This window comes from Lampetra fluviatilis, chromosome 42 (assembly GCF_964198595.1).
Source record: "Lampetra fluviatilis chromosome 42, kcLamFluv1.1, whole genome shotgun sequence".
NCBI classification, from domain to species: domain Eukaryota; kingdom Metazoa; phylum Chordata; class Hyperoartia; order Petromyzontiformes; family Petromyzontidae; genus Lampetra; species Lampetra fluviatilis.
Window position 1 is genome coordinate 10,181,492 of NC_136316.1, and position 218,682 is coordinate 10,400,173.

A 218,682-nucleotide genomic window follows, 5' to 3' on the forward strand; every position below is an offset into this window, starting at 1 on the left:
CAGCAGTGGTCGTCACGGTCGAGCGGTACCAGGTGGTCGTGCTGGTAGGACCCACACTTTCCCACCACATGGGACGTGTCGATTGACTGTGTACCCATGTGTACAGCTGGGTGGATACAGTAGGAAGTTGTGCCGATTGCCTCAAATTACCGCGCAGACTGGCGGTCCAGCGGTCGCCAGCATCGCTGTGCTTGCCTAAATACATCCCGAGCGTGTGGGGCGGGTATTTGAGAGCATCTGAAGACAAGCAGGGCATTCGTACTGAGGCGTGAGTGCCGAGGGTGTGACCGGTGTTCATCGGTGGCCGTCGACACGCTCCTTACGACAGCTGCATTTCTTGAGCCCAGGTTTCTGGGATGAGAGTGTGGGTGCGTGGCCTGCTGCATTGCTGGACAGCCTCCACCACCAAGTGTGGGCGACGCGACGCCGGTACAAAGTGCCAGGGCAGGTGCGCTTTCAGGCCACGTTCGCAAAGGCTGTGGGATTGACCGGCTTAATGTGCACACACACGCGTGTGCGTGATAGGGACAGACGCATACAAAGACCCCCCGCCCCCCCTTACCGGCTCAACAGACTGTTAGCGAGCACCTCTGAAGGCCGGCTCGACACACGAGGGGGTGGGTGGCCAGCACCACGCCCGGCCACCTTTGTCTCTCCAGCGGCGATGTTTACGCACCGCACTAGGCACTCATTTTGAGGCCGAGTCGACCTAGGAGAGGCCCAGGACCGATTCGAATAACCGCCACTGGTGGTGGCCGTGAGCGGGATTCGAACTCGGGTCGCCGGGTTCGTAATGCAGCGTGTTAAACGCTGCGCATACACACACACACGCACACACACACCACACACGCACGCACGCACACACGCAACAACAACAACAACCGCCATTCGCCACTAAGTGGCGGTGACGTCACCACGACGCTTGTGCCAGGCCATGTGCACCTTGAGGCCACGTGAAGTGTCGAACGCCCGCTGGCAGGAGGTCACGGGGCAGACCCAGGTGCCACGGGTCGACTGACCGAGATGACCGAGATGACTGGCTGATGCACCACCTGTGCCCCCTACTGTACCAACTTGCTGTGCTTTAGCCACCCGGCGCTCCGCTCGTTGTTGTGAGCGTTGCTCCTCCGCCCTCCGTTGTTGCTGGAGGGCGACTGCCTCCAACTGCCCAGTAGCGTCCTTTACGAGCCTCCTCCACTGAGGCCGATCTTGACACCGCTGGTACCAGTCATCAGCAAGTCCGCTCAACTCCACATCCTCCTGTACCACATCACTCCATCTCTTCTCTAGCCCGTGCCGCGCCCGTTTAGCCCCCTCGATCCGGCCGAACAAAAGCTGTTTAGGCATGCGGTGGCTGGGCATGCGGGCTACATGACCCAGCCAACGCAGCCTTGCCTGCCGGAGGAGCTCACTGATGGGACTTTGCCCAGATCTTTCAAGGACTTGTGAGCTCCTCACACAATCCAGCCTGGTTAAACCCAGGATGGATCGTAGGCAGGCCAGCCTAAATGTTTCCAACCGGCGAAGATGCTCCACTAGGGGGGTCCACGTTTCGCAAGCGTAGAGAAGGGAGGGAATGACCGTGGCCGAGAAGACCTGAAGCTTCGTGCGGAGCGACAGACCAGGTAGCTTCCACACAGCGTTACGCAACCGATGAAAAGATATTGCCGCTCGACTGATTCGGAGTGAGACCTCTGCTGATAAACTGGAGCCGGTCATAAGCACACTGCCCAGGTATGGGAAACTCTCCACTCTCTCCACAACTGCCCCATCACCAATTGGGAGTTGTGGGGGTGGAGTGTCCGATGGTACAAAATACCCAGGCAGGTGCTTAGTTTTGGTGGGGCTGATGGTAAGGCCCCACCTCTTAGTGGCATGCTCCAGTCTCAGCAGCAGCGTCTCCAACTCCTCTTCTGAATGAGCAGCTATTACCAAATCATCGGCATACATAACGTGGTTGACCAATAGGGAGCCATCCCTTGATCGCACCCGGGCGTCGATCAGCCTCCCATTATATCTGTACCAAATGGAAATTCCCCCGGTACAGCTATTGAAGGCTTCACGAACTACGCAGTCGAAATAGATGTTAAATAATGTGGGAGCCAGAGGACATCCCTGTCGCACCCCAAGGTGTACAGGGAAAGGCTCCGACTCCCGGCCACGTAGTTTTACCCGGGCCCGCTCACCATCATGAAGGTCCTTAATGATCGTGAGCAGAGGGTCAGGGACTCCGAAAGCACGAAGAACAACCCAGAGCCCAGTCCTACTGATGGTATCATAGGCCTTGACCAGGTCAATAAAGCAGAGATGTAGGTCTTTTTGGAATTCCCTACACCTCTGCTGTAGCAGACGGACAGAAAATATGGCATCTGTGCAGGACCGCCCTTTCCTAAAACCGCATTGGGGCTCCGCAAGCCTCTCCTCAGCGTGCCTAGCAAGGCGATGTTGAATAATCCTTGCCAGGACCTTTCCCGGCACACTGAGGAGTGAGATGCCCCTGTAGTTGTTACAGTCGGTACGGTCCCCCTTCTTAAAGAGGGGGACCACCAGGGCATCCTTCCAGTCCTGCGGAACCCGTCCAGTGGTCCAGACTGTTGTTATGATGTCATATAGGGCAGTCTGTGCACAAACGCCACCCTCCCTCAGCATTTCGCTTGGGAGATCATCTCTGCCCGGTGCCTTCCCTGGTTTCAGACTCCGGATCGCCCTCAGTACTTCCTCAACAGCTGGCACCTCAGCCAGCCACTCACAGGGGGTGACCTCTTCCAATATTTGAGGCACCGCAGCCTCAGCAGGGTTATCCCCACTTTGTGCCATGATGTTTTCCTGGCTGAGAGATTTTCCCTCCCCCAGGACCTCACAGAAATGCTCAGCAAATCTGCAAACCTGTTCCTGGGGGTCGGAGATTGGATCACCGTTTTTTCCTCTAATGATGGTAATAGGTGTGGCGCTGCAGGTTACTTTTTTGATGGAGTTAAATAGTGATTTGTGATTGCGGGCCACTGAGGCAGACTCCATCTCCTCAGCAACCCGCGACCACCACCCATCCTTACAGCGCCTCACGGCTCTCCGAACCTCCGAGCGAAGGCTGCGGTAAACCTCCTCATTCTCTGACGTGGGATGCTGTAGGCGATGAGAGTGGGCCTGTCGCTTTTTCTCAATTAACCTGAACACCTCCTCTGTCAGCCAGGGTTTCTGGGGAGGTCTGGACCGCGTACCCAAAGCAGCCATTGCAGCTGCATGAGTCACAGTCTTAAACCTCGCCCATTTACCCTCGACATCAGGTGGAGTGGGGGACAATGCCAACCCCAGCTGCAAGCGATGATGAAATTCTCGCTTGCAACTTTCATCAGCTAACTGAGACCAGGCCACTTTTGGTTTGAATGGGGTCCTGGGTGTACACCCACCACCGGAGTGGAAAAATGGCAGGCGCATCTTACAGATGACTAGTCGATGGTCAGAGGGCAGATCAGCTCCACGGTAGGTCCTGGTGTCAAGGACATGGGCTCGCATCCGCTGGTCCGTCACTATGTAGTCCAGCAGATGTTCTTGCCTGGACCCGGCATGTATCCATGATGTTGTGTGGATGCGCCGATGCCGGAAGAGCGTGTTGGTAATTACAAGCCCATGGGCTGCACAAAAATCTAGCAGCCTCCTACCGTTATTATTGAGCTGATCTGGCCCATGCCTTCCAATCACTCCAGACCAGGTGCCAGCATCATGACCAACTCGGGCATTGAAGTCACCCAAAAAGATGACTTTGTCCCGAGTGGCCACTTTAGCCAGCACCTGTGACAGGAGGTCATAGAAAGCGTCTGACTCATCGGCTTTGCCTGCATCCCTCCACGGATGTTCGTCTTCGGTGGGGGCATAAGTAACCACGACCACCACTCCTCGCCTCTGATTGATGGGAAGGCGAGCCCAAAGTATCCTGGGGCTTACAGCTTCCCACACCTCACCGCCACGCTCCCACGCCCCCTTCATTCTTTTGTTCAGAAGAAGAGCCACACCCTGTTGTTTGGCAGTCTCCTGCCCCGAGTAGAGGACTGTCCACCCCTCATGGTGGCAGGATCCAGAACCGGTCCACCGGACCTCCTGAATGCCACAAAGATCCAGGCGGTACCGGTCCAGCTCCCGACAGAGGAGTGGCAGCCTCTCCTCCGCAGTGAGCGTTCGAACATTCCACGTGGCCATCCGCAATGGTTTTTCGTTGTTTCTGGAGGAGCCCCGAGGGTGAAAATTCAATCTCCTGGCTCCGCCAAATGGGGTTTGGCCAGGAGACGTCATAAAAGCCTGACCCCCCGGGGCCTCCGGCACAAGCTTATTAGTTACAGGTTTATGTTTAATTCGTAGTTTAGTGGTGGTTAATTGAAGGTGGAGGGGTTACCAGCCCCTCGCACCCGTCCAGAGCCCCCGTTTAGCCACTGTGGTGGTCACAGACGCCATGAGGGGAGAGGCCAATGGGCATTGGCCCTCCCCCCACAGCACTGCCCACGACAGTGTTGCCCGTCCGGCACCGCGAGGAGGTAGGAGGTTGTTTTGCCGGACACACGCACACATGCACGCACACACACGGGCACGCACACAACAACCGCCATTCGCCACTAAGTGGCGGTGACGTCACCACGACGCTTGTGCCAGGCTAGGTGCACGTTGAGGCCACGTGAAGTGTCGAACGCCCGCTGGCAGGTCACGGGGCAGACCCAGGTGCCACGGGTCGACTGAGATGACCGAGATGATTGGCTGATGCACCACCTGTGCCCCCTACTGTACCAACTTGCTGTGCTTTTAGCCACCCGGCGCTCCGCTCGTTGTTGTGAGCGTCGCTCCTCCGCCCTCCGTTGTTGTTGGAGGGCGACTGCCTTCAACTGCCCAGTAGCGTCCTTCACGAGCCTCCTCCACAGAGGCCGATCTTGACACCACTGGTACCAGTCATTGGCAAGTCCACTCAGCGCCACGTCCTCCTGTACCACATCACTCCATCTCTTCTCTAGCCCGTGCCGCGCCCGTTTAGCCCCCTCGATCAGGCCGAACAAAAGCTGTGTAGGCATGCGGTGGCTGGGCATGCGGGCTGCATGACCCAGCCAACGCAGCCTTGCCTGCCGGAGGAGCTCACCGATGGGACTTTGCCCAGATCTTTCAAGGATTTGTGAGCTCCTCACACAATCCAGCCTGGTTAAACCCAGGATGGATCGTAGGCAAGCCAGCCTAAATGTTTCCAACCGGCGAAGATGCTCCATTAGGGGGGTCCACGTTTCGCAAGCGTAGAGAAGGGAGGGAATGACTGTGGACGAGAAGACATGAAGCTTCGTGCGGAGCGACAGACCAGGTAGCTTCCACACAGCGTTACGCAACCGATGAAAAGATATTACCGCTCGACTGATTCGGAGTAAGACCTCCTCTGTTAAACTGGGGCCGATCATAAGCACACTGCCCAGGTATGGGAAACTCTCCACTCTCTCCACTACTGCCCCATCGCCGATTGGGAGTTGTGGGGGTGGAGTGTCCGATGGTACAAAATACCCAGGCAGGTGCTTAGTTTTGGTGGGGCTGATGGTAAGGCCCCAACTCTTAGTGGCACACTCCAGTCTCAGCAGCAGCGTCTCCAACTCCTCCTCTGAATGAGCAGCTATTACCAAATCATCGGCATACATAACGTGGTTGACCAATAGGGAGCCATCCCTTGATCGCACCCGGGCATCGATCAGCCTCCCATTATATCTGTACCAAATGGAAATTCCCCCGGTACAGCTATTGAAGGCTTCACGAACTACGTGGTCAAAATAGATGTTAAATAATGTGGGAGCCAGAGGACATCCCTGTCGCACCCCAAGGTGTACAGGGAAAGGCTTTGACTCCCAGCCACGTAGTTTTACCCGGGCCCGCTCACCATCATGAAGGTCCTTAATGAGTGGCTGGCTGAGGTGCCATCTGTTGAGGAAGTACTTAAGGCGATCCGGAGTCTGAGACCAGGAAAGGCACCGGGCAGAGATGATCTCCCAAGCGAAATGCTCAGAGAGGGTGGCGTTTGTGCACAGACTGCCCTATATGACATCATAACAACAGTCTGGACCACTGGACGGGTTCCACAGAATTGGAAGGATGTCCTGGTGGTCCCCCTCTTTAAGAAGGGGGACCGCACAGACTGTAACAACTACTGGGGCATCTCACTCCTCAGTGTGCCGGGAAAGGTCCTGGCAAGGATTATTCAGCATCGCCTTGCTAGGCACGCTGAGGAGAGGCTTGCGGAGCCCCAATGCGGTTTCAGGAAAGGGCGGTCCTGTACATATGCCATATTTTCTGTCCGTCTGCTACAGCAGAGGTGTAGGGAATTCCAAGACGCACACACACACATGCACACACACGCACGCACACACACGCACGCACGCACACACACACGCACACACACGCACGCAAACGCACGCACACACACACGCACGCAAACGCACGCACACACACGCACACACACGCGCACACACACGCACGCACGCACGCACACACACGCACGCACACACACCCGCACGCACACACACACACTTGTGTACCCAAACACACGAGCGCCAGGAGCGGTGTGCGGACACGGGGGTTGTCTCAACAGCCGTGGCGAGCCGCTTGCAGATCAAATCACGAGTTTGCGTTTATAAATGTGTAAGTGATGCCACCAGGAGACAGCTTCAGAAATGTATTGAATAGCTCTCTGTCTTGTTCATGTTTTGATAAAAAAAAAATCGCAAGCGCATGTGACCAGTGGCTCTGAGTGCGACATTAAAATAAATACTCGCAGAACTTAAGTTGTCAAGTGGGGGAAATATATATAATTTTTATTTTGCCGTTTAAAACAAAATTTGTGAAGACAACACGTTTTAGACGGACGCTTCCAATGCTCACTCGGGCTGGGTGTGATCTTGCGGGGGACACCAATTAACATAATTGGACCTAACGTACGCGTTGGCGGAGAGGCGACTTCCACGGACATTTCACAGAAGAGTGGTCACGTCTCCAAGACGCTGCGCAGACGTGGCCATTGCTCCGTCAAGACGTCGGTGGAAGCCGCCGCTCCGTCCACGCACGGTACGAGACCCCCTGTCCAGTGGGCCGGGGGCCCGGGCTGGAAGTGCCCCCCCCACACCCCCCCCCCGAACCCGTTCTCGCCGGACTCCCCTTTCACAGACTGGGGGTGACTCGGCGTTGCTGTAGATTTGGGGGGGCACTGGTCAAGTCTGTGGATGAGGGTGGCTGGAACCACCACCACCACGACCCCACGGGACAAGCACCGAGCCTCGGGTGGCCTCTTCAGACGCCTCCCGACGAGAGCTGCGAGTTCCGACTCGCGTTGAGTTCTCTGCCGCTCCTGGCGCGCAGCAGAGAGACCGACGCCGCCGTTTCGTTTGACCCACGCGACCTCGCGAGTGCATTTGATGCAGCTCACTCTCGGCCGCTGCTTCTTCAACGTAACTCTTCTATTATGATTTAAATTTCCTCTCCCCGTCTCCCCCGTCTCCCTCACCCTGTCTCTATCTCTCCCCTGACGAGTTAATGCAACAACAAAGCAGATGCACGGGATCTGAATAAACACAAACAAATGTTTAGCTCGGCGCGTGGCATTCACACGTGGACGCACACACTAACGAACAGAAACAAGAAAAAAATAACAAAAACATAAAATAATAAACACTTCAACAATGTCCATTTGAAATGTCTACCCATTGGGTAGGGAATATGTGCATCACATATTATTATATACAGCGCCTTACAGCAATTATACACACACGCGTATAGCATAAGCCAATCAACCATAAGCACCGTAGAGTATAATATTCGAGTGAGGCACGGCGCGGGTGAGCAAGCACTTGCAGTGCAAATTACGTGGGTAGGGGGGGGTCTCTACCCAGAGATGCCACGGCCATGCCACGCACCCCCCCTACCCACCCCCGTCACAGGCTGCGGAGGGGAGCGGGTGGGTGGGTGGGTGGCTGCCGCCCGTGGCTCTCTGCTCGTCAGCGTTGTTGTGTCGTACGGGGCAGCCGTGCAAGTGACGGTCAGGCCGGCGGGGAGACACGAGGAGTGTGAGACACGGGGGGGGTGGGGGGCTGACGCTGCATCATTCGAAATTGGTTCCTTCAGCGTCTCTACGAGCTCCTGCTGTTGCTTTGCTGGAAAACGAGGCTCAGCTGTTTTCAGGCCAGCGCTGACATTTACAGGAAGATGTAAACCCAACAACAAGCAAGCTCCTCGCATAGGCAGCGGCCCTTGGCTCTGTGTGTCCCGGGCTGACCGATACTCGACCGAAGCTTCAGTGGCGAGAAAGAAAACATTAAAAACCACGCTCATCTGCTCTCTCTAGAATGAGAGTAACATCAGTGACATGGCTGACTGGTTATCTTTCATGTTGCCTCTTCTCAAATAACGAGGCTTCACCCCCATGCGTTGGGACAGCCCGGGACGCCGAGCGGGTGTACATCTACAAGAGCTGGCTGCTCTTTGGGATGAATCTTCTCTCTATGGAGGCGAGTGGTCAAGGACCGCATCACTGGCCAAATCTCCCAAGCAGACCTCTTGACGTGAGAGTCGTGGCGATTCAAATTGAGGCTTTCCCAGGGAGAGGCAGAGGGCGACTTTGGCGCGTCCAGAGCAGCGCCTCGCTGCGATTATGGCGAAGCGCAGCTCTGACGCTTGGGTGAAGGAAACCAACTGGAATGACGCACCCTTCTACTTAGCGCGCAACCACAGCACGTGGGCCACACGGCCACGCTCACGGCCGAAGCGTGCTCGCGCTCGTGACAACGATCGGAGAATAACTTGGGATCGACAGCGTGTCTGTGGCAAGATGGACATCTCGAAAGGCAGTGGTTACGGTCGTTGTTTTGCAGGTTGAGGCGAGTCTCGTTCATCCACGCGGGCGGGCGGTGTCGGAACCCAGTGCGCACTGGGTCCCACGGCGATGAAACATCGCAGGTGTCATGAACGATGTCGAGTGATAACTTTTAGCTGAAATGGCAAAACGCCTTTCACCACATTGGGTCGAACCCACATCACGGCCACAATGAACCCACATCCGTAACTTAAAAAACTGCTTTAAAAAAGGATGGTATTTCAAGTTTCCCAACGATGTAACAATCATATGCTGGAAATAACCGCGATGCCAACATGGCTCCCCTCCGTTATTATACTCGTGTCAACCGCGTCACACCCTCACTCAACTCCTGCCCCACCAAGCCAGGCTCCCATTCATCGCCCGTCGCTGCCTCTCGCCGCTAATTCCCACTTTGCAGAGCCATTGAACACGAGGGGACCCCGCGTGGTGTTGATGGGGAGCGAGAAGGGCTCCACAGCAACTCGGCAACCTGCAGTCAAAGCACAAGTGGCCGAATTCCACGAGGCAGAGGGCGGCATCTTAACCCCCCCGACCCACAGCCACCCACCCCACCCCACCCAAGTTCATTATTCACCACTGAGGCCGAACGTGCTTCTTAAACTGGTTTGGGCTAAGAGCTGGGCTCAGCCCCAACCCCCTGACCAAGCCGAGCCTCTCTCGTGGGGTGGCAATGGGGAGGTGTTGGCTTGACGAACTTGGAGCGATGGGGGAGGGGGGGGATTAAGAACGGAATCGCGAGCCTTCTCATTATGCACACTTGCGTATGCGCGCGTGCGTTCTCACTAATGACACAAACACAACGGGGCAGGCGCGCGCACACACACAACACACACACAATAGCCCTTTAGTAGCTGCATGGTAGAGGGGGCACGGGGAAATCCGTGGTACGAGGTCACAGGTAATGTAAGCACACGCACACGGACACAGGGCGACACGCGTGCCCTCAACACCCCCACACACTCAACCCCCCCCCCCCCCCATGAATCCCCAGCCCGGACTCCCAAGACCCCCGGGGTCCCCACGCCGCCCCCCCCACCCCCACTCAATCCCAATAACAGCACTCGGAGGTGGGGGGGGTCCTGCATTATGAGCTGTAAGCTCGGGCAGGTGGTCACTTCAACGCGTGTGTGCACTCTCCACTCTCGCTCCCTGGCCGACAATTGTCTTGCATTTAGGTTCAGCCTTGAACATTTGTTGTTGTTTGTTAAACACTAGAATTGCTTTTGTGTCGTTAACGGCACAACCGCGCGAGCGTTCAAGCCGGGTCTGCTCGCCGGCGGCGTGAAGCCGCTTCCCGTTCTGCGCGCCCCTGGCGAGGGAGCCCGCGGCGACCCCACAGAGCCGCCTCCAAGAGCGGTAACACTCCCACCACCATCACCACTACCACCACCACCACTAACTACTACACGCGTCTGTGGTGTTTCTCACAGCGCACTCATTCCATTATTCCTGGAGTGAATCTTTTTCAAAAAGTGTAAAATGGAAGTGCTGCATACGTGGAACCAATGCATTGCGACAGCCCCAAACGCTTTAACACCCCCCCTCTTTGACTCCCTCCCCCCTGACTCCCTCCGCCCTCCTTGACTCCCTCCGCCCCCGCTTCCCCCTCCCCCCGAACATGAACCCTGCCCAGTCCCCCCACCCTCCTCCCAGCCCATTCCGCCCTCGCCACCGCACTCCCCATCGCCGACCCCATCCGCCCTCTTTCTGCACCCCACCACCCCCGGGACCCTAGCGAATAGAGATTAGTGCATAGGATAGAGAGTCCCTGGCTCCGGAACACCGCCTCTGCTCCATTAAACTGGCCTCGCGTAAATCGGCGCATTGCGAGGCGCGCACAGGCGCGGACTCTCGCTCAGCCCAGACTCTTCGTGCGCTTCGAGGGAGGCCGCATTGGGGGGGGGGCTGCTTTGTGCTCCGATACGATGGACCGCTGGGCCCAGGGAAGGGCGAAACCCCCAACCTCCGTGACTCCCAAAACTCCCGAGCACCCCACCCAGCTCCAGCGGCTGGGTGTCCGAATAGTCACAGCGCTCACCAACCAGCCGGGTTTTTGTGAGCGTCGCCACTTCACAGCGCCGTGAGATGACGACGCTAAACGCCCCCCCGCCCTCTGCAGGCGGCAGTCGTTTGCAAGTGGGAGAATCGCGTCGCAAAAGTGAGTGGCCACGAAACGCCCAACTCGAAAACGATTCCCCATCCGTGATGTCGGAAGGTGGCGCCAATAACGAGCGACCCAAGGCCATTAACAACAGCTCTCAATGCTGTGGGGGCTGGGGGGGTCACGGTTCAGGAGGCGAGATGACTTCTGCAAGGCGGATGCACGCTGTCCAGGGTCCTATATCGTCGTTCTGGCACAGTATAAATCCGTGTCAATGAGGACAGGTGTTAGATTGCCTTGGCTAGTGCGAGCGCCTTGCTGCCAATGTGGCTCGTTGCATTTTATTTTCGGTTAAATAAGCATCGTCTTACTTGTTGGTTCTTTCGGTAAAGTCACGTAGAAAGAAAATAAATTAAATAATAGAATACGACGTTTCATCATCAGGTACGAATGAATGAGAAAACTAGGGTTTTCTAATTCATTCGTACCTGATGATGATTGCTTGTGTTGCAATCGAAACGTCGCTTTCTATTATTTAATTTATTTTCTTTCTACGTGACTTTACCGAAATAACCAAAAAGTAATTCCTGCAGTCACGAAAGCTCCAAATCAAGCATCGTCTTCCCAAAAAATACATTACGTTTCAACCGGGCCTTCAAGATAAATAAATTCAGTCAGTTAAATGAGCAGCGACCAATGTGACCTCCTCCACGAGCCGGATTACGGGCTACTGAAGAATCCAACAGCGGTCCAGTCACACGTGACCACGAGCGGGGACAGTCGCACGCGCGCACTCGTGGACGTGCACGCGCGCGCGCAGCGTTACGCACACAGACAGCGCACGCGCGCGCGCTCGCTCGCCTGCAGGACGCACAAACAGTCGTATTTACAGACACGCTCAGGCAAAAAGCTCGCGCGTAAGCTCATTGAAGCGTCGCCCACTGACATCAACATGCACCCCCCCCCCCGGGTTCAGTCGCGCGGCTCAACACGAGGGCAGCGCGGGATGGATAGCGATGAGAAGTCTCCAGGCTCCGACCGTGGCCGAGGAGCCCACAACGCTCGAACGCGGCTGCTCTGTGGCCGCTGGCGGCGACGGGAGCAGCGTACCCCCCCCCCCCCCCGGGTGGCGGAGGAACGCGCACTTTGGCTACTTGCCAGCACGCGGTAGCGCCGCGTAATGTCGAAAACTAATGATTATGGTAAATTCATAAATGTGGGAGTGTCTTTATCGCAGTAATGTTAACATACATATTAAAATATTGCCTTTCATATGAATAATTAATTGCAAGTTGGGAGAAAAAGAAACCACGTAGCAGAATGTGAATAACCCACGGCTGAGATAGAAAGTACTAAACCCTGGGTCAGCGGGAGCACGATGCACACACCACAAGTGGATATTCTGCCATCGGCCGTGTGAAGTGAGATTATATACGTGGGTGAGTAATGCAACGGCGGGGTTTGACAGCGTTGGTCACGTGAGCTCACGTTGAGCTAATGATGCATGTTGAACAGTGAAACTTAACTGCAGCTACCGGTACCCCCCTCCGCCCCTCACAAGGGTCCAGGTCTCCAGGTCTAGCGGTCGCCTCCAACGCCGAGCGGTGGTTTGAGACCGAAAGCTCGGCGGCGGCGTTGCAAGGTGAGTCCTGGAGCCGGAGCCATTGACGGGGAGAGGCTCTCGGGACGGTCGATCGAGCTCACGACTGTCACCTCCATCGACTCTTCCTTCAACGTCTCCCCCACGGTTTAAACGCGGGATCGGCCACCACGGGGACACGGCCGCGCAGGAGCCGGTGATCCACGGGACGCCGGCTGCATTTGGAAGTGTTCACCCGACTGCACACACGTGCTGCCCTTGCTCCAGTAATACATGTTTCAAGCATTGCGGATTTCGTTTTGTAAATGGGTTTTTTTACTCACATCCTGTCCTCATTAATTGGCATTTTAAATGATTGACTTGCTCATTGCCGCACGATCAGATTCCTCACGTCTATGGACAGACTGTCGTTATATTTTTGTTGTCGGTATGAATAACCCACAACTGACAGCGATACTCAGCAGTGCTGCGTTTGCAGCAGGGATGCAACGATTCGGTCCACGTTCATTCGTACGCAGATTTGTACACACACCAAAGCGTCGCGTAAGAATCGATGATTTGCAATTCATGGCAATTGTACTGCGTGCGAATGTTTTGTGGGAACCGTGTGGCCAATATATATCCTATAATCACGATAGCAAATAGGTATTGATTTTTAAAAATATTATTATAGACCCCGAATGTTAACCCTCAATATCGTGGAGGGCGGTACATCACGACATCCCGAGATTGCGGCCCAATCTTGTCCAATGCGAACCGACTGGTTCCAATGGCAACAGGGAGACACTTCTGGATGCAAACGCAGCGCCGCGTTCAACCGCAGCACTCCGACATGCGGGGAGACGGTGAGGGGGGTCACGGGGGAGGGGGCACGGGGGGAGGGGTCACGGGGGAGGGGCACGGGGGGAGGGGGCACGCACCGGCGAAGCAGCGAGGAGCGCAACGAAAAGCGAGCGCCTCAGGTCGCGGAGGTTTTTGTGAGGGGCCCGTTAGGCAGTGGGCGGCGCAAAAAAAGTTGTTCATCTTTGGAGCATCGCGATCCCTTTCCCTACAGCCGCGGCGTTTGCGTGGTCCCCCCACACGCACACACACGACCAGAGACCCCCCCCCCCCACAACAAGCAAACGCCTCTCTGGCTCATAGCACCTGGGCACAGTCTCTATGGCTTTTGTCGTCAGGCAGCTGCGAACCTTTTAATGACGCGTCTCTGAGCGAGTGCACTTGAGCAGCGTGTTGCTCGACAAGAGAATCGGGTGCTCAATGACTAGGACCGGGGTTTGACGGGAGCATAATAAGCAAAATCTTCAATCCAGTTTAAATATTTATCCCCATAAAACACAAAAGACAAGGTTCGGGATGTGCTATCGTTGTTGATTGCGGATACAATAAAAAAGGAGTTTGTTTCACGAAGAAACAAATAAAGTAACGCTTTAGTCCATCAGAGCACGAAGCTCGGTGGACAAACGCTGCTGGCGTGAGAACGTTGGCCCAGCAGAGGCATAACCAATATCTACTGTGCATCATCCGCTACTTATACGCGTCTCAATTGTTTTAAAAGAACAGTGTTTATACATTTACATAAACAAGAGCTTTAAAAATTAAGCGTCTCGTTTGCTTGCTCGATCGAGCGATGGGACACAGTGCGCCCCATCGCCCTCTTGGTGTGCCAGAGCCACCGATGGGCAAGTCCCGTGGCTGGGAGGGGGGTGGGTGCCAATCTCTCCATCGGGCGACTCCGGCCGACTTCTGAAACGTAGAACTCACGGTTATCGACCCTGGAGCGACGATTACCCGGGTTCGACCCCCGGCAATGGCACCGTGCATCAACTTGCCAGCACGCCGTCTAAAGCGACGGACCTTCTGCTACGTTTTTAAGCCGCGTCTCAAAATAAGAGAGTTGCCTCTGTGCACTGGTCACGCAGCCAACTTGCCAGTTCGCGATCAGCGCCGCATCCGAGCGTAGCCCAAACCCCTCTCCCCAGAACCCCCCCGACCAGTCGTGCCGCCTCGCTCCCAACCACCACGCTCACGCCACCTTCCCCGGAGCCTTGCAGCGGCGGCGGCGGCATCGTTCGTCAGAAAGCAGCGTAGCGGGAGCTGTGGGCTGCGTCCGTGCAGCTGCCCGACTACGGCTCGGCCCCAAGGTTCGCAGCACCTGCCCTGTCCCACTCCAACCAGCGGTGCCCGCCCTGGTCACGTGATCGCCGGGGGGGGGGGGGGGGGGAGACGTTTTGCCAAAACCGCTTCGGATGGAGCCTGCTCAAGGAATCTCCGGTAACGTTTAAAAACTGACGGCTTACAATGTGTCGTGCTCATTACATTTGGGTTATTAAAATGGGGAGTTATTCACACGAATCACAACAGTGAGTCAGGGTTTGTGCTACAATAGCATGGCATAAAACATTACCCTTCTTGATGACTCAGAAATGTATAAACGATTTCTGATTATAAAGGTTTCTGAATCAATCTCAATGATGGATACATTTCCCTATTTATAAATCAAAACCAATGAAAGTCAGCGAACAACGTTCGCGAATGGATCGTATCTCCGTCAGTCGTGAGAACGTCAATCATCGTTTCTATTTCGGGAGCAGATTCAATCGAAGGGAGGAAGATACGTCTCCCGAGGAACGCCTGTGCGTGCGCACAGGTAGCGAGCGGCGGTCACGCGTCGCTCCCCCTCCCAGGACGATGCCGCGTGGTGACCCCCAGCGTGGGAACCCGATCACGAGGGGGAGCAGCACCACGGGGGCCGGGCCTCCGCGAGGAGTCATATCTTGTCGCTACGTCTACCCAATGTGCCCTTCCCACGACCCTTTTCTTCGTCATTTATTTTCATTTTCCAACAACAACTAAAATAATAAGAAACTTTGTTTTCGTCTGTTCTGCATTTTCAGTTCCGTTACAAAACCCTGCGCTTCATTCCAGGGGCATTCATCAACGACAACAACAACAACGACAACAACAGTAATATAACTTGTGTTTTGTTTCACATATTCCTTTTCCCACGAACAAAGACCAACGAGAAAGTGTCGCATCGGGATCTTGCCTGCTGCTATATCACACGTGCCCTGCACACCCCCCCCCCCCCCCCGCTGCTACCTTCAATCCCCTGCTGTGCAAATGCCCCAAGATGGGGGAAACGCCTTTCCGGATGCAGTTTGCTCCCTAACCGTCGTCCCGCTCCGCAGAGGACCAATCGTGTGAGGCGGCATTCTGTTTCAACTCTTTAGGAACCTTGCCGGTAACGTGCGACCGGCTTACAGCCGGCTGTGTGATCGGAAAAAAAAATCGCCAGATTTCCACTCGGGTTTGCCTTCATCGCCGGTGGGTTACGCTGAACAGCCAAAGTGAGATGTCTCCTTCGTTGGTCGTGCAAACGCAGCGCAAGGTTAGAGAGGAAAAGTCACCTAAGCTGCTTTACGCAAAGGGCCGCAGGATTCTCGCAAGGCTCTCAAATGTCGCACGGCATTCACCGACGGATTTAAATGCGTGTGTCCGTGACATTCGGTTCAACGGCGTAAGCCCTCGCTCATGGAAACCTGGTTGCCTCCGTGGCGTTACGGACGTGTTCACGCAGTCCGACGAATGCCGTTTAACGCTCGGCGACGAGCGGCGTGGCCGTGCACCAAGGCTGCGTGCACTGCGGGGTGTGAAACGCGAGAAAGTCCCCTCCGGCAAGAGCAACCAAAAAAAAAACCCCACAGAGATGCTTAGATCCACCATCAACTCCTCCAGGTCACACAACCGCTTTCTCGAGTGTCTGGCCACCACCTGTCAAAATCGGGGCTATCGCACAGATCGCTTATCGCACACCGAGATCCAGCTATCGTACAAAAACGGCGTTTCCGGCTACTGCTGCCACGTATCAGGTTGCGACACCGCATGTCAAATTCCAGAGGCCACCTGTCCGACTAAAAGTCTCTCACCGCTCAAATGAGAGTGGTGGATACTCATTCATGCTAGTTCCCCGAGCCATTGGTAGAAGTTCCAAATTGCCGTGGCAGATGCCAGCCTTTACACAGATTGAACCACCGCCGACCTTACACAATGAGGTATTTACTTTATCGACGCCCAGAAGGCCGATGAGCCGAGTTATCATCCACTGACCAGAATTTCAACTCAAACCTCTTCCGATTTTGAAATGAATATCAATAGCAGACGAACATACCTCTGCCCACCAGGATTAAATGTAAAATGTATTGCAGATTCCAAGTGCTTCCAAAGGTTGAGCACGGAAGGCTTACCTTACAAAGCCAAACGCTAACCTTAACTTGATTGCCAACGTGCAGTAGCCAGGACTCGACATGTGGGGACCAGAGTTCAACAGGTAATGGTGCAATCAGGTCACTGTTTTGCCGCTGAGACGCCGGGGTTCGGTTCAGGACTCTTGCGCTTGTCCACCCGCTAGAGGCCAGCCCCACAGAGGAGAGCAGTGGAAGCTGCGTGATTCACGCTCTTGGCTCTGGAAGCGTCGCCATTGCCGCGGTGCGACAACATAGCCAAACTGACATCGCCGGAGCGGAACACCGGGAATGCCTCCCAGTTGTTGTCCCTGTGGTGTCTCTGTCGGCCTGCCCTGTTGTCTGTTCAAAATACAGTGGAGATGGGGACTGTGCCAAACAAGAACTTCCCGTCAGAGTCAAAGTCCAAGAGATTTCAACAACGGCTCGCACGCTCCCCTCGCTTCCGATTAAACCTCTCCTGACACGTCTATCTCAAGCTCCCTCCCTCTCCCCCGCTGCCTCTCTCCCGCTCTCTCCCTCTCCTAATCCTGTGGCTGTCCAGCTGCCTCGGCCTTTCTCTTTCACCCCTTCTCCCCACACACACAAACACACACAAAAAAACACCCCGAGCCCAGAGCTTTCCCCCCAGATTTACGTTCCCGTCACTCTCGTCACAACACGCCGGGCGAGGCTGCTGCCTCCACACTGAAATGCCCGAGCGCGCGCCGCCCTAGCGGGGGGAGGGGGGGATAGAAAGGGGAGGGGGGGAGGACTGGTGGGTGGGGGGGAGGCGGAACGGACCGGGGGAAGAAGGGAGGCGGGTGGTCGACAAAAGGCGGGAGCACACATTTCTTTGTTTCACAAGAGAGCTCGTGTTTGACACTGAACGCCGCCGCAGTGGCGCCCGCCTCCACCCGTCCCTTGCTCCCCCCCCCACCACCAGCCCACGGTGTACAAAAAAATATTCACGTTCTCTCTTGCCCCCCCCACCTCACCCAAATCCCTCTCCCCCTTTCGCCTTCCTGCAGAGCAGACAAGACATTAAGGAGTAGACAAATAGAAAGTGGGTCACTGGCAGATTCAGCCAGCCAGATACGTGCACACGAGTAAACTCGCGTAAGCACTTAAGAAGATAAAATAAAAGGAACCAAAGAGGGGGGGGGGGAAATAGGACACGTGAGATATGATTCCATAAGGGCTTGTCTTCTCAGACACAGAAACACTGACAGACGACGCAGACAGACGGACGCATGGCTGACTGGTCCCGTGGCCAAGCGGGCAAACGGAGAAAAGAAATAATAATAACAAAACACGAAACTTAACATCGACAAAAAGGAACACACGCAACGAAAAAAAATAACAAAAGCCGCATTATCATATATATATTTTTTCTTTTTATGTTTTCCGTAAGTGCTGGGGGAGGCGGTGGGCATTGATTTCTCTCGTTTTGTTTGAAGGGGCCACGGGTGAACCCCTCGCCCGCCGTCAGACGCCCTTGCCGGGCTTCCTGTCCGTGAGCAGCCCCGCGATGCCAACGTCCCCGTGCGGCGCAAACAGCGCCGACCCAGGCCCCGCGGCCGGGAACGCGGCGCCCACCACCTCGCTGTACGTGGGCGGCGGCCCCTCCATGCGGCCGCCGTGGCCCCCGTAGCTGGCGGCCGACACCCCCGAGTGGCTGCTGGGCGGGCACGGCCCGGCGCCGCCGACGCCCCCGACGCCGAGCGCGGAGCAGGGCGGCGGCGCCACGTAGTAGTCGCTGTCGTAGACGGTGCGGTTGGGCGGCGCGCGCACCGACTCGCGGTTGATCTCCTGCTGCTGCTCGGGCGGCCGCAGCTGCAGGGTGCACGGGCCCTGGTATGGGGGGGGCTCCTCGCCGTCCGACAGCGAGATGCTGGGCGGCAGGTCAATCTCCACCTGGCTGTACGGGTAGAGCGGCTGGTGGGGCGGCCGGCGGAAGGGGTCGCGCGGAGCTCCGCCGCCGCTCCCCGCCATCGCCGAGTGCTGCGGCTGGTGGTGGTGGTGCTGGTGGTGGTGGTGCAGCTGGTGATGCTGCTGCTGCAGCTGGTGATGCTGCTGGTGCTGCGACGGCCTGCAGGCTGCGATGCTGTCCCTCGATTGGGACGAGTACATCAGCTGCGTGAGCACGTGCGGACAGATCAGACTTGTACAATGAGCCTTTACGTCACTGCAATATTTAGCTTTGGTTTGCCGCGTCACTCGACGAACGACGAGGGTATTATACTTTTACGACGGTAAATTGCTGCAACATCAGGAGGACAGCACAAGGCTCGCGGGGCCTCACGGCAATGGCGCGAACGCTGCTGGCGAGGAAACGTCTGGAGGGACTTTACCTGTGAAGTGCTTTGTTGTCTGGGCACGGGGCTTTCTGAGGGACACAGACTCCGTCCCTGTAAATGCACACAGGAGAGATGCTGACTGGTGTTCTATTCGACGCTTTTAATTCAATATTTATTCCCGGCGGCATGTTTGTCATCGAAGCACCATAAAGGCATGAACCCCGAGGCAGCCGTGCGGCTCAGAGGGCTCATAATGGCCGTGGCCACGGATGTGAAGAAGCAACAACTGATGCCAAGGTTCAAGCAGATTGTCGTGTATATGGGGTTTGATGTTCCCAGCACGGTCACGGACGACAGCACTAAACACCCAAGGTAAAACTCTGGCTTCAGATTTAACGTGGCCAGACTCGGCAGTCAAGAGAGCTTCTTCGTCATTCTGGAACAGAGCGTCACCGCTTCACATTTGCGTGCTGGCGCCACGGTGGCTAGGAGATGTTAACTACCTCACCTGGTACACAGGAGGTCGTGGGTTTGATCCCGACCCTGCCGCCTGCTGCTGTATATTTGAAGTTTGTGTGTCTCTCTCTCATCATCATCATCATCACAGTGGCTAGGAGATGTTAACTACCTCACCTGGTACACAGGAGGTCGTGGGTTTGATTCCGACCCTGCCGCCTGCTGCTGTATATTTGGAGTTTGCATGTCTCTCTCTCTCTCTCTTCCCGTGATCCCATGGATTTTTTCCGAGTCTTCCGGTTTTTCCCTCCACATTTAGAATTAACACCGCGCGTTTAGGGTATGTGGCTGCTATAAATGTCCACGTGATGAGCCACTTCGTTGAGCTATCATTTGTGGTAGCCAAGTCGATTCTGAAAAAGACCTAGACAGCTCAGTGCGCCTTACCTGGTAAAATAAAAAATACAAAGTTTAGTTTATATAGTTTAATTGTTTGATTTATTAATTAGGGTAATAAAGGATGGCCACACACAGGCCTGTAGCGAAGGGCCAGACTCGTGCAGCACCGTTCCCTCGCGAGGTATGAGGCTTCACTTCATCGAGGGAATTCTGTAAAGGATATTTATTACTGCCACTTTATTCCTTAATCGCAATTAATTATTGGGCAAGTAGCCGGTGGTAAAACCCTCATAGCGCTCTCGCTTCTTGGTGTAAAACAACGACCCCAGAATCATACCTGAATTAATACATTTAATTAAAGGCTACCACTTAATTACATACATAGATACAAAATAAAGATAATTATAAAATGGTAAAATGACACTCGTATAATAAATATTTCTATCGTTGAATAAACACTGATTGACTCTCAATATTTTTTCAGGAGGTCCTACTTGGAATTTCTGGTCACTTTCTAATGAGAGAATGTTGCACCGTGGAAGGAAACCTGAGCGCCAAGATTAATCTGTCACACACACAGAGCAGAGGAACACTTAATCTCCACATATACCGGTGAGCTGCCTACTTGCTTTACTGCCTTGTACAAGCAACACTTATGATCGCTCTACGGATGGGTGACTCGTGCCAGTGATCTCAGCATGATGCATCATCAAGCCCACCATCAACCGAGTCCACAGAGAGCATCACCATGCCCAACCACTCCTGTACACATCATAAATGGCTGACAACACGATTGAGCAGGAGAGCGGCACGCGGGCAAGTGGGCAACAGGGCAAGTGAGTGGGGGGGATAGTGGGTGAGCGGGCAGGTGGCAAAGCAGCGCGTAGGCAAAGCCAGCGGCGAAGGGGCAAGTAAGCGAGCGAGTCGGCGAGTATGGGCGAGCTTGCATGCGGGCAAGTGAACCGCTGGGCAAATGGCAGGCGGCGGGGTGGGCAAGCGACCGAGTGAACGATCGAGCGAGCGAGCGCGCGGGCAACAAGATGCATGGGCGAGTGGGCGTACCGTGCAGGGGTGGTCCCTGCGCCTCCTGTGCATGTGTCGTCCCATGAAGGAGGACGAGGAGATCTTGTAGTGATTGAGGATGCAGGTGATGACCAGCACCATCACCACGGCGACCGACACGATCACGAGGATCTGCACAAACTCGACTCCAGCTGCACGCACAGAAACACGGCAACAAGAGACCCCCGCTCTGTTAGCCGTCGTCAGCCAAGGGCGGCTTCGGTTTGCGAGAGCCTACGGCCGACGTGGCGCACAAGGGCACGGCTAGAGCAGTAACCGAGCAAGCCCGGCTGCCTTTATCTCTGCGTTGGTCATGCGTTGCTCACACCACATGAGGTACTCATCTCGGGACAGAAACCAGGTACAGACGCAAATTTCCACGAATGTTGTGCATGGCCAACGTTCAAAAATGGGCTGCCAGACAGCGGTGGAAGTGAGAAAAGTACGACGCCATTGCTCCTTGCACACGCACACACAGACACTCACGGGAGGTAGACATACAAGGAATGATGCATATGCCTTAATCGGCACAAGACCATCATCGAACCAAAATGTGCAATCGTCAGCAAGTACCATTCTAATGTGCACATTCTTCTCAGTGTCTGTAACGGAGCCAGCAGTGCTTGTTTCACACAAGCCAGCACCCATGTGCACTTTATTTACACTTAGACGTGTGCCAGGCATCTCCGCCATGGAACTCCCTCGCTTCCACGCACGCGCGCACACACACACGCACGCACACGCGTAGACATGCACGCGGCGGGGAGCAATGCTCTGGGAACACCAATGTATGCGCAACACAAACATAAAATCCATTTTTTACTAGACACGAATTTGTGGTCGTGCTGTTGTTAGCAAGCGCCTATTAAGTCAGCTAGTACACACGACGGGATGGTCTGGCCAGGTCTGACCTTATCCAGTTTGTGTCTCCACCTCGACTGGTACGGATTGCCGGCGGAGCCTACCTAGTGGAGGCCCAGGACAGGTTCACAACACCACTTGCCACTGGTAGTGCACATTACAGCTAACGATTGATGCTGGTGGCAGGGATTATGCACGCACACACACGCACAAAGATTCCCCGTATAGCCTTAACAGACTGTTTGGCCAAGTGCTGTTAGCGAGCACCTATTAAGACCGGAAAGGCACCCAAGGGGGTGGGTTGCCAGCACCACGCCCGACCGCCTTTGTCTCCTCAGTGGCGATGTTTACACACCGCACCAGGTAATCATTTGAAGCTGAGTCGACCTAGGGGAAGCCTAGGACCGGTTCAGATAATCGTCACTGGTGTTGGCCATGAGTGGGAATCGAACCCAGGTCGCCGGGTTCATAACGCAGCGCGCTAACCGCTGCACTATCGCTCCCCACACGCACACACACACGTACACACGTACACACACGTACACACACACGTACACACCCGCTCCCCCCCTACAGGAAGCATGGCAGTGGGAGGTGGTGTCCCAGCGATGCGTCTCCCGGTGCCTCGGCACACGTGCTTACAATTCGCTCTCGACATCTCCGCTGACTATTTCCACCCGGCCGTCCACGCCGCCCCGATGTCTCTGGTTAGCGGTTAGCCCATTTAGTGCTCCGCTCGGAGGAGCCCAGTCACGGTAACAACTTCCCACGTGGCTGAGGCTCGCTGCTGCCGGCAGTGTGCGTCCATGGGTGCAGCAACCTCAAGCTACGGGGAAAATCTGAAGCAACTGCCACAGCACGTGGTGTCTGCTGCCAGAGGTGAAAATCCCAAGGGTCCGTAATAAAGAGGGAGCTTTTTGTTGGGTTTAGATTGCATAAAAATAGATATTGTGTCGTTAAACCCACAGCCACCCGACAACACAGCCAATGAGTAAGGTTTATTCACGTAAACAAAACGTGTCCATTAGTTATCGCTTCAACACACACCGGTGAGTTGGAGAGTAACCCCACAACGTTAACAATTCGAGTGCTGTGACGTTTTGCCGGTGATTACACAAATAACAACCAGCAGCATTGGGCGATTAGCTAGAATTGTGAAGAAGTTATCCCATGTCATTCTTAAATAGAGGGGAGTGAAGGTGATGTCATCACTGTGAGCCTATCGGAGGGGGGTTGAGGGTGTCTCCTACTCACAGAGCAAAGGGGCAGCACTCACTGGGAGCTCTGATTGGTATCCTCGAAACTGTGAATATTCCACATTGCTATGGCAGAGATCAGTCTATAGGAACAACCACTGCTAACTTTGCAGAGACGATAGCAGAGGGATTAGAGGCTGATCTTATCTCCATCCAGGCTTTGGGCTTGCAACCATACAATTCTGAGTACAGCACTTAAACCACGAGCACCCAGCCATGAACAGTACCACTGTATTTGAGTGTCTATCCTTGTTTATGCTTAGCATAACTCCTCTGACGTAGAAAGCACGTTTGGCTGAACATTGCAGAGAGAGTGGTAACAATAATGAAGGGGCATGTTTGCTACACGGCGCACTGAATTATGACAGAACGTTGCAAACTTAACAGAGAGCATGCATCTTATGCGTGGCTCTGTCCACAATGAACTCCGAGACTCAAGGGATGTCATTCATCATCAACGTGCCTGCAATACCGTGTATAGCCACTTCAAGTGCGACACAGCAAAGAGTTGTGTAATGTCTCTTTGCATTGAAGATTAGCCTCTCGCAGAACTTGTTACAGTTCTCTTTATAGTTATTCCAGGTAACTCTTATGCATAACACCAAACAAGCTCAACTATTTATCTTGGGATGGACCACGTGGTAGTTTATGCCAAAATTCTTGTCATTAACCCTCCACCACCCGGCAAGATTGCCACATTTAAACCAAACATGTCAACGTTGAAGTCACGTGACTGATGGGGCCAGCGGTGGGTGGGGGGCTGAATGGGCAGTGGTCGCGGGCCGTGGCGGCTCTGCGCGATGCCGGCTCTAGGGGGCATCACGGTCACACCGCAACAACGCCAGCGCCACACGCTCGCACCCTCTCCACTCGCGTTTGTCGGGGTCAAACCCATTGACAGCGAGCGGGGCAGCGTTCAAGCCGCCGCCGCTCACGAGCCAACGTGGCCGAGTCGCGCCGCTCGGCCGGGCGAGCCGGCAGCGCGCTCACCTCCAGCGGCGGCCCCGCAGCCGGCATTGGAAATTTACGACACGCGGCCGCTACTACTCTCGCGACGACCGCTGTCGACTCGCCGCAGTGAGTCTCCTCGCTGCATTGAGCAGGAGGAGCGCGTTCAAACCCTGATGAGGATTCGAAGTCGCGACTTTCCCAATTTGAGACGAGCGCTCTTGAAGTCGTGAGAGAAATATCGAACGGCGGGCGGCAGAGGTGCGCACGTGCCCTGCTCGTTCCGTACAGGGCCCCTCCACGAACGTTCTCCGTGTGAAAGACGAGATACTCCCTACAAGCGCTACTCTAGTCCTACACACGTGCCCAAGCATCACACCACGCGGCACAAGTCAATTCCCAATGAGACCACAACTTCTCAAATGGGCCATCGCTTTCACGTCCCTTCCCCCAATGCTTTCCGAGTATGCTGCTCTGGCCATCACGTCATAAGGCAAAGAATCCTTTCCGAATCCTCGCACGGCAGCGCACGCCGCCTCCCGGAGAAGGACCTGCGGACGAGCTAACGAGACTTTTTCGAATTTAAGAAAAATCTATTTTCAGCCTCGCAGAGGTATACAAAGACAGCAGCCGTTCAAGCAAACACACAGAGATATACAGATTCTTGCTTGGCTGCAGATACTGTTGGGGAAAGCGTTGTTAGCAAGCACCGACTAAGGCCGGTATAGCAATGGAAGCGGTACAGCACCGTGCACGCCTACCCACCTTTGTTTCCCCAGTGCAAATGATCACAGACTGCACCGAGTACTTATACAACAGGAAACCCAGGATTAGTTCCATCTCCAATCGTCAACGGTGTTGAATATCATCAAAAGGAATCAAACCTGGTGATCTGAGATTATAGCAGAGCGTGCATAACCTCTACATTCACCACTTATTCCGCACACACATACACACGACGTGGATGAATAAACTGTCCACATTTAGAATTAACATGCATTTACAGTATTTGGCTGATGTAAATTTCCACATGATGAGTCACTTTGTTGAGCTATCATTTGTGATAGCCAGGTTGCTTCTGAAAAATAACTATATAGCTAGGTGGGCCTTCCCGGGTTACAAAAAAAATAGTCATCATAGGAATACTGCGGTGCGCCTCGACCGTAAAGATACGCGCCATCCGCTTCACGGTGGACGTTGTGAATCATGTGGCGTCATTCGCAAGATGCTCATTGTGTGTCATGGTCCAAACAAAAAAAAATACCGAGCAAATAACTCCATTAAAATAAACATAGCGCTCTTTGTCACGTGGCAGTAACCCTCCTGAACAAGTCACGAGGCCCCTGGGTAATACCAGAGGCATAACAACAACAATGCAAATAAAAAGCTGCATCAATAACAAGTGGAACACTTGCATCCAGCAGTGCATAGCGAATGGAAGATGATCGCCACGGATTAAGTGCAAAACATCTTCTACTTGTGTGCCTGGAAGACAAAACGTTCCCCAATTTCCTGCCGGCCACAGCCACCGTGAGGGAGCACGCAAAGACTTGACACATACACAACAAGCGACCGATGCACCCGAACTCCCCGAGTTTCAAAATCCCCTTGAAGGGTGGTCCGCTGCAGCTTACCACACCATGCCTCCAAGGTTAAAATACTGAGTACTGCTCTGTCGGGACAGACAGGTCCCTGTCAGGGGAATGTGGACTTTGCACGGCTGGCTCAGGACTGCAAAGTGCTGCCCGAGGGAGGGTGCACACTGTACATCAAACTAAACTTTTTTTTTATTTTACCAGGTATGGCCCACTCAGTTACGTGGTTCTTTTTCAGAAGTGACCTGGTCACAAAGGATGGCTCAACGAAGTGGCTCATCGTGTGGAAATGTATAGCAGCCAAAGACTCGAAACGCATGATGTTGATTCTAAATGTGGAGGGGAAAACCGAATGACCCGGGGGAAAATCCATGCAACCACAGGGAGAACATGCAAACTCCAAATATACAGGCATCAGGGTCGGGACTGAACCAAACTTACGACACATGCACCAAATGGTGTCAGAATCATTTACGATGGAAATGAAATGTTCATTATATAATTAGGCTGATGTGAGTGGAAGAAAATGTACATATGTTACATATATAAACATGTGCATATGTACTGTTCGCCTTTTGGCATTCTCTGGTCTAACACTGGTGGTGAGACAAGGCTATAAAGAAGGCTGCTGTCTCTGGTGTAGGCCAACCAGTCTCACAGACAATGCGTGCGTAATCATCAGAGCCATGTTTGTTTGCATGTTTTGCCATGAGTAGTGTGAAGTGTGGTTAATGCAGACTTGTTGCCGCGCAATATCTGTGTCTATTTGGCGTTTGAACATCTTAACACCTCCTTTTTGTTGCAACAAAGGTGTAACATATATTCTTAGTTTTTCATCATCTTGGAAACTGGTAAAAGAAGGTCCCATAGACGAAACAGAACATGAGAAAGGTAAAATGTAAAAATAGAACCTAATAACTATCAATGCTTGAAGTGATTCGCACACCTCCCTTCAACTCGCTAGGGGGATGAATCACCGAGCGACACCTTGGGGCGTCACGGAGACATCCATGTATTGATTCTAGATTTGAAGCTTTCGTGACTGCAAGGAATCATATTCTTAGGTTTTTTTGGTAAAGTCACGTAGGTAAAACATCAAAATTAATGAAAATAAAAAAACGTCGTGATTTTTGTTTTATTTTATTTTCATTAATTTTGATGTTTTACCTACGTGACTTTACCGAAAAAACCTAAGAATATGAATCCATGTATTGATCACAAATGATTTAGAAGCTCAAGAAACATTCGCCAAATCACGCCTCAAAGAGTTGACTTTTTCAATTGAGCGTTGTACGAAATATGTTCGTGAGGCACCTGCAAGCCAATAGAGGCCGCTATATTCACTACAACGTTTAAAACATATATTCCTCAATCGCATCACAAACCCGAATCACTACAATGCATTTAATCGTAAGTAAGGCAAATCGTTACACCCATAATACCTATTCCTACCGGGATACCTGCCTACCGATGTCCTTCCACATCAGTCTATCTGTAGATTTACTAATTTTAGTTTAACACGTAGGCTTTCGCGACCAATATTATTAATAATCAACGTTTTCGGGTTTAGATCGCGTTATTTATAAATGTGTCGTAACCCTCCTTTTACTCATCCTGAATAAAAGATGAGCGTGATCCAGCAGCGTGGAGACGTCGGGATGGTGGATCACAGAAACGTTGCGCAACGCCCTTGCCATGAGCATCGAGGAGCCGTGCCCTGGCTCGCTGCGAGACAGCGGTACAGCCAACACGTGGACTCCACCTGTTCCGTCTGTACGGGGTAGAGTGTTTCCCCCTCGCACGCGCGGGTTTTCTCCGGGCGCTTACGTTTCCTCCCACATGTAAACACTCATCACTAATTGACCGACAACACCTTCATATATAGAGGACCGCTGAGCTTGGAAAATTGTTGACGCCGGCTCAGCGCACGGCTGCCTTCCCGCTTGCCTGTAGTTCCTGCTGACGCCCCGAGTCGTTCTCTCCCTTCGAGATCAAACGGAAAACCGCGCGGTGGCAGCGTTACAAGATTTAATTAACATTGTTGATTTACCCACGAACAAAACGTCTTAAAAACGTGGATTCCGTGAGTGATGGGCTCAGTGGAACAGCACCGCCAAGCCGGGATTGTGGAACCCACAAAACGAGAGGGGCTACAACAGCACACAGAGGTATCCACTCCCACGTTACTCCGCACCTCCGATTAAGCACATTGACTACGTACGGTGAGAAAGAAGTTAAATTGTCGCAGGGGGGCAGGATTCTGTGGGGTCGACGCGTCAGAAGGGTTCACGCCCTCCTCAGGTGCAACCGCTCGGCACGCGGCCATTTACAACGAGCGCCGTTCCCCAAATACACGGGAATTCCTGCATTATGTTACAGAAGAATTCCCAGAAAAACTACATTCTCTTTCTTTTTTCAAATATATAGCCAGGGGAAAATATGTACATATTTTTATTATTGTTATCCACATTTATTTCTACTGGATTGCAAATTGGGTGTCCCCCAAGTACGAGTGATTTCCACCGGCCACTGTGAGTCACTGGGTGGAATTTCCACGTTCCTATTGCGGGGACCAAGATCTTCGTGGCACCCACTGCCAACTGCCCGCTGTTTTAACCAGGTGGTGCTCTCAACCAACACCAGACAGACACGGATGATAACGATATTATGATATTGATAATGCCATTGATGATGGATGGTGATCACAATGATTGTAATCACGATGGTGATGAGGGGCAATCTTGGCTGGTAATGTAACTCATCGCATAATGATTAGCAGCCCCTCTCTAGAAACTCCAACTCACTCGGATGCATCACGACCAAAATCCACGCGTACGTTTCGTAACAATGCACATCCCGTCGTGTATAAAACTAGACGCGGTATTTATGCACTGTACTAAATTTATACGTGTACACTGGCTTTTTATTGGAGGAGCGCCAAAACTCCGGAAAGCTTTTCCTGTTAACGTTCAAACATCCGACACTGCCACCACCTGCATGCGCAGTATTCGCTGGGGCTTCCAACTCCAACAAAAATACACTTGCAGGTGGACGGGGAGCAGCAGCGGCAGCAGCAGCAGAAGTAGTAGCAGCGGCAGCAGCAGAAGTAGTAGCAGCGGCAGCAGCAGCAGCAGAAGTAGTAGCAGCGGCAGCAGCAGCAGAAGTAGTAGCAGCGGCAGCAGCAGAAGTAGTAGCAGCGGCAGCAGCAGAAGTAATAGCAGCGGCAGCAACAGCAGAAGTAGTAGCAGCGGCAGCAGCAGAAGTAGTAGCAGCGGCAGCAGCAGCAGAAGTAGTAGCAGCGGCAGCAGCAGAAGTAGTAGCAGCGGCAGCAGCAGCAGAAGTAGTAGCAGCGGCAGCAGCGGTGGCAGCATCGGTGGTGGCAGAGGTGGTAGCAGCAGCAGCGGCAGCAGCGGTGGCAGTGGTGCGCTCGCTAGCCGGTAGCCTGCATGGCCTCCAGCGTTCACGTTACCGCTGCCCAGGGGGCATTTTCCGTAGCGGAGAATAAGCGTCCAGCGTCCGCTCCAGCGTGGCTTCTGCTAAGAGCCCGTGGCATAAACGTCCAGCCACTCACCGTTTGCCAGACAATAAACAGCGAAATGGAAACGTCAAACTGCGCAGACGAGCCAACGGGGCACCGCTCATCACTGGCCACATTTGTCGATATCCTGCCCTAAGTTCGTGAAGCGTTTTTAAAACCGCCTGCTGACGTTCTTTTGAGGAACAAAATGCATGGCAGCTAGACATTCCTGAAAATGGAGAAGTAATTTCTCAGTGAGCAGCATCCAGCATAAACTTCAATTCTCTATAACTATTAGATTTATTACAATTGGTACATTTAAACAGAAATAAGACAGATTCACAATTCCACCAATCTAATGGTCTGCAAGTCTCTTTAGATTCACTGACTCTTTTGCAAAAGAAAACCGAGCTAATGTGGTGATTAACGCACGGGAGTAAATCTTTAATTTCAGGCAACGTTCTCATATGCTACGCAAGCTACGACACCACCGCACGATGGCCTCCGGTGAGCGACATCGTCGGGTCTTGAACGTCCTTCACCCTCCGGTAAACGTCGCACTTTACTTCAAACTCCCCCACAGAAATAACCCTACGGCTGTAACGGGACTCTCACCCTCACCCCAGGGGCTCGAGCGCGCCCACCCATTGCTCGGCCACCCCGAAACCGAGAACATTTCGCAATTCGGCCGACGCGCGCTCGCCGACGGAATGTGCGAGACAGAGAAGGTGCCCTCGATGCCGACGACAATCACCCGACAAGGTGCCGGCGCTCGCAGCGCGCTCGTCCGTCTCCCCGGCCGCCGGCGGCCTGGGAGACGCCGCGCAGATCGGCAACCCGAGGGGAGCGCAGAAACCGCTGCGGCCGCAGAACGACGGCGGCGAAAGCGACGACGGCGGCGGCTTCTTACCCAGCAGAGAGACGTGCACGCTCGTGGCGTTCATCACAAATGGTGGCGCTTGAGGGGGGGGCGAGCGGTGCGCGCGCGCGCACGCCCACTTCCCCCGGTGCGCGCGAGACGGCGGCGCGACGCGTGGGGCCAGACGGCGAGACGGCGCCTCTCCTCCCGCGCGCGTCTGTCACGCTGCCAGCATCGGGCACACTGTACTCGCTTCCCGTGCGACCGGCGGCGATGCAACAACAACCACACAACGCGCGCGAGCCCCCCCCCCTCCCACAACGCAAAGCTCGAATTAAAACAGTAGAAATATTATTACGCATATATCTGCCTCTTACCAAAATAGTTTTTTGCGCAATTTAATTGTAGGGTAAATATAAATTAATAATGTTGCCGAAATTTAAATAAGAAATAAAAATGCCTTGGGGTCGTCTGACTGTTGGCTGGAGGAACGAGCAGGTGTCTGGGCAAGACGCCCTGTCTGGGGCTGCTGCTGCAGCAGCAGCAGAACGTCGCGCTCGTTGGCTCCGTTGTTATGAAACCCGGTCTACAGAGAACTCGCACGCACGCGCAAAATATCCCCAAAGAAGAAGAAAAAACTCAAGCTCGCTGCTGAAACAAAGCTGAGCGGATGCAGCTGGGCAGACGCGACAGCTCGAGAGTGGGGGGGGGTGGTGAGCGTCGGCCAAGCCACCGCCGGGGCGTGAGCCAGCAAGCCAGGGAGCCAGGGAGCGAGCGAGCCAGGGAGGGAGCCAGGGAGCGAACGATTGCCGTCTCCGAGGAGAAAAAAGGGGCAGCGCAGGCGGACGGGAAGACCGCAACGATAAATCGCGATTCAAACCGCGAGGCCGGAGAGAAGCGTTCAAGACGGAGCCCGACGGAGCCCGACGGAGCGGCCTTCAGACATCCCGGTCGGGTGGTGTGGTGCAGTGAGGGCGGCGAGGGCACGGGGGGTGGCTACGTGGCGGCGGCGGGGTGGGACGCGGGCCAAGAAGGGAAAAGGGTGAACGTGGGCACTCGGAGAAGGCGGGGAACGGGTGCCGGCCGGCCGCGCGAACGTGCTGTGGGTCGCTCCAACCAACCTCTGAGACGAAACCCGTTGCGTTTGTGTGGGAGCCGAGTGCTGCGGAGGACCCCGAGGCTCCAACCAGACCGGTGCTCGCACACGAGCCCGAGTCTGATTCTCGTGCGCAAAGAGTTCGGGGGACTTAAGCCAAATCATGGAATCGTGGATAAAAATGTGGTTCAGAGACCTTTTTTACGTTAGGGGACCATTCTCATCCGTCTTGCACTGCTGAAAATGAGTGCAGTGGAATGGCCGTGCAAGCGAGACCCAGAGACGATACCACACACAAATGGCACGTATTGTCACAATCTTGTTCATCCAGTTTCTTTGTCCCTACATTTGTGACATCACCTCTGTCGGAATATAATTGATAAATGTGTTCGAATATCACCGGGAGAAAAAAGGTACAAATAATCAACATTAATGGAGCCGTCTCTTTTCACCCCCAGTGTATGTAGTAGTTATTTATTAATTTAGGTGAAACCGTCATGTCGGCATAACCGCTTTAATATCACGGGGAATTATCGTAATCCAGTCGGGTCCATATGGTCGCGACGCCGCTGATTAATTTGAGCACGGAGATGCCGCCAAGTGCGAGCGGAACATTCAGCGCGCAGACAACCCAGACGCTCCCCGTGCCTCCCACCTCCCCTCCCCTCCTCCTCCCCTCCACCACCACCACCCATCCACCCACCCCGAGCCGTCTAGACGAGCAATTATAGACGGCTCGTGGCACGGGGAGGGGGGTGCTGGGATTGTGGCCAAGACCCGAGGCGACCGCGCGCAGGCGTCGTCGTCGTCGTCTTCTGGCGCGCGCGTCGGCGGCACGAGAGGCTCACACGTGTGCTGCTGCTGCTGCTGCGAGTGAGAGATAAGTGGCTGCGGCCAATTAGAGCCGCCTTGTTTGGCGTAGCGAGCCGACCTGTGGACACACGAACGGGCCTCGGGAGCCGTACACGGGAACAATGGGATGTGGTGACGGGGCTGGAGCGAGGGATAGGATAGGCCTTGTTTAGGGCTCCCTATTGGCTACAGATTGTGTTTTATTCACAGCAGTTGCGTTTCACACCAAGTCACTGCCGATGTTTACCATTAAATACCTTTGTGTGTGTGTGTGTGCACACAACTCCCTGGATAACATCCCTTAATGGTAACATTATCGCGTCAATTATTAAGGACTGGCGCTGTGGCCAGAGATGATGTTTGTGGTGAGACGTAGCCTAAGCTTAGCAAGTGGTATTGTTAAATGCATGGTTAGGACGAGGTTTGTCCTAAATGTTAGGGATAATGTTGGGCTAGTAAGGTTGTGTTTAGTGCTAGAGATGGGGTTTATTTCATAGGATTACAGCTGTTGTTCGTGTCGCGAGTAAGGCCTAGGGTTAGTGCTCTAAACCCACCTCCACCCGACACACCCAATGAATAAAACTGTCACGTGAACAAACGTGACGTCTTCGGTGACAGCACCAACCAGCATCTTCGGGCGGTGGGGCAGCGTTGTGTCAGCCGGAGGAGGGCTTTTCGACACACATTTCATTCACGTGATCTGACCCAAAAAAAATGAATAACGCATCATAATATTGGTTGCGAAAGCCAACTCGGCGTGAAGCTTAGGGTTCGTCTTCTTGGTTCTTTCGGTAAAGTCACGTAGAAGGGAAGTAATAAAATAATAAAAATAAAACATAATAAAACAATTCTCACGACGTTTCGGCCACAACGCAAGCAGCCGTCCTCAGGCGAGGACGGCTGCTTGCGTTGTGGCCGAAACGTCGTGAGAATTGTTTTATTATGTTTTATTTTTATTATTTTATTACTTCCCTTCTACGTGACTTTACCGAAAGAACCAAGAAGATGAATCCCTGCAGTCACGAAAGCTTTAAATCGAAACTTAGGGTTCGTGTTTGGTCTATGTCTGCGAACTCTTACGCTCACAATACCCTGCATTAAATCTCGTGCGCGAAGATCGATGTTTGTTGACTCACATGAGTTGTATTGGGAGGAAGAGTGAGACAGTGGTTAGCGCACCGCACTGCCGATCTAAGTCACATTTTTAGCTGGTTAACTTCGACGGTGACATGTAAACCAACATGCACTGACCAGCATGGTGAAGTATGGTCAAACAATCCACCAGGCATAATGGCATGGGGAAACCGTTATCCAGCAGCGGATTGATTTCACAAATAAGTGCTGATTTTATCAACCCTGAAGCAGCAATGGATGATGTTTCAGTGAATCCCCGAATTGGGATTGGAACTTGCGACATTACAATCTTGAGTGGGGGCCCTCTACCCACGGCACCGCCCGGCCGCGTTGGCCCAACACGACGGCAACGTCAGAGGAGCGCTACGGTGACGAAGTAGCTGCCGCCGCCGGGACAAAGGGGGCCCTCGCTACCCCACGAGTCCCCGCTACCCCGAGGGCCCGACAGCGTTTGCCCGTCTCTGCCTTCACGCGGACCCAGCGGCCCCACCGCCCGTCTGCGGCCCGCACCACGGGTCGCCACGGACCCGCAACACCCTCAGGCACCTCACGCATGGCGGCCCTCCCAACCCGACACAAAGTATCCACTGCAAGCCCTGGGAACGCGAGGATGGCCACGTTTCTGAGATGGCGTGGAAAAGGAGCCGGGTGGGTTCACCGGAGACCGAGCTACGCGGCGCATTCGTGGGGGCCACCAGGGAGCGCGATCGACGTCGCCGTGGTACGTGCGTGGCATGTGCCACGGTAGGTGCACGGTAGCTACGCGGGACTTGGCGTGGCAAGTGCACGGTAGGTGCGTGGTACGTGGGTGGCAGGTGGGTGGCGGGTGCGTGGTAGGCACGTGTTACTTGCACGGTACGTGTGTGGTAGGCGAGTGGTACGTGCGTGGTAAGTGTGCGGTACGTACGCGGTAGGTGCGCGGTAAGTGCGTGTTTAAGCCAATTGCATGTCCTCCAGTGGGCTGATGGATGTATTTATTGTATTGATGAAGCGCGGTCAAAAGTCTCTCCATGCGCAAACAGCCGCTTGGCAGTTCCTCTCGCGGTGAGCTGTCCTGAGCCACCAGTGGACATTCCACCTCTTGCCGGGGCCGCTTCCTCTACGCAGTACTGAATTTATATCAACCCCGAGACAGCTGATGGTCTCAGTTGAGCCCTGATCAGAAGTTGAACTCACAAAGTTCTGATAGCGAGTTGAATCATCTATCACATGACCTCCAGGCCAGATGGGGAGTCAAAAAACAAAGATCCCCCGTAAAGCTTAACAGTATTCGGTGAGATAATGTTGCAAGCTGTACATGATTAACAAATCACCACTTGATCAGAAGCCATGGCAAATGTAGATAATTTAAACACACACAGTCTGTGTGACCACAGCCTGATTAACACGGAGCACACGGATGATTAAAGTAGGCGTGGCCAAAGATAAAGCCGTACGCTGATGCGACTTCACCTGCGTCTGTGTCTCTGTGTGTGTCTCTGTGTGTATCTGTGTGTGTATCTGTGCGTGTCTCTGTGCGTGTATCTGTGCATATCTCTGTGCGTATCTGTGTGCGTATCTGTGTGCGTCTCTGTGTGCGTCTCTGTGCGCGTCTCTGTGTGTGTATGTGTGTGTCTGTGTGTGTCTGTCTGGGGAGCGGTAGTGTAGCGGTTAGCGCACTGCGCTATGAACCTGGCGACCCGGGTTCGATTCCCGCTCACGGCGAACACCAGTGACGATTATCTGAACCGGTCCAGGGCCTCCCCTAGGTCTACTCAGCCTCAAATGAGTACCTGGTGTGATGTGTAAACATCGCCGCTAGGGAGACAAAGGCGGCCGGGCATGGTGTTGGCCACCCACCCCCTCGCGTGCTGGCCTTCATAGGTGCTACTTGCTATCAGCACTTGCCCCAGCAGTCTGTTAAGACTACACGGGAGGAGGGGGGGGTCTTTGTTGTACACGTGTGTATAAATCTCTCGCTTAGGCAGGGGCGGTTTCTTCATTAGGGCGATTGGGCGACGCACCACCAATGTCATTCAACCACAGAGTCACGCTAGCCGTCACTGTCAGCCTCTGGATATAGTCCAATCAGCGTCATGTCACGTTCTGTGGAGTACCGCCTCTTTTTGGGCGATTTCACTACGGCTGAGAATCGCCCCGAGTGGCCCCATAGACTTACATTCAAAGATGTTTTTTTTCGAACGGGGGCGCTGCAATGCATTCTCTATGGCTTCCGGGAGGGCATGCACTAACGTGCTTACGTCATCATACGTGCTAACGTCATCATACGTAAGCACGTTTCATCCAACAATATAATTTATCGCCACCTAGTGGAATCTTTAATAAAAATAAACTTGAGTGGTTTGTTTTAATAGTGAGTATATAAACAAACAAGATGTATTGTAAGAGTCACTTTATTTTTCATTAATATTAAAGAAGTGAAGTTGCCTTTACATGCTTAAGCTGTTAATTTATTCATTGCATGGGTGGACCTTATCCTTATCAATCATCCAGACATTTGCCCCCCGAGAGATTTTGCAGGAGCCGCCACTGCGCTTAGGTAGAACATCCAGTGACTGGACATCAGGTCATCTCAGTTCACAACAAGCCCAATGTGAGGCGACACCCCCCCAGACAAAGCCGCTCCGAGTCCCCAGGGCTCTGTGGAACGGCGCTGCCGCAAGAGAGGCAGGCATCACCATCAGCCACCATGGGCCACAGTCGCTCACACAAACGAACACTGCGCTGTTGTGCACACGTGCAACCGCATGAGGATACATCACTATACACCTACTCTAAGAAGATGTATTACGTATCACAGACAAGGATTTACATTTTATTTAGCAGTCAAGTGCAACTGCCCCTCAACAGCGCGCTATATCTATGCTGTGCATGCGCGAGATTGTATGCGTATCTGTGTGTAAGTAATCCCGTGCGTACAAGCCTGTGTACGAGATTCTATTCCTACAATAAGAACTTGAACATTGACAGGAGTCACAGGACAGTGCAATGGGTTGGTCTCTACCTTCGAGGAATAAAGCACCACTTTGAGATTGCTTATACCAACAATGTCAAACACAACACACATGTACATGTAAAATGTGCACACACACAGCCACTCGTTGCACAACATATATAACCAGAGCCATGCACAATGCACAGTCTAATATTTAAGACGACACGCTTACATAATATCCAAAGAAATTACACATAACAGGAGAACCACTCGCTTAGCCCGTTGCGGGGAGTGCTGTGAGCGAGACCTGATGAAGACCGGCATGGCGTGCCACACCAGAAACATACCCACCACCCGACTTTGCCTACCCAGTTCTGTATGCACACGCCACGTAAGTTACTCGGTTTAAGGCTGAGTTGACCAAAAGTGGGCACGTGGGCTGTAGCGTAGAGCACGGACCAATGTACCACCGCTACTCACATACACAGCATAAAGCCAAATACCCCCCTACCCTGTATACAACTGTAATGAGCGACTTCCGCAACACGTCGTGTAGAGAGAACTTATTTTATTTCTTACACGGGCACAACACAGGCCAACCTTATCCTTCTCACTCTGAGTACAACGCTTAGATATTAACGTCTCCACTGGCTACGCACACGGCCGATCACTCGACGTGGTCCCACCGCGGCCACGCTGCTGGTTGGCGGACCCGAGCCCCGGGTGGCCCGCTCGCCCTTATATCTCCTCAGGCGCGGCTAGGCCACGCCTCCGGCCACGCCTCCGGCCACGCCCTCTCGTGGAACCTTCGAGCAGGTTCCCGGAGCATCTCGGCCAACCCCGCCTCTTACCTTTGCCCCAGATACCTCTCCCTCTCTGATTGGATGTTGTCTTAGCGGTGCCCGTGCTTCCCTTTCCCAGCCAGCAGGTGTCATCATGTCATTACACAACCTTAACAGACTCTAACAGCAGTTAGCGAGCACCTATGGAAACCGGCACACAAGGGGGTGGGTAGCCAACACTGTGCCTGGCCACCTTTGTTTACACACCGCACCAGGTACTAATTTTAAGGCTGAGTCGACCTACGAAAGGCCCAGGACCGTTTCAGATATGTCACCGATTTCGGAAGTGAGTGAGTGAGAATCGAACTCAGTGCAGTGGTTAGCACAGTGCGCTAACCACTGCACTACTCTGGCCCAAATACACACACGCACATTCATAGACACACACACTAATACACATACATTCACACACAAACATTCAAACACACACTAATATACACACACAGTCATACACACACATTCATACACACATTCACACACACGCAGGGCTGTCTGGATTCCCTGGAACTGCGCGAACCGCCGCCGCCGCACACAGCCGCAGTCTCCCCCTCCCCTCGCTGGACATTGTCCAGCAGACGGGAACAGCGTGTTCTCTCCAAACGCGCTCCTTTGAAAGCAGCGCATAGCCCATTTAGCGCAAACCGCGCTCACGCACGTGCCTAGAACGGAGACGACGCACGCTTACACGCACGGGAAATGAACAGACGCGCCACTCGCTGCGCCAGCGACGAGCATTGTTTTAAACCACAATCAGCACTCAGACCGCAGTTGTTGATGTGTTTTTCAACACTGTTCAGGCATATTGTGAAATAAAATATGGTCAAAGTCATATCCCATTCTCGTGGAAGCGCCAGAGACAAAAAGCCAGTTGGCTTCCCGACTGGCAAATCCGAACTCGTAGCCGTTACGATTATTAGGAGTCAAACGCAGTGCTCCAACCATAGAACCTCCTAACAAGTACAGCGGGTTGGGATATCAGGAGCACATTTTTTGCGCTGCTACACTGGGATGCAAAGAAATGTTTTCTTTTTAAGACCCAGGGCAGACTAATATTTAACTTTAAAAGAATGTGGTCCTAACTTCAACCGATATTTGCTGGCGGAAAAATTAGTTGATGAAGCAGTATTTTTTTTTGCTGGGTGGGGGCGTACATTTGGGCAACTCGTGGAGAACCCAGGTGGGCAGGTGGCCGCGGTGAGAAAGCGTCACACAACTCGTGGCGCTAATGCCCTTCATTCATTCATTTATCCTGAGGACACTTCACCAAGTTTCACGGTTCCTTTATTTTCACGAGGGTTCTGATTTAATTTATTTTGCCATTTGCTCTTTGTGGGGTTTGTTGTTGTTGCTTGCGTGTTGGGATAAAAACCATGGAGTATCTGGAGGGATACCCACGACTGCTCACAGATACGATGTCAACCACGTTTCTGTACTACCTTCTCCCAATGGCCACCTCGTATCTCTGCAGACCGGCGTCCCATTCACCTTTGTAAGAGCCACCCAGGGGCCCCTTGCAAATGTGACTATATCCTGGTCTCTTGGTTGAACAAAATCCAACTTGATCATTCGTTCAAGATCTGTGAATATTGAGCTCCAAAATGTTGGAATTTCAAGCACATGCCAACCACACCTGGCACAAGCATTTCATGTGTGTTCGTGAAACAAGCGCAAAGCTTGAGCAAAATAATTACATCTTCATTTAAAGCTTTCGTGACTGCAGGAATTCATACTCTTGGGTCTTTGAGTCAAGTCACGTAAATAAAAAATAATAGATCACGACGTTTCGATCGCAAGACAAGCGATCGTCTTGAAGGCGATCTATGTGACTCGACCGAAAGACCCAACAGTACAAAATAATTAAGTTCGTCTCAATGAGAGCACAATTCCAAGAATTGATGCCCAACGAAAGTTCAGTTTAGACAAGCATAAAAACAGAAAGTGAAGTATTGTACTCATATGTCTTGGCGGTCTCGAGCCTTTGGTATGAATTCCATAGTTCTATCGCGAGGACCGGTCAATCCAAGATGACCACTGTTGACATCCCACAATATTAAGTCTCGCACATCGATGGTACTTCTAAATGCTGGAGGGATCCTCATGATGAGTCGGAGTTCCCTGTCGTAGTAATCACTTGAGCAGGCAAGGTCCTATGAACAGGATAACTCTCCTTGGTAAATGAAACCTCGCTTGACTCTGGCTAGAATTTGATTTCACAATCCCCCAACTGGGAGCTGTGCTGTTCTACTAATTGCTGCTGTGTTACTTAAGATGACTAAGCCATAATAACTTAATTGCATCCACAGACTCTGGCTATACTAAAATTACACTAATTTTAGTCAAGAGCAATAAGGTTATGGAACTTAATTTAAATGAGGCTGAAACTATTGACACCCGCCCAAACACAATCACTTGGATGCACACTTTCGGATACACAAAGACAGATCTCCCGTGTAGCCTGAACAAATTTCAGGGGGAAAGTGCTGTTAGCGAGCACCTATGAAGGCCGGGACGGCACACGGGAACACACAGACAAACACCGCACATGCACGCACACACGCACACACGCGCATGCACACTTATATAACACCAAGGCATTTTGGGTTATGTGCCAACATCCTTGCTCACCGTTTGCCATGACAGCGTCTGAATGCATGAATAATTTTTATGCTCAAGAAACAATTAAAATTAATTACTGGTATTTATTTTATCCCATACGCGTAGTCCCCAGCATCTCTCTCGACGTGTGGAAGCAGAGCATACACGCCAGCGGTCACGGACATACTTGGAGGCGATCGACAAGATGCCTGGTTGAATGACATTGGGACAAAAAGTGAAGTTTGGAGAAAAAAAAATTCCTACAATTTGCTACGGCGTGTGAGATTGACATCCGAGCACAGGGCTAAGCATTTTCACATTTCAAAATCACCTGCAACAACAGAAGAGCCACGTGCCCCATCGTGGCATGACCCAGACATGACTTTACAGGACTTTGGCAGATATCCTTGATAGGTTTATGTTATATAAGCTTTCGACTAAGCTCGTATTGTCTGTGCAGATGAGTGGTTTACCACGTGAATATTTGCAATCTATATTTAAGATTACAGTTAGGATCGCGTTGCTATGCTCATATGGAGCAGTGCTCCTCTCCATTGGTCACCCTGAGCCAGTGATAACATTTCCACATTCCTGTGACAGGGACCAGCCTATCCACAGGATGACATGGATCTCAACAGTCCTGGCTCGGTCCTTCGACATGTGAGCAAGAGTGCCCAAGCCGTCTCTCGCTGAACAACCGCATCGGAATCCACGTTCTAACACACGACTTACTTCCGCTGACCCACTCCAGGAGTGGGAACTACCCATGTTGAAGGAGGGCAAAAGTTCGATTGGAATATTTACATGTAGATAGAACTCCATCGAAAGCGGACTTCACACAGCAATCCAGCAGTCCGTTAGAATATATATCCCCCTTCTCCCAGGGACATTTATTTATTTGCTTGGTTGTTTTGCTTATTTGTTGGCAGCGTGGCAACGGGCAGTGTATATATATTATTTAGAAGGCAAAACGACTGAGCGCTTGAAAGGCACTCAGGTGCCACCTGTGCAAAGTTTTTGCTTTTCAAAGGGGGGAAAAAATCAAAGTGGGGGAGATCAATACTCTGCTTGGAGTTAGAACTTTCACTGCGGGGACTTCATCATAGGTCACGGCACAGATGGGCATCGTCAGGTCTCACAACATCAAAAAATGTCAAACTCGGTAAAGACAAAGTTTGTCGAGCGTCTCAAACAACGGGAATGTTTCGTACAAAGCGGACTTTGTTTAAATCAATTTACAATTAGACTGAAAGTCATGACGATAATGTACAGCGGCCTGTTGTCATTCCACTGCTGGATGAAGGCCTCCACATACCCCAGGCTTGGTTTAAACATCACTTGCTACTGATGTTAGCCGAGGCCTAAAATTGAACTCGGGTTGCCAGGTTCGCAGTACAGGGCGCCAACCACTGTGCTACTACTGTACTCCCAATGACGCGCTACCATCCCCATCATCTAAAACCGCAGTAAGTCGTAGCTTACGCGACACACACCGACATGTATATACAATTTAATGTCGTAAAACAGTTGGCCCTGCTCATACAAACACTGCACATTGCTCATCTCTGCATGGCAGGAGACCAATCTCGCTGCGGAGGCTAGGAAATATTAACTACCTCCGCTGGTATACAGGAGGTCTTGGGTTTGATCCCGATCCTGATGCCTCCTCTATGTTTAGAGTTTGCATTTTATTCCGTGGTCGCATGGATTTTTCTCTAGGTCCGCCCGTTTTTAAGTCCACGTTCAGAATGAACGTGGATTTAGAGTATTTGGCTGCTATACATTTCCACATCATGAGCCACTTCGTTGAGCTATCATTTGTGGCCAAGTCACTTCTGAAAAAGAGCTACATAGTCCAGTGGGCCTTACTTGGTAAAACAAAAAAGTTTTACTTCATCTCATGGCCATCGTTGACATCTCCCAATGTAATGGAACAAGCGGTGCTCACTTATGACAGTCAAGGAGGGACCGTGATGATGACGACGATCGCCGTTACAGCGACGACAATATTGATCCGCCCCGACCATCACTGGAATTTGCCCGTTATGAAGGACCTACTGCTCTCATAATAATAATACCCAATTGGCTATCCCAATCATTCCCCATTTAGACCGCAAGTGCTACTAACAAGCACTTATTATGATGCCAACAAAGCACATGAGGAGATGATGTGGAAAGCAGTACAGAATCAGAATCTTTATTTAGACTTGAGGAGAAATCCGATGAGCTATGAAGATCTTTTTTCACAGATGTCCAGTAGGGGCAGGTCGGAAAGTTACAACAACAAACAACAGTGCCGATGTTCGAACGAATCAGGCACTCAATGAAGGCCGAGTCGATCAAGCGAAAAGTCCAGGACGGATGCCACTGGCACCAATGTTGGGCCATGGCCCGGAATCCAATTCAGATCGTTTGGATCAGTAGCACAGTGTGCAAATCACGGAACCACCGCTTCCAAAATGTAACACAAAGACAAAACCCCACCGTATAGCCTTAGCAGACTGTTGGGGCAAGTGCTGTTCACGAGCACCTATGAAGGATAGAACGGTACACGAGGGGGTGGTTGGCCAGCACCACGCCCGGCCGCCTTTGTCTCCCGAGTGGCAAAGTTACCACATGGCACCAGGTACTGATTTGAGGCTGAGTCAACCAAGCAGAGGCCCAATACCAATTCAGATAATCGTCACTGGTGTTGGCCGTAAGTGGGAATCGAACTCAGGTCGCCGGGTTCGTAGCGCAGCGGAGCGCTTACCGCTACGCCACCGCTCCCCACACGTAACGCACGTACACAGACGTACCCACACACGTACACACACACACATACACACACACATACACACACACACACGTACACACACACACATACACACACACGTGGTGCTCTGCTCAAACGAGCACGGCACAGCGCTCATCTCCACGACTGCCTTGAGCCTGGATCTGAAATTCTACATTCCTATGGCAGGACAAACCCCTCCATAGACTGTACTAACAGAGGCACACACACGGTGTATAGTTCCAGCAGCCGTCGTAGCGCAACGAACGCGGATGAAATTCTGACATCGCTTTGTTCAGGCAGACATCACTTCGGCAAACGCCTCTGCTCTATCTTCAAGGCTCGGCCACTCTCAGCACGCGCCCCGATACCGGCGCGCAGAACACAGCGGGAGCTCTGGCGTCGCCAAAGCCGCAACTTGACCCCGGGACCCTGACTCGACCAAATCAATGACTCGAGCAGCGAGTGCCACGGAAGACGACGGAACAATACAAGATGCAAAGACTTAACAGGCTCACCTTGTGGACACAACTTCATGAGACATCAAAGCACACGTATCTTACTCGCCAGACATCTATGGTGAGGACTTCCAAGAGGTTTGGATAGAGCCCGGCTGTAGCAATAAAACTAGGAATGTGAAAACATAACTCCCTCTGCTCCCCACCCCGCCCCGTTGAGTTAACTAGTATCATCCAGGGTTACAATTTTATACAAAGTATTGATTCTTGTTTTTGTGTTGCTTGCACTGTCTCATTTGTGCTCTTTCATGCCTAAAGTATCTCTCTGCTTTTTACTATCCGTATCGTTTCTTTGTCTGTCCTGGCGTTTGTTGGTTGTCATTCTTATCTGTTCTACCAGTCTGGTCCCTACCGTCTGTCTTGTCTGAACTATTTTTTATTGTTCTCCCATGTCCACACTGTCATCTCATCGGTTTTATATCTCTCGTCTCATTAATTACAACCATTAGCCACAAAGGTAAATTAAATATTATTTGCTTCTTTCGGTTAAGTCACGTCTAAAGATAAAATAATAAATTAAATTAAATAATAGAATACGACGTTTCGATTGCAACACAAGCAATCATCATCAGGTATAATGAAATAGCGACATAAAATCTAACCAGAAAACTATAGACAGACATATTAGCAGACAGATATCACCAAGATACATAGCGGGAGCAACACAGGTAACAGAGAGGGGTGATCGTCTCTGTGGGGTGGCCTTAAATAGACAGAGGGGGGGGGCGGAGGCAGAGAGAAGGAAGGTGGGTTAGAGAAAAAATTTGCATATCAATGAGTGGTCAACAGACGTGGTGCTGCACGGCAAGTAAGCCTGAAAATCAGGAGGACACAACAAAAATTAAATAACCTAGTAAAATATCGAAATGTAATGTAATACAACATTAAATTTTATTTAATTTATTATTTTATCTTTAGACGTGACTTAACCGAAAGAACCAAATAATAATTCCTGCAGTCACGAAAGTTCTAAAATTAAGATTGTAAATTAAATAATAAACCTGCCATGAATCCTAATAAATCGATCCACACACACTCACACACACAAATTGATGCACACACCGTAGATGCAATATTCTATTTGAATCGCAGAAATCGTCACTTGCCAAATAAAAACACCTGTACGGCGCGGCGATGCGGCAGCGTGCTGTGGGCGCGGCGCTTAAAACATTCTCAGGCGGAGATGGGCCTGGGCCCCTCCAGCCAGTGCTTGGGCTCTGTGTGCCGTGGTGGGGTGGGCTAGCCACCCGCTCGCGCTGCCCTGCAGTGCCATCTCTCTGTTGTTGGCACTCCCCATCTCCTGCTGGACTAAAAACGAAACTATTATTATTTTACCAGGTAAGGCCCACTGAGCTGTATAGCTCTTTTTCAGAAGCGACCTCTTTCAGAAGAAACATGCAAACTCCAAATATACAGCAGGCGTCAGGATTGAGATCGAACCCACGACCTCCTGCATACTAGGCGAGGGAGTTAACATCTCGCCACCACGGTACCCCACTGACTCCAAACTCTGAGCAACGTGCAGCAAATCCAAGCACGGTCCCTCAACGTGAAACACGCGTGGCTTTGAATGGGGGTGGTGTTAGCGCTACGCTGCCCTACTAACCCAGGGACCTGAGTTCGCTTTCCGCTCACGGCCAACACGTGATGATGGGGTGGGCGGCCAGGCGTGGTGCTGGCCACCCATCCCCTTGTGTGCCATGCCGGCCTTCATAGGTGCTCGCTAACAGCACTTGCCCCACCTGTCTGGTTAAGGCTATACAGGGAATATTTGTATTTTTTTCAGTGTGCGGTCAGAGTGTGTGCTTGCTACAACTGCCCACGCTGAATTCATAAGCAAGTTACAGCCCTTTATCAATGCTTTGCTGAACGAGCTTCCGTGCAGTGTTGGTCATGGAGCTTGCTTGGCTATCAGAATTTATTGAGATATCACTCGCCACTCATTGAAGCCATAGGCGTGAATCAAACTCAGGTGACCGGGGTTTTGTAGTACATTTGTAGTGACTCAGCGCTGACTGCTGTACAGCAGCTGCAACTGCAGGTAGACATTTAGTGCACACGCCGTCGAGCATACACACGGTTTGCGTGCCGGCAGGGCGAAGGAACTGGGGCAAGGGTCACGGTAGACTTCGTGGGCAGGTCCCTGGAACCCTCTGGTGGGTTCGAGAAGGGAGGCGCGGCTAGGACGGAGCCAAGGGGAATAAAAGCAGCGGAGAGTGGGAGCTCCGGGCTGCCGGTTCTGGGAGTGGACTCGTCTCGTCGCCGCCGCCTTCGCCCGATCGTCGCGCGGCCGGAGAGTGGTTGGCTGTCCCGGTCGACGCCGTCGGTGCATCGCGGACGGGGTCGTGTCTGGGCCGGGTCGTACGGCAGCGTGGTCGTGAGAGAGAGGGGGGGGCCGGAGTTGGTGGCGGTCGAAACTAATAAAGGACGGTGCCCCCTGCGACGACAGGTAGTCGCCGACTTATGACGGTCCGACTTACGATATTTCGATCTTACGATGGCGATATGACAAAATTGTAAAATATTTTACATTTCGCGCAGCAGGCAAACGCAGCAGCGTACGAGGTACGATACTGTACATTGGGACGCTGCCGGGATGTACTGTACGCATCACCCGCCTTGTGTGGTGATGTCTCTCACTCTCACCAGCGGTCGACGGAGTAAATTTGTCACGGTGTTAGCGCGTGTATTTTTTTCTGTGTTTTTGTGTTTCAAAGCCCAATTTTAGTAAAAAAAGCATGTCTTCCAAACGCTTTATCATCGCCATCCTCCTCTTCCGACAACTAAATTAATGTGGCCATCAACAACCGAACATCGTTCAAGTATGCAGACGACGGACAGAATCTTGGTGAGTACAGTAGAATATGATTTGTTACGATACGTTCAATGCATGTATGATACATAGCTTTAGCAATTCCATTTTAGGGTTACCACGATACGATACATACGTTCAATGCATGTTAAAAGTTTTTATAGCAGAAAAAAACTTTCTATGAAATTGCAGTTCATATAGGTAGGCTAAGAATTTACCTTATTTTTTACTTGAAATTTTACTGTGCAATACAGTATTGTAATTAATGAATACATACAGTATATCGTTTATACAGTACGGTAAGGTAAATTGCTCTGTTTTGCTAAATTATCACCATTCTTTAAGACTCCTGGGTAGGCTAGGCCATTTTCGACTTACGATATTTTCGACTTACGATGGGGTCGTCTTAACGCATCTCCATCGTAAGTCGGGGACTACCTGTACTTCGTCTCCAACTGAGTGTGTGCGCTGCACGCCACCCGCACACACAAGCCTCGCAGAGGAAGAAGAGACCTACGACACTACACATTGTGCAACCGCTTGACCCCGATACCACGGCTACCACTTACAAAGCGTGTATTCTTTGCATGCTGTATGACTAACAATATTAATTATGCTTTTGTTGTCACTACTGCGAATGAAAATTATTTGCTGTTCATGTTGCAATAAATAATCATGTTTTGGAAAATATTAATTTAAATGTGATTTCAAAGGAGTCGTCTCAAAATAATTCCGTTATTATTCAATGGCTTTTTTTTTTATTAGGGAGTGGCACTTGCAGTCTCAGTAACGGTGAAATCAAAAGCAGGGCCCAGCACTGTTAATGTTTAGATCATTACGCAAATCGCTCCTCTTTTCTCTGTTTGCGGCAGCAGCACCACCAGCACTGCTGCGGAAGCGGTTGCTTCCGTGGATTTCTTTCCGCACGCCGGCCCCGACGACGTCCAATTCACTTCTCGCCTCGGTGCGGAACGCTCGGAGTTGGGGGGGGTTCGCTAGCACGCACAGCTGTCGACGACACCGCCTCCTCCCCGCGGGGGGGGGGGGAGACAGAAGGGGGGCGAGCTCAGGGGGGAAGGGCGGCGTGGATGCGGACCTTGGCCTTCCGTGGAGGTCAGCTGACCGCCGCAGACAAAAGCTGCTGTTTGCCACAAAAAACGTTACCGCGGTCGTGGCACATTGCCGTCAATAGGGGAATTGTTGCGTGCCGGCGTCACAACACTGGAGGAGCGGGTTGGGTTGCTCGCGGGGGTGAAGGCGGAGGAGGAGGCGGAGGAGGAGGCGGAGAGGCTAAAGGCTATCATTGTGGCCCTTGCATTCATCCCTTAGTTCCTTCATTCAATTCAGGCACGTCATCCATCATCCGAGGCCGCAACTGCAAAGCGGCGCGCGCATTTCCCAGGACCTCCGCTGGCAGTGGAGCCGGAGCGAGATATCAAGGCAACTGCCGACGGTTCGCGCAGCACGCTCGGCGTATAAATAGAAAGGCAAAGACGACGCTAACCCCGCAATGGCCATATCGAGACACGATTATTAAGCGCTGGGCAAACACTGCCCTAGGAATAGAAATGCGTTTAAGAAACTAACGGGGCACACCCCGCCGCCCGCCGTCTGATTACAAATGATTTTAAGAATATAACCAAACACAGCTTCGTAAATAGAAAGCCGCTAAAGAAACCATCTAAGCAATCCCTTAAATATAAAGGGAATTTAAATAATTAACTGACCACTACCATCATAAAAAACACATGAAAGTGAATCCATAACAATATTGTGAAATTTCGATTTAAAGCTTTCGTGACTGCAGGGATTCATCTTCTTGGTTCTTTCGGTAAAGTCACGTAGAATGGAAATAATAAAATAATTAAAATAAAACATAATAAAATAATTCAGACTCTGTCTTATCGACAGACCTGTTCTTCACCTGAGGACGGCTGCTTGCGTTGTGGCCGAAACGTCGTGAGAATTATTTTATTGTTTTATTTTTATTATTTTATTATTTCCATTCTACGTGACTTTACCGAAAGAACCAAGAAGATGAACATTGTGAAAGTAAAAAAAATTATTACCCCCCTTAGAAAGAGAAGGGAATAGAAAAACAAAATGTTGCATCCACTGGTACAAATCGAGAACACCCACTGCATGGTAGTATACAGTGGGAACACCGCAACAGAGGCAACCGCAGCCCCACTCGACTGGTGCTGCACAATGAACTTAAACAAAGAACTGTGACAAAAAACACCAAACAGACAACACTTACTGCAGTTTAACACGTAGGCTTTCGCGACCAATATTATTCATAATCAACGTTTTTGGGTTTAGATCGCGTTATTTATAAATGAGTCATAACCCTCCACCACCCGACACGGCCAAACAGTAAAAAAGTGGGCAATTGCCCGATGATGCTGGATGCAATTACCAGCGAAACGTCGTACTCAAATTGTAAATGTTGTGGTTTCACGCTTTAACACACCAGTGGGCTAAAGCAGTGAACTATTTGTCTTTTGTCAACGTGACACTTTTTTACTGATTGGCCGTGTCGGGTGGTGGAGAGTTACGACACATTTATAAATAACGCGATCTAAACCCAAAAACGTTGATTATGAATAACACTTACTGCGACAACAGCCTCGTCAAACGTGAGCAGATTGAAGACGCTCAGCAAGCCTTGCATGAGAGATGGGGTCAACGGCGACCCAATGCGAAGCAGGGGAGTGCGATCTGCCCAAGAGGGTAGTTCAGTGGCAGTCTCTGTAGAAGGCGGGCTAGTGGAGAGGGTGGTGCAGTCTCTATGGGAGGCAGAATAGCCACGTTGCTATTTGACGACAGTTCCAGTCCAGTTCAGCTTAGTTTAAAGTACCCTGTGAGCCAAGAAGCTGTTAAATCGGGTTTCATCAACAAACACCACCGCTTCTCTGGTAACAGTGCTGTTGCTATGCGAGGCAGAGTAGTTCAGTGGGAGTTTCCGTCACTGTGGGAGACAGGAGAGTACAACTGGTAGTGTAGTCCCCACTAGTGGACACCTGCAAAGTCCTAAACATCTGTGAAAAAGAGCTTTATAGCTCATCGGATTCCTCCAGTATCAATATTCTGTTTCTGGGAGGCAGTGTAGTGCTGGAGCACGACGGCCACGCCATCTCTATGGAAGGTGAAGATGAGCCTGGCGGTCCACTGCGAGTCACGAAGCACCCCCCACCCTGGACAACAAAGGTCCGCGATGCCCATTTACACGTTTACGTGCTCACGAGCGCCGTCGCGTTCACGTCAGCCGGGCGCCCGGGGCCACGAGCGCCGTCGCGTCGGGAGCCGGGGGCCGTGACGGCGGCGCCACCCGCCCGGCGGCGAGGGCGGCCACGCCGAGCTCGGCGAGGGCGGCCACGCCGAGCTCGGCGAGGGCGGCCACGCCGAGCTCGGAGTTCAACCGCTTCTGGCGCTCATGCCACACGTGCATGGAATTGTGCGTGTGCGAGAATCGATTATTCGCAATTTATTAAAATCACATAGAACGTATGCGCCAATGTCCCTTTGGGGAAGAAATGGTGATGAATACTAGAGAAATTATAGAAAATGTTTTGATTGTCAAAATTTTAATCATGACACAGAATTTTGCCTATTTATCAAATCACCTGGGGAGTGAATTTTTGTATATCTAGCTATAGAACTCATCGTCATCATCATTACCATCTCCACCAAAATAATTTGCACGAAAATGTTATAGCAGTGTTGCTGCAGAATGCTCCATTCACAATCAAAAGGCAGACTAGTTTTAAAAAACGTTAAGGACAGCATTCATCTGGGGTTGACGCAATAAGTACAACTGTGGCAATTCAGCAGCGGTTGTCTTCGAGAGAGGTTGGCGATAGGAACGTGGAATTTTCATCACTGGTTCAGATAATCTGATGGAGATAATTGGCACCTCAATCCTAATTTAAATATATCTTTTTTTCTTGTAGAAATTAACAACTTCAATATCTCAATACAATAAGAATACGAAGCATTCTCAGCAAAGAGGCCCCTTTAGAAAAAAACAGGAATGCAGAGCTTATAAACACACAAAGTAAGTTTAAAGCACAGCATGAGGGTGCAGTTAGCCTTTACAGACTCGGTGGGAAAGTGCTGCTCAGGAAGCTGCCACCGAGGTTGCAATGGCTCACGGGGGGGGGGGGGGGGCAGCGTAGGAGAGCAACGCGTACACCTGCGCCGCCTTTGTATCCCCCACTGCCAGTGCTGACCACGGAAGGCACCCAACTTAAACCTACAAGAGGCCTAATTATCAATTGCCACGGACGCCGCGCACGTTTGCGAGTGCGTTCAAGCCTACGGGGGGGGGCCGCACGTTCGACGTCGGTGTCAATGCGCAAGCTGCAGCGCGCGACCTTCCGGCGCGTGACCTTCCGGCACGCAAGTTTGGCGAGCGCGAGCGTCTAAGCGTGCTCAGGTTTAAGCACGCAGGATTTATGTAATTTATTTTGAGCGCACATATTTTAGCTTACGGGGGTTTCTGGCAAACGTTTATTTTTTTAGTGCTCGGAGCGAAGCGCTTTTTGCTTCAGGGTTGTGCGTGTGCGCCGAGGGTTGTGCGTGTGCGCCGAGGGTTGTGCGTGTGCGCCGAGTGTCGCACGGATGTCGGCCGCGGCAGTGTTTCCCCCGCCCGGATGCACGTGCCAGGAGCGGCGGCCCCGCCGGTGGAATTTCCTGGACCGTTTTGGCACGAGCGGCGGCCATCCGGCGCCCTCCTGCACGACGGTACGTGCCAGCATCAACAACAAAAACACACTGAACGCTTCGTTTCAATTAAACTAACAACTCCTAAACTTTGCATTTTACCAGGCAAGGCCCACTGAGCTCTCTTTCAGAAGCGACCTGGCCACAAATGACATTTAGACAATTCTCCGCTTGAAAGGGAGATCTCGTGAAAATAGGCGGGTGTGGGGTGAAGCGTGAAAAGACAATAGAGAAGTAACTATAAGCGATTTTTTTTATGTATTTGACCAGGTAAGGCCCACTGAGCTATACTGTGATTTTTCAGAAGCGACCTGGCTACAAATGTGGAGGGAAAACCGGAGGACCCGGAGAAAAATCCACGCGACCACGGCGAGAGAGACATGCAAACTCCAATTATGCAGGCGTTAGGATTGGGATTGAACCTTCGACCTCCTGTATACCAGGCGAGGGAGTTAACATCTCCTAGCCACAGTGGCACCCTAATTAACGCGCGCCATGGCCCGCACAAGCGCGCACGGTGCCATACGTGGCACGGTCGTTATTTAAGGTGGTCTGATTGCCTCGTGGTCTGCGTGCCGAGCCAGCCCAGTGTCCAAGATGTGAATAACGCGCACGGTCATTTCTGCAAGACATTTGCTTTAAAACAAGCAAATATTTAAAAGGTCTTGTGATGTCATTTAAATTGCCTTAAATTCCAGTTTTGGTTATTACGACAACAAATAATGGTAAACTCTTGTAAAATGTAATTGCTTCATTAACTGCAACATTCAAAAACACCAAGTTGATGCAAAATGCACTTAATTAACCACGAGGCTATCCAGTCAATGCAAAATAAAAAAATTACAACATTAATGTAAAGACAAAAATTTTACACCGATGAAAGTACGGAGGTGTGATTGTCCTACACACTGCTTGCTCACTGTTATATAGAAATGTAACGTCGGCAAAAGCAGCTCAGGGCAATTTCTCAACCTCCCCGTCGGAGTGAATTCTCGACCTCCCCGTGGGAGTGAATTCTCAACCTTCCCGTGGGAGTGAGTTCTCAACCTCCCCGTGGGAGTGAATTCTCAACCTCCCCGTGAGAGTGAATTCTCAACCTCCCCGGGGGAGTGAATTCTCAACCTCCCCGTGGGAGTGAATTCTCAACCTCCCCGTGGGAGTGAATTCTCAACCTCCCCGTGGGAGTGAATTCTCAACCTCCCCGTGGGAGTGAATTCTCAACCTCCCCGTGGGAGTGAATTCTCAACCTCCCCGTGGGAGTGAATTCTCAACCTCCCCGTGGGAGTGAATTCTCAACCTCCCCGTGAGAGTGAATTCTCAACCTCCCCGTGGGAGTGAATTCTCAACCTCCCCGTGGGAGTGAATTCTCAACCTCCCCGTGGGAGTGAGTTCTCAACCTCCCCGTGGGAGTGAGTTCTCAACCTCCCCGTGGGAGTGAATTCTCAACCTCCCCGTGGGAGTGAATTCTCAACCTCCCCGTGGGAGTGAATTCTCAACCTCCCCGTGGGAGTGAGTTCTCAACCTCCCCGTGGGAGTGAATTCTCAACCTCCCCGTGGGAGTGAATTCTCAACCTCCCCGTGGGAGTGAGTTCTCAACCTCCCCGTCGGAGTGAATTCTCGACCTCCCCGTGGGAGTGAATTCTCAACCTCCCCGTGGGAGTGAGTTCTCAACCTCCCCGTGGGAGTGAGTTCTCAACCTCCCCGTGGGAGTGAATTCTCAACCTCCCCGTGGGAGTGAATTCTCAACCTCCCCGTGGGAGTGAATTCTCAACCTCCCCGTGGGAGTGAATTCTCAACCTCCCCGTGGGAGTGAATTCTCAACCTCCCCGTGGGAGTGAATTCTCAACCTCCCCGTGAGAGTGAATTCTCAACCTCCCCGTGGGAGTGAATTCGCAACCTCCCCGTGGGAGTGAGTTCTCAACCTCCCCGTGGGATTGAATTCTCAACCTCCCCGTGAGAGTGAATTCTCAACCTCCCCGTGGGAGTGAATTCTCAACCTCCCCGTGAGAGTGAATTCTCAACCTCCCCGTGGGAGTGAATTCTCAACCTCCCCGTGGGAGTGAATTCTCAACCTCCCCGTGGGAGTGAATTCTCAACCTCCCCGTGGGAGTGAGTTCTCAACCTCCCCGTGGGAGTGAATTCTCAACCTCCCCGTGGGAGTGAGTTCTCAACCTCCCCGTGGGATTGAATTCTCAACCTCCCCTTGGGAGTGAGTTCTCAACCTCCCCGTGGGATTGAATTCTCAACCTCCCCGTGGGAGTGAATTCTCAACCTCCCCTTGGGAGTGAGTTCTCAACCTCCCCGTGGGATTGAATTCTCAACCTCCACGTGGGAGTGAATTCTCAACCTCCCCTTGGGAGTGAGTTCTCAACCTCCCCGTGGGATTGAATTCTCAACCTCCCCGTGGGAGTGAGTTCTCAACCTCCCCGTGGGAGTGAATCCTCAACCTCCCCGTAGGAGTGAGTTCTCAACCTCCCCGTGGGAGTGAATTCTCAACCTCCCAGTGGGAGTGAATTATCAACCTCCCCGTGGGAGTGAATTCTCAACCTCCCCGTGGGAGTGAACTCTCAACCTCCCCGTGGGAGTGAATTCTCAACCTCCCCGTGAGTGAATTCTCAACTTCCCCGTGGGAGTGAATTCTCAACCTCCCCGTGGGAGTGAATTCTCAACCTCCCCGGGGGAGTGAACTCTCAACCTCCCCGGGGGAGTGAATTCTCAACCTCCCCGTGGGAGTGAATTCTCAACCTCCCCGTGGGAGTGAATTCTCAACCTCCCCGTGGGAGTGAATTCTCAACCTCCCCGTGGGAGTGAATCCTCAACCTCCCAGTGGGAGTGAATCCTCAACCTCCCCGTGGGAGTGAATCCTCAACCTCCCCGTGGGAGTGAGTTCTCAACCTCCCCGTGGGAGTGAATTCTCAACCTCCCCGTGGGAGTGAATTCTCAACCTCCCCGTGGGAGTGAATTCTCAACCTCCCCGTGGGAGTGAATTCTCAACCTCCCCGTGGGAGTGAATCCTCAACCTCCCCGTGGGAGTGAATCCTCAACCTCCCCGTGGGAGTGAGTTCTCAACCTCCCCGTGGGAGTGAATCCTCAACCTCCCCGTGGGAGTGAATTCTCAACCTCCGTGGGAGTGAATTCTCAACCTCCCGGTGGGAGTGAACTCTCAACCTCCCCGTGGGAGTGAATTCTCAACCTCCCCGTGGGAGTGAGTTCTCAACCTCCCCGTAGGAGTGAATTCTCAACCTCCCCGTGGGAGTGAATTCTCAACCTCCCCGTGGGAGTGAATCCTCAACCTCCCCGTGGGAGTGAACTCTCAACCTCCCCGTGGGAGTGAATCCTCAACCTCCCCGTGGGAGTGAATTCTCAACCTCCGTGGGAGTGAATTCTCAACCTCCCGGTGGGAGTGAACTCTCAACCTCCCCGTGGGAGTGAATTCTCAACCTCCCCGTGGGAGTGAATTCTCAACCTCCCCGTGGGAGTGAATCCTCAACCTCCCAGTGGGAGTGAATCCTCAACCTCCCCGTGGGAGTGAATTCTCAACCTCCCCGTGGGAGTGAGTTCTCAACCTCCCCGTGGGAGTGAATTCTCAACCTCCCCGTGGGAGTGAATTCTCAACCTCCCCGTGGGAGTGAATTCTCAACCTCCCCGTGGGAGTGAATTCTCAACCTCCCCGTGGGAGTGAATCCTCAACCTCCCCGTGGGAGTGAATCCTCAACCTCCCCGTGGGAGTGAATTCTCAACCTCCGTGGGAGTGAATTCTCAACCTCCCGGTGGGAGTGAACTCTCAACCTCCCCGTGGGATTGAATTCTCAACCTCCCCGTGGGAGTGAATTCTCAACCTCCCCGTGGGAGTGAATTCTCAACCTCCCAGTGGGAGTGAATTCTCAACCTCCGTGGGAGTGAATTCTCAACCTCCGTGGGAGTGAATTCTCAACCTCCCGGTGGGAGTGAACTCTCAACCTCCCCGTGGGAGTGAATTCTCAACCTCCGTGGGAGTGAATTCTCAACCTCCCGGTGGGAGTGAACTCTCAACCTCCCCGTGGGAGTGAATTCTCAACCTCCCCGTGGGAGTGAATCCTCAACCTCCCCGTGGGAGTGAATTCTCAACCTCCGTGGGAGTGAATTCTCAACCTCCCGGTGGGAGTGAACTCTCAACCTCCCCGTGGGAGTGAATTCTCAACCTCCCCGTGGGAGTGAGTTCTCAACCTCCACGTGGGAGTGAATTCTCAACCTCCCCGTGGGAGTGAATTCTCAACCTCCCCGTGGGAGTGAGTTCTCAACCTCCCCGTGGGAGTGAATTCTCAACCTCCCCGTGGGAGTGAATCCTCAACCTCCCCGTGGGAGTGAACTCTCAACCTCCCCGTGGGAGTGAATTCTCAACCTCCCCGTGGGAGTGAATTCTCAACCTCCCTGTGGGAGTGAATTCTCAACCTCCCTGTGGGAGTGAATTCTCAACCTCCCCGTGGGAGTGAATTCTCAACCTCCCCGTGGGAGTGAATTCTCAACCTCCCCGTGGGAGTGAATTCTCAACCTCCCTGTGGGAGTGAATTCTCAACCTCCCTGTGGAAGTGAACTCTCAAACTCCCCGTGGGAGTGAATTCTCAACCTCCCCGTGAGTGAATCCTCAACCTCCCCGTGGGAGTGAATTCTCAACCTCCCCTTGGGAGTGAATTCTCAACCTCCCCGTGGGAGTGAACTCTCAACCTCCCCGTGGGAGTGAATTCTCAACCTCCCCGTGGGAGTGAGTTCTCAACCTCCCCGTGGGATTGAATTCTCAACCTCCCCTTAGGAGTGAGTTCTCAACCTCCCCGTGGGATTGAATTCTCAACCTCCCCGTGGGAGTGAAGTCTCAACCTCCCCGTGGGAGTGAATTCTCAACCTCCCCTTGGGAGTGAGTTCTCAACCTCCCCGTGGGATTGAATTCTCAACCTCCCCGTGGGAGTGAATTCTCAACCTCCCCGTGGGAGTGAATTCTCAACCTCCCCTTGGGAGTGAGTTCTCAACCTCCCCGTGGGATTGAATTCTCAACCTCCCCGTGGGAGTGAGTTCTCAACCTCCCCGTGGGAGTGAATCCTCAACCTCCCCGTAGGAGTGAGTTCTCAACCTCCCCGTGGGAGTGAATTCTCAACCTCCCAGTGGGAGTGAATTATCAACCTCCCCGTGGGAGTGAATTCTCAACCTCCCCGTGGGAGTGAACTCTCAACCTCCCCGTGGGAGTGAATTCTCAACCTCCCCGTGAGTGAATTCTCAACTTCCCCGTGGGAGTGAATTCTCAACCTCCCCGTGGGAGTGAATTCTCAACCTCCCCGGGGGAGTGAACTCTCAACCTCCCCGGGGGAGTGAATTCTCAACCTCCCCGTGGGAGTGAATTCTCAACCTCCCCGTGGGAGTGAATTCTCAACCTCCCCGTGGGTGTGAATCCTCAACCTCCCCGTGGGAGTGAATCCTCAACCTCCCCGTGGGAGTGAATTCTCAACCTCCCCGTGGGAGTGAGTTCTCAACCTCCCCGTGGGAGTGAATTCTCAACCTCCCCGTGGGAGTGAATTCTCAACCTCCCCGTGGGAGTGAATCCTCAACCTCCCCGTGGGAGTGAATTCTCAACCTCCCCGTGGGAGTGAATCCTCAACCTCCCCGTGGGAGTGAATTCTCAACCTCCCCGTGGGAGTGAATCCTCAACCTCCCCGTGGGAGTGAATCCTCAACCTCCCCGTGGGAGTGAGTTCTCAACCTCCCCGTGGGAGTGAGTTCTCAACCTCCCCGTGGGAGTGAATTCTCAACCTCCGTGGGAGTGAATTCTCAACCTCCCCGTGGGAGTGAGTTCTCAACCTCCACGTGGGAGTGAATTCTCAACCTCCCCGTGGGAGTGAATCCTCAATCTCCCCGTGGGAGTGAGTTCTCAACCTCGCCGTGGGAGTGAATCCTCAACCTCCGTGTGGGAGTGAATTCTCAACCTCCGTGGGAGTGAATTCTCAACCTCCCGGTGGGAGTGAACTCTCAACCTTCCCGTGGGAGTGAATTCTCAACCTCCCCGTGGGAGTGAGTTCTCAACCTCCACGTGGGAGTGAATTCTCAACCTCCCCGTGGGAGTGAATTCTCAACCTCCCCGTGGGAGTGAGTTCTCAACCTCCCCGTGGGAGTGAATTCTCAACCTCCCCGTGGGAGTGAATCCTCAACCTCCCCGTGGGAGTGAACTCTCAACCTCCCCGTGGCAGTGAGTTCTCAACCTCCCCGTGGGAGTGAATTCTCAACCTCCCCGTGGGAGTGAATTCTCAACCTCCCTGTGGGAGTGAATTCTCAACCTCCCTGTGGAAGTGAACTCTCAAACTCCCCGTGGGAGTGAATTCTCAACCTCCCCGTGAGTGAATTCTAAACCTCCCCGTGGGAGTGAATTCTCAACCTCCCTGTGGGAGTGAATCCTCAACCTCCCTGTTAGAAACAAAGCGGTCTGACACAGGACAACCTATCCATGTGCACGGCCGCGTGGATGAGTTGTCCTGTATCAGACCGGTTGCGTGAATCCGCGTGTAGCAGACCGTGTAAACGATGGCAGGAACCTCCATGGTGCCGAGTAGATTCTCTCTTAGCAAGTTGCGGCCAGATGGCCCCTGACGGCCATTATATTTTTAGTCCGGAAAAAAAACGTGGAAGGTTTAATTTGCCAAATAAAATAACCGAATTTAGAAACACACTGCTGGGAAAACCGGACACACCCTTCACATGAGACTACAGCTTAGAATTATGTAAAGTGTCACGACTGGCTACTGCGTACCGTAGGTGTACATCCGCAGTGCTGCCGTTTGGGGCTGTTACGTGGGTTAGCCACGGTTTTGGTCATATCTTGTCAGGAAGCCGCTCAAGCTGCTGCCAGTAGAATCCACGCAGAAGGAAGTTTTACTCGGGCTCTATGAATCCAGTTGGGTAACAATGTGGATCCAGCATTTAGACTTGCAATAGGAAGTTCACATCCCAAATGTGGACCCGCTTCGGGAGCGATGAAGTGAGCAGTGCTTTGGCTGGCCTATTGAGATTGGCCTTCTGTCAAAGACAAATGTTTAATTTACCCAAGTGGCTCGGGAGCGCCGGTGGCGATGAGCACCACCGCAGGCTCGTTTGAGCGGTGAGACACTTTTGGCCTTGTCAATATCAAAGGTATCGATTTGCAAACGGATGCAAAGCAACGATGACAAAAGCACGCGGGAGACGTGATTCCAGTCTTATCCAAAAAACGCCACCACCACTGGACGTGTTTTACCGTTCGGCTCAGTACCTGCAGGGACAGCTCACAACAACGGTAGTGGTGCGGTTTCAGGGCTGCTACAAGGGCCATTTCAATACTCTACCATTGTTTAGATTATCTTTCGTTTTGCATTGTCCTCCACCTGGCGCCGTCGTTCAAACTCTCGATCAGCCGCTAGTGCTCATCTACGTTGGCAGTCCTGAGCCAGAGGGACAAAAACAGTGCCCACATTACGCCGGCGGGGGCTCAGTCTCTCCATAGGACGACCACTAGCGACGTTCCGCAAAGCGGTTACTCGCTTTTATCGACCCCGGAGAGATGATGGGGCCCGAGACGATCCCTGACCGAGATTGAAACTTGCATCCTTCCAACGATGAGTCAAGAGCTCCAACCTCAGTGCCAAATCAGTCAAGTATTTTAATTTCCTTTTCCAAGGGCTCCATTAATGATATAAGCTTCTCTCAAGCTTAAATCATTAAATAAAGGTTCCAATAAACCGCTGCGAGGGGGTGAAACAAAACACACCTTGGCGTAGGATCAGTGCATATCCAACAAAGTGTGGCACAAACTACGGGGTGAAAAAAACCCCGAAAAGTAAACAAAGGAGGAAGGGCAGCTGGCTGGCTGGCTGCGTGAAGCAGACGCGGCCAAATTGTACATGGGGAAGAGGTGAAACTGTAGCTCCCCTCACAGGTGAACAGCAAAGAAGAGGTGAACAACACAGAACAGGTGAACACAAAACAGGTGAACAGCACAGAACAGGTGAACAACACAGAACAGGTGAACACAAAACAGGTGAACAGCACAGAACAGGTGAACAACACAGAACAGGTGAACAACACAGAACAGGTGAACAGCACAGAACAGGTGAACAACACAGAACAGGTGAACACAAAACAGGTGAACAGCACAGAACAGGTGAACAACACAGAACAGGTGAACACAGAACAGGTGCGAGCACTTGAGGGCTCCTCAGCCCCGAGGCCACAGACGCACTCCACTCACACTCCACTCACATTCCACTCACACTCACAGTGTCACACTCCACTCACACTCCACTCACACTCACAGTGTCACACTCCACTCACACTCCACTCACACTCCACTCACACTCCCACTCCACTCACACTCCACTCAGTGTCACACTCCACTCACACTCCACTCAGTGTCACACTCCACTCACACTCCACTCAGTGTCACACTCCACTCACACTCCACTTACACTCACACTCCACTCACACTCCACTCACACTCCACTCAGTGTCACACTCCACTCACACTCCACTCAGTGTCACACTCCACTCACACTCACACTCCACTCAGTCTCACACTCCACTCACACTCCACTCAGTCTCACACTCCACTCACACTCCATTCACACTCCACTGAGTCTCACACTCCACTCACACTCCACTCACACTCCACTCAGTCTCACACTCCACTCACACTCCACTCAAACTCCACTCAGTCTCACACTCCACTCACACTCCACTCAGCCTCACACTCCACTCACACTCCACTCACACTCCACTCAGTCTCACACTCCACTCAAACTCCACTCAGTCTCACACTCCACTCACATTCCACTCACACTCACACTCCACTCAGCCTCACACTCCACTCACACTCCCCTCAGTCTCACACTCCACTCACACTCCACTCACACTCCCCTCAGTCTCACACTCCACTCACACTCCACTCACACTCCCCTCAGTCTCACACTCCACTCACACTCCACTCAGTCTCACACTCCACTCACACTCCACTCACACTCCACTCACACTCCACTCAGTCTCACACTCCACTCACACTCCACTCACACTCCACTCACACTCCACTCACACTCCACTCACACTCCACTCAGTCTCACACTCCACTCACACTCCACTCAAGTCTCACACTCCACTCACCCTCCACAGATCGAGCCAGCGACTGCGCCCGCGGGCCTAGTCACGTGGCACGGGGACGCGGGCGCGAGGAAGGAGGCCGAGTTGGCAGTCTGCGGGCGAGGCAGTCCCCACCCCACAGCCCCCACCCCCACAGCCCCCCACCCCACAGCCCCCACCCCACAGCCCCCACCCCCACCCCACAGCCCCAACCCCAGCCCCCACCCCACAGCCTCCACCCCACAGCCCACTCCGCCCCCCGCCGCACGCGTCCTTGAAACCTCGTCTGGGGGAAATAACCCGCGTCTGTGCGCTCCCCCACCCACCCACCTCCACGTACACATCCTCAGACACACGCACAACCTCTCTCTCTCACACACACAGATGCCCCATATATAGCCGACATAAGCTGTTGCGGGACGTGCTGTTTCCGAGCACCTGCAAAGGCTGGCATGGCCCAAAAGGCCAAGAGCTGTGCTCGGCCACCTTTGTCTCCCCAGTGCTGATGTTTACACACTGCCACAGATACACATTTAACCAAAAGGACCGGTTCAGATAGTCATCCCTGGCTTGGAGTTCGAACTTGGGCCGTGCGATTCGTAGCGCAGTACGATAACCACTACGCTACCACACTCCACACGCATGAATACGAACCCTCACAACACACCACAAAACCAACCTGTTTAGACTGCTAGGAGAGGGTCGGTGGCCGGCACCACGCCCGATCGCCTTTGTCTTCCCATTGGCGATATTTACACACCGCACCAGGTACTCACTTAAGGCTGAGTCGACATAGGGGAGGGCTAGCACCGGTTCAGATCATCGTGAGCGATGTTGGCCGTCAGAATCGAACTTGGGTTGCCGGGTCCGTAGCGCAACGCGCTAATCACTCCGCCACGGCTTTCAACCTCTTACGTGCGTGCGCACACACACACAGCCACACTTACACACACACACAGCCACACACACACACACACAGCCACACTCACACACACACACAGCCACACTTACACACACACAGCCACACTTACACACAGCCACACTTACACACACACACACTTACACACACACAGCCACACATACACACACAAAGCCACACTTACACACACACAGCCACACTTACACACACACAGCCACACTTACACACACACAGCCACACTTACACACACACAGCCACACTTACACACACACAGCCACACTTACACACACACAGCCACACTTACACACACACAGCCACACTTACACACACACAGCCACACTTACACACACACACAGCCACACTTACACACACACACAGCCACACTTACACACACACAGCCACACTTACACACACACAGCCACACTTACACACACACAGCCACACTTACACACACACAGCCACACTTACACACACACAGCCACACTTACACACACAGCCACACTTACACACACACACAGCTACACTTACACACACACACAGCCACACTTACACACACACACACAGCCACACTTACACACACACACACAGCCACACTTACACACACACAGCCACACTTACACACACACACAGCCACATTTACAACACACACAGCCACACATACATACAAAGCCACACTTACACACACACAGCCAAACTTACACACACACACAGCCACACTTACACACAGCCACACTTACACACACACACACACAGCCACACTTACACACACACACAGCCACACTTACACACACACAGCCACACTTACACACACAGCCACAAAAATAAAGACAAAGATCCCCCATATAGCCTTAACAGACTGTAGGGGCAAGTGCTGTTAGCGAGCACCTATGAAGGCCGGAACGGTACACGAGGGGGTGGGTGGCCAGCACCACGCCCGACCGCCTTTGTCTCCCTAGTGGCAATGTTTACACACCGCACCAGGTACTCATTTGAGGCTGAGTCAACCTAGGGGAGGCACGGGACCGGTTCAGATAATCGTCACTGGTGTTGGCCATGAGCGGGAATCGAACCCGTGTTGCCGGGTTCATAGCGCAGCGCGCTAACCGCTACACTACCGCTCCCCATACACACAGCCAAACTTACACACACACAGCCACACTTACACACACACATACACACACACAATCACACTTACAACACCCACCCCACACAATCACGCTCCTCCCCCCTCTCTGTCTCGCCAGCAAAGAGCCCGGAAGCACATCATCACCCACCCACAAGAAGCGGCATTTCCTCCACCCCCACAACGGACTCACAACGAAAGCATTCAGCAGCTGGGATGGCCTCGTGGTGAGTAGATATAGGCTGCTCCTGCAACCATTGTATACAATAACTGTGATGCTTTCAACATTACGGAAGCGCTATTCGCATTGCACCTGTTGCATAAAAGCAGCACCAATGCAGAAGTGGTGGCACGAACTTCTGAGACTGCGATGCTTCGGGATGACTTGTATTGGGAGGTATCGGCCCAATCCAGTAATAATACCTCGACACACTGAAGTCGACGTGTTCCTGGAGCTTCGTCTGTCTTTCAAAACCTCGTACACTTAACAACTTATAACATTAGATGCATTCCCAGACTTCGTAACTTACCATTTCATACTATAAACACTCCATTCATATTGTAAACTAAGACTATTTATATTAAAATAATATTATATTTTAAATTGTATAGTATTACAATGAAAAAATAATTTAAATACAATAAAGTGTACTGCACTGTCAAATTTGCACACTAAACTACAAACGATATAAACTATTTTACCAGGACAGGCCCACTGAGCTATGCAGCTCTTTTTCAGATGCGTCCTGGCCACAAATGATAGCTCAACAAAGTGGCTTATCATGTCGAAATTTATAGCAGTCAAATACTCGAAACGCATGTCGATTTTAAATGTGGGGGGAAAAACTGAAGGAACTTGAGAAAAATGCACGCGAACAGGGTGAGAACGGCTGTAGATTTGGAGTTTCCATGTTCTCCCTGTGGTGGTGTGGATTTTTCTCCGGGTCATCCGGTTTTTCCCTCCACATTTAGAAACATGCGCTTAAAGAATTTGGCTGCTATAAATTTCCACGCAATAAGCCACGTAGGTGAGCGATCATTTGTGGCCAGGTCACTCCTGTTAAAAAGCTGTATAGCCCAGTGGGCCTTAGCTGGTAAAATACAAAATAGTTGAGCTCATAGTTGTTGGCAGTCATGGGTCAGCAGTAGGAATTTCACGTGCTGATGACAAAGACCAGTCAGTCTCTGCATAAGATGACCACTCTTACACTTCCTTTCTGCCTACATTGAAAAAACATTTTGCCAAATAGAGTCGCCCTTCATTATTGTGACATCATGACTAAAGAATAGTGATCTTGAAGTGATGCTAATCCAATGGACGATAGGGGGTGACTGAACTAATGTATTATTACTTAAAGCGACACCAATATTAGCGCAATACCTGCTATAATTATCGGTGTCCCGTCGCTAAATATAAACATCAATCGGTGTCGAGATGGCCTCTATCACTCAGTACGATAGTTCTTACGAAATCGCACGTACGATTATTTTCCTACAGCCAGTTATGCATTCATTCTGAAATTGACCAAAGCATGCCTTGGTGGCTAAGCTGACAATAAATAACTTGTAACCTAATTTGCAGGCGTAGGAGAATGTTTTTTTGTTGAATACCAAATATTTTAATTACAAAAAAACGTGTTCCTTGTAAAGTAAGGTTTCTTCGGTTTCCCATCAAAAACACATGAATTTCAATTCTCCTAATCTCGTACAATGAAGTTAAATCAAATGCTCAAAAGCATAATAATGGTTGGTCAATGAATATAGAAGAGATCACACAATTGCACACACAAAGGCAAGGCAAAATGTGAATAGCACACACAACACAATTAGCACACCCAAGAGACCAAGAGACAGACAGGTGACGCATCACAGAGAAATCTCTTTTTAGCCTTTTAGCGGGTACCAATGAAGGCTGATATGGCACACAAGTGGGTGACGGAGCCAGTACCTTGCCCGTCTACCTTCGTCTCTCCCGGGCTGATTGACCCGACGATTTGTTTTATTTAGCAAAAGCTGCTGAGCCACGGCGGCCAGTGGCCACTGCCGCGAGGTTTGCACCCGGGCCGCCACAGGGCACTGAAACACTGCGCCACCGACCCCAAACACAATGGTGGACACTTTTAGTCTTGGATACTGTAGAGTTACACGAAACAAAGATCCCCGTATAGCCTTAACAGACTGTTGGAGCAAGTGCTATTAGCGAGCACCTATGAAGGTCGGAACGGCATCACGAAGGGGTGGGTGGCAAGCACCACGCCCGGCCGCCTTTGTCTCCCCAGTGGCGATGTTTTTTACGCACCGCACCAGGTACTTGAGGCCGAGTCGACCTAGAGGAGGAGGCCCAGGACCATTTCAAGCAATCGTCACCGACGGTGTTGGCCGTGAGCGGGAATCGAACCCAGGTCTCTGCCGGGTTTCATAGCACGGCGTGCTAAAACCGCTACGCCGCCGCCCACAAACCAAGGCGAGACGACGCGCAACAGCACGCAGCAGCAGCAGCAGCAGCAACAGCAGCTTGCCACGACGGGGCCAGCGCCACGCTCTCTCCTCGCCAGCGCTGCCACGTGCGGCGCGCCGCTGGCGTCTGCGTGCCACTCCTCGCTACAAGACGGCGGCGGCACTTGTCTGGCACGGGTGACATGTCGCACAAGCGTGCGACTACGAGCGCAGGCGTGGCCTGGTTGGCCGGCGCTGTCGTCACGCGTCCGCAGCACGTGCGCTCGCACGGGGCCCCCCGCTTGTTTCGGGGGTCCTCAAGAACGTCTCCCTCTCTCTGCGTCTCTCGGCGAGTCTCTCCATGCGTATCGCTCCAGGAGTACCGATGCGTCGTCCTGTCTCTCTGTGCTTGTGTTTCCCTCCGATCTTATTTCGGTGTTTCCACCATGGAGGAGGCTCGTGAAGGACGCTACTGGGAGTTGGGAGGCAGTCGCCCTCCAACCGTCTGGTGCCATGAACTCCTGGCAGCGAGCCTTCGACGCTTCACGTGACCTCAAAGTGCACCTGGCCTAGCACAGGCGCCGTGATGACGTCACCATCACCACGTGGTGAATGTCGGGTTTTGGTATTGTTATGTTTCCCTCCGTCTCTATCTATGCGACCGTGTGTACGTCTCTCTCCATCACGCTGTGTCTCTGCATATCTCTCCTTTCCCCTCTTTGTGTCTGTCTCTCCAAGTTCTCTCATGGCTCGTGTCTGTGTCTAAGTCAGAGTCACTCTCCCCATCTGTGTCAATCTCTCTTCCCCAGTCGGCGCAGGCTGCACTTCTACTCACTGAGATGACTGAGTGCAGGCAAAAGCTGGGTCTAGGGGGATGATACGTAGGTGGTGGTGGACGGGAGTATGGAGCAATCACTACGGCTTGGCAGGTGGAAATGACAGCACACACTGCACGAGTGTCATCACTATCGAGAGGAGGTCGTATCCAGCATTACCCTCAATTACTGCACTTTATTCACAATAATGTGCCAAATGCCCATGAACCTCCAAAAGCTTTCCTTGCAAGATCAATAATGAATCTCAATTACCTCTCACCTGGTTGAAGGACAATTAATTTTACAACAAAAAAACAAGAAAAAATACTTTTAAATTGTTGTTTACGATCCTTCCAACTTTAAATCTCTCTCGTGTGATTTAATTCAATAGATGTGTACTGAACTTGCATGCACGGCCTTCTCCAGGTAGTCCCGTTGCTTCTCCCAAGCAGCACAAAAATAAAGCTCAAAAGGGAATTGGCGAGGTCCAACACAGAATCCGTCTGAACAGAGATGTAAAAGATCCGAGATCTGTGGGTGCCGACGTGGTAATGCAGACAAAATAAACCGAGGGGCGCAGGGCATCCCCACGGCTTGGCAGGTAACACAGGTGGCGGAAAATAACAGAGGGCTGAAAACGCAAAACAAAATTTCCTCCACGAAGTTTGTAAAAGAGAAAAAAGCTCACAGAGTACTTAGGTTCTCTTCCCCCCCCCTCCGCCACACAATAAACGGATGTGAACCAGCCAAAGCTACCGGTTCGGAGGCCACATTAAAATACAACTCATTTAACGCCACGCGTCTCATACGAGCCTTGGGTGGTGCTCGTTCCCACCATCGCTCCTGTGCCTCTGATGGACATGACACGTTCCTATGGCAGGAGGCAGTCTCTACATAGGTCAACAAGTGAGAGAATTTCCACAGATTGGTAGTCATTTTATTGACGTCAACGCACCGGTGGGCAGAGTTCATCCCTGGCTAAGGTTTGGACTGACAACCTTCAGATTATGAGTCAAATACACGGCACGGCCCAGCCCCATTCAGACGACGCATCGGTCACAATCTTTCCCGCTGCCATTTCTCTCAGCTTTGAAGGATTATTTCATGGGGCGCTAGTTCACTATACATTTCTGTGTTCATGGAGTGTTAATGAAGAAGATGGTGGTGGTTTTGATGTCTCAAAACCACATTCCTGGGTGAATCCAGACACAGCTCTCCTCGGGGTGGCTTTAGTGGACTGATACCGTGCTAAGCACTAAGCCAGCAAGCACCCCGACAATCCTCGGTTTGATTCTGGGTTTCAGCCATCTGTGATTAAAAATGGCTTCACGAGGGTACTAAGGTGGTGATCTTAGCCCCATCAAGAAGCGCACAAAAATTTGATTTTTCACTTCATTTAACAGATTCCATCTCTAACGAAGAAACAATTGCTTTGAACAGCACGCAACAAACGCTCTTTTCAGACGTGTGTATAAAAGGTATGCTGCAGGCAGTGTAGCCAAAGAGGCCAACCTGAAACGATTTCAAAGCACTTCCAGCACGACTATACGACACAGCGGGGTGCACTGCTCACCGTGAGAAATTGCCAATTGAAATGCCTTTTGTTTCATGCCATGATACTTATGGCACTATTGGAATATAATTGGGGGGTGTTGGGTGAGGGAGGTGGTGGAAGCGATGGGGATAAAAATTATATTTATAAAAACACCCCCTCCCTCCTCCTGGGCAGTGTGTCTCCCCCCGGTACCAGCATGAGGGAGGAAGAAGCCGGAGGGGTCACTTGCTCCAACGCCTGGGCACCTGCCTGGTGCAGCTTCGCCGGTGCCCAGGTGGCTCCGGATTTTCTGCCACAGCCGGGACCTCACAAAGGGACGATTGAGGACGCCGGAGGAAGTTTCGTCCCGACAGACAGCCGGCTCCCCAGGTAGGGTTACGGCGCGCTGGCTCGAGGGGGAGGGGTGACAGCTGTAGCCGCGCGCGACGCGCAAATTAAATTACCCGGTCGGACGGAGCGCAGGGTGGGGGGGGGTTGGAGGAGGCGGGAGCGGGAAGGGCGAGGCGTCTCCGGCAACGCGGCGTTTGCACGCACACGACCGTCTCGACGACCAATTAATAATGAGCTTTCGAAGTACACCGCCTTGCCCAAGTCACCTCTCACTTGCACGCGCAGACACGTAGTCACCAGCCGACACCTAAATGCACACCAAGCCTATGAGGTATATTCCTAGCAGATCAGAATTGGCGTTTGATTTCTGGCCATGTACAACACAAGTCATGCATGCATGGTCATAACTAGGAGTTTATTTCTCACTCGATATTCTTTGGGTCTTTCGGTAGAGTCACGTAGATAGGTTCAAAGAAAATAACAAAAAACTACGACGTTTCGATCGCAACACAAGCGGTCGTCATCAGGAAAAGGGGGTTAGCTTCCAAAGGCAAACTGTTTATAAAGGTTTGAAATGGACGTAGCCCAAATGCCAGCAGCATGGGCGGGGCAGCGAATGTTGATGTAAGAGGTGGGCAGTAACCGCGACGGTGGTAGGTTTTCCACCAATCAAAGGGCTGCCAGGTAAAAATTAGCCTGTTAATGTAAGATCGTTGAGCTGCCTCCACGGCGAGCACGCTGAGGTGGCTATGTTAATGTGAGAGATGAGCATGTTAATGGCAGATCGCAGAGCACCAACCTCGAGGTCGGCGCGCGAGGTGGCTGTGTTAGTCTGAGAAATTTTACCTATTAATGTAAAGTCAGAGAGCCGAAAATAACAACTAACATCAGAAGGTGGCAGGATGGGAACATCACAGCCAGTTATGACTTAAACTGGTTAATAACGTCCTTACAATGATTGCTGTTTGTACCCATCTTCTCGGTTGAAATTGTGTCTGTGTCTGTATATATGGATGGCTTCATGAACTAATCCTTGTTGATAGCCAGTGGGTTTGCAAAGTACATTTGTCTTAGAGAAATCAATTTCGTGTGAGCTCATCGCATTAAAACAATGATCAGCCACGGTTGAGGTATTCGTCCTACCATGTTTCAGATCTGCCTAATGTTCACGAACACGGTCCGAGACATGTTTAGTCTAATTCCCCAATGTAACTACTGCCACAGACACAGCTTAGTTTGTAGACGCCGGGGTATTGCATTTTAGGGATCACATCCTTCACAGATGGGATCAGATCACAAATTTTATGTACTGTGTTAAATCGAACCTGGATCTTGTTTGCTCATCATTTTGGAAATATTTTTGGTGACCCCTGCTACAGTGAGGGAAAAAAGTATTTGATCCCCTGCTGATTTTGTACGTATGCCCACTGACAAAGAATTGATCAGTCTATAATTTAATGGTAGGTTTATTTGAACAGTGAGAGACAGAATAACAACAACAAAATCCAGAAAAACGCATGTCAAAAATGTTATAAATTGATTTGCATTTTAATGAGAGAAATAAGTATTTGACCCCCTCTCAATCAGAAAGATTTCTGGCTCCCAGGTGTCTTTTATACAGGTATCGAGCTGAGATTAGGAGCACACTCTTAACGGGAGTGCTCCTAATCTCAGCTTGTTACCTGTGTAATAAAGGACTCGATCACTGGGTCTGTCTCCGTTGTCCTTTATTTGGGTTCTTACACTTGTCCCACACGGCCCTCGCTCAGAGCCCCTCCGCTTGGCAACTCCACAGCTGCCTTCGCTCCCATAGCCTCCTCGCCTCTGCAGCTCCGCTGCAGATCCCCTGTGCAGTCCTCCGGCTGCCCTCACCGCAGCTCCACCGCTGCTCCGCGTTCCCCCGTGCTCGGTCACCGCTGGCCAACGGTGCCGAGTCTTACTCTGCGTGTGTGGCGATCTCGCCACTCTCCAACCTCCGCCCTGCGTGGCCTCACTCTTACTTTATCTCCCACCCTCTCCCGTCTCTTCCGGTATCTCTCCCTTAAGACCTCACCCCTCTCTCACACGTGACCTAACTCATCCCCCCCATGACGTCATATCCGCGAGGCCGTTTACGCCAGCATTACACCTGTATAAAAGACACCTGTTCACAGAAGCAATCAATCAATCAGATTCCAAACTCTCCACCATGGCCAAGACCAAAGAGCTCTCCAAGGATGTCAGGGACAAGATTGTAGACCTGCACAAGGCTGGAATGGGCTACAAGACCATCGCCAAGCAGCTTGGTGAGAAGGTGACAACAGTTGGTGCGATTATTCGCAAATGGAAGAAACGCAAAAGAACTGTCAATCTCCCTCGGCCTGGGACTCCATGCAAGATCTCATCTCGTGGAGTTGCAATGATCATGAGAACGGTGAGGAATCAGCCCACAACTACACGGGAGGATCTTGTCAATGATCTCAAGGCAGCTGGGACCATAGTCACCAAGAAAACACTTGGTAACACACTATGCCTTAAAGGACTGAAATCCTGCAGCTCCCGCAAGGTCCCCCTGTTCAAGAAAGCACATGCCCGTCTGAAGTTTGCCAATGAACATATGAATGATTCAGAGGACAACTGGGTGAAAGTGTTGTGGTAAGATGAGACCAAAATGGAGCTCTTTGGCATCAACTCAACTCGCCGTGTTTGGAGGAGGAGGAATGCTGCCTATGACCCCAAGAACACCATCCCCAACGTCAAACATGGAGGTGGAAACATTATGCTTTGGGGGTGTTTTTCTGCTAAGGGGACAGGACAACTTCACCGCATCAAAGGGAAGATGGACGGGGCCATGTACCGTCAAATCTTGGGTGAGAACCTCCTTCCCTCAGCCAGGGCATTGAAAATGCGTCGTGGATAGGTATTCCAGCATGACAATGACTCAAAACACATGGCCTGGCAACAAAGGAGTGGCTCAAGAAGAAGCACATTAAGGTCCTGGAGTGGCCTAGCCAGTCTCCAGACCTTAATCCCATAGAAAATCTGGAGAGGGAGCTGAAGGTTCGAGTTGCCAAACGTCAGCCTCGAAACCTTAATGACTTAGAAAAGATCTGCAAAGAGGAGTGGGACAAAATCCCGAGATGTGTGCAAACCTGGTGGCCAACTACAAGAAACGTCTGACCTCTGTGATTGCCAACAAGGGTTTTGCCACCAAGTACTAAGTCATGTTTTTCAGAGGGGTCAAATACTTATTTCCCTCATTAAAATGCCAATCAATTTATAACATTTTTGACATGCGTTTTTTAGGATTTTTTTTTATTTTGTCTCTCACTGTTAAAATAAACCTACCATTAAAATGATAGACTGATCATTTCTTTGTCAGTGGGCAAACGTACAAAATCAGCAGAGGATCAAATATTTTTTTCCCTCACTGTATGTATGGCAAGGTGATGGTTTTGATTGGGTCCTCAGATGGTTCTTGGGGTGACAGCTTTACGGATTGCGTAGTCTGAATATCCATTCATCTTGAAAGCTTGGTGTACGTGTTCCAGTTCACTGGCGAGGTGATGGTCGGAAATACATACTCTATGGTGTAGAGTTTTAATGAGGGAATTCTTCTGGGAAGGACAGTGGTGGGAGTCAGGTTTTAGATATGCATCTGTATGGGTGGCTTTCCTGTAGACAGTGTCCCATTGAGCCATCTGGTCTCCTTTCGATTAAAACATCCAAGAATGGTAACTTGCCATCCTTTTTCACCTCCATGGTGAATTTGATGGCTTGGTATATGGAATTGATGTGGTTGAGGAATTGGTTCAGAGCTGGTCGGCCATGTGGCTGATATTCTCCGGGATGCTGCAATGCTTGCTTGGAGTAGGGACTGACACCACAAGATGCTAGCACTAGAGTACAAGGCACTGCCTTTCCATAATAACCTAATATTATTGAATCCAGTATTCCTACAATACGTACGTACCATGAAAACGAAATAAGGCGACATTTATGTGACATACCATAATAATTCCCGGAACAGCATTCTTGACTATTCTGGTTCCGTTTTAGCACTGGTCAGAACCCATAAAAGAATCAATCACGTGGTTCTGAGGTGGCAGGTGTCTCTCTGTGGGGCTGATGTCCTTAAAAATGTGATAAGCGAGCATCTTTGAGGGTCTGGATTCAATCTCGGGGGTTCGCCATCTCTCAGATGGGCAGGGCACTGAGCCCATACCCCTGAGCTCCTGGGATTAAGTTCTGAAGTGTGGTGTCTCCATAGGTGAAAATGCTGTTAACAAAGCACAGTCAAGGCACCTCTGATATCCTGCCATGTTATTAAGCACTGTGCCTGGGTACAGAGGGGTGACTGATTTCAGGGCACTCGGCACTTTGGGTAAATAAAGCTCTCATGTGCACGATCTTAAATAATTATCAGCCCCATCACTCATTTCTGCCACAACAACCGATCTTACATCGTTATCCGCTTGTCATTTGGCAGTGGTGAGTGAATAAAGAGATGGTTCAAACGTGAACATTCACCTATGCTACTAAATAGCACCTCCTGTTCAGCATACAAGATACCATCGCTGAGCGAGACTGGGAGAGGTTCCATGATGGTGCCCCGCCACAAGGTGGTTTTGCCTGCCAGAATTACCTATCGCGAGAAGGTTTCCAGGAGGGATAAAAGCTTCATAGAGAAACGTAACAATTCTGCCTGATGACGAAAAATATGTAGTGGGTTAATATTATAAACAACAGGCCATTGGTCTCTGATGACAGGCCACTGCAGGAGACGTGAGCTATGTTTTTGTCTGTGTTATGGAAATGTTAATGAGTTACAATCCTTTTGCGCCTGTGTAACTTTTGCTACCAAGCTTACCTTGATGAGAAATTACAGGTTAAACCAGCCGTGTGCTTTTGTGCATACGTATTTGTATCCTACGTCTAGTTTATCTGGATAAACAAATGTAGGTTGTGTTGTGAGTGATGGCATGAGCACAGAGTGGGCTAACTCCTGCAATGGTGTAGAATCGCTCCAAATGTCTACTTCACCGGGTAAAGTGTACGGAGTGCTTTGGTAAATCTCCACACACATTACCGAGTGTCTGTTGGAATGGAACAGTCGACTGTGCAAACGAGTTACCTTGGATATACTCGCGTCGTCAAAATGCACGCATGCATACAGAGTGCATACATTAATCTGGGGGACGATGGCCCGGCACGCGCAAACTGCAACACAGACTCATAAAGAACAACAACAGACACGACCGCACAAAGACAGCGCGCGTACACACGTACTCGCCGTGCGCGCGCATGCTCACTTGTTCACAAAAGCACAACCGCGAATTTACTGAGCAAAATGAGCAAGGGGCGAGGGGGGAGGTGGCGGTGGGGGGGCATAGAACGCACAATAGCCCGGCGTGCACGTTGGGATAAAGAGGACTCCAGAAACAAAGCTTGCCTGAGAATGAGAATCAGCGCACAAGCAAAGGCGGAGGGAGAGGCTCGGAAGGATAAAGACGCGCGGTGACAGAGACGGCGGCCACGCACACACTCACAGAGACAAAGATGCCCACTTTGGTATCTCAGCATGCCGAGGAAAGTGCCGTTAGCAAGAACCTGTTATGGCCAACGCTGCAAATGAGTAACACACCCAGCAGCCACCTTCATCTCTCGGGCACTGACGCTCGCACCCTGCACGAGGCGCTCGTGTCAAGCCCAGGTCACCTAAGGGAGGCCAAGGCTCGGTTCAGATACTATACGTCACTGGTGTCATGCGTGGTCAGAAATCAACCGCCGATTGAAATCTCCAGGTTGGTAGTGCTATGCACACACACTCGTACTCATGCAGACATGACCCCCCGTGTAGCCCTAATACACTGTTGGGACAAATGATGTTCGCGAGCACCTATGAAGGCTGGCACGGCACACGAGTGGGTGACCAGCACTATGCCCAACCGCCTTTGTCTCCCAAGTTGCGATGTTCACACACTGCACCAGGTATTCATTTGAGGCCGAGTCGACCTAGGGGAAGCTCAAGGAACGGTTCGGATAATCGTGACTGGTGTTGGCCGTAAGAATCGAACTCGGGTCGCCGGTTTCGTAGCACAAGGATGCTGACTGTTACACTACCGCTCCCCATGAGACAGACACACTCATAGACGCAGATATATATAAAGACAAACCTGCACACACACTCAGGATACAATGCAAAGGCATGATTTAAGAAAATAAAGCCACACACGTATGAGGATGGTAAAAATAATGACATGATTAATTTAACAAAAATGTTGCAGTGACAATGTAGCATTTTGTGTGGAAACCAATAATTATGACCTCATCATAAAATACCGGATTATGTGATGATGATGTAATATGGATAACTGCGTTGATAAAGTCAACTGCCTAAAGTATGTTCTCTATACAGTTTGCAGTCGCCACAAAGACAAAGATCCCCCGTATAGCCTGAACAGACTTAGAGCAATGTGCTGATAGCGAGTAGCACCGTCACTCACCACACACATGGGTACACACACAACTCACATACACAAAATACACAATCAACATAAAAATATATATGGACACCATTATAAAGGAAAATACAGTTAGTTACACAAGCAGACAAATACTTCCAATATATACACACGCTATAAATGAACAGACAGCGCAGACAGACGGACACGCGACACGGCAAAGCGGCGGCGGGCAGCACAGAGTGACTGCACTCCATTGTCGCACTGCAGTTGTCATGGCCAGTGGAAGATTGTGGTTAAAAAAATGAGGCCAAAGGATTACAATTGGAATTTGGAGAGGAAAAAAATTACCAGAACGTTGCTTCAATCAAAGAACAGTAGTTTCCCTTCTATTTCGATGGTGTTGCTGATTTTGTTACCTTTATCTTTTATTCAACCGATTGGAATATGTTAATGTTGTAATTATGGCATCAGTTACACCAGTACACTGGGCCATGGAAACCACATTTGGACGCAGTTACACACACCCTGACGCCCACACACACACAAGACTCGCAGACACGCAAGTTTAAACACTCAATGACACATACGCCTAAACACAGACGCGCACAGACAAAACAAATGCAGCGTCACGTACGCGTAGACGGCCAATAGGTACAGACGCAGGCACACAAAGACAATGATCCTCCTATTAGCCTGGACTGACTGTTGAGGATAAGTTGAGGATAAGAGCTGTTGGCAAGTGCCTATTAAGGCTGGCACAGTTCAATGGAGGGGGGGGGGAGGTGGTGCCGACACCACGCACGCGTGCACACCCCAGCTGCCTTTGTCTTCCCAGCGCTCACGTGGACTTCATCACAAAACGTACTTTTTTCTAGATTTTAAGTTTTCGTGACTGCAAGGATCCATACTCTTTGTTTTTTTCGGTAAAGTCACGTCGGTGAAAAACAAAAAAGTATTTTAATTTATTTGTTTTATTTTTATTTTGTTTTTCACCTACGTGACTTTACCGAAAAAACGTACTTTATTTGAGTCCCGAGGCAACCTTGGGAAGGCACAGACTCGGTTCAAATACCAACGGTGAGGAAAGAAAGGAACTAGAACCCGGTGTGTCTGGGATTAGGAGCGCACTGTGCAGACGGCTGGCTACGCCACTGGCTCCCCCACCACCCCCTCGCGCGCACACAGACAAAGATCCCCCGTGTAGCCTGTAACAGACTGTAGGGGCAAGTGCTGTTAGCGAGTAGCACCTATGAAGGCCAGATCGGCACACGAGGGTGTGGGTGGCCAGCACCACGCGCGGCCGCCTTTGTCTCCCCAGTGGCGATGTTTTTACGCATCGCACCAAACACTCATTAGAGGCTGAGTCGACCTAGGGGAGGCCCAGATAATCGTTACTGATGTTGGCCGTGAGCGGGAATCGAACTCGGGTCGCCAGGTTTGTAGTGCAGCGCGTTAACTGCTCCACAACCGCTCACACAGACGCGCACACACACACAGACACGCACAGACTCACACAGACACACACAGACACACACAGACGCGCACAGACTCGCACAGACGCGCACAGAAACACACAGACACGCACAGACTCACACAGACTCACACACACAGACTCACACAGACACGCACACACACACAGACTCACACAGACACGCACAGACTCACACAGACTCACAGAGACACGCACAATCACGAGACTGTTTCCTGCAGGGTATTCTGAGGTCAGGTGCTGCTGCTGCTGGGGGTACCACCTATGCGAGGTCACCACGTCGCCTGGCCAGTTGCTCCCCCCCCCCTCCTCCCCCCGTCTCGTCGTGTATAATAATCACACCAGGCACGGGTGTAATCCTACACCACTCGGGCACTTTTGCCGTCTCGCCACTCGAGTGAAGAAGGACGTTATTTGTGAGTTGTTTTTTTGTTATTTATTCAGCATTAATCAGGGAAACCAGATCTGGGTTTACCGGAATGTTGGCTTTATGTGCCAAGCAGCCAGCGCCACGGTGGAGAAGACGCACGCGGACCCCACAGCACAAAGCACACAGACTGAAGAAGAAGATACAGACCGTGCAGGCACAAACTACGCACACACAAGATACACCGGACACGTAGAACAGACACCAAGACAAAGAACGGTGGGGACACAGACTCACACACTCATGGTCCAAACACTCTGGTGACAGGCTGACACATTATCACAGATGACTCACAGATATAAAAACACACATTGGCATGCTCTTACACTCTCATACATTAATGTACAGAAGTACAAACACGGATATATAGTTAGGCACGAAGGGAACAACATACATTATTTTATACTGAAGAGGCAATTATTGTCAGCGAGCACGTACTAAGGTCAGCTCTATTAAAAGACAAAGATACCCGTTATAGCATTGACAGACTTTTGGGGTTAAGTGCTGTTAGCGATCACCTCTGAAAGTCGGCATGGCACAGGAGGGGGGGGGTGGGTGGCCAGCACCACACCCGACCGCCTTTGTCTCCCCAATGGCGATGTTTACACACCACACCAGGTACTCATTTGAGGCCGAGTCGACCCACGCAGAGACAGACACCCACATACACTCAAATATTAACCCCCAGGATTAATTATCTAAATGCAGACACTATCACAGTGGATCTTCTTAACCTGGGGTGTGCGAGATGCCCTTTCTGGCGGTGCGAGACGTGGCCAGGTTTGTCTAGAAGGTAATTCATCGGAACACAAATTAAGCACGCGCACGTAAGTAACAACTTACTTAGTTTCATCAAACCCCGTGTGTATTTAGTAACATTGCACACTTTGTTTACGATTGAGAACCACAGGGGTTGCAAAGGCTGCAGTGCAGGTGAAGGACCACCGCACTATCACCCAACACGGATGCACAAAGACACAAACAGGCAGGGACGCACAGACAGTTACTCCACATACACAATAACATAACTCCACTGAGACAGATACACACACACAACGCCACTCACAAAGACCACGCAGACGTGGAAAGGTGTAAATGTATAAGAGTAAGCAAGTCAACACACGGATAGACACAGAGCAATGATATTTGGCTGTAAAGCCACAGTTACAAACGTCAACACAAACGCAACAAATCTGACACGACTGTACACACACGGACAAAGCGCAGGCATATTCAGACACTCACTCACACTCACTCAAGCCCCAACAGGAAACCAGTGACGCCATTCGAAATTGTCAAAGAATGCTCTGGCATTCTGAACTAAAAATGCCACGGTAGAACCACATGGGTTTAACTGCTCCACGAAATACACAAATCAACGTTTGAGAGATAATAATTTCGCATATCGAAACTTCAAAAGCCAACTTCATGCTTTTATCTTCGGCATCCACTGAAAAACAAACAGGCCTGAACGCACGAGACACGCGGAATAAAGCCAAAAATTAAACAGGGCCAAGCAAACACACTGACCCAGACGCATGCCCACTCACTGGCTGTTTATATATAATTATATTTAAAATGCGTGTGCGAGTTGGTGCCGTTCGGGACCATCCATTTAGTAGGCACGCGAAAATCTGTCAAAACCTGACCCCCCCTCCCCCCTCCCTGTAGGCACGCGGACTTTTTACCCCCCCCGCCACCTGCGTACGTCCGCCTGACGCCCCCCACCCCGAATCCTATAGAACGGCCGACATTGAATCCACGCAGAGACGATCACGGATTAATACTATTAACGAGGCTTCACTCCCCGGCGAACGCATTTGGGTGAACCCCCCCCCCCTCCAAGCGGTGGGCGCGCTGCCACTACGAACCTGGCCACCCAGATTCGATTCCACAGCACCGCCAACACCAATGGTCGACCCAGCCTCACAAGTAGTACCCGGTGCGATGTGTAAATGTCGTCACTAGGGAGACAAAGGCGGTCGGGCGTAGTGCTGGCCACCCACCCCATCGTGGACCGTGCCGTCGTCGGTGCTGGCTAACAGCACTTGCCCCGAGAGTCTGCTCAGGCTACCCGGGGGCTCTTTGCCTTTGGAGGTTATGCTGCGCAGACTGCTCGGGGCGCGGTGAAGACCGCAGAGGGAGCATCGCCGTGACTCCGTGTGCACGCAGTCAGTTACACACTCACGGAACAATCATGTTTACTCAAAGTTTATAAAGATGGATGTCTACGCTACATTCCTGCAATAATCATTGATCGTAGAACATAAACAGCCGCTGTAGTGGGATCATCAAGAGCCGCCAGAGGGCACGGATCACGGCCTCTTGCGACGCTTCAGCTGGGCACTGGACACTCCACTTGGCACCATTCGACTCGCTCGTCTTCACCGTCTCAATGTTGACATCAAATCAACGTCCTGCTCCATATGTGACGCGATACGGCCATCCAAGCCGATACAAGGACTTATACCAAAGTGCCTCTCTCTCCTCAATTGATCATTGGGCTGGCACTCCCCTCTTTGGATCTGGACCCACAGTGGACATTCCACATTACATTGACGAGTGGCAGTCTCCATACACAGCACAACTGCGGATTTCATAAACAAACAATACGGTACATTTTATCTGTCCCAGAGGGATGATGGTTTACGTGTCGGGAGGGATCTCGACCTGAAACGTCGAAACCACGGGCCGATCGCTCTGAGCACGCTGCCACCCGGCTGGACACGCAACAACAAAAACCAACAACAGCAGCAGCCGCCATTCGCCACGAAGTGGCGGTGACGTCACCACGGCGACTGTACCAGGCCACGTGCACGTTGAGGGCACGTGAAAGTGTCGAAGACTCGCTGACAGGTCACGGGACCGAGGCCCTCTGCAGGTGCCATGGGGTGGCTCACTGGCAGGGGCACCAGCTGGGCCAATTCGCTGCATTTTAGCCGCCCGGCGCTCCGCTCGTTGTTGTGAGCGTCGCGCCTCTTTCCCTCGGTTGTTGTTTGGCGGGCGACTGCCTCCTACACCAACACCAGCAACTAAACCACCAACACCACCACCAATAACAACACCACCAACAACAGCACCACCACCAGCAGCAACAGCGCGCTTCACGAGCCGCCTCCAGCAGCAGGGCGATGGCACACAGAGGCTAGAGGCGCTCACACGTCGGCACGACCGCAGCGAGGTCGGTAACCTGTAGGGTGGTGGTGGAGGGTGAAGGGGCTGGAGGAGGGGGGCGAGCGGTACTCACAGAGGCCTTGCGCGACGGACGCCTGGCGGCTGCAGTTACATATACACGACGCGTCCGAGGTTGCCGCCACTGCCGCCGCTGCCGCTGCGACCACCTCGCCGCTCTCGCTGCTGCTGCCGCTGCTGCTGCTGCTGCCGTTGTCATGGGCCAGGCCGGACATGAAGCCGCGCGGGGGGATGAGGCGAGGGGCAGGGAGGGAGCCCAGAGCTAAGGCACCGCGCCCGGCCTAAACCCCAACATCTAAACTGGACCCCGTGCCGCGTGCCCGGCTCTGCCTCCTCCTCCTCCTCACCACCACCCACCACCAAGACCGAGCGGCCCGGGGAGACAGAAAGCACGGACACAGCGCGACTTGACCGCGACGGCCAAGCTGTCCGTCTGCCTCGTAGCGGCTGTCTGTCTGACGTCTGTCTGGCTGCCTCGTAGCGGCTGTCTGGCTCTCTGTCTGGCTGTCTGTCTGGCGTCTGTCTGGCTGTCTCGGCGGTCACGCCGCTGGCTGGACAAATGTAACTTGACGGCTGGCCACCGTGTCGACCGGGCTCGCCTCGAGCTGCGTTGCGGGCGAGCCGGTTACCCCGTGCGGCTGGACGAGAGGCTGGACGAGAGTTTGTCTGTTCGTCGGGAGAAACCCCCCAGGGCCGTCGTCGCCTCCTCACTCACGACTCGGATTCATCGCCCCCCCCAGCCCCGAGCGAGGCGGACCAGGACCGTCCCCCCCGTCTGCGGCGAGAGCGCCCACCCAGCAGCCCGCCAACCAATCGCGGGCGTCGGGGTGAGGGGTCAAAGGCACGCGCGAACACCAATGGGAGGCCGGGGGAGGTGGCGCTGCTACCCCGCCCTCTGTGCACAAGGCAACCTCTGTGTGAACTCCCCGCGTCTCAATGGCTCAGACTTCCCACCCCCACCCCTCCAACCACCACCATCGACCCCGCCACCCACCCCCCCCCAGCAGCAGCAGCAGAATTAGAGAGCGAGCGAGAGAGCCACGCTCTCACTTTGTAAGCGTGGCTCTCTCTCTGTGCCACCCCCCACCCCACGGGCGGCGACGTGCACGGCCAATGCGAGTGGGGCCCACGCGGACGTCAAGGTCCCATCCTCCCCCGTGTTACGGGGGGGGGGCATCTAGCACGCAGGTGGGGGACAAGGGGACGTGTGACGAGGGGTGAGGGTGATCCTGAGCGACTCGAGACACATTCATTCTCGTGGTGGTATTTTCCACCAAAGCTTTGGCGAAACGTGCACTTTATTCATTACCAGTTCAATCCCTCCGCCTTTCTCGCACACACACACACACTCGCGTGTGTAAAATGCTTTGGAGATTGTTTTTACACTTTTGTTCTTCTCTTACATTATTATTTTTGCACATGTTGGAACAGTGCTCGCAGGGACGGGAAGGCCGTGCGGGAGAGGCAGCTGGGGGTTTTTTCACGCCTCTGTGACCCAACTTCCTGCAGGCAAGGCCACCAAGACCCCCCCGCACCCTCAACCCAGCCCCACCAGCAACCATCCCTCCCCCTTCCATGAGCCCACGACTCCCAAAAACCGCACGCACTCAAAACCAAAAGCCCCCGCGACCCCCAGCAGTCAGCACCAGCTCCCCCCCCCAACCTCCCTCCGCCTTTCTCCACCACCGCCCCTCCACCCCAGCCTCTCAGACAAGCAGTGCCAGTGCAGCACAAAGTGGGGCGGATGGCGAAGCCGTGAGCCGTCGTCTGCTGCCGAGAGGCAGAAGGAGCTGCGGTCTCCATTCCGCGACAGTGAAGTGTTCGCCTTCCAAACAGTCATTTCCCGAAAATCCGGAATTCAAAAACAACCACCGCATACAATTATGGTGAATCACGGCGAATCGGAGCTTTCATCTTTGCACAGAACACTAAAGAAACTTGCTGCTCTTTGCCAACGGACATAAAAGGGGTTTTGGTAAAACTGTTAAAGAGAAATTGTGTTCGTGGGTGACTAAGAGCCTGATGCTCGTGACTAGGCACTGAGTCAGAACAGGTCCCAGGTTCTGGAATTTGATCATGGGGCAATGTCTTTGTGCGTAATGATGGAAATAGTACACTATATTAAACGTGATTATACTTTAATGATCGTATAGCGTTGTGGTTGGAGCCTCCAACAATCGAAAGGTTGCGAGCTCAAATCTCGATCGGGGGGGGGGGGTCCCACAGCCAGCTTATTTCACATCTGGGATCAAGTTAAATTAATGCCACTGTTGACAAAAACGTAATGGTGTCCGGCATGTGCAGAGACCGGCCTCTTGCCATGGGAATGTGGAATTTAGACCAACTGGCTCAGCATCAGAAACTACAGCTGAACACCACCCCACATTTTATGTCATTTCTTTTATTTCCATCTGGTCGTTCAGAAACGATGCCACCATGTGCAATACTAACAAACTATCTGGCAGTGTAATGAGTTGTCAAAAGGTAGCAGTACAGAAACTGGGTTGTTGACCCATTTGCAGATATTTGCCAGGCACGCGAGTTTCCACCAACATGGAACAAGCACAGGTCAGACATTTCCTAGTTCGGTCCTCCACCCATAACCATTATCGAGGGGTTTTGCTGGGTAAACCATACAGTACCTTTGATTGCACAAGAATATTATAGTACGCCACCACTTGGAACGTTGCTGTGTGCCTGTAAACACGACTGTCAATGGGGCAGCTGCTCAACGTTTACGACCCCCCGAAGAAACCCACACCTATTGTCAGCCTCAATTAATTCCTGTCACATTTCCAGAATAAAGTATGGTAGTATTGACAAGAAAACATTAAATTCCAGCGACCGACAGATATTTAACTTGAAATCGTTCGCACACGAACACAAGCGCTGAACGCAAAGTTAAATATTTTTGTTTGTTTTTGGAGCCGTCTGCGTTGAAACCCCAAACGCCGCCGGGTGCCAACCCATTGCCTCCATTGTGCTCCCCACGGCGGCGCTGTGCCGCCCTTCCGAGCTCCAAGGGAGCCGCCACCACCAAACTACACCACCACGCCGCCGCCGTGATCTCACTTTGTCGTGGCCGGTCAGCCTCATTAAAACCCCAGGCCGGCTGCCAGCCCTGCCAAGCGTCAGACTGAAGACAGTCACGACATTCTTCGGGGCTCGCAGTGCGGGCGCGCCTGTCTGGCCCGCCCAGCGTCCCCCGCCACCGCCTCCTCGCCCCCCCCCGCCACCCGCGCGGAGCGCAGCCGAGGGCAAACTCTCCTAGCATGAGAACTTCATGAGAGCTTTTCTATGCGGGGCATTTGGGGCGAAGGATGGAGAAGGGGGGGGCATTGAGGGAAAGGCGAGAGGGACGGAGGATGGGGCGGCAGTAGTGGGGGGTGATATACTACAGAGAGGCACAAGTAGACACACGCGTGTGTGTGTGTATTCCGGAGCGAGCGTGCAGCGTTGAGTACGCGAGGCACGATCACGCGACGGTGCCGTGTGCGTAGTTCGCAAGCCCACGGGCGGGCATGAGACGCGAACCCCGTTCCCCACACACCGAACGGATGGTCGCCAACGTCGATGATGAGTGTTGTTATTGCCAAGTAGGCACACGGTCCTTTGTTCCCACAGTCCCAAGGCTGATACGCAATGGTGTTCACTCATTTTAGGCCGAGTAAAACTAGGGTCGGACAGTGTTTCGGAGAACAAACACTAACCACGCGTGTGAGTGCGCCTTTCGTGGGGTGCGGCATTGTAGTGGTTAGCGCTACGCTGCGCTAAGAACCCGGCGACCCGAGTTCGATTCCCGCTCACGGCCAACACCGGTGATGATTATCTGAATCGGTCCTGGGCCTCTCCAAGGTCTGAGTACCTGGTGCGGTGTGTAAACGTCGCAACCGGGGAGACAAAGACGGCCGTGCGTGGTGCCGGCCACCCACCCTCTCGCGTGCCGTGACGGCCTTCCTAGGTGCTCCCCGCGAGCGGCACTTGCCCCTACAGTCTATGGAGGCTACACGCGGGCTCTTTGTCTTAGTTCGGACACAAAGGCTCGCAGTTGGCCATCAGCCGCGTACAGTGGCGGACAGGGCCGGCCTTGCGGGCATGGCGACAACTTTGCATTCAAACTCGCAGCACGGCGGCTGCCACATTCTCAAAACTGGCCCAGGAATTGCACTTTTTTTTAGATAAGTTTGAGTGCGTTCAAGTGTTTTGTTGTTGATTTTCTTTAATTTCCAAGGTACCCAGATTCATGCGCTTTCCCTAGTGTGGGCTTTACAGAACGTTTCACATGAGTGAGATATGAGAGATCAGATTTTAACACTTTGTGAAGGTTTGCTATATTTTGATATCAAACCTCTTGTTCAAATTTGAAAATGTTTGTTAAAAACCAGCAATTGCCCCACGTATACGACCAATAACTTAGCCTTAAGTGAGTAACTGGTGCATTGTATCAGCACTGGCGAGACAAAGGCGGCCGGGCGTGGTGTTGGCCATGCACCCCCTTGTGTGCCGTGCCAGCCTTCATAGCTGCTCGCGAGCACCAGTTGCTCCTACAGGCTGTTAAGGTTATACAGGGGATCTTCGTCTTGTATAAGTACTGTATGTGTGCGTGTATCTCTGTGTCTTAAATGTGTATACATCTGTGACAGTTGTGGAGAGAGTGGATAAGTTTCTATACCAGGACAGTGTGCTTATGGCCAACTCCAATTTGGCAGCAGGGGTTGGCATTATCTTTTCATTGGCTACATGGAAGCTGTCTGGTCTGTCGCTCCACACGCTGCTCCGGGTCTTCTCGGCCACAATCATGCCCTCTCTTTTCTATGCTTTGGGAAACGTGGACCCCTTTGAAGCAACATCTGCACCAGTTTCAAATATTCAGGCTGGCCTGCCTACAATTCATCCTGAGTTTAACCAGACCGGATTTTGTGAGCTCACAAATCCTTAAAAGATCTGGACAAAGTCCCATCGGTGAGCTCCTCCGGCAGGCGAGGCTGCATTAGCTGAGGGTCATGTAGCTCGCATGCCCAGCCACCGCATGCCCAAGCAGCTTCTGTTTGGCTGGATAGAGGGGGCTAAACGGGCGCGACACAAGCTAGAGAAGAGATGGACTGATGCGGTAAGGGAGGAACTTGTCAAAGACTGGTACCAGCGGTGTGAAGATCGGCCTCTGTGGAAGGGACTCGTGAAGGACGCCGTCCAGCAACAACGGAGGGCAGAGAGCACCGGGCGGCTAAAATGCAGCAAGATGACAAAGTAGGGTCTGTCCCGTGACCTGTCAGCGAGCCTTCGACACTTCACCTTGCATCTGAGTGCACCTGGCCTAGCACAGTGGCAAATGGCGGCTGTTGTCATAATCACCGAGAAAAAGCCCCGACAGTTTTGCTGGTCATAGGATATGGTCCCTCTGTTTAAGTTGTGTTTTCAATTTTGTTTTAAAACTCACGGCAGGTTCAGATACAACCTACTAGATTTGTTATGCAATGCCACCAGCAGATCCCAGGTTGTCGGGATCATAGAGAAATATGCTAAACACTATGGCACCGCTTCACACACAGACAACCAACAAGGCACAGACATACACATTAGTCAAAATGCGTTAAGCTTAGAGATTGTAGGGGAAAGTATTGTTAGCAAGCACCTATTAAATCTGGTACATCAACCAGAGGGATAGTGTTGCCAACACCATGTTTGGTAATCTGTCTCCAAAGTGCCGATGATGTTCACACACTTCAACCAGGTCCCTACTTGGCAGTACCATTGTACGAGGCCAAAAAACAAACTCGGACCACTGGGATCGTAGTGCAATGCACTGACCACTAAAACAATACACCATCAACAAAGATCCCCCGTGTAGCCTTTACAGACTCTAGGAGCAAGTGCTGTTAGCGAGTAGCACCAATGAAGGCCGGCACAACACACGAGAAGGTGGGTGGCCAGCATCACGCCCGGCCACCTTTGTCTCCCAAGTGGCAATGTTTATACACCGCACCAGGCATTCATTTGAGGCTGAGTCGACCTAGGGGAGGCCCAGGACCGGTTCAGACAATCGTCACTGGTGTTGACCGTGGGAATCGAACCCGGGACGCCGGGTTCGTAGTGCAGCGCGTGAACCACTGTACTACCGCTCCATGCACACAGACGCACAAAAACACGGGACAGCCAAGGAGACACATTTGTGTTTGCAGACAGCAACAAAAAGAAATCGCACAAATCCGTTCAAAACAACTGCATCCTGTGTGTGCGCAGCAGCATGAAGTAGAACATAATATTGTGCTAATCGTATGCAGACATCTAAAGAACACACATTAGTGCACATGGACACACACGCAGGCCACACAGGCACACGTTTGCCAGCGAGGCGACCTGCGCTTTAATTCCATTTCACGGTTTAACTCGAACGACCGCATTTCAACTGCGATACGCGCGAGCCTTATCGGCCTGCTCACTTTAGCCATAATAATATTTTGGGGGTGGCGGGGGGGAAGAAAGACGATGATCAATTTTTCAACAAAACAAAGAAAAAAGGCGTGGACAAAGGAGGTGGGGTAAAAAAATCCACCGTGGCATCTTTCCAACGAGGGCTGCGAAAGGGTGCGGGGTGGTGACGCCACCAGCGGCACCACCACCACGACTCTCGAAGGTTCCCGGACAACCGCGACGTCTCTGACGAGCGAGCGGCTTGCGGTGTGGGTTTGGGCTTGAAGGTGGACAGATGACCACCAACCACCACCATCATCATGTTAAGCATCAGCACTGGGGAGACAAAGGCAGCTGGCCGTACAGTTCTGGCCACACAACTTCATTGTGCACCGCGCAGGCCTTAATAGGTGCTCACTAACAACACTTGTTGAAGGCTCTATGAAGGGATGTTTGTCTACCCATGCATGTATGATTCTATCCGACCAGCCTGAGGGTTAAGTGCTTTCTGACAGCACTTCCCTTGTAACCCAGGGACCCTTGGCTACCCATATGTGCGTGCCTATGTGGTGCCATTTGGGTCCCTACCTTATTGTTGGTGCCTAATTATGTGTCGACCGATGTATGTACAGCATGTATGTAGGTGCGAGTATATGTGCGTATGCATGCTTTTGTTTGTGTGTGTCTACACACGGACCCAGTCACATGGGGGTTCGATTCCTGCTCATGGCCACCAGTGACGATTAATTATCTGAACTGGTCCTGGGCCTCCCTAGGTCGACTCAGCCTCAAATGATAACCTGGTGCAGTATGTAAACATCACCACTGGGGAGACAAAGGCAGCCAGGCGTGGTGCTGGCCACCCACCCGCTCGTGTGCCGTGCTGGCCTTCATAGGTGCTCGCTAACATCACTTGCCCCAACAGTCTGTTAAAGGCTATATGGGAATGTTTGTCTTTGTCTCCATGTAACTACGTCTATATATGCACGCATTCTTTTTTTGCATGGTCGTTTTCAAATCCACACATAATCAAAGTGTACGTGTCTTACTCTACATGTGTCTACGTGTGTATATCTGTATATCTGCGTGTACATGTGTCTGTAAATATGCTTGTGGGTGTATATTTGCGAGTGTGTTTGCGTAATGGCCAGAAGTGCAACAGTGGTTGGCTCGCTGCACTACGAACCAACGACGCAAGTTCGATTCAGGCTGACGGCCTATGACAGTGAGGAATATCTGAACCAGTTCTGGGCCTAGGTCGACTCAGCCTTAAAATAGTACCTGGTGCGGTGTGTAAACATCAGTACTTGGGAGGCAAAAGTGGCCGGGCGTGTGCTGTGTTGGCCTTGGTATTTGCTCGCCAACAGCATTTGCTCCAACACTCTTTTATGTTATATGGGGAATCCTCGTCTTGTGTTGCGCGTGTCTATGTACGTCAAGCACGTATGTACGTATGTGCGTGAGCCCACACGAGCTTCGATGCCTTCCGATTATGCCTTGTCCTCTCCACATAAGGCGCGCTGCTAAGGCCCCCTCCTCATCACGGCGTAACGAGTCGAGCCTTGTGAGTTACGCGGAGGCGTCAGACACTTCGCCGATCCACCAGACAAGCAAAGTTGAAAAAAACCAGGCTGTGAAAAATACTGACAAGGCCATCGATGTCGGATCGATGGCCAGTTGGTGCCCTCTCCACTAACACGGCTATCGGTGCCATATTCGTTAACTTAGGCGTTGATTCACAACCAGAACCATCCCGATAGTCTGCGGCTATAAATAGGGATGTGTTAGTGATAAGCGATGGGTTAGAGATAGGGATGGGTTCGAGATAAGAATGTGTTAGAGATAGGGATGGCTTCGACAATAATGGGGTAGAGATAGTGATGGTTCCAGATAGTATTGGTGTTATGGCTAGACTTAGAGCTAGGTTTAGTGGTAGCGGGAGAGCTGGGGGTTTTGGTGTTAGGGCTTATTGTTATAGTTGAGGCTCAGGTTAGGGAATATGGATGGTGTTAGAGCTAGAGTTAATGTTATGGTTCGTGTTAGGTATAAAGCTAAGGTTGGTGTTTGATCTTTAGCATTTAACATTCGTGTTATATAATGCCATGAGCCATTGTCGGACTGTAATGAGCAGATAGTGTTCGGGTTAGGGCTACTGTTTAGAGCAGAGGATACAAGACAGTTTAAGGAGATGTTCAATATGAGCATCACTGCTGCGTCCCTTTTACGCGGCTGCTTTTTTTGAAAATGGCTACGGCACCGGTGAAAATCGAGGATTGGAGAGAAGCATCCCCCCCCACCACCACTCCCCCCCTCGCGTTCCACTGCCCCAACAGAGTCCCGAGTAGGCATTTTTAAAACAAATAAATAACTCCCAAGATTAAAAATGAACACATTAACAAATACATTTTACCCAAAACCATATGCCCACCCAAAAGACATTCCGCTTTGTAAATCTGTTTACATAAATGAGTGCGGCGCTCGAGTGAGTACACAAGTACGTGATTGCTCTCTTCCAGGAACGAACGCAACCCGTGGCAACGGCGACCGTGCTGCTGATGTGCAGAACTTCACGTGCATCACGAGCAACACGACGCGAACACCACCGCTGCAATGAACAACACAGAACAACACAAGCGCTACAATGAACAACACAGAACTGTTCTGTGAATATATAAAAACACCAATCTGTACACGTACACAACGAGGCATTGGGCGGTGGCCGTTACAATCCAGCCACTGACATTCCACATTATGGCAGGGCTCTGTCTCACCATTGGACAAACATGTTGATCGTTTACCACCGGGATTTGAACTCGTGATTTACAACTGTGGGTCGCACATTCTGCGCTGATGAATTTTGTCCAAAAATGAAATAAAATCCACACACGTGTGCACACAGCCTGCAGACAAACTCCACCTTTTGTCTTGAGGAGTGTCACTGCCCAGGGCCAGGAAATCGCAAGCCCAAAGAGCTTCGTCCACTTTTCTTTTTTGCATTCATTCAAGTGTTTCCACCACTCACAGGCAGTTTTAAATTAAATTTGAAATATCTCCACACTCTAAGAAAGTGCTGGTTGCACGTGCTACGAGACGCTGCCTGCTGCTGGTCAACGAGAAATCCCTTCTCTGCGTTGCTGCAGCCACAGGAAGGGCAGTGGACGGAGTACCGAGCACACCTGGCCACTTGTGCCTTGCTACAATATATATGCCCGTTTTGAGCTGAGTTGACCTCGGAGAGATTGAAACTGGGGATCACAATGGAGTGTTGATGCGCATGGCCAGGAATGCAATGTGACTGTGGAGCTGTTGTCGTGCAACTTCTGATTGCGATGGGGTGCCACGATGGCTAGGAGATGTTAACAACCTCGCCTAGTGTGCAGGAGATCGTGGGTTCAATCCCGACCCTGACGCCTGCTGTATATTTGGAGTTCGCATCTTTCTCTCCCCGTGACGGTCTCGTGGATTTTTCTCGAGGTCCTCCGGTTTTTCCCTCCACATTCAGAATCAACGTGCATGTAAAGTATTTGGCTGCTGCTATACATTCCCACATCATGATAAGCCTCTTCGTTGAGCTATCATTTGTGATAGCCAGGTTGCTTCTGAAAAATATCTACTACATAGCTCGGTGGGCCTTACCTGGTAAAATAAAAAAAATAGTTTAGTAATGCTGCTCCCTGAGTTAGGGCCTGCGTTTCCCCCATGGATACAATCAGCCTACACACTTTTGTTTCAGCTTATGTGGGTTTTTTTCATCATTTGGACAAGCCCGGCATTTTCTATTCAATTAATAGCCAATGTTTCCCTTTTGCCACAGGATTCATGGTTTTTGGTGGTCATCTGCCCAGTGCTCAATCACGACGACCGAGAACTAAACCCAGGTGACCAGGTTCGGAGCACGACGTGCGAGACACTGGCACCACCGCCCGTGAACGCACACACACACACAGCCAAACAATTTAAATGTAATGCCGGAAGGAAGACGAACAGAAACGCGGCACTGCATACACAGACACAAACAGAAAGGCGGAGAAAGGAATGTATTTGTATTTATATATTTATATATTTAAATGCAGTTGACATGCATCTCGCACGTCTCGCGCCCAGCCTCTCCACCCCGCCCCGTGCGCAGGTTCCAGCACGCAGACTCAACATTTACATAACCCCTGGCGAGAGGCGCCCCGCTCACTCCACTCCCTCTACTCTCCCTTCACTCCCTCTGCTCCCACTGCTCTCCCTTCACTCCCTCCACTCCCACCGCTCCCTCCCCTCCCCCACCACTCCCTCCACTCCCTCCCCTCCCCCACCACTCCCTCTGCTTCCTCCCCTCCCCCACCACTCCCTCTGCTCCCTCCACTCCCCCACCACTCCCTCCACTCCCTCTGCTCCCTTCACTCCCACTGCTCCCTTCACTCCCTCCACTCCCACCGCTCCCTCCCCTCCCCCACCACTCCCTCTGCTCCCTCTGCTCCCTCCCCCACCACTCCTTCCACTCCCTCTGTTCCCTCCACTCCCACTGCTCCCTTCACTCCCTCCACTCCCACCGCTCCCTCCCCTCCCCCACCACTCCCTCTGCTCCCTCCACTCCCACTGCTCCCTCCCCCTCCACTCCCTCTGCTCCCTCCACTCCCACTGCTCCCTTCACTCCCTCCACTCCCACCGCTCCCTCCCCTCCCCCACCACTCCCTCAACTCCCTCTGCTCCCTCCCCTCCCCCACCACTCCTTCCACTCCCTCTGTTCCCTCCACTCCCACTGCTCCCTCCCCCACCACTCCCTCCACTCCCTCTGCTCCCTCCACTCCCTCTGCTCCCTCCACTCCCACTGCTCCCTTCACTCCCTCCACTCCCACCGCTCCCTCCCCCACCACTCCCTCTGCTCCCTCCACTCCCATCGCTCCCTTCACTCCCTCCACTCCCACCGCTCCCTCCCCTCCCCCACCACTCCCACTGCTCCCTTCACTCCCTCCACTCCCACCGCTCCCTCCCCTCCCCCACCACTCCCACTGCTCCCTTCACTCCCTCCACTCCCACCGCTCCCTCCCCTCCCCCACCACTCCCTCTGCTCCCTCCACTCCCACTGCTCCCTCCCCTCCCCCACCACTCCCTCTGCTCCCTCCACTCCTACCACTCCCTCTGCTCCCACCATTCATCCACTCCCTCTACACCCACAATTCCTCCACTCACTCCACTCCCTCTGCTCCCTCCACTCCCTCTGCACCCACCATTCCTCCACGTTTACCACTCCCTCCGCTCCCTCCACTCCCTCTCCACTCCCTCGGCTCCCACCATTCCTCCACTCCCTCTGCTTCCACCATTCATCCACTCCCTCCACTCCCTCCACTCCCTCCGCTCCCTCCGCTCCCTCTCCACTCCCTCGGCTCCCTCCATGCCCAGCGAGGTGCTCTGAGCGCTCTGAAACCTTCACTTGGCAGAAACCGGCACGGAAACCAATTCCACGCGGAAAGCCCAAACACTCAAAACACCAGCATCGGGGGAGAGACTCCATCACGCACCACACAACAACAATCACAGCTGCTATTACTTCCATGCGAGCGCAAGTGGTGCTCTGTCAATGAGATGTTTGCGTTGAATGGTGTTATTACGAAATGTAGTAGGCCATTTAAAACGGAGAATACCCTCCGCTCATTTCATTCATTCATATGCGCATGCCTTGAATTGCAAAGCTTCATTTTTTGTAGCAATTCTGCATCTGCACACACAATTTACCCTTGCTCAAAGCCACTGGGTTCCTGAAATGTATTGTACGACGAGGTTGTGATTGTATGTGTGTGCAAACTCTATTGTGAACTTGCCACTTATACTTTTATTTTGCAGATTTTTTTATGCCATTCATGATATCCAGCAAATGTACAACATTCCCCGATCTTCATTGCAAATGCTCATCTAAATGGTTTCTGACCTAGTTACAAAAGGCAGCCTGCCCCGTCTGAGTACCAGTTTTGAGTATTATTCATGAAATGTGAATCACAACGACTGTAACGGCTCAATCGGTGACTCGGCAGTCGAGTGAACGGCTCGCAATAAGAATGTTGAGTTAAAAATTGTGGGTTGGTCCAGTCCATCATCTCTTTGGGGTCGAGAAAACCAGTACAACTTTGTTGGGCAGTCAACCATGGTTATTCTACGCAGAAAGCTCGTCCTATCCGTAGGAATGAGGTATTTCCACCACTGTCTCAGGGCTGTCAACACAAGAGATGAGCATCGCCTCAATGCGAACTTTCTCGCAGGGTTACCATAAAGATATTGTAATGCGTGGCCTATTTATTAGCCATTCTCGAACTATTTCTTGGAAAAATGGCTCCATATGCCGACACAAACAGCTCTATGATCACTCTGAAACTGCCCACAGGAAGTACGCTGCCATCCTAAACGCGTAGACGTGAGCGTTACCTCCTCCGATGCGTGGGTTTTCGTCTGGCACTTAATGTTTCCTCCGACACAAAATGCACTCAACAAATGCGTCGAACATCCTGAGCATGAGTCTCCTGGAAAAGTGTTTAGACTGCGTAGTTTTGCCGGATAAAAAAAAAACCATGACACTTAGTTTCGTGGTAAGTGCACAGATTGTAATATAAAACCCATTGAGCAATGCTGCTCCATGGAGAACTGGGCAGTACTCATCCCTGTTGGTGACCTTCAACTCGTGAATAAAACACAACAATTATAATATTGGTACCAATACAGTACATCCAAACAACCACCACTGTTGACTTCACACAAAGTCGCATTTCACTAAGCCACGGGGGATGATGGTGATACTCTTTTTTTACCTACGTGACTTTACCGAAAAAACCTAAGAGTATGAATCCTTGCAGTCACGAAAGCTTCAAATCTAGAATAGATGATGGTGATGATGGTTGTCATGATGGTGGTAATAATGGCCATTTTCAGTGACGATGACAATAATGTTGCTGATAGTGGTCATAATGGTGGTGATAATTAATGTGACTATGATGATGATGGTTGTGGTGGTGGTCATAATAGTGGTGATGATTTACTTTATGATTATAGTTATGATGATGATGGTAGTGGCCATGGGGGTAATTATGATGACGTTGACGATGCTGGAACTCAATCTCACGGTGGGGACTCCAGACGAACCGCATCTCAGAAACCAAGTGGCTACAACACCGGGCTATTAATACAGCAGCCCCATTAATGAGTCGCTCGTATACGCCGTCTCTAACTCTATTATTACCACCGCCGCCACCGTCATTATGACTAATGCCACGGCCGAGTGTCGCTGCGGCCATTATTACTTTCTTTCGCGGGAGTAATGAGGCAGCGGGTGTAGACAAAGCGCTGCAAAATAGCAGTCAATTGAGGTGGGATTAGGCAACAGAACGGCCCCCTTCCCGGCCTGAAACAAAAGGCTTTGAAGAGCGCCTCGTTTTGCCGAGACGGCGCTGTCGGGGAGTGGGGGGCACGCACGGATCGCCAGCGCCGTGTTGGATGCGGCAACAAAAAAAAGGCGCTTCTCGCCCAGACCCCGCCCGCTCGTCCGCCAACTCGCGGGGGCCAACACCGCCGCCTGTTCGCCTCATACCCCCCCCCCCCCAGAGCAGCAGAGGGCATGAGCAGCAGCACCACCAACCACCCCTCCCACACTGGGTCCAGTGTCTCTGCCTCGACAACGCAGCAACCCACTCTCACACTGCACGTCCCGCCGCCGCGGCATCCCACAGTTGCTCGCCCGCGCATGTACACACACACTCACACACATGTTTCATGCGTAATTCCTATGCACTTGCTTGCTGCAAGCACGAGCTGAGACATAGGCGTGCATTAATGTCTCTGCCTCTCAAGTCTCTCTGTCTCCCTGTGGATCCCTGTCCCCCTCCCATGTTTTACCTCCGTCTCTCAGGCTCCATCCGCCCCTCTTTGTCTGTCTCCCCTTTTCTCCCTCCATGTATCTCTCTCTTTGTTTCCCTTCGTCTTCCTCTCTCTGCCTCTCGTCTCCTTCGGTCTCTGAGTGTGCCATTATTTATCTCCACATCTCGTCTCTCTGTCTCTCGCTGTGTGGGTGTTTCTCTCTCTCTCCGTGCATCTACGTCGTCTCGCCATGCTCGTCGTGGTCACCGGAGCGACTCCCCCCCCCATCTCTTCTTGCGCTCGCCTCTCCCATTCGCGGCCTCCGCTGGAGCCACGGCGGTCACGTGACCGGGCGGTCCACCAGTCCTCCAAAATATTCGGCTCACATTTTTGTTCTTTCAAACAATTCAGCCGAATACGAGAACCGAAAAAAACACACACTGCCAGTAGTGTTCTGGCAGAGTGTCGGAAGCGAATATTATTCAGTGCACCCCCAGTTCAGACACCGACCTCCGTTTGTCTTGTGTGTGTGGGAACACACACACAGCGTGAAGCACGCAAGCATAATGAGGCAGGCTGTTATACTGGCGTGTTACTGACACAGCACACATACACAGACAAATATCCTAACTTCAGCAGTGTTGTCTGTGAGGCCAAATACTATTAGCAAACCATAGACCCCTGTGCATAGAATTAAACTTGGATCACAGGAACTGAAGTGTGGTCGGCAGCTACACAACTCGATAAAAAATGTGACGAACATTTCACGCAGTTAGACCTTCACTTCCACAAACATGCACTCACATGCTCCCACGTTCACATGTATTTGCACGTACACAAAATGAACCACAAAGATCCCCCGTATAGCCTTAACATACTTTTGGGGCAAGTGATGTCAGCAAGCACCTATGAAGGCCGGAACGGCACACGAAGGGGGTGGGTGGCCAATACCATGCACACACAGGGTCCACACGCACACACATGGGCTCAACGCGCACACACACACACGAGCCACGCTCTCACAAACACTTGCACTCGCATACACGCACCACAGAGACGCACAAAGGAGCTGGTGGGGAGCAGGGCCTGGGAACAGCACAATAGCTCAGGCCCCCCTCCCCTACCCCACCAGTGCCACACACATCCATCACACACGGGACAGCATCACAGCCATGGGCTTTGCTTGCATTGGCGGTCTCCCATTCAAGCGGCGAGGGGGCGCGCGCTCCGTGCCCGTTCTCAGTGTTGGACCTGAGCAGCAGCAGCAGCAGGAGTGGTGGTGGTGGAGAGATGTCGCCACATCCACTCCACGGCTCTAAGTGGTGACACTCGCGCGCGCGCGCCCCCCACGCCGGAGGTATCGGCCAGCGGGTCCCGCTCGTCCACTCGGGCGAGGCGCCTTGGAGTGGGGGGGGGGCGCCTTGGAGTGGGGGGGGGGGCACCTCTGTCTTGAACTCACTGAAGCCGTGGCGGCCTCGCGAGGGTAGGGGGACACGGGACAATGGATTGCGGTTTTGGGTTAAACACTGCAACGCAGAGAAACATTGGAAGTGGTTCGGGCTATAAGGGTGTAAGGGGTGGAATTGTTCCTTTCAGAGTTGAGGTTTTGGTTAGAATGAGGGTTTAGAGCTGCTTCAGCATTTGAAGTTCAAAGCTAAAAGTGGCTCACGGTTGAGAGTGAAATCTTGGGTTCTGGGTGAGCTCTTGGGCATGGATGTACCCGACTGGTTACCTTATGATTTACGGTTAGCTTCAGAATGTCCATTCACAGTTAACTTGAGGGCTTAACCATTGAGTGTTTGCGGTTTAAGGGCAGTGTCTTGCGTTAAGGTCAGGGTCAGTGCCCGGGCTACAGGGTCAGGTTTAGGCCTCTAACCCCTCCCTCCGCCTTCAAAGCACGATAGAATGCCCGTAACGACAACAGCAGCAGCAATGTCTTCTCGCTTCTAAAGCAACACAAATAAATAAGCCTCGAGCGGGTGGAGGCGGCGACATCACCCCGCTCACCCCTCATCCCACCCGGGTTCACCCTCACCCCGCTCACCCCTCACCCTGGTCATCCCTCACCCCACTCACCCCTCACCCCACCCGGGTTCACCCTCACCCCGCTCACCCCTCACCCCGCTCACCCCTCACCCCACCCGGCTTCACCCTCACCCCACTCACCCCTCACCCCACCCGGCTTCACCCTCACCCCTCCGCTCTCGAGATGCCTTTCCCAAGAGCAACACCACACACAGCACCTGATCGTCATAACCAAACCCCCTCACCAGCCTCCCCGCCCCGCCATGCCTCCACCACCACCACCCCCTCTGCCCGTCTCCTCCTCTACGCTCTACCCTGAAACGCCCTCACTGTACCCGTGAGCTCCCCCGTTTATCCGCGTCCTCAAGCCGCATCGCCACGACCCAGCAGCAGGCTTCACCTTTACATCACAGGGTTATGTCTCAGTCCACGCCGTTTACCACCAAGTAGCCTCGTTCACCCAGTCGCCTCGTTCAGGTCCAGACTCACGTTCCCCTCTCCATGACTGCATCTCTTCACCCAACTGTCTCTTATTTACTCCAGACCACAGAGGCCCCATATTCTTAGGTTTTTTCAGTAAAGTCACGTAGGTAAAACATTAAAATTAATAAAAGTAAAATAAAATAAAAATCACGACGTTTCGGAGGCAACACAAGCTTCCGTCTTCAGGTGGAACCGTCACAGCCACGACAGCTTTATCAAGTAAATGAGATATTGCAAGAGCTACCACTCCGTATGTATAATGGTTGGATAGGGGGGAAGGGCCAAGTACGGCACACTTTTTATTCATATGGTAAGGTGAGGCTTAAGAGGGTGAGCCTTTATTATGGAGAGGTACGGTTTGTGACTAAACCTGGCCTACATAACAATAGTGTGAAAAGGAGAAAACAACTAAACATGGTAAAACAAGCCTGGCTGTCTATCAATAACCTGTAATAGTTGTCTGTCAAATAAGATTGGCCAAATAAATGTAGTTAAATCTTTTTTGCATGGTTAATCACATCTTTCCAATGATTACTCAGTTTGTAACCATCATCACGGTGGAAATTATGTCTGTGTTTGTATATTTGTATGGCTTCGTGTACAAACCTTTGATGGTAGCCAGGAGGTTTGCAGAGAACCTTGGTCTCGGAAAAAACAATTTCATGAGAGTCCACCGAGTTGTAGCAATGATCGGCAACGGCCGAAGAATCAGTTCTGCCGTGTTTCAGATCTGACTTGTGCTCGCGGACACGATCAGAAACATGACGTTTCGTTTCTCCAATGTAGCAATCACCACAAATGCAACTCAATTTGTAGACTCCAGGATACTGTAAGTCAGGAACGACATCCTTCACAGATAGAATCAGATCACGAATTTTATGCACTGTACTGAATCGGACTTGGATCTTATGTTTGTTTAGAATTTTGGAGATCTTTTTGGTCACGCCTACTATGTATGGTAACGTGATAGTTTTGGCCGGAGTTTCATGTGGCTGTTTCTGTGTGGTGGGAGAAACAGCTTGGCGGATAGTCCGGTCAGAGTATCCGTTCATCCTGAGGGCCCGATGTACATGTCTTAATTCACCGGCCAGGTGGTGTTGGTCAGAAATGCCATGGGCTCTGTGGTATAGCGTTTTGACGAGAGAATTCTTTTGAGATGGGTGGTGGTGGGAATCCGGTTTCAAGTAGGAATCTGTGTGGGTGGCTTTCCTGTAGACAGAATGTCCCAAGGATCCGTCAGGCCTCCTCTCAAACAGAATATCCAAGAATGGTAGTTTACCGTCTTTCTCCACTTCCATGGTGAATCTGATGGATGGGTGTCTAGAATTGATGTGGTCCAAGAAGTGGTTCAATGCTGGGAGGCCATGTGGCCAGATGACGAAAGTGTCATCCACATACCTCTTCCACAGGGAAGGACGCAGGGTGGATGTCTGGATGGCGTCTGATTCAAACTTTTCCATGAACATGTTGGCTATAACTGGTGACAAGGGGGAGCCCATAGGGGTACCCTCATTCTGTTTGTAGAAGGTGCCATTCCAGAAACAGCCACATGAAACTCCGACCAAAACTATCACGTTACCATACATAGCAGTCGTGACCACAAGATCTCCAAAATTCTAAACAAACATAAGATCCAAGTCCGATTCAGTACAGTGCATAAAATCCGTGATCTGATTCCATCTGTGAAGGATGTCGTTCCTGACTTACAGTATCCTGGAGTCTACAAACTGAGTTGCAGTTGTGGTGATTGCTACATTGGAGAAACGAAACGTCATGTTTCTGATCGTGTCCGCGAGCACAAGTCAGATCTGAAACACGGCAGAACTGATTCTTCGGCCGTTGCCGATCATTGCTACAACTCGGTGGGCTCTCATGAAATTGTCTTTTCCGAGACCAAGGTTCTCTGCAAACCTCCTGGCTACTATCAAAGGTTTGTACACGAAGCCATACAAATATACAAACACAGACATAATTTCAACCGTGATGATGGTTACAAACTGAGTAATCATTGGAAAGATGTGATTAACTATGCAAAAAAGATTTAACTACACTTATTTGGCCAATCTTATTTGACAGACAACTATTACAGGTTATTGATAGACAGCCAGGCTTGTTTTACCATGTTTAGTTGTTTTCTCCTTTTCACACTATTGTTATGTAGGCCAGGTTTAGTCACAAACCGTACCTCTCCATAATAAAGGCTCACCCTCTTAAGCCTCACCTTACCATATGAATAAAAAGTGTGCCGTACTTGGCCCTTCCCCCCTCTCCAACCATTATATATACGGAGTGGTAGCTCTTGCAATCTCTCATTTACTTGATACAGCTGTCGTGGCTGTGACGGTTCCACCTGAAGACGGAAGCTTGTGTTGCCTCCGAAACGTCGTGATTTTTATTTTATTTTACTTTTATTAATTTTAATGTTTTACCTACGTGACTTTACCGAAAAAACTTAAGAATATGAATCCTTGCAGTCATGAAAGCTTCAAATCTAGAATTAATGCCCACAGAGGCCCCCTCTGCCAATCATGTACCCAACTCTCCCTTCCTCCATTTGAAGAGCAGCACCATTACCAGGTTAACACTTTGTAGACTTTCGCGACCAATATTACTCAAAATCAAGTTTTTTTTTATTCGAACACGTAAATATAAATGTGTCGTTGACCCACCACCACGACACATTTGTAGTGACATCACGGATGTCACTGTGTAATGCCGGCCAGAGAGAGGCACGGCGTGCGGTGTAGCGACATCGCGGGCACCACGAGAATGTGGGTGCAGTACCGGCCCTAGAGGGGTTCGGTGAGCGCTGACTGACAGTGCTGGATGGCACCGCGCTTGGCGTGCAGTGCCGACCCCTACAGGATAGGGTGTGAGAGTACCGGCCACGGGAATGGGGTTACAATAGGCCGTGGCACTCTGGTTGACCCCAGAGGACACATAACCGGTTAAGTCTACAAAGGGGCCCCAAGTGGGGGCTAGGGATGGTCACGTGGTCGAGGTTCAGATCCTGCTCGAGGATTCTGGAAGGTGGGCGTGGCCAAGGGCGGACCCGGCCACGCTGCAGAGGATATAAGCCGGGTCCCCCAAAGGGACCGGCGTTGTTGTTCATCCTGAAGAAACCTTCGTCTACGTCCTACGTCCAACAGAGTCTCCAACACGTGGACCTGGACCCGAGCTGTGGTCCTGGCAGGTTGTAGCAGTTACATTGTAATTAGTGTAGGTTGTTATTCTGTTAAGGGACAGTTACCCTGTGTGTTGGTGTTAATAAATGTGTTGCCTCCAAAGAGTGCGTCTGCGACTCAGTTGAATCCACTACACATTTATATTTATGCGATGTAACCAAAAAAAACTCTTATGGATCACAGTTTTCAATAAACGTCCATCTCCAGCCTCTTGTGCAGATTCATCTGGTCAAGTGGTCGCAATTAGGTCCTTATCGGTGTTAACACCTGTGTGTTTTTGTTATATTGTGCTCTGTGTTCAGCAACATTTAGAGGTCAGGCATTCTGAGATTCTCTGACACAATTTGTATCCAGATTCATCTTCTGATGTGATCGAATAATTGCCTTCAGGGCCCACGTGATAAATATTTTTTTAACCGTAACAAGAATACCGATGGCCTATGTGCGTGCAATATTTGGCACCACTGAGATCCTGGGTTCAAATCAAGATCTCAGCCACCCTTCATTAAACTGGGTTCCCAAGAACAGAAAGTTGATGGCGTCAGGCCGGTCGCCATTAACTGCACAACACAACCCAACATTACGTGATATCGCAGTGTTTCAACTGTGAATTAACAAGAAGATGCGTAATGCAGTTTCATTTACATGCAACGGACAATCTCAGCAAAGCGTGCTAAAGGCATGCCACCTAGTGTGGGTGAGCAGCTATAAAAGGGACTCCACAGGTAATGTCAACTTACAGACAACATTCCCTGTCACAAGTTGATATCTCAATGCTTCAAGTGAGAGTCCCAAATGGAGAGCTAATATCTGTGACATGCTGCTAATAGCTCGACTGGATACAATTGGAATAGCAATACCATGTCAAAACTTTTACGTACGATCTGGACACAGATTTCTGGTTCAGATACGGGCTAGCACAAATGTACATGCCTTGGAGAGCTTCCTTCCTTTCTTTCTGATAACTCACAGAGAACAGGAAGCGGTAGCGCTTACACCGGTTTCTCGGCGTGTTTGTGTAAATACACTGAGCCGTCACAGAGCACAGAGGCGTAACCCGGAGCGTCTTTGCAACGAACAGGTCTCCCTTCGAGTCAGACATCTACAATTAAACGACGCTGCCATTGCATAACAATGCAGCCGTTAAGGTGCAGTAACCTTGCGTCACCTGTCTCGCAAGCGCACACACACCCCACGCTACTGCAGTGCGCACGTAGCCGAGTGCTTTGAAAGGAGATGCTGATGGTGTGCTGCTTGGTACGATTATACCATTGGACAAGCCCCTTAAGGATACATCTAGTCCGGTGTTCTTTCACTCATTTTCAGAGGGGGCCCACTTTCACCAATAAGACATCATCAGTGTGGTGAGCGCCACCACACATTTTAAACCATTGGGGAGTTTGTCAGCAGCACGATGATGATGGGGGGTGTTTTCACTATCTATGTATTGTTGGGGGTCTGCACGTCAGGGGCCGCCCTAAAGGCCACTAGGGGCCACTAGTGGCCCGCGGCCTTGCAATCAAGAAAAATGCTCTATACCTTGACGATCAAGCCTTATCTTAGCCAACCCTGAGCCTCAAATTGAAAATAACAACCGAGAAGTGAACACCAACGCCAGTGTTAACCCGAACCATTCCCTGTCACTGGCACCACGGTACTGCTGACCCTTGTCCCCGACTCCCTCTGATGGAAGTGGAAACGCGATGCTCACACAAACCTCACCCGTATACCTACTCCAGCTACCAACTCAATGCCGACGCCAATCTGAATCATGAACCAATGCTAACACGAGCCGCTAGCCGCTACACACCAGTACCAGAGCAATAACACCGATCAAATAAATGGTAGCCTCTAAGTGCAATGCCATGAACGAACATGAACCCAATCTCCTAATTTATATCCATGTGCAGGCCATAATGCAATATGGACGTATAAAGCGTCCTCATACAGCCACATCGGGACATTCTACACAAGGCATCGTACTCGTGGATAAGCATGAACCCGAGTTTCACGTGCACATTAATACACAGTAGAGAAACGCACGTCACGATCCTGGATGGAGTACTCATCCCACGATCGTCCCTTTAAGGGTCAGTAAGATTAGTGCGACTTTATAGGAAGTCAACAGTTGCTACCTTAAGCATACGGAGCTTGGACCAGTGCCATATGACTGTGGAATTTTCCACCTCTGCTCGGGGTTGCCAATGGAGATGAGCGCCAATGGAGATGAGCGCCAATGTTCACTGCACGCACGGGGACACTTGACAGCTCTCGACTTGCGTAAGATAACGAACTCGCAAGCACAAAATGACGTCACTGGCAGACTGAAATTCACTCGCGGGCGCAGCGCACACTGAAATATTGCAGCGTCAGCTCCTCCGCTGTTTTCTGGCACGTTGTTTATTTATTTACGTTCCGACGGGCTTCCCTGCAGACGTCTCGGCAAGGACTGAGCGATAAGTCGATGCATCACAATGAGCCGCGGCTCCCCCGTGGCCACTCGTGCTGGCGGAGGGGGCGCGGGGGGGAGGAGGAGGAGGTGTCGATAACGTCGCGCTGCCTTCTTATCTGTTGGTAATGCTGCACCTTCCACGCACGGACACGGGTGGGTGGGTGGGTGCACTCTGCCCCTGCTACCACAAGCGAGGAGGCACGGCCACGATATAGTGACATCGCGAGGGGAGAGGCGAGCAAACATTGTGGCGACTGAAGTACCGGGAGATACTTACTTAGTCTGCCCTCTATGTCAGCGAACACGGCGGGGGTCTTATTCATTGAGTCCATCGAACCAAACTCATCTCTCCCCCACTGCTCCCATCGGCAAGGGAACCGAGCTCGTTTCTGATCGATAGCTGATGGTGAACGTAACATTCACACGCTGCGTACTCAAACTCAATTGCAGGAGGATTAAACGTCTCGATTTATTGGCAAAATGTTTTCCCTACGTTTGCACGTGGAAATAAAGTGCAATAGCCAGAGGAGAACGACTGCACCTAAGGACAGGGCAGAACCCTATTTGGTGTACTGCCCTCCCTACAGGCATATCACTGGCTTTACATGTGGGTGTCTCAGTCAGGCTCCATCTCTGTGACCCACCATCCCCTCCACACTGAGCTCATGTTGTGGTCCGGGCGTTTTATTTTCGACCCTCAACCCAGCCATGCGAGTGACAACGCGTTACAACGCGTTCCGCCGTATAAAAGAAACGCGGAGCTGTGTTCATCCCCAGTGGCAGCCCTCAATAGATTTGCAGGCGCAAAATACGACATTCCTATGACAGGGGCCAGTCTTTTCAGAAGAAAGCCACTTTGACCTCCAACAAAGTGTTCAATTTATCGACCCAGGGAGAAAAATTGTCTGAATCAAACCCAGTGTATAAGTGTCGACATCTTAACGTTCCCTTCTTGGACATTATTTCAATTTGTCAGAAGCAACTCTGAAGTGCAAACTAGGATGATGTTGAAAAGTGAGCACATGTCCCTATTGCGAGAACTCCTCGGGAAGACTTGATGTTGAATTGTAAGACATTGGGGCACAGCAGGATCACAGCCATCACACAGACTGAGTTCATTGCACATGTTGTGCTCTGGAGACAAAACGCAGCACCCGCCCACCAACCCAAGATGCCTCCTCCCCCACCCCACAGAAACCCCCTTTCGCTTCTCACAAAACCACCCTCTCACCCCCGCTCCCCCCCCAGCACAAAGAAGGCCAACCCTTCTTCCCTGCAGAAAATCCCAAGCCCGGCCTTTTCCTTCAGCATACCGACCACCGGCACATTTTCAGGTGTTACACGACCACGGATTTTTTTTAAATATAAAATGCGAATCGTTTTTCATAGCATTCCATGGAGTGCAGCGCACTCCACCCCCCCCACCGTCTAAGTGACCATGCGTCGATTACAGACGGGGTGGACGGACAGACGGATGCCCCAGCGGGCTGTTGCTGCTGCCACCACGACAACCACTACGCGTGGCCTCTCCTCGCAGTGCCGCCACGAGCACCCTCCTGCTGCACCGCCACGTTCCAGGCCGAGCCCCGCGCCCAAGACGGCATCGGACCGAGCGGGGTGCGCGCGTTCCCGTGCGGAGGGGGGGGTCACCCCGCACTCATCCCGGCGACCCCCACCCCCCAGGGAGGGTAATTATGCGCGGGACGCCTCGCAGACCCGGCCCGTAAACTTGACCTATGCTAATTTCCCGTCTGCGCGCCACTGTTTGCGAGCCTCACAAAGGGGCCCCTTTAGTCGGACACAGTTACGGAGCGGGGCGGGCCGCACAGCGCCCGCATTAAACCACACATCACTGGCACACACACACCCCCACACACACACCCCCACATCACTGGCCCACACATACCCCCACACACACACCCCCACACACACACCCCACATCACTGGCACACACACACCCCCACACACACACCCCCACATCACTGGCACACACACACCCCCACACACCCCCACATCACTGGCACACACACACCCCACACACGCACACATCACTGGCACACACACACCCCCACACACACACACATCACTGGCACACACACACCCCCACATCACTGGCACCCACACACACAAAGTGGAGGGCCCCCTCCTCTCTCTTGTGCTCGGGCTTCAACTGCCTCGAAACCCCAACCATCACCCCCCCCCCGCCTCCTCCTCCCCACGCTGCCGGCGCGTCTCCCACACCACCCGCCCCTTATCATCCCCAGACATCGGGCTGTCTTGCGAGTTCCGACCCGACATCGGGACGGGTTTTTTTCGTTTCAACTCAGCACTGTTGTGACGATGCCTGGCCGATGATCTTGTCACGCTCGCATTCGGTGCGCCTCGTAACGTCCCACGCATCACTTTGTGTCTCAGTCGCGTCACTTTGTGTCTTGCTCGCGTCACGAGGAGCTGAAATACGGTGACGCGTGACCATTTATCGCGAGCGTGTTTGTTATTCGTGCAGTTACGTGCGCGCGCGCGTTAATCTGCTGCCGTAAAACAGCGCTTCTTACCCTGCTGTGACCCTGCACCCAAGCGTCGCCACTCAACTCGCTGCTCTGCTGCGGTGGCGGGGGGCGAGAGGGGGGCCGGCAGGAGGAGACTCCGGCGCTCTGCATAAACACGCAGTTTTGCGAAGCGAGGACGAACAATTAAAATGTTCCAGTGGATTCCGTTCGTGCACAGCGCCCAGGAATGCGAGCGCGCGATTGCGTTAAACTCGCCGATGCACATTTCGGTGCACGCACACTCATGGTCACGACGGCCTGTACATTGTCACCAAAGATCCCCCGTATAGCCTTAACAGACTGTTGGGGCAAGTGCTGTTTGCGAGTAGCATCTACGAAGGCCGGCACGGCACACGAAGGAGGTGGGTGGCAAACACCACGTCCGGCCGCCTTTGTCTCCCTAGTGGCGATGTTTACACATCGCACCGGGTGCTCATGTGAGGCTGAGTCGACCTAGGGAAGGCCCAGGACCGGTTCAGATAATCATCACTGGTGTCGGTGGCCGTGAGAGGGAATTGAACCCGGGCCGCCAGGTCCGTCGTGTCGCTGCGCTCCCTCTCCCCTCTAAACTCACACGCGCGCGCCTTTCCGGGCGTGAATTGTGCGCCCTCAAAGGACCCCCTCCCTCCTGGAGCCGACGAACAGTTTGTCGCTGCATCGAAGAGCTTCGACCAAGCAGAGAGAGATACCAGAGACGAACGCGAGGCCGGAGTCAACAAATGTACATCTGGATTTGACGTTGACGCACACAAACCTCATCTAATTTGCAATACAAGACCGAAGTCCGAGTTGGTGTTGCAACCATCAGCCTGGTGGTGGTACGACCACGTCAGAACGTTTATTTATACTGGAGGAGGAATCTGATGAGCTACACAGCTCTTTTGTCACGAGATGTCCAGTCGAGGCGCGGGGTAAGAACGTTACAACATCCAATACAAAAACACCAAAGTCTGGGGTTGACTCTGCCCATGAGCCTGCTGTGCGTGCACAATATAGGAATATCTTTGTGGGATGCCATCCGACGACGTCGTGGGCATCTCTGCACTGGCCAAGGGCTGCCAAATGAGACGAGCGCCGTGCCACGCTGACTATGAGCCGCGAGACGCGCACCGACGTTCTGAATGAACATGGGAGCAGGCCGAAGTGCCTCGTCGTCACGACCTGCCAACCAAAAGGGTGAAACGCGACCAACACCCCGAGCAGGTGAGCTGCTGCTGCTGCTGGGGGGGAGATGGGGGGGGGCAGGGCCGGGCACGTGACGGGACACAGGGAGGGGCACTAAGCTGGCACGGGGGGGTGGCACGGGGGGGGTGGCACGGGGGGGCGGCACGTGCGCGGGGCGTGGGGGGGGGCGAGATGGTGGCAGCCGCGGGCAGTGCCAGCTGGCGGCGGGCGCCCAGACATCACGTCACGCGGCAGCGCTGGGGGGGGGGCGTCTGTGCCCTCCCCCGCCCGCGCCGCGCCCGCCGCCTTCGCGAGCTCAAATATAGCTGCGGGATGCACTGTACACAGACACACGGAGCTTGCCCATGTTTAGCCTGAGAGCGACGCACTTGTCGAGGCCAGGGGTTGTTTGCGAGCGCCTGTTGAGGCCGACCCCACGACACGCGCGGCGGGCGATGGGGCGGCCGTGGTGGCCCAGGCACCCAGACGCGCCTGGCCACTCGCAGTGACCGCAGTGACCGTGCTGCTGCTGGACGCTGTTGTGCCGTGTTCTTGTAGGGCCGAGTCGAGTTGGGGTGGGGTGCACGGGTAAGGGTTGAGTGTCTATGGTGATATCGTCTCAGATTTCACACTTATTTGCATCTGATGGGGATTTCCATCAGCTGTCAGCCTGCTTAATTGTCAATCTTTAGGCTATGCTACTTATTCAGCTTTTTTATTTTAGCAGGTAAGGCTCACTGAGCTATATACTCTTTTTCAGAAGCGACATGGCCACAAACGATAGCTAAACTTAGTAGCTTATCACGTAGAAATGTATAGGAGCCAAATACTCGAAACGAGTGATGTTAATTCTAAATGTAGAGGTAAAAACCGGAGGACCTGTAGAAAAATCCACGTGACCACGGAGAGAGACACCGCAAACTCCAAACATACAAGCATCAGGGTCGGGATCGAACCCATGCTCTCTGCATACCAGGCGAGGTAGTTAACATCTCGCAATCGCGGCCCCCATTGCGATTGAGTATGAGTTAATGGCATCATAGTGCGGAGTGTTAAAAACTATACTGCCACTCTCCATATAAAAGATGTGCATACTATCACACGCGGTATTGTGTAATGTTTAAGTGTAGCACATATGAACCCCTCTTTACGTGTGCTCACAAGTTGTACGCCAACGCTCCTCCCACAAGCACGCGTGCGTACAATGCTTACGCTGCATGTTTATATCATTCGCATCATTTACAGCGCTCGACGACGAGTGCTCGCGAACGCCGGGCACACGAGACCCCAAGTCTGCAGTGGGGTCAACAAGCGACGGCCGTCGTCCAGCAGCGCAGACAGAACGGTTGATGGGATTTCAATAGATGTGTATATACGCAGCCGTGCATTGTGCACGAACACATAAATATATAGATGAGAGAAGTTGAAATGACGTTTTTCAGAATGAGATGTTGAAAGCTGCTCGCGTTAAGTTTATTGTTGGGAGTCATCCCCGATAGGAACTGAACAAAAGGTGAGAAACGGGTTTGCTGGCTAAGGAGAGGCCGCCACACGCAACACGACGACGACGACCAAAGAGATGGAGCGACGAGAAGAGTCAGAGATGGTCGGTAGCAGCACCGGGCCGTGAGGCGTGGGGACGACGACGACGTGGGGAGAGAGGCCTTTCTCCAGCAGAGAGTAGACAATGGCTGATGATGGTGATGATGGTTATGACATCTGGAATGTTAACGCTGCGGTTGCAACAATGTACCAACAGTCGAAATGCGTTCATAATCAACGATTTTTGGGTTTAGATCGCGTTATTTATAAATGTGTCGTAACCCTCCACCACCCGACACGGCCAATCAGTAAAACAGTGTCACGTTGACAAAAGACAAATAGTTCACTGCTTTAGCCCACCGGTGTGTTGAAGCGTGAAACCACAACATTTACAATTTCACGCTTCAACACACCGGTGGGCTAAAGCAGTGATCTATTTGTCTTTTCGATTTAAAGCTTTCGTGACTGCAGGGATTCATCTTCTTGGTTTTTTCGGTAAAGTCACGTAGAAGGGAAGTAATAAAATAATAAAAATAAAACATAATAAAATGAAACAATTCTCACGACGTTTCGGCCACAACAGCCGTCCTCACCTGAGGACGGCTGCTTGCGTTGTGGCCGAAACGTCGTGAGAATTGTTTCATTTTATTATGTTTTATTTTTATTATTTTATTACTTCCCTTCTACGTGACTTTACCGAAAAAACCAAGAAGATATTTGTCTTTTGTCAACGTGACACTTTTTTACTGATTGGCCGTGTCGGGTGGTGGAGGGTTACGACACATTTATAAATAACGCGATCTAAACCCAAAAATCGTTGATTATGAACAATATTGGTCGCGAAAGCCTACGTGTTAAGTCGAAATGCGGCACGCCCCAATTCCATTCTGGGGGTCGATACAGCCGACGTGCCTCCGGACTTGACGAAATGAATACCGCTTTGTGGAACGTCAACAGCACGCATCCTTACGGACAGGCCATGGCCCACGATGTGGGATTGTGGAATTTTCACGACTCGCTCGGGGATTTCAGGAGAGACGAGCGCCACACAAACTGCACCCCGCGCTGCCACTGGGACACTGCCACTGATCGACGCGGCGGCGCCGACGACATTCATATCTGCCTTCAAAATAAGCACACAAAGGTCATGGCAACCTTAATGTTCCCTTCGTGTTTGTTCTCAAAACTTTTTGACTGCACCTCTCATGTACACAATGCACACGCCACGAATAAAAGCTTATGTAAAAAAAAAACACTTCCAATTTATATAGCATCTTTCCGGCTCAATCCTTGTGTGCGTCCAACGAAATTACACCAATTTCTGCCGAACCAGACGCCCGCAATGGTTGCGCGTTTACCTCCCACGGTGTGTGCCTGCCTCGCCTCGCTTCGACCTCATCATCCCTTTCTGCCGCACATTTGCTCATCGATTAAGATTTTTTTTTATTTCAGACGAGTGAGCGCCAGTTGAGAATTCGTGACCTTTCTAAAGGGAGACTTGGGATGCTCGGTTCATTATCGGTTGTGAATAATTATTTTAAAAGAATACAATGGAAATTGTAAGCCGACTCCCTGGAGGCGAAGGTTGGTCGGCCACGCTGAGATATCCACAGAGGGCAGTACAGCAAGCAGGTTGCTCACACAAATGTAAATATGGTTTTAGTTAGCAGCTCAACTATGCAGATTTCTCTTGGCATTTCGACTCCCTGACTCATTTAAAATATTCAATCAGGAATTGGACGAACATTTTTATTTTTTTCTTCCTTTTCACTGAGAATTTTGAGGTACCCGGTGTACTGTACCTGCATAAAATGCACGTACACACAAGCGGGTGAACGTAGAACTTACTTCGCACCGTACGTTGCCAGCCGTGGTAATCGGAGATGCGGGGAAAGGACAACACGCTCAACACAATAAGCACTTCTAAATAAATTAATGTTAAATGTAGAGAACACCGATGGGTTCAACAAACTGCTTGCCGTACTGCCGTCTCTCGCGGCCACCTTTGCAGCCAAGCGCGCGTTTTGGGCTTCCACAATTCTCTGCGACCCACCAACCCCTTCCCCGGATTACAGGCAGGATTATTGTAATGCCCGAAGGCAGCCACTAAATGCGCCCTTGCTGTCCTCATATGCAAATCATCCCTCGGCAAGCCGTCACGAACGAACGAAACTTCGCCGAGACAACTTCGTCTGTTGCTGATGTCAGCCAACAGCTGAACCCGGCCTCAAATAATGTTTGCTAATTTCAAACATATTAAGGATGAGCGCAGCCCGATAGAACGCGAGACGATGGCTCCGTAATGTAATGGGTGCGCCGAACGTGGCATTAAAGTAATTGGCTCGCAATAGAGGAGTGCGGTAAATCTCCACGCTGTCCACGCCGGGGGAGCGTGTGTGTGTTGGTGTGTGTGTGGGTGTGTGTGTTGGGGTGTATGTGTGTGTTGTGGGTGTGTGTGTTGTGGGTGTGTGTGTTGTGGGTGTGTGGGTGTGTGTGTGGGTGTGTGTGTGTGTGTTGTGGGTGTGTGTGGGGTGTGTGTGTGGGGTGTGTGTGGGTGTGTGTGTTGTGGATGTTTGTGTGTGTTGTGGGTGTGTGTGTGTTGTGGGTGGGTGGGTGTGCTGTGGGTGTTTGTGTGTGTGGTGTGTGTGTGGTGGGTGTATGTTATGGGTGTTTGTGTATGTGTGTGGGTGTGTGTGTTGTGGGTGTGTGGGTGTGTGTGTGTTGTGGGTGTGTTTGTGTGTTGTAGGTGTGTGTGTGTGGGGTGGGTGTGAGTGTGTGGGTTGTGGATGTTTGTGTGTGTGTGGTGTATGGCGTGTGGATGTGTGGTGTGTGTGTTGTGGTTGTTGTGTGTGTGTGTGTGTGGGTGTGTGTGGATGTGTGTGTTGTGGGTGTGTGTGTGTGTGTTGTGGGTGTGTGTGTTGTGGGTGTGTGTGTTGTGGGTGTGTGTGGGTGTGTGTGTGTTGTGGGTGTGTGAGGGTGTGTGTGTGTGAGGGTGTGTGTTGTGGGTGTGTTTTGTGGGTGTGTGTGTGGGCGTGTTGTGGGTGTGTGTGGGTGGGTGTGTGTGGGTGTGTGTGTGTGTGTTTGTGGGTGTGTGTGTGTATTGTGGGTGTGTAAGGGGTGTGTGTGTGAGGGTGTGCGTGTGTGTGGGGTGTGTGTTGTGGGTGTGTGAGGGTGTGTGTGTGTGAGGGTGTGTGTGTGTGAGGGTGTGCGTGTGTGTGGGTGTGTGTGTGTGTGTGTGTTGTTATACGGGGAGCGGTTGTGTAGCGGTTAGCGCGCTGCACTACGAACTTGGCGACCCGGGTTCGATTCCCGCTCACGGCAAACACCAGTGACGATTATCTGAACCGGTCCTGGGCCTCCCCTAGGTCGACTCAGCCTCAAATGAGTACCTGGTGCGGTGTGTAAACATCGCCGCTAGGGAGACAAAGGCGGTCGGGCGTGGTGCTGGCCACCCACCCCCTCGTGTACCGTTCCAGCCTTCATAGGTGCTCGCTAACAGCACTTGCCCCTACAGTCTGTTAAGGCTATACGAAAGATCTTTGTCTTTGTGTGTGTTGTGGGTGTGTGTGTGTTGTGGGTGTGTGTTGTGTGTGTTGTGGGTGTGTGTAGTGTTGTGGGTGTGTGGAGTGTTGTGGGTGTGTGTGTGGGTGTGTGTGTGGGTGGGTGTGTGTGGGTGGGTGTATTGTTGGTGTGTGTGAGGGTGTGTGTGAGGGTGTGTTGTTGGTGTGTGTGTGGGTGTGTGTGGGTGTGTGTGGGTGTGTGTTGTGGGTGTGTGTGGGTGAGTGTGTGTGTGTGTGTTGTGGGTTTGTGTGTGGGTGTGTGTGGGTGTGTGTGGGTGTTGTGGGTGTGTTGTTGGTGTGTGTGTGGGGTGTGTGTGGGTGTGTGGGTGTGTGGGTGTGTGTGCTGTGGGTGTTTGTGTGTGTGTGGTGGGTGTGTGGTGGGTGTGTGGTGGGTGTGTGTTATGGGTGTTTGTGGGTGGGTGTGTGTGGGTGTGTGGGTGTTGTGTGTGTGGGTGTTGTGGGTGTGTGTGTTGTGGGTGTGTGTGTGGGTGTGTGTGTGGGGTGTGTGTGGGTGTGTGGGTGTGTGTGTGCTGTGGGTGTTTGTGTGTGTGTGGTGTGTGTGTGTGTTATGGGTGTTTGTGTGTGTGGGTGTGTGTGGGTGTGTGGGTGTGTATGTGGGTGTGTGTGTGTTGTGGGTGTGTGTGTTGTGGGTGTGTGTGTTGTGGGTGTGTGTGTGGGGTGTGTGTGGGTGTGTGTTGTGGATGTTTGTGTGTGTGTGGTGTATGGCATGTGGATGTGTGGTGTGTGTGTGTTGTGGTTGTTTGTGTGTGGGTGTGTGTGGATGTGTGTGTGTGTGTTGTGGATGTTTGTGTGTGTGTGGTGTATGGCGTGTGGATGTGTGGTGTGTGTGTGTTGTGGTTGTTTGTGTGTGTGTGTGTGGGTGTGTGTGGATGTGTGTGGGTGTGTGGGTGTGTGTTTGTGTGTGGGTGTGTGTTTGTGTGTGTTGTGGGTGTGTTAGGTGTGTGTGTGTGGGTGTGTGTGTGCTGTGGGTGTTTGTGTGTGTGGTGTGTGTGGTGGGTGTGTGTTATGGGTGTTTGTGTATGTGTGTGTGGGTGTGTGGGTGTGTGGGTGTGTGTGTGTGTGTTGTGGGTGTGTTTGTGTGTTGTGGGTGTGTGTGTGTGTTGTGGATGTTTGTGTGTGTGTGGTGTATGGCGTGTGGATGTGTGGTGTGTATGTTGTGGTTGTTTGTGTGTGTGGGTGTGTGTGGATGTGTGTGTGTGTTGTGGGTGTGTGGGTGTGTTGTGGGTGTGTGTGGGTGGGTGTGTGTTTGTGTTTGTGTGTGTGTGTGTTGTGGGTGTGTGAGGTGTGTGTGTGTGGGTGTGTGTGTGTGTGCTGTGGGTGTTTGTGTGGTGTGTGTGTGTGTGGTGGGTGTGTGTTATGGGTGTTTGTGTATGTGTGTGGGGTGTGTGTGTGTGTTGTGGATGTTTGTGTGTGTGTGGTGTATGGCGTGTGGATGTGTGGTGTGTGTGTTGTGGTTGTTTGTGTGTGTGTTGTGGTTGTTTGTGTGTGTGTGTCGGTGTGTGTGGATGTGTGTGTGTGTGTTGTGGGTGTGTGTGTGTGTTGTGGGTGTGTGTGTTGTGGGTGTGTGTGGGGGTGTGTGTGTGTTGTGGGTGTGTGAGGGTGTGTGTGTGTGAGGGTGTGTGTTGTGGGTGTGTGTTGTGGGTGTGTGTGTGGGCGTGTTGTGGGTGTGTGTGGGTGTGTGTGGGTGTGTGTGTGTGTGTTTGTGGGTGTGTGTGTGGGTGTGTGTGTGTTGTGGGTGTGTGAGGGGTGTGTGTGTGAGGGTGTGCGTGTGTGTGGGGGTGTGTGTGTGTGTGTTGTGGGGGTGTGAGGGTGTGTGTGTGTGAGGGTGTGTGTGTGTGAGGGTGTGTGTGGGTGTGTGTGTGTGTTGTTATACGCGGAGCGGTAGTGTAGCGGTTAGCGCGCTGCACTACGAACTTGGCGACCCGAGTTCGATTCCCGCTCACGGCAAACACCAGTGACGATTATCTGAACCGGTCCTGTGCCTCCCCTAGGTCGACTCAGCCTCAAATGAGTACCTGGTGCGGTGTGTAAACATCGCCGCTAGGGAGACAAAGGCGGTCGGGCGTGGTGCTGGCCACCTACCCCCTTGTGTACCGTTCCAGCCTTCATAGGTGCTCGCTAACAGCACTTGCCCCTACAGTCTGTTAAGGCTATACGGGGGATCTTTGTCTTTGTGTGTTGTGGGTGTGTGTGTGTTGTGGGTGTGTGTGTTGTGGATGTGTGTGTTGTGGGTGTGTGTGGATGTGTAGGTGTGTGGAGTGTTGTGGGTGTGTGGGTGTGGGTGGGTGTGTGTGTGAGGGTGTGTTGTGGGTGTGTTTTGTGGGTGTGTGTGTGTGTGGGTGGGTGTGTAAGGGGTGTGTGTGTGTGTGTGTGGGGTGTGTGTTGTGGGTGTGTGAGGGTGTGTGTGTGTGAGGGTGTGCGTGTGTGTGGCAGAGGTGGGACAAAGTCATTGTTATGCAAGTCCAAGTCGAGTCGCAAGTCATCAAATTCATGACTCGAGTCTGACTCGAGTCCAAGTCACATGACTCGAGTCCACACCTCTGGTGTGTGTGGGTGTGTGTGTGTGTTGTTATACGGGGAGCGGTAGTGTAGCGGTTAGCGCGCTGCACTACGAACTTGGCGACCCGGGTTCGATTCCCGCTCACGGCAAACACCAGTGACGATTATCTGAACCGGTCCTGGGCCTCCCCTAGGTCGACTCAGCCTCAAATGAGTACCTGGTGCGGTGTGTAAACATCGCCGCTAGGGAGACAAAGGCGGTCGGGCGTGGTGCTGGCCACCCACCCCCTCGTGTACCGTTCCAGCCTTCATAGGTGCTCGCTAACAGCACTTGCCCCTACAGTCTGTTAAGGCTATACGAAAGATCTTTGTCTTTGTGTGTGGTGTGTGTTGTGGGTGTGTGTGGATGTGTGGGTGTGTGGAGTGTTGTGGGTGTGTGTGTGGGTGGGTGTGTGTGTGGGTGGGTGTGGGTGTGGGTGTGTGGGGGTGTGTGTGGGTGTGTGTGGGTGTGTGTGGGTGTGTGTGGGTGTGTGTGGGTGAGTGTGTGGGTGTGTGTGTGTTGGTGTGTGTGTGTGGTGTGTGTGTTGGTGTGTGTGTGGATGTGTGTGTGTGGGTGAGTGTGTGGGTGAGTGTGTGGGTGAGTGTGTGGGTGAGTGTGTGGGTGAGTGTGTGGGTGAGTGTGTGGGTGAGTGTGTGGGTGAGTGTGTGGGTGAGTGTGTGGGTGAGTGTGTGGGTGAGTGTGTGGGTGAGTGTGTGGGTGAGTGTGTGGGTGAGTGTGTGTGTTGTGGGTGTGTGTGTTGGTGTGTGTGGATGTGTGTGTGTGTGTTGTGGATATTTGTGTGTGTGTGGTGTATGGCGTGTGTTGTGGTTGTTTGTGTGTGTGTGTGTTGTGGGTGTGAGGTGTGTGTGCTGTGGGTGTTTGTGTGTGTTGTGGATGTTTGTGTGTGTGTGGTGTATGGCGTGGTGTGTGTGTTGTGGTTGTTTGTGTGTGTGTGTTGTGGGTGTGTGTGTGTTGTGGATGTGTGTGGGTGTGTGGGTGTGTGGGTGTGTGGGTGTGTGGGTGTGTGGGTGTGTGGGTGTGTGGAGTGTTGTGGATGTGTGTGGATGTGTGGGTGTGTGGGTGTGTGGGTGTGTGTGTTGTGGGTGTGTGTGGGTGTGTGTTGTGGGTGTGTGTGTGGGGAGCGGTAGTGCAGCGGTTAGCGCGCTGCGCTATGAACCCGGCGACCCGAGTTCGATTCCCGCTCACGGCCAACACCCAGTGACGATTATCTGAACCGGTCCCGGGCCTCCCCTAGGTCGACTCAGCCTAAAATGAGTACCTAGTGCGATGTGTAAACATCGCCGCTAGGGAGACAAAGGCGGCCGGGCGTGGTGTTGGCCACCCACCCCCTCGTGTGCCGTGCCGGCCTTCATAGGTGCTCGCTAACAGCACTTGCCCCTACAGTCTGTTAAGGCTATACGGGGGAGCTTTGTCTTTGTCTTGTGTAGGTGTGTAGGTGTGTGGGTGTGGGTGGGTGTGTTGTGGGTGTGTGTGAGTGTGTGTTGTGAGTGTGTGTGTGTGGGAAGCGGTTGTGTAGTGGTTAGCGTGCTGCGCTACGAACCTGGGTGACCTGTGTTCGATTTCAGAATCGACAACACCAGTAACAATTATCTGAATGGTCCTGGGCCTCCCCTAAGTCGACTCGGCCTCAAATGAGTATCTGGTATGGTGCTTAAATATGGGCCACTGGGGAGACAAAGGCAGTCGGGGTGGTTCTGGCCACCCACCCTCTCGTGTTCCGTGCCGGCCTTCATAGGTGCTCACTAACAGCACTTGCCCCAATCGTCTGTCAAAGGCTATAGGGGGATCTTTGTCTTTATGTGGGTGTGCGGCACACGCAAGGCTCTCTATGAATGCACATACACACATATACACACGCATATAACAACAACAACAACCGCCATTCGCCACTAAGTGTCGGTGATGTCACCACGACGCTTGTGCCAGGCCAAGTGCACCTTGAGGCCACGTGAAGTGCCGAACGCCCGCTGGCAGGAGGTCACGGGGCAGACCCAGGTGCCACGGGTCGACTGACTGAGATGACCAAGATGACTGGCTGATGCACCACCTGTGCCCCCTACTGTACCAACTTGCTGTGCTTTAGCCACCCGGCGCTCCGCTCGTTATTGTGAGCGTCGCTCCTCCGCCCTCCGTTATTGTTGGAGGGCGACTGCCTCCAACTGCCCAGTAGCGTCCTTCACGAGCCTCCTCCACAGAGGCCGATCTTGATACCGCTGGTACCAGTCATCGGCAAGTCCACTCAGCTCCACGTCCTCCTGTACCACATCACTCCATCTCTTCTCTAGCCCGTGCCGCGCCCGTTTAGCCCCCTCGATCCGGCCGAACAAAAGCTGTTTAGGCATGCGGTGGCTGGGCATGCGGGCTACATGACCCAGCCAACGCAGCCTTGCCTGCCGGAGGAGCTCACCGATGGGACTTTGCCCAAATCTTTCAAGGATTTGTGAGCTCCTCACACAATCCAGCCTGGTTAAACCCAGGATGGATCGTAGGCAGGCCAGCCTAAATGTTTCCAACCGGCGAAGATGCTCCATTAGGGGGGTCCACGTTTCGCAAGCGTAGAGAAGGGATGGAATGACTGTGGCCGAGAAGACCTGAAGCTTCGTGCGGAGCGACAGACCAGGTAGCTTCCACACAGCGTTACGCAACCGATGAAAAGATATTGCCGCTCGACTGATTCGGAGTAAGACCTCTGCTGTTAAACTGGAGCCGGTCATAAGCACACTGCCCAGGTATGGGAAACTCTCCACTCTCTCCACTACTGCCCCATCACCGATTGGGAGTTGTGGGGGTGGAGTGTCCGATGGTACAAAATACCCAGGCAGGTGCTTAGTTTTGGTGGGGCTGATGGTAAGGCCCCACCTCTTAGTGGCACGCTCCAGTCTCAGCAGCAGCGTCTCCAACTCCTCCTCTAAATGAGCAGCTATTACCAAATCATCGGCATACATAACGTGGTTGACCAATAGGGAGCCATCCCTTGATCGCACCCGGGCATCGAATCAGCCTCCTATTATATCTGTACCAAATGGAAATTCCGCCGGTACAGCTATTGAAGGCTTCACGAACTACGCGGTCAAAATAGATGTTAAATAATGTGGGAGCCAGAGGACATCCCTGCCGCACCCCAAGGTGTACAGGGAAACTCCGAAAGCACGAAGAACAACCCAGAGCCCAGGCCTACTGATGGTATCATAGGCCTTGACCAGGTCAATAAAGCAGAGATGTAGGTCTTGTTGGAATTCCCTACACCTCTGCTGTAGCAGACAGACAGAAAATATGGCATCTGTGCAGGACCGTCCTTTCCTGAAACCGCATTGGGGCTCCGCAAGCCCCTCTTCAGCTTGCCTAGCAAGGCGATGTTGAATAATCCTTGACAGGACCTTTCTCGGCACACTGAGGAGTGAGATGCCCCTGTAGTTGTTATAGTCTGTGCAGACCCCCTTCTTAAAGAGGGGGACCACCAGGGCATCCTTCCAATCCTGCAGAACCTGTCCAGTGGTCCAGACTGTTGTTATGTCATGTAGGGCAATCTGTGCACAAACACCACCCTCCCTGAGCATTTCGCTTGGGAGATCATCTCTGCCCAGTGCCTTTCCTAGTCTCAGACTCCGGATACACACACACATACACACACATACACATGTCCATGCTACATGCGTGTGGGGAGAGTGCAGCAGTTAGCGCGATGGTTTACGGCGACCCGAGTTTGATTCCAGCTCATGTCCAACACCAGTGACGATTAATTTAATCGGTTCTGGGCCTCTTCGAGGTCGTCTCAGCCTCAAACGAGTACCTGGTGCGGTGTGTAAACATCGCCACTGGGGAGACAAATGCGGCCGGGCATGGTGCTGGCCACCCACCCCCTGGTGTGCAGTTCCCGCCTTCATAGGTGCTACTCGCTAACAGCACTTGCCCCAACCGTCTGTTACAGACTATAGCGGGGATCTTTGTCTTTGTGTGTGCGTACACTGGCCGTGTGCTGGTGGAAGGGGGGTGTGAGGGGGCTTGGATGGCCGTGAGCGCACGGACGCAGTCGGTGTCGTTCAGGATTTGGTTTTCACCCTGGGGACGGGTTGGCTCCTGTTTCACTCCGCAGCATCCTCATTAGGCTTTCTGAGCTCATAGGGCAGACAGACACACACGCACACGAGGGCATACATACAAACAAGTGGACGTGAGCTCACACACACACGCGCGCACACACACATGCGACACGGAAATGCGGAAACGCCCAGGCCAAGACAAATATCCCCGGATTCAGACTGTTAGCCTGGGCAGACAATTAGGGCAATTGTTGTGTGCAGTGCATGCTCAGGTTGAGAGTATGCCTGTGTACCCCCCTGTTGCTGATGTTTACAGTTTATTGCACGAGATACTCAAATTTAAGACGAGTCAAACAGGAGGCCAGATTCAGAAAAATTTTCCAAGACGCTGTGCAATGTCTAGGGCCTGGGATGTAGCTTTGTGCGCCACTGAAGACGAACAGTGCATGCAGTCACACACGCAAGGACAAAGATCCCCCGTATAGCCTTTGACAGACGATTGGGGCAAGTGCTGTTAGCGAGCACCTATGAAGGCCGGAACGGCACACGAGGGGGTGGGGAGCCAGCACCACGCCTGGCCGCCTTTGTCTCCCTAATTGCCATGTTTACACACCGCACCAAGTACTAATTTTGAGGCTGAGTCGAACCAGGGGAAGCCCAGGACCGGTTCAGATAATCGTCACTGGTGTTGGCCGTGAGCGGGTATCGAACAGTGCATGCAGTCACACGCGCGCGCACGTGCGCAGATGCACGCAGCCCCACACCCCCTCCCTCCCGCCCTCTCTCCTTCAGCCTCCAGCAGCCGCGTGCTCAATGCCCATCTCGTCTGGGAGTCCGTGTCCTCAGACCTGCCAATCAATACTCCAGTCTGCCACCTCCAAAAAGCCACAAATGCATTCAGCAATCAGCCGTGCACTCAGTATCTCGTAGCCTCTATCCCTCCACCCCCACAGCCGCAGCGCTCTCTCCACCACCTCCCCCCCCCACTCCTGCGGCCGCCAGTCTTCTCGTCATCACCCCGACCATCCACCCACCCCTTACAAATCCCCCCCCAGCACCCCCCACCCGGCCACAGCGACGCGCGCATTCACTTGGGGCGCAAGCGGGGAGACGGCGGCGCTGCCGTCTGTCTGGGCTGACGAGCAGCAGGAGCAGCAGGAAGGGCGAGCGATCGCAAAGCCGCCGCGCTTCTCCCGGCGGAGAAAACGTCACGGGGGGGGGCGGGGGGCGAATCAGCGCGGTTCAAGGTGGAGGGGAGCAGCGGAGAGGAGGCGAAGAGGCAGAGAGACGGACAGAGAGACAAAGGCAGATATGGAGAGGAAGTGGGTGGGAGGGGGGAACTGACACGGAGTCTGGGTGGGGTGGAACAAGCGAGAAAGATTGAAACCGGCAGAGACAGATTTAGGGACACAGGGAGAGAGGCACAGACGGGGATATGTGTGGTACAGTGGTGATAGAGACAGAGAGAGATGGTGGGAGACAGAAACAGACTGAGAGGGAAAACGATGGAGAGGTTTTGGAACTGGAATAAGAATCATGTTTTTTTTAGTAGGGAGATGTACCCATGAGATTAGAACGAGCTAAACTGACGTATCATTACACCGTGGGTGCCACGGTGGCTAGGAGATGTTAACTACCTCGCCTGGTTTTCAGGAGGTCGTGCGTTTAATCCCGACCCTGGCGCCTGCTGTATATTTTGAGTTTTCTCCCCGTGGTCGCGTGGATTTTTCTCCAGAACCTTCAGTTTTTCCCTCCACATTTAGAATCGACACGTGTTTAGAGTATTTGGTTGCTATACATTTCTACGTGATAAGCCACTTCGTTGAGCTATCATTTGTGGCCAGGTCGCTTCTAAAAAAGAGCCGTATAGCTCAGTCGAGCCATATTCGGAGGCTCTTTTCTCCAGCACCCCCAACACAGCTTCACCTACCGTACCATCATCGAACACCGCTGTGCACCTCGGAATATTGCACCCGTGACAGAGCCTTACCCGGTAAAATTAAATGTTTAAAAACAAATTTATAGTTTATAGGGAGCAAGAGAGAGCAATTCAAATTCCAAGAACACATTTGGGGAGGAATGGAGAGTGGGAGAGAACACAAATCAACCTAAAACGCACACAATTCCCCTGACAGGCTATGGAGGCAAGTGCTAGAAAACGAAAACTATACTCGATGTATTTACCAGGTAAAGCTCACTAGGCTATAAGCTTTTTTTGAGAGGCAACCTGGCCACACATGAATAGCATAAAAATCCATGCCGCCGCCACCACCACAACGGGGAGAGATCACACGAACTCCATATATACAACAGGCATCGTCAGGGTCCGAGATCGAACCCACGACTGCCTACTTTCCAGGCGAGGGAGATAACATCTCGCCAAGTAATGTTCGAAAGCTCAAATTAAAACCAAAAAGACAGATAATGAGGTCGTGTGGCCAACACCTTTGTCTTCCTAGTGCAGATGTTCACCCTGCTCCAAATATCCAGATACCACTTGCCACTGATGGAGTGCACGGTCATAAAGCAAACCCCCAACTTGCTGAAATCGCACTCCAGTGCGCAAACCAATGCCCCACCACTCACCATGCACACACATATAATGTACAGACATTCAAGTAGATTATACTGGAACACTTACATTGAAGGGAGCGTCATTCAAAAGTCAAGAGATTGCCACAGAGATGAAACGTCGTTTTTGTGAATTCGCCCGGGTGACTCGTAATCAGGTGACCGGTTCAGATCGCGGTGAGGAGGCAACTTAACTCACACATCGTCCCTGCACGGTTTAAGAACCGGGTATGGTTTGTGAGAATTCGACAGTTGTTCGTCCTGTAGACAAAGTTCCCTCCCACACGGTGGGTTCGGGGTGGGGGGGGACGCAATTTCAACCCACAAGCTCGAGAGGCCGCGTCCACATCTTCGTGCCGAGACTTTCATCCTCCTTATCTGAACAAAAATCACGTGATGGCACAAATATCCACACACTCATCATCAATGACAATGCCTAAACAAACAAAAACCCAAGTGTGCAACAAGCAACGTTCCGGGCAAGGGCCCTTCTTCAGACAGCACTTGAGAGGCCTCTACACAAAGCTGCGGGACAGCGAGGGGTGTGTGGACGGCGTGGGGAGGTCTTCATCCAGCAGCGGGTTGGACATTGACCGAGGGCGATGAGCTCAAGGCTGTGTCAATGGGCATGGAAGTCGTCGACCGTTTTTCGAAACTTTATCGCAGGACTTAGAAACAATGTTCAGTGGGGCGACTGCATTTGAAGAGATGTTGATGAGTGCAGGATCCAGCGCGTGGAGACAATTATCTGAACCGGTCTTGGGCCTCCCCTACGTCGGCTCAGCCTCAAATGAATACCTGGTGCTATGTGTAAACATTTCCACTATGGAAACGAAGGCAGCCGAGCATGGTGTTGGCCACCCTCCCCCTCGCGTCCCGTGCCAGCCTTCATAGGTGCCGTTCACGAACAACATTTGCCCCAACAGTCTCTTAAAAGTGACGCAGGGGACTTTTGTCTTCGTCTTAACATCCCACCACTCTCAGGATACTTCACCGCATCTCACAAGGCAGCCACATTTAATTGCGCTCAGTGGTAATTGTGTAGTGCCGTTTTATTAAAACATCCTCTCAGCAGAGTTGGCCGATACCAGTTTCTGGAGCTCCATTAGGGGTGCCAGCTAGTAGCAAAAAGTGAATGCACGTTCTAACCATAGGGGAAAAACTAAAACACCCCCAATAAGATTTTGCACAAATATTATTTAGGGAAGAGGAAAATTGTCAAGTTAACTTTGCTATCAATTAATTAAAATAATTTTTATTATTATTTACGCATCCATGACATCGTTATTGATTCTGAATACATTCCAGTAAGGCCCTGTATTATTAGGATGTTTCAGAAATGTATAATTTAATGTTTCGCATGTTGAAGGAAATTGGAGCACCAGCCAGAAAAAAAAATCCATGCATAGGATGGGATAACATTGTCAAAGTAGAAATATTGTTCATCAACCTACTTGCTCTGTTGCCAGTGGCCACCTACCTCCTAGGCCTGCAGTGAGTCTCAGCTTCGATTTAAAAAAATACCAGGTAAGGCCCACTGAGCTACTATATAGCTCTTTTTCAGAAGTGACCTGGCCACAGATGATAGCTCGACAAAGTGGCTTGTTACATGAAAATACATCGCAGCTAAATACTCTAAATGCATGACGATTCGAAATGTGGAGGGAAAACTCGAGGGCCCGGAGAAAAATCCACACAACCACAGGGAGAGAGACATGCAAACTCAAAATATACAGCTGGCGTCAGGGTTGAGACTGAACCCACGACATCTCGCCACCATGGACGATAATGATCTCTGCACGATCCACCAACCCCATCTCCAAACAACTGGCTCATGGTGCCTGCGACAATGAAGTCCCAGCACGTTGGAGTGATGCCCGCACCGCACACCAATTACGCTTCACTCCCCTCCACGCCACACATCGCCGTCAAACGTTTGGTGAGCATACGCTCACCACCATCGAAGTGATGTGCACCCTCGGGGTTCTGAAGTCGCTTGTGAGCAGCACACGAGCGGAGGAGCGTCAACGAGCCGTCACTCGGACGCACAAAGCACCCCACCCGCGCGCCTTCACGCTTCAAACGAGCTGGCGAGAAATAACTTGAAATTAAATCGTCGCAATGTTTGCCTTGATAAAATCCCTCGTGGACAGGCAGAAAAAAATGCTCCCCCCAGGTTCAAGTCGCTGTCACCTCCAGAAGGATAAGACGCTGCCGGCTGATAGGCGATGCCCTGCTAGACGTAAACAATGACCGTGGGGCCCGCCCACTCATCTGCAGACAGTACCCAAAGTATGCCAGTAATCTCCAATGATCGCCGCTTCCTTGGCCGGGAGTAAGTCAGTCAGAGCTGAGCCCGGCTCACAAACGTGGCCGAGCCTGGCCCAGTTCCATGCCCCTGAAGCACTCGTCTCATCCACACCGCCTTGTGTCCCGTCTCATCCACACCGCCTTGTGTCCCCCGTCTCATCCACACCGCCTTGTGTCCCGTCTCATCCACACCGCCTTGTGTCCCCCGTCTCATCCACACCGCCTTGTGTCCCGTCTCATCCACACCGCCTTGTGTCCCCCGTCTCATCCACACCGCCTTGTGTACCGTCTCAGCTACATCGAAGTGCGCAAGAAGACTTTGCTTGATAACAAAATAAAGACACATTTGTCAATTATACTTCATTACTGTGTTACAAAAAACGGCCATTGGACAAAATGTGACCTATTACACAAAAAGCTGTTTTCAAGAAATTAGTTTTCAATCGAGAATTTAAAAAGCACAACTCCAGTGGCTTCCTAATAGGGAGAGAGAAACAGAAGAATGCTGCTCTCCCCTCTTTCTCTTCCTCTGCGACTACTTTACCTGCAAGCCGCGAGCCGTCTCCCTGATCACTCTTCGGCGAGCCGTGCGGTAGCAGGGGACACGGCGCGCCCCGGCTGCGCTTTCTCGATGGAAAGGCCGCACAACTCGTTGCGCAGCCACACGGCCGGCCGGAAGCCGCAACAAGGTGTGGGGGGGGGGGTAGCGGGCCCAATTTCTTCGGCCTTCCGACTACGCCGGCGCTCGACAATGCATCCCGGGTGGCTCGCTCGGTGCGGCTGGGCCACATCAGGGACTCCGCGCTGCGCACGGCGAGCCCGGCGTGTGGGGCGCCTCCGCATTGTTTTACTAGGTAAGGCCCCACTGAGCTATATGGCTCTTTTTTCAGAAGCGACCTGGCTATCACAAATCATAGCTCAACGAAGTGGCTGATCATCATGTGGAAAATTATAGCAGCAGCTAAATACTCTAAACTCATGTTTCTAAATGTTGAGGGAAAAGCCGGAGGACCCGGAGAAAAATCCACACAACCACGGGAAGAACCACATGCAAACTCCAAACATACAGGAGTCAGGGTCGGGATCGAACCTATGACCCCCTGTATACCAGGTTGAGAGAGATAACATTTCACCACCGTGGCGCCCATGTACTGTGGGCCAACAATGTCAGCACCTTGAAGCAGGTTAAGGCGTCGCCTTAATCTGCCCCCCAGCTCACACTGGGACGCCGCGGTGGCGAGATGTTAACTACCTGGGATAAAGGTCGTGGGTTCGATCCCGAGCCTGACTCCTGTACATTTGGAGTTTGCATGTCTCTCTCCCCGTGGCCGCGTGGATTTTTCTCCAGATATTCCGGTTTTTCCCTCCACATTTAGAATCATCATGCGTTTAGAGTATTTGGCTGCTATAAATGTCCATGTGATAAACCACTTCGTTGAGCCGTCATGTGTGATGGTCAGGTCGCTTCTGAAAAAATAGCTCTATAGCTCAGTGGGCCTTACCTGGTAAAATAATTTTTTTTAAATAGTTTTCGTTTTTAAATAGTTTACATTCCCGCACCCCTTATGTTACCTGCCCCCCCCCCACCCCCGCTGTGAGGTCATGTAGCCCCCCACTTGCAATGGCACTGCACATGCTCTTGGGCTAAAAGTGGAACTCAGGCTGACAGTGAGCTTGGTTACCAGTGGTTGCAGAAATGCAGCAACGGGCGTCACTCTCAACCCTCCAACACCACCTGTCTGACATCTGACAGAGTTGCCATCTTTACACTCACAGAGTGAGTAGCGCTCGTGTGTCGAGAATGAGCTATGAAACCAGCCCTCCAAACTGGTTAAACTGTCGCTAACGACGGTCTCGTTAGTGAATGAATGGGTGGAGAGCCGCGCTCCAGCCGCCAAACCCTCGCAATCAGCCACCTCATTGACAGACGCGTTAATCACCCGACTATATCCGGCCTATGCCTAAAAAGCAACACAACGGTTCATGCAAAGTAATTAAAACTTGACTAAAACCTGCAAAAAAAATGGCAGGCTGCCTCGCAAACTTTAATTACCCATTGCATTGCCTTCCCAGCAGACAGGGACAAAAATAATAAATCTTTGATGAAACAGTAATTGCAAAAAAAATATAACGCTTAAATAATTGGACATTGCTGGCACAACATCAAACATCTATGCCCTGAAGATGAAATGGAACCTGTAAACGGAAGTGTTAAAAAGACGGCATTTGTTTTAAGTGCAGAGAGAGTTTTATCCCATCCCGCACATTGGCTTCCGAAAGCAAAGACTCAATTCCCAGTTCAATTCCTTAATGCGGCAAGGGACTGCAGCCAGGAAGTAAATGGCATCCGTATGGTTTCCACAAACACCATTAAATGTGTAGGCAACGATCTTGCGATGAGCACTGTGAAGGTGTGTGGACTATTTTGGAAAAGTGCTACCCGCAAGGACCTGTCTTTGAACGTAAGCATGTATGGCCAACTTCTCTCGCACCATACGTAGCCAACCGTGCTGATCGGGGGGAAGAATAGCAAACTAGACACAAAAATAAGTTCTAAAGTAATGCATTTTCAATCTAGATTTAAAGGTCCATAGCCCCAGTGGCTTTCTAACATAAAGAATGTGGACATGCAAACCTAACCTTACAGCAAACCAATAGAGATACGGCAGTCCTCGCTTAATGTGCGGTGGTCAAACAACGTAGTTTTGATATAATGCGGTTACTCTATTTGGAAAAAATTTCGCACTCTGACCCACATTCACCCACACTCACCATTACCTACACTTGCCCCTCTCGAGCAAAGCACAAAGGGTGGTCATGTGGTGCAGCTGGAAAACACAGCCACCTTCTTCTTCCCAGTGCTGATGTTACAAATCACTGCACACCCACAAGTTTGACAGCCAAACTGAGGACGATTCCAATTCGTCTACCAACTAACTGTACACAATTTGGAAAACAAATGGCGTAGCAGGGTTGCCATGTGTGCGCACGCGAGCGACGTTCTGCTGTGGCTGACAAAAGTGCTTGCCTCACAAGATTTGCGAGTTCCAATCCAGGATATGGGTCGACTTAAGATACTATCCCGTTGAGGTTGGTCTATGAGTACCATTTTGAGGGAAGTCAACCGTTGTTGTACTATGTCATCCTTCCTCGCACCTCCGATTAGCACAGTTGGCTACGTACGGTGCGAAAGAAGTTCAACATACAAACATACATTATTCAAAAGCTCACTATAGGAATGTGGAATGCCCACCATACGTTGGCTCAAGGCTGCCAAATATATTTGAGCATTGCCCCCTTTGCTTGTTTGAGCTGGGAGACACTTTGATTCGACTGTGACTTGGAACCGCCTTGGTGGTTTATAAATTGTACAAAAAACATTTCCCGTTACCTCTTGCTCAACTTTGTCCAAGTGGTGGCAACAACAATGCTCATCACTTCACAATCGCCACTGGAAGCCGATCCGTCCGTAATCTGTCCACATGACAATTTCCAACCTGCCCAAAGGTTCTTTCGAGTCTCAAAGTTGATTTTGTTCACGGCAGTATCACGGCAAATTACTAAAAAAACTCAACACATTCGTCAACAGCACTGCCTAAAGAGGAACAGTGTATAAAAGGCGACGTTTTGGGCGATGGTCCTTTTCTCACAGCACGCAAATAACGGAAAATTAAGACATGCACTCACGCAGACACACGGGTTCACAACGAAAATGATACGAAACCTGTATATTCAGTCTTCCTGTGCGCGGCGCCCAACACACGGCGCCCCGCACGTTGCCCCGTGCAGTGTGCTGCGTGTAGCGAGCTGCGTGCAACGTGCTGCGTGCAGTGTGCTGCGTGCAGCGTGCAGCGTGTAGCGAGCTGCGTGCAGTGTGCTGCGTGCAGTGTGCTGAGTGTAGCGAGCTGTGTGCAGTGTGCTGCGTGCAGTGTGCTGAGTGCAGCGTGCTGCGTGTAGCGAGCTGCGTACAGTGTGCTGCGTGTAGCGAGCCACGTGCAGTGTGCTGCGTATAGCGAGCCGCGTGCAGTGTGCTGCGTTTAGCGAGCCGCGTGCAGTGTGCTGCGTGTAGCGAGCCACGTGCAGTGTGCTGCGTGTAGCGAGCCGCGTGCAGCATGCTGCGTGTAGCGAGCCGCGTGCAGCGTGCTGCGTCTAGCGAGACGCGTGCAGCGTGCTGCGTGTAGCGAGACGCGTGCAGCGTGCTGCGTGTAGCGAGCCGCGTGCAATGTGCTGCGTTTAGCGAGCCCCGTGCAGTGTGCTGCGTGTAGCGAGCCACGTGCAGTGTGCTGCGTGTAGCGAGCCGCGTGCAGCGTGCTGCGTGTAGCGAGCCGCGTGCAGCGTGCTGCGTGTAGCGAGCCGCGTGCTGCGTGTAGCGAGCCGCGTGCAGCGTGCTGCGTGTAGCGTGCTGTGTGTAGCGAGCCGCGTGCAGCGTGCTGCGTGTAGCGAGCCGCGTGCAGCGTGCTGTGTGTAGCGAGCCGCGTGCAGCGTGCTGCGTGTAGCGTGCTGCGTGTAGCGAGCCGCGTGCAGCGTGCTGCGTGTAGCGAGCCGCGTGCAGCGTGCTGCGTGTAGCGAGCCATGTGCAGCGTGCTGCGTGCAGCGTGCTGCGTGTAGCGAGCCGCGTGCAGCGAGCCGCGTACAGCGTGCTGCGTGCAGCGTGCTGCGTGTAGCGAGCCGCGTGCAGCGAGCTGCGTATAGCGAGCCATGTGCAGCGTGCTGCGTGTAGCGAGCCGAGTGCAGCGTGCTGCGTGTAGCGAGCCGCGTGCAGCGAGCTGCGTGTAGCGAGCCGAGTGCAGCGTGCTGCGTGTAGCGAGCCGCGTGCAGCGAGCTGCGTGTAGCGAGCCGCGTGCAGCGAGCTGCGTGTAGCGAGCCATGTGCAGCGTGCTGCGTGTAGCGAGCTGCGTGCAGCGTGCTGCGTGTAGCGAGTCGAGTGCAGCGTGCTGCGTGTAGCGAGCCGAGTGCAGCGTGCTGCGTGTAGCGAGCCGCGTGCAGCGAGCTGCGTGAGCGAGCCATGTGCAGCGTGCTGCGTGTAGCGAGCCGCGTGCAGCGTGCTGCGTGTAGCGAGCCGCATGCAGCGTGCTGCGTGTAGCGAGCCCCGTGCAGTGTGCTGCGTGCAGCGTGCTGTGTGCAGCGTGCTGCGTGCAGTGTGCTGCGTGCAGCGAGCTGCGTGTAGCGAGCTGCGTGTAGTGTGCTGCGTGTAGCGAGCTGCGTGCAGTGTGCTGTGTGCAGCGAGCTGCGTGCAGCGTGCTGTGTGTAGCGAGCCGCGCGCGCTGCAGTCCGCAGTGTGTGGCGTGCCAAACGTGATGGCGTGCACCATGCGTTCAGCATCACGAGTCATCACGCAGCCCGCCACGTGCCACGCATAGTAACATTGCACGCAACGTGACGTTACACGCATTGTGACATTACAATACGTGTAACGTTACATATCAAGTGCAGTGTGCCACATTTTACACCCAGCACTTCATGCACGCATTATGTAAGCGCTATGCCCTGCGCTTCATGTACTGTGTGTTAGGCGTTTCGTGCCGTATATTGAGGAAAGTACTACTGCCGTGCATTAGTCACCGATTATCATGCTTTGTGTTATGCACCAAGTATTGTGTCTGTGTAACATGTTCCAGGCTTTATGTGCATGTATTATCTGCTCTATGTTATGTAGCCGGTCTTATCTACCGCACGTTAAGTGGCTTGCATTAAGTGCTGCATGTCACGTAGGACGTATCTTGCTCACGCTGCACGGCATGCATCACGTGCTGCTCTTAGATGCCGCATCATGTATTATCTCCCGGGGATTAATCGTCATTTATGAAGTGCTGCACACTGCACATTATGTTCCGTGTATGACGTGTGCTGTTTCGCATCACGTGCTATTGTATTACCTTCCAAGTGTTATGTTCCATGTATTAAGTGATGTGTGCTGTGTGTCATGTACCATTAATTATGTCCCACGTTGGATGTCATGTGCTACGAGTTGTCACGTATAAAATGCCTTGTATTATGTGGTGTGTTGCATGTAATGCACTGTGCATCCGGTGCCATGCATTACAAGTTTCGTACTACATGCGATGTTATATCATACGCTGCGCTTCGTGTACCCTACAGCATGGTCCCTGCATTACGTGTCGTGCCCGTGGTTACGTGTCGCGTCCGTGGTTACGTGCCGCGTGGTTAACTGTCGCGTGCATGGTCACGTGTCGCGCCCATGGTTACGCGCCATACCCTGCAGGCTGCGGTGCGACGGTTGGTCAGTGCCGGGGCTGCAGCCCTCCTCGTCGCTGGCGTCAGCACACTGGCTCGCCCCGTCACACCTCATCAGCGAGGACGAGACGCACTGCCCGTCCCGGCAGCGGAACTTGCACTCTGAAACGCAGCAAGAAGCAGCGCACACGCTCAGGACCTCGGCACGCCTCGAGCACACTGGCAGCCTGTGCTGTGCTTCTTCTCCGTCTCATGTCAGTCTCGAACTACACCATTGCTCTCGTGGATAAGGGCATTCTTCGTTTGCAACTCTTTAAAATAATCATTCAAATTCATAATGCGCATTCCATCCGAGGATCCAAATGCAGTGAACACCTCGTGTGAGACCAAGTCACAAAGCCTTCTTCGAGGTCCGTCCGCTTGTCTCTTATCCACACGAGCTGATGCACCTTCCCACACAACCCTCTACGGAGGAGTGTTTGTCACATGCAAATGAAAATGAAAGTGTTTGAATCTCCCAAATTAAGTTAAAATCCGATTTTGGCTTTCCCTTTTTTCCCTTTTCAACCGAAATACGAGAGAAAACGTTCCAAGGGGCGCCTTAGACCGCCGTGTGGTTTGTCCGTTCGCGTGTGCCAATCGGTGTGCTCGTTACTGGCATTCCACTGGAAACGATGACTGCTTCCCAACTTTCATGATGGGGAATCGTTTCTGAAAACGGTGACCGTTTATCATTCAACGGCACGAGTTCTCATCCAGTCAGGGCCACAGTGGCTCACGTTTCCACAAACGGCATCACGACCCGAATCTCCACCACGCCCATTCTTCCCAACCCCTCACTCTTGACACTCCCACCATCTGTCTGCCGCTCCCAATCCCGACAATAGCCCAACAGACTATTCCACGAGCCTGTCGTGCCAACGAGACCAAGCTGTGTGATCGTCGCCATCGCGGTGACATTGCCACAACTGTCCACTCCTCGACACCACCAGGTCTTGGGTGCCGCGGTAGCGAGATGTTAACTACCTCGCCTGGTATACAGGAGGTTATAGGTTCAATCCTGACCCTGAAGCCTACTGTATATTTGGAGTTTGCATGTGCTCCCTGTGGATGAGTGGATTTTTCTCCAGGTGCTCCGTTTTCCCCCTCCACATTTAGAGTCAATGTGCATTTAGAGTATTTGGCTGGTATACATTTCTACAGAGGGAAAAAAGTATTTGATCCCCTGCTGATTTTGTACGTTTGCCCACTGACAAAGAAATGATCAGTTTATAATTTGAATGGTAGGTTTATTTGAAGAGTGAGAGACAGAATAACAACAACAAAAATCCAGAAAAACGCATGTCAAAAATGTTATAAATTGATTTGCATTTTAATGAGGGAAATAAGTATTTGACCCCCTCTCAATCAGAAAGATTTCTGGCTCCCAGGTGTCTTTTATACAGGTGAAATATTTGAAATGACGGCAGGAAACCACTTGACGGGTAGCACACTTTTTATTAAACCTTGACTTGTCACGATACAACGTGTGGTCACTATTCCTCTGACTACACACACTTCAGTTGACACGTGTGGTCACTATTCCTCTGACTACACACACTTCACTTGACACGTGTAGTTACTATGCCTCTGACTACACACACTTCACTTGACACGTGTAGTTACTATGCCTCTGACTACACACACTGCATGCTCACACTGCACTCCGCCCCGTAACGTCCGTGGAGCCTACAGGCCCACCCCAGCTTGGGCGTGGGCCACAACCTCTGAGTCCCAAGGGCCGGCCCTCTCACGGACGCTCGGCCCCGGGTCCCAGGGTTCCGCCTCTGGGTCACACAGAGCCCCGGCCCCTACAGGACAGCGGGACTAGGTACCGCAGGGCCCTATCTCTTCCTCCTCCGTCTTCAGTCTTCGCTGGTCACTCGCTCCCCGTGCGCCTGCGCGCATCCCCTTATATAGTCCCCGCTCACGGGAGACGGAGTGTATGCGGACCTCGACGTGAGCATCGCTCCTTAGTTGACCAATCACGACGCGCTGTTCCTACGATCCGTTTTCCCCAGCGCGTGTTACCACTACACAACCAATCACGCCGCGCTGCCACACGATCACTCCCTCTCAAGCGCGTCACCGGCACACAGCCAATCACTACGCGCTGACACACGATCCCTACCCCAGCGCGTATCACCACTACATCACCCCCTCCCACATAGCTCGCAGCCGGCCCGGCTGCTAAACAACAACACAACACAACGTCAACACAAGAAAAACCCCACCCCCCAGTGTGCCCTGTAACGCAACAACAACAACACAACAACAACAACCTATGTACAAATCGACAACCAACACAATAAAAGTCAACAACAACACACACAACACCTAGATAAGAAGCTATGTACAGCCCGACGAACAACACAATAAAAGCGAATTCCAGAAAATGAGCGCGTCCAGTGTCTCTGCGACTACATGCAGTGACGAGGCGCTCCGGCCGCCTCGACTCCTCAATCGGTAGATCATAACAAGTAGCGCGACCTAGCGTGAGTCCGCCTGGCCGGTCCGTCGTATGGGACGGGACGCTGACGACCGTCCGGTGGCTCCGGTTGCTCTGGACGGCGCGGATCGGGCCTGGAAGGACCGGCCGCGCCGCGAAGATCCGGCCGCCGGTGGTCGGCAGCTGTCAGTTCCGAGACACCTGGGAGCGGATCAGGCGGAGACATGTGAGGATCAGGCAGAGACATTTCCCCCCTTGGGTCGTCGGTCACGTCACATGCTCGGCCCTCACGACACAAAGGGAGGCCATATGGAGGCGAGAACGGTTTCAGTCGGGAGGGGTGGACGTACCAACGGCGCTTTCCCCATTTTATTTGAACGCACTGGGGGCGTGCAACCCGCACGACCTCCACGGGTCCCCGCCATGGCTTCAACAATTTAGGCGACGTAGCCAAAGGTGCCTGAGGGCAATGCAGCCAGGTTTCCAGTCGTGCACGGACACCTTCCGTGCACGCAACCGCTCGTTTGCAATTTGGCGAGCCCGCGAATTAAGCCGTGCGGCCTCCCTTGCCTCTGTCAGCTTATGGATATTAAATTTCGAATTTGTTCGTGGTGCGGACAGGCCCAGCTGCGTTTCCATGGGCGGGTCGGCTTCCCGACCGTACATCAGATAGAATGGGGAAAATCCCGTTGCTGGATGGGGGGCCATTCTATACGCGGCGAGGACCCCCGGGACCTGCAGGTCCCAATCAACATGTGCCTCACACACCTGCTGGCACAGCATAGAAGTCAAAGTCCTGTGGAGTCTCTCCACCATCCCGTCCGTCTGTGGGTGGTACGGGGAGGTACGCACCTTCTTAGTACCCAATAGGTCGCACACCTCTTGCAGCAATTTACTTGAAAAAAATTTCCCTTGGTCGGTCAGCAAGCGTTCGGGAGCCCCCTTGTCCAGGACGTAGCCCTGGACAAAGGCGTCTGTCACAGCCGCCGCCGACTGGTTGGCGAGTGGCCACGCCATAGGCCACCGGGTAAAATATTCGACACCCACCAACAGGTACTTATTACCCCTAGGCGTGACTGGAAAAGGCCCCAAAATATCGAGCGCAACGAGCTCGTTAGTGCGCGAGACCTGAATAGATTGCAGCGGTGGATTAGATGCCACGGGCGGTGGTTTCCGTCTGGCGCAATCAACACATCCCTTTAGAATATTCACCACGTCACTCCCCATCCCCGGCCAATAATAGTCACGCTGAAGCAGAGCAAGCATTTTGTTTACTCCCAAATGCAAGAGGCGTTCATGTGCGGCCAGGACAACTTTCCCCCTCACAGCGGAAGGCACCACAAGTGCGTGCCGCCGGGACAAACTATCCCATCTCATTAATAGGCCTTGCTTAAGTACCCAGGAGCCAGTTCGCTCCCGGCCCTCCTCGGGACCCCCCACCCTGCGGCGCAATGCTAGTGTAGGGGTGTTAGAGAGAGGGCCGTTATGCATGGCAGCTTATGGGAAACAAACACAGTGGGCGGGGCTACGTGAGTGCACGGGGGGGGTGCTCTCAACGACGTCCGCACCAGGCAGTCCGGGGCCCCACCCCTCAGCGGGGGTGGAGTATAAAGGGGGATGTGTCAGAGGGCTCGGGGCAGAATGTTAAAGCTAAACCAGTGAAGACCGAAGATCGTCTAGCTAGAGCCCTGGACTCCCCTGGGACGCCGCCCTTGTCAGGGCTGCGCAGGACCGAGCCAGCGGCGTGGTCCCAAGAACCAGAGCTAGTGCTCTGGGACTCCGGGTACCGTAGCCCGACTTACCAGTGTCGGGCCAGACAGCCTCCCCTAGCCCGTTAGTGGAGGACTAGGAGGTAGGTCAGAGATAGCTAGCAGTGTATTCCCAGCTAGCCGGGTGAGGGGGCCGATACCCCCTCTAGTATTGTATGTCCACAGTTGTGACTACTTGTACGGAATAAATACGTGTGCCTCACCAACGGTGTCCAAGAGTCATCAACGGTACTTCACTAGCAGGGAGCTGTCTTCCATTTGGAGACAGCCCCACTCAATCAGCGACAGTGAGAGTAGCGAGTTCTCTCCCTCAGGGGTAGTGGGAACATCCCCGATTGGTGCACCCGCGGTCGCAGCCAACGCCCCCATACCTTCCCCAACTGTCGGTTTACAGCGCGCCGATCCCGATAAGCACGCACATTTGTGAAAAGGCGACAATCGCGACAGGGCATCGGCGTTTGTGTGGCGCAACCCCTTACGGTATGTAGTCGTGAACTGATAGTCCTGGAGGACTTCCAACCACCGTGACAATTGGCCCGAGGGTTGGGCGACCCTCAATGAATACTGAAGCGCCGCGTGGTCCGTCCGGACTGTAAAGTGACGGCCATAGAGATACGGTCTAAATTGTTGTACAAAAAAAACAATAGCAAGCAGCTCGCGACGGGTGACGCAGTAGCGCTGCTCCGCCGGTGACAATACCCTGCTACCATAGGCGACCACCCTTTCGACTCCCCCAACGACTTGCGAGAGCACCCCCCCAATGCCCGTGTTGCTAGCATCCGTGTCTAGCAAGAAGAGACTCGCAAAGTCAAGATAACGCAAGGGTGGGGCACCCACCAAGGCGTCCCGGAGGGAGCAGAACGCGGCCTCATCCTCCGGTCCCCATCGGAACTTGACTCCTTTTGCCGTTAGAGCGTGCAAGGGTTTTGCAATGGTGGCGAAATGCTCAATGAATCGGCGGTAATAAGAAGCAAAACCGATGAAACTGCGCACGTCCGAAACTGACGTGGGCGTCGGCCATGAACTGACAGTCCATCTTCGCAGGATCGGTAGAGATCCCCGAAGAGTCGACAATGTGGCCCAAGTATCTAACGGACTTACGAAGAAGGTGGCATTTGGCCGGTTTAAACTTTAAATTAGCCGATCGCATTCTCAAGAACACCCCTCTCAATCGCTGGAGGTGTTCCTCAAACGTCTTACTGAAAACAATGACATCGTCAAGGTAAATCAAGCACGTATCCCATTGCAAGCCCGACAAAACCAACTCCATAAGGCGCTGAAACGTCGCGGGAGCGGAGTGAAGTCCCATGGGTAACCGGTTAAACTGGAACAGGCCCCCTGGAGTCCGAAATGCTGTCTTAGGTTTAGACTCGTCGTCGAGTGGCAACTGCCAGAATCCCGATAATAAATCAAGAGTCGAAAAATATCGCGCACCAGACAATGCATCGAGGGACTCGTCCATTCTGGGGAGCGGATACGCGTCAGCCACAGAGATTTTATTCAGGCGACGGAAATCTACGCAAAATCGCAAGGACCCGTCCTGCTTTTTAACCAGCACAATAGGTGCTCCCCAAGGACTGGAAGAAGGCGAAATAATGTCGGCTTCCAGCATATTGTTGACGGCCGACTGAACGTGTTCCTTCTCAGCAGGACTCAGTCGGAAGGGATTTTGCCTGACCGGTGCCGCATCGCCCGTTTCAATATGGTGGCGTAACAGGTTCGTGCACCCAATGTCATACTTATGCTTACTGAACACATCAGAAAACTCTATCAGCAACACACGCAGCGCACCCAACTGTACCGTTGACAAATCGTTCGAGTCCGCGCACAGCGAATCGACCCATCCAAGGTCCTCCCTCGCTGTAATGTTCCGCGTGGGGCTCGGATCAACCTGCGCAACCAGCCGCTCTTCCGCAGGGACCCGTGCCGCGTGAGCTAGCACGGTGCCCTGCTGAATAACGGCCGGCCGCAACCCAGCGTTTAAAACCATCACAAACGGGTCCTTGTCAGCCCGAACCAAAGTGTGAGCCACCGACAAATCGAGACCTCCGACAGCCCTATTTGAGGGACCCAAAAGCATGCCTTGTTCCGAGGTCTCTCCCACCCACGGTTTCCGCAACCGGAGGGGAATTAACATCTGTGAACCCGGGGCACGTGCACGGTCTGTGTTGCCAACGCTTGTATCGTAGCGCACGCCGTCCGAATTTCAGTAGGGTTCGTCAAAAATGAAATACGGCGACCCGATGGTAGTTCAATGCAACGCTGATCGATGAGAATTTTAATGGGCATTTTAGCCAAAAAATCTGTGCCCAATAGACAAGGAACTGCCAAGGAAGAAGAAACGAAAATGGGTCCCGACAATTTTATATCTCCAATGCAAATGGACGCCCTAATCTGACCGATAATGCCCAACGATCCCCCATTAGCGGCGTAAAATGGCACATCCACTGGGAGCAGCGGTCGACATTGGACGGGGAGAATGTTGTAAATGAGGTCCGATATAATAGTCGCCGACGCCCCCGTGTCCACTAACACCCTGACCTCGACCCGTAACGAATCCCGTAACGACGGATGATCCCGCCGAGGCAGCCACTATTCTGTGCCCCAACTCCGACCATTTAATGTCCCTCCGGTCCCGGCCGAACCCCCCTCGCCGAACCGAATCCCCGAACCCTAACCGGCTCTCCTCCGCCGCAACGCGACGGCCCATGTGTGTCGTGCATGTAGGCCGAGCATGTGAGGTGCCGCGACTTGCCGGGGTTAGTAGGGACGACTTGGGGCCTTGGTTGTCGTCCAGCCGAGGTCCCATGGCGCGCTGACGTGGAGCGCGGCAACCGGACGCCACGTGGCCCCGGAGGCCGCAGTTATAACACGTGATGAGGGTCGTCGGAGATCTCGGTTGCTCCAGCTTGCGGGCCGATCACAGAGGCGAACGACCCCCCGACCTCCAGTCCCCCGGTCGTCCCGTGGTGAACGCCTCCTCTCGTGGGCTGACAACTTGGGGTTCGGTGACCACCGGGCCCGGAGCTGAGGCCACGGCAGCGTTGCAGACGACCCCCTGTTTACGTTGAAGGACCTCGTGCGCCTGTATACTTGTTGCGACCCGCAAGGAAGAAATATCGATCTCGTCGGCCGTGTTGATGGGGACCCCCAGGTCCTGCGCCAACTTGAGCAGTTGCTCCAAGACCATCGCGTCCTGGCCCTCCTCGTCTATACGAGGGAACGCGGCGTCGGCGAGAGCCAGCAACGCCGTCCGGTAGGCGAGCACGGTCTCCGTGTCCGCCTTCCGCCTTGCGTAAAAATGATGGCGACACGCCGAGGGAGGTCCGTAGACCTTGGCCATGAGACCCAACGCGGCCTTAAGCGTGGAGCGGTCCGACCTCCGTGCTGACGTGAAGGCCGCGAGCGCGTTGTCGTCCAACATGGCAGGCAGTGCCCGCAGCGCCGTAGCGTCGGACCAGGCGGACATTTCCTGATGCACCAGAAATCTGTGCTGAAATTGGCCCCAGTCCCCGCCATCCGCCTTGAAGGCTGACAATGTTGGAAGGCGCTGTTGAAAGATGAAGTCGTCCTCTGCCTCGTGGTTCCTCTCCGCCGCTCCGTCGGTGTGCAAGATGGCGGCCCCAATGGCGGGTGTCTGATGGCGGTCCACAGCGCGCGTTGATGACGTAAGCGGCCGCGCTTGGAGAACCGCCGCCACGTGGTGCTCGCCGTTCCCGCCAAAAGATGGCCGCGCAGTAGAAAGGGTGGGAATCCCCCAGTCATTTTGGCGGGAATCCGCGGGGCGACCCTGTTGAATGTCCGCCGACGTCCCCGCTCCTCCCGACGTGCTGATCTCCGCCAGGATGGACGCGGCGGCGAGCAGCAGCTCCGCCAGACGGGAGTGCGCCTCGCGGAGCACGGCTTCGGTCCCCAATCGCTCGTCCGGCAACCTCGGCGGATCCTGCGGCGTCGGCATTTCTTCTTCCTCACCCCCCGATGGCAGCTGGCCCGAGTCGTCAAGGTTATCCTCGCGGTCAATCTCGTGAGTCCGACGGGTCTTCCTTGTATCCATGCTTGGAAGACTGGTTCACTTCTGACGCCAGTTGAAGTATTTGAAATGACGGCAGGAAACCACTTGACGGGTAGCACACTTTTTATTAAACCTTGACTTGTCACGATACAACGTGTGGTCACTATTCCTCTGACTACACATACTTCACTTGACACGTGTGGTCACTATTCCTCTGACTACACACACTTCACTTGACACGTGTAGTTACTATGCCTCTGACTACACACACTTCACTTGACACGTGTAGTTACTATGCCTCTGACTACACACACTGCATGCTCACACTGCACTCCGCCCCGTAACGTCCGTGGAGCCTACAGGCCCACCCCAGCTTGGGCGTGGGCCACAACCTCTGAGTCCCAAGGGCCGGCCCTCTCACGGACGCTCGGCCCCGGGTCCCAGGGTTCCGCCTCTGGGTCACACAGAGCCCCGGCCCCTCCAGGACAGCGGGACTAGGTACCGCAGAGCCCTATCTCTTCCTCCTCCGTCTTCAGTCTTCGCTGGTCACTCGCTCCCCGTGCGCCTGCGCGCATCCCCTTATATAGTCCCCGCTCACGGGAGACGGAGTGTATGCGGACCTCGACGTGAGCATCGCTCCTTAGTTGACCAATCACGACGCGCTGTTCCTACGATCCGTTTTCCCCAGCGCGTGTTACCACTACACAACCAATCACGCCGCGCTGCCACACGATCACTCCCTCTCAAGCGCGTCACCGGCACACAGCCAATCACTACGCGCTGACACACGATCCCTACCCCAGCGCGTATCACCACTACACAGGTAACGAGCAGAGATTAGGAGCACACTCTTAAAGGGAGTGCTCCTAATATCAGCTTGTTACCTGTATAAAAGACACCTGTTCACAGAAGAAATCAATCAATCAGATTCCAAACTCTCCACCATGGCCAAGATCCAAAGAGCTCTCCAAGGATGTCAGGGACAAGATTGTAGACCTACACAAGGCTGGAATGGGCTACAAGACCATCGCCAAGCAGCTTGGTGAGAAGGTGACAACAGTTGGTTCGATTATTCGCAAATAGAAGAAACACAAAAGAACTGTCAATCTCCCTCGGCCTGGGGCTCCATGCAAGATCTCACCTCGTGGAGTTGCAATGATCATGAGAACGGTGAGGAATCAGCCCAGAACTACACGGGAGGATCTTGTCAATGATCTCAAGGCAGCTGGGACCATAGTCACCAAGAAAACAGTTGGTAACACACTACGCCATGAAGGACTGAAATCCTGCAGTGCCCGCAAGGTCCCCCTGCTCAAGAAAGCACATATACACGCCCGTCTGAAGTTTGCCAATGAACATCTGAATGATTCAGAGGACAACGGGGTGAAAGTGTTGTGGTCAGATGAGACCAAAATTGAGCTCTTTGGCATCAACTCAACTCGCCGTGTTTGGAGGAGGAGGAATGCTGCCAATGACCCCAAGAACACCATCCCTACCATCAAACATGGAGGTGGAAACATTATGCTTTGGGGGTGTTTTTCTGCTAAGGGGACAGGACAACTTCACCGCATCAAAGGGACGATGGACGGGGCCATGTACCGTCAAATCTTGGGTGAGAACCTCCTTCCCTCAGCCAGGGCATTGAAAATGGGTCGTGGATGGGTATTCCAGCATGACAATGACCCAAAACACACGGCCAAGGCAACAAAGGAAAGGCTCAAGAAGAAGCACATTAAGGTCCTGGAGTGGCCTAGCCAGTCTCCAGACCTTAATCCCATAGAAAATCTGTGGAGGGAGCTGAAGGTTCGAGTTGCCAAACGTCAGCCTCGAAACCTTAATGACTTGGAGAAGATCTGCAAAGAGGAGTGGGACAAAATCCCTGCTGAGATGTGTGCAAACCTGGTGGTCAACTACAAGAAACGTCTGACCTCTGTGATTGCCAACAAGGGTTTTGCCACCAAGTACTAAGTTATGTTTTGCAGAGGGGTCAAATACTTAAGTAATAAAGGTCGTTGGGGTGACTTCTGGAATCCGGTCTTTTATTCAACTTGCATTACAGCTTTCCTTCACGCTGCTGACAGGCAGCGTGAGAGGGATAGATAGAGAGAGACGCACTGCCACGTGGCAACCCGGAGCCCCGCTCACGCGTGGCCCCCTTCCTCCGTTCGTTCCCGTTCTGACCATGTGTCGTTCGTCTCCACCCCTATTTAATACCCGGGTCACGTGGTACGTTTCCACCAATCCTGGTTAGCCTCCATGGAATATTCCAGGCTCCCTCCTAGGCTCCCGGGACCACGCCCCTGACTCATCTCCTCATTGGCTGTGGCCAAAGCCAGCAGAAACCAATACTCTACTTACAGCTGTCACCTTCCATTACGTCAGGGCCACGCCCCTAGGCTTCCCCCCATTGGCTATAGACCAGGACCGGCAGAGCCAATCATCATGACGAGTTGCGATACGTCAGTGAGCCGGATATATCCTCACATTACATTTATTTCCCTCATTAAAATGCAAATCAATTTATAACATTTTTGACATGCGTTTTTCTGGATTTTTTTGTTGTTATTCTGTCTCTCACTGTTCAAATAAACCTACCATTAAAATTATAGACTGATCATTTCTTTGTCAGTGGGAAACGTACAAAATCAGCAGGGGATCAAATACTTTTTTCCCTCACTGTACATAATGAGATGCCACTTGGTTGAGCTATCATTTGTGGCCAAGCTGCTTCAGAAAAATAGCTACATAGCTCCGTGGGCATTATTTGGTCAAATAAGAAAAACATTGTTTAGTCTTTGAGAGAGATCGCCCTCGGTGCATAGTCTCTCTCGTTGCAGCTGACGCTTTTCCACGAGGGTTCACGTTGAGAGGTGGCAGACATCAGTCGGCCGATGAGCAGCAAAAGAAAAGCGCCCTGAAGAGCCGATATGATTTTGCTAAATAATGTAAAAGCACCTCTGTGGAATGCCTGCAATGGCGCTCTAGCAACGTCACCGATTTGAAACAGCTTCTAACACATCGCTGCAGTGGTGTCACTGCAGTGCACTCGTAAAGACTCCTTTAAAGTCATTTTCTCATGAACGAAGCTTCAAACTTGTATCGGACAGCCCGGGACCCATGTTGGAGGTGCGTAAGCTACACGACAATGGCAAGTTGTTGTTTTGGGCTGCAGAAATCTTTTATATGCAGAGGGAGATGTGCAGGGTGGCTCAGAAGTCAGGCGGGCCACCTGTGAGTGAACGGGGTGGGGTTCACAAGTGTAGTGACACTCTCAGCCCCTTCACCAGTGAATATAAAAAACAAATGCTGCATTCAATCTGGATGTGTACTTACTTTGGATACATTCCCACTGTGAGAATAAAAAATAAGATTGACCGTGTTGTGATGAACGTTTCTTCTTGCATGCGGAGGGAGCTCTGTGATATCCGCTTTTGTGGGCCGCTCTCCAACACAAAGGGTCACACTACTCTGCGAGGGTTTCATGTGGAACCTTCGTGTCACCGCGTGACGTAATCAAACTGACAACTGACGGACGCCCGGAGACGTGCGCAGGTCACAATGCGGCTTCGCTCACCGGTGAAGGTCACCGTCGCCTGGAACTCCGCGGCCGCCACACTGCCCTCAGTGGCGCTGGCGCCCGCCCACTGGAACTCGAGCGTCAGCTCGCTGCGGCTGGACAGGACACTCCGGAAGGGCGCCGCCGCCGATGGCGCGGCCGGCGCGCCCGCGGAGGCCGGCCGCTCGCTGCAGATGCGCAGGAGGCGCGGCGATGCGGATGGGGGCCCCTCGCCGTCCGGGAAGCCATCACGCACCTCCAGCCAGGGCAGGGCACAGGCGGCTCGCGGCGTCGTGGTCACATCGCTCGCCACGCCTGTCCGGGAAACGCGGCGCCATTAAGAAGCCGCGTGGGTTAAGGTGTGAGACCAGGACAGTGTAGGTTAAGGTGCTAGACCAGGACGGTGTGGGTTAAGGTGCTAGACCAGGACGGAGTGGGTTAAAGGTGTTAGACCAGGATGGAGTGGGTTAAAGTGTTAGACCAGGACAGTGTGGGTTAAAGTGTTAGACCAGGACGGTGTGGGTTAAGGTGCTAGACCAGGACGGAGTGGGTTAAAGTGTTAGACCAGGACAGTGTGGGTTAAGGTGCTAGACCAGGACAGTGTGGGTTAAGGTGCTAGACCAGGACGGAGTGGGTTAAAGGTGTTAGACCAGGATGGAGTGGGTTAAAGTGTTAGACCAGGACAGTGTGGGTTAAAGTGTTAGACCAGGACGGTGTGGGTTAAGGTGCTAGACCAGGACGGAGTGGGTTAAGGTGTTAGACCAGGACAGTGTGGGTTAAGGTGCTAGACCAGGACAGTGTGGGTTAAGGTGCTAGACCAGGACAGTGTGGGTTAAGGTGTTAGACCAGGACGGTGTGGGTTAAGGTGTGAGACCAGGACCGTGTGGGTTAAGGTGCTAGACCAGGACGGAGTGGGTTAAAGGTGTTAGACCAGGATGGAGTGGGTTAAAGTGTTAGACCAGGACAGTGTGGGTTAAAGTGTTAGACCAGGACGGTGTGGGTTAAGGTGCTAGACCAGGACGGAGTGGGTTAAAGTGTTAGACCAGGACGGTGTGGGTTAAGGTGTTAGACCAGGACGGAGTGGGTTAAAGTGTTAGACCAGGACAGTGTGGGTTAAAGGTGCTAGACAAGGACGGAGTGGGTTAAGGTGTTAGACCAGGACAGTGTGGGTTAAGGTGCTAGACCAGGACAGTGTGGGTTAAGGTGCTAGACCAGGACAGTGTGGGTTAAGGTGTTAGACCAGGACGGTGTGGGTTAAGGTGTGAGACCAGGACGGTGTGGGTTAAAGTGTTAGACCAGGACAGTGTGGGTTAAAGTGTTCGACCAGGACAGAGTGGGTTAAGGTGCTAGACCAGGACGGAGTGGGTTAAGGTGTTAGACCAGGACGGTGTGGGTTAAGGTGTTAGACCAGGACGGTGTGGGTTAAGGTGTTAGACCAGGACAGTGTGGGTTAAAGTGTAAGACCAGGACAGTGTGGGTTAATGTGTTAGACCAGGACGGTGTGGGTTAAAGTGTTAGACCAGGACGGAGTGGGTTAAAGTGTTAGACCAGGACAATGTGGGTTAAGGTGTTAGACCAGAACGGAGTGGGTTAAGGTGTTAGACCAGGACGGAGTGGGTTAAGGTGTTAGACCAGGACAGTGTGGGTTAAGGTGTTAGACCAGGGCGGAGTGGGTTAAGGTGTTAGACCAGGACGGAGTGGGTTAAGGTGTTAGACCAGGACACTGTGGGTTAAGGTGTTAGACCAGGACGGAGTGGGTTAAGGTGTTAGACCAGGACGGTGTGGGTTAAGGTGATAGATCAGGACAGTGTGGGTTAAGGTGTTAGACCAGGGCGGAGTGGGTTAAGGTGTTAGACCAGGACAGTGTGGGTTAAGGTGTGAAACCAGGACGAAGTGGGTTAAAGTGTTAGACCAGGACGGAGTGGGTTAAAGCATTAGACCAGGACGGTGTGGGTTAAGGTGTTAGACCAGGACAGTGTGGGTTAAAGTGTTAGACCAGGACGGAGTGGGTTAAAGTGTTAGACCAGGACGGTGTGGGTTAAGGTGTTAGACCAGGACGGAGTGGGTTAAAGTGTTAGACCAGGACGGTGTGGGTTAATGTGTTAGACCAGGACGGTGTGGGTTAAGGTGTTAGACCAGGACGGTGTGGGTTAAGGTGTGAGACCAGGACAGTGTGGGTTAAGGTGTTAGACCAGGACGGAGTGGGTTAAGGTGTTAGACCAGGACAGTGTGGGTTAAGGTGTTAGACCAGGACGGTGTGGGATAAGGTGTTAGACCAGGATGGTGCGGGTTAAGGTGTGAGACCAGGTCGTTGTGGGTTAAGGTGTTAGACCAGGACAGTGTGGGTTAAGGTGATAGACAAGGACGGTGTGGGTTACGGTGTGAGACCAGGTCGGTATGGGTTAAGGTGTGAGACCAGGACAGTGTGGGTTAAGGTGTTAGACCAGGACAGTGTGGGTTAAGGTGTTAGACCAGGACACTGTGGGTTAAGGTGTTAGACCAGGACAGTGTGGGTTAAGGTGTTAGACCAGGACGGTGTGGGTTAAGGTGTTAGACCAGGACGGTGTGGGTTAAGGTGTTAGACCAGGACAGTGTGGGTTAAGGTGTGAGACCAGGACAGTGTGGGTTAAGGTGTTAGACCAGGACAGTGTGGGTTAAGGTGTTAGACCAGGACGGTGTGGGTTAAGGTGTTAGACCAGGACAGTGTGGGTTAAGGTGTGAGACCAAGACAGTGTGGGTTAAGGTGTTAGACCAGGACGGAGTGGGTTAAAGTGTTAGACCAGGACGGTGTGGGTTAAGGTGTTAGACCAGGACAGTGTGGGTTAAAGTGTTAGACCAGGACGGAGTGGGTTAAATTGTTAGACCAGGACGGTGTAGGTTAAGGTGTTAGACCAGGACGGAGTGGGTTAAAGTGTTAGACTAGGACAGTGTGGGTTAAGGTGCTAGACCAGGACGGTGTGGGTTAAGGTGTTAGACCAGGACGGTGTGGGTTAAAGTGTTAGACCAGGACAGTGTGGGTTAAAGTGTTAGACCAGGACGGAGTGGGTTAAAGTGTTAGACCAGGACGGTGTGGGTTAAGGTGTTAGACCAGGACGGAGTGGGTTAAAGTGTTAGACCAGGACAGTGTGGGTTAAAGTGTTAGACCAGGACAGTGTGGGTTAAAGTGTTAGACCAGGACGGTGTGGGTTAAAGGTGTTAGACCAGGACGGAGTGGGTTAAGGTGTTAGACCAGTACAGTGTGGGCTAAGGTGTTAGACCAGGACGGAGTGGGTTAAGGTGTGAGACCAGGACGGTGTGGGTTAAAGTGTTAGACCAGGACAGTGTGGGTTAAGGTGTTAGACCAGGGCGGAGTCGGTTAAGGTGTTAGACCAGGACAGTGTGGGTTAAGGTGTGAGACCAGGACAGTGTGGGTTAAAGTGTTAGACTAGGACAGTGTGGGATAAAGGTGTTAGACCAGGACGGAGTAGGTTAAGGTGTTAGACCAGGACGGTGTGGGTTAAGGTGTTAGACCAGGACAGTGTGGGTTAAGGTGTTAGACCAGGGCGGAGTCGGTTAAGGTGTTAGACCAGGACAGTGTGGGTTAAGGTGTGAGACCAGGACAGTGTGGGTTAAAGTGTTAGACTAGGACAGTGTGGGTTAAGGTGTTAGAGCAGGACGAAGTGGGTTAAAGTGTTAGACCAGGACGGAGTGGGTTAAAGTGTTAGACCAGGACGGTGTGGGTTAAGGTGTTAGACCAGGACAGTGTGGGTTAAAGTGTTAGACCAGGACGGAGTGGGTTAAAGTGTTAGACCAGGACGGTGTGGGTTAAGGTGTTAAACCAGGACGGAGTGGGTTAAAGTGTTAGACTAGGACAGTGTGGGTTAAGGTGCTAGACCAGGACGGTGTGGGTTAAGGTGTTAGACCAGGACGGTGTGGGTTAAGGTGTTAGACCAGGACAGTGTGGGTTAAGGTGTGAGACCAGGACGGCGTGGGTTAAGGTGTTAGACCAGGACAGTGTGGGTTAAGGTGCTAGACCAGGGCAGTGTAGGTTAAGGTGTTAGACCAGGACAGTGTGGGTTAAGGTGGTAGACCAGGACAGTGTGGATTAAAGTGTTAGACCAGGACGGTGTGGGTTAAGGTGCTAGACCAGGATGGAGTTGGTTAAAGTGTTAGACCAGGACGGTGTGGGTTAAGGTGTTAGACCAGGACGGTGTGGGTTAAGGTGTTAGACCAGGACGGTGTGGGTTAAGGTGTTAGACCAGGACGGTGTGGGTTAAGGTGTTAGACCAGGACGGTGTGGGTTAAGGTGTTAGACCAGGACGGTGTGGGTTAAGGTGTGAGACCAGGACAGTGTGGATTAAGGTGTTAGACCAGGACGGAGTGGGTTAAGGTGTTAGACCAGGACAGTGTGGGTTAAGGTGCTAGACCAGGACGGAGTGGGTTAAAGTGTTAGACCAGGACGGTGTGGGTTAAGGTGTTAGACCAGGACAGTGTGGGTTAAAGTGTTAGACCAGGACTGAGTGGGTTAAAGTGTTAGACCAGGACGGTGTGGGTTAAGGTGTTAAACCAGGACGGAGTGGGTTAAAGTGTTAGACTAGGACAGTGTGGGTTAAGGTGCTAGACCAGGACGGTGTGGGTTAAGGTGTTAGACCAGGACGGTGTGGGTTAAGGTGTTAGACCAGGACAGTGTGGGTTAAGGTGTGAGACCAGGACGGCGTGGGTTAAGGTGTTAGACCAGGACAGTGTGGGTTAAGGTGCTAGACCAGGGCAGTGTAGGTTAAGGTGTTAGACCAGGACAGTGTGGGTTAAGGTGGTAGACCAGGACAGTGTGGATTAAAGTGTTAGACCAGGACGGTGTGGGTTAAGGTGCTAGACCAGGATGGAGTTGGTTAAAGTGTTAGACCAGGACGGTGTGGGTTAAGGTGTTAGACCAGGACGGTGTGGGTTAAGGTGTTAGACCAGGACGGTGTGGGTTAAGGTGTTAGACCAGGACGGTGTGGGTTAAGGTGTTAGACCAGGACGGTGTGGGTTAAGGTGTTAGACCAGGACGGTGTGGGTTAAGGTGTGAGACCAGGACAGTGTGGATTAAGGTGTTAGACCAGGACGGAGTGGGTTAAGGTGTTAGACCAGGACAGTGTGGGTTAAGGTGCTAGACCAGGACGGAGTGGGTTAAAGTGTTAGACCAGGACGGTGTGGGTTAAGGTGTTAGACCAGGACGGTGTGGGTTAAGGTGTTAGACCAGGACGGTGTGGGTTAAGGTGTGAGACCAGGACAGTGTGGGTTAAGGTGTTAGACCAGGACGGAGTGGGTTAAGGTGTTAGACCAGGACAGTGTGGGTTAAGGTGCTAGACCAGGACGGTGTGGGTTAAGGTGTTAGACCAGGACGATGTGGGTTAAGGTGTTAGACCAGGACGGAGTGGGTTAAGGTGTTAGACCAGGACGGTGTGGGTTACGGTGTGAGACCAGGTCGGTATGGGTTAAGGTGTGAGACCAGGACAGTGTGGGTTAAGGTGTTAGACCAGGACAGTGTGGGTTAAGGTGTTAGACCAGGACGCTGTGGGTTAAGGTGTTAGACCAGGACAGTGTGGGTTAAGGTGTTAGACCAGGACGGTGTGGGTTAAGGTGTTAGACCAGGACGGTGTGGGTTAAGGTGTTAGACCAGGACAGTGTGGGTTAAGGTGTGAGACCAGGACAGTGTAGGTTAAGGTGTTAGACCAGGACGGTGTGGGTTAAGGTGTTAGACCAGGACGGTGTGGGTTAAGGTGTGAGACCAGGACAGTGTGGGTTAAGGTGTTAGACCAGGACGGAGTGGGTTAAGGTGTTAGACCAGGACAGTGTGGGTTAAGGTGCTAGACCAGGGCGGTGTGGGTTAAGGTGTTAGACCAGGACGGTGTGGGTTAAGGTGTTAGACCAGGACGGAGTGGGTTAAGGTGTTAGACCAGGACAGTGTGGGTTAAGGTGTTAGACCAGGACGGTGTGGGTTAAGGTGTTAGACCAGGACAGTGTGGGTTAAGGTGTGAGACCAGGACGGCGTGGGTTAAGGTGTTAGACCAGGACAGTGTGGGTTAAGGTGCTAGACCAGGGCAGTGTAGGTTAAGGTGTTAGACCAGGACAGTGTGGGTTAAGGTGGTAGACCAGGACAGTGTGGGTTAAAGTGTTAGACCAGGACGGTGTGGGTTAAGGTGTTAGACCAGGACGGTGTGGGTTAAGGTGTTAGACCAGGACGGTGTGGGTTAAGGTGTTAGACCAGGACGGTGTGGGTTAAGGTGTTAGACCAGGACGGTGTGGGTTAAGGTGTTAGACCAGGACGGTGTGGGTTAAGGTGTGAGACCAGGACAGTGTGGGTTAAGGTGTTAGACCAGGACGGAGTGGGTTAAGGTGTTAGACCAGGACGGTGTGGGTTAAGGTGCTAGACCAGGACGGAGTGGGTTAAAGTGTTAGACCAGGACGGTGTGGGTTAAGGTGTTAGACCAGGACGGTGTGGGTTAAGGTGTTAGACCAGGACGGTGTGGGTTAAGGTGTGAGACCAGGACAGTGTGGGTTAAGGTGTTAGACCAGGACGGAGTGGGTTAAGGTGTTAGACCAGGACAGTGTGGGTTAAGGTGCTAGACCAGGACGGAGTGGGTTAAAGTGTTAGACCAGGACGGTGTGGGTTAAGGTGTTAGACCAGGACGGTGTGGGTTAAGGTGTTAGACCAGGACGGTGTGGGTTAAGGTGTGAGACCAGGACAGTGTGGGTTAAGGTGTTAGACCAGGACGGAGTGGGTTAAGGTGTTAGACCAGGACAGTGTGGGTTAAAGTGCTAGACCAGGACGGTGTGGGTTAAGGTGTTAGACCAGGACGGTGTGGGTTAAGGTGTTAGACCAGGACAGTGTGGGTTAAGGTGTGAGACCAGGACAGTGTGGGTTAAGGTGTTAGACCAGGACGGTGTGGGTTAAGGTGTTAGACCAGGACGGTGTGGGTTAAGGTGTGAGACCAGGACAGTGTGGGTTAAGGTGTTAGACCAGGACGGAGTGGGTTAAGGTGTTAGACCAGGACAGTGTGGGTTAAGGTGTTAGACCAGGACGGTGTGGGTTAAGGTGTTAGACCAGGACGGTGTGGGTTAAGGTGTGAGACCAGGTCGGTGTGGGTTAAGGTGTTAGACCAGGACAGTGTGGGTTAAGGTGTTAGACCAGGACGGTGTGGGTTACGGTGTGAGACCAGGTCGGTATGGGTTAAGGTGTTAGACCAGGACAGTGTGGGTTAAGGTGTTAGACCAGGACGCTGTGGGTTAAGGTATTAGACCAGGACAGTGTGGGTTAAGGTGTTAGACCAGGACGGTGTGGGTTAAGGTGTTAGACCAGGACGGTGTGGGTTAAGGTGTTAGACCAGGACAGTGTGGGTTAAGGTGTGAGACCAGGACAGTGTGGGTTAAGGTGTTAGACCAGGACAGTGTGGGTTAAGGTGTTAGACCAGGACGGTGTGGGTTAAGGTGTTAGACCAGGACAGTGTGGGTTAAGGTGTGAGACCAGGACAGTGTGGGTTAAGGTGTTAGACCAGGACAGTGTGGGTTAAGGTGTTAGACCAGGACAGTGTGGGTTAAGGTGTGAGACCAGGACAGTGTGGGTTAAGGTGTTAGACCAGGACGGAGTGGGTTAAAGTGTTAGACCAGGACGGTGTGGGTTAAGGTGTTAGACCAGGACAGTGTGGGTTAAAGTGTTAGACCAGGACGGTGTAGGTTAAGGTGTTAGACCAGGACGGAGTGGGTTAAAGTGTTAGACTAGGACAGTGTGGGTTAAGGTGCTAGACCAGGACGGTGTGGGTTAAGGTGTTACACCAGGACGGTGTGGGTTAAAGTGTTAGACCAGGACAGTGTGGGTTAAAGTGTTAGACCAGGACGGAGTGGGTTAAAGTGTTAGACCAGGACGGTGTGGGTTAAGGTGTTAGACCAGGACGGAGTGGGTTAAAGTGTTAGACCAGGACAGTGTGGGTTAAAGTGTTAGACTAGTACAGTGTGGGTCAAGGTGCTAGACCAGGTCGGTGTGGGTTAAGGTGTTAGACCAGGACGGTGTGGGTTAAAGTGTTAGACCAGGACAGTGTGGGTTAAAGTGTTAGACCAGGACAGTGTGGGTTAAAGTGTTAGACCAGGACAGTGTGGGTTAAAGTGTTAGACCAGGACGGTGTGGGTTAAGGTGCTAGACCAGGACAGTGTGGGTTAATGTGCCAGACCAGGACGGAGTGGGTTAAAGTGTTAGACCAGGATGGTGTGGGTTAAGGTGTTAGACCAGGACGGTGTGGGATCAATGTGTGAGACCAGGACGGTGTGGGTTAAGGTGTGAGACCAGGACAGTGTGGGTTAAGGTGTGGTGTTTGCCCAAGGGTGTGGGTTTGTGAAACCAGAGTGGCATACTGTACGTGAGACGAAGGTGAAGTGGATCAGGCCATGGTGGGCATTGCCAAAATGAATTTTAACAAAAAACAAATTCAAGTAGTTGATCTAGCTCAGGAGCGGAATGCATGAGCCAGAAGAGAATGTGTGCGGGATGGAGACAAGTCATGATTCATGCGCAGAAAGGTTTCTCAATCCGCAAAACACAACATAAATCCCAGAATGTTTTTCATATCAAGATCACAACACCATGTCTACTCGAGGGAAGTCTGGTTTGCGGGGTCAGCGTTGGCACGCGTGTAGCTGCCAACCTGCACCGACCGGCATGGTAAAGTGCTGTTACATGAACATATTGGCGATTCGCAAGCCCAGTCAGAAATTTTTGCGGGGTGGTGGTGTTTGGTGCGTCAAAATCAGTTCTCATGATTTCGAAGCAGTCGGAAGATGAACGTTACGTGAGCAGCTGAATATGAAGCATCGCAGGCTGTTGCCGTATAGCAGCACCCAGCCTGATGTTTTGACTCATGCCCTAGACTTGATCGGATGGGTTCCTCGATTCAACAGACCCAAATCAACGGTCAATGTTGACCTTTTTTAGCAATTCTCAGTAGACTGAATAAATTAAAGACTGGTAAACAGATTTGCTGATTCAAATTTAGATTTGAAACTGTTTAATGAGGGCCAGAGTGTTATGTTGCACCGGTGTACCGCCAATATGTCCAACTAACCCCCACGACCCACACAGCAGGCTATATAAAATTTTGTGCCTTGGTAACTTGCTTTTCTAGTTGTTACCACCATCCACTGCTACTTAGTTAGGCACAACTAATCACGATAAAATTACACAATTCGATACTTGCACACGTATCCCTCGGTTTACGAAAGTTCGGTGGAAGACATTTTGCCGGCACTGACCGGGAGGTAGGTATGGTGCGGGCGGGCCGGAGGGAGCGGGCGACGCGTGAACGTGCAGGCCCGGCGGCAGCGGGGGAGCGTGCTGCTGCGGGACCAGCGGGGCCGCCGCTGGCGCCGCGCGCCCGTGGGCCGCGAGCCGCGTCACGTTGAGGGCCACCAAGTGTCCGGCGGGCGCGCGGATGTGCACTACGCACGACGTGGAGCCTCCTCGCTGCTGCAGCGACGTCACCGCCAGGCGCTCAGCGAGCTCCGCCCACGGGGGCACGCATTCTGGGGGGGGGGGGGGTTGCGGGGGGGGGGTGCGGGGGGAGGGGGGGTGAGAGACAGGGGAGGACGAACAATACGCGCGTGAGGTCAGGGTGCAGCCCCGCGACCGCTCGCTCACAAACCGCTGTCACGAGAGATTGGCCTCCGCTAGAGGAAACTCGAGATATCCCTTCGGGAAGGTATCTCGTACGACGCCTCACGAGACGTGGGAGCATCTTTAACGCTTCAACCCCACGGCATGCAACCTGCCAATCGAGTGCGGCGAACCCATTTTGTACCAATTCTAGATTTGAAGCTTTCGTGACTGCAAGGATTCATATTCTTAGGTTATTTCGGGAAAGTCACGTAGGTAAAAAAATAAAAATAAAATTAATAAAAGTAAAATACAAATAAAAGTATATATACAAGGACTGTTTTCTTGGACCTGAAGACGGAGGCTTGTGTTGCCTCCGAAACGTCGTGATTTTTATTTTATTTTTATTTTACTTTTATTAATTTAAATTTTTTACCTACGTGACTTTACCGAAAAAACCTAAGAATATGAACCATTTGTACCACTCGGTGGACAGAGGCAGGGCAACGTAAGAAACTCGCAGGTTGTTTGCAACTGCCGCGCCTGGAGGTCGAACCGGCGACCTCTGGATTGCGAGTCCAGAGTACGATAACCTTAATAACTGTTACATCACGGCAGTATCTCACATGGGGGGCAGGGGGAACAGAGGTAGAGACACGCACACACGAGTGATTGTTCACACGGGGGTAAAGGCGCACACACAGGGATAGAGAAAGAGGTACGGATATACGCATATAAAGGTAGAAACAGATTTACACACAACGGTATAGGGTGAAGAGACGTAAATATATACACAAGTGTACAGGAACATATACAGGGACAAATACATGGACACACAGGGTGTGTACATTATACACAGGAGTACAGAGGCCAACAAACATGGGACACACACACACACAAGCACGGGGCAGAGACACACACACAGGGTACCAGGGGACACATGTACAGAGTGCACAGAGATCAGACATTGAGCACGTACAGGGGTGGAGCCAGTACAAAAGCGTGAGCACAGCGGGTCAGGAAGACGTACTCCCATGGGTGCAAAGACGTGTACACAAAGACGTGAACACAAAGACGTACAGACACATCAGACACATACACAATCAGGCAGAAACATGGGACAATGGAGACAGAGGTAAGGAGACAGGGTACAGCGATATGGACACACAGGGGTGTAAAAAGATACACACAGGGGTACAGGGGTACAGACAAACAGACAGCAGTACAGACACGTACACGCATGCAGCAGTACAGACACATACATGCATGCAGCAGTACAGACACGTACATGCATGCAGCTACATCAACGAGACGCACTCACGTAGACAAGCAAGTAGACAAACAAGTAGACAACCAAATAGAAGCACACACACACACATCTGAATTCACCTTAGAGTAACATCACTATCTGCCATCACCTAACCCGGTATAGAATAAATCAGATGAAAATTGCCCCAAATCCAGAACATATGTTCATGTTTGGAATAATTGAACTGGTAAGCAGACCATATGCCTCCAGCAGTTATGCAGCATATTGCTGGGAAATATTAATAACACACGCACACACACTCACTCGTAAACACATGAACACAAAGATGCCCTTGTTGGCATAATAAACAGGGACAGGAGCCATTGGTGAGCACCTATTAAGGCCGGCGCAGCGCGCGGTGGGGTAAAGGGGTGAGCACTGCACAGGCCGGGTCGCCTTTGTCTCCCCAGTGCTGATGTTGACCACACCGCACCCAAGTACAGTAGTTACGACTCTAGGACAGGGGTCAGCAACCAAAACAACAAGATAATTTTTTTATTTTCGAATTCGGTAAAAAAAACGCTCGATGTTTCAAGAGCTGCCAATGCGACGTGAATACGTGACGGACGGTGGTCCTTAATGAATGACGTCACGAAGCGGTCCTTAAAGGGCTGCACGCGGCTCCGGAGCCGTGAGTTGCCGACCCCGACCCTAGGATCAGCTGACCCAGGAGTGAGTGGCTTCTGGTAGAAAACGCAGATTGCCAAATTTCCACCCGTGAGCTCATCCAGGAATGAAAACCTCTGTTCAATCAATAAAACCCTTGACGTGAACCACGTGAGAGATAACATTTAAACGACGATTTTCTTTCTCTGCTTGGAAAGGGAGATCTCGTGAAAATAGCCGGGCGTGGGCAAAGGGCGAGGAGACGGTGGACTAACACTCGAACAATCGCGGTAACATTCTTGCGGGAGGCAACAACACAGGGATAGCGCTAACTTGTACGCGCATTTCATAAAGCATCTGCAATTAAAAAAAAATACTAAGACCTACTGAGCTATATTGCTTTTTTTCAGAAGCGACCTGGTCACAAATAATAGCTCAATGAAGTGGCTTATCGCGAGGAAATTTACAGCAGCCAAATACTCTAAACACGTGATGTTGATTCTAAATGTGGAAGGAACCCAGAGAAAAATCCACACGACCGCGGGGAAAGAGACATCGCAAACTCTGAATATAAAGCAGGCGTCAGGTTTGAGATCGAATCCACGACTTCCTGCATACAAGGAGAGGGAGATAACATCTCGCCACCGTGGCACCCCTTACTGCCACTATGAAATAAAAATTGCGTAAAACAAGAAAATAAAGGAACCGTATTGTAAGGGTAGCATCGATTCAGGCATCAACACTGAATCATAAGAATTCGCAAGGTCCTTGTACTGTTTGTCTATACACTGTAGGTCACACATCCGACTCATTGGGGACTGGGATGTAGACGATACATGAAACGGTCGGATCTTGAACATCAATGGAAAATCATCACTATGCCGTGCAATAAAAAAGTGCACCGGTTTGCTGGAGGTTAATCAGTTAGCGGGAGATATGCGATGGTAGTTGTTCAAACAGTGCGGGTATAGGAGTGACGCACGTATGAATGTTGAACTTCTTTCGACAAGCACCGAGGTTGTGCGCGCTCCTCCAACGGCTTCGGCACAGTGGCTTCAGGGCGAAGTTGCGAACGAACGCACGGAGCACGCAAGCACACCGACTTCATTCACAATCAGCTGGGACCTCACGGAGCACGTGGGCTCCCGCAACGTACGGTGTAATGCTCAGGCCAGTGCGGATGTCCACTTCCTCGTTTCTAAAAGCAATGTTCATAGCCAGACACGAGCCCAACCCAGGGTGAAACGCTCTGCGATAATAGAATCCATATTTATAGGTATAAAAATGCTTGTTTTATTTTAATTTCATTCACTGAATACATTCTCAGAGAAACATTTTATTCCTTGAAAGTCAGAGCTTGACAATTGTGACCGGATAGTCCAACGGGCATCCTGCACCTGACGGAACCGAACTTGCGTACATTTGGTAATTCACGAATGGTAATGATAATACGTGTTCACACAGACACACAGTTCTTCAGCATTTAAAGAGATGCTGCCGTATAAATCCTGTACAGGGAATTTGGGAATGTGGTACAGTGAAGGCAGTGAATCCCACACGAACCACGACACAACTGTAGACACATACACGACCGTAGTCATGCGCACACACACACACAAATGCGCAGACACTTTCTCAAACACTTAATACCAACTTAAAGAACGCCAGAGCTCACAGTCGTTGAAAGAATGTCGCATTTTTTTTGTTCAACAATATTTTATACATTTTTTTGGCAGCTTATGTAACAGTACCTCTTATTAGCGCGGCTGGCTATATACGGTGCGAAAGAAGTTCAACATACATACATGCAACTATTAGACTATCACGGGCTGCAGGATCTTCATGTATGACAAGTGAGTGATGCTCATCAACCATTCCATCCCTTTAGAGCTAATTGATGAAAATTCCACATTCCTATAGGAAGGGGTCCGTGCATTTGTGCGACATGGACTGTCAACATTCCGAGAGCTGCAACTCATTTTCATCAACCTCACACATGAGATGGGTGAAAACGATCCCTGGCTGGGATTTGAACTTGAAACTTTATGACTGCGGATAAATTGCTCTGACCACAGCAAAAAAACTGGTGGCAACTATTAATAGACATTATTATCATTACGTTCTGAGTCAGTGAATATTTAAATGTTTTCAAATATTTTTAAAAGAGTAATTAGACACGACGTTGAATCGATGACGATTTTTTTAATTGGCTGGTACCGAGTGGAAATCGATAAAAACTTTACGGAATCCATCGAGAACCATTTAAAACGAAAAACTCCAAGAGCATTCCACTTTCTTGGCCTGACGCACAACAAAACGTCTTCAGGGCCCCATCCCATCTGGACAAAAGCAGAGGGCTGCAGGCCGGCCAGACCTGGATGCCAAGGCCCATGCGGCTTATGAGTAAAGTCGAAAGAAAGAAAAAAAATAATGAAATAAACTCTCCCACAAAAATAAAAACACGTCAAAATTTGCTGCCTCTGGGAGCTGGGAAGATGATGTGCTTTCCATGAGCCAGAGGAAAGAGTGAGTGCCTGCCAAGGTATGAAGATCTGTAATCCTTCGGGCTGGGGAGACGGCCCACTGCCAGAAAACGGCCGGCAGCGGGGGGCTGGACGGATGAGGGGGGGGAACGCTAAGCGTGGGATGGAACCCACTCCTCCTCCTTACGCGTGACTCCACGGGTTTGTACCACGCAGCCCTGATCGAGCCCCACGAGAAAATGTGCTTCCCCCCCACCCCAAGCCGTCCTGATATTAAACCGCCGGCTGCACTTTTATTATCGCTTTCATTCCTCCGAAGCAAATCCGCAAGCCGAGCGCGCGCGCACACACAAAAAAACCACACCGCCGCAGGCAAACAGCGGACACGTTCGCTCGTTCCTCCATATATTCCCCATGACGGCTAGAATATAACGTTGCCGAAGGAATTGTCAAAAAAAATAAAATGACAAAAGAGAGGGCGACGGCCCATATCCTCGGCTGACCCCCTCTCTACGCACATCTCCCGGAGCTGCTGCCCGCTCCCTCATGCTCTCTCGCTCTGCCAGATCCACCGCCTCATTCAGAGATATCCCCCACGTCAAGAATTCAACTGCTTCGATGGGGGGAGGGGGGAGGACTGCTGATGCGTGGTGACGGCGCCCGCAATTATATTGTCTCTTCGAAAGGGCAACGTTCAGGCTTCCATTTCACGTGATCTTGATATGCAACAGTTTCACAGAAACCCAAGTAAACATGAATCTCAGCCGTATTCAATCCTAAATTGATCTTCCAGTGAGTGAAGCGTAGACATTTTTACAAAAAGATAATCATGCAAAGGGATAAGTTGGCTTCATGCTCAAACAGGAGGACTTGGAGATTAACGTCTTGCAAGGTCAACTCAGCCAGAAATGAGCCACAGAGCCTCCCTTGGATCCACAAAACTTAAAGGGAGCACCACAGACATGGCATCCCAGACACGAACTCATCACGGTCAATCCACTGCTGGATGAAAGCGTTCCCAAGCCACCACAATCCCCTCATGATCCTCCGATGAATAACTGTAGACTTTAAATCCTACGATAATAATAATAAAGTTGTTATTTATAAGGATATGTAAATTAGAAGCTATCATAAAATAATTCTAGTATTACAGTGCATCAAATTAAGTTAAAACTACAAACACACAGATCCCGCATTTGAATGCGAGTTTTCAGTACCGCATGATTAAAATGACCAGCTTCTCAAGGAAAGATTCTCAGCACAGCTACGAATGACTGCACAAAAAACCCATCACGTTACATTTGGTTTTCCACTTCATTTAGCTAAATTGCAGCTCTGAGAATTAATAACACCGGTGACAAACATTTCTCTTTCACAGGTTGCGTGAGGGAAAAAATTAAGTACTTGTGAAGGGATCTCAAACGTAGTTTTCATGATATATCTTTGCACTCTCCTGACGAGTTCTAAATGGCCACGGTCTCATTAATAGACAGCGACGGCATAATTGGACTAAAATTGGAGAGAAAAACAATACAAATATTGAATCCAGGAAAATGCTGCGTTACTTCTAAAACCTCAAATAACCAGGCCGTAATTTTTAATAAATGACCCTTCCTGTACTGCTAGTGATGTCGTGTGAACACAACCCGACAGAGTTGCGCACATTCGCAACATGCACGGGTCTCAGCCGCAGTCTCATAAACCCAACTGACTTACGGCGACAAAAATGTGCACCAAGGCAATTGGACCTACTCAAGTGTCTCACGATACTGAGCGCACTCCATGGGATCGAGACGCCCTCGACCCAAGGCGGGCGCGCGCGTGATCCTGTCGCTCACCCCTTGCCAGACGACAAAGCCTGTAGGGACAGGTGCTCTGACTCCGCCCAGGCCAGGAAGTCCAAACCTCCACCATTAGAGAGCGACACTTGGGGGGAGCCACGACAACTCACCATCGCCACAGCCGTCATGTCGTCACAGTGAACGAGAACTTGCTTCAAATCTAGAAAGAAGAGAACTTGCTTCCCGTCAGAGCCTGGTCCGAAAGTAACGGAGCGCTAGATGCACTGCTCTGTCCGCTTTGCCCATCTGTCTTGACGGGTCTGCCATGGAGGTGTGCTCCCCCACCCCCACGTGCTCGCATCGGTGGCGAGGATCAAGTCTGGCGGGGGGTCACCTGGTGGGAGATCCTTCTGCAGATTCCACTGCTTTGCCCGCCAGAGCGGACTCTGCTACTCTTGCGGGGTCAGTTCGACTTGTTGATCGAGACTGCTGTGATAGGGATCACATTGACGCAGTATGTACGTACGTGTTTTGAACTTCTTTTGCACCGTACGTAGCCAACCGCGCTAATTGGAGGTGCAGGTGTCATGCCGCCGCCACGAAGCCGTTCAGCAGGCGCCCCATCTAAGACCTCGCCACCACCAAGCGACGGAGCCGACCCCGCGTCCCCCTCACCTCACCTCACACGAACACACCCGCACGCATTCCCCCCCCCCCCATAGAGCTCCGTGGGGAGGTCACCTGGCCGACCGGTTTTTATCCGAGAAGCCCTTATCGGGATTAAACTTTCACGGTTTCCGGCGACCAGGGAATTGGACGACCTCCCCCGACGCTACTTTGCACCGCGGCGCTGCGACCGGCCTTAAGGTTGCAAGGTCGCAGCGAGGGGCCACTCGGCCACCGCGGGTGAAACGCATCTCACACACCCCACACACGCAAGTATCGACGGGGCAGGCAGAGGGAATAAGCATTGTGATGGAGGAGCATCATTAGAAAACACGCAGCGCATCTGAATTGCATAATCAGGCACCCCCGCACAGGGAGCGGAGGGACGGCATAATTACGCCGGGGAACGCAGGCACCATTGTTAGGGGAGTTAAAGGATAAGGCTGTTAGTATGAGTAATCGGGAGAGCGGGGTCACGCGGGGAGCCGTGCACAAATTCCCACGGCGCACCTTTGTGACGGACGCCGATTGATTGGAATTTGCGCCGCGCAGGTTGAGCATTAAGTCGCATATCAAAAGCGCCCGGAACGGCGGTGCGCATGCGAGAGGGTCGCGAGCCTATTGTCCAGAGCCGCATTCTCTTTGAGGTAGGGAGGATAAATGGGGAGCGCAAAGGGGAAATCGCACTCTTGCTCCGAGAAGCCAACGTCCAGGACTGCCCCAGCTCTGCCCTCCAGACGTCCGTGCGACGTGTCGAGGCAAGCAGCGAGGAAAACCCACGGAACGTCGAGTGCCTCAAACCGTGAGTAAGGAGGTAAAAGTGTTTCGTGAACGATAAATAGGGAAAAGGTTCCGGGTTAGTAGAGTAGGCAGCCTCGTCGATTCATACTGACTCAACAACCAGTCCCACGTAGCAGACAATAAATCATTAATAGCTGATCGTGGCCTCGTGTGATCTCGTGTTATAAGTGTGAACGCGTGTGGTACTGTGTATGCGTAAGCTCGCGGCGTGCGTAATCGGCGTACCCCAGGTGCGCGATCATAACGTGAGCGGCGAGCGCGGCGCAGAGCGGCGCAAGAGTGGGTATCGCGTGTGGAGCTGTATGTGTGTGTGCGCGCACGTTCACGACGTGTATAATACAGGTGCGCGATCCTAGCGTGAGTGGTCAGGGTTGAGTGAGTGCCGCGCAGAGCTGTGTGTGGGTGTGCGCGTACGTAATTAACCATGCCTACTACGCGGACCCGCGGGGGAGGGGAATCCTGGAGCGACGGCTCTCACCCCATGGGTGAAGAACCCAGCAGCGGTTCGCCTAGCAGCGAGGGGGCGAGTAATGAGGTTAACCCGGCCGTTAGGGGTACCGAGGGAGGGATCTCGGGGGCTAGCGACCCTCACATATTGGTGTCAGAAGTGGGATGATCCCCCGCGCCCCCAAGGGAGAGAGGCCCCCTAACCCAAGTTAAAGTAAAATGCACATTTACGGGCAAAGGAATTCCATCATGGAAATCGTTTGCCCGCAGCATCAGGGGGGCTAAAAAGGTTAATGGGTGGTCAGATGAGGAGGCGTTGCAGCAGTTAGAGCTACATTTAGATGGGCGGGCAGCTGACTTTGTGGAAGCTTTGCCCGCAAGCGCACAAACTCAGTGGGAAGAATTAATGTGCGAACTTGAACGACGCTTCGGCGCCTATGACGAGGAGGAGGCGCAGGCAGCATTAGAGGCACGCCGTCGCCGACCCGGCGAGGATTTGCGAGATTACGCTGAGGACGTGCGCACGCTGACCCAGCTCGCGTACCCGGAGTACGAGTCAAAAATAATTGAGGGCCTCGCCGCCGGGAAGGTCCAGCGATATTTGGCACAAACCCCGTGGTGGCAGCCAAATGTCGACGGTGCACGCCTCTCCTTTAACACCCTCGTCGAGCGCGCGCGCAAATGCGAGAAACTCTCGGGTGAGCGCGCGCAGCCTCGAGGGAGGGGACGAGAGTGCGCCGTGGCGAGCCTACTCTCCGACGAGGAGGAAGAGATCGCCATCGTAGTAAGGGGACGGGCAAGGGAGCCCCAGAGACCCAGCGAGACCACCCCAGGGTGGGTAGCCGGGTTACAGGCTGGCATAGGAGATATACGCGAGGAAGCGAATAAAAATATGACCAAGCTGCAGTCCTCCGTTGAGGCCATCCAGTCCGAGATGGGGGAGCTGCGCGCCACGGTGGGAGGGCTAACGGGAAGGGTAACCCAACTAGAGGTGGAGTCCAGGCAGCGACAAACTGGGAGAGGGAGCGGGCAGGGGGCCCACTACGGAGCCGCCACCCCTCCCCGGACGTGTTATGTTTGCGATCGGCGAGGGCATCTCAGGAGGGACTGTCCTCAGGTCGCCCGAGCTAGACAAGAGCTAAGGTCAAACACTAAGGCCCCCCTAGAGAGGGGACCACCGGGGGGTGAAATCGACGTAGCCCTGACACGAACAAGCTGTAGTGATAATGGCGAGCGAGTGATCTCCACACAGGTTCCAGCAACAACGCCCCCGGAAACGGTGACTCCTGGCGACTGGCTACGGGAGCTGGTGGCGGGGATCACGGGGGCCACGTCGCTGGTGGAAGGGGAGGTAAACGGAGTGCGCACCCGAATCCTGCTGGACACGGGGGCGGTGGCCTCGCTCGTGAGTGCAGCGCACTGCAGCGCGATCGGGGTCGACGTGCGTCACCTGCAGGCCCCGGACCGCGCGCTGCACACGGCGAGCGGAGCCGGAATGGGGTTGCTGGGGAGAGCAACCCTAGAGGTCCGCATAGGCAGTCAGGTGTGCACCCAGGAGTTCTACGTGTCGAGTGCGTTGTGTCACGCGTGTATCGCAGGTACCGACCTCTTAGAACGGCTAGGACTCAACGTGCAACCCCGCCAGCGATGCGCCACCATGGAGAGCAACGGCGAGCGGATACCGTTCTTGGGACGAGAACCGACGCGCCCCCGCTTCGCACCTGTGGCCGCTATCCTGGCGACGGCAGTCACCATCGGCCCGCTCACCGAGATGCTGGTGCCGGTGGCAACATCCCCCACCGACCCCACGCTCCGACCATCAGGAGAGGTAATGCTAACTCCTCACCCGGAGTTGGCAAAACGGTATGGGGTCGTGGGATCCGCCACGTTGGTAAACGCAGATGGGGACCGATTGTTTATGCGGATGTTTAACCCCCACAGTACCCCAGCGATACTGCGGCGGCGCACCCCGATAGCCACCGTACACCCCCTGCACGCACGCCACTCTAACGACTCGGTGTTCGCACTCTGGGCTGAGGACCCCGGTCGTTCTGAGGGTGACCAGGACCTGGCCTGGCGAGTCGGCCCGACTCCCCGAGCCGAGGTCATTCCCCTGCTCGACGCGTTACATGTGTAGTGGTGATACGCGCTGGGTGTATATGTCGTGTGCCAGCGCGTATGTACGGGTGTGTGTGTGGTGACGCGCGCTGACGGGGAGGAGCAGGCGTCAGTGCGCGGGTGGGGGTAGTGCTGCTGATTGGCTGTGTGCCGGTGACGCGCCCAGAGGGAGTGATCGGGTAGCAGCGCGGTGTGATTGGTCGGGGAGTGGAAACACGCGCTGAGCGGAACCGGATCGTAGGGATAGCGCGTGGGGATTGGGTAACTGAGGAGCGGTGCCGACGTTGAGGTCCGCATCCGCTCCGTCTCCCGGGAAGAAGAGGTATATAAGGTGATGCACAGAGGAGCAGGGGGCAGAAGTGGAACCATCTAAGAATGAAGACGAAGGTGCAGAGATAGAGCCCGGAGAGGAGAGTAATGGAGAATAGAGGAGAGTAAGGTATAAGTGTGTAGCCAGCGAGAGAGAACGGTCTACACGAGCTGAGTAATGTATAGTGTGTAGCCAGCGAGAGAGAACGGTCTACACGAGCTGAGTAATGTATAGTGTGTAGCCAGCGAGAGAGAACGGTCTACACGAGCTGAGTAATGTATAGTGTGTAGCCAGCGAGAGAGAACGGTCTACACGAGCTGAGTAATGTATAGTGTGTAGCCAGAGAGAGAGAACGGTCTACACGAGCCGAGTATGCATACGGTGTAGCCAGAGAGAGAGGAAGGTCTACACGAGCCGAGTATGCATACGGTGTAGCCAGAGAGAGAGATGCAAAGTCTACACGAGGCGAGTGGAGAGTGTAGCAGAGGCGCAGAGTCTACACGAGGCGAGAGAAGAGTGTAGCCGAGGCGCGGAGTCTACACGAGGCACAGAGAGCCAGCAGCACAGAATCCAGAGAGTCAAGAGAAGCGTAGGGTGAAGAAGAAGAGGTCACGAGTTGTACCGTTGTATGGTGACCGCATTGTGAAGAAGAGAGGCCACGCGTTGTATTGTTACAAGTCAAGATTTAATAAAAGAAGTGTGTTCCCGTCAAGGAGTTTCCTGCCGTCATTTTCCAATACTTCACATGTACCATGGGCGGATTTACCTAAGGGAGAGGCCGATCGGCTGCGCGAGTTACTGCGGGAGTACGCCGACGTATTCAGTGAACACGACTCGGACGTGGGTCGGACCGATCTTGTTAAGCACCAAATTGACACCGGTGCAGCCCGACCCATCAAACTCCCTGCGTACCAAGTGGGCGCACCCGAACGCGCCCAAATCAAAGAGGCAGTTGGGGACATGCTTCGCGATAACATAATTCAGCCCTCGGCGAGCCCCTGGTCAGCCCCAGTGGTACTAGTGACGAAAAAGGATGGGTCAACCCGGTTCTGCGTCGATTACCGTAAACTAAATGCAGTCACGCTCGGCGATGCCTTCCCCATACCCCGCATCGACGACACCTTCGACAGCCTCGCTGGAGCGCGATATTTTTCCACCCTCGATCTCGCGTCCGGGTACTGGCAGGTGGAGATGGCGGAGGAGGATCGGCCGAAAACCGCATTCACCACCCCGATGGGGCTATTCGAGTTTCGAGTACTCCCGTTCGGACTCACCAATGCGCCCGCGACGTTCCAGCGGCTGATGGAGTTGGTGATGCGGGGCTTGCAATGGGAACAGTGCCTGATTTACTTGGACGATGTGATAGTGTTCAGTAGATCTTTGTCTGAGCATTGGTCCAGGCTTCGCGAGGTGTTCCAGCGACTGCGAGCGGCTCATCTCAAGCTCAAGCCACGTAAGTGTTACATCGCACAACGCGAGGTGGGGTACCTCGGGCATCGCGTCAGCGAGGCAGGTGTGCACACCGATCCGGAGAAGGTTACCGCCGTAGTGGAGTGGCCACGGCCAAGGAATCTGACGGAGATCAGATCATTTTTGGGGCTCGCCACCTATTATCGTCGATTTGTAAAGGGATTCAGCGAGATTGCACGCCCCCTCACCCAACTCACCTCCCCTAAGCACCCCTACCAGTGGACGGGGGCCTGTCAGACGGCCTTCACCACTCTCAAAGACCACCTCACCCACGCCCCCACCCTCGCTTTCCCCGATTTTACCACCGATTTTATTTTGGACACCGATGCCTGCAGCAGCGGGCTGGGCGCGGTGTTGTCACAGGTACAGGATGGGACGGAACGAGTCATCGCGTACGCCAGCCGGACCTTGAGTGGGGCCGAGCTTAACTATTGCGTGACCCGCCAAGAGTTGTACGCCGTGATTTTCGCATGTAAGCAGTTCCGGCCGTATTTGTACGGCAGGAAATGTCGCGTACGCACTGACCATTATGCTCTGCAGTTCCTTCTTACATTCAAGGAGCCGCGGGGGCAGATGGCCCGGTGGTTGGCGCAGTTGCAGGAGTACAACCTGCAAATCAAGTATCGGGCTGGCCGGACGCATGCAAACGCGGACGCCTTGTCGAGGCGACCCACGGTGGACGCCGAGACAAGGGCGGAGGAGGCCTGCCCATGCTTCACGGGGGGACGCTGCCGGCAGGCAACGGACCCCCGAGCGGCCGCGGCCACTGACCCCCCCCCCAGCGAGAGAGAGTGCAGTGTGCGCCACAGAGGCCCTCACAGGTGGCACCGAGGATCCCGTCGACCGCACGAAAAGCGCGGGACCCGCGGCTCGGGACCCGATCGGACGGATCCAGGAGGACGTCGGCTGCGCCTTCCCGGGCCTGAACGACGAGCAGCTGAGACAGACCCAGCAGCGAGATCCCGATCTGGCGGCAGTGGAGGCGGCACTGCGGGAGGAAAAGAGCGCCCTACCAGGACCCTGGAGCGGTTTGTATGCCCGGTTGTGTGTGCAGAACGAAGTGGTACGGGAGTTAACCGAGGCCGGCCAGCCGGGGTGCATCTGTGTTCCTGCCCAGGTGCGACCCCAGCTACTTCGGCTGGTGCATGACCACCCACTCGGGGGCCACGATGGGGAACGACGCACTCGAGAGACCCTGCGTCGCCAGTATCTCTGGCCCAAATTGGCACAAGACGTGGCGGCCTGGGTACAGGGCTGCCGCGCCTGTCAGCAGTGCGGGCCGAAACCGGCACGATACCAGGTACCCCTAAGGCCGTTCCGCGTCAGCCGCACGAATCAGCTGGTCGGGATTGACCTACAGGGGCCATTCCCGCGATCCCATCGAGGCAACCGATATATCCTAGTCGCAGTAGAGTATTTCACCCGCTACCCCGTGGCAGTGGCCATCCCTGATAAAACGGCCTTGGTGGTGGCCCGGGCATTCGTGGAACACTACGTACTTAAGCACGGGATCCCAGAACGAGTCCTCACCGACCAGGGTAGCGAGTTCGAGGCCGAGTTGTTCCAGGCACTGTGCCGAGAGTTCGGAATCCAGAAGGACCGAACCACAGCGTACCACCCCCAAGCGAACGGTATGGTGGAGCGCATGAATCAGACCCTAGCGGGGAAACTCAAACGTATGGCGGCCGCAAATCAACGGGATTGGGACGAACACCTCCCCTACGCCCTTTTCGCCTACGCCACCACCGTACACACGTCGACGGGACAAACCCCGTTTTTAATGATGTTCGGCCGTGAGTCTCGTTTACCCGCAGATCTGCTATTCGGCGTCCCTTCCCCCCAGCCGGAGGAGGGAAGCCGCCCCGTGGAACACCTGTTGGAGACCCTGCGAGAAGCCCGAGGCCGAGCATACCCGCAAGGGGAAGCCGCGCATCGGCGGCAGGAACAGGGCACCCGACCCCGCATGGAACCCCCCTTATTCCTGACAGGCGCTAAGGTGTGGCTACACACCCCTCGCGTCGGGGCCGGGCAGGTGGGGAAACTGACGACCTACTGGCGGGGACCCTGGACCGTGGTGCGACAGATCTCCCCCTGGACGGTACTAATTTATGGCGGGGAGAGGGATCGAGAGACGGTGGTCAACGTCCGCCGCTTAAAACCGTGGAAAGCGGCCCCGGCGAGAGAGAACCCCGTCACTCGAAGGCCCCGAAATCCCGGAGTACCCGCACCCCTCGTGTTGGGGGGCCTCGCACCCTACATGGGCCCCGCCGGGCCCCCGAGACGCCCCGACCCCGCCAGGGGACGGCGCGGACGACGGCCCCTAAACCCCTCCGCTTCTGAGTTTGTACCCCAGCCCGCAGGTACCGAGGTACAGAGAGAGCCGCTGGAGTGGAGGAGGAGGCCGCCGCAGGAGCTGCAGAGGACGGAGCCACCCACCCCGAGACCAGCCACGAGGGCCGGACGGACCCCCCGGACCCCGCAGCGTTTCCTCGTGGGCGCGGCTCAAGCAAGGTGCTCCAGTCAACCCGGGACGGGGACCAGCACCTCGGGGGGCTATGTCATGCCGCCGCCATGAAGCCGTTCAGCAGGCGCCCCATCTAAGACCTCGCCACCACCAAGCGACGGAGCCGACCCCGCGTCCCCCTCACCTCACCTCACACGAACACACCCGCACGCATTCCCCCCCCCCCCCGCATGGAGCTCCGTGGGGAGGTCACCTGGCCGACTGGTTTTTATCCGAGAAGCCCTTATCGGGATTAAACTTTCACGGTTTCCGGCGACCAGGGAATTGGACGACCTCCCCCGACGCTACTTTGCACCGCGGCGCTGCGACCGGCCTTAAGGTTGCAAGGTCGCAGCGAGGGGCCACTCGGCCACCGCGGGTGAAACGCATCTCACACACCCCACACACGCAAGTATCGACGGGGCAGGCAGAGGGAATAAGCATTGTGATGGAGGAGCATCATTAGAAAACACGCAGCGCATCTGAATTGCATAATCAGGCACCCCCGCACAGGGAGCGGAGGGACGGCATAATTACGCCGGGGAACGCAGGCACCATTGTTAGGGGAGTTAAAGGATAAGGCTGTTAGTATGAGTAATCGGGAGAGCGGGGTCACGCGGGGAGCCGTGCACAAATTCCCACGGCGCACCTTTGTGACGGACGCCGCCGCATAAACTGCGATAATGGGGGGGGGCCTGCGTGAGAAAGGGATTGATTGGAATTTGCGCCGTGCAGGTTGAGCATTAATTAGCATATCAAAAGCGGATTGATTGGAATTTGCGCCGCGCAGGTTGAGCATTAAGTCGCATATCAAAAGCGCCCGGAACGGCGGTGCGCATGCGAGAGGATCGCGAGCCTATTGTCCAGAGCCGCATTCCCTTTGAGGTAGGGAGGATAAATGGGGAGCGCAAAGGGGAAATCGCACTCTTGCTCCGAGAAGCCAACGTCCAGGACTGCCCCAGCTCTGCCCTCCGGACGTCCGTGCGACGTGTCGAGGCAAGCAGCGAGGAAAACCCACGGAACGTCGAGTGCCTCAAACCGTGAGTAAGGAGGTAAAAGTGTTTCGTGAACGATAAATAGGGAATAGGTTCCGGGTTAGTAGAGTAGGCAGCCTCGTCGATTCATACTGACTCAACAACCAGTCCCACGTAGCAGACAATAAATCATTAATAGCTGATCGTGGCCTCGTGTGATCTCGTGTTATAAGTGTGAACGCGTGTGGTACTGTGTATGCGTAAGCTCGCGGCGTGCGTAATCGGCGTACCCCAGGTGCGCGATCATAACGTGAGCGGCGAGCGCGGCGCAGAGCGGCGCAAGAGTGGGTATCGCGTGTGGAGCTGTATGTGTGTGTGCGCGCACGTTCACGACGTGTATAATACAGGTGCGCGATCCTAGTGTGAGTGGTCAGGGTTGAGTGAGTGCCGCGCAGAGCTGTGTGTGGGTGTGCGCGTACGTAATTAACCATGCCTACTACGTGGACCCGCGGGGGAGGGGAATCCTGGAGCGACGGCTCTCACCCCATGGGTGAAGAACCCAGCAGCGGTTCGCCTAGCAGCGAGGGGGCGAGTAATGAGGTTAACCCGGCCGTTAGGGGTACCGAGGGAGGGATCTCGGGGGCTAGCGACCCTCACACAGGGAAGGACAACAAACGAAAGCACAAAAATAAGTTCTAAAGAAATGAGTTTTCAATCTAGATTTAAAAGTGCACAGCTCTAGTGGCTTCCTAATATCTGAAGGAAGAGCGTTGCAGATGACCACAGAAGTACATCTGAAAGCGCACAATGCGGTGACCGTCTTTGTTTGATGGCTAGCCAAAAGCCGCTGTGAGGATGACCGGACCTCACGTGGTGGTCTATGCTCCTTGACTATATCAGAAAGGTATTGTGGTTCATTTTTGGCAAGCCCACTCTAGTGGTCTCATGTGTAGTCTCGCCCAGGGCACCATCTCCGCAGTGGAGGCCATGTGCCCCAGGAGGACGAAGATGCTCCTTGTCCTGGGGGCAGAAAAGCAGCACCTTGGTACATCCGGACATTGCTTCATCCAGATGTCGGCACCGGGGTGGTTAAGAGTCACCGAGTTGGTTGGAGGCTGGGTCGACCACCCAAATGTGGTCCTCAAGGAGTTGAAGGACAGCATCGGTCCTGCTGGACCGATGTGACGGTGTTCATCCAGACGGGTAAATGTGAACACCTCTCTCTTTCTCTTATAGATGACACCAACATGGCCGGGAGAACCTTGGTGGACGCCCTTGGAGGAGAAGCCAGGCAGAATGGCAGCGCTCGGTGCTTGCAATATTGGCCGAGAGCGCAGAACCGCAGGTAACTGGAAGCACCGCAAGTGCATGGACACATGGAGCAGTAGGTCCACTGATGTCATCTAATCTCCCCATTCCAGGGAGTTCCTCATGGAATGCAGTAACTCAATCTTGCAACGCTCCTTCTTGAGGAAGTAATTTAGCCTTGGACGGTCCAGAAATGGCCCTGTTGGCAGCTACGTATTGAACAGCTCGAATGTTTAGAAGTTGCGACATTTCCTTGGTGAGCGAGCACCTGAGGGAGCTCCGAATTCTCCGGCGGAGGCCCATTCCCGATAGATCTACTTTTCCAGATTCCGGATATGGAAGAGCTGTATTCTTTGCCGATATACCCCTGGTGAGGTCAGCTCTGACTTGGGTCGGCTGCCTGCGCCTGATACTCAGTGGTGGAAATGGGCCGGAACGCCCCAAAATGCTGTGACGGGAGGGAAAATTTGATCCTGACTGCGTTCCAGATGGAAACAAGGATTCATATTTTTGTATGTATTAGACTCACAAATACAACCGCTAGAGTAATAGAGAGACCCACAGACACGCTCAGAGACCCACAGACAAGCTCAGCCACACACAGACGCACATAGAATCCCACAGACACACAAAAGAGACCCACACAAGTAGCGAAGCCCTTCCTACGATTTAGTGGGAGGAATCATTTATGAGTTCCCCCAGTAATTAGTTTCCATTTCCAGGCCTGATGATACTATGCCTCAGCATGCGCAGGAGATCTTGTGGGAACGTCCATTTCTCAGTTCTCTCTTCAACCAACGAATCCCAGTCCAAAGACGATCCTGCCACCAAGGGCGCTACATCACCCATGCAATCTTTTCCCAAATTTGCTCTCCGACATAGAGCTTCTCTACTCATGGCCTCCTGCACAAAGGCGCCCAGATGAAGCTTGTCCAGCGGTTTCACACAAAGGCTTTCGCGACCAATATTACAATTCTGGCAAAATCTCCTGACAAAGCTGGATTTAATAGCCGGCGAAACATTACGGTACTCGAATTGGAAATGTTATGGAATTACTTTCCATACGGGTGGGCTGAACTAGTAACTAATTGGCACGTTTTGTTTACGTGACAAACCTTACTAATTGGCTGTGTCAGGTGATGGTGGGTTAACGATACATTTATATTTACTTGATCTAACCCAAAAAAACTAAACTTTATTATGACTTGTCCAAGCTGTATTGCAGGGTTCTGGGGAGACGTACTCATCCAGGGAGACGTAGTCGTCTGGGGAGACGTAGTCGTCCGGGGAGACGTAGTCGTCCGGGGAGACGTAGTCGTCCGGGGAGACGTAGTCGTCCGGTGAGACGTAGTCGTCCGGGGAGACGTAGTCGTCCGGGGAGACATACTCATCCCAGCCAACGAAATTTTTCTCCAGAGGTTTGACGCTTCCGCAGCGAGACGCCAAGCAAGCGGCGCTAACCTTTGATTCGCGACAGCGTGTGGACGCGCATTGTTGTTGTTGTTGTCTCCAGAGACTGACAATTCTGCCACATGCAGGGTACGTGGTTGCCTCGGACCAACAACAGCAGGAGGGGGGTCACTGTTTCACTGTTCCGGGAAAACGCCGGCGCCGGTACCACCCGAGCTTCGTGCAGTGTCTTTGGCAAAAGCCTCGGCTGTCTGGTCAGGACCACTGGGGCCCTCATGACCACCGAGGGCAGGACTGCCCCGGCACTCCGGTGAGGACATGCTCGTCTACATGTGTAGTAGGTTCTATGAGACGTAGACGACGTAGTCAGAGGCACACTTATTTATTATAACGTTTCACTCAGCACAGGCCAATGTACACAATACTCGAAGGGGTAACGGCCCATTCACCCGTCTAACAGGGAGAACCCAGTAACTCTAACCTGCTAGCCTACTCCCAGGTCCTCCACTCGAGAGCTAGGGGAGGCTAGCTGATCCAGCTCTGGTCAAGCTAAGATCACGGCACCTTTAGCCACCAGACCTGCTCTTACAAGAGCATCGGCTCTGGGCTCTCGGGGCCACGCCACTGGCTTGCCCTGGTCGGTCCTTAGAAGGACAGCGATCCAGGGGAGTCCCAGAACCTATCTAGCCAGTCTTCTCTCTTCACTGGTTTAAGCTGAACACTGAACCCCGAGCCCACCGGCTCACCGCCTTATATAGCAACTCCCCCCCGAGGGGTGGGGCCGTGGGGGATCACAGCGCCGTTACAGCCCCCCAGGGCTAACCGATGCGGATGTGGATGTAAGCATCCTTCCGTGTGCGGGCATAACCACCCCTTGTGTGTTTGTTCGCCCTCCCGTAACACCCCTACACATGGAATATGCGGTGAAGTCCCTGACGTGGCTGGCGCCGCGGTGGCGAGATGTTAAATACTTTGCCTGGTATACAGGAGGTCATGGGTTAGATCCCGACTGTGATGCCTGTATATATGGAGTTTGCATGTCTCTCCCCGTGGTCGTGTGTATTTTTCTCTGAGTCCTCCGGTTTTTCCCTTCACATTTAGAATCAACACGTATTTAGAGTATTTGTCTGCTTTAAATTTCCATGTGATAAGCCACATCGCTGCGCTATCATTTGTGGCCAGATTGCTTCTAAAAGAGAGCTATACAGCTCAAAAATTGTTATAAATAAGAATTCACAGTAAATAGTTAAATAGTATCTAATCCACGCCTCTTGCCGCACCACCATTACCCATGGCTCTTCAGGCACCAAATGCACTGCCTCAGCGTTCCGTCTTCCCTGTGCCGTGAGGTGAGCGCGTCACGCGAAATGTTTCATGCCCGAGGCAGTGCGAGCACCATGGCCACGGATCTCCTTGCCGCCTTCGACGCGTAATTGCGATACGTGACTGCGGCACTCCGGTACACGTGGTCATATGCTCCTGGACAAGGACTGCCATGTAAAGCACACCTCCGATTAGCACGGTTCACTACGTACGGTGCGAAAGAATTTCAACACACATACATACATACGTCTCTCACACGCGGCCGTCAGAGTAAATAAATAATGGTGCGCGTTGCGCTGCTCAAGCATGGTATTTTTATGTTGTGAAAAGAGATATAGGTGTATATTTTTAGGTTAGGAAGAGAGTTGTAATGACTGTCCGAAACACATCCAGAATTTATTGTATTAAGCTCATGGGGAAGTCATCCCGAAGTATGACATTATGTTTAATGCGTTTTTTTTTAAGAACGCATCCCTTTCGTAAATCGAGAGATACCTGCATTCATTTCAAATAACCTAACAAGGCCGGGCGTTATTGGGAACTCTTGCTGCGCCAAGCGTTGAAGGCTCGTGTGCAGAGCTGTGCGGCAGACATAAATCCTGCCCTCCACTTCCACGCCCACCAGCATCTAGGCTCACTTGGTGGTCCAGAAAGGGGCCTCTTGTAGTAGGTTCAGTCGGTGGCTCAGGAATGGCCCCACTTCCATGTGGCTCAAGAATGGCCCCACTTCCATGAGGCTCAGTGGCTCAGGAATGGCCCCACTTCCATGAGGCCCAACTTCCATGAGGCTCAGAAATGGCCCCACTTCCATGAGGCCCAACTTCCGTGAGACTCAGAAATGGCCCCACTTCCATGAGGCCCAACTTCCATGAGACTCAAAAATGGCCCCACTTCCATGAGGCCCAACTTCCATGAGGCTCAGGAATGGCCCCACTTCCATAAAAATCAGTCGCTCAGGAATGGCCCAACTTCCATTAGGCTCGATGGTTCAGGAATGGAATGGCCCGGCTTGCATGAGGCTCGGGGGCCCAGTAAGAGCTCCCCGTTGTATTCCAGGTTCGACAGTCCCACAGCTCTGATTCATGTCATCACCACCACCGCCACCGCACTCCGTGAACCAATGGAATCGATGGAGCCCACTCCCACGGCCCCTGCTCTGCCTCCCCTCCCTGGTTAGAGTGTGTGGCGTGGGAAGGATTTTTTTCAATGTTCTTTTTTAACAGTTTAGTTTAGACATATATTAAATTAGGCTGTTTAAAGTAAAAATATAACTTATTTTTACTAATTTCCACCGCGTTTTTTTAATAGTAGTGACACTAAGACTTCCCAGACAGCGCATCTCATTTGCGCACTGACCCAGCAATCTTACCAAGTTTAGCTCTGTTAAAAGCATTTGGTTCGGATCAAAAAGCAAGCCCCCTGGTTATACCGGCGCAAGACGAGACCGACTTCTTCATCGGAGCCATAGAACAAGGTTTTCATTTTCATAACACTCGACTCGAAAAAGATTAACTTCTACCGAACTCTAAAAACTAAACTTTCCAGCCCATTAAAACCACTGAGCATAATCACACTGCTATGCAGATAAGTGGGACTCAATAGACAGACGCATGGTAAGTTACCACTGGGGTAAAAGTTGTTTAGCTTCAGAGCTCATCTGCATAGAATAACCTAAGTCTATTATAAAAAAAATTAGAGCAGTGACACAAATTAAAATATATTTGGAAATTTTCTGGCATGCATTCGATCACTTTCCAACCGAGGTTGAAAACCGTTATAGGCAACAGAGCAAAATGTATCAAAGATTTGGCTGAATCTCCACAGAGCAGAACAAAAAAACCTCAATTGTCAATTGTAGAAAGGCACCTGGGGGCCTATCGCGATAACATCCGGTAAAGGCGAGCAGCCAGGCCCAACTTCTCCCCCATTCTGCTTGTTGCCGGGCCTAGCCGGCAAGGGGCTGCCACGGGAGCGAGCGCGGGGCCGTGCCGCCAAGTCTGGCTCACGAACCAAGGCAGCGTCGGCGGCTTCCCAGCGCCGGGTGGCAGCGAGTATGCAGCATGGGCGCCTGCCAAACCCAAACCCAGCTTCCCCGCGCGTGGGCGGCGGTGGGAATGGGGCCCCCGCTCTCCGCTCCGCTGCATTCTCCGGCGCCTAAAAAAATAAAAGGAACCCTTCGACAGTTCAAGAGCGTCGCAATGCTCGGACCAAAATATACTTTTTTTCATGGGATAGTTAGTTGAAGGATTTTGTTCGAGTTATAAAAGGGTCAAAAACTACTTTAAACATTCCCATGTAAGCGTGTACGCCTGTAGGCATCACACACTGAAACTGTTTGTGCAGTGGCTATTTGTAACGAATCCTTGAGTAGCTATTTTTTTTTGTTACCAATGTGCTTCATCCAGTTTACAATTTCATCATCAGTCTGAACCACTTAAGAAGCACAGGAAATGTCACTTATGAGGATCAAAAATCCTTGCATCACAACTGTGAAAACGTACTCAGCATGACAACAACCATGCGGGCAAATCCTGCCCTGCACATGGTGATTTCATGGTTAACTCTTGAGCTTAATGGAAGCAAGTTAAAAGATCGATGTCCGAATGCTCAAGTGAACATTGGAAGGTACTCTTTTCCATTGATAGTCCTGAGGCATTGGTGGAATATCCACATCACATTCCTATAGCACTCGTTTTATTAACCCTTAACAGATGATGGGCTGAGACAATCCCTGACCGGTATTTGCTTTAGAGTCGGTGGTAGTTAGTTGGCCGTAATTCCTGCCACCTTGTTGTGGAAACGATGGCCCGCTTTTCCAGAAAATCGACCCTTTTCCACATTTCGTAATTCACGAGGGGGCGATTTTCACGCCAAGGAGAGTCCACTCCACTGCAAACGGAGAATGGCCCAAGCGAGCGGGGTGACAGCAGGGTTAGGGAAACATCGCGGTGGTGGAAAGTTTCAGCGCGGAAACTTTGAGGATTTGTGTGTGAAATGGCGTGCGGTGTTTGTGCAGCGAGTGCTGAGACAGCGCCGGTGACCCAGTCCACACTCATTAGCGTGCTTGTTTGTTACCTTCATTCCGCAACTTTGTTGCACAATTTCAGCGCTAACTTTCGAGCGTATTTTAGTTGGCGTAACATGTGCGTGTGTATGTACATTGAACCTCTTCCGCACTGTACGGAAGCAAGTGTGCTGATGAAGATGCGGGGTTATGTGTGTGAAATAAAACTAAACTATTGAAAACTATTTTTCTATTACCAGGTAAGGCCCACTAAGCTACATAGCTATTTTTCAGAAGTGACCTGGCTATCACAAATGGTAGCTCAACTAAGTGGCTTATCATGTGGAAATTTATAGCAGCCAAATAATCTAAACACATGTTTATAAATGTTTAGGGAAAAACTGGAGGACCCTGAGAAAAATCCACACAACCACGGGGAAAACATGCAAACTTCAAATATACAGCAGGCGTCAGAGTCGGGATCGAACCCAAGACCTCCTGTATAACTGGCGAGATAGTTAACATCTCTCCAACGTGGCGCCCAAATGGCTGGATAGAGGCACACACACACACACGTGTGCGAAGATATGGATCCTCCATAGAGCCGTTTACGCGACGGACACAAGTCCCAGGACCCAGCGGTGGGCGTTGGCAGGCAGCAGCGCGACGCTATGGACCCAGCAGCCCGAGTTCGATTCCTGCCATGGCAATAATCAGTTGTAAATGTTCAAATTCCTACGTAGGCAGACCCAGCCTTATATAAATATATATGCCTGGTCAGGTGTGTACATATCATCGGTATACATCTGTAATCTAACGCTTTGGAGGGAAGGGTTGGCGGATCGCCATAAGATAGGGAATTGTGGATTTTTTTGGTTGGTGCATCATCATCATCAAATGTAGTAGGAAGCATTTTGATCATCAAAAACAATTAATTCTCAATCATCCAGATAATGCTGATTACCGTCATCAATTTTATTCTGTACCTAGGAGGGCAAAAAACACACACATCAGCACATGTGTACATGCGTATGTGTACATGCGTGTGTGTACATGCATGCGAACATGCGTGTGTGCATGCGTGTGTGGTGTAGCGGTTAGCACGCTGCGCTACAAACCTGGCGACCCGCGTTCGATTCCCGCTCACGGCCAACACCAGTGACACTTATCTGAACCGGTCCTGAGCCTCCCCAAGGTCAACTCAGCCTCAAATGAGTATCCGGTGAGGTATGTAAACATCGTCACTGGGGAGACAAAGGTGGCCGGGCGTGGTGTTGGCCACCCACCCCCTCGTGTGCCGTGCCGGCCTTTCAAGGTGCTCCTAACAGCACTTGCCTCAACAGTCTGTCAAGGTTATATGGGGGATATTTGTCTTTATTTTTGTTTTGTGTGCATGCATGTGCGTTAGATCGGGAGCAGTGGTGTAGGGGTTAGCGTGCTGTGCTGCAAACCCGGCAACCCCTATGTCCACTCAATCTCAAATGAGAACCTAGTGCGATGTGTAAACATCACCAATAGGTAGACAAAAGTGGCAGGGCGAGGTGCTGGCTATCTAACCCCCCCCCCCCCCCCCCGTTTTCCGTGCTGGCCTTATAGTCTATTGCTGGCTATATGGGGGAATCTGTCTAAGTTTTGTGCTGGATGGACGGTACCTGATTGGTTGGCTTGGGGTGCCGGTGGGGCAAGCGTGACGGTATCAGCGAGCATGGCACGACTCGCCACCGCACTCCCTCCACTGCCGATTGGCTGTGCGTTGTTTGTACGGAATGGAGGGCGTAATATATTCTGCCCGGTGTGATTTGGTCAAACAAAAACTCGCATGTACATTTTGTGCGAAATGCTTTCGCAGAATTCTTGAAAAGCCTGAAACCAAAATAAACATGAATCGGGCCCAGAAATCTATAACCACAGGGACACCGAGTCAGATTTTTAGTCGTCAAAATGGGATAAATTAAAAGTTAATAGTAGAGCTATTCTGCTGGCTATAAAGTGGAGATACTATGAATTCAAGAAGCGTGCAACACAATATTCAACGCACACTCGTGCGTGAGCACAATAGGAGGCGTGTGTTGTCGTCTGTCTGGGCGCATTCTTGCTCGAGCTCTGATCTAAACCCACTCTGTCAAGGTCACCATATCAACCAATAACTTAATAAAACTAGAGTGCTAACATGTTTGCCTTACACGATGAAATGTGGCCAGATAATCGGTGTGCCAACAGGGTATGTCAGCTTTGGCAAATCCTGACAACTGTCTGGGCGGCTTCGAATGCTCGGCCCACCCACCCACAGCCTCCCTCTCTCCCCCCGCTCTCCCCGTCTAAAAACACCCATCCATATCCACAGCACACAGCTACAACAGTCTATAATGCACGCATCAGCAAAACCTTTAATTTGGGGTTAAATCATTAGACAGGGTGAGCGTTCGGTGCCTTCAGACGTTGCAATTTGTCTCAAGGTGCTGTCGTGGGGAGTGTGGGTGGAGGAAAGGCTGCATATTAACTCGCTCGTGCGTTTGTGCATCGACCCCAGAGGGAATCCACGGCTTCTCACGGCGCACAGCACTGAGCTCGTCTGCAACTACTCATGGCGCCACTCGAGGTGCGCGATTGGCAGAGCGACGGGAAAGTCACGAGGCCCTCTTGTCGCCGATGCTGCGGCGACGTGGCGAGGCAATCGAAGGCACACTCCCTGACGAGCGGCTCAGGCTCGGAAATGACTCGGTGCCGTTGCAACCGATTCAAAATAAAAATCGGAAGCGGGTAACTGAAGAGTAGGTCCGCAATGCCCAACCGCCTGCCAACGCATCATAACGAGAGCCGATGAAGCCCCAGTGTGGACTTCTGCAAGCGCTCCCTGACAAACTCCCGAGCTTCAACTCAGATCAGCCCGTCCTCTCCACTCGCACATCGATCAAGCGAGGTGCATTCACTGGACTCGGTTGTCAGTGGAAAGCACGTCTCTGCACACTGCAGTTTGGTGCCCATGAGCAAACCCGTTACGGATTTAAAACATTCATCGTTCACTTTTGATTTCGAATGTAAAAAGTTCGAACAATTACGCATTCTCTATATGCGCCGCGTTGGTAAAACAAATCAATTTGTGAATTGTGCAATCTTGAGCCCCAAAATCTTGACAAATCACAGAATCGCAGATAGGATAAATCGATGGTCTGTGGTCTATGACGAGACACCCAATGTCGCGTGTGCGCTCAGGGAATCATGTCAGTGCAATGCACTCTCTAAGAGGTTGCCCAACGGCAGTCTACCACATGGGGGGGGGGGGGAAGGGGGCTGCACTCTAGTAATTCTGAAAAACGTGTTCCTCTGACCATGTGGATGTTGGCTCCATCAGAGAGTTGTGTGTCTCAACCACCAGACTGGGGGAGTTGGTGGGAGACCGCCAGTCGTTCTGAGAAACAGCACAAGTTTTATTGCCGTGTCACAACGCTTGGCAGCGACAGCCCGGCTCAGTGTTGGTGTCGCTCCTCAACTGACGCCAGAGCGATCATGTGACCGTCTTTTACAGTTTACACTTTCCCGAACAGTAGATTAGCCGTGTGCCTTTTGATTAAATCATGGGAGACGATGCGGCTATCCCCGCAAGTCCCGTGGCAGTAATGTGCTTTGTATCACGTCAAAAGCAAAATCTCCACGTTGAAACGAGCGTGGGGCAGTGTGTATAAAAACTAAAAGACTTTTATTTTATCAGGTAAGGCCTACGGAGCTATATCACTCTTTTTCAGAAGCGACCTGTCCACAAATGATAGCTCAACGAAGTTGCTTATCACGTTGAAATTCATAGCAGCAGCCAAATACTCACATGTTTCTAAATGTGAAGGGAAAAACCGGAGGACCCAGAGAAAAATCTACGCGACCACGCAGAGAACAAGCGTTAGTGTCAGCATCAGAACGCATCACCTCCTGTATACCAGGCAAGCTAGTTAATATCTCGCGACCGTGGCACCACCAGTATCTCCACTCGCGTTTCCCACGAGCCAGTGGTGAAAATTCCACATTGCTATGGTCAGAGCCTAGTCTCTCTCTAAGGCAACCGGTGTTGACTTCACACCGGAGCAGTACTTATTTTATCAATGCAGGAAGGATAATGGGCCGACACAATTCGCAACGACCCGAACTCCTTCCAAAAATGTGATTGGAGTGCTCTAAGCCACAATGCGGCGTGTGGGTATATTTAAAAAAATACTTTTCAATGGAAAAAAACATTCCTCTCCCATTTTGGAGCCAAAGTGGTATCGCGATGAGGAATATCAACAGTGGCTGTCCCAACAGTGAGTCCTGGGTCTTGAATGTGTCCAGCCGAAAGTTGGCTCTGCACCAGCCAACACTTATTTAAGGAAAGAGACGCTTTTTTGACTTGACTACAAACCAGCCGGGACTTTCCTTTTTGTTGCCGTCAGAATGTTAATGATGGGGCTCTTTAGACAAGAGACTAACATTATCATTGAGACCCTGAGCCCTCCTGTTCTACCACTGGGTATGCCTGTCACCTTGCTAGGACAATACCAATCATAGAGCAATTGCTTGCATGTGATTACACTGTGTGGGAAACACAATGTGATTTGTGAGCAGCGAAGAAAATTAAGGTGTTCTGGGCTATTCAAAGAGTAAACTTTTATATAATACCACAACATGATTTGATTTTACACTTAGAAAAAAGCACCAATTGAAGAATATGATAATGAAATAAATCCATTCAACACAAGTTGAAAGTACAAGTAATTTGTGGATGTGAATTACACGTGGAGCACTGGAGACATTGTAACGTCAGCGCGGACACCGTCGAAAATGGCCGCTCAGAGCGTGATAAATCCATCTGTTCTGAGAACAGGTCACCATCTCTTCATGGGGAACAGACACGCAAGCTTTGAACACAACTTTACTAAAATAAATCACCACGACCTAATTTTCCACCGTTTGCAAATTCATTATTTTATACCTAAAAAGGAAAACCGTTGTGCTAATTACTGCAAAGAGTCTGCACCTTATTCTTAGGTTTTTTCGGTAAAGTCACGTAGGTAAAAATTTAAAATGATTAAAGTAAAATAAAAATCACGACGTTTCGGAGGCAACACAAGCTTCCGTCTTCAGGTGGAACCGTCACAGCCCGACAGCTGTATCAAGTAAATGAGGGATTACAAGAGATACCACTCCGTCGGATGTGAGTGTGAAAGCGATGGGTATTACCTTGTTATCTCGGCAATCCCTCATTTACTTGATACAGCTGTCGGGCTGTGACGGTTCCACCTGAAGACGGAAGCTTGTGTTGCCTCCGAAACGTCGTGATTTTTATTTTTATTTTACTTTTATTAATTTTAATTTTTTACCTACGTGACTTTACCGAAAAAACCTAAGAATATGAATCCTTGCAGTCACGAAAGCTTCAAATCTAGAATAGTCTGCACCTTATTTTAAGCATTGGGACTTCATGCCCTTGTGGCAAGAATAAAGAGTGAAACTAAACTATGAACTAAACTATTTTTATTTTACCAGGTAAGGCCCACTGAGCTATATAGCTCTTTTTAAGAAGCAACCTGGACACAAATGATAGCCCAACGAACTGGCTTATCACGTAGAAATGTATAGCAGCCAAACTCTATACGCTATGTTTTTTCTAAATGTGGAGAAGAAAACCGGAGGACCCAGAGAAAAATGCACACGACCATGGGGAGATAAACATGCAAACTCCAAATATACAGGCGTCAGGGTCGGTATAAAACCCATGACCTGTATACCAGGCGAGGTAGTTAACATTGCCTAGCCACCGTTGCTTGCAGCGAGACTTGATTGTGGCATCAACGGCAGCATTGGCGCTAATCAAAGGCAGACTCGTCGCGAAACCAGCAGTGTTAGCACAAACTGACTACCGAAAACAGAGTCTGTCGTGAGCAGGGAAAATCCACTGATGTAATTGAATGAACGGGGCACCCTGTCTGTCTGGGATGACAATGTTCCCAAAGTGAGATTTTTACGTTTACTATTTATAAAATAACTTTGCTATATATTCCTGCGATCTGTAAGTATTGATGTCCCAATAATGTGGAAGATAATTTTAAAGGGTCCACCAAGGGGTGAATACACCTTTTTATGTCCTCTTACATTCATAGCTGCACATACAAAGTATGGTGGCCGAAACACATATTCATCACGCTGTACAGGCAGACGTTGACTTACGAACGCCCAACTTACAAACATCCGCACTTACAAACCAGCTTCCATAACATATATATTTTTAACATCGACTTACAAACATGAACTCGCACTTGCGAACCAAACCACAGCACTATTTTGTTTAGCGGAGCAATCCTCCATAAGATGTAATGAGTGACAGAGTATTTGTGTTTAGAGTATTTGGCTGCTATAAATTTCCACGTGATAAACCACTTAGTTGGGCTATCATTTGTGGCCAGGTCACTTCTGAAAAATAGTCATATAGCTCAGTGGGCCTCACCTGACAAAATAACGATATTTTGTGCGTGTACAGTGAGGGAAACAAGTATTTGATCCCCTGCTGATTTTGTACGTTTGCCCACTGACAAAGAAATGGTCTATAATTTTAATGGTAGGTTTATTTGAAGAGTGAGAAACAGAATAACAACAACAAAAATCCAGAAAAACACATGTCAAAAATGTTATAAATTGATTTGCATTTTAATGAGGGAAATAAGTATTTGACCCCCTCTCAATCAGAAAGATTTCTGGCTCCCAGGTGTCTTTTATACAGGTAACGAGCTGAGATTAGGAGCACACTCTTAAAGGGAGTGCTCCTAATATCAGCTTGTTACCTGTATAAAAGACACCTGTTCACAGAAGCAATCAATCAATCAGATTCCAAACTCTCCACCATGGCCAAGACCAAAGAGCTCTCCAAGGATGTCAGGGACAAGATTGTAGACCTACACAAGGCTGGAATGGGCTACAAGACCATCGCCAAGCAGCTTGGTAAGAAGGTGACAACAGTTGGTGCGATTATTCGCAAATGGAAGAAACACAAAAGAACTGTCAATCTCCCTCGGCCTGGGGTTCCTTGCAAGATCTCACCTCGTGGAGTTGCAATGATCATGAGAACGGTGATGAATCAGCCCAAAACTACACGGGAGGATCTTGTCAATGATCTCAAGGCAGCTGGGACCATAGTCACCAAGAAAACAGTTGGTAACACACTACGCCGTGAAGGACTGAAAACCTGCAGTGCCCGCAAGGTCCCCCTGCTCAAGAAAGCACATATACATGCCCGTCTGAAATTTGCCAATGAACATCTGAATGATTCAGAGGACAACTGGGTGAAAGTGTTGTGGTCAGATGAGACCAAAATTGAGCTCTTTGGCATCAACTCAACTCGCCGTGTTTGGAGGAGGAGGAATGCTGCCAATGACCCCAAGAACACCATCCCTACCATCAAACATGGAGGTGGAAACATTATGCTTTGGGGGTGTTTTTCTGCTAAGGGGACAGGACAACTTCACCGCATCAAAGGGACGATGGACGGGGCCATGTACCGTCAAATCTTGGGTGAGAACCTCCTTCCCTCAGCCAGGGCATTGAAAATGGGTCGTGGATGGGTATTCCAGCATGACAATGACCCAAAACACACGGCCAAGGCAACAAAGGAAAGGCTCAAGAAGAAGCACATTAAGGTCCTGGAGTGGCCTAGCCAGTCTCCAGACCTTAATCCCATAGAAAATCTGTGGAGGGAGCTGAAGTATACTCTTAGTTCTTTCGGTAAAGTCACGTAGGTAAAAAATGAAAATAGTAAAAATAAAACAATAAAAATCACGACGTTTCGGAGGCAACACAAGTCTCCGTCATCAGGTGGGACCGCCACAGTCAGATTTGCTGCATCAAGTGAGGCAAGGATTCAAGATGTAAGCCCTTAAAAGCAAGTTGAGGGGGGAGGAGAGGGGGGGGGAGCTCATCAGAATGTGGTAGCCAATGAATGGAACGTATCGGGAGGGAGGGGGGTTCGAGTTGCCAAACGTCAGCCTCGAAACCTTAATGACTTGGAGAAGATCTGCAAAGAGGAGTGGGACAAAATCCCTGCTGAGATGTGTGCAAACCTGGTGGCCAACTACAAGAAACGTCTGACCTCTGATTGCCAACAAGGGTTTTTGCCACCAAGTACTAAGTCATGTTTTGCAAAGGGGTCAAATACTTATTTCCCTCATTAAAATGCACGGTTCAAATAAACCTACCATTAAAATTATAGACTGATCATTTCTTTGTCAGTGGGCAAACGTACAAAATCAGCAGGGGATCAAATACTTGTTTCCCTCACTGTATGTGCATGCACGAACGTGTGTGTGTGTGTGTGTGAAAGTGAGTGCACGTGTGTGTGGGCATGCTGCTGTGTGTGTGGAGCGCGGTAGTGCAATGGTTAGCGGGCTGCGCTACCAACCCGATGACCTGAGTTAGATTCCCGCTCATAACCAATACCAGTGATAATTATCTGAATGGGTCCTGGGCCTCCCCGAGGTCGGCTCATCCTCAAATGAGTACCTGGTGCGGTGTGTAAACATTGCCACTAGGGAGGCAAATGCGGCCGGGCGTGGTGCTGGCCATCCATCCCCTTCGTGTACTGTAGCGGCCTTCATAGGCGCTGCTCACTAATAGCACTTGCCCCAACAGCCTGTTAAGGCTACATGGTGGATCTTTATGCATGTGTGTGCAATTCTGGTGACTGACAAATAAGCCAGCATAAGGACTCAAGGTAATAAAAACATTTTTTTTATCTTCTTGGTTCTTTCGGTAAAGTCACGTAGAAGGGAAGTAATAAAATAATAAAAATAAAACATAATAAAACAATTCTCACGACGTTTCGGCCACAACGCAAGCAGCCGTCCTCAGGCGAAGAATGAGAACATTATCAAGCTAGGAGCTTATATAAGTGTAGCGAGGAGGAGCGCCTTAACAAAAGAATGTGCATATGAAGAGGAATTTAGCATACCAATGGACAATGCGTAGGGGGTGGGCGGAGGGGTTTCAAAGTCCCATTATGCCCATGCATTATGCAGGATCAACAGCACCACGGGGGGGCGCAAGGAACAGCGTTAATAAAGGAAAGGAATGTTAGTGATATGTAGCTGCATTTACCAAACAACCACGTAGAAAACCGAAGTGAAAACTACATAAAAAACTAAAATATAAACTGATACTTACTATACTCTACAATAAGCTGAGTTACTAACAACAAATAATAAAATTACAATTCTACGTCGTAAGAAGTATATAATATACTTCCATCTAAACTTTATTCTCTTAGCATATACAGTACTATATACTGCCATAGATAAACCCAACATTAAATTATATACTGTATTGCTGTAAACCACCCTATACTTTATACATTTTAATATAACACTATGTATTATTCAACTCACCCTAATGTGTATCGAAATGGTTTATTACGTCCTTCCAATGATTGCTGAGCCTGAATCCATCTTCTCGGTTAAAATTGTCTATGTGTTTGTATATGTGGATCGCCTCATGAACGAATCTCTCATGATAGCCAGATGGCTTGCAGAGAACCTCCGTCTTGGAGAAGTCAATGTCATGTGAGCCCACTGAGTTGTAACAGTGGTCTGCCACGGCTGAGGTGTTTGTCCTACCGTGTTTTAGATCAGCTTTATGTTCACGAATACGGTCTGAGACGTGTCGTTTGGTTTCCCCAATGTAACTGCTACCACAGAGGCAACTTAGTTTGTAGACGCCAGGGTACTGTATGTCTGGAATCACATCTTTTACAGATGGTACCAGATCACGGATTTTATGTACTGTGTTGAATCGGACCTGGATCTTGTGTTTAATCAGGATTTTGGAGATCTTTTTTGTGACCCCAGCAATGTAGGGTAAGGTGATGGTCTTGAAAGGCTCCTCAACAGGATCTTTCTTGATGGTTGGAGTGATGGCTTTGCGGATTGTGTAGTCGGAGTAACCATTAGCCTTAAGAGCTTGGCGTACGTGTTTGAGTTCACTGGAAATGTGTTCATGGTCGGAGATGCATTGGGCTCTATGATATAGAGTCTTGATGAGGGAATTCTTCTGGGATGGATGGTGGTGGGAATCCGGTTTTAGATAAGCATCCGTGTGGGTGGCTTTCCTGTAGACAGAGTGGCTCATTGAACCATCAGGTCTCCTTTTGATTAGGACATCCAAAAAGGGTAGCTTGCCATCATTTTCGACTTCCATGGTGAATCTGATGGCTGGGTGTATGGAATTGATGTGGTCGAGAAATTGGTCTAGAGCAGGCCGGCCATGTGGCCAGATGACAAAAGTGTCGTCTACGTACCTCTTCCATAAGGTCGGGCGTAGAGTGGCAGTCTGGATGGCGTCCGTCTCAAATTTTTCCATGAAGATGTTGGCTACAACCGGAGATAGGGGGGAGCCCATTGGGGTGCCCTCAATTTGCTTGTAGAAGGTTCCATTCCAGGTGAAGTATGTATTGGTTAAGCAGTGTCTCACCAGGGGGGGTACCCCAGCATTTAATCCTTGATGAACCAAGTCTTCAATGATTGCGATGGTGTCAGGCACAGGCACCTTGGTGAACAAGGAAACCACATCAAAACTGACAAGCAGGTCCTCTGGGGACAGGGCAATCCCCTTGATTGTCGATACCAGGTCAGTAGAGTTTAGTACTGCAGAGGTGGTTTTTCCAGTGAAAGGCCGTAGGATTTCGGACAAAAAACGAGCCAGTTTGTAAGTGGGGGAGTTGATAGTAGAGACAATGGGACGAAGAGGTGTATCTTCTTTATGTATCTTTGGCAAGCCGTACAATCTTGGTGGCCTGGCTGCAGAAGGTTTCAACGAGAACTGTTTGGTCTGATCAATTAATGCGGTTGAAGCAAAAATGATGTTGTTGGTTTTGGAGACGAGGCTGTTGGTGGGGTCTCTTTTTATTTTTGTGTAGCTGCGATCGTTGAGTAGTTCTTGAATTTTGTTGTTGTATTCTATTTTGTCCATGATGACAGTGGCATTGCCTTTGTCGGCTGAGAGGATGACAATGTCATCCCTCTTTTTTAATTGAGCTAATTCAAAACGCTCATCTTTGCTGATGTTGCTAGCTGGCATCTTAGCGTTTTTGAGGGTTACAGAGATTTCAGATCTTGCTACGTCTGCAGCGATGTGACTCAAGCCCTTGAGAGCTACATCTACTCGAGCAATTATATCATTAACTGGTATGTGTCTAGGTGTGACTGCAGAACCAAGAAGATGAATCCCTGCAGTCACGAAAGCTTTAAATCGAAATTTTTTTAATATTTATGTTACTTTATTTTATGTTTTATTTTATTTAATATACAGTATTTATTACAAATGTACAATGTTTTTAATATTTTTATGAGTTTAACGCTTGGCCTTCACCAATCAAAAAATGTCTCAGCGGTATTCAATATTACTGTCATATTAATATCAATAAATCCAAGTTTAAAATCCAAACATCCCCAAACGGAAACGAGCACTGTTGATTTCTGCTGCCAGTCTTTCGGCAGTGAGAGACATTCCACATTTATTTTTTAGAAATTAGTCTGTCCACAGGACAAGCACTGCGGACCTCCCAGCAAATGGTGGTACAGCCTCATCAGGTGGCTCTCAATTTATTGGTTGTAGAGGGAAGATATTGCCTGGGGTTATAACTCACAACTTTGCATTTGTGAGCCTTGCTGCTCTACAAACTGAGCTCTGACCTTGACATATATTGAGGCCAAAATTCTTCAAACCATATTTTCTGGCGAGCCTGATAATTAATAAAACTAGCATGTGCTGGTGGGCCACGTGGTACTACATGCCGCGTGTACACACCTTACAATGTCACATGGGATTATGACATCAAAACGTGTGTGTAGATGTGACCACTAATCTGGCTCTACTATCACGTCAGGTGGGAGCACATCATCGAGGTTGCAGGCCTATCAACATGGCCGAGCGTTAAGTCTTCACACATGAGGATCAAGGGATTGGTCAAACATCCCGAGCAGGACTGTATTGCTAAAGCCTTGAGACCCAGTTATCTTTTCATGTATAAATAAATTAAAAAATATTTATAGACTGAGGCTGCCCAGTTAAAAGGTGCCGTGCAACATCTCAGCAGGGAACCCAACCCAGCAGTGAACTGAGAAGGGAGCTAGTGCTGATGCACACGGTGGTACCAGGCCAGGCCTGTCGAGACACGACTCTGTGTGCCAAGGAGGCAGAGCCGTGACATGCGCAGCAGCATTAGGATCAGAAGCGCCGCCCGCACCGCCCGGCTAAAAAAACAACGATAATAAAGTAAGATTCACACACACAGGGCAGCACAGACACAACGCAACCATTTACACAACTGCAGCAGCCACTGCCAACGCGAGACGTGGCCCAACCCACGGCAAACAGCACATGTACCAACAACAAATATAGTAAATTGGAACGCGCAAGATACCTTGGTGCCACTTGCATGACGGGCGAGGGGTTGGGGTGGAAGGGTAGAGGGAGGAGGTATATGACAGGGGTGGAGGGGTGGACAGATTGGGGGGGGAGGTGGGGAAGGTTGAACATGTGCCCGCGTCTCTGAGGCAGGTGGAGGTGTAAAACGGAGTGCTCATTAACTAAGCTGCAATCGAACCAACAAAAACCATCCCGCACCAAAGTTTTCCCTTTATTTATTTGCTTTCAAGTTGATGGGCCAAGTGTTCGGGAAGCCAGTCTGCTCATTGAAACAGAGTAACGTTGTGCAAGTACAGAAATCATGATACGTTTTTAGTACAAGTGATATGCCCGTGCAGATAAACAGGTCCCTGGCCAATATGTATTTGGGTTGCGTCTCGCGTACTGTGCGAGATGCGTTCCTGAAAAACAGCGCGTAAGTCGAATCGCAAGATGTATAATACTGTACGTGTTATACGAGGAGGGTGTGTTACCGAAGAACAATTAAGTACAGCATTTAATTTTATTACTTGACCCCTGGATTTACAAGATATATATAAATGTAATATTTAATATAGTATGTATGCTACAAAAATAGTGAATAAGAAGTTTAACAAGAGAGAATAATAATTTAGATTAAAACGATTACTACAGGCATCCCTCGATTTACGAAAGGGATGCATTCTTCAAAAGAGACGCACGTAAAACGACATTTCGTAAATGGGAACGGCTTCTCCCATTCGTTTAAAACAAAAAATGAGGGATGTGTCATCCCAACTCTACTCCTAACCGAAAAATATACACCACATATATCACTACAAAAATAAAAACAACAAACCTAAATATTAAACCCATTGAATAACAATTAATTTTAAAAAAATTATTCAACTTTTCAGGGAACTCGGCAAAAGATCTGCACGTTGTAACGACTGGTAAGGTGATGTGGAGGCGTTGCTGTTGCACTGTCAATTGCGTTAACGCGAAGTTTCGCCAACGTTCGTAAATCGAGGGATACCTGCACTTACAAAGATTACAAAAAAGTAGTAACTTGAGGGCTTTTTGATACGCTTCTGTGGGCTGCTGGCAGCAGCAGCATCGTGTGTGACGCATAGACGGCAGATCTACGATGGCAGCGCCCAGCCTGTGATACCGGGTGCTGCTTTGACGCGGTGACGCCATCACAAATAGATCTTTTAACTTTGAATTTTTATCATTGAAAATATTTTTTTATTTACAAAATGTAATTTACAATTATTTTTTCTGGAAGGATTAACTTTAAAACGCATAAAATATGTGTTAAGTATGTCCCTAAACATGAATCGCGTAACTGCGAATTCGCGCTATGTGGGAAGGCGTTACGCGAGGGATGCCTATAATGCATATTTGAGCAATATCCCCACATATGCGGGGAAGTTTTCTAGCCAATATAAGTTTCCTCTCACAAACCAAAACACTCAAAAAGGCACTGGCTGCACAATCCAAGCAGTACCTCTCCTAAAATACAATTTTGAGACTCGGTAAGGTTGTCTTGGATAAATAATTCAACAGCAAACAGATTATTGTCGTAATGAGAAATTTCAACCACTGCCTCATGGACACCAAAAAATATGACTGCCATCACAATGCCCGTTTCAAGATATGCTACGAATTTAGACTTTTGGAGTGGCGGATTGAATTATAATTTATGAGTGTATATTTTAGACACCTTTCAGACTGAATAAACATTACATATTGATGCAAAGCGATACAATATTGCAGCTCAGTGATTCAGTTTATAGCCTACGGAGGCAGAGCACAAAGTTGCCACGTCTCACCGTTAAACTCATTACAGCGGCAGAGCCAGCGGCCACCGCCGGCCGCACGCACGTGTGAAACTGTAACGCTCTGCAGTGCCAGGGTCGTGATGCATTCGGATCAAGGGCAAATGCAACCAAATGGACATCGGCTTTTTCTTGTTCCATCAGCACAAGACCCAGAGTCCGCGGGTCGCGCTCCGCGGTGCCCACGTGCTCTGCACTCATGGCTCCACGGCTGTTTGGTTAATAGAAGTTCATGGCAGGGAATTTAACAACATGACAACTTTTAAACGAGGCCAGCACTGGCTTCTTATCTGCCCTGGCCTCTGATCCGTAGACGAGACAGAACTACCTTATTCATCAACTGTGAGGCCACGACTGCTTGTGATCTGCTGTGAGGCTGTCTCAGGGTACTTCTGAGTAAAGTGACGGTGATGGTAGCGATGATGAACTGTGCTGTTAAATCAAATGCCGATTACGCACGGTATCAGTCCGCAGCTTTGTAAGCTCGATTGCACTCTAGGCAACTGGAGTATAACCCAGACATTTTAAGTAGGGGTGAGTTGACCTCGTGCTTGCTACTTGGTACTGGTTTCAACCGTTGTTACAAAACCCATCAGCACCATCAGCATAAAATCGAGCCCACGATGCATCGTGGGACTTCGTCTGCGCATGATGTGTATTACACGTGTTGTTCATGGCATGTCACCAACATATGCTCCCGTCATCATCGCTCGCGACTAATAATAATTTTCATAGAAGTGAGCTGGAGATAGCGCCTCGGTGAAGGGAGATAAAAAAAAACGTCGAGTCTGCGAGTGGTCAACAAAAGCTTGTCGCCTCCTCGTTAAATAAGGAGTGTTGGAAAATTAAATGACGACTCTTGTCTGGGAGCATTTAACAAAGCATTAACTGCAATAAAATAAATAAAGGATCTGAGGGTTCAATGAGTTTGCTGCTCGGTGTCTGCAATGTTGTGATTAATTCGCTGCAACTTTCTCTTCTTTCTCTCACCAAGGCCCTCTGGCAGGTCATTCTTGTCAAACAGCTTAAGACTGAATGTTTCTGAGCCGCGTCAACAAACACAATCAATGAGAAAGTAATCACTCCAAAGTAAAACCTCATTATTACTGCTGTATTTATAGCAGTAGTAGCCCGACTTCATACTTTTGTTGCAAGTACAGTACTGGTTATAATACATGGGATTAAGCAGTTCAATTATTCTTTATATATTCCTCAAAAATAGGTCAGACTGCAGAGCTTCTAAATATTTGTTGTTAACATTCTTAGCAAGTGGCTAAGCAACACACTGCACTGTACAATGTTTGTTGGTGTAAAATTGTAAATAGCACTTCAATGTTAAGAAATGCAATGCACAATTTTTTAAAAACGTACCAATGCACGTGTGCGTTTTTAGACGTTTGTTTATGTTGCTGGCTTGTGCCTCTATATTTATTGGTGTATCTGTTAAACAAATCTGCTGCTCACTGTCACTGCATTGGCTGGGAGTCGCTTTCAAAATACAACGGGGTCTATGGCCTGGTGAAAAATAATACATCCCAAATCTTAAATAAAAGAACACATCCTAAATAAAAGAATACATCCTATATAAAATAATACATCCTAAATAAAAATAATACATCCTGAATAAAATAATACATCCTGAATAAAATAATACATCCTAGATAAAATAATACATCCTAAATAAAATAATACATCCTAAACCCTTTGGTGGGCAGTTTCTTTAGTTGATTGGATTAACAGAGTCAAAGTCAAATGTATGGTTTAGTTACGGTCGGGGCAGTGATGTGTAAACTGTACACTTCATATTTTATGAAGGAACGCCTGTGTTCAGACTGCTGTGGAAAGTGTGACGTGAAAAAAAAGTTAAATATCAAATTTCATTAATTGTAGAGTGCATCTCCAACTGTCAATCAGCTGCTCCAACAGTCCATAGCAAATTCGGAGAAATTGTAATCACGATCATAATTTGAACGGAAAATAATCCAAATATCAGAGCATCCCAAGACGCTGTACAAGGCAACCCTTCATGCACGAGTGTAAACAACACACACATAAACAAAATAACACATTTATATTATTAAAATATATTGACAGAGCACAACTTTAGCGTATTGAGAATGTGGCGCTACATACCACGTATAAGCCGACTCAAACACCAGGAGCCCCAAGGTAGCGAAGAAAGCGACTGTCATGTGAATGAATCGTTTTAAGTAGCAACCAGGGGAAAAGAGGAGCAGGAGGGGGGGTGACGGATTTGTAAGGGGATGAAAGCGTCAGAGAGATTGTGCAGGGTTTTCCTTGGGGAAGTAGCTCATCAACGGAAGACAGCAGCAAGGCCTCGAGTGTGGACTTTGAAGAGGAGAGCGAATGTGGAATGAAGATGCGTCTCCGCTACATTCAAAATTCGCTCCAACTTGCTGACCCGCCCCTCACTGGACATGTGAAAAAGAGCTTCAGAGCTCATTGGATTCCTCCAGGATAAATAAGGCATCAAAAATAAAGATTCTGATACAGACTTCAAAACGGTCTTCAAATCACTAGCAATTTTGCAGACGTTTAATTGCATAAACCAATCTGAGCACACATTTTTGCTTATTTTCTAAAAGTGCAAACAAAATTCTTCATAGTAGTGTAGGGGTGTCAGGGGAAGGATTCCCACCAATAGATGGGTTAGTGGGAGGGGTGATCGAGGAGATATAAGGAGAGAACGGGCGGGAAGAGGGGGCCTTTGGCAGGAACGAGATTGGGACGGCTGGGGACAGGTGTGAATGGAAGAAAAGGAATAAAGGACGAGACCCCTGCAATCTCGTGTCGGCTCCCCTTTACATTTGGTGGCAGCGGTGGGATCCGAATGGCTACAAAGAAGAATCCTCGCGGGAGGGAGCCGAGGGAGGAGGAAGCAGGGGCCGGGGATCCTTCCCATCCTGGGCAACAAGGGGGCCTGCTGTCAGAAGCAGCAGAAGGGGGCCCGGATAGCCTGGAGGATCGCATGGAGGACCGCATGGCCCGCGTGGAGAGGGCGCTCCAGGAGCTATTGCAGAGGCTCCCTATGGGGGGCCCGCCGGCACCGGGACCCCCACCCCCACGCGTACTACGGGAGGAGAGGCCACGGGACCCGGAGGCCGACCAGCCGGCCGGGCAGGAGCCGCAACCAACCTCGTCACGCCAGCCGCCGCCGCTCCCGCCAAAACCCCCAGGGCTAAACACCCAACACGGAGAGCAGGTGGCCGGACGGCCGCGTCGGCTGGGGCCCGTCGACAAGTTTGTGGCTGAGGAAGAAGATTGGGAGGGGTTTGTCCGCCGATTCGAGGCTGCCTTCCACGCTCTCGAGTGGACAGACGAAGAGGCACTACGAGCGCTGCCATCCGTTCTGGGCAAAGAAGCACTCTCCTCTTACACCTCCCTTCCCTCGCACAGCAAGTCCACGCTACAGGCGGCCTACGAGGCTTTGGGGGAGATCTATTGCCCGGCGGAAGGAGCCTTTAAACGGTTCCAGGATCGCCAGCGAGGGGCTAAAGAATCCCCTTTAGCCTACAGGGGTGCGCTGCTCGTGTTGGCGAGGAGAGCTTTCCCTCGCCTGGCTGAAGAAGCGCTCGAGGACCTCGTGGTCGAGCACCTCATCGCCTACGCTTGCCGCGCCGGCGTTGTAATGCCTGTGGTGACGCCGGAGGAACGCACCTCGCTGTGGGCTGCCCGGACCATCCAAGCCCACGAGCAGGTCATGGGCCGGGCGCCACCCGTGGGCCCGGTGGCTGGCGCGGCGGGGGGGAACAGCCGAGCCGTTGCCGCGGCGCTACTGGGTCCAGCGACACTAACCGCCGAACCTGCACCGTCGCCACAGGCTGCCTATGGGGCAGCTGGGAACGGACCGCCGACGTCTGAGACGGAGCCATCGCTGCGGGAGGTGTACGCGGCGATCCGGGGACTGGCGGAGCAGAGGGACCAGGGACGCGACCAGCCGCCGCGTCGCTGGCAGCCGCCTCTACAACATCGCGCCGAGCCCCCCCGACGGAACGCCCCGTGGGTCTGCCACCGTTGTGGTCGAGAGGGGCATGTGGCGAGGGGGTGCCGCACGGAGCCGGAGGCCGCCAACGTCACCTGGAACCCGCCGGGGCCGAACGCCGACAGGATCCAGGCGAGTGACGCCGTCCCACCCGGCCTCTCGGTCGGGCCGAGTAATTACAATCCCGACGCCGCGAACTCACCTGGAGTCTCCTCGGGGTGGGCGCCGGTGGTGTCGTTTCCCGGTCCCCACTGTCCTGGTCGGGGGAAGGGGATAGCGCCGGGGCCTGTGAGTGCATCGCGACCAGAAGTGGCGTCGCGACCCGGAGTGGCGTCGCGAACGGACGTGACGTTGCATCCGGAAGTGACGTCGCGGCCGAAAGTGGTGTCGCGGATCGCGCCGGGAATTGCGCCGGGGCCGTGGACCGCGCCGGGAATCGCGCCGGGGCCGGGGACCGCGTCAGGGATCGCGCCGAGGCCGGGGACCGCACCGGGAGTCGCGCCGAGGCCGGGAGGGACGTCGCGGGCGGAGGTGACGTCGCGGGCGGAGGTGACGTCGCGGGCGGACGTGACGTCGCGGGCGGAAGTGACGTCGATGCCGGGCGTGGCATCGCGGGCGGGCGTGACGTCGCGGGCGGGCGGGGTTTCGCAGGGGGGCGTGACATCGCGGGCGGGCGGGGTTTCGCGGGCGGGCGTGACGTCGCGGGCGGGCGTGGGTTCGCGGGCGGGCGTGACGTCGCCGGCGGGCGTGACGTCGCCGGGGGGCGTGACGTCACCGGTTACCTGGGACGCCGGCGAGTTGCCAGGGGCAACGGGCCGGGGGCGGAGGTAGCCCACACGATTGACATTGCGCCCTGGAGCAGTTCCACGGCCCGCCTCGCCACCGCTTTGCGGCAGAGCGAGACGGAACCAGGGGGACCACGCCCCCGTGACAAAGGAAAGGGAGGGGAGAAGGGAGGGGCTCACGGGAAGGCCCACCCCCCAGTCCCCACCGCCCCCTACAATGGGGGGGCCCCCCCACACCACAAGGGGGGCCCATCCTACGTCACCAAGGGGGGGCAATTTGCACCACATAGAGAGCCCAGCCCGCAACCCAGGGGTAAGCCCACACTATGTAACAAGGGCGCGTTCACCCTGCTGCGACGCACTCCAAAGGGAGGAACCCCATCTTCAGTCCATCCACATCCATCCCCCATCATTTCACCATGCACCACAGGATAACGAGACGCCGCCTGGTCAGTGGCCGGACTCAGCCACACAATGGAGGAAGCTGGCAAGGCGGGTGGTAGCGGCCACGTCAGGAACCTCGGTCCTGGTCGGTGAAATCGCGGGAGTGTCGGCACGTATCTTGGTGGATACGGGGGCATCAGCCACGATCATCTCGAGCACCATGCATGAGATGCTGCCGGATAAAATCCAACCTTTAGTCCCCGTCAAGACAACGTTCATTGCAGCAAATGGAGGCAGCATGGGCTTCCTGGGCCAGGTTGAAGCCCCGATACAGATTGGGCAGCTTTCGGTAGCAGGACCCATCCTTGTCTCCGCAACGTTGCCCGTACCCTGCCTGTTGGGGACGGACTTTCTGAGGCGGATGCCAATGAAAATCGATCTGGCCAATGGGCGGGTGGAAGTTCAGGGAACGCATCTCCATTTCCTAAAGGCGGAGGGGGCCAGCCGGGGTGTACCCTACGTGCAGGCTCTGGTCAGTAAGTCTGTCTCCATTCCCCCGGCAGCCCAGATGCTGGTTCCGCTGCAATATCGGTCCCCCCTCGTGACAGCCCGACCAGACTCACCCATCCTGGTGTCTCCGGCGTCAGCGACCATGGATCGCCATGCGCTGGTGGGAGCCAAAACTATTGTACAGAGGAACCAGCATCTGTTCATTCAGGTGCTGAACACCTCCGATAGAACAGCGACGGTGGAGGAGGGAACAGTTCTGGCCCACGTTAGTCGCTTGTCACTAGGAGCCCCAGGGACAGAGCCCGAGCTTGTAGGCAGCATCAGCAAGTCCGAGGACAGAGGGGCCAAATCGTGGATGGACCAGCTGGCGGGGCCTGAGCCGGGATTGCCGCCCGACCAGAAACAGCAGCTGCACTCGTTATTGCAGGAGTTCTCGGACGTGTTCAGCCGGGGACCGTTCGACCTAGGGCGCACAAATCTGTCACAGCACCACATCAACACGGGAGATGCCGCACCCCTGCGCCAAAACACATATAGAATGAGCCCAATGGAAAAAGGGCACATTCAACAAGCGGTGCAGGAGATGCTGCGGGCCGACATAATTTCTCCATCCTCGAGTCCCTGGGGGGCACCGGTGGTCCTAGTCAAGAAGTCAGATGGGTCACTGAGATTCTGTGTGGACTTCCGACGCCTCAATGCCGTCACGCTGGCCGACGCATATCCCCTACCACGTATCGACGACTCATTGGATGCACTGGCGGGAGCAAAATTTTTCAGTACGCTGGATTTATTGTCCGGGTTCTGGCAGGTCCCACTAGACGCGGACTCCCGGCCTAAAACAGCGTTCCGGACACCACAGGGCCTGTTCGAGTTCAACTGCCTGCCTATGGGCCTCCAGACTGCGCCGGCAACGTTCCAACGCATAATGGAGTTGGCCTTAGCAGGCCTCCAATGGGAAACGTGCCTCATCTACCTGGATGACGTCATTGTTTTCAGCCGATCATTCGAGGAACACATTGACCGATTACGTCAGGTGTTCCTGCGGTTCCGGAACGCGAACTTGAAGCTCAAGCCGTCGAAGTGCCACCTTATGCAGTCGTCGGTACGCTACTTGGGCCACGTCGTCAGTGAGTCTGGAGTGGCTACAGACCCGGAAAAGACGGCCTGCGTGAGTGCCTGGGCTGTTCCCACAACGGTTCCGGAGGTACGCCGGTTTGTGGGTTTCATTTCTTACTACCGCCGGTTTGTGCCCAACTTCGCAACCATTGCCAAGCCCTTGCACGTGTTGACGGCGAAGAACCAGAGGTTTTATTGGGGCCCTCTGGAGGAAGAGGCATTCCAGCAGCTGCGCTCACGTCTGACAGATGCACCACCATTGGCCTTTCCGGATTTTGGCCTCCCCTTTATCCTGGACACGGACGCCAGCGACGTGGGCATCGGCAGTGTTTTGTCGCAAGTCCAGCAGGGTCGGGAGGTGGTTATCGCCTATGGTAGTCGCGTGCTTTCATCAGCGGAGCAGCGCTACTGCGTCACACGTAGGGAACTCCTGGCAGTCGTTCACTTTGTGCAGCAATTCCGACCCTACCTGTATGGTCGCAAATTTACGGTCCGCACTGACCACGCGGCCTTGCAGTATTCGCTCCGCATCGACCAGCCTTCGGGCCACCTGGCCAGATGGATAGAGCGCCTGCAGGAGTACAGGTACCAAGTAGTGCATCGCAAAGGGACCAGACATGCCAACGCAGACGCATTGTCCCGACTGGCGCCCCAGGGCCCTTGTGCATGCACCACAGGCGGGGCACGCTGCAAGGAGGCGAGGCCGGAGGGGACGGTCATCGCTCCCGTACGCACGGCGGAGGGACGCACAGGGTGAGGTCCAGCTGACCGACCACGACCTGGGGCTGACCTTGGACGATTGGAGACGGCTACAGCTGGAGGAAGCCCCACTGCGAACACTACGCGCCTCAGCAGAGGCAGGGGGGGAGGAGTACATCGTATGGGAGGATCTCCTCATGCGATGGGACCCGACAGGGCGCCGGCGATGCCTGGTAGTTCCGGAGTCGCTGCGTCAACAATTGGTTATGGACGTACACGGCCGCCAGCTGCTGCACCTGGCGGGGCGGAAGACACTGTACACATTACAGGGTCGGTACTTTTGGCCAGGTATGACCGCTGACGTGCATCGATGGGTCGCTACCTGCGTCGAATGTGCGCGGCGAAAGCCGCCACCCCGGGTAAGCCGGGCGCCCCTACAGCCCATCACGGTGACCAGGGTCAACGAATTGGTTGCGTTGGACATCCTGGGACCGCTGCCGGTCACGCCACGGGGAAATAAATACCTGTTGGTCGGAGTCGAGTACTGCACGAGGTGGCCAATGACGTGGGCCCTCCCGGACCAAACGACACAGACCATCGCCGATGCCTTCGTGGGAGGCTATGTCCTTGATAAGGGGGCACCGGAGCGGTTGCTCACGGATCAAGGCAGGAATTTCTCCTCACAGCTATTGAAGGACGTCTGCTCTATCCTGGGCACTAAAAAGGTCCGAACATCTCCATATCATCCCCAGACCGATGGGATGGCAGAACGGCTTAAACGCACCATAGCGGCCATGCTGTCCCAAGTGGTGGATGAAAACCATTCCGACTGGGACCTCCACATTCCATCGGTCTTAGCGGCGTACAGGGTGGCCCCACACGCGGCGACGGGGTTCTCGCCGTTTTTCCTGATGTACGGACGGGATCCCGTTCCGCCTATTGAGGTGCAGCTGACGGACATTCCTGCAAGAGCCGACGCATGGCCGAAGGCACTAAAGACCTCCCTCATTTATTTGAGAGAGGCCCGCCAAGCAGCCGAGGCCGCATCGGCCACGAGCCAAGAGAGTAATGTACGGATACGGGAGAGGACAGTGACAGCCGAGCCCTTTAAAGTCGGGGACCAGGCATGGCTACACTGTCCTCAGGTGCCGGTTGGCCTCTCACCAAAGCTGCACCGACCCTGGAAAGGGCCGGTCGAGGTCATTAAAGCACTCCGACCGCAGTGCGTCCAGGTCCAACTGGGTAAGCGACGATGGTTTGTACACCCCACCCGCCTTAAGCCATACATCTCTCCACCGTCATCTTCACCAACATCACCACCAACATCACTGCCAACATCATCATCATCCCTACCCAGGCCAAGGTCGCCGACCACCACGCGCCGACCGGCAGGGGGTTCAGTGCCCTGTGTTCCCTTGTCACCTACAGCACCCCATGTGAGGCCTGACGGAGTGGCGGCACGAGCGGGGGCAGGAGAGACAGCGGCGCCAGGCAAGGCGACACCGGCACCACCGAACCAGGGACCGCGACGAGAGGGCCTTCGAAGGAGGGGGCCGCCACGGTCATCTGCTGCCTGTGGATGTCCGGGCTGTTACGGGATGCTGGCTGGAGACCTGGGCAGGCCGCGCAATTGATTCGTTGTGTTATATTGCATTGTATAGTTGTGGGGGGGGGGGGGGTAAGGGCTGTCGTCACTGTCAGTGGTGGGAGGCATGGGGATACTTAAATGGTCCATGGGGGAGGCAGAACCGAGGACGGTTATTTTTTCTCCGGGGGGAGGGGGTGATGTAGGGGTGTCAGGGGAAGGATTCCCACCAATAGATGGGTTAGTGGGAGGGGTGATCGAGGAGATATAAGGAGAGAACGGGCGGGAAGAGGGGGCCTTTGGCGGGAACGAGATTGGGACGGCTGGGGACAGGTGTGAATGGAAGAAAAGGAATAAAGGACGAGACCCCTGCAATCTCGTGTCGGCTCCCCTTTACAGTAGTGTAATGCGGGCGTAAACGGCCTCGCGGATATGACGTCATGGGGGGGAGGAGTTAGGTCACGTGTGAGAGAGGGGTGAGGTCTTAAGGGAGAGATACCGGAAGAGACGGGGGAGTGTGGGAGAGAGAGTTAGAGTGAGGCCACGCAGGGCGGAGGTTGGAGAGTGGCGAGATCGCCACCCACGCAGGGCAAGACTCGGCACCGTCGGCCAGCGGTGACCGAGCACGGAGGAACGAGGAGCAGCGGTGGAGCTGCAGTGAGGGCAGCCGGAGGACTGCACAGGGGATCTGCAGCGGAGCTGCAGCAGAGCTGCAGCGGCGAGGAGGCTACGGGAGCGAAGGCAGCTGTGGAGCTGCCAAGCGGAGAGGCTCTGAGCGAGGGCCGTGTGGGACAAGTGTAAAGAACCCAAATAAAGGACAACGGAGACAGACCGAGTGATCGAGTCCTTTATTACACTGGTGTCAGAAGTGAAACGGCATGTCAAAACAGCTCAGAAAAAAAAAATATTCCTGCGCCATCATCTGCATCATCATCCGACGACGACGACCTTCCTCAGGCGGTGGACTTGCCTGCGATGGAGGAGGAGATCCGTGCGGGGACGAGTACGGGTCCGGGAGTCCAAGATGTCGCCGCGTCGGTGGACCCGTCTGCGCCAGAGGACGCGGATTGGCGATGGAGGCAGATGGCGGCGCAGCTGGAGACACTGAAAATCGTGCTCGCGCAATTGTGCGAGCTCGTTACGCCGAGGACGGCGTTGGGGAGAGCCGATGGAGGTCTGCAGGTCGCCGCCTTGCCTCCGCTGTCGGCGCCATCGGCCACGCGGCACGAAGCCGCCATCTTGGGCGTGGCAGGAGAAGAATGGTGGGAAGCCGCCATCTTGCGCTCTCCGCGGCGAGAGGCCGCCATCTTGAACACGTTGCGATGCGACGCCATCTTGAATATGCCGCCTGGTGAGTCATCGGCTGAGGACGGCGCAACAAGGAGTCGCAGTCGTCATCTCACGACCGTTAAAGAATTCTCCATCGGGGGCGATTGGAGTGCTTTCACCTGCAGATTTTTGATGGCGGTACGCTCAGCAAGGTGGACGGACGCTGAGGTGTTGGAGGTTTTACCGACTCTTCTTGATGACGAGTCGGTGAGATTCTTCCGTTCTATAAAGGCCGAGAAGAAGAAAACATTGAGAGGAGTTTTCGATGAGATGGCAGATGCATATGAGCCACCGGATGATGCTCATCGCTGGTTTGTTCAACGTCAGCGAGCACCCGAAGAGTCGCCGGTGGCATACAGGGGTGCGGTATTGGAGTTGGCCATGGCTGCATACCCGGAGATGGAGCCTGACCTGCTCGAACCTCTCATCTTGGGTAAGATGCTCGAGCTGTCCCGGGATTTGGGGATTCCTATGCTGGTGTGTGGCCACGAAAAGCTCACATTCCGGGCGGCCGCTAAATGTCTTGATGCCCAGTTCAACCTGCGCCGTTGGAAGCAAGTCACGGCGTGGACGGGGGGGCCCATCGTCGAAGGAGGTGCCGCGGGTTGGGATCCCAAGAAGGCGGTGTACGTTCCTGACGGGGGGGGCCCGCAGGAGCTGACAGCCGCCTCTGCTCAGTGGTCGGCCCGCAGTAGGCCGGGGCCGCGATCTGCGCCGCCGCCACGGGAGCGTCAGGACGGGGGGCCTGCGGCGCGGCGCAACGACATCGACTGCTTCCGCTGCGGCCGTAAAGGCCATTACGCCAGGGACTGCTGGGCCCGTGTCCCGGGTCCGCCCCAGCAGGAGGCCTCGACAGTGGACGTGCCACGGAAGGATCCTCCAGGACAGGCAAGTCGGTGCGCACCAGACACCTGGCAAGGCTTGACACCTCACTCATCACCGTTGTCGTGCGATCCGGGTGTTGTTAATAATGGGGGGAGGCCATCGACTGGGCCACGTCGCTCGGTAACGCAGTGGCGTAAATGGGCACGGCGGGTCGTCGCGGCCGCTACTGGTTCGTCCACTGTACCTGGTTCTATACAAGGGGTGGACGTGCGTATTTTAGTGGATTCCGGGGCGTCCGCGACCATTATATCGGATGTAATTTTCCATCTGTTGGACATCCCACCTGAGGCCGTGCGTCCGGTTTACGATTCCTGCGTCGCTGCGAACGGGGGTAGCATGGGCATTGTGGGCCAGGTGGACGCTAAAATATCTATCGGGGGAGTGTCGGCCTCGGGAATTGTGTTAATTTCGAGGTCCCTTGCGGTTCCTTGCTTGTTGGGAACTGACTTCCTGGCCAAGATGCCCATTCTAATTCGAATTAATCAAAACTGCATTGAATTACCGGGTGGGCGAAAAATTACATTTCTACCGTCGCCCTGGGGGCGACCTGCTCCGGTCGCTCAGGTGCAGGCGCTGTCCGAGGTATCTGTTGATATTCCACCTGGCTCACAGATGCTTATCCCCTTGCGATATCGGAAGCCTGTACCTGGTTGTCAAGGTGCAATTGGGGTTTTGTTGTCGCCGTCCACCACCATAACGGGCGGATCGGCGCTCGTTGGGGCGCAAACTATTGTCCGGCCAGACCAGCAGCCGTTTCTGCAGGTGCTTAATGCAAGTACCGAAAATGTGTGTGTGCCGGCTGGTACGGTTGTGGCACATGCCACTACGGCGTTTACGGCACAAGATCATCTGGGCAGCTAGGTCATGGTTGGTGGTGTTTCAGGTCCTGGTGCCGCAGATAATCGCTGGATCGCCGAATTGTGTGGGGAAAATTCTTCCCTTTCCGGTGAACAACGTTGCGCGCTTCGTAAATTATTATTGAGTTATTCTGATGTGTTTAGCTCCGACGATTTGGACTTGGGACGCACCTCGTTGCTTTACCATCATATTGACACAGGGGACGCTGCCCCTATTCGGTTAAACTCGCATCGGATGAGTCCGGCGGAGCGAGATCAGGTTCGAGGGGCAGTAGATGACATGTTGGCTGCGGACATAATATCTCCATCTAACAGCCCATGGGGCGCGCCTGTTGTTTTGGTTAAAAAGAAGGATGGCAAATTGCGATTTTGTGTGGACTTTCGAAAATTTAATAAAGTGTCTGTGGCAGATGCGTACCCCCTGCCGTGTATGGACGACTCCCTCGATGCCTTGTCGGGGGTGAAGTTCTTTTCAACGCTAGATCTCTCTTCGGGATTCTGGCAGCATCCCCTTAACGAGCCCTCGAGGGAGAAGACTGCTTTCCGTACGCCGCAGGGGTTATTCCAATTTAATTGTCTTCCGATGGGGTTGAATGCTGCCCCTGCCACATTTCAAAGGTTGATGGAGTTGGTGTTAACGGGGTTGCAGTGGGAGACATGTCTGATATATTTAGACGATATTATCGTCTTCAGCCGCACATTTGATGAGCATTTACTGCGGTTGGAGGCTGTGTTCGCCAGGATGCGTTCCGCTTATTTGAAATTTAAGCCTAAGAAATGTCACCTACTGCAACGGTCCGTGCTATTTGGGGCATATCGTCAGTGCGGACAGGGTGGCCACGGATCCGGACAAGACAGCATGCGTCCGTGACTGGCCAACCCCGGCCACGGTGGGGGATGTACGTCGGTTTTTGGGGTTTGCCTCATATTATCGGAGGTTTGTTCCGAATTTCGCGATGATCGCGAGGCCCTTGCACCTCCTTACGGGTAAAGGAAGGAAATTTGCTTGGGGACCACCAGAAGAGGCGGCGTTTCAGGGCCTGCGCGATCGACTGGCTACGGCACCGACGTTGGATTATCCTGATTTCGATCAACCCTTCATTCTGGATACGGACGCGAGTGACACGGGCATTGGGGCCGTGTTGTCTCAGTCAAAAGGTGGTGTGGAGCGCGTGGTTGCGTACGGTAGCCGGGTTTTGTCTCCTGCAGAAACCCGCTACTGCGTCACACGCAGGGAACTTTTGGCAATTGTTTTCTTTCTCCGCCAATTTCGACCGTATCTCTACGGTCGTTCGTTTATTGTACGCACGGATCATGCGGCCTTGCAGTATGCTCTCAAGATGGACCAACCATCCAGCCAGTTGGCGCGGTGGTTGGACACGCTGCAAGAATATTCCTTCCAAATTCACCATCGGAAGGGGGTGCGTCACGCGAATGCGGACGCGCTTTCTAGGTTGCCGCAGCGATCCCCTTGCGCGTGCGCGTCTGGGACGCATAGATGTGCGCCGATTCAGCAACCCCCTCAGCCTGTTGCGTTGGCGGTTGACGTGCCTGAAGCTCCAAAGGAGCCGGGACCGGCTGATGGGATTTTGAATCTTCCAAGAGCTGTGTGGATTCGGGAACAAATGTTGGATGATTCATTGGTCACGTCACGGAATCGGACTGCGAAGAAGAGTGGGGGACTGGGTACGGGGGGTATGCCGGAAACCGCTCTCCGCGATGGTCTGCTGATGTGGAGGGAAGGGTTACAGGAACGCTGGCGTCTGGTTGTACCGGCATCCTTGCGGTACGAATTGATTTGGACTCTGCATGGGGACACGCTTTTACATCTGGGGGTGCAGAAGACCCTATTGACGTTGCAGCGAGACTACTTTTGGCACGGCATGACAACGGATGTCGTCAGTCACGTTCGCACGTGTCCCGATTGTGCCCGGCAAAAACCACCTAAACAACCATATGTGCCGCCCATACAGTCTATTCAGGTGTCTAGAGTTAACGAATTGGTGGCGTTGGACATTTTGGGACCCTTCCCGCCATCCGCTAAGGGTAATAAATACTTGCTAGTTGGGGTGGAGTACCTCTCCCGCTGGCCGATGGCCTGGCCTTTGCCTGACCAGTCAGCGGCGTCTATCACAGACGCCTTTCTATTTGGGTATGTTATGGACAAGGGGGCGCCGGAGAGGCTCCTCACAGACCAAGGCCGGAATTTTTCTTCTAAATTGTTGGGGGAGGTGTGTGCGGCTCTTGAAACTAAAAAGATACGGACATCTCCCTACCACCCACAAACGGATGGTATGGTCGAACGGCTAAATCGGACTTTGTCCGCCATGTTGTGTCACACCGTGAGTGAAAAACAATCGGATTGGGATTTGCATATCCCTGGGGTACTTTTGGCATACCGGATGACGCCGCATGCGGCTACGGGATATTCGCCGTTTTTCCTTATGTACGGTCGCGAAAACGTGCCGCTAATGGATGTGCAGTTGGGAACTGGAGTGAGGGGACCTGCTAAGCCTCTTCCTGATTACATTCAGGATACCGTTCGCCGGGTTACTGAGGCGCGGGAAGGGGCCCGCATGGCTACTGCCAAAGCCCAGGCCCGGAACGAGCGGTGTGCTCGACGCTCAAAGGGGGAGTGCCCCTGGAAGGTGGGGGACATGGCCTGGCTCCATTGCCCGCAGGTGCGGCCAGATACCTCTCCTAAATTACACAAACCATGGCAAGGGCCGGTTCGCCTCATCGAGGTTCCCAACCCACAGTCCGCGCGTGTTCGGTTTGGATCTCGGCGTTGGTTCGTTCACACGTCGCGCTTGAAACCATATGTGGCCCCTCGAAACGATGCGTCATCTCCTGATGTTGCCTTGCCGGGGTCTGTTGCTGCCGACTCATCCTTGCCTGTGCCTGTTGACCTTGCAAGAGTGCCTGTCGTGCCTTTTACAGACAAGCCGTCCGTGACATTGCTGGAGACAGGAGACTCTGCTCGGGGTGTGCCTACCACGGCTGCGGGGACTCCGAGCCCCGCCGCCCTTCCCGACCCCGTCGCAGACACGATTGCGACGCACCCCCGACGCTGGGCCTTCAGGGACACGGGACCGGGGCGTTGACGGGCCTCCAATAGCGACAGGAGGACTTCATCCTGTCGCTCCTAAAACCCCGTCACGTTCCCCGTCTGCAGGGGGGCCGCCGCCCGTCCGGGACGGACCGGCGACCCGCACGCGCTCAAAGTCCCTTACGTTTCGTTGAATTTTACAGTTGTGTATTGTTGTTGTTGTTATATTTATTGTATGCTTCGTTGTCCTTGCATGTGTGATGGTTGTGTTCGCTCGCATTACTTGTCTCGTTATTGTTCAGCCAAGGTCGGCTGGATTTTCTCTACGGGGGAGGGTGGTGTAATGCGGGCGTAAACGGCCTCGCGGATATGACGTCATGGGGGGGAGGAGTTAGGTCACGTGTGAGAGAGGGGTGAGGTCTTAAGGGAGAGATACCGGAAGAGACGGGGGAGTGTGGGAGAGAGAGTTAGAGTGAGGCCACGCAGGGCGGAGGTTGGAGAGTGGCGAGATCGCCACCCACGCAGGGTAAGACTCGGCACCGTCGGCCAGCGGTGACCGAGCACGGAGGAACGAGGAGCAGCGGTGGAGCTGCAGTGAGGGCAGCCGGAGGACTGCACAGGGGATCTGCAGCGGAGCTGCAGAGGCGAGGAGGCTACGGGAGCGAAGGCAGCTGTGGAGCTGCCAAGCGGAGAGGCTCTGAGCGAGGGCCGTGTGGGACAAGTGTAAAGAACCCAAATAAAGGACAACGGAGACAGACCCAGTGATCGAGTCCTTTATTACAGTAGTATAATTGTAACAATAAAAAAATGTTTATCAAACTGGAACTACACCGATATTAGCGGATGTTCTCTGATACTTCTGCTCACAATGGACTCTTCTTCACCTCCCGACCGTCTGTTCAGCAGCGATGGTGGGTTTGAATAAAGTGCCTTCATGACTCTCCGTCTACTAATTTCGCAGCTTCATTCATCACCAATCCCCTATGTTCTATGTCTCCACTTGATCAATCCAACACATTCTATTTCTGTCTTAACTGCTTGATTCCTGTATTCTGGCGTTAATGCCACATTTGGTATTGTGTCCATGATCCATCCTTGATACATGTCCAAACACTGTCGTCTGCTTTCTTAGATCTGTTATAAGTATTTTTTTTATTATCTGAATAATTTTCTCGTAATCATTATGTTTTGCTTAATGAAGAGGCTTCAAAAGCCTGGTTTATGTATTGGCAAAGAAACAGACTCTGCCGATTTCTAGCAGAAAAAGCAGCCAAAAGAGCAGAAAATAATAGTAATTTAGCAGTTTTTCCAAAATTTACATAAACTACCTTTGTGCCAACATATGAATCAAAACCCTAGCAGCAATGGGCTTTTACCTGGTTAGAAGACATGGTAATAATATACAGTAGAAAGAGAACACATATTAATTCAAGTAAGGATCTTTGCTCAAGAGTTATTTAAGTGTATTTTCAACTGGTTCTGAAATAATATGAATGAATCGATAATCAAGACGTAATTGTCTATCCACTCCTGGATGAAGGCCGGCCTCCCCATACCATCACCATACCTCACTGTCAAGTCAGTGCTGCTACCATACCTCTTTCTTCGACACACAAACTGATCTCATCGCTCCATCTCTGCCATGGCCGCCCGCCTGGTTGCCTTCTCTCCTTTGACTGCCATTCCATCCCCAGGATCATCCATCGGCTCTCATCCCGTCGAGCGCCGTGTCCCCCTCAAGCTCATCAACTTGTCTTAATAGTCAAAATCATGTCTCTGATTTGTGTTTGTTCCCAGAACTGATAATAAACACCTGATACAGGCACCCAGGTCTCCCTTGCAAAGGAGACTCGGCGTCATTGGGCTCTTATCCGGTCAGAGACCAATTAAAATTGTCCGAATTTACTGTATTCAAATATGTTGCTCCAGTGAACGTACACAATCAATAACCAGTCAGTGAGTGGCTCTATTAAAACGGTGGTGAAAGGTCTACGTTCCTATGACAGGAGCCAGCCTATTCCATGGGATAATTGCTGCCGATTTCCCACAAGGTGATCGTCATAACTTGAGTAAAAATAAAAGGTTAAGTTAATATTCAAACAGGACTCTTTCACTGCCACGAAGCAGAAACATTTTTATGACTGAGACCAAAAAACTCCTGTCATGAATTATGCTTAACCTCTTATGCGATCATAAAGGTGCAGCCCAGCAATTCCTTTCTTACGGAATGGCCTCCAATACAGGGAGTCGTAAAGAGCCCCTATGGAGGGGATTTTGTCTATTTTTCCTTGCTGGTCATTCATCATGTAGGAGGCAAGAGTATGGAGCACGCAACCTGCCGATTGCAGTCTGTGGTGAACCCATTTCAACTGCTTGGGTGGACAGAGGTGGGGGGGGTTTAAGAAGTGTAACCGCTTGCTCAACTGCTGTGCCGGTAGATCGAAACGGACACGTACGAATTGCAAGTCCGTTGTGCTAACCATTACGCCAACGGCAGCATCCCAACCTGTTATTGTTTTTAAATGCATTTTTGTTAGCTCAATAGAGACGATGAAGCGAGCACAAAGTGAATGCAGGCACCCACTGGGTCCCGCTGTAGTCGAGATGCACATTTTGCGGAGGCGAATTCCTTGCGCGCTTGCCGTCACGCAAGAGCTAATGCACTGTTATTTATTATTCATCCTCCAAAAGCTGTGCTCCGCGTTTATTAAAATCAGTGCTTCTCTCCTGGCAACGAAAGGAAATCAAAAGCCACAAACATCAAGGGTCCAGGTACAGCACAACTAAAATTATCACTTTTCACGTTGGATTTTAAGGAATACATTAAAGCCACTTTAACATAACAATGAACACACAGATGACCGTTATTTGCCAACAGGTGAGAGGCAATTGAGACGTAGTCACTTTTCTTTGGAGATCTGGATATGACTCTCGTCACTAGATTTTTTAAATTTATTCACGTTCACTTCAATGAAGATTTTTTTAAAGATTAAATAAAAAAAAATACAGCTTTAGTAGGTACAGAACTAGGTTGTCAATCACAGGCTGTTCAACACAACGGTGAAGATTAATTTATAAGAAACAAGTCTCAATTTGACAGCAAAGCATTTGATCATGAAACTTGAGTTAAGTCCATGATTTCATCCATACGGTTTTAATTAACATGTAGACTTTCACGACCAATATCATCCATAATAGAGTTTTTTGCGATTAGATCACGGAAATACGCGATCTAACCTCTATTACGTCGTCAATGCAGTGATATCACGGGAATGCTAATGCTGCCTGTAACCGTGACTTTAAAGTTGTTATTCCTCCATAATGAAGCTTCAATCTCATGTGGGATGCACTGAGGCAGGTACATTACAACATTGTATAGCCGACTGGCTGAGGACTGAGGGATACGTGAATATGTAAAGATGCCAGGTACTCAACTGAGGCCGAGTCGACATAGGGGAGGGCGCAGGACCGGTTCAGATAATCGTCACCGGTGTTGGCCGTGAGCGGGAATTCGAATTCAGGTCGCCGGGTTTGTAGCCCAGTTCGCCCACCACTACTCTACCGCTCACCAATGACTTAGGGGCCATCCATTTAGTGCGTACGCATGGAGGGGGGAGGGGTCAAGTTTTGACGTATTTTTGCGTACATACTAAATGGATGGCCCCTTACACCGCCACCACCACGCACAGGCCCCTTACACCACCACCACGCACAGACACTGCATTGGGTGCCTGGGCAGTGAATTGACCAATGAGGATGTGTTGACGGTTGTATATTGTACACGGTCCTGTATCTTAACAAGGAGAGATGTATTTAGTGTTTGTTTTGCATTGAGTCTTTGAGCCTGCCCTTCCCCAACTGAGATGACAAAGCCACCCACCCACTCTTGTCAGCGCTGCTCATTTATGAGGATGTGTGAAAAAGAGCTTTATAGCTCATCGGATTCCTCCAGTATAAATACATATTCCGATTCTTATTCGTCGTACCACGAGGACTTGCACTCCAGAGAAGGACGCTTCGGTCTCCCGGCGCGGCAGCTAAAACACGGGCAAGTTTCTTAAATCTCCCTGCCTCTGTCAATCCAGCAGCATAGCCGTTTCCTGCACGGCCCACTCAAGTCGGTCGCGGCAGGCTGCCACGTGGTGGTGGTGGGGGTACGAGGTGGGTCTGTGTCACAGCTGCTGGCATGAAGGCGGTAGGAGGGCGACCTCGAGAACCACCCCCCCCCCCCTGTGGAGAGGAGTCATTGTGGTTTCCTCTTCCACGCTGTCCAGCACGTCTCGGAAGAGCTGGGAGTACCCGCACTTCATGGTTAATCCACTGCTAGATGAAAGCATTGTAAAATCTACTGGTGTTAATGAACACACAGCGGCACAAAAACTAGCGGTTTTAACCGGTTCACTGGTAACCGAATCCAGAATAGCTTAACAGTTCTTAAAGTCAGGAACCGATTAACGATTCCAGTGGAATGTTGGCAGAGGTGTGAAGGCGTCGATTGTAATTTGTGCCGATGTCTAAACTCGCGCGAAGGTTTGGGAGTCGAACCACTGCTGACCATGAGATCGCGACATCATCCGTTCCGAATTTAAATAATTATCAGCACAAATGTTGTGTTTGTTGCGATACATTTGTATACTGCACATGCGCAAACCGGTACCCGTTTCATTCGGGTTTTAATGCGCAACGAGCCAGTGCAAGAGACACACAGTATTTAACAACCCTCCTAAAACTTCTGCAGATACATGCATCGAATGAAACTACACAGGATTGCGGCAAAAACATCGATTCGTGAATCCGATTGCCCCGTGATCATTCACGTGCCGATTAGATTCTGCATTAACTGAAACCGTTTTGGTGCAAGCGTTGTCATATATGTTAAAGAACACGCGATCCTCATCTGTGTCACAATGTTCTACAAAGCTTATGACAAATAAGTGTTGAGGCGGGCCGGTCAACTCTGTGACGGGCACGAACTATCGGCGTGGGAATCGGTGTCCACGGAACTTCACGCGCGCCGCGTTGGGACGACGCCGCCGCGGGAAGATTTGCAAGAGTGGAAGGATTTGAAAGCTCGTACCTTCTGCAATGCTCGTCTCTTCGAAAAGCAGCACTGGAATGCGAACACACGTAGCAATCAATGCACTTCGATAGATAATGGGAGCGCTTTGCAAACTCATTTGAAATTTATTTTTAAAAAGTCGATTAAACTTTTACCACCACCGGAAGTGGCTGCAAACACTCCGGAAGTCACCGACCTTGGTGTTTATTTTATCACGAATTTAGCAAAAAATACCGCAATGCAGCCGAATACTTTGACAGCAATCAACAGCAAGGCTATCGTTCATTTGTGCATGCGTCAGAAGCGAGTTTAGTCATAGTTACCGATGAGGAAGAGCTGGAGCATCATGCGGGCCTCGGACGCATGGCGCGCGCTGCGTGTCGCCCTCACGCGGCAGTGGCGGCGCGGGGGGGAGGGGGGCGAGGGGCGGGGCTGTGTTTGTTATTCTGCGGGGAGCGGACGCGGAGGTCGCGATGTTCTGTGGCGCGAGGGAGTTCAGGGAGGCGTTGCACGAGACCCCGGTGCACGCGCGCGCCCACGCACGCGCGCTCGGGTTTGGTCGTCAGGCTGTGCGCGCGCCCACCCGCGCCTGCGAGCGTCTATCGGCTGCGGCGCGCGCGTGCGTCTCTCGCCGCGTCAAGCCGCGTGCGCCGCGCGCTGGGGCTGGGCGGGGGCCCCGTGAGGCGGGCGGGGGGGCGGGGTAATCGCGGTCAAGGGGGGGGAGGGGGGAAGTGCGATGAGGAGGCGGGGTTAGTGCCAAGAGGCTCCACGGCTGGGAGTCGAGGGGAGGGAAAGGCGGAGTCAGATTAAACGGGTTCGTGAGCCATGGGCGGGGCTAGATTCGAGTGGGAGGGGTTAGTGTGGCGAGGGGGCGGTGTTAGTGAGCCCCTCCCCCCACTCGGCGGGGGGGGGGGCGTGATTGAAACTCATTTCCAGTTTATAGATTTGAAGTTTTCGTTTCAGTTTTCATTTCATTTATTTCGTATAGCCCTGTGAGCCATTCGAATCTTGAATCGGGTGCCTACCGCAACAAACATGAAACAAAAACATGAACAAGAAAACATCTTAAAGTGACGATGTGACTATGTACAAACAGACAATCCAAGAAAAGACAGCGAAATATTTCAGACCGAAGGGTCCGTGGCAACCCCGCGGCTTGACAGCCCCGTGGCGTGGCATTGTCCTGAACCAACCGGTACCAGCTCTACCATTTACCATAACCAACTAGACCACCTGCCACTGGTACCAGCCCGTTATACTCCTGTAATAGGTTCCGGAGACATTTGTAGAGGTAACTTCTTTATTACAATACAACACTCCAACAGTCCTGATACTTTGTGACAGCCTAGGTACACAGCCTATGGACACAGCCTAGGAACACAGCCTACTCTAGCTATGCTCTGGGGTCCTCCGGCTACAATTACACTAGGGGAGGCTACCTGACCCGACCCAGCCAAGGTGCGGGTCTGAACTCTGGCTTCCTCGTAACTCGCCCTTACAAGGACGTAGAGCCGGGAGTCTCAGAGTCCCACCACTGGCCCGCACAGCGTCCCGGCCCTTACAAGGACAAGCGGGACGAGGGGGTCCAGGGTCCTAAGCTGGCTGGCTGGTCTTGGGTCTTGAGCTGCAACTGGCCCCGATCGGCCAGTGAGCGGCCCTTTTATGCCTCTTCCCCATCGAGGGGTGGGGTTGTATGTGCCCCCAGATATCCCACAGAGCACACACAGCCCCCCGTTGGTGGCGCCAAGGGGCTTAGCTGTCTGGGTTGCCTGGGGTCCTAGCGCCTGGCGCCGAGGGCTTAGCTGTCTGGGTTCCTAGAGCCCCCAGCAGCCCCTCCCCTCTTGGGCTGGCACAGTGGCACCTCCTATGGCACTACATTACCCCCCTCTACGTAGCCTCCAGCCGAAACGGCTGTCAAAAAAATACAATCGTACAATAAATTATTTGTTAGTTTAACACGTAGGCTTTCCCGACCAATGTTATTCATAATCAACGTTTTTGGGTTTAGATCGCGTTATTTATAAATGTGTCGTAACAATTATTTGTTATTTGTTAACCATCAGAATGAGTGTATGCGTGTCAATGACTAAATGGATGACAAAACAAGAAAAATGAGAAGAAAGCGCCTCTCCCCCTCCTGTGGTCACGCGTATATAAAAAAAACTCCAGGCCACCGATGCAGAACAACACTGTATAAACACATATATGCAGGACGAACGCACGCCCCAACCGCCCACTATACATGATGGCAAGGTGAGTGGCGGCGCGTTGGGACGAGAGTTCTTGGGCGGGGGTCATGAAAATCGTTTGAGTTTGGAGCGAGTCCGAGTGGCAGGTCTATCGGCCGCGATGAAGGCGGGAGGGGACCGACGACCCGTTGTTGCGCTAGTGTCCTGGGTCGCTGATCCCGCGGGCAAGCTTGTTCCCGCTGGGTCGGCCGTGGTGGGTTTCATTCCCGAGGCACCTGGGTATGCCGAGGATACGGTGGTGAGCGAAGTGCCGGGGTCGGAGGTCCTGAAGTCCGGCGTCGGGGGACCCGGGAGCCAGACGCCACATGGCCCCGAAGGCCACAGTTGTGGCAGATGATGGACGCCCCGTCTTGGCGCGAGGTTGGCCGGTCCCGCTTGTGGTGATCCCACTGGGATCGCCAGTTCGACGATCCGCGACTTCCTGTTGCCGCGAAGGCCTGATGAGGCCCCGAATGCACGTCATAGGCTTGTGCATCAGGTGGGCCTGCGCAGGCGGCGATGGTCGTGTCCTCATCGCAATGGAGGTGTGCTTGGATACACCTGGCAGCACGCAGCGACGTGAAGTCGTCGTCGTCGGCTGCCGGCAGGGCAACTCGAAGCTGCCGGGCCAAGCTCATGAGCTTCTGCAGCACGAGTGACTCCACAGCGTCTTCATCCATGCGAGGATAGGCAACCCCCGCCATGGCCAGCAGCGCGCTGCGGTACCCCAGCGCCGACTCGTGACTGCAAGGATCCATACTCTTGGTTCTTTCGGTAAAGTCACGGAGTACTTTACAATAAACAAAGTCACGATAGTACTTTACCGAAAGAACCAAGAATATCATTACAGATTTTACTCGGGTCGTCGCGATATGGCGATACCACGATAATTATTGTACGTTATGGTCCTGAATACCGTGCCGTACGTTTGCAAAAATTTCGTCATATTTGTGAATACAGAACTTTTGCTCATTTATTAATAAAACTTTAAAATGTTTGCCAAATAAAGTTCACAATAACAATGAAAGTTCTCAGACATCGGTGGTAGCCATGAGATTGGTGCCGCGTGAAGGGAATTCTCACGAGGTTGACAGCACCGCGGTTCCAGAAGCCGGCCCCGACTGGGGCTCAGTGAACTGCGGCTGAAAACAGCAGAGGAGTGCCCATTCCATTGCGCCTGCAAATAATTGAGGCTATTATTTTACAATTTTTTGACTACTGTGACGCTGCTTACAGATCAGCTACGAATGAAACAATAAACAGACTCAACCCGCTTCATCATTTTGCTCTTTGATTTGCACTGGATGTTACCATACATTGTGACTTCTGCTTTAAATACAATTTCACATTATTTGATGCAAGAAGAAATCTACATTGGGCCCTGTTCATCCACAACATCCTTATTGCCAATTCCGTGCTATACCGCACCTCCTTTTAAGCACGGTTGGCTACGTACGGTGCAAAAGAAGTTGAACATATTCTTAGCTACTTGATTAACCCCATTGTCGAACCCAAGAAACCTAATACGCCCATCTAATTGGGGGCCGTCCATAAATGACGTCACGCGATTTTGGCCGATTTTTGACCCCCCCTCCCCCCCTCGTCACACGGCGTCACAAAAAGTCAGACCCCCTTCAAATATGACGTCACAAAGCTCTGCCCCCCCACCAAACCATTTTTCCATTTTGAAACTAAAACATGATTCAAGTAAATTTAAACTATTGTTATTGTAGTGCACTCTGATGTTGTAGGAGGTGGCATTGGAAAGCTGGAATTTAGCATAAAATTCACTTGAAAACTGCAGATGTTCAGAATATTATATTGAAATTCTCTTATAATTATAAAATATTAAAGTAATTATAAATATTTAAAAAATACTTGAAATTTTGAAGTAGAACGAAGCGAAATGGAGAGTACAATTATAACAATCACATATTCATTCCACAGAATGAAAAGCCCTGGCACCATTATTCAAATCAAAATGTTTAATAACAATAATTCAGAACATTTACAAAATGTATTCTTCTCCATTCTCCCATGGAGAAGCAAAATGCTACTTCATGGAATAAATAAAAGGTGATCTTAGTCAATTTAAATAATTAAATAGTTAATAATGAAAATTAATCAAAATTTGTGTTGTTATAACAATTCTATTTAATTAAGCAGAACGTGTTGTTTATATTTAATGTTGCGCATTTTGATGTGACGTCACATTTCTCAACCCCCCTCCCCCCCCTCGTCACACATCGTCACAAATGTCTGACCCCCCTCCCCCCAGGTGCGTGACGTCTTTATGGACGGCCCCTTGGCTTTTAACTACCCCAAGGACAATAATTGGAATAGGTGACAAAGCCTTTGTCGTTGCAGCACCATCGTTGTGGAACAACCTTGTTTCCTACCTTAACATCATACTGTCGTTATGCATATCGTTTATTGTTAAATTAGAATCACAGTTCCTATGATCACTGTTACATTGTTTTTAGACCTTTGTTTTGGTGATTTTGAAAACGTTTTGGTTTAGCCATGTTTATTTGTTGTAGTACAGAGTTAGCCTGATAACTTTAATCTAAATTGTCTTATGGTTGTTATTGTTTGACTTGCATCCCACTGGGATTTTGCACACAGCGTTGGAATACGGTGTTTTTTCTGGAAGACTTTGCTGTTTTTCCTGGATTTTTCTGTTGCGTGTAGTCACTTTAAGATGTTTCTTGTTCATGTTTTTGTTTTGTTGCGGTTGCACCCGAGTCAAGAACCGCATGACTCACATGGTTATACCTAATAAATGAAATGAAACTGAAAAATAGGCTGAAGCAGAAGGTTAGTGCTGGATACAACCACATTTGCAAATGTGATTTGTAACTTTGACCCTTACCCATCTATCTATCTATCGTTATTCTCAGGTTTTTTCGGTAAAGTCACGTAGGTAAAAACATTAAAATTAATGAAAGTAAAATAAAAATAAAATAAAAATCACGACGTTTCGGAGGCAACACAAGCTTCCGTCTTCAGGTGGAACCGTCACAGCATGATAGCTGTATCAAGTGAGAGAAATTCCAAGAAAACAGTCCTTGTATATGTAGTAAGTATTCAGGAGGCTTGACGACGGGATCGGAGGCACACTTATTTATTAACACCAACTTGTGTACAGTAGCGGGTACACACAGTACTTAAGGGGTTAACGTCCCCTTTACTCAGCTAACAGGGAGACACAACATCTAACCCCGCTAACCTAAGCCCAATTCCTCCACTACGGAGCTAAGGGAGGCTACCTATCCCAGCCCTGGTCAAGCTGGGATCCCGGCATCAAGTATGCTGCATCAAGTATGCAGCTAATTCGGCTGTGACGGTCCCACCTGATGACGGAGACTTGTGTTGCCTCCGAAACGTCGTGAATTTTATTTTTGTTTTGTTTTATTTTACTTTCATTAATTTTAATGTTTTTACCTACGTGACTTTACCGAAAAAACCTGAGAATATGAATCATTGCAGTCACGAAAGCTTCAAATCTAGTATCTATCGTTACATTTTAAAGTTGTTGTCTTGGTGTGGTCTGGGACTGTTTTTGTTTTATTGCCTTGCCCCAAGCTTGCATTTAGTGTAGAAAAATAATCAGGAATTTATGTACTTATATACTTTTATATCAGCGAACAACTTTATCTATCTGTGATGAACGCTGCACTTTCCGTCGTTTTCATGCAGAGGGCGCTGCAAGCCTACACGCCCCCTGCATGAACGACGGAGGCGCAGGGACAGACGTTCGATTACGTTGGAATCGATCTGCAGACGGCGGTCTTCTCGCACGGCCAGCTCTATGTCGCCTTATCTCGATCCCGCAATCCCAAACAGGTGAAAGTCCGCATCGAACCGAACCCCTAGCAAGGCCATCTACTTAACGACGAGTGAAAATTCACACGAAATGTTGTTTTCAATTAAGTCTTACAGATGTAACATGATATAAGCTTTTAATGAAGAAATACAATTATCTAGTTCAAAACATAATACAATTCAAATATGTTTAATTTTAAAAACTTCAAAACGGAGCATCGGGTGCTTGCGTGAATGCGTCGTTCGTGTGCAATTATTTTTGTTACTTTCCTGGCCGAAGGCCGTAAATGGTTGTGAGGGGACGCCACAGGCACCCTTGAAAAACACAACCCCTAGTAATTTATACCTATATGCTTTATTTGTATCTATCTTTTTAGTGACTTGCTTACCTTGTCTGAATGTTGCACTCCTAGCGTGTGCTTGTATTGTTTGTTGTTGTAACTTGCCCACCTGCCCTTCACTGGGCATCTGTGAAAAAGAGCTTCATAGCTCATCGGATTTCTCCAGGATAAAAAACTATATTTTGATTGTGAATAATGTTCAAGCAATGTGCCGTACATTCCAACTTGAGGTTCACAAAAGCACAGAATATTGATACTAACGTACCAAAACATATGAATGTATTTTAAAATGAAGGGAACTGATATTACGATTATCGCCAAATCGTGAAAAGTAATATTGTCCTGGCTTAAAGCTTTCGTGACTGCAGGAATTCATATTCTTTGGGTCTTTCGGTAAAGTCACGTAGATAGGTTCAAAGGAAATAACAAAAAACTACGACGTTTCGATCGCAACACAAGCGGTCCTGGTGACGACCTGATGACGACCGCTTTTGTTGCGATCAAAACATCATAGTTTTTTGGTATTTTCTTTGAACCTATCTACGTGACTTTACCGAAAGACCCAAATAATATAATATCGTCCTATCATGGTATTGCGGCAACCATGCGTATAAGCAGGCGTTTGTCAATCCATTGCTGGCTGAGGGCTTTCTCACCCGGCAGGTGGCCATGGAGGAGACAACTCATTTGCATTTGCAGATGAACTCCAAGCGTAACATTGGCCGCGCCTGCTGTCAATCAGGCTCACAATGGCAGTGTCAGAGCCAGTATGGCTTAGAGGCTGGATTGGAATGTGTAAGGCCAGAAACATGTAGAGTACTTCTGTAGAGGAGTAGTGTGAGCAGCCATGAGGGGCGAACAGAGGGAGATGCGAGCGAGTTGACAGCTGATGATGACGTCATGTCACGGGTACTGTAAGGGGGTACCTTCTGGAACAAAGGCGGGTCCGAGCTTGGGGGAGGAGCCGCCAAAGGGGTACTTAAGGGGGACCCCGTGACAAAGGCGTGGTCATTGTGGGGAGCCAGGGCAAGGTTTGGCTGGAAGAGGTATTTTCCTCCTCGTCGCCGGGCGGTGTTGGATGAACCGCCGTCCCGGGCAGATGAGTGGGAGAGCCGAGGGGATAGTCGAGAGCAAGGCTCCGAGTATTCAGTAAGGATCGGCTGAGAGAGAGGGTTACTCTCTAATCGTGGCCGGGCAGTGTTCGATGAACCCCCGCCCCAGCCAGATGAGTGAGAAAGCCCCAGGCGATAGCCGAGGGTAGGACAATAGTGTTTGGAGGTCTGGGGCAAGGAGCAAGAATAGAGAGCACCTACCTCTGGTGTGAGTTAGAGTGTTGTGTGCATGAGTGTTAATAAATGGCATCAGCCCTTATAGTAAATCCCGTCTCCACGTGGTCGGACTGCACAACAACTGGTGCCAGAAGTGACTGAAAAAAACTTCGTCGCCATGTCAAAGTCGGCTTCGAAGAGCAAGAACCCACTTGTTGTGCAGTCAGACGATGAAGACGAGACGGAGGAGGTCCCCACAACGTCCCCAGAGTCCGAGGCCTCAGAGATGTGCCCCGCCGAACTTCTGCAACCGGTCCAGGAGATGGAGGCTATCGCTCGCGGCCACTCACCATCGCCGGAGGGATGGCAGCTCCTCATCAGCCAGCTCGGCCAACTACTGCAGTCAACCGTGCGCCTCGTCTCCCTCATGTCGGAGGCAGGAGCCCAGCCGTGCGCGCCCATCGCTGCATTGGAGTGGGAACGGGCGCTTACCGCCATTTTCTCGCCCGCCACATTTGAACTTGGCGCCAACTTCTCAACAGACGCGACACAGTAACCGGGCGCCAACTTGCCCTCGAGCATGACGCAGTAACCGGCTGCCATTTTAAGTGCGACTTAGCAACCGCCCGCCATTGACTGCTGCAGCGACGCTGCCGAGTGTGACCGGTGGGGCGCCCTCGCCGATCATCACCTCGGGCTTCTTCAAGCTTTGGCGCCTGCTTCCTGTTCGTCCTTTCACCGCAGTTGGGGGCGATTGGTCATCCTTCCAGAGCCGGTTCAAAGCAGCTTACGCCTTGGTCGGATGGCCTATGGACGAGGCACTCAAGATGCTTCTGACGGCATTAGATGACGATTCCCTGGCCGCCTTCAATTTGATTCCAGCTGCAGATAGGGCGACGTTCCCTATGGCGTATGCCCAGATGGCTGCAATTTTTGATCCGGCTTCCAGTGCTCGCTAGAAGTTCTTGCTGCGGAGGCGAGGGGAGGCCACAGCGCCTTGCTGGCACTGGGTCGGCTGCTCTTTCTTGCACGGGAGCTCGGCGTCGTCTTGACCATAGCAGAGGAAGCGGATATCTCTTCTATTAAGGTGGCGCAAGGTATCCAAGCCCACCTCGGCTTGCATCAGCGGCCCAATGTGGCTGCATGTACTGGGGACCTGGCTCCAACTAAGGCCACGTGAAGAGGATCATCTCGCCGCCTTCACTGCACGCGATCAGCGCTGGAAGGGTGCTGGTGGTCGTTGGCCGGAGCAGCGGTGGTGAGCGAGGGCTCCTATCTCGCAGGGGCCGCCATCCACCGTGTGCTTTTGCTGTGGCCAGCCTGGCCACATCGCCAGGGGCTGCCGCAATGCTCCTGGTGCCTTCAACGGGACCTCGTCTCCCTCCGCCCCAACATCGGCATCATCATCAGGGCCCCAAGCAAGTCGCGACGCATCAGCCACTCGGACGCTCCCTTCACCTCACACATCTAGCGGGGATAGGGTTCACGATCACCGGGTCACCGCTAACGTTCTTCGGCCGCATGATGGTTGTTCGCTGTCGGCCGTCGGGTGGCCAAAACAGGTACATCAATGGGATGCGCTCGCGCATCGGGTTGTGGTGGCCGCGGCAGGCTACTCCACGGTGGCTGGTTATGTTCAAGGTGTAGAAGTCTGTATCTTGGTGGATACGGGTGCATCGGCCACCATTATATCAGAAATTATTTTCAGCTTGTTGCCACACAGCGTTGTTGCAAACGGAGGTAGTTTGGGCATATTGGGACACATCGTAGCCTCCATTCAAATTCGCGACATTGAATTGGAAGGCCCCATCTTGGTCTCAAAGATGTTGGCCGTGCCATGCCTTTTGGGCACAGATTAAATGCCTCTTAAAATCTTGATCGACCAAGGTTGTATGGAGTTGCCATCGGGCCGTCGGTTGAACTTTTTACACGCCCCTACCTTGTTGACTCCTCTTGCCGCCAGTGTACAGGTTTTGGCTAAAGATTCCACAAAGATTCCACCTGGTTCCCAAATGTCGATACCCCTGAGGTTGCGCACACCCCTGCAATTGCACATGCCTGAGGCGGGAGTTCTCTTAACTCCCTCTAACTACTTTTCGCGGACTTCCTGCTTGGTGGGTGCCCTGATAATCATGTCGGAGGACCAGGAGCCCTTTTTGCAGATTTTGAATGCGGGTCCTTTGCACGTAGTTATACAGGCCGGTACCATTTTGGTGCACACAACCCCAGCTCACCCACCAGAAGATGCCACGCCGGTTGACAGTTTTGTGGCTGGCGTAGTGCATGAGAAATCTGATGCTTCAGGGATCGACAAACTTTGCCAGGAGAATTCTCTCTTATCCCTCGAGGAGCGATAATGACTCCGAGCGCTCATTGAACGATTCGCCGATGTTTTTAGTCACAGCAAATTGGATATCGGAAGCACGTCCCTACTATCCCATCACATAGACATGGGGAATTTCCCCCCATTCTGTTGAACTCCCATCACCTCAGCCCTAGAGAGAAGGATCATGTCTGCTTGGCTGTCGATGAAATGTTGGCGGCGGACATCATCTCTCCCTCTTATAGCCCTTGGGGAGCCCCCATTGTGTTAGTCAAGAAACCGGGACGGGAGTCTCCGTGTCTGCGTTGACTTTCGTAAATTAATACAAAATGTAGGTTGCAGATGCCTATCCCCTTCCCCGAATGGACGATTCGCTTGACACCCTCTCGGGTATGCGGTTATTTTCGACCCTAGATTTGCTTTTGGGCTTCTGACAATTGCCATTAGAAGAGGTTTCCAAACCAAAAACTGCATTCCACGCACCCCAGGGGCTGTGCAAACAAAAAAAACTCTGATAATGTATGCACTGTCCTTGAAATTGATTTGTCCACACCGGAGACAGCTTTTCTTAGAGCCTATTCTCACATGGTGTTGGACCAGATGACGCCAAAAGGCCAAAAGGCCAACACCATGTGAGACTAGGCTCTAAGAAAAGCTGTCTCGGGTGTGGACCAATTAATTTCAAGGACAGTGCATACATTATCAGAGTTGTGTTTTGTTTGCATTCGAACCGCAGGTATTGTGGTCAATGCAAACATGATTCCTCGTAAAAAGGTGTCAGTTTTGTTCCAATTCAATCGGCTTCCTATGGGCCTCCACTTGGCCCCGGTCACTTTCCAATGCCTCATGGAGATGGTCTTGGTGGGACGACAGTGGGAATCCTGTCTGATATATCTGGACGACATCATTGTTTTCGGCCGCACGTTTGACGACCACTTGCAACGTCTTGAATCGGTCTTCATCAAAGTGCGTGCTGATAATCTAAAATTAAAACCCCAAAAGTTCCATTTGCTGCAGCCCTTCGTGTGGTATTTTGGCCATGTGGTCATCACGTCAGGAGTCGCTACAAATCTGGAAAAAAAACTGCTTGTGTCCGTGAGTGGCTGACCCCCACATCTGTCGCTGAGGTTCGCAGTTTCGTAGGCTTTGCCTCATTTTACCGTCGCTTTGTACGGGATTTTGTGACTATCGCAAAGCCACTCCACGCGCTGTCCGCTCAGGGCCAAAAATTCCATTGGGGTAAAGAGGAGAAAGAAGCGTTCGTCGTGCTTTGGGAGTCCCTGGCTAATGCGCCCCCCATGGGTTACCCCGATTTCTCGCTGCCCTTCGTGTTGGACACGGATGCCAGTGAAACAGGCATAGGGGCTGTGCTATCCCAGGTGGTCGACGGTGCCGAGAGGGTTGTTGCATATGGCAGTCGCATGTAGTCCTCTGCAGAGCAACGCTATTGTGTGACCCGTAGGGAGCTGCTGGCCATCGTGTACTATATCCAACTGTACAGGCCCTACTTGTATGGCAGGCGGTTCACTGTTCGGACGGATCATGCCATCTTGCAATAATTCCTGCGCATAAAATAAGCCCTCGAGTTAGCTGTCCCACTGGCTTGAGGTGCTGCAGGAGTATGCATTTGACGTCATTCACAGGAAGGGGGCACAGCATGGAAATGCGGACGCTTTGTCTCGATTACCACAGGGCAGTAGGTGTGCTTGTACGACTGGCTCGAGTCGTTGCAGGACCCAAATTTACCATGGACCCCAGTTGGTGGCAACAGCTGATGCGGCTTCTCTTTCGGGTGCCTCGCTGCCCACGGATTTTGGCCTAGGTCTCCCTCGGGATGAATGGTCTCGCTTACAGATGAAGGACACCTCTCTGTTGAAATTGCGGCGCCGTGTTAAATCTGGCGATCATTACTCCACTCCGTCAACTGCCATTGTCTTGCATGGCGGGCCTCCTTATGCGCTGGGATACGGAGCTAGAGAGGTATTGCATTGTGGTGCCCACAGTCCTAAGAGGGAAACTGACTTGTGCAGTTCACGAGAAATTGATGGACCTTGGGACCCACGAGACCTTGTTGACCATCAAGCGGGATTATTACTGGCCGGGCATGCAAAGCGATGTGGCGCTAATTGTTAAGGGCTGCCAGGATTGCGCACGGCAGAAGCCCCCGGTTGTGCATGATCGTCACCCGCTGCAGTCTATTCATGTTTCTTGTGTAAATTAACTTGTGGCCCTCGACATTTTAGGCCCATTTCCAACTTTCCAATGGGGCCACAAGTATCTTTTGGTCGGAGTCAAATACCTCACACGTTGGCCCATGGCATGGCCCTTGTAAGATCAGTCAGCCTCGTCTATTACCGATGCCTTTTTGCATGGGTATGATTTATATAAGGGTGCCCCTGAGCAGCTTCTAACCGACCAGGGTCAGAATGTTTCTTCCCGACTGCTCAAGGAGGTCTGTGACCTCCTTGGCATGAAGAAAATCCATACCTCGCCCTACCACCCTCAAACCGATGGGATGGGTGGAGCGGTTAAATCGCACCCTCACATCCATGCTGTGCCACCAGATGAACGCGTCCCAGTCGGACTGGGACCTGTTTATTCCGGGCGTCCTCACCGCGTACAGGTTGGCCCCTCACTCCTCAACGGGTTTTTCACCCTTTTATCTGATGTACGGGAGGGAGCCAGAACCCCCAATGCACGTGCAAATGGGCCTGGGTTCATCTAAGAAGGGATCCGCAATGCCCGCTTCGATGAGGGTCACGCTTGACAGGCTGCATAAAGCAAGGGAAGCTGCCGTGAATAATTCGGCCAACCGACAAGCAGCTAACGAGCACTTACAAAAACACCAGGGATCCGGGCTTCCGTGGAGGAAGGAGATAAAGCGTGGCTACATTGCCCCCAGGTGCCCATTGGAACGTCCCCGAGATTACATCGCTCTTGGCAGGGTCCCGTTGAGGTCGTAGAGGTCCGCCAGCCACAGTGCGTGCGCATCCGGTTCGGTCACCATCACTAGATCGTGCATCCATCCAGGTTGAAAAGATATGTTTTTCCCTGTCCTGTAGATTAATCCCCAACTTCGCAGCGGCCGGTGCCTGACGCGTCCGACGAGCCGGGCCATCCCGGCCGGGTCGGGGTGCAGCATAAACTCTCTGTTTGTCCACCCACAGAATCCTCCTGAGT

At 52.0% G+C, this 218,682-nt stretch overlaps 1 protein-coding gene across 2 annotated transcripts; it reads right to left on the reverse strand.

Annotated features, from left to right (window-relative positions):
* Positions 1 to 10,530: 10,530 nt before the first annotated feature.
* LOC144946712 (uncharacterized) lies at positions 10,531 to 206,147 on the reverse strand. 2 transcript variants are annotated; one of them, XM_078875822.1, is made up of 8 exons: positions 205,841 to 206,147; positions 205,536 to 205,568; positions 148,173 to 148,442; positions 138,930 to 139,226; positions 127,108 to 127,248; positions 21,017 to 21,168; positions 19,154 to 19,210; positions 10,531 to 18,935 (listed from the first exon to the last, which is right to left on the reverse strand). In XM_078875822.1, the coding sequence occupies exons 1-8, from the start codon at positions 205,863 to 205,865 to the stop codon at positions 18,288 to 18,290; spliced, it is 1,623 nt and encodes a 540-aa protein (XP_078731948.1). In that variant the 5' UTR covers positions 205,866 to 206,147; the 3' UTR covers positions 10,531 to 18,287. The 2 variants fall into 2 exon arrangements, with proteins under 2 accessions (XP_078731948.1, XP_078731949.1); XM_078875823.1 differs by lacking the exon at positions 205,536 to 205,568.
* Positions 206,148 to 218,682: the final 12,535 nt, after the last annotated feature.

Coding starts and splice junctions, on each gene's coding strand:
- LOC144946712 (XM_078875822.1), bottom strand. CDS start 205,865: ATGATGCTCCAGCTCTTCCTCATCG. Junction 205,569..205,840: donor GCTCCAGCTCTTCCTCATCG/GTAACTATGACT, acceptor TTCGCATTCCAG/TGCTGCTTTTCGAAGAGACG. Junction 148,443..205,535: donor AGAGACGAGCATTGCAGAAG/GTACGAGCTTTC, acceptor CCCCCCCCCCAG/AATGCGTGCCCCCGTGGGCG.